This window comes from Cyprinodon tularosa, unplaced genomic scaffold (genome assembly GCF_016077235.1).
Source record: "Cyprinodon tularosa strain WSP-4 unplaced genomic scaffold, ASM1607723v1 ctg27, whole genome shotgun sequence".
Taxonomy (NCBI): Eukaryota; Metazoa; Chordata; class Actinopteri; order Cyprinodontiformes; family Cyprinodontidae; genus Cyprinodon; species Cyprinodon tularosa.
The window spans coordinates 195119-425501 of NW_024038974.1; the positions used below are offsets into that span (position 1 = coordinate 195119).

Genomic DNA, 230383 nt, shown 5'->3' on the forward strand with positions numbered 1-230383 from the left:
GATCCATTTATCCATTTCATTGTTCTGTCATCATTTTACCCTCTTTAAATACAATATTCCTGAAGATACACCCAAATTCACTTAAATAATCTAAAATATGATTATTCTCAAAGCTTTTCTCGGTAAAGCTGCACTCAGTCTGGTGACCTGATGGTTAAATAAGCTCTCTGTGTGCCGTTCCTGCTTCAGGCTGGAGGCACAATAATGTCAGTCGTCATCCTTCAACTGCTCCCACTGTGAGAGGCAGCATGGCACAGCAGTAAACACTCGCACTGTGTCAGTGGCTGCGGGCGACACAGAAATAGTCCTCCTCTACCAGGACCTGGCTCTCCTGCTCTATCTTCAGGGTCTCTGACTCACTAAGCAGAGGAATTGCACAGACAGGACGGCTGCTGGTTGCCTTCCATTGTTTCAGTAATCCTCGAGAACAAAAGGGGGAATGAGACGCAGGGCAAAATCAATGAATCGTGTCTATAAAAACTTAGGAAGATGTTGGCTGCAATGAAGGCTTGGTTGAAAGTTGCTGTTGTTTCTGTAGATGTGGGGATAACCCTATGATAAGATGTGCATGTGGTGTAAGTGGGTAAATCTGCTTCCCAAACACCCAACAGGAGTCATACATTAAACTCAAAACTGTCCATAATCCCCCATAAGGGTGATCAGGTTACACTGACGGCAAAATTACTACTTCCTCGGTAATGTTGCCAACAGTACGGTTACTTGAAAAGACACGCTGTGAGCTCTTATTGGTAAAAAGTAACAGGATGCACAGAAAAGCATGACACTATTTAAAAGGAAAGGCTATTCAGACATTTGCAGTTCATTTAGAATGTGAGAGAGAGCAAGACTTTTAGCAGATTACAGGAAGGCTTAAAGCAGCACCGTGTAAGTTTAGTCCCAAATATTAGTTTTTCAGGTCACTATACAGCACTTGCCATGTATCGGAGCACTGTGTGGTTCGCCCTTCTGTAAAACTTACCGATATAACTTGAGAGGGCCGGATCCATGGTGGGTCATGTGACCTATAGTGCAGCTTTACAGCAGTCTGAGCTCCCCTTAAAAGATGTTGCTAGGCAACAAAACCCATATGGCACTTTCCTTATCAAATCTATATTTACTGTTCTCAGATGTAGGATTTAATCTAGAGGGGTGAATGTTCTCAATCCAATGGTCCAAAATGGTCTGATATCAGATTCCAAAAGACGGAGACACTGTTTAATTTTGCAATGATGGAGCGATGCAGAGGCCTTCAGGGGCACTAAGTCTGGAAATTACACGTCTAGCGCCCCTAGTTGCTAAAAGCTACACAAAGGACACCTGAAGAGTTCTTTGCTCTGTTCATATAATCTTTCTCTCTCCATGAAGCCCAGATTTAAGGTCCAGATCTAACTTATGTAGTCAAAGCAGCGTGTTTATTGGTTGTATAGTATTGTATGAAAGCTTTTATAGAATAAACCTTTAAAATACAAATGAACATAGACATATTAATGTAAGATATAAACTCCTCCATCCAATTCTGTATTGATTGTAAATAGACAGGAATCAGGACTTGTCCAGGAACCACAGCCCCTCCATCCGCAGCTTTTAATATATGAGCCATACAAATATCTATGCAAATTAGAAAACATGGAATACATACAACCATAGAAGGCTGGCTGCAAAAAGCTAATAAAAGATGTCAAAGTTTGTTAAGCTTTCACACAATGTGTTATCTACTCTGCTCTGATTATAATAATAAAAAAAAAAGAAACTATTACAATCAACATCAGGAAGGCTAGAAAATATATCTAAGATGGTTTCAGTTCTTAGATTAAAGCTCCAATTGTGCGAATTCTTCCCAGGAAGGTCAGAACTGACGATGGGAAAGCAGCTATGCAGCTGTGAACTTCCACACATATCTAACATTACCATTCTGCAAATGAATCAGTGTCACCTTTCCTTTCACCAAACAGTATTAGCACACATACACACTCACTCTCGTTTCACTATGCAAGCTGTGCTGACAGACGCGGCTGTCTTCAGCTCCGGGCATGTCACATGCTAATGTATTCAACCACCCACAGCAACCAGAGAAGCAACAGTGCTCCTAAGTACAGTCCAATCAGTCTCCGGACTCCTAATGGCTCCAATCCAGTTTCCTACCACAGCTTTTACTTTCTCTTTTAAATGCCATGCGATCAAATGTCCCCCAAAGCTGAAGCAGCCCCACAATACCACTCAGTTTTCAAGGCAGAAACGGTTTCATTATGTTGACAGCGGAAACCGATGAAACACTCGGTAACCACTATTTGTTTCCTAGTTTAATCTGGTGTTCGCTTTTTATTTTTCAGAAACATCTGGTGTGATATTTCAGCTTGGGCTGACATCTTTTTTAAATTAATGCTCTAGGAAAAAAACAACAACAACAAAACAAAAAAAACAACAGCAAATATATATAGAGAAGATTTTCTTTTTAATTTGCATATTGACTTTTTCTGAAAAATCTAGTCTAAGTTCTGCATAAAAGAAGGCCATCGACACCCAAGACAAAAGATGCAACAAAACAAAATGCAGTGGACATACCTCAACGATTCAGACAACAGTGCTTTAGAAAAGACTGGATATAAGAATATATATATATGAAGAAAATCCTAACAGAAAGTCTAAAATTTAATGCAAATATAACCCAGTGTATTTATTGATTGTCAAAACAGTTGCGACAGCATGTCTTACATTCAGAGTGCCTGCAGAATGCGGAGCTCTTTGGCTGTTGTAAAGGTTGTAAAGCAGCCTTCAACTCTTACGCTGAGGATGGAGGTCAGTTAGTTTAAGAGTCCCTCACTCAGCAGCTACAGCCAGCCAGGAAAATACAAGCGATTTAGCTCTGATACCACTCAGGATCAATATGGCTTCATCCCCTACACAGAAACAAGGGAGTAAGTCAGATGGCTGGCCTGGGGTTCTTAACCAAACAGGTCAAAGAAATAGGAAGAAGGCACAAACTTCAACAGATCAGAGACACCAGGACAGGGGAGAGGAGGAGAAAAGAGGAAAGAGAGCAGAACACGGTGCCATTTCCGTTTCTAACCACTTTAGAAACATTAGATTTCAAGCAAAAATTCGGTATTAACTAATAGATTTGATACTTTATGCAAAACAAAATCCAAAAGTTTTTAAGCAATAGCCTCGCCTGCATGACAGTTAGAAAACAGGAGAGAGAGGTACATCCACTGAAGAGTGGGGGGAAATAAAAGCTCATTCTGTAAATGTTCAAAACAGAAATATAACCGATATATTCACAGCAGCAGAATAATGACGCTGCACTGAGCATTTCAGAACAGAACTTAAACAAAAACAAAGCTGATTATATTGAATACTATACAAAAAAAAATATATCACAAGCTTCCTGGTATCTTGTTTTATCTTCCCTCAGGTTTACATGTAAAAAGAATACAAATGTGCCTTTTCTTTACAGAATTTAGGAATTAAAATAAATAAATTTCTTGTGGCCTTAAAATTGAATTTCAATTGCATATTATACGTCTACATACAGTATACATATATATATATATATTTATAGGTTCATATATATATTGTTTTACATGAACAGGATTTAAACCTTGGAGCTTCAGAGGGAGAAATGGACAAAAATTACTTTTATTCTGCAGGTTCTGTTCTTCTCTTTCTTGCTGTACCTTCCAGTCTGCAGCTCCACACAGAAAATGCCTTTTTAAACAGTAACACAATGTTCTTATGCAAGGGCTGATACAGAGTATATGCACACCTTCTCTGTTTGTGTCAAAATAAATGAATTTTAACTTCTTGTCTGTATTAAAATAATGTTATTCTTCCTCCAAACGTCTCATAAGGCACTCTGTACTTAAACTCATGAGATCACTATTCTTTATTTCCATAGATTGATCACAACCGTGACAACCAGCTTCCCTCAAAAACATTCAAGCAGTTAAAGGAGACCAGCGGCTCTTCAGGTGTCCCTTTTTGTCGCAGTGTTTGGCATTCAGTCCTTGTTTTTGGTTTGTTGCGTGGTCCTTTTCTAACATTAGTCCAATGAGATCTAATGTTAATAAGAAAAAAAAATAATTGACTGGCACTTTTTTATTTGCAGACAGGAATCCTAGATTTCTTCGTGCTTTTTGTGCATATACATGTGTGGGAATTATCCTTTTTCTTAAAGCTAACTTCTTAAAAAAACAAATCATTCCCTAGATTTTTGAAATTAGGCACATAGTCACATAACATGTGAGTAAACAATAAATCCTGAGGCTGAACTGACCAACTTTGAAGATAGGAATTAACAGCATGTTAATTCCCGACTTCTGATAATTAATTTAATCAGAGCGTAGAGGAGGGGAAGAAAATATCGAGTCTGTGGTCACAATAAATTCAATCTTTTTGGTTCACTTTGTGAGTAAGAGTCCTGCAGCTCTAAGCCTCTGCAGGCTCTGTTTTTATCTGGATAAAGTTTGCAGGCAACTGAACAGACAGCGGTAGCTCCTGCAGGCTTTTGATTCCCTGCTCAGGCTGCAGGGACATCTCCCCGCGCACCTCCAACTCCTCCACGGGGGTCAAACCCTCGCCTGGGCTGCTGCTCTGGGAGTAATGTCCATTTATTAAAGTTTCACTTGCAGCCCCTTGGGCAAGGCTTTGACTGGTATCGATGATCACAGTCCGATACTGCAGCTCTGCCTCCCCTGCCTCCATCTCTTCCTTCTCGAATGTGTGTGCGGCCAGTGATGGATCGCCGTTCACCATCGACTGGAAGTAGCTGGAGTCTAGCATCTCCTCTTTGACCTGCAGCGCAGAGAAATCGCTGGATTTAAGTACTGTGGCTATTACGGTGCCAGGCTGCTGCGCCACCATGGTCTGGCCACCGGTGGTGTTGATGGTGACGAGGCGGGGGAGACCGTTGAGGCTGGAGGTGGCAGAACTAATGACTCCTGGAGGAGAGGTGCAGGAGGAGGCAGCAGAAGAAATGGCAGAGGAGCCCAGATTGGTGACCAGAAGCTGCTGCGGGAGGCCGTCCTGCAGGCTGCCGGAGCCGCCTGTGAGAGAAGCCGTCTGGATGGTGAGCACATCTTTCCCACCTGCTGTTGTGGAGGGGACGGTGTGGAGAATAACCCGAGGTGGAGAGGAGTGGCTGGAGTCGCCGTTGGCCAGAACAGTGAGGGGGACAGACTGAAGCGAGCCGGAGGATGTCAGCACCATCGGTACTGACACTGGACTGCTGATGGTCCTGAAAAGACAAAACAACAAAAATTCTGAATATCTAATCAAACAGATTTCAGTCGGTTTTTATTTTTCCATTATCTTCTTAAAAACAGCCATGTAAAATAATGGGTACACCAAAATCCAACTTTTTTTGGACAAATGGATTATTAATTTTTATCTGTAATTGATAATAAGTTATTATATGATAAATATTATCAATAACAGTGAATATGATAAATATAAATAAACAAGATTTTTGTAAATTCTCAAGATAAAATCATTTATATAGAAAAAGTATCTACATAAAAAGTAATAATGTCTGATATGGAATAAAAATTTAGGACACCACCATATTTATTCCGACGGCTGTAAGCCATACACAGACTAACATGCCAAGAGCAGTTGATGAATCATTATTACACAGCATTTTGCCCTTTAAACCTTAGATATTCAGGTCGGTGTACTCCAGACTGTTGAAGTGAGAGCAAACACATGGACAGATCAAGAGAGCTTTCTGAAGCCTTTAGAAAGAAGACTCTTAACAGCTGTTGAGAGTGCTTCTCCTTTTAAAACTGTGCTCAGAAGAATTTAAATTCCACTGTTCGGAAAATATTCAACAAGTGCAGCATGTTCTGAATAACTAACAAGCTGCATAGCTCCCACCCCTCCAAAGGAGTACAACTTTAAAGCAGGCTGTAGGATGCTAAAAGAAGTCTATAAAAAAGTGTCATTACTGGACCTAAAAAGGAGACCAGAATTCATGAAGGAATCATCTGGTTGGTATCAACTAAATATAAAAAATCTAGCAGGGCGCTGCATCATAACAATGACCCTGAAATATATCATTAAATCAAACAGGAAGTGGCTGAGGAGAGAGATAAAAAGTTCTGTATAGGCCTAGTCTAAACCCGGGTCTGGATCTTATCCAAATGCTGTGGGGTGACTTAAATCAGGTTACCTGTGCAGGTCAACACTCAAACATCTCACCGCTGAGAAAATAGGGAGGGAGGAGACTAATTAGGGCTTGGGTTTTATTCAGCTATTCTTTTTATACCTACTTTCTTATTTTCTATACACAGATAAATAACCAACAAAGATTAGAGATTGAGAAGGGAAACCTTTTTTCAAACATTTCAGGGGGGCCTACTCTTTAAATGGCAGTTATTCCAACTGTTAAGGGATTTAATGCAATTTGTGAATGACATATTCTGTGCTCTTGATTATTTTTATACCCACATACTATTTTAACACTAAACCCTTTTCTAAACTAAACTATCGTGTCCGATAAATAAAACCAAATTATCTGTCCAAGCTTTAAAAATTTAAAGCATTTTTTACAGCTTAATTAAACCCTTATGAAAACATTTTACCAAGATATCACAATGATATGGTACAAATAAGACATAATGTCCTCATCATAAAAAAATAAAAAAAACAACTAAAAAAACAACAGCACAAATGTGTCTACTGTAAAAATAATTCTTTTGTTCACAGTGCCAAACTGCAGAGCTGTTTCCAGTTTGCAGACATCAGAGGAAGAGAGTAAATTACTAATGCAGGCAGTGGAGGCTACACATGCAATAATGACTCATACAATACACAGCAAACAACACTATATAAAAACAGACACTGCAGTTTAGAAAAGGAAGCTAACGCTGCTTACAAAGGTTTATATATATATATATATATATATAACATAAAGCAAAGATATTATTGAGTGGTGAATAGTGCACTTATCATTTACCTACAGTAAAGACAGTTACCATATTTTGAAATCAGGTATTGTTAGGGGTTCTTAACTTCTTATCCGACACATAGTAGCTGACTTTTTTGGTGTCTTAGTTTAGGATAAACAGCAAATAGTTTGTCACTGAGTAAAAAGCGAACGCCTTCTTCAGGAGGATTCATGGCCAAAGATGACTTCTACAACCAGAGGTGGGTAGAAATGAGGTACATTTAGCAACATTTGCATAAGTAAAGGTCATACTTATGGGAGCTTTACAGTACTCCACTTTTTATTTTTAATTCAGTAATAATATTCAGTAATATTATTGTTTAATTCAGTAATATTGTATTGTATTGTATTAATAATATTAAACTGTGAGTAAAATGTTTTATTTTATTGTTGTTGGTAATCATTTTATTTATTTGTATTTTTTTATCTTTAAAGTACCAGAATTCATCGGTCTGATTGAATCATTTCCAAGCATTGAATGCAATTTTATGATCCTCTGTACTTTTTACCTTTTTTTTTTTTTATACAGGGAAAAAAAAAGGTGAAGTAGTGCTACTGTAACCGTACTGTAAGTACAATTTTTGAGTACTTTACCCACCTCTGTCCAAATTAATCTCACAAATCTCATAGGAGTTCAGGCAGATAAATGAAACCATCATCGCTAAACATCGTCTGTGTTATTTACAGAAAATAAAGGTTGGAGGAGGTGCTCCACCAATGATTTTTATCTAAGAATCTTGAACTCTGAGTGAAACCTGTAAAGCAATGGCTCACTTAATGTTGATATCAGACAGTTCACTGCACCTGAGAACAGGAACTTGTGCCATCAGAGGCTAAATTTCCACTGAATCTGTATTTGCCTCATTTGCAACTAAATATGCAATGAATCTCAGTAAATTGGAAGTGAATTAATTGCTTTGAAATTGAACTCATTTGTTTTCAAATGTTTCCCTTTCAATTTAAAATTCTATTTGACTACTCTGACTTTCAGTGCTACAATTACATTTCATTTTGGAAATGAAGTTTAATGTAAACACAGCCAGGTCCTTAAGAAAGCAACAAAGAAAACAAACACAAGATTCACCTAATTATGTTTCACCAGTTTCAAACATCTTTTATGACACTTTGAGCTGAAACTGTGGCATCTAAATAAGCTTGGTGCATATCATGAACCATGTCAAACATATCTCTCGTGTAACAGCCCGCATTTGTTTTCAAATGACATGAATACGGACTCAGCAAAAGCAATTTAATTTCCAATGTAAATAATACTACTTATTTCTTTGCAAGTATCCTTCCAACAAGAAAAACATGAGCAACGTTTAAAGGTCTGTAAAACATCATTAGCATAAATCACTTTGAGGGTTTTGGGATCGGAGCTGTTAAAAGTCTTGAGCTTTTTGGAGCCTCCAACCTGAGATCATCATGTGTTTAACTCTGACCAGCTTATCTGTCCTAAGGTAAAGTGCCCACACAGCATGATGCTGCCACCACCATGTAGCAGCATCATGCAGGGTGATGTGCTATGAGGTTAAGTTACACATGTGTGTCCTTTTAAATAAACTGGAAGCACTATTAGAGTAAAATTAATTAAAAGCTGAAGGATAATTTTTATGTTGATAAAAAAAATATCTAGTTTGTGAGTCTCCTACCTCACGGCCTGTGCTGCATCTTGAACACTTTGCGCCTGGTTCTCTTGTAAAACATGAATGGAGTTCAGCAGCTGCTCAGACTGTCCTCCATCAGCCTCCTGGTACACATACTCATCTCTGGGTTCTTTCTTCATTGGTTTCAAAGACACGTGATGTCCACCCTGAGACCTGCCGTGGCTTTTAGATCCTCCACGGACGACCCCCCGCCCGTTGGAAGATCTCTGGTTCTCGTACCCAGCGTTGGCGTCAGATCCAGGCTCCTCATCCTCAATCACCACCAGGTCAGGTGGCATCTCTTTAAACTGATAGACCAGACGCTGCCCTTCCACTTTGGCAAGGATGCCTCTTTGATAGTAGTACCTAAGGGAGGAAGTACGCAAGAGTTCGTTCAACCAATTATTGACATTACCAAGATTAAAGTTTAACGAGTCTCATCAAAATTTAAAGCACCGTTCCAGTGTGTTAATAAGAACATATCTGTGGAAATGGTGTCTTCAAGGTTAAATGCTGGATGAGTGAACGCATACATGATAATGTCACTTTGGAAGATGTGGCTCATTGGTATTCTGCTCTTACCTGAGAGCCCTCCCCATGGTCTCATAGTTCATGTCTGGCTTGTTCTTGTGCTTGCCCCAAAGCTTTGAAACAGCCTTGGAGTCCACCAGCTTAAAGATGCCTTTTTCACGCTGTGTCCACTTGATGTATTTGGGACAGGTGTTTTTATCCTGCAGCAAAGCCAGGAGGAATTCCCAAAGGTAGATGGTGTTGCCTGCAAATTAAGGAGGCTAATTTTGAGTCACAGTTTCAACATGCAGGCAGAAATTCAAGCCTTCGATCAGCACTACTATTCATTTATTTGTTCAGTTTGTATATGGCCACCATGGAGTCAAAGGATTAATTATTGTTGTTACAGACACGTGTGCGCATGTCGGTTTGAAAGGAAATTAATTATAGCAAGCCCGACAGTAGATTACTCTCATTTGCCAGGCGCTGTGGCGGGCAGGGTTTAAAAACAGCAGCACTCCCAACAGTCACCCGAATCCCAAACTGTGTGACAGATTGATGTATACGTGTGGGGCTGAACCCGACGTCCCAAGCCCCTTCCTCTTTTGTGTGGTGTTGAATTGTCCAAACAAAGCGGCACTGCCCTGCCTCTATCTGTAAAGCATCAGCGTGCCCTCCAGCCTGCAATCACTCCTGTTTCCCAGAGAAACACAACACCCCGAGATCCCCTCATCCATTAACTCGCTCAGATTCAACTGAGCTGGACCGCAGGGGCTGAGAGCAGCTTTGCCTGCTCCACCAGAGAAATCAGAGTGATCACAAGAGGAGGAGAGACCTTGATTTTTATTGGCTCATTACTGAAAAGTGGACTAGTTGGTAAGGCTTACCTTTGCCCTCTTTGCTCTTCTTCCTGAGTGGCAGGTTAGGGGTTGTAATTGGAGAGCAGGGACGCACTACCCGGGGCTTTCGCACTGTGATTCAGTTTGAGAGGCGACATATTAGGAGGTTGAGGGCCATCATGTAATCACCTTCTACTATTACAAATTGTTCCTTTTCTCTAATAAGTCTGAGAAGAAGGGCAAACGTGTTACCTTTGTTTTTTTTCTGAGGTTTTAAGGGACACTTTTGAGGAATCTCATCCATGGAAGAGGTGTCTTCATCCAACGACATGTCAAGAGCAACGTTGTCCATCTGGTCAGGCCTGAGAGGAGTGTACGTCATCTCTGACTCCAGCAGATGGTTGTAGGTGTGAACTGCACCAACAGCGAAGGCAAACACAAATGCTGATAATAACCTTTGAGTTCCGTCTTTCAAAAACAATGCATTGGTTGTTTTTGTTGTTTTTACTCAAAGCAGAGTGATCAACACAAACAAACTCACTCATTCGCTTCTCATCCAAGATGTTATTTGGAGACTCCATGTTGAGCAGAGCGGCAGCTGCTTCGTTTGTCTCCATGCTGTCGTCAGCGCGGGAACCTCTTGTTTCTGTGAACCGGAAAACAAAATGCATCAGAGTTAAAACTGATGGGAAATTCTTGTCATTGATTTTTATTACTTTGATTTGGCTGGACTGATTGGAAGCTTCATGTGTTAGATATAAAAACACTTGACATCAGTTTTTCAAAAAGACAGTTATCAAAAAATATAATAATTTAGCTTTTATACAGAACATTTACCCCCTTACATATTCCCTCAGATGATGTTAATGATTCAACTATAATGAAGGGTTAGGGGTGGCCTAGTGGTTTGGGCATTGGGCTTGGATCCCAGAGGTTTACTCTGGGTCCCTGAGCAGGACCTTTAACCCCACACTGCTCCCCAGATGCCGCACAATGGCAGTCGACTGCTCCCCAAGAAGATGGGTTAAATGCAGAGAGTGAATTGCATTGCTTTGTACTGGCGACAGCGTAATGACAATAAGGTTGTCTATTCTCTCTATAAAAAGAAGAGGATCTGATTTATTGACTGAAATAAACTATCCAAACCGACATAGTGCTGTAAGTATAAAGAAATAGCCCTCTTTCCAAATCATGATTTGAATGTATTGAACCACAAAAGTTGGCTTCATTTCCACTAATCAACCATCAGTTGAGATGAACGTTTCTGACAAAAATGCCGTTGTTACAAATTAACTGTTTACCAAATAAAAAACAAAAGATCCAACTCATTTAGTTGACAAAAGATAAATAAATAAAAAAAACACTTGGTAGTAAATTATGCTCTCTAACAGATAATCCTGAAGATTAATGTTTACTTTTCAGTTTGTACTCAACTTGGTTTAATATGACAGAATAGATATAAACAGCATATGAGCCACTCTGCCTTTAAATCTCTAAAGAAAAAACAAATCTAGTTTATGTTGGAATGGCTGAATAAAGCCTGGATTTACTTCCAGCTGTTATGCTTAGGTAGGATCTTTACCTGCTTCAGGTTGATTAACATTCAGTCTGAGTGAATTCAACAAAAATCTACACAGAAGAGTAGGACAATATTTCTCCACAGTGATGTGCAAGACTTACTGGCAGTTTTCATAAACTCTTGATAGCATCTGTTGCCGTCTGGAGTGGGAGACATAACCATTAAAAAGTTTATTTTGATTAAAGAACTATACAAAAATTTGATTAGATAAAAAAAACAAGGCTATTATTTTAGATTTGGATTCCAAGGAGACATATTTCCTAGTAATCTGTTAAATGGGGCTTTGTAAGACCTTTTTGAAGGTCTTATAATGTTTTCCTTTGGCCTGGTACTGACTTTTTATTCATTATGTTATTAGTCCTTCCTTAATACAACACCTTATTGTGCAGGGTATATCCAAAAGAATAAGGAAACCAAATAAAGCATTTAACTTACACAATCCATCTATATTAGTCATACTTTTGACAAGTCTTTTTAGTGCCTGAATATGTCATTGATTAGAGTTAAGCAGCCTAACAATTTAAAGTCCTTTCTCTAAAAACAAGGGGGAAAAATACCTGGTTCTGGATTAAAAACGAGTAAAATAAAGGGAGTAACCTAGCTGAGGGCAGATTGTTACAACAGTTTCTTTACCTGAGAGATCCACTCCTTCTGACAGGATGGACGGTCCCTCCACCACGCTGAGAGTTGTGTCCACCATGATGCCATTAGTCACCTCGTCGGACTCGAGGCCTGAGTAGACCTGAAGCAGGTCAGCTGTAGGCACCTGCTCCACGATCACGGCAGGGAATACTGACGGGTCGTCCAACTGAGCAGAAAAAACACACACGTTCACACGTGAGACATGAGGTATTATACAGCTGGAAATACAGCTGGTTACGAGAAGAGAGAGAGCATTAAAAAATACATTAATTCCTCCACTGCACATCATAAATGAAATATAAAAACCCACACAGAGTCAGTTTAATGCTCTAACCTAATTTGGCCTTTTTTATTGCTTTGTAAAACATAGTGGATTCATACTCAGTTTGAGCTAATATGGAGGCACGCAGCATGGAGGAGAGCTCATTTCTGTGGTGTTGCAGCGGCCCACTGGGACCCTCTGAAGAAGACAGGAACCAGCTGTCTGATCTGGCCTACTTCTCCTGAGAACATAATCTTACGCCCAGAAATGATATAAGCCCAAATAAATGTTAATGAATCGGATATGAATTGCAGGCGAGCACCTTCTTCATCACGCTCTGGGAATTCTAACCCCAGATTTCTCATTCTGGGCTTAGCGAGGTCTGATGTGGGAAGGAGTGAGGGGACCAAGGGAAATGGCGGAGGGTGGACCAAAAGAAGGCGACAAAGACATCTGAGAGCTCTTCCAGCAGGGATCGTGTCAAGAATGGTCACTGGGTGGGGGCTTCATGAAGGGAGGAAGTAAATCAACTCTTTAAATAGGCTAGACATGTGTTGCTCCAGATGTGAACGATGTGCTCTGAAGAGCATGAAAATCAAATATCCCAAACCTAATCATGTATTTATTACCATTATTATCATCATATGTAGTCGTTTTATTGTTCGATTTAACCATCAATGCATATTTAATTATATATTTAATTATTTTCATATAATCATAGGCAATTATTATATACAAAAGATTTTAACTGTTTACACTTTAACAGGTACTGATTTATCTATGCTTATTTTTTATTGATTGACTTATTGACCATTTTAGGAAGTAGTTTTTAGCTGTAATTGTTGTTTAGTTTTAAGTAATCATCCAGTTTATCAAATATAACTGTATTTATTTTGTTCATCCCTTTTAAAGTAACTTGTGTCACATTTAAAGTTTGATTAATGAATTGTTTGGTGATATTCTTATTATTAGCATTGATATATCACTATTATCACTATTATCATTGCAATTTGGGGAATTCTTTCCTCCTTCTGTAACTATTTAAATCAGTTTATTTAATATCCTCTATTTTAATAAATATGCCTCTTTTATTTATTTGATTGTTTTTTTTTTTCTTCGGCTGTATCATAGCTTCTTTAATTTCATTTTCTAGATAATATAAGTTAATTTGGGGAATGAGTGAAAATGACCAGTAGATGGCAGCACAGTATACTTTACATTTAAAGGTATTCACACTCAGTATAAATTTCAACCAGAGCTTTCTGAAGAATCATATCACAGCAACCAAAAAAGAAAAAAAAGAACATGAAACAAATAATTAAAAATAGAATAACTCCACCTATATGAACAAAATGAAAGCTGAGTTGATTTTTTTTTTTAATATGGCAACATGTGACAAGAGTCAGAAAGCTCTCACACTTAAACCGGAGGGGGAAAAAATGTGGAAGAGCATCTGTTCTTCTAGGCTACAAAGCTGTGATTTATTTCATCTTTGTCCAGACAATGGAAATCAATAAAAACAACATTCCTGCAGTGATGGTTTGGTTTGAGAGAGAGCCACGCAGACAAAAAGGTGCTCCAGGAGAACGACGAATAAAGGCTTATCTATCCCTTTTAAACAGCTATTCATTGTTCCTTGGGACCTCAGGGGCATACCAGGTGTCCAGGCCTTGAGCTGAGGGAAGGGGGTGGGACGGCAGCATCCACCACATGCCTGTATGCCCATTTCTGCTACTGTTTAACTAGTAAACTAACAGACCATCCCTTTATTAGATGTTTGAAATGCTTAGGCCCTTTAAGCACCACTCAGTGTGTTTCATCAAAGATTTTCATTAGATACAGCACAGACTTTAAATCCCACATATTCCAGGTTTAGCTGTGCCAACTGAGCGGCAAAAATCAAAAGGTCTCTCGTATATAAAAGAAAAAAAGTGTAAAACAAATATTTTTCTTGTTGAGAATCTTTGCACAACGTGATCATAGCTAGACTCCGAGGCTGATATTTTTTTTCTTAAACTGGCTTAACTCATGTTTGCTGTCCTTGAGTGAGATAAAGACGTGTTTTTGTCTATTAGACATCAGCTCATCTTGCCTCCACCCCATCAAATCCCAAACCATTTCGCTGACAGAGCGTTGAAAACACGTGAAGCAGCCGCCTCTTCCTGCTGTTTTGATCTTGATTGTCGTTTTTCTGTTTTTTTCGCTTTTTGTAGGGGACATTCCTATTGCACTTAGTTGTAAATGTTGAAATATCAGTCCAAAAATGTCTGAATAAACTCAGAGTAACAACCAGCAACAAGTTTTTCTTCTAAAATTGCTTATGTTTAACAGAGCGCCCATTTTAACTACCCGTTCCTCTTTGTTGACATGAATAGTGTTTCTAGTAGAGGGAACAGGGTTGATAACTATCAGGCTAATTTGCATTTTTAACTTCCCCATTTTGCCTTTGAAAGCAACAGCATCTGTGCAGGCTGTTTCCCTCCAAACATGCAGCTCTCTTCTCTTTTACCAGCCCCAAAACAATAGGTTTCAACTGACTTAAAGTTCTTAATATCCTTGTTGTGAAATTTGGAACAGAGAAACCGCCTACTTCCAAAATTCAGATGCCTACAATAAAAGCTTTTAAAAGGAGGGCTCTGATTCCTTTATTTATTTTTAAAAAAAATCCTAAACCTTCCCGTAAATGGACAAAATACCAAATGTCCCTTTTAATGTGAACTGATTTTTGTATTACATTCCTCCAGTTGGTCTGACTGGAAAAACGTAACTTGTTAAAATATTAGCATACCATTTACAGGGAAGTTTCTTATTTAAAGAAATATCACTTTCTGTACACCATAAAGGAAGCATGAGAAGGGTTTAAAAGTGGATATAGAAGTTTTAACCCTATAAACTGCTATGATGCTTCTGACAGTGAAGAGTTTTAGGATCATAAAACTCTAGAGTCTGCTATGGACCAGCTCTCCTGATCGATACTGAATGAAGAAGTCAAACAGTCTTCCACTTTAATAAGACACTGTCTGATAATACAGCTCATGAGAAAAGAACATAATGGGTTTACAAGGATTACAGTTTTGCAATATTTTTGGGAAAACCATTTTTTTCACATTCAAAAGAAGAAATGATTTAAATTAAAGGATTCTGTGATGGATCTGAGGAGGGTTCAACCTTGTTCTAATGCTTAACTTGTGCTAGAGTTTGTTTCCTATCAGAACTTTGTGTTTCACCCCCTAGAGCTTCTGTTTCTAGACATGTTTAACTAGTTCTATACACAGAGCCAGAGGGATGAACCAGTTCAAAAGCTAAAGGCAGGATTATGGAGATCAAAGACCAGTAAGATCACTGCAAGTAACATGCTAAAAGCTTAACAAAAACATATATTATTTAATTATATATAACATGATTAGTTCACACTAAATTTTAAATTTTGTTCATCTTCATGTCAACATTTCATTAGTCAGTTTAAACATGGCTAAAGGATCATCTGTTTTCAGAGATATCAAAATACATAATATAAGCTGTGTAGGTAAACTGCCTTGTTACCTTCAGAAATCTCAGAACAAAAATTATTAGGAAGAGTATAACATAGAGAATTGGCTGGAGTGTTGTCTGTTTTTTAAGGGGGTCATTGTTCGAAAAGGCCTAATACTTTCCCACTCTGAAAACATATCCGATGGTGCATTTAGTAAATCAAGAGTTTGCACTGCAAACAAGGATTAGCATTAGGGACACAAATACATTCTAGACTAATTAACCACTGAAATAAGCCATTTAAGTTTAGCGCTTAAAGGAAGCTGTGTAAAACGTCCTTGTTATTTTAGTCTTAAGCAGTAGACTGTTAGTTACAGCGAAAAACCTTTTTAAGACCATTGTGGCCAAAACCTTACCTGACCAACAAAAATAATAACAATAACTAATATAGTAAATCACTTACCTAATAAGTTACAAATGAATCTAATCTCATTCATTAGCCAAGTTAAGGGTTAAAGCTCTGGCCTAGCTTTATAGCCTTTATATGTAGTATATTCAGCACTGGTTATCTTCTATAGGTTTTAGCAAACAACTGATATTTCTGTTTCAAAGACTGTTTTTTTTTTTATGAAAAAGAAGCTTACAATGTCCAACAAACCAACAAAGGAGAATATAGGATTGTACTCATTATCTGACTTTATATTTTCACTGACTGGACTGCTTACTGTTCTGGTTCATGGCTGTTTTTTGTGTTGTTGTTTTTCAAAGCTTAATAATGCCCTAATTCATCTCTTAACACTAAAACACAAACATCTCACAAAACAAGTATATAAACCTTCAAAAAATCACAGAAAAAGCAAGTATTTTAAAGACCTATCTAAGGAGAATTCAGGCATTAGGATGGAGCATCTGCTTATATGTATGACTTTAAAGTGCTAAATTATTAAACTTGGGGGTTTTATTTTCAAAGACCCTGCAGAAATCCTGGTTAAAGCATACAGCTTAATATTCAGGGTGGGATAAAATAATTTATTTCAACAATCACATGCTAACAACAAACTGGGCAACAGTTAAAAAAAGGGATTATATTTCAGTGTGGGGTTCTAATATTTTGAGTGTTAAATCTTTGCAATGAAACCCTGGCCTTTAAACAGATTGGCAAGTTAAAAATCCTTGAGCATAAGAAGTGTTTGGTTCCAAATGGATCTGTTGAAGATGACAAAAACTGTAATCCATCACATGCTGAGTCAAAAGAGGCTACTTATTGACTTTGACTCCAATATAGCAGAGATAATCATTATAGAAGCTACGATTCCACTCAGCTATGATGAGTTTATGGTGTCATTAAAATTGTCAGTAAAAATCAGAAGGTGGATTTCAGTACCATAACTTAAGTAAAGAGGGCCAAGGTGCTTGTACTACAAGCTGTATGGGTGCCACAGAGAACAAAACTGTCACAGGGGAACAATGTGAGACCTTTCGGCTGAATAGTGTGTCTCTTCCAAGCAGCGACACAACTGGTCCGTCAGGTTGGGCCTGTAGTGGCGCTATTCAAGGATCCAGTAACAACTTGTCACTCTAGATGCACAAACACAGATACTGGCACAAATAAACACTAGTTCTGCCGCCTCCACTTACAAACTAGCCTGCTCCACAGGATTCAGAGCTGGCTCTCCGGGAGGAGATAACTGTGCACCTGAAAGGACCAACGAGACTCACAGACGCTCATACGCGCCATGGTAATGCAAAGACAACCTTTGTGCCACAAACACATTCAAGTCCAAGCCCCACCCCAGCTTCCTCCCACGCAGTACGCAACCTAACCTGGCTGCAGGTTTTTCCATCTAGCCATCTCTTTGCTCCCAGCGGTCCTTCCCAGACCTCCTCTCTACTCCACTGTCCGAGTCATCGTCAGACTCAGACGTCACAGACTAATCCCTCCTCAGTCTATTTTAACAAGTCTATATAAATAAGATTACAAACACTGCCATGAAAAAGTATTAATAACTCTGGAATTTTACCACATTTTCTCTCAATGCAATGAGAGCCTTTGAATGCTTGTTAAATGGGATTTTATCTGACAGTCAAAAGTAAAACATATTTGAGATGTGGAAGGGAAACTGGAAATGGTTTCAATATTTCCCTCACAAGTAAAGATCTAAAAGTATTGATTAGTATCAGTTGGTATTCAGTACCCTTTATTCTGATACCTCATAGAGCTACTGGCTTCCTTTAAAAGACACCTAATAGGTAATAGAGTCCATATGTGTTTAATTTATATCACATACATTTACATTTACATATCACATTTATATAATGAATAAATCCAGCTCTTCTCTGAAGGCCTCTAAGGTTTGTTAGAGAGCATAAGAGAGCGCACATCGTCATTAAACAAGGAACCCAGCAGAGAAGTTAAGGATGTGACTGTGGAGGAGTTGAAAGTGACATAATGTTATAGAACTTTATTTAAAGCTTTAAAAACCCTGTGATAAAGCTAACACTTAACATTATCCTGAAAACACTTGCTAGACTGTGAAACATGGTGGTGGCAGCATTATGGTTGGGTATTATTCCTTTTAGCAGGAACAGGGAACATATGGAGCTAAACAAATTAATTAAAACCTTGTACAAGGTGTTAGATGGTACCTTTTTAGACACAAATCAGTGTGTTAAAATGGATATGATGAAAATTCAGATTGAAATCTAAAAGAGGATCTGACAAAAATTGAAAGCTCTTATGCACAGATGGTCGACCCTCAGTTAAACCTAGCAAAAGCTGCCTTGCAAAGAATGAGGAAAACTATTTTGATGTTCAAAGCTGTAATTCAGATAAAGTATAGATTTAGCAGATTAATACAAATCGTCGGCCCAAATAAGTGTATCTGATTATATTTTGAGCAGGTATAAAGATCTGCCAGTGGCATGATCATTTGCTGCTCTTAAAGTAAAATCATTTGATATTCTGCATTTCAAATAAATAAGATAATGATTTTTTTCTTATCTTAATCATAAAAATACTGTTTTTTCACTATAAAAAGAGTCTGCCTTGTGTTGCTCTATCGCACCAAATCGCTGAGAAATGTTGGTATTGTGAAGAAGAATTGTGGTAAAAGGTGAAGGTTTAGTAAAACGATAGCAAGTATTTGTGTTGAAACAGAGTCCAAGTAAAACATTCCAAATATTTAAAGTGTTGTCTTATTCCTGGTAAATACCTGGTTCATCTCATCAATGCCGTTGGAAAATTCAAACACCAGTTCACTGGGCTGTACTGCAGTCGTCATTGCAGTGGACTTCAGAGGGCGGGGAACAGACTAAAATCTCCCCACTGTGATGACTACTCCTCCTCCTCCTCCTTCTTCTGCTGCTGCTTCACCTCACACAAAACGGCCTCTGTGTCGTCCTGTTTTCTAATCCGATGCAGCTTGAGCTGAACGGGAGAGAGCCAAGGTTTCACTGGAGTGCTGCGGCCCAGGTGGGAGCAGCCTCGTCCCTCTCTGACACAGAGGCTGGACCCTGCTCTGCCTGGAGCATCTACACCTGCACAAGAAAGGGGGCGGGGGATAAGGTTAGCAAACATGGTAGATCAGCTGATTATCACCAAGAAACAAGAGGCCAAATTCAGAGCTTAGGAGGCCTCAGAAGGTTCAGGAAGAATGAACTAGGTTAGGTCTTAATTTTATCTTTGATGCTGCAAAGCCACATCCTTAACAGAAAAAAAATTAATATATAACCACAAATCCTTGCATGAAAAATGATAAAGATGTTCATCAATACAGAGATAGGACTTCCCTAAAACATATTTCGAGCAAATTGTTTTTATATTGTACTGATTATGTTACACTAAATTGCATTAATGCAACTATTCAATAATGCAACGATGACTGCTCCTAAATATTAAACTGAATTATTTAAAATACATAGAGGTGTTTCCAATATTTGGTTCTTTGATCACGTCTTTGCTGTTGGCAGCATCTCGCAACAACAAAGTAAGGAATTCAATATGCTACTGGGAAATTTAAAGAATTAATTTCCGTAAATATAGACTAATCAAGAACTAAAAACAAGTTTATTCCTTTATTTTTTTTTAAATGCTTTTAAACATCACTTGTGATCTTGTTTGTAGTGATTAAATGTCCCTAGTGATTCAAAGAAATTGACTGGAAACCAGAGTCAGATGACTTTTAGCTCAACTGGTTTTAAATAATGACTGCACCATGCTTAGCTCCAATAGATGTATGGGATTATTTCAAGCTGTGAGACGGTAAGAGAGTCAGAGAGAGCAAGATTTTCAGCACAAAACAAGAAGGATGAACAGTTGCTTGTGTAATGATTTTCAACATTTAACCTCGGTCTGTCATGGATGCTAGATTTGGACATCTCAGAGATAAGTTAAGGAATACATGTGGAGACCAATGTTTTTGTATTCTTTAGGTCTGAAACAATTAATCAGATTAATCGTGATTAATCCATTATTGAAATAATTGTCAACTAATTTAGTAATTAATTAATCGTTAACTGGAGTGTAGGGACTCTAAATCATGCCTTTAGCTGACAGAGCAACCCACTTAGCAATAACTGTACCAAGATTGTAAAAAAATGTATAAAAATTTAGCATTTAAGATAATAAAAAAAAAAAAAATCTTCAGTCAATATGCTCAATCCAAACCTCCTCAAGCGGAAAAGTTTTAATTTCACCTGCTTTACTTTCCTAAAGAAAATCGTCCTTAAGGAATCTTTGGCTATCTGATTATTAATTGATTAATCAAAAAAATAATCGACAGATTAATCGATTTGCAAAAGAAGTTGCAAAATAATAAATTAGTTGCACGTGTTCATTATGAAAACGAGAAGCAAATTGTGGAGAAAAAGGAAACTCAGTAAATCATTTATACAAACGTCTGATTGTCAGACTAGAAAACCAATATGTTCAATGTTGCTTTTATATCTTTCAAACAGAAGAAGGTCCTTGTTTAATTCCAATCCAAATAAACCCTTTCCAATAATGGTAAATGTCTATAGTCTATTTCTTATCATTCTAACTGCTCCAATTACTTTCCACAAGACCCAAATGTATTCATTCATAATCAGAAACAACCAAACATTCAGATCAGTATTCAACCTGGGCTTAAGTGCATTGCAGATGGGCGTATCCACACAGGACTAGAGGAAGCTGGAATCAAACAAACAATTTTTAGATGTCAAGACAGCTAATTTTCCAAAAGTTGCCTCTCATATATTTTTTTAAAGTAACATACTTCCAAACAGTTGACAGCTTTGAATTAATCACAGCTAGCTCTTGTTTCATGACTATCTGGCCCCTGACTGTGAGGCGCCCTGCTGCACACCACCCTGGATCATAAGGCTCAGGGGCTCTGATCACATGACTTAGACTTAGACTTAGACTTCTTTATTTGTCATTTTGTATGCACAGGGTGCATACAGAACGAAATTGCGTTACATACAGCTTATGAACGTTGCATTGATATTTCAAATGGCACGAGTTATAGAAAAATACAAAAAGTGCAGCAGTGGTCAAAGTGTGAACAGTGCAGAGGATAAGAGACAGTGTGCAAGTTGCAGTGGTTCAGTGCAAAATGGCATTTGTGCAAAAAATGCGTTATTGAAAAATACAATGAGATGAACAATTTAAAGGGCTAAAAGTTAAAAGTTCAGCAGCATTTGATGCCCGATAATGTGCAATACGTGCAGAGTTCGGATTGTGGATCAAAGGTTCAACAGTCTGATGGCAGTGGGGAAGAAGCTGTTGCACAACCTGGTGGATCTGCAGCGGATGCTGCGGAACCTCTTTCCAGAGGGCAGCAGGGAGAACAGTCCATGGTGGGGGTGTGAGGGGTCTTTGATGATATTACGGGCTCGGGACACACAGCGCTGTGATGAAATGTCCTTAATGGAGGGAAGAGGAGCCCCAATGATTCCTTCCGCTGTCCTCACCACCCTCCTCACATTCTTCCAGTCAGAAGCTCTGCAGCCTCCACACCACAGAGAGAGACAGCTGGTCAGAACGCTCTCTATGGTGCTTCTGTAGAAGGTTGTGAGGATGGGCGGGGGCAGGCGGGCTCTCCTCATCCTCCGCAGAAAGTACAAGCGCTTCTGTGCCCTCTTCACTAGAGATGAAGTGTTTACAGTCCAGGTGAGGTTGTCCGTGATGTGCACCCCCAGGAACTTTGTGCCGCTGACCACCTCCACAGCTGAGCTGTTGATGAGCAGTGGAGCATGGTGGGGGCGGTTTTTCCTGAAGTCGACGATGAGATTGAGGTAGTCTGGTTGAACCCTCCAGATGTAGATTAAAGATCAGTCTGAAGATGCTCTGGGGGCCCCTCTGTGCTGATCCTAAAGGAGTGGCTCTGATCACATACAGTGAGGGGGAGGGAAACTGATACTGCATATTTGTTAGCGTGTGCAAGTGTAAAGAGGTGTGTCCCAACAACCCGATACCTAGAGGCGGGTTTTAGTAACAGACATTAGGACAGGTTGGTGTGCCAGAGCGTTAATGGCTAAAAAAAAAAACAGAAAAAGATTTGCCAAAGTGGAGGCTGCAGGGAAGACGTCACAAGGCAGTATTTGGTTCAACCCCTTCCCCATCTGACAGTCAGTATTCTGTTATTTTGCTGCAGGGTGGAGCATATGTACTTTGAAAGGCCTCTATGACTGTAAATATTACACACCGATTGTATCATTGCAGGAGAAATTTTAGCAAAATTCATTGCACAAAGGAAAAAAAAAATCTATATATTTTTAGGGGGTTAATCAAACAAAAAATCCAGACAGAACAGAAACATGTGGCTATTGTCTGCAGAAAGGGGAACAGAGTGAGGGAAACCGAGTCTGAGGGCTTGAGTTTCACTCTGCCAGGCAGAGCATACCCATGGCTGCCATAGCTGGACCTTTCTGCAGCTGCACATGTGGGGCTCGGTGTCACAGGCTGCTTTTGCAAGGCTCTGTCTGTTACTAACTCCATACACCAAAAATGAAGCGTTCAGTTAAAATTTTGTAAGTTAGAGCGGCTGCAGCTGTAAATACTTTAAAAAACAAAAGGCAAATCAAAGAAAAAATGTGGGTGACCATGTGTTCACCCTTGTAATTCACCCCTAATTTGAGTTGTCAACAAAGCACGCAGACACATTTCCACCAGATGCCTTGCATAACAGCACATTAACTGCTCATCAGATGACAAGAACACAAGAGTGTTATCAAATTCAAAGTTATTTCCACTTACAGCTCATTTGTAAATACATTTCTAATTATTTTTGTGTTTATAAGCAGTGAGTTGGAACCATGTGCTGTGTCCTATATTTGCCATAATCTTCCTGTCAGCGAGGGATCCATTGATCTGCATGGCCCAGTTGGCAAAGAGAGAGGACACAAAAGAGGCAGCCATTCGTCAGACGCAGACTGCACAACATCCCTAAGCACATGACAACAGCTGCCTTGTCTCTGCACAGAGGCCGGGTTGTAACTGCACTGGCTACGTCATGAGGAGATGAAGAGGAGAGCAGAGGAGGGAGGGATCCCACTGAGATGTTAGTCAATGCATTATAGCCCACAGAGCAAATAGACTGCTTGTGACTGGCTCTGGGTGTGGCCCTCTTTTGACAGACTTGGGTATTTTAGAGTGGTTAACAAGGAGGGGTGTCGTGGTGAAGCTTGCAACTTAACTGCAGTCCTGTGATGAAATGCAACCAAACATAAGCAGATTTGTTGTACTTTATATGTTTACCATTTATTTATCTATTAAACTTGTGTTCAGCCTCAAGTATACAAAAAATGCATGTATAAAACTATGGGTTTTTTCATGCTTAATAAAGAATAAGGGGTGATTGGTATGCCTTTACCTCTGTATCAAAGTCAGTGGTTGTTTTACCAAAAGCAGCTGCAGGCAGCAGCTGTGAGACTGAAACAATACAGTGGACTGTATGGACAAACAAAATGCAAATCTGAGAGAGAAATGAGTTCTTGTCTTGGGAATAAAAACAAATAAATACAACTTAGAAATTAAAAACCAGTTTTGTCAGAAAGACGCCAAAAATCACCATTAAATATAAACACAATATAATTCCATTTTATGCTCCAAAGCATGTACCCCTAGTCTTGATTCTTATTTTAAAACAAAGCATACCAGGCTACATGCTTTTGGCTTGAATGCATATAAGCTAGCAAGACTTTTAAGGTTTAATGTGTTTAACAAAGAGAAAAAAAAAAGAGATTTTCTCTCTATTTCACCCAACTGGTCACATATCACAGCCCATAATCTATCCCTGGTTCATTGCTTGTTGGTTCGCTAATATTTCATGGATGGCAAAGCATATTGGGATGTTCATTTAGATTTAAATAACAATAATACTTGTCAGATATCTACAAGCACTAACATTTTTACTTTGTAAACCTGACTGTATTACTGTAGTATGTTGGGTTTTAATACAGGAAAAGAACAGTAAATGAATTTTGGCACTGAGTAAATGAGTTTTGTCATTTCTTTTCATAGTAATCCATTAAAATGGGGGAAAAAATGAATTAATACAATTTTAAAAATTAACCAAAACATATACATCAGATTGGCTGATTTCAACATTATAAAAATGCAATAATCATAATAATTATTTTCACCATCCTTTACTTTAAAGTCCTTTTAATGCAAAATAAAATGAATACCATATGGCTCAAGTTTTTTCTGAACTATAACCACATTAATACAGCACTGTCCCTCCCCCACCCGTTGCTGCTGGCATGCAGAAAAAATATACATTTTAACTGTTTGTTGCCCTTAATCAACTTGCGTCAACAGCTTTTGTAATGATGCAGGAATTACTATTAATGGTGTTTAGAACATTTTTTTGAGAGAACAATAACTATTTCAGAATTACTTTCATGTTTATAGCATCAAAATTATTGACACCAATGTGCAACTAACTATCATTCTATGGTAATCTATAAATGCCAAATAAACGTGTCAGAATGGCCCCAAACCCGGCTCTATCCCAGGTTTCAAGCTCTGAGCATATCTTCTGCTGGATGGCTATCTGGCAAACAAGCTCAGTAATTAACCAGCATGCTATGCACAATTTACTTTGTATAAAGTTAAACGTCAGACAATTAAGTATATATAAATAAATGCACTGGGAAGCATATACTAAATTTAATAAATTAGTAATATATATTTTTTTATATTTATATTTTTGTTTCCATCCGATTCTCATCATCAAAATGAATATAACTAAATAAACAATGTTTAAACTATAATGTTTGTTATGTGATTATTTTGGCAAGTGCGAAAAAATGTGTCCATGTAAAACAGATTTTTTTGGGGCGGGGGGTTTTCTTTAGTTTTTGTGTCATTAAGTGTGACTAAGTGAAAACCTCACACCACCACATACCTAACAGTTGAAAAAAACAGGTATATCGTGGGTAGTTTTGATGTTTATTTGAGTTATTATTAATTATTTTCTATTAAACAACTATAAGAACTATTTAATAACAGATTATATGAATTCACAATGTCCTTGATATATACAGAATAAACATACCTGATTGTCACACAATTAGATCAATCTTTTTATTACTAGACATTTACGTAATGCTCATATTTTAGAAATTAAACCAGTCCAATCAGCACTAGTCCAATCATCTTGAAGTGAAGCAAACTGAGAGGAGTTAAAAGCCAGGCCTGAGCTGCTTCACCACTACAACATGGTGACTGCCAATCTCAATAACAGTCAATTAGACAAGAGATTCATGAACAAATGGTGCGTTCCCAGAAGCCCTTACTTCCCTGCTTTGGTCTCCTCAGCTGAGCTCATTGTTGACCATGAAAGGAGGTAATTTAAACCAAGTGAATGACTATGTAATGACTCACCCTGCATGAGGGGAGTGCAAACACTGAGGAAAAATAGACCAACCAAAGTTTATTTATTGGCCGTCTTTAGCTCATGTTGCAAAAAATAAGTCTTTTCAGGTGACTGATTGTTAAAGGGTCTAATGAAGTTAGCTTTAATATTTCAATACAATTTTAAGATGGATGCCTAGAAGGTCTGGTGTTAAACTGGTTCTCCACACTGGTAAACAGGAAAGTCATCCAGCATCGTCGACCATATGCAGGCATCGCTGTCATAATAGATATAAGACATTTTTTAACCCCACAGGAGTCCTATAAAAGGTTTTTGATTTTATTAAACCAAAAGAGCAAGAAAGCAGGCCTGACCTCACTATGTTTGTCATCATGTTGTTGCTGCAGGATCCTCTGGGTTCCTGTACAGGAAATGACTCAGTGATATGAGCCTCAAGCTCATTCCTGGAGCTCAGTGATAGCCTAAATGGGTATCAAGGGATCCTGATCATCATTTCTGGACAGAAGTTTCCCTTTGTTTTTACCCATGGTGTAAATAAACGTGCCCATAAACGAGTAACAATTGAGTTTTCTTTGCCAAGACAAATTGCACAAATGCTAGGGAAAGAAAAAAGAGATTTAACAAGTACATTTTTGTTATACAAAACTAAGAGATCATAAACGAATGGATCAGAGTTCAAAGTTGCCGACTTTACAGAGTTAGAAGAAAAGAACTAGGGAGTTTCATAAATACCAGACAAAAAAAAGAGTTATGTGGTTTTCCTGAATACCGCAGCTCTATGTCAGCAGCATACAAAAACTGTTTTGTACCCAATATTTTCTTAACCTTCAACAATTTTCTTCCTCCCTTGCATTGCATAGTACGGTATGTATCAGCACGTTTAAATTCAACATTTTTCAGCTGAATAAGAGGAATGCTTTTAGTGCAACCAAGAGCTTTGACAGGAAATTTTGAAGGTTTAACGACTGAGAGAAAGGGGCGCTGGCTTATAGCTAAGAGGCATATTAGAAACATCATTTGAGGATGGATCCACTATGCATAAACCATCGATGACTCCAGTTGCACCTTGACCTCAAGCTTAACTTGTATTCAAACTCTGACTTAAGACTGGATGTAGTGGATGGAAATCCTCCGTCCAAAGCAGGTCTCCCAGAAAAGACAGAGAAGGAACCTGGAACTTTAACTTGACTGGAAATCTAGGACTCAAACTTGACCTCATGTAATTGGGATTAAATGTAAGGTCACTTGGAAAAAAATATAAATGGCATTCCCTTTTAGCTAGTACATTTTTACCATATGCTTAGTTATGTAATGTCTTTCAACATCACACAGAAACAGCAGCTATTAAGCCTGACTGCTTTAACTCAAAAACTACAAAAAGCAAGTACTCTGTAAGAAAATGACTTTGGTTCATTAAAAAGATAAATAACTACAATTTTAAAGCCTCAAAGAATCTATCCAAGTCCAGCATTTAGAGTGCCCAGACCATTCCCTCTCAGACATAAACAATTATCTTCAACATTGGCGATATTGAAATGTTTGAGATTCTGAAATGAATAAATTTAAAAGATCCTTAAGCAGCATATCAATGCAGTTTATCACCTTGCAATTCGTGAGACCCTAACTATCCATAATTGCCAAACAGTGTTTCCTCACTTTAAGGCGAAAATACATTGTACCACTTTTTACCCTTTTCATGGAGATTTTTCAGTGGTGCGAGAATTTTCTGGATCAGGCCGAGTTTCAGCCTCATCGTGCATCCTGCGTCATGTATTATACAGGGGCTAACGAGTGGGGATCAGCCTCTCATGATCAACCCCCAATCAGGAATCGTAAGGTCCGGAGAAAATCAAACATGTTTGAAATTCAGTCGGCCTTCGTTAGGTGTTCGTGGACATATCCTGCTGTTGAAGCAAAGCTACGAGCCGATTTACCAGAACATTGAGTACTGCGCATGTACAAATAAGGGAGTTCTACTTCTTGTTCTTCCAGATTGAAAAGTCCGACCAGCGCCATCTCTTGGCTTTGAGTCCGTCTTGTGGTTTTTGGACGTGCAGTGTGAGCAGGTAGATCGCATCAGAGTATCGGGCCTTACAGTGGAAGAACATGCATCTTAAGTTGTGAACTTTTAAACCATGGGTTTCATCATACAGCTTGAGCTTTAGCTGAGTGCAACAATTGGAAATATTGTACCGAACAGCCTGGCTTTAATTAAAACAGGAATTGTTGTTTTTTCTTCTTCTGCTCATGTTCCAGCCCTCAAATTTTTGATCTGCTGTGAGTGTGGCTTTACATTTAGATGGCTGGAATATGGCTTTAGATGGCTGCAATATTACCCTCCTGAGCAGAGCCAAAGAAAAACGTATATTTAAACTAGACATGGCAGTCTGCAAAGCTGAGGTAAATACAAAAGTCCTCCTTGTTCGCAAAGTAAAAGAACTTTCTAATGGTTTACTTACCTAATTCAATAACTGGCGATAATTTTTTATTATACGTATCAAAATAAATTTTGTTAGATTAATACTTATGAATAGTTCAAAACAATCAAAAGAAATAATTACTGTCTGTCTATTGAACTGAATGTTCTGAAAAAGAAAATGATTTTATATGTTAATGTATTGAAAGACAATGTTTTGAATCCACAACCTACAAAAATCCAGTCTTGTAAAGACATGCATACAATGTGACTAGAATTTAAATGTGAAGGAGCAGGACTTACTCCTCAAAGACTTGTGATTTGTGTTCAACTTAGTGGAAATAACTATCAACAAGGGATTCACCAATACACATGTTTTTCCATTCAATCAAAGTTCGATACTTGATTTCTGCATATAGCAAAACCTTTATGATATCAGAGCTGTGTTTGATTTAATGCTATCATTGCTGTTGATTTGTTAAGTGTCATATTAAATCTCTACAAGTATGATTTACATGAACGTACATATGTACAGTATATCTCAAAAGACAATGAAAGAAAATCCAACGTCTAAGGGTTAAATTTAACCACACTTATTAAATCAGGAGATTTTCAAGAGATTTTTAACCAAACATAAACTAATTATGTAAATGTCGTGGATAGATAAACTGAATAAATCTGCCTATTAAATGGATCACCTATTTTCACCAAGGCACGACAAGGATTTTCTTCTTCAGCATCAGGAATGGTACAGGCTAATACAGACTTTAATATTTAATGGCTGCATCGCAAATCTAAGCTTGACTAGAAGAGGTAAAGCACTGACTGCCATGCTGGAGCAACATGACCATTGAGAGAAAATGTTAGGCTAAGAAGATGAGAATGGATTTCAATCTCTTCTAATAGCACTTATCCATTCTGCCTGATGCTCTACTTTGGTACAAAAATAAAGTTTCTTATGGGATATCATCAGACAAAGCAGAACTTAGTTATGTCTCCAGAGACGACAGTTTAGAAATCTCTTTAATGACCACATCCCACTTCTCCTTTGTTTGCATTTTTGTTCCTGTAAGTAAAACAACAAGTTTTCCCATTTAAAACACATTAAACATATTTGCCTCATAACTACTTCTAACACGTGCCAGCACACCCAGACTGTTCTGTTAGATCCTTATGGAAGAAATGACAGCCACATGTAGCTGCGACACGACTTAAAATCGAGCAGCAGCCTCACAAACTGACCTGTGAATCTTGAATTCACAGGAACAGCATCACTGAGCAGTGGGTTTCTGCTGCTTCCTGTCTGTTAAACCACACTCAGAACAAAATTTCTTTCTCTGTGTAACAACGGAAAGTTCTCAACTCCCCCTCCTTCCTTCTCAAGCAACAAACAACTACTACTATAGACTCAAGTTTACCAGGCAGGAAACATTTCCTACATGAATCATATAGCTACTAGATTTACCTGCAATAGTTACGTACAACACAGAAGTGGTTAAGTTTTCTAATAAAAGAATAAAAATAAAGGCCGTCTCATGGAAAAGTAATCACATTACAGTTTAATATGTAAAATGTCAACTTAGATCGAAAAAGACTATAATCTGCAGGCATTGGATTCCAGCTATCAAGGCTTTTTACACTTTAGCAAAGTGACGTGTTCAAGAAGATCTCAAAGGTTCTCAAAGCTGCACTGAAAGACACCTCCAGTCCCCGTTAATCACATGAAGCAGAAACGAAAAACACAGCTAAACCCCAAACCATTTTTTTTAAGACTCACATCACTAACTTGGCTCTGAGTCAGTTTCACATTAATTCTGAGAACATACTACAAAATTTCCTGTCAATGAGGCTTGCTAGTATGACAAAATGCAGTGTAGGTAAACGTGCACACAAACACACCCACAAGGATGTCTGAAAAAAAAAAAACTAATGAACACCTCTTTCTAATAACACATAAAGCAGAGGATTGAAAATGTGCAAAAACATAATTGATCCTTCAGTTAAACAGGTGTTATTTAATTCATCACCATGCTTTGAAAGACGTTTTAAGTGTACAGAGCAAAACTACCCCCACCATCTTATTTCTGTAATGTGGCAACAGGCCACATGTCACTGATAGGAAGAACCGCCAAAAGTTGTGAAAATGGGACAGGAAGTTGCACCAAGGTCTCAAAAAAGACAAGTGTGGTGCTAAACTATGACAAGGCGTGGAGCTGCTTGCTGTTTTTGATGTCCAGATGGCTGCTTCAGGTTTATCAGGGGATCTGGTTGTTTTCGAGGCTTGAACCAAGGATTTTCTTTTTATTTTTTTTATTACATCGCCTGTCTGGCAATGTGGCAATAATAATAATTGTCTTGATGCCACAAAGAGACCAACAGATTTTGCTTTCACAAGTGGAGCAGTACGGCTATCACCATAGAGTTCTGCAAACGTGGCTTACATCCATCATAGTCCATTTGACTGGCTAAAAAGAAAGATTTTGATTGTTGAAGGGCTTATTCTGAGACAATAAGCAAAACTAGGTAGAAACCATTAATCTGATTAATCGACTGTCGAAATAATCGTCAACTAATTTAGAAATCGATTAATCGTTAGAGAAAGTAAAATAGGCTTTTAGCTGACAGAGTGACCCACTTAGCAGTTATTATACCAAGATTTTAATTGAATTTCAAAACATTTTCCATTTAAGATAAAAAAAAAAGATTTTTGCCTTTCAATATGCTCTATCCAGAACACCTCAAGGGGATAAGTTTTAGTTTCACCTGGTTTAATTTCGTACAAAATATTCTTAAGGAAACTTTTGCTATCCGATTAACAATTGAATAATCTAAAATATAATCAACAGGTTAATCGATTTGCAAAATAATTGTTAGTTTTAGCCCTAAAGCAAAACATAGTAAAGTATAAAAGAAGGGCAATTAACGCTCTTCACAATATCAAAGTGTGCAATACTACAAGTGCACCTTTAAATGTACACTATGCAACCGGTGTTGATTTTCCAGTGAGGCTCCCTCCAGAGGGCGAAAGTAAAAGTGCACTGTCGTAAATATGCTCAGCTGTTCTCCTGGTTTCTCCGTCAAGCCAGGCGCGGTTGTTTTGAGCTTAGCAGCGAATGACTAACGCTGCGTTCACACTGGATGTAGCTGGCGCGACAGAAGCAGCGAGTTTACATGCAAAGGTCCCGCAGCGCGTTTTGAGCTGCAGGCGCAGCACGTCTGAGCGGCTGCAGCAGCGCGTCGGGTGCGTTTAACGCAGGGAGAGAGACACAGCGCTGATGATCACTGCTCTTAAACAGTTTATTGACGCCTAAATTAACTTAAAATGCAGAAATCTGCCGGCAGAATATGCAGTTTGGATTATTTAGATGAAAAACACCTACCAGCTGCCGCGGTGAACCGCTGCTGATGAAGGGATCCATACTGTCGGCGCATCCCTGGTATGTGGGGGTCTGAGCGGCTCCGACAGAAAAAATATTGAAGGCAGGATAATAATCTGAATGAACTGACTGCACTGATTACGTTTTCAGGTGTATTTTCTCACTTAAAAACATATTAAAACTACTTTATTCCCACTGATCACAGCAAATATAGCTGCAAGGCAGAGAAAGGATAGTGAAGCTCCGCCCAACGCGCCTCAGACACACTTTTGCAGCCAGAGCAGCAAAGCTGCTTCAGCCACGCGTCAGTACTAACTGGTACAAGCAGCAAAAATTAAGCAGCAGATGCGATTTTGCTGCTTTTGCTACGTGAACGTAGCATAACTGCACAAAGATTGCCACTGTGCTAGCAACGAGAATGCTTTTAACTGGGGGGTGTAGCAGTTCTCGCCGTAAAGCAAGACTGACTCTCACGAGACTTCTGAGCCTGTGGGTGCGGGTCGGTGCTCCTGCAGTTGCAAGTGCAGTATTTCCCCCACAGACCACCAGGGCGGCCGAGAATACCTTTGTTCAACCTAAAATGACTCATTTAATCATCCATAACGTTATGGAACACATTAATTAACTGAAAAATGTTGCATAGTGTCCCTTTAATTGTCTGCTGTCAAAGCCTGTACAAAACGCCATCTCTGTCAGGTACAACTGGACACAAAGTTCGTATAGAACGCCCTGCTGTGGCCGACATCCCATCACGTGAAATTGTTTGGTCCAATGGATGAAATAGCAAAGAGAACAAAACAACCAGCAAACACTTTTAACACCATTTATACCAAAAGAACCATCATGTAAGGACACTGGATCTTTGCTGTTTTAGGTTTTTTGTACTGAACTCTATCACTCTCCATAAACTTTGGCATATCAGATGTTTGCATTATAGGTGGTCAACTGCAATCTAACTGACGTAATATAATACTGTTTAATAAAGTTTGAATAAATTACAGCTAGATATTATAGCCACCAAATACCACATCCAGTCAGGTCTAAGATGCACAAAGATCTTGCTGGCTCAGGTTTTTTCGTCAGGTTTCCAGTTCATATCCTGAGTTAACACATGTCAGCATTTTGTTCTTTTCATACATATAAACAAACCATTTTGCAACATTTACCTAAAGCCTAGATAGGTATCAATTTTTTGTTTGTTTTAGATATTTTCATGAAATCTGATTAAAATCCCACGTGAAAATAAATTTACTTATATCAGAAAATGTTGTATTTATCTCTATTCGATTGATTTGGGAAATATGACACCTTACGAATCAAAATTAAACAAAAATGAAAGTGGCCTTTTGCTGGTTAAAATTATTAACATTAATATTAATGGGATTCTTTAATTAACAGTGTTTATGGTGAGAACAAACAAATGCATGGTCATTAAATCAACCTGCTGTAGCTAGACAGGCTTGTTTTGTACTAGAAATTACAATATTACCAAAACTCAAAATGTATGAAAGTGGCAAAAGTGATAAACAATAAAGTATATTTGGAGAAAAATCATTGGAATAAAATTTATAATATGGGAATAATTCAAAGCATTACTTAGTACTAATAGGCAAACGACGACGGCTTAGTTTCTGAGTTTTCTGAGCATTATTAATTCAAAGGAAAACAAATACATAACAGATGGATAAAAGCATGCAAGTACCTACAAGTGTCTGCTGCATCTCACTGCCCTTCTTACGCTCCGTCTTCCCTGATATACTTAAAATATTTTGTCACTATTCCTTGACCCTGCTTTTCTATGCTTTAGAATATCACCAGAATATACCAGATCAAGTATCTAATTAACAAGCAAAGGAGAAAATATATAGCTAGAGAAAAGTATCTACACCTTATGAAGATAAAGATAAATCGAAATATACATTTTTCAAGTTCCAAGCACAATTGCTTAGGCTATGAGTCTTTAACCTGGCACTGGTGAAAAAAGAATGAAATACAATGAAGGGGGTGTTATGGATTATCAATTCAAACCATGAAGGGACTGTGCACTGTCAGTGTAAACATACAAATGGAACCCAAAGTGTTTACTTTCATACCAATACCAACATGTCACAGCACATTTTATTGCTGCGGTAACAGGTAAAGACAACACAATAACCAGAAAAATACCTGCAACATGAACACACATAAGGTAAATACCAAAAATATATCCCACAGTGCACATCAACTACATTATGCAAGCAAAAAAAACAGAAAAAAAAAAAACAGAAAGGCTTGGAGCCTACAGTGGATAAGAATCTATGGTGTGAACTTTGCTAGGACAATTCCCATGAGATGATTCTTTTACAGCTCACTTTGAGGTATGTGCTCAGATAACGCACGGAAGTCTCAGAGCTCCAAGTCAGAGTCAAGGCTTGATAGGGGACCCAGCTCTGCATACCAAACAGGTCTGGGCACAAGTAAACTGATGTGTCCACCCACCGTTAGGTATGCAGAAATCTCTAACAGGGAACACACCTCGGGATGGAGCAAAGAGAGCAGCCAGAGGAAAAAAATAAGGATTTTTTTCGTTGTACAGCGTGTGCTGAGTTCTCCCAAATATTTATCGTTCTAGCGTTATTGGAATAAGTGTATTTACTGCTTTTACTCCAGCAGACATTTAAGTGAGATACATTGTCCTAAAAAAAAAAAAAACACATCTTCACTATGAGAAAGAAAAATAGCTTGAACTAATTTACGCTATTTTATATTTTTGGGTTTGGTTTGTTGGTAGAAATATGGGTAGCACTATAAAATTTGGAGTACTATACTCCAAATGTGTATTTTCACATTTCAAATAATGTCTGGACATAAGCTAATCCAAATATTTAGTATTTTTGTTGTTTTTTTTCTGCTGGCTAATGCTCCACATGCTAATACCAAGCTAACAAAGTCCTAGCTTTAACAGATATGGAGGCATTAAATTAACACTAAAAGCTATTTTTTCCCACAGCTTTGTGAAATGTAAACAAAGGAAATTCTATTTTGTATCTTAATCGAACAAATAGAGCTTCATGCTAAAAACCAAAGTAGCTTAACTGGAAATGACTTGCTCACAATTTCACAGAAAACAATAAACTACCATATTTGAAAAACTAAAACAAGATGATATTGCAATATTTAAACCACCTTAAATTTACTAACAGCACACAACACAGTTTTATTTACTCAATGATCTATTAATCATAATCTTTCAGTCACTGCAAATAGCTATGGTCCTTTTGATGATATAAATGGTTCAAAGGGAGTTTTAAAACTTATAGTTAAAAATTATAGAAATATAACAGACATATTTAATTATGCTGGTTCTGAGTTTTTATTAATGTTCATAGAAAGTTAAAGAGTGACCAGATCCTTCTCCTTTAAGGGATTATAAAGTAATATTGGGCATCTTTCACCAATTGCTTCACAGCCCTGGAACAGCGGATGAAAGAGCCCTTTGATACTTTTGGCTCACTTATGAGAAAGACAAATTTGACTTTCTGGAAATATGTTTTGTTTTCTAACACATGGACACGTGTATGCCTATGTTTAAATATTTATATAACAATGGACCTATATAGGAAGCACAACTAAAACAGTAACCAGTACAATTATTATTGCTTTTTATTTTGGTAATTTATTGTGCAAATACCCTAAAAATGCATTTTTACAAAACATCATCATAAACTGAGCTTCTGATCCTGACCAATGTATAGTTATGAAGTAAAAAAAAAAAATCCAAACACAGCAGTTTGCAGCCTTTACAGAGCTGTACTTTCTGCAGGTTATATTTTGGCTTAACCGATTATAATAACCCAATGAGCTCTTCCCCTATCATCACTGATGAAGCCAAACAGATAGCCCACTCGCATTGTGAGAACTCAGTCCTCCAAGGAATCTTATCTGATTTCAGTCAAATGGATACTGGGTCAGTGTGGTGTTAGGTGTCACTCTCCAACGTTATTATCTAACCTTGTAGCCAGTAAATGCAGCTCGTTTCAGGATCTGAGGAGAGAACTGTGGAGTCATTGGATTTGGAGATGTCTGGTGCATACTTTACATACAGACAGAGGGCTAAACTCCTACTACAAAGGGAATCAGTTAGTATTTAGGTACAGCTGACAGTAAGTGCTTCATGCTTTATGCTACGATGTAATTTCTAGTTTAAGCACATGTTTTCTACAGCTAGATCTGATCTGTACTCAGGATAAATCCCCTGCCAACACATTTAATCTAGCACACATCAAACACTGGTTTTTATTACCAATATGGAGAAGTGTTTGAGAAGTGAACAGGAAGCAGAAGGACAGTCTACCTGGTAATATTTGAGAGAGCTTTATGAAATACACTTGTTTATGATAGTCAGCCAATGAGGAAGGTGCAGCGTGGCTGCAGGAGATGAGAACAATAAACTACCCATTTAGACACAGAAGAGCTAAGCAGGGACCATATAATAAAATATTTACATTGCAGTATTGATTCATGATATTATGGATGTATAATAATTACATGTGGAGCAGAGATGGAATATCAATACATGGGTTTAACCAAAATTGAATGTTTTCAACAAGATGTGGGACACGTGGGAAAATAGTTCACCCCACAGTGTTACAGTGAATGAAAGGCCAAACAATGAGTCTCCAGAGGGGCTGAGGTTGTGTTATTCTGATGAGAATCACAATGCAAAAATGCAAAGGTAAACAAGGAGTGGCTGTTGCTTGGGAACACAGAGGGAGAGGGCTGTAAAGCAGGTCCTGCGGTAGGGAAAGAGACAGCAGGTGGGCCTCGTTCAGCTCAAAAAGAGAAAGAATGAGTTCACATTGACGTAAGGTAAGCATGGGTTCTTTAGTGGGGATATCGCAGACCGCTGAAATATTCCAGCATATTGTTTCTACAAATTAAAGTTGTTTTAACGAAGAACTAGAGAATGTTAAATGATTGGAGTTTTCTCCTGCTGTGTTAGTAATACGGCCTTTCTCCTTCCCCTCCTCTTGCTGCAGGTTGCTGATCAGCTGGCTGAAAAAAAAAGCTATAACTCTTTCTCTAAAATGAGAATTTGTCTTATGGGAAATGATTTCAGTTAGCCTGGGTGCCAGTCCGAACTTAGTCCCGCCCACAAGGTTTGAGTTCGGGGAAGTTCGGTCTGGCTCTGCTCCATAGTAGCGCGAGTATTAAAGCCCACTGTCAGGCGATCCAATCAAATTGTCAGGGCGGGCTTTATACGATGATGGACAGATGATCAAGAGTAACGTTATCAACCACGTGACCAATGCGCGCTTGGGTGACAACAATAATGGCTGCCGCTGGAGAGTTTGGGTGAGTAGATTCTGCTATTAGGTCTGTTCTAGAAGATATCGACAGCAAATTTTAAAAGAGGAACAGAGAAACGCGATCAAGTCTCATCTTCTTATTCTAAGCGTGAAACTGCACGCTTTGATTTTTGTGGACAACAACTATGCCTCGCTTAACATACGTCACGCACTCCGTTGCTCTTATTGGTTGTAGGTCTATCCAATTGAGTGCAGAGGCATTTTTTTCCTGGTTCGTTCAAAACACGCCCCATAATCACAGCTCTATGGAGCAGTATCAGACTCATATTCTGACTAGAATTGAGTCGGACTACGTCAGGCTAGATTTCAGTAGTAGTAAACATGGATTTGAAGCTAAAGAAGTACCACTTATCAAGTCTTATTGAAGGGGCATCTTGCTAGACTCATATCTCTGTGTAAAGAGCAGAGCATGTTTAAAGCTACTCCAAAACCTTTATGCTCCATTTTTTACCTAGTCTTCAAGTGAAAGCCAAAATGGCATCATGTTTACGCTAGAAACTCCAAAGTTATAACTCTAACAATATTTGCTTTTTTATAAATAAATATCTTTATATAAATAAATACAGCCCACTGCTCCTCTAGGGGATGGGTTAAATACAGAGGTAAATGTCTCCAATGTCAAATAAATAAAGTTTAATTATTATTTTTATTTATTTATTCTTTTTTTATTATTATTATTATCTAGATTGTCTTTTTTTGCTTTAAAGGTTTTGCTAATAACTATAGGGGATTATGTTCGCATAAAGGCGTATGCCTAGACAAAAGTAAAAATATATGTATTCTACTCTACTACATCAAATCTTTTAATTTCTTAAAAATATTATAATTTTCAAAGAAAGATTTATTTCTTTTAAATATGAGGAAAAATGCAGCATTGCTTTCCTGTGCCTTTTTCCTGAAGACTACCTTTATGAATCAGTCCTTTGTTGCTGGCAACATAATGTGTAAGCTTTGAGACCAAGGCTACCGGTATATGTAAAAGCAAAATGTATTAAAAAAAATAAAATGTAATAGTTACCGGTATTTAAAGCCATAATGTGCATGCATTCACACTATAAAGAAGGCATGTTGTTAAAAATAAATATTCCTACTACAGACTCACTTATAGCTAAATAAAACATTTGCAAGTCACCCACATGGTCACAGCGTCAGAGGGAGGGCTGATAAAAGAATGTTGAAAAGACAAACATTAAGCTAATAAATACTCCACAGAGGTTGCACCTTTCACTACGACTTTGTCACTCCTAAGAATAGACATGAGAATGTCTGATTTTCCATATGAGAATCAGGTGTTGATGCTTGCAGACAGAAACTTCTGGAGTTTTGGTGTCTTTGACCAAAATGTCTTAAAAACATGTGGGGAATTAATTTCACTCTGTTCTTAGATCAAAACAGTTCAACAATGCTAAAAAATCAGCACACAATAAAAACAACTTCAGTCCTATGGGACAGTTTTAAACTCATAAACTTATCACACAGGGGAGTGGATTTATGCATGACATGATATCATGTAGGGTGGAATCAAATGGCTAAGAACAACACTGCAAAAATATGTTTCAGGCCACTTCAGAAAAGTAGGCATAAATTCACTATGCAGTAACAAATTATTATTTTGCTTAAAGACACAGTCTGAGGGAGAACTGTAATGGAAATTTTTATGATGCTCTGCATGTTACTTTTATCTGGAAAGAAATAAACTTGCCTCTCAGAGCTGCTTTCACCCACGCAAACACTGCAAACAGCTCAAGGCAAATAATCATTTATCAAGATACACAACCTCCATGTTGAGGACATTAACTTCAAAATCAAAAGGCAGGAAAATCTGTCTGTATTCTGCTTTTTTTTTCATCTGTACACAAGATATGCTCAAAACTAATTAGCATTTTGCTTTAACTGTGCTATTTTATTATAAGTACAGGCAGAAGTGGTGCAAAAATCTTTAACTTGAATGAAAATGATGTACTGTAAGTAAATGCCTTTGATTAAAACTAAAATTCATACATGACCTAACTGTGCCTGAGTACCTTAACTAAGGGTCAGGGTTTGGGTAGCGGGCAAGATGGCGGACTTCGACCTCACAGAAGCATTACATTACATAATCTAGGCTGTAAGAAAAGGTGCGTCTGGATGACCTACATATCTAATTTATGGGCACTTGTCCCTGTCTTTGCCTAGAATCACAAAAAGTTACACTGAATTTCAGCCTGACTGATGTCATTGGCCCATGAGACCATGGGGGGGGGGCTTTATTCAGACATCTTCACAAAGCAAAAGTACAAATCTAAAACCGAAAAAAAACAAAGATCTGAGTTAGAATAAAGTTAGTTTACTCTAAAAGGTAAAAAGAGGCTGCTTTGATTGTTCCACAGGCAAAGCAGGAGTCAATGGATCCAGTATGGATATCAGATATAATACTGAGGTCATTCTTAGACTGGGTATTGGGTTTAGGTCACCAACTCATCCACTGATCCAGACCATATGGTCTTTTACCGTGCAGGTTTTGCAGATCACTTAAAGTTTAAAAATACCACCAGAGTCTGTAGTGGAGGAACGCTGTCAGTAGAACGTCTGCTGGTACAGAGAACACTCCAATGCATAGTAGCACCTTCTTCACTGAAATATCTTCAGATGTGTTTGTGTTGAATAGGAGGAAATAATAGATGTGGGTTATGTGCTTTGTGAAAACATTTAAAGTGCTGCAGGTTAGTGTTATCATAACAATATCTAAGGAAAAATCATCATGGAGCTTTAGCAGACATCGGTAAAGCTAACCGGCTATCAAAAAGGTGTTTTATCTAATATTTTATGTTATTTTTTTCTGTTAAGCATGAATAACTCTTGGCAAAATTAGCAGAACACTTTGATATGAGGAATACTTACAGTATAAAAGATTAATTTAGAGGTATCTGATGCAGTTAGCAAGGCTAACATGACTAGCTGCTTATCAAAGAAAGTTTTTTGTGATTATACAAGTCAACGTTATATGTTCTTGAATTTTCTTCTCAATCGCTGTTACTCACAGCTGTTTTGCTAATGAATAATAAATTATGACGGATAAGCTAGCTATGAATGGACTTATTTGTCACTGAATGTAGAAGATATTAGTCAGTTTTACCAAAATGTACACTTTAAAAAGGTAAGGGAGATTTAAACTGTTACAAGCTAAAGCCTCCTTTACTCTTAACAGTCATTATACAGATTTAGCTGCTCTATAGCATGACCCTACAATAAGTAGAAAATCCTGATGTGCTGATTTTGTTTATCAACTTTGAAAATGTTAACAGAGCTAAAGGTATAAACTCAACATTGAAATTCAAAGTAAATGCTTTATGGGTAAAAAAAAAAAAGTATCTATATCAGCTTTTCTGAACTCAGGATCCAGAAAATCCTGGATCAGATTATTTCTGACAATTGGATAACATCTTTCTTTCTTCTTCAGATTCAATGAAAGTAAATAAAAAGGGGAAACAAAACATCCAGTGTTAAATAGCGTCCTTTCAATTGTTAAAAAAAAATGTCTGAGGGAAAGAAAAAATCTAGATAGATTACAACATGGATTAATAGAAAAATACACTGCATGTTTCAGGTCTGTCTGTTTATAAACACTGTTCAGATGGGATGATCGCAGCTCTGAGTATTACTGAGAAAAGGGAAGCCAGTCCCAGCATGCTCCAAGTATGAGAGGTTTGCAACATGGAGACCATTGCTCAATCTGTTTCATTTTATTTACAAAGGGAGGCTTTTCTCAGTGCCTACTGCTCCTATGCACAACTGCTAAGCTGGATGAATACAGAATGTGCCTTGCTCAGAGGCACAGTAGCTGTTAAAGCAGAAGAGAAAGTTACAAATTAACTGTCCACACCCAGACCTCTTTTTTTCTTTTTTTTAACATGAATTGAACTTCCCATTACAAGTTCTCCAACTTTTAAGCCAAAATCCATTCCTGGCAGAGATTATAACTGCTTAAAAAAACCAACAGATGCAAAACAGAGTAAGCTTTCTCATGTTATTATTTTCCATCTAGGTTGACCAAAAATACAGCACTCTAGGCCAATAAGACTCATAGTTTCACTATGAGTCTGATGGTTTTCCGGAGCTGCTGCAACTGGGGCAGATACGAAGTTGTGTTAGAAGCACAGGTCACCTAATAAAGAGGGGGTATTTTAAACTAGCCTAAAACAACATATTATGACCCTGAAAAGAAACAACTCAATGTTTTGCAGGCCAATAGCTAAATACTGGCTCTGAATGGATGTTAGACTGACACTGGGCTCATAGCTCTAATTTGTAAACCTGTCAAACAACCTTAAGTCAAACATTTGGTGGCAGCTGGTTTTGTGTATTACTAGACAACAGGCCAAAAGAGGCTTCTACACTTTTTATTAATTAAAAAAATAATAATAATAACAGAATAGGCTCTATGTATTAATATTTTTGAAACAATGTTAAGAAAACAGATGATCTGCTTCCTACAAAACCACAAACCCCATTATGATAAGATGAAGTGATATTTGCAATACCATTTTTTTAATATAGCAATACTGTTCCTATAGTTTAAAGTTCCTTTAATAAGATTAAACAGGATGTGTGAGACTGACCAATTTCTCTTAAACACAAAGCAATGCAGAGCAACCTCTCCCCAATATGTTGCTTCACACCACCGGTCAACTGACAACTACAAAAGCTATAGCTTACTTTTTATTTATCAGCTATGAATTACAAGAATTATTTGATAGTGGACCATTATAAGTCCATGTTTGTGACAACCGCTAAACTTGAAAGACACAATTCAATAATTTTAAGTCTACGTATAAACATGGGAAAAACTAAACTAAACAAATGCAAACTGGAAAAATCCATATAGCGTTTTAGCAGTTGCAGGAACAATTGTTGCTTTTCTGCTTTTAAATCAGCTTCACTGGTCACTGCAAATGCATAATGAAATTTGTTTCTGCATTTATCCCATCCCTTGGGCAGCTTGGAGTTCCCTGGGAGCATTGTGAGACTAAGATTTGCTCAGGGAGGTTTGAATCAGGTCATCATAGCCTCCACTGAACACAAATGCTTGGTCAACCCCCCAGACCATCCTTCCTTGGTGTCTTTATTCAGTCTAAATCCAGACTGACTGGTTCTGGGAGGGCTCACAGTTAAACCAAGAGAACCCGGATTTTATCTTGTTAAAATAATTAATTTAAACATTTAAAAAAGCGGATGTATTTAAATCTGAGTTTTTGAAACATTTTTTTAAAGAAAAGCCAGTGATCATTGGATATTAGAAAAAGGAAACTGAGGTTACAGGTGGTGCAACACCAAAGTTCTTCCCATCAGAAAATCTTAGTGAGAAGACCATCCAAAGTTTTTGCAGTCAGAGTAAATTTTGATTGTATAGACAAGTCAATAAAAATAGAAAACTCTACCTTACTTCATTATCATACAGTTACTCTGGTTCTTCACCTGTTGTCTTTGTTTTTTTATTTGTTTTAAACTGCCACTACCTTTTCCTTCAGGAAATACTGGTTACTTTATAAATACTTAGAATGAGGCTAAAACATTTAACAAACCACCACACAATCTGAAGGATCTAGATGTTTGAATGGCTTCTGGGTTCAATAAACTTTGACATATACCAAATAAAGTAACTAAGGGAACTATCCACAGAGGATGAGATACTGACTAAAAAAGCATTTTAATATCATATCAGCTTAAACAACCTCTAGTGTCCTTTTATCTGTTCAGCTCTGATTTACATGGAATAAAAATACCAAAAAAAGGCGGGCAGCCACCATGTGATGCTTGATCCTTGTTATATTCAAAAACTTGTAGTTTTACAAAACACACTAAATTAAGACCTATGTATAGGCTTCCTGCAGGTTGACTGCTGACATTTTTTTTTTTATCACAACTGACCTTTAACTTACCTGAACACAAGCTGGCTGTTCTCTGTATTCTTTCCTAAGTATCTACCAGGAACATGAATCAAAATAAGCCCTCCATTTTTACATATCTCCTCACACTGAATCTGGAGTGACACAGTAAAAACCCGCCTACTCTTGTCCACGTCATGGGCCTCCTCTCGCAACGACCCAGTTCTATTGCCCAAGTCTTAATGATCTAATTACAAGCCGAGACTTGTTGACTTTGTATTGAAAGAGGAGCCAACCTGAAACTGCCATCCAGTCCCCTGCCCCACTTCTCTCTGCTCTTTGTCAGCCCACCAACTCTTATGACATTTGCACTGTCACAAAGCAGCAGCTACAGTCTGACGCTGTGAGACACGAGGGCCTCATTTACAATACAAATCAGGGTGGGAAAAGAGAAGAAATTTAGGACAAAATGCAAACTAAGACCTGCTCAACAACAGAGCCATTCAGACACGGATTCTACATGGTGTAAGAGTTAATACACAGAATAAATGTTATCTCTTTACAGGTGAATGCTAATTGATGCAAGCACTGATAAGAGTAATTGAACTATAGATAAATATCTGTTTGTTAAGACTACCATTACAATGAGAATTCTGCCAACAGTAATAAAGTAAGAAAAAATTATTTCCGTGGGTCGGGTTTTTTTGCAAACAACTTTTAAAAAACCGGATCACAAATAAATGTATTTGTTCAGATTTGGGTATAAAGTTAAGCAGCCTATAAGACTCCAACTAAGTTGGGTCTGAATGCATCTCAGCCTGCAAGCATATTTCTGCAGTAATACAGCATGCACATGTTGTTTTATGTGGTCCACAGACAGCAGACTGGGTTTCTGGTAAAACAAGAAGCAAGCTTTTATCTGTGCTGCACAGAGCAGCTTTTAGAAACAAGTATTCAAAAACATTATGCAGAATCATTTGATTTGAATGGCAATATATACATATGTAAGATAATTTTAAAAATGGGGGGGGGGTGGGGGAGAAAAAAAAAGGAAGGGAACTACAAAACTTTCAAACTTTCCATTGAGCACAAAAGACATCCTACGTTACAAGGTGTGAGACATTCTGTTCTGATGAACCTAAGTTAGGATTCATAAAACAGTACATGACTGACTTCATTTATAAAGAAGTGCTACAGCAAAACAAGCCAAACAAAGGCTGCTTTTTGGCATTCGCCTTGGGGATAGTGTCCAGTTTGGAAGGCAATTGCAGAATAAAATCAATTGGTCTGTAATTACTGATTAACACACCATGAAAAATAGATGTGGGTTTGGTCCAGGGGCTTGCAAAACTCTGTTCCCGCCCTTGCTTCAACATCCCTTATAAGGCAACAATTTATGAAAGAAATGCAACAGGCAAGAATATTGGCTAAAGATCATTTTAAAAGTTTCTAAAACATAAAACAGTTGGAAAAAGTTACACTTCTAACTTTTTACAATGTATATTGGTTATGAAAATGTTGAGACAGTTTCAATAAAATAATTGAAAATAAACTGCATTGATGGTGAAACTGCAAATATTTGAGTGTTTTTGTCTTAGGGATTTGAAATGTAAGTAAGCGTGGACAAAATGATCTTCAGTTGAACTGGAATAACTTGTTAAAGCTCTTGAGAGACCTTTGACAGGACAAGGTGTGTAACTGAAAAATGTATAGTCATGGGGGTCAACTTCAGTTCTATATCTTTAATAGCAAAGTTGCTGTACAGGCGTATGATTTAAATCTAAATAAAGCAGTATATTATTATAAGGGATACAAATAATATATATATGTATATATATATATAGAACAATTTCCAAAGATTAGCCTCAAACATCGAAACTTCAGTTTGCTATCATACCAACCAAAAAGTTTAGATCAAAATCGTGCACAACTGACCTCAAAAACACCGGATTCGGATGACAGGATCCATCATAGCGATCGAACAAGTGTTGATCGCATCGACCATTGGTAAAGAGAGACGAACCAGAAAACAAAAAGGAGAAACTGGGAGTAATCCAGGTCGTATTTAGATGTGAAGAAAGGGTGCCTAAAGCCGTGAAGTGGCCAGACCCACACCTCTTTCTCACACTGACAAAACAAAAAAAAAATTAGACAGAAGGGGGGGAAAAAGATTACAATGCAATGGCTGCTGTTTGAAACAGGAAAAAAAAAAGCAGAAGTGTTGTGAAGCAACTTGTCTTCTCTCTATGAGTCACGCAGAGCTGTTGCCATTGGTAGAGACAGCCTGAGGCACAGGGCCTTCACCTGGCCAATCAGCAAACAGCATGCAAATGTTTCAGGTGAGTTGTGCTTGATGGCGGGGATTGGATAAAGGCTGAGTGGGGGGAGGGGAGAGCAGAGACGGCCAACAGGGAGGCCACACCTAGAACGGCCTGAAAGACGATCAACGGGTTCCTCCAGCAGAGGCAGAGGAGTGCTGGAGCTGTAGGTAAACAGATGATCAGGTATGCACCTACTTTAGACTTTGACTAGACAATAAGGGCCTGGCAGGGTGATTAAAATCTGTATGACAGTTCAGAGGTAAAGTTCACGTTAGTGTTTCTCATTTTAGACTATAAAGTACATTCTGGGAATATTAAATGAATACAGTTTCTGATTGACAGAGGGCTTGATCAGTTTTCTGCTATAATTTTGATAATTATAATATAGCTCACTGCTTACGGCTGCACAGCCAAGGGGCGCTATAAGGCCTGCTGTTAAAACCAGTTTTGTTTCCTATTGGCATGTTTATTCAATGTTTAATAGCTAAATTTCATAACTTGTTCATCGTCACAAGCTTGTCAAACCAAACTTTAAGCTTCATGAAGCCCTATCTTAATGTAAAAATGACCAAAACGGCATTTTTACTGCTTTATATGTTTCCAGGCTAATTAATCAATGGCAGCATGTTAGTTCCTGGTATGGACTTATTATCTTTTGAATGCATGTATTATTACCCTACATAGATTCAACAAGGAGTGAGAAAAATGTTCTTAAAAATTTGACATGATGACATAGTTAATTTCCTGTAGATCTGCTGCAAATCCATGATGAACCTCCTGCTTCACCACATTCCAAAGATGCCCAACTAGACAAAGATCTGGTGATTGTGGTGGCAATTGACATGACACTCATTGTAAGCTCACTCCACTCATGCAGAAATGTAACCTAGGGTAAACTAACCTTCTACAACACATGATAGATGTAATGTGGAGAAAGCAAAGCCTGTGGCACTATCTAAGGCATTTAGTATGGCATTTTTGTCTTATCAGCCAACATTAAGGTCAAACAAACTATTAAAGACTTTGTGTAAAACTGGTGTAGATGATCATGGCAAACCAACACTGAACTATTGTCACCAGTATCTGCACTGACACAAGACCGTAGAGAATGCCCGGGCCAAGATCATGTGGGAGTTCCAGATACAGACAGACCGAATGGTAATGGCAAACCAAACGGGCATTGTGGTTGACAAAAAGCAGAGGAAAGCCATTGTGGTTGACATAGCAATACCAAGTGACTGCAAAAGCAGGAAGTTAAAACATCAAAAACTAGAGAAATACCAGGGTCTCAGAGAAGACCTGGCGGAAACCTGGAAGGTCAAGGCATCAGTGGTACCCGTGGTCACTGGGACACTCGGGGCAGTGCCCCCCAAAATGGAGGAGTGGTCACTGCGGATCCCTGGAAATACAAAAGACATCTTGGTCCAGAAGAGTGCAGTTCTAGGAACAACAAAGAAACTGTGCAGAACCCTCAAGCTGTCAGGTCTCTGGCAGAGGACCTGAGCTTAGAGGAAAAGAGGGCAGGGAACATGCAATTCATAAGTGTGATATCATTGGTGTTTAGAGGTTAGGACACAGTCCCATTCCCAAAACATGTATATATATATATATATATATATATATATATATATATATATATATATATATATATATATATATATATATATATATATATATATATATATATATATATATATATATATATATATATATATATATGCCAGGGGGTGGAAATTGACTAACAGCCAAGAATCAGAAACATGTCCTGGGGATCCCCTGGATGGCCCATCTCCTGGAACTGGTCTTCAAAGCATTTAGGAGCTGCACTTTCGCAACGGTTTGGCCCACCTGATCATTATCCCCCTAACATTTCAGTCCTCAACAGTGACACTTGCTGAAGTGCATGGAGGTCTCATCGCTACCCAGTCAGTTCTGACAAAATACAACACATGGTACGAAGTCCAGACAGTGTACGGGAATTGAAATGTTGTTAAGGATTGTCCGTGGTAAAAAAAGTGTACTAATAACCAACAGGTCTGGGCCTACCTGGCAGCCTGTGTGGACCAGGACCAGTGCAATGAGAAGGCTTTAATCCCAGTTAAGAAAGCAATGACTGATCTTGACAGTCTGTATGAGAATTTGCACAACTGAATTTCTGATAGGAGTTCAATTTGTTCTTCATGCAGCAAAGGTGGTGTTTTTTAAGTCTTGATGCCCAACACTCGAAATGTATATTTGAAGTTTGTCTAAGCATTCAAAATTAAAATAATATAAAATTTGCCTTTACATAACCTGTAACAACATTTATGGGACTATCTTAAGCAAGTTCTTCAGTCTCCAAGAGTGAGAACAGATCTCATTCAAAACCAGAAGACTTTCATGCTAATCGTATGAAATCCATACACTATTATCTAAAATCAGCAGCTGAAATTGAGACCCAACGTTTGCATGCTCTATTATTGTCCAATTCTGGTGAGCCTGGTGGGAAGCGTGACTTTAAGGCTTGTTAAAGCTGACAAAATGGGTCTTAAGAAAAGTCGTCTTCTGCTGTAGCCCATCTGCTTTATCGTTCCATTTGTTTTGTCTAAAAACATTCACACCATATTGATTAGAGCCCTGAGTTGGTGCATTAAGCTGTGAGGGGTTCAGAAACAATTTGTGCAACAATAGCTTCTGGAGAGCGGTACTATGAAAAGATACGAAGAACTGAAACTTCTGACTGTGTTAGAGGAGGAGCAAATTAATCTTAACAGAACCAAAAATTAACATTTTTACATGTTTACAAAATTTTTAAGCCAAACTGCTACCGGTTCGATCTATGAAACATCGGAGATGTTTTTAAAAACTGCAATGTGTCACAGATGTCATCAGAAGGAAAAAAAACAATAATCTTTCATGTCAAAGTTAACACAGTCACAAAAATGATAAAAATCTTTTATCAGAAATGACACTTTAAGCAAACAGGAAGTAGTGGTCTGTGGCGAGTTGGTCTCTGCATCTTCACATGGCATGCACACGCTATATTTAACAGAGCCAGAAGTCAAGTATTTATATAACTGTATTGAACCTAATTTGGTAAAGCCGAGAAAAAAAATTTGACTAGATGTTGCATGAGAAACAAACCAATTAAACGCAAAAGAAAGAGCAGGAGGTGTTTGTCATGGACCCCAAAATCAGCCTCTTACGCTGCAACAAATGCTTTGAACACATCTAATTTATCTGGCCTTCGTTCAGAGCGTTTAACTCTCTGTCCAAAGCAGCTTTTCATTTCGCTGTAAAAAAAGTTACACTTAACAGAATGCTTTGGAAATACAAGCCCTTGAAGGCAGCTATTCTTCTGATATAAACAGTAATAGCTAATGCACTACAGATCTGGTTAAATGTTGGACAACCATGTAAACATAGAAAAAAAAAAAACAAGACCAGAAGAAAACTAATTTCTGCTGTTTCTCACATTAGAGACCACCATGATACTGATCTGAAGTCTGAACTATGAGAGATATAGTTTCATTATACTTCTAAATGTAAGAGAGGCAGTTGGTGTTGTGAGAATGTAAGAAAATAGAGAGCCCAGATAAAAGGATAGAGACATATAAAAACAGGTCTGTAACAAACAGAGGAAAAAATTAATCTTGACAAATCTAACCGTTTTGATTCAAACAGACACCTTCAGAGGAACTCTAGCAGCAGATTGATTAGTGTGTGTGGCTTTTTTTATTAATCATTCAAAAAGCAGGTCTGAAGGAGGCTCTTTAGTTTTCTGGATAACCATGAACCAGACTTTATGAAAGGTTTTTATAGAAAAGCTTTATTCATATATATAAACCCCCTGGCTGTCTATCAGTAATAATGGAACTGTATTGTTTTTCATTGCCGCAGTCAAAAATATTTGATGCCAAACTACAAATGCAGAGAACATAAGGTAAGTAATATAAGCATTAACCATTCAGGTACATACACTATATTGCCAAAAGTATTTGCTCACCCATCCAAATTATTGGAATCAGGTGTTCCAATCACTTCCATGGCCACAGGTGTATAAATTCAAGCACCTAGGCATGCAGACTGTTTTTACAAACATTTGTGAAAGAATGGGTCGCTCTCAGGAGCTCAGTGAATTCCAGCGTGGAACTGTGATAGGATGCCACCTGTGCAACAAATCCAGTCGTGAAATTTCCTCGCTCCTAAATATTCCACAGTCAACTGTCAGCTGTATTATAAGAAAATGGAAGTGTTTGGGAACGACAGCAACTCAGCCACGAAGTGGTAGGCCACGTAAACTGACGGAGCGGGGTCAGCGGATGCTGACGCGCATAGTGCGAAGAGGTCGCCAACTTTCTGCAGAGTCAATCACTACAGACCTCCAAACTTCATGTGGCCTTCAGATTAGCTCAAGAACAGTGCGCAGAGAGCTTCATGGAATGGGTTCCCATGGTCGAGCAGCTGCATCCAAGCCATACATCACCAAGTGCAATGCAAAGCGTCGGATGCGGTGGTGTAAAGCACGCCGCCACTGGACTCTAGAGCAGTGGAGACGCGTTCTCTGGAGTGACGAATCGCGCTTCTCCATCTGGCAATCTGATGGACGGGTCTGGGTTTGGCGGTTGCCAGGAGAACGGTACTTGTCTGACTGCATTGTGCCAAGTGTAAAGTTTGGTGGAGGGGGGATTATGGTGTGGGGTTGTTTTTCAGGAGCTGGGCTTGGCCCCTTAGTTCCAGTGAAAGGAACTCTGAATGCTTCAGCATACCAAGACATTTTGGACAATTCCATGCTCCCAACTTTGTGGGAACAGTTTGGAGCTGGCCCCTTCCTCTTCCAACATGACTGTGCACCAGTGCACAAAGCAAGGTCCATAAAGACATGGATGACAGAGTCTGGTGTGGATGAACTTGACTGGCCTGCACAGAGTCCTGACCTCAACCCGATAGAACACCTTTGGGATGAATTAGAGCGGAGACTGAGAGCCAGGCCTTCTCGTCCAACATCAGTGTGCGACCTCACAAATGCGCTTCTGGAAGAATGGTCAAAAATTCCCATAAACACACTCCTAAACCTTGTGGACAGCCTTCCCAGAAGAGTTGAAGCTGTTCTAGCTGCAAAGGGTGGACCGACGTCATATTGAACCCTATGGATTAGGAACGGGATGTCACTTAAGCTCATATGTGAGTCAAGGCAGGTGAGCAAATACTTTTGGCAATATAGTGTATGTGCACATAATCGGGTTTAATTCAAAAATTTTGCAAGACTTTAAGAGGCAAATCTATGGAAATATAAATCAGCGGCTCATTCTATTAAATAATTCTTGATTTAACTTTTTACAGACTTGCTAAGCGGTAATTAGTTTGAATTTAAATCAAAATAAATATACTGGTAATATTGTCACCCATTTCATCTTCCAGTTGTAGTCTCTGTCTGTCCATCCATCCATCCATCCATCCATCCATCCATCCATCCATCCATCCATCCATCCATCCATCCATCCATCCATCCATCCGTTTGTTCCTCCAGGTTCTAAGCTTAAATTCCAGCCACTGTTTTAGTAAATTGCGTAATTAAATCGATAGGGGATCTTTGTTTTCCTACATCAATATTTGGCTAAACAAAACTGTCAAAGCAAAGAATTTGAATATAGAACTGTGTGGATTGTTGACATTAAAATATGTAGGAATACACTATTAGTCAGTTGAATAACTCCTTTATTAAATAAGTCAATTAATTGTATATTTCTTATTATCATACTATCTACAAATAACATCAATAACGAACACATTTGAAAAGAAACTACAAATTATAAGTTCATCCATTCATTTAATTTCTTTCGAACAATAAATATCTTTAATGAACCCCAACCACAAAACTAAATCTGAGGTGAGTTTCAAAACCCCATAAGAAGCATGTGAATTAAGTACTACATCCCATTTCTCTCAATTATAGCGTGAAAATTAGCCTAAACTTTTATTTGAGAACAATTTGTCTTTATTTCTGTTATCCTCTAATTCAAAACAGAGACTCATCCATTTGCAAAATGAATCCCATCCATACTGAATGTTGGATGAGGGGAGGTGAAAGGCAATAAATGTTCAAATTGCTTTTGCCTCAAGACATGTCACTGAGATAAAGTGAAATAAAACCTCTGTGTGATCACAAAAAGCCCCGTATCAAACGCTTTATTTTTGTTCTCCCCATGACAGAGTACTAACCAGAGCAGACAAAGAGTGTGCCTTGATGTGTGATCAGTGCAGAGACGTGAATGTGCCGAGTATCGGAGAGAACACACCTTTCCTTTGGTGCAAACGAATGACAAACGGGGTCACTTGTTACTCTCATGTGCTTGCTGTGAATAATAGAGGCCATCAACAAACGGAAGCCTGCCTCAAAGCCCAATACTGCAGTAACATGTCCCCAGTGACCCAAAACAGAAAAAGAAACAGACAGCTAACTGCAAAATATTACTAATCTAGTCTCAAATACAAATTTGGGTCATCTTTGGGTTCCTTATTAGAATTAAAAGATGACTGCAATAAAGCTGTGGGTAAGCATCCCCTTCTAAAAAGCCCTGCGGTACAGTAATACATTTTTATTTTTCCTTAGAAAACTTAAAATTAAAAATAAAACAAATATTTCTTTTTTTTATTCAGTTCCTGTTACTCTGACATCGCTAAATACAACTGAGCAAGTTTAAAACACCTGGAAAGAATCGCCTTATGCCATGCACCAACAAGTCTGATATGGCCATCATGCAAAATGCATTTTATGGAGAAAATATAATCCTAAATAGATAGCACCCACATGGTGATGGTAGCATCATGCTGTGGGGATGCATCTGTTCAGCAATGAGAAGGAAATAGGTTAATGTTCATTGGTGGAAAGATGAAGCTTAATGCTGGAAAAAAAAAATCTGTCTGATGTCGGGAAAGACCAGAGAGACTAATAATACAACCCGGGGGGCAATGTGGTGTTTAAAAAAAAAAAGAACAAAAAAAAAAACACATTAATGTGTGATAAAAGATAATAACTAGAAGCTGCTATGAGGTGTTAAAAGGGAAGCACATTGGAGCTTTGACCACAGGCATTTTAGGAAAGCAGAACTAGCAAACAAGTTGGTTTTGAGGGGAGCGAAGCAGGTAGAGACATATCCAAAAAAAACCACAGCTGGAGCAAGAAAGGACTAGGCATGGCTTACAAGATAGAGTACAAAATATTCTGTGTATTTATCTAAAAAAACAAACAAGGGAAGTTGTAATGGGAGGCTCACGATTCAGATTTGTATCCCTAAACAAGAATTACCACATATTTATAAAATTCATATGTTGGTCTATTACATTACATTTGATAAAATACGTTAATGTTTGTGGCCTTAAATGAGAGTGAGAGTTTTGTTCCAGACAAACTTCTCAGCTACAAACTGATATGGAAATTTAACCCACAAGTACAGAGGAAGCTCTCGCTGAAAGCTTTCAAATATCAAAAGAAGATCCTTGATGGTTTAAGATATGAAGACGCTAAAATATTTGTGTAGCTCAGAGGTCATCTGATGGCTGCTGCTCAAATTAAAACCGTAAAGACTTCTGCTGAAGCTTTTACAAGCCTGCAAACGAGACAGAGGAGCATCACCCCGAATGAGGTCAGGAGGAGGACGGCGGGATATATACTTCACCTCACTGATGCCGTAAAAATGACTGCTTGAGAAAAACACTTTAAGTGGGGGAAGATTATAATAAAAGATTTAAGGCAAGGAAAGTCAAACACTCAAGCAGTGTGGCAGCTGGTTGGGGTGAGAACTTTGTTGGAATAATGGTGTCTGTTCAACACACAGACAGCTTGCGGTGGGATGCAGTTTATCATTCTCCGACAGTGACTGTGCTTAGCTCAGCCATAACCTGTGATGATTCTGTGTGCTGATGGAGCAGGACTGCAGATATATAGACCTAACAAAGAGCTGTGTCTGTGGGAACAGATGGGAAAAAAGTATACACATTCAGTGTGCACCCATCCTATGTGAATCATTCATTAGCACCTTGGAGCAGAGAGTGATGCAAAGATCACATGCCTCCAGCTGTGTTACGTTGACCCAACCATCCTCACAATATATGAAATGAATAATGTGAACGCTTAAAAAAATGGCTTATAAAAGGTATACAAGTTTGGGGTTTTTTGGGTTTTTTTCGAAGCCCTTGAACATTTTTATGTTACAACCACAAACTTTTCGAACTTCATTGGGATTTTATGAACGATCTATAAAATTAGTGAATATGGAAGGAAAAAGGTGCATGTGTTTTTTTAATGTTATTTCTCTAGAAATATAAATCTGGAGAGTAAGATAAGCTGTGTATCCATGAAGCAGAACGTTTTACGGCTGTTAATGTTTTTGGTATGTCTCTGCTACCTTTTTTCAAATCTCCAATCTGACGAATCGCCCCCTTTTGAAACCATTCTACTTTGCAAAATTTGAAAAGATCATTTCCTAGATTGGAATTTCTTACAAAGATTTTAAAATCACCACAGATTTGCTATCAAATTTTAATATAAACTTTGACTAGGCCATTCTGATATATGACTGCTTTTAACCCATTTCTTTTGAGGTATGGCTGTACTTTTAGGTCATTACCCACCGCTGGTCTCAAGGGTCTAACAGAATCTCTTTTGGGACTGCCTTGCTATTAGCACCATCCATCTTTCTCCAGGTACCTATGAGAGAAAAACCTGCCTCTAGCATAGTACAACATGCCGACTGTGTCCCTGACATGGCTTGTAACAAATTCTAAATGGTACTTCACAATATACAGACAAAGGGGGGCGGGGTGTCTGATGCCTTGCTGCTGTAAAAAGGCGTTTCCCTTATACTAAGAAAAAAAAAAGAAAGGGATCACAATAGTTAAGGGGAGGAAAGAAAATCATAGATACAGCTTTAGATTGCAAAAAAACCTCATTACATAGCGAAAGCCAATACAGATGACGTAACATCTAGCAGGAACGTTGAGGAGGATGAGAGGTGCGTGTATCATATCTGAGCATTGTGTGTGCAAAGTAAGTCCATGAAGCCATTGGTCAATGTCCTTGACAGATGTAACAGTTCGTCAGCCGACCAAAAAGGCAGCGTCACAGATGTCTTCAGGGGAGGGAGGGGAGCAGAGGACAGAATCTACTCCACAAAGGTAAAACTTGTAGAGATTCCTGTGAATCTTGGCAGATCCTTCAGAGTTATCAGCTACCATGGCTGCTTCCTTTGATTAATGCTCCCTCTGCCTGGTCTGCCTCGTTAGGAGGGCGGCCACATAAGATAAGATAAGATAAGATAATCCTTTATTTTTCCCACAGTGGGGAAAGTTTGTGGTTGCAATTGCATCTTGGTCAGTTTGCAGTAGTGTCACCATCTTTCTATTTTCAAAGCAGGACGGGGCTGTGCTCCATGAGCCCAAAAGCTTAAGAAGTTTTTCCCTTGGTCTTCATGATGACATCTGTTCAATAACGTCGAACAAATCTCTGTGGCCTTCACAGAACAATAACAACCTTCAGATTTAAGGACGTTGAACACAAGTACTCACTGATTCCTTTATTCGCTGTAATAATAGAGATTAATTTTTCATCTATTTGATTTTTTTTACTTTATTTTCCTTCTAGTTCCACAAAATGCACTACTTTGCATCCATCTATCACATTACATCCTGACAAATACACAAACTACAGGGGTTTAAGTAATATAAATATGCAAAACACAAGGAGAGTCCTTACAGTGTTCAGTGCATGTTCCAGCTTGTTGTATCAGTAAAAATCAAGGATCATAAATGTTTAAAAATCCAAAATGCTGTAGTTTTAAAACCAGGAATTAGAGGGATGGGTAGCAATAAGTCTACTGCCTCTGACTGCATACATACACACAAACATAGACAGCAGTACATTAAAAATTAAAGACAAAGAGCAGGCCAAGAATCCCCAACATGAACGTCTCGCCTCTGAGGGCTATTTGAGCTACTGACAGTCAGATAGATCGCTGAGTTACGTCATTTACCACAACAAGCTGTTTCTCATGCAGGTACTATAAACAAAGTCTATAAATTTCAACAGTTTGTTTTTCAGTCAATTAATTTAACACCACAAGGAAGTTTGCATCATTGTGTGCAAAGTAAAAGCTAATTTTAAATAGGTCTGGCTTACTATAACTTCAATGCTACAAGATCCTTAGAGTGAAGATTATCAACAGGATTGATTATAATATCCTGGCTCTGTGAACTTCAATAATTCAAGTACCCATAGAAGATAAAAAAAAATGCTTTTCAGAAGACACAAAGAAGAGTGGAATCTTCTACAGCTCACTATCAACTTTATCAGCTGTCTTTTCTTTCCTGAGTTAGTTGCCTTTGTTGGAAGGGAAAAGCATACCGATCGTGTGGCATCTCAGAGTAAACCCTCACTGAGCTGACTCATTAAAAGCCTTCATGATCCACTCACAACTGCCTCATTACCTCCCAGCAGACACGAAGAATAACAGGCTGAAATGTCATTATGTGCTGCTGAAGTTGCAGACAAAGAGGGCATCTATTTTCGCGAGGAACTATTTTATGCCTTGAAACAGAAGTGAGCCAGAACATTACAAACTCAGCCACTCCTTAATGAGATTACATGGACATCAGAGATATAGCAAAACACGCCGCAGACTTGCCAGGACCCCAGCGAGCACCATCAATGTATTGCTGTAATGAGGTTAACGGATCTCATGATGTCAGCATGCTGAGAAAGCCAACTGCATCCTGCCTGCAAAAAAAGTCACATACTAAGGCCTGGCTGTACACGCTAAGCATTCCTTCTTCTCTGCAGCTTTCTAGGCATTAAGGATAATAAGAAAAGAGGAGTTCTTTTTTCCTGTAACTGGGTCACAGTTATGTTTTTTTTTCTTTTTGGTAAATATTTGTAAAGTCAGAACATTAAACAGATGAGAAGCGAGTGACTCGGGACGTCTTATTGTAACCCTGGTAAAACCTGCCTCTTGGCATTTACTCCAATAAATGTTCAAAGCGAAAGCACCGTATCTCTCTTCCAACCCCCCTCAGGAATGCCTCAAAGAATGCACCAAAGATTCTGAGGTGCTTTCCCAGCCTTCAAACTCCCCGATGCAAATTTAGGGGTGTCTGATGGCATCTCTGGGTTGTAAAGTCAATCTCTAAAGACCACAATTTAAATTCCAATAAGGTCATAAGGTTTGTTCTCACTGAAAATCCAGGAGGCAGATGTTAGAAGACACCCTCCAGATGTTGTAGTTCTACCTAATTGTGAGATAAAGCCCTTTTTCTTTAAAAGGAGAAAGTACAGAGGTAATGGCTGATTGTTTTAGCAGATATTTTTATCGCTGTGGGATAACTGGAGATGTATTCATTTAGTGGACCGTTATCGCCATCGCACTTGCCGTCAATGTCTTCTGTCATCATCTGCACCCTGGCGTTGCCACCATGCTCAACCAGTTTGCGGTGTGAACACAATTTTTTACCATAGTTGAATCTCTCCTGACCTTTGGCACATCCCACCTAATTTGGCGGCCTCTCATTGGCAGATAAAAAAAAAACATATTAGAAAAGAAAATCTTCCGCATCATGTTGCCCGACTTGTTAACAACTTTCTATCAGAGGTGGCGCATGACATCATACCATGTCCTGATCATCCTCTCCACTCTGACTTTGAGCACCTAGCCTCAGGTAGGAGATTCATACTGCCAAAGGTGAATAATTACGATTTGTAGTAATGGTCATGCCTTCAGTTGAACTGCATGGGTTGATGTTGCTTTTTTGGGGGTGTTTGTGAATTATGTGATTGTATTCCTATGTTTTTATGTTTTTAACTTCCAGCAAACCAAATGTCCTTTAGGGCAGGCATCCCCATGTACCAGGTTGGACCCTAATATACTCTCAGACATAATCGTATGCTTAAATCGATTGGCGCTTTGCACAGAATAGTACGGTACTTGTTGCTTGATGTAATTCTCGAGAGACAGCCTTTTGGGAGGGTCTAGCGACACACCCACCGAAACACATACACAGAGGGAGCATAGCAACCAGCATAGGACACAAAATGCCAAAACGAATTTGCATGTACCGTCCCGGTCACGTCAGGTGGGAGGCAGAGTGTACTGTGTGCAAAGCTGGCTCTCAGTGTCTAATAAAGGTGCTGGAGATCTCAAATCTCACATAGATGCTGAAAAACAAAAAGGCTGAGCAAGTTGACAGTAAAGCTGCATAGTTGACTGAGCCCTTGGTTAGACCTGGGGAAACAGAGGATGCTGTAAAGAGGTAATTCGTTGAAGTTGTATTTTCTAATACAGTCATATTTAGTTTTTAATTTATTTGAATAGATTTGGCTATAATTTTGTTACTGGTTGTTACAGATATCTGTTTTACATAAGTTATTTTTGTACCATTTAGGCCCAATAAAGCATGTTCATTAACCTCTTGAGAAGCCTGCTTGAATCCTTCTTTAGGCTGCGCTAAGTGTCCACCTTTTTTGGAAATCAAAATATGGTCACCCTATTATATCCCAAACATCCAGGATGAGAATTTGCTGCTCCTCAACAACCAAAAGGAGCCATGTTGGGTTAGGATCTGCTGACTGTAAAGGCCGTGGGAGCAAAGCTAACCCACTGTCATGTTCCTGAAACTAGTTTGAGAGGATGTGAGCTTTATGACATGCAGCATACACTGTGCTATAAAGGGATGGACATGCTCAGCAACAATTAGGTGGAAGGTTGTAACCTTTAAATCAGGGGTGAAAAATGTATTTTTATATTTGGACACTTCAGCATCGTCAAGTCTTAAATGGGCTGGCAGCAGCACCAGTATCAATGACATTGAGTTTTACATGATTTAATTTATGATGAGTTTAATACAACATCCTCCTTCCCGTTATGCCTCCATTGACACAAGACAGAATGGATAAATGCTTCCATGCAGCCAAATTCTACTAACGTAGCAGATAAAACAGACTTTTTACAGCCAATTTGAGTTGGTCTTTAACAGTGAGGGGACAAACTCATTCTCCGTGTAACAATGAAGACTAAAGTGCAACCAGGTATGGCATCATCACCAACAACACTACAGTATGGGACTGCACTAGATGTGTTGTGTTATCCTCTAACTCCACAAGATCCTGTTGTTTGTGAGTTGGAGCGTCCATCTTGGATTTGACCAGTCAAGGTCACCAAAGCACAACTGGATTGGGAACTAAGGATATTGCAGCATAATGTAATCCCATATTGTTTGTGTCTTTATAGATAAAAATCATCCTCTATATAAATAGCAGGAGCTATCTACACAAGAACTTTGCTTGAAGCATCATACCACCTCCGAATGATAACTCTTTACTCTCATGCACCTAAGCTGTTAACAATTGTAATGTAATGCCTCATAGTTCCATTTCAGCAAGAATTTATTTCATATCTCCACTTTATTTTGTGACTTTTCAGTACTCGTCATATGACAGGTCAGTTAGATATTTCATTTATTCATTCATTTAACCCCGATCTTTTTTCAGTGATAAAAAAAACATGACCAAAAAACAAAAGCGAAGCGTAAAGAAAGAGCAATAAATACACTGAGCTAGTGTCAGCTCATCAGATCCTTTTTAAAGTCAACTAAAACAGGAACACCACGCCTACAAAGCAAAAAAACAGGTAGAGCTCCTTCCCTTTGAAGCCTTCCAGAAGCCGGCCAATCAGAATTGAGGTCAGCCTTAAAGAGACGGTAACCTTGTTTTGTTTTTAAGCAATTTGACACAATAACATAAATAATTGTGTGCCATTATTATATATTTTTTCTCAATGAGATGTAGCTTTGCATATTCATTACAGACATAGGGGTTATTAGTCTACACTTTTGGACATTGTATATTTTCAGTATGGCTAATATGTGTTAGATATTTGTTGATCCTTTTAATTATTTTGTGTTTAGCTACTCGTATTGTTGCTGACAACATCTCTTCATACCCAAAGACGAAAACAAAGCTTACTCTTCTTCATCTAAAAGTAAAGTGAAATGATCTGACTTTATTTTACAATGATTTGATTTCACCATAAAGGAAAGTCCCTGTGACCTCACAAAAGAAAACTTTGCCTTTTCTTTACACTCAGGATCCAATACCTACAACGCAAGTCAATTTTTCCACCCCTTTCCTACTAAAAATAGCCCTCAGTGCTTTTACACAATTACATCATAACAAGGTAGGGATTGATGGAGCAACCGGTGCTATAAGTGAGTGGTCTGTGTCACATGCTGGTGAGACGGCAGCAGGATGAGGCCACAGGTGGAATTTCCCCTTCTCGCTCCTTTCTCTCTGACGTCATGTTCAGTCACAGCGCCTTTCTGCTGCTGCTTAACAATCAAACATGTCTGACAAGGTGATAGTCAGGTGAGAGAAAAAAGAAAAAGGCTCACAGTGAACTAACAGCAAGCTGCAATTAGGGAACTTTTCAAACATCATTTCCCCTCCTTGCTCTCAACAGAAATAACGCCAGCAAAGGGTACTTTTTTTAACACGTAGAAAGGGGAAGTTCAATAGTTTTGTTTCTCTTTTCACAAGGCACTTCCTACCTCTCTGCATGTCAGTTGAGGCTTCAGCCATCTCATGACTGTTTTTTAGCAGTCAAAGCATATGAACATTGCCATCTTGTGGTTATTCTAAAGATGTCGAACAGCACTTGCTCTCACATGGATAAGGACAATACAGATTCATCGTGAAACAAAACACCAACAAAGTTTTTTGTAGTTGTTTTTTCCTTTTTTTTTAAGTATTTTGATTGAAACAGCTACAATCATGAATCAAATAGCTTAATTACAGAGAGAGTGAGATATATAAATTGTCTTTTTCTGGCAATTTGTATGATAATGGCTTATAGGTGACCAAACCCTTAAAAGTTATGTTCTGGGAATCATTTATTTATTGTGCAAGTTCAAGTTAAAAAAAATCCTGTACAATATATGAACTCTCTTCATTATTGGGTCTTATTTTAATTTACCCCCCTTAGTGCGATGAGGCAGTATTTTTGATGTTGTGTCCTGCAGGAAAGCAATTAGTACTAGGGCTGCAGCAAACAATTATCTAGCAAATTGATTAATTGGTAGATTATTTTTCAAATTAATCGATTAATAATCAAATAGCAAAAGATTCTTGAAAAAATACTTTTAACAAAATTAAACCAGGTGAAACTAAAACTTTTCCACTTGAGGAGCTCTGGGTAGAGCATATTGGCAGACAAAAAAGTTTTTTTTAACTTAAATGCAAAATATTAAAATTTTTTTGTTTCTTTCTTTAAATCATGGTATAATTGCTGCTCGAGGTGGGTCGCTCTGTAGGCTAAAGGCATGTCTTAGAATCTCTATATTCCAGTTAACGATTAATCGACTAATAAATTATTTGACAATTATTTAAATAATGGATTAATGACAATTAATTAGTACCTTGTTTTATTGTTTTTGCTGTTTATGTTTTACCAAACAGCTCTCTCTAAACAAATAGTGTAAATCGTACAGTAAACATTTTTAAAAAATGGCTGTTAGACAGTTAAAAAACAGATGTGCAAACAGCTAGTTCTATTGCAATAACCCTTTAAGGCGTAACCCTCATGCGGAGGATATCAAATACTATCTGCCAGACAACTAATCAAAACAACAGTCTTTGTAGGTCCTAACATGAAAATGAACAGAAATAAATGCATTAAATATATACTGATGAATACATTCAATATCTTTGTTTCAATAATACAGTTAGTTTATAAGAAGTTGCAGACAACTGTATTAAAAATGTGAGATAAAAAAATTCTAGGCACAGAAACAGGAACGTCTGTATATTTTCAAAAATGATCAACATGCCAACTTGCAAAAAAAAAAGAAAGAAAAGCTGTAGGATTTCCAATCTCTTATATGCTTCTCTGAAAGCATTTGTGGAACTGGAGTGCTGCCTCCTACATGGGATAATAGCCCAGTTCTTCTTTTTGTGGAGTTGAATCAATATCGAGGCCCATTAAGACGGGCGGGTACATCTTCAGCAAGAAGAGGTGTCTGATGTCTGAGGAGTCCTTCATGAAAAGTTGTTGTCCTTGGTCATCAGAGCAAGCCTGAGCAGCTCAGACTGCTGCCAAAGACAAAACGGTGCCAGAATAAGGAGGATACCGGGAACTGCTCTGGCCTCAAAGCACAAACACACACACACCCTGTGCTGGTCCGTATCAGCGAGGCTCCTTTACTCCAAACTAAAAAGCTATCAAAGCAGAAAGGAATGGGGTGAAGGAGGGGCCGATGTGTGGGCAGCAGTGTGGCAAGATGTTCCTAAAACAAGGGCAAACCTTTGAAACAAACAGGATGACTTCATGCTGGAGTATATTTGGAAAATCTTGATAATTGTTTTCAGGGGACTGAAGTTTCCAATTATCCACCAGCTTCTGCCAGTGTTCCCACAATGGGAGGACTTCAGAGAGACGGACGGAAAGGGAGGGTCTGTGCAGGGCCGGCGGGTCGGACTGCTGGTCCTCTCTCTGGTGGGACGCTAAAAACGAACATTTTTTTAGCTCTCTTCTCTTCCCTCTGCGTCACGGCTGCCTGCTCTAAAGTGAGCAATCCTGGCCAGCCAATGAGACGGTGTTTGTCCGTCCCCAGATACAAGCATCTCAGCCCCAAAAATGTAAACATCTGGCAAACATTTTGACTCCCAACGGATTCGGGTGGATGAACAGTATAAGAAAAAAAAAAAGAAACACAATCCTGTCCAGAAATACAGGGATGTATTTGAAGAGAACATCAAGCATTTACTCACACTGGTGCTCATTAAGGTGTAATCAAGTCACAAATTAAGTTACTGTGGCTCATCTATGTTGGTTTTCACCAATTTTAGTTAATAAGCTTAGCCTGGAATGATCTAATGGAACAACTGGAATATGATGCGTCATCAGTGGCTATGAATAGGTTTTTTTTTTTTTGCTTTTTTAGCCACATGAATATAGAACATCTACTTTTTTCATACTTTATTGAGGCTGCAACAACAAACTTCAATGTCGTTTATTGCAAGATTTTCTTGGGCACCTTATTCCAATATAAGACAGTTTCAATCCATCCATTTTTCCTATGAAAACAACCAGCTTTCATTTATTTGCTTGAAACAAGAAGAAAACAACCACAGTACTGTACTGCCACTACCAAGCTTAGTGGTACGATTTTTACTTTGTCTATGATCAATACCTTTAAGGAAAGCAATATCTTGGTAAGTTTGATCCCTAAACCTTGGAGTTTACTTAATGTCGGCAATGCAGGCACAGTTTTATTGTTTGCATAATGCCAGAAGTACTTTAATAAGAGTTAGAAGAGAATCAGAAGCCTCCAGCTTGCCGTTTTCCTTCACAAATACCCTCATCATGTTTGACAGACTCTTACAGAGTTATGTCTGCAGGTTCGTACCTCTATCCCCAACAAAATGCCAGACTTCTAACCCAGTTTTTTCTCCAATTAATGCCAACATTAGTAGACTTCCCCAACTTTAAAAAATAAATAAAAATCTGGACACACAGTTGTATTAATATCATTATTAAACTAGGATTGGTATAACTTTATTAACAATTCAGATGACTTATCAGGGTAGATTTTCACCTTTTTGATATTTAAAAGGAATATATGAGAACAAATAGGAAAAATAGATCTAAAACTTCCCAGAAAATTCCAAAAAATGCTAAACAAGCTAGTACCCCATAAAACTGTAAAACATTACAAATCACCAGAGGTCATGGTTATAAGAAAATAAAATGTGGAAAGGTTTCAGGGGGATTAAAGTAGAAGCACTGCCTCTGACCTAGTCAGCATAACCGTATTTTTATCTTAACAAAACAAAACAATCCCTTCAAATAAAGGACAGATGGAGAAAGAACAGCTTAGCTCTTGTTCTGTAGCTTGTGACTGCAGGGAGAAGTGCAAAGACACTTTCCAGCGTGGTCCCAGTGTGGTCACATGCCAGCTAAGGGTGTGCAAAATAATCGTCATGACGATGCATCGCGATTCTAATTTTTGTGATCTACTGAATCGATTCTTGAAGGCAAGAATCGATTATAAAAAAAAATAAAATAAAATGAACAAATAAAATACATGAATGGGTGGCGCACATCAGCCAAACCAAGTGGAATTCAACTTCCAGTCCAGCAGATGTCGCTGCAGATGTGTTGACGCCCGCTGCCTTGTGTCACAAGCATTTCCGGCCGTGGGATACTGCGACAGGTCATATGAAATAAAACATGGAGGACACTATGAAAATTCGCTCCGTGGCTCCATCACATTTCAAGTGAAAATATCGCAATGCATCGCAATATTTCAAGTATCATGATGCATCGTGATAGAATCGCATCGTGGCATTTGAATCGTGATTTGAATTGAATCGTGACTTCTTTGCCAATACCCACCCCTAGCCAGCTGACTGACACAAAGGGGAGTCACTGTAGTCTATGGAGGAGTGTGGGGAAAGTCCTTCACATATAGCAAAAATAAGCAAAAAGAAGTTTGTAACTTTAACTTAAAAACTGCAGCACTGTCTTCAGCCGTTAGACTTCTTTTGACATTCCTGACCAAAAAAATCTTTAAAAACTAAACGTATACAGATTAACTCCCCAGCAGTTATATGCATATACTGCACATAAAGTATGTTTGCACTTACCCTGCTGAAAGATGCCATCTATAAAACACAAGTTGTCGCTTTTTCCAAGTACTTTAACGGCTCTCCCCAAGAAAAATCCAAATACATAATGATCCCTTGAGATGCGACTCGGGGGGCTGTAACGGTAAAGCTACATCATCGCTCAGGCAGCCGTCAGGTTTTGACCCTCTCCCTGCTGCTTTCGTCTGCTTCCCGACACAAGGTCGCGGTTTTTGCTCCGACACTGGCTGCTGATGCGTGGGGAATTCCTAGCAGGCAGTCACATTTTCCTGAGAAATTATTGGCCCCACAGCAAAGTTCTGCAAAAAGACTGGAAGTTGGCCAGCCTGGACAGGTTCAGCGTCAAAATGAAGTCAGATGTCTTAAAAAAATATATAAATACAAAGGAGGGATAGTTTGTCATAAAAGAGATCTTAACATCGAATAGACCAGACGAGGTGTATATTTAAAAATAGGACGAAAATTGTTCGCTCTTGCTAGCTTTGCTCGCCTGTACTGCGCCGACTGATGAATTTGGCATAGGGAGAAACAACTGGTGGTAATGTGCATCTTCCGGGAATGTCTACACTCATGAGGGTAATACACGATCATTCCTAAACGGGCGGGGTCTACGTTGTTTTCTTGAGGAAAACATATACATGTTACCTCACTAATATATAACGGGTAAATTGTTTTATTTATTGTTTTAGACATACGATGTCACAGTGAAATTAAATGTAAGAACAAAAAATTCAAAAGATGAGTTCCCATACCGGGAGTCGAACCCGGGCCGCCTGGGTGAAAACCAGGAATCCTAACCGCTAGACCATATGGGACAGCTGCGAATTTCACTCGAGAAGTAACGTCATATTGAGTAATATCGGTCAGATGTAGGGTTCTTTTTCTGTTTGTTATGAGGAATTTCCCCTGAAATTGCGTGAAAACAGAAAGTTTTAATATCACATTTGACAAAGAAAATAGAAATCCACATTTAAATCCACAGATAAATGTAGGTTTTAGAAAAGTATTTCTATAACCTACTTTAACTGGCAAGGAACAATGCAAAGTACATGGGGCCCACCACCATCTTGTGGTTTCTCACTGGTACTACACCTAAAAGCTAAAGACGTGTCTTTTAGAACAATTTGCCTTTTTTATTATGCTTAGAGTAAATGGTGTCAAGTTGAAAAGGTTAAATGTCAACAATTTCAATTGAGGACAAACAGAAAGAAAACGTCAAAGGCGGTAGGAGAATGTTTGTTTTTTGCTTCCCCAACAAAAAACGAAACATGGAAGCAAACATATGACATAATTTATGCGGAGCAACTGAAGTTGCAAGATGGGGTTCTTCAACTAATTTTAAAATACTATAGTTCAACTTATAATGAGCTTAATCTATCTAACAAAAGAAATAATGTAATCCAAATTATCCTAATTTATTCATGCTAAACTTTTGTTTGTGTTTGCCCCATACAATCGTTTAATTGTCAGGTATATTCACACAAAGTCTACCCGCGGAAGTCTAAATGGTATCGCCCGCAGACGAGAGTCAGCCAAGTATTTGTCGAACTAGTACAGAATAGAGACCGTTGCTGGTCAGCTAGGAGTTGATAAAAAATAACATCTTAGGAAACATTCATTATCTTTTACATCCCTCGCTTATTTGTCGAGGAATTCGTTTTTCGCCTTAGCAGAATGTCAACTCCGGCACGACGACGTTTAATGAGAGACTTTAAACGGTATGTGAAAGGAAAACAACGCTAACGTTAGCATTCTGAAGCTAATGTTTAGCATTAGCTCAACTGACAACTACCACGGAAATAACGTAGTATTGAAACAGATCGATGAAGGTCGGCTAATTTAAAACTGAATATTTAATACAGATATTATTGTTTTTATTTTTATGACATTTAAGAGTTTGAGGATTTGGTTTGAACGTTTACCAACAGGTCCGATTCTACCGGCGTAAGCAAACCGAGCGGTTGTAACGTCCAGATTGTGTAATTTCTGTAACGGTAATCGCTTTAGAAGGTGCGTGAGAAAATATGTAAAGTGAGAAACCCATATGATCAGTGTAAAACGTGTGTGGAGCGGATGTAGTTCAAGATTGAGGGCCAGATGGAGGAAGAGATTTAGGTAGACCTGTCCTGCTGCTTCTATACTATCCCCGGGCCATGATAGATCATTGGTTAAGATTGAGGATCAGCAACCATCTGTCATGTGGAGTCTGAACACCTGCTCACATCTAAGCACATATATCTACGGCACAAAGTTAATCTACATATGCTCCATTTAACGAGCACATTTTGGTGATCTAATCCAGTTTGACCCACAGTGGATTTGATGATCTTTGATGTTCTTCTGTTAAAACCTGACAGTTCTATATCTACATAAAGAAGTTCAAAATTAAGATGCATAAATGAACGGTGTATACAAGAAATAAATATTAAGTAAAGGTGTATGTTAGTAGTTGATTGCTATTACAGTTTTTTTATATATATTCTGCAGCCCTAATGTTAATTATTAAAAAAGGGAAAGATCATGTCCTGTCTTAAAACATAATAAAGAAAAATAAAATGTGTTCATTCAAATTAAAAGGAAACGCCTTCAAATTAGGGCAGATATTATTAGTTGGAGTTGAATGAAATCTGGATCTTGTGTGTGCTAATTAAGCCTCTATTCTTGTATCTAACCAGTGGCTTTCTGGTGTGCACCTACCCGATTCATTTAACAGAAGAAATATTTGGTTGATGTAATAAAAAATCCGCTTATTGTGAGGTTTTGGATTCAAATAATGACATTTTGGGTAACTGCCAACAGCAATAAGAAAAACACTTAGTGTAGGTAGGTGGGTAAGTAGGCAGGTCGGTAGATGGTTAGAGCTGAAGCAGCAACTGTGCACGGCTGAATAGTAATGTTTATTTTATATTAGTCTCTTCAAAAGCCTGTCTTACAATGGTTGTTAAGTTTAACTCTCTGACATAATGTCTGTGCATTAGAAGCTTCATCATAAATTTCACTTTAATATTCATGCAGCAGTAACTGCTTTGCTTTCCAGATGAAATTATTCAGATGTCATTGTGTTTGCCTTCAGGCTGCAAGAGGATCCTCCAGCTGGAGTCAGTGGATCGCCATCAGAAAACAATATCATGGTTTGGAATGCAATCATTTTTGGGTACGTGTGTCACATCAAATATTTGGGTAACAGATTCTACAGATTCTAAAAAGTAGAAAAGCACCAATCAATCTGCCAGTTTTCTCTGGAAAGACCTAAAAAGTAAACAAAGCCTATAAATCAACATTTTTATGGGCTTAAAAACAAATGAACAGCAAAACAATGTACATTGTACAGAAGAGGATATTTTAGTTCAAAATATGTAAATTCACTTACTTCCATTTTTTCAACTATTGCAAAAATAAATATTTAAAATGCTGAATACTTCAGTAAAAAATTATGTATAACATTTGTCATCTGTTCTTAATTTGAATACAAAGACTTCAGCAAAGCTTTCCAATAACCGCTAACCTTCTTAAGAATGTTGCTTTAAATGGTTTCTAGTGTGTTAAAAGGTGTAACTTTAATAAGAGTGGATAGCTGAACTGTTTTAGTTTCTGACAGGCTATGTTGTTTATAGCAAAAAATACTTCTAAACTACTGAATTTTCTTTCAAAAACAGTGATTTTGGTTATAGGGCACTCTCTAAACTTTGGTTGTTTTAACATCTTTTTTCTGGCCTCTCATTAAGTAAACTTTAAAACAACTTTCTCTTGCATCCTCATCAAAGAACTTCCATAAAAAAATAGTTTTATCGGGAAAAGTTCATTGAATAAAACAAGATAATCTGCAGACCTAAAGAGAACCAGAAATTGGTATCCTTCTAGAAAATTGATCAGTATATCAACCATAAAAAGTGTATTTTTTGCTGATAGTCAATTTTAAGCCTGTAGTTCTTTAGTATTTATATTAACTAACAATCAGACTGTTCTGCTTCAATACGTTGAGCTAAAATGTGAGATATTAATTGATTCAAGAGGGATTTTAAGCAACTGATAAGCTTTAGACATGTTGATATGTCCTGCTGTAGAGTGATAGCATGTTGAACGGATGAAACGATTGAGATGCCTTGGATTCATAAGTTAAGCCGATTTCCAAACTCTATGAAGTGTTTTGTTCTACAGCGAGAATAAATGACAAAGGGCGGAGGATAGTCAACGACCTCTACTGAACTTTGTTTCTTCTGTGTGGCGTAATACTTTTTTTATGTAACTGTTATATGATGTAATAAGCTGGGGTAATAAAGGCTGCCTTTAGAGGAAAATTCATTTTTATTACCATCATGTCTTAACCTTTTGATAACTAGTTTAGCAGACATTTGCAAAATGATTTATAACCTATTTGATCTTTTTTTTTTTTTTTAGACCAGAGGGAACACCTTTTGAAGATGGTATGTATTTAATAACTAATCGATCTTAAAATGCATTCTCTTCTTGCTTTTTTTTTTATGATTTGCTTTTGAGTTAAATTTACTATCATTTATACCTGTAAGCAGAATAGAGCGTTTATAAATGTAGATATACAAGTCTGGGTTACATAGATAAAGTTGGTATCGTATGTTCGGCTCTTATGCATGACTTGTTTACAGTAATATTTCATTCACCATTTTTTTATTTCTTCCTTTCAGGAACCTTCAAACTTACCATTGAATTCACAGAAGAATATCCAAATAAACCTCCAACAGTGAGATTTGTCTCCAAAATGTTTCATCCTAACGGTATGTTGAAATGAAATGTATTCTTAAATCTTAGAGCAACCCTCAGAGTGCTAAATGTACTGTTACTTTGCAGTGTACGCAGATGGTAGCATATGCTTAGATATACTTCAGAATCGCTGGAGTCCAACCTATGATGTTTCTTCAATCTTAACTTCAATACAGGTAAAACAACTTGATGTTAATAAAAGCTCATAACCTGCTATGACACCATTAAGTATGTTGAGCCTGTTGTGATGATGCTCTCTGTTCATTATCTAGTCTTTACTGGACGAGCCAAACCCAAACAGTCCAGCCAACAGCCAAGCAGCCCAGCTTTACCAGGAAAACAAGCGGGAATATGAGAAGAGGGTTTCTGCTATTGTTGAACAGAGCTGGCGTGACTGTTGACGGCGAGTCGCCGGCGTACGAACAGTGTGCACCACAGAATCTAGAAAACCATAATCAAGACATCAGAAACAGTCACAGCGCAACTTAAAAGATCCTCCAGTATATTTTGTCCCTCTTACCGTTGCTCAGTTTGTATGCTGTAGTCATGTGGCATTCACTGCTGCTGGATTCTGTCATTTGAAAGCAGAGCTGAAAGCTAATGTACCTTGTTATTTCTGGGTTACTTCTCATATGCCTTTTTATTTTGATATTTAATCGCTTTTCATTTTCTCAAACATGACCTCTCTGCTAGGTAATTCATCAAGTACCAACTGAACTATATGGAAGGCTGTTGTTTGGTTTGTAAATACTGCCACTTTATATTTACAGAAATAAAGCTTTTCTTTTTCAATCTTCCCAAAATGACAAAAAAAATACTTTTGTCTGCACATTAAAAGGAATGGTATAAAGAATTTGCTGAAATAATGGAAATATTCCTTAATTACTCTAAACCTCTTGGAGTCTTATTTTTTACATTTTCTTGCACAGCCACACCTTTTAATTATAAACCATATGCTTATGGAGGATTATCAATGCCCCTCCTCAAATATTGAGATTTTAGCATCCTGTCACCTTAAAGTTTCATAAATATTGATTACAGTTAGGCATACCTGTACTTTTTTTATGGGTCAGATCTTGTGCAAACAATTGTGCCATTTCACAATCCTATCATATCTGCACACCCTTCCACAAATGGTCTTTTCAAATTACATAATCTATCACTGGTAATCCATGTGATACACTACATTAAAAAAAATGAAAAGGTGACAATTAAAATAAGCTGGTTTAATTCCTTATTTCAGATGAGTTTTTCACTCCAGTTGCAAACAGCTCCAACAATCTGAACGAACACGAGTTTAATGTTTTGGTTAAAAGATATCTGATTAGCCAGCTTGCTCACATGATCAGAGGAAGATGAGTAGAATGTAGACAAGCTTAAGACCTAAACCTGAGTTTCTTTAGACCTTATACAGTTGTGTTCGAAATAATAGCAGTGCCTTTAGAAAAATGAGTAAATGTCAAAATTCTTCAAAGAAATTGTACTTTAATGAACACAGATACATTGGGGACACAGTACATTCTATTCCAAAGCAAAACAATTGCGCAAAGTCATCAAAACTTAAATAATAATATTTCAAATAAAGTAAGAAATGGCATGTTCAAAAGAATAGCAGTGTTGCCATCTTTCCTTGGAAACTCAAAAATGTACTGTACAAACAAAGAAATTCTTGATAAGTGAACCTAGCTGAGTATCCTAAACTAATATTTTGTTGCAAAACCACGGTTTCTGATGACTGCTTCACATCTGTGGTGCATGGAGTCAACCAACTTCTGGCATCGTTCCACAGGTATTGCAGCCCAGGATAATTGCACTGTATTCCACAATTCCTCAGCGTTTCTTGGTTTTGCCTCATGCACTGCACTTTTTATGTCAGCCCACAAGTTTTCAATGGGATTAAGGTCCGGGGATTGTGCTGGCCACTCCATCAGTTGAATCTTGTTCATCTGGAACCATGCTTTTGCTCGCTTGCTGGTGTGTTTGGGGTCATTATCCTGTTGAAAGGTCCACCTCAAAGGCATTTCCTCCTCAGCATATGGCAGCATGACCTCTTCCAGGATCCTGATGTACTGGAACTGATCCATGATCCCTTGTATGCGGTGAATCGGACCAACACCATAGTATGAAAAACATCCCCATATCATGATGCTTGCACCACCATGCTTAATGGTCTTCAGTGAGTACTGTGGCTTGAATTCTGTGTTTGCAGGGCGTCTTACATACTGCCTGTGACCCTTAGACCCAAAAAGAACAATCTTGCTTTCATCTGTCCACAAGATATTATGCCATTTCTTTTCAGGCCAGTCAATGTGCTCTTTGGCAAATTGTAAACACTTCTGCACATGTCTTTTTCTCAGCAGTGGGACTTTGCGGGGGCTTCTTGCTGGAAGGTTAACCTCAGTAAGACGTCTTCTGATTGTCACAGTACTCACTGTCAACTGAAGGTCTTGCTTGATCCTCTTGGATCCCATCATTGGCTGAGTCTTCGCCAGTTTGGCTATTCTTCTGTCCATTCGAGGGGTTGTCTTTCTTTTTCTTCCTCGTTTTTCAGTTTTTTGCTCCCATTTCAGGGCATTTGAGATCATTTTAGCTGAACAGCCAATGATTTTCTGCACCTCTTTGTATGTTTTCCCTTCTTTAATCAATTTTTTTATTAGGAAACGCTCATCTTCAGAACAGTGTCTTGAAGACCCATTTTCCTTGTTTTTTCAGGACAAATGCACAGCCAGCATGCCAGTTGTCTTGATCCTTAAATACGGATCCCCTGTTAACACCCTTTTTTCCCAGAATACCCTCCCTAATTGATGCCCTCTCTAATTGAACTCACCACTGCTATTTTTTTGAACACACCCTTTTCAGTTAATCATTCAATTTCACAGAATCCACAGTATGCATGGCTGTCCTGTTGGGTTTGTTGGTTTTCTATACCTTTATTTTACCCCCCAGAAACTTATCTGGGGTATAGAGTTTGAAATGTTAATAAAACAAGTGATTTTCTTGCTGCTGTTGAGGCACTGCTATTATTTCGAACACAACTGTACGTTCCACTGGTTGATCATCTCAATGCTGCAGTGCTTTGATGCAACTATTCATGCATGCAACATGAAGGTTAGTGACATGCTTTTCTATAGGCTGATGTCTCTGTATTAAGATTACCAAAAAAAAGGAGTATTTTTTAAGGAAATGGGATTTCATTAGCCATGATTAAAAGAAAAGATGTAAAAGCCAGTGAACTTTTTAAATGAAAGTACCGGAATAAATCAATTTTCCAAAAATGTGCTAATTTACATAAACATGTATTTATTTGAACTAAGTTCAGCCCCCCCCCCCCAATTTATTTAGTAGTTACATCTGTGAAATCAAGCAAACATGTTAAGTGCACTCAGACAACCGTTTAACAATTAGGACCACGGATGTTTCCATAAAGTCTTTTGAGATCATCGATGATCCGTTACTGAAATAAAAGCAAATATTCCTGAATACAGATGCATTGTCATGGTAAGGCGGTTATGAATTAACTACAGGAAGGCTTAATCCAGGCTTACATGAGTTAACTGTTTACATTTTCTCCAAAGAAAAGCTGCATTTTCTGCCAGGTTCATTAAACAGTCAAATAGTGACGTCCAAAGAGCTACTTGAGTTGAAAATAACAGAAAAAAATCCCACAGGGCGCTGACAAGTTCAGATGTAGAAAGACTGGAGACAAAGACTACAAATCCTACAGTCTTCTAATGACATGAATGTGTAAAAAACAAAACTTCAGTCATACATATTTTCTATCAAACTACCCTTTTTTGCAGATATGTCCCAAACAAATAGAAATGGCAGGTTAATAAACATTTTTCCTGGCGGATCCCTTCACATCTGGACACTGGTGCTCAGAACCGTTTGGTTTCTCTCAGAGAAACATTTTCAGTGAAAAGTGATAAACTACCTGCTGGAATCCCTCTCAGTAAAAATTGGTTGGACTGCACGCTTAATACAATTAGTTTAATTTGTTTTTCTGAACTTTTTAATAGTGTGATTTGTTCAAACATACATTTAGGCTCATGTAAAAAAAATAAAAATAAATGAATACTTGGCTGAGCTCCTATCATAAAGTTGCAGAGGAATCTCAGACTTGGCAGCTTTCAGCAACCTTTCAGCATTGATGCCGGCTGGATATTTGATCAATCCTCTGATTAGAAAAATTGGAGTGTTTCCTGGCATTGACCTAGCTTTTAGGCTTAGTCTATAAATTCTTAATAAAGCCGTGGTCAGGCCCATTCCAGAAACTTGACATTAGTCTGCTTTAGGATCTGAGTGTTGGTGGGATCATTGTCAAGGATCGAAGCACATAGCTATTAAAACAAAGTTGAAGAACGGAGCTTCCTCTATTTCTAGTTTCTTCGCATGATGCTTAAAGTTAAAGGGGGGGTTGTTTTCTAAACTCCCTAATCAATAATATTTAATTGAAGGTGGAAAGTTTAGGTCCTGAACACAATGTGTGGTTTGTTTTAGACAATAACCCAAAACACACAAAGCTGGTTTCGAATGGATAGTCAGTAAAAAGCTCATCCCATTTAAAATATGCTCAACGGTCTGTTCAGTGGCAGGAAAGATGCAGATTTTAATGACCTTGACCAAGTTTTACAAGCGTTGTCAATAATCCCAGTAGAACAATGTTAAAGGTTTAATGAAGGCTGCAGAAAGTGTGATTTCATAGCAAGATAACCACTAGTTAGAGAGGATGTAGGTAGAAACGTGAGCCTATATGTAGAATTCTGAGCTGTTCAGCTGTAAATTCACTAATGTTGGATATAGGATTGATCATTCCACCCAAAAAAGGACAGATTAAATACTCCATCAATACCGCTTAATGATGAGAGAACTCCAAATGTTTGATTCAAACTGTATAAATTTCATTTCACCTGAGAGCTCAATGTTGCTACATGTTTTCCTGCATGGAAAGCAGCTCCACGCTCAGGATGGATTCTAATGCCAGATAAAAATGGACACATCAAAAGCCAGGACATGTTACTGCCGGAGCGGATCCGGGCCTCGGGATGATATGCTTTGAAGTCCAACTTGAAGAACATTTTAATTTCATGCAGTTTAGTGAGATGCCTGAGGCTTGATGAGCTCGTAGCGTCCCACCTGTCCTTCCTGTAAAAGCTGGCCGATCAGCTGATCCTTGTGTACCTTCCGACTGACAACCAGAAACCGGTCCCGTCCCTGACCGTAGGACTTGCTCCGGAGGCCGTATTTTTGGGAAATCTGGTGAATCTGCTTGCGCTCGTCATTAGTGAGTTCATTAGAGAAACGGAGGTCGTCTGTTCTGTCCGAACTAGCATAGTTACGGATGATGTCCTCAATGTCACGCTTCCTGAGCTGGTTTCCCATTTTATCCATTTCCATACCCAAACCTTCCCTGGAGAACTGCTCCTTCACTCTGATCGGTTCAGCAATTCCCTCCCCGTCTCGCCCCAGGCCGCCTCCTTTCCAGCCCATTTTACGCAGCAGTTGGTTTCCAATATTGTCCTCCTTGATCTCCTGCTTAAGGGCCTCCTCCCCTGAGTGAGCCAGGATCTGAGAACGGGATATGGCATCGTTGTGTCCCTCTTTCCTCAAGTTAGATTTGACCACAGCCTGAGTCTGCCTTAGTGTAGCTAAAGCCTCCTGCGCTGCAATGTGTTTTACGATCTTCTTTGGTCCAATTCCTGCTGCAACATACTGCCCTTCAAGAAAAACCTCACACCTCCAGCGGTGATCTGGCAAAACAGAGAATCTGTAATCAGCACTTACTTTGTTAAACTGAGCAGTGTCATTAATAATACAGATCGCATTATCAGAGTTCTCCAAGATCACTAGCTCGCTCAGGTGCTTCTTCCTGACAATGACCCCCTGCGGCCCAAAAGAACAAGCGGGGTCTGACTGCTGCCCAAAGCAGTCACCAGGATCCGGCTGGTTATTTCCACCCAGATGCTGCGTCTGCTTCTGCCAGTGCTCTCGTTGTGCTTGGTTTAGGCGTAGTTTTCTCACAGCCTCCTCAGCCGCGGCGTGTTTTGAGCTCTTTTTGGTTCCAGTCGCCTTCGCTATGAGCTCGTCCTGCAGGAAGATGTTGCACTGCCATAGATTGCTGGGCAGCTGAACAAACTCGTAGTCGATCTTCATGCGATTGAAAGCATTGGAGTTGTTCAAAATGCAGATGGCGTCGTGAGCATTGTCCATGACCACAAACTCAGTCCAGTGTTTGTTTAGGTCGGGCTCCAGGTGGCTCTTGGGGCTGGGTGTCGTTTTGTCTTCCGGGTTTCGTAGTGCAGGTAGAAATGCTGGTGTTGGGCCATGCATCTGGCAGACGACCATGTCACTGACTAAAGAGTGCCTGTGTTTACGCTGCACGACGCGGACCTCGACTGGTTTCAGCAGGAGCTTCACAGCCTGCTCCGATGCTCGGTCCCTCGCTCCGTTTTTGCTGCCAGAGTATCCCGTCGCAAGATACACCCCCTGACATCTCAGTTCACAGGCGTACCCATCTGTTGGCACTTTCCTGTTCTTTGGAAGGTCAGCCTGGGGAATATCCTTCAGGTTGACATATATATACTCAGGGTTGGTTTTGCAGGCCTGGATGCTGCGACTCAACATGAAATTATAGTTCGGGGAATCACTTCCTGTCATTAACAAAGGGTTCCTAAAACCAACAGATAACGCATTGGCAACGCTGGTGATCAGCCTTTGCTTTTCCTCCAACATGGAGTGAGACACTTGAAGAGGCTTTGCACTCTCTGACTGATTGGGGCTGCTTGTGCTTGGACGGCTGTAAGCTCTACTAAAAGGTCTGCCCTGATGGCCATACCCCAACCCCTGACGTCCAGAGTCCCAGCTGTTAGTTCTGCTCCCATCCACATATCCGTTATACCGCTGGGGCTTTGAATAAGAGTCTAAACTATAAGATGATGTGTGGGCTTCATACTTGGCTGTGTAGTTCTGCTGCATTTTCGCCATGTAGTTTAAGGATGGCCCATGGCCTCCATAACCTAGTCCACTAGTGCTACCGGGAGAGCCATTTCCATCTCTGGGGGCGCCCCAAAAGTCATTGGAGCACGGTGGCACTCGGTCAAAAGCAGGCCTGAGAGAGGAGAATCCCTGCGTCCGGCCGCTGTGTAAGGAGTGATGAGAGTCCCACTGTCTTGCACCATGCCAGTCACTCTTCCTGCGCTCCTTATCGTTCTCCTTCTCATCAGTGCCGGTTCCCGCGCAGCTTCCCCCACTAACAAAGTGCACAGGCTCAAATCTAGGTCTGGATCCAAACTTTGTCACAGGCATTTTCCTCATGGGTTCGTCTCCTGAAATTATAAAGGCTGGTTTTAGAAAAACAAATACACCCTGACATAATCTCAGTTGAGACATTAATTTCCAAAAACCATGAAGCCATGCTCTGTGTCAAAAAAGGAAAACTAACAAGATTGTTTTTTAGTTTTTTCATAGTGGGACAATTTTACAGAATTCAAAGTGTCTTTTTTAGGTTTAAAAATTACTCTCCAAGACAGACAGATCAAATCATCGCTTAAGAGTGGCTCATGCTGAAACTAGAGAAACAAATTCCAGAAACACCTCCTGCTCTGCCGCAACTCAAACCTAGGATCAAATGCTCTGCCAGAGGCATTAAATAACTCATACAGCTCTTGAATACATCAAAGCAGCCATAGTAATATTCTGTATAAAATTAGCAGCTCCTCCTATATAGACTGGTTTCCACTATATGAACTTACAATAATTTATTTTAATACAACTTCATCATTCTTACAACATTCTTATGATTTCAATTTTCCCAACTCTATACTTTAATGTGCAAACGGTCCTGGTTAATATCTCACACCCTCTGTGACAAAAATAATCCCCAGATATCTATCTATTAAATAGTTTGGTTTATCAAGATGTTTATTAGTTTTAAACGTCTCCTACGTCCTATGTTGATGAGCTTCCATCCAGCCTGCCTCACTAGCTGACCTGGGCCCCGTTTCAGGAAGTGGGCTTAACTTATTCTGAGTGAATCTGGTTTTGTGATATTCAGGATTTTCAGTCCAAAATTGGCTGATAATAATCATATAACTCAATTCAGAGCCCTAGAAAACACGATCTATCGCTGCAACAGGAGGAATCAAGGGGCCTCATAGTGCGTATTTCCTGTCAGTGAAACTTAAAATTCTTAAGACAGCATATTGATGTTATCAAAACTGCCGAACACAAAATTCAACACTGTTCTTGCTGCAAAATAAATAGATTTAGCATTCATTCAATTAAAGAGTGGGATTTGATAGAGAATTTGTTATTTTCTAACATACCAAAAATAATGTGTCTGTGTGCCCATGTGAAATATACTTTCAGAAGGCGAAAAAAGGACCAAGCAGAAAAATTCAGATAGAATTTAAATAGACAAGGTAAGATCCAATTATTAGCTTTTCTTCTATTTGACCTTTGCCAACTAAATTAGACAGCCTTTTATTTGCATTATTCAACACATGTAATTAATCACTTGTAATTAATATGTGAAAAGTGAGTTAGTTCTCAACTCAATATGGAAAAAAAAAGCAGAGCTGCTGTTCCGCTGTTGAATCCGCTATTCAAGTTGTATTTGCAAAAATGCATAAAAGTGTATGAAATAGCAAAAAAAAAATCACCTAAAAAGCATTACAAATAAAATATAAGATCCTTTCTTTAGTGAACGAACATAATATGTGATTGTCATCTATGCTTCCAATTAGGCCTGGAAACCTCAAAAATATGTGAATAAATATTGTTTGAAATCTCAAAATCTTTGCAACTACCAAAAAAAGTCTCAGAGGGAAATCTGTGACTAAAAGTTTATAGAAATTATAGAGTCTGGTGAAAATGCTGATGCTCAAAAACCTATGAATCAGGATTTACTAATGCATCTTTACCAAGAGCTTAATGCACTTTTGTTGCCCTACATCCACAGGTTCTTTAAGTAAAGGGCACAGCATTTCTGATGCTTTTCTTGTGTCAGGTCTCAGCTTGAATTTGCAAAATATCCTGCTTCAAATCACAATTTGTTCACGGAGTAACTTACAGTATAAACTTAACTTGGAATAACAGCTTCCTGAGACCAATCAGAATCAGAATCAGAATCAGAAATACTTTAATAATCCCAGAGGGAAATTACTTTTGTTACACGCTCTAGTTACAGTTTTACATGATATATACACACATCCAACTATACAATATAATAAGATAAAAAATAAGAATAAAAAGAGATAAAATATATATACACATATAGCTCTTCTGTACATATATCTGTATGTATATCTATGTATATGTAAAAACTAAATCCAAATAAAGTGAAAAGTCCAATTAAAGTGAATAAATCCAAGTAAAGTGATATGTGGCGTGCAAAAATAGTGCATAAATGTCAATTACGGACGGGGGGGGGGGGCTGAATCACTTGAGGGAGGCGTTATATAGGTTGATGACCACAGGTAGGAATGATATGAAATATCAATTTAAAAAAAGAAATTGAACATCAACGGCAGTGTTTTTTAAATGTAACTTCTTAAAATCAACAGCTGAAGAATTGCTGAAGGCGGATAGTGTTTTATGTAGTTTAAGACAATACTTGATAATAAAAAAAAAAATAGATATATTGGTTGTACAACAAAAAATGTCCAGGCACTGGGGTAATCCTATCACAAAAAAAATTATAAACAAGCATGTAAAACAACTCTGATAACTTACTGCCATCAGAAGAAGTGGGTCTTTTTTTAGCTTCAGAGCCAACAGGACTTTGATCAAAGGAGTGCATTTCGGTAGTCCAAGTCCTGTCCTCCATCACCAGGACTGTCCAGGTCAGATCCAGCCCATATCCGTTCCTACAGCAAAAGGTCCTGATGAGACATCAACAATGAACGACTGTATGGTTTTTATTTGTATGTATCATATAGGGCAGTTTTTACAGGCTTTATGCTCAAATACGAAAACAACAGCTAGACTTAATGTTAATATCAGGGTTTAATCGTGACGCAGTTAATTAATATTTCACACGTTAGCAAGCTAAACAATATACCGTATAGACTTTTATTAACAGTCAATAGAGTAAAAATACCCTAAATTGTAGGGCTTAGTCTCACAATACCACTAAAAGTAACATATTAGAAGATAATGAGGGTAATGCTGATGATAAAACCGGTTAGCATCTTATGCTAGCTGTCTAGGCTAGTTTGTCTGACAACACAGTGTAGCATTTGATACCTAGCTTACTCTACTCCGCTTCAAAAGCGAGGTTTTTCTAACTCTAATGTATCCATTTTTGTCTCTACTGGAGCGCAAGTGGTGCTGACATTATTTCACAACGCAAAACCTTACAACAGTCGGCTACAGACACGAGTTTATCCGAGCAGGAAGCGTCCATTTTCTCTCCGCATATTTAGGAAAATCATGGCGCCTGTTCACACGCTGGCCTAGAAGGCTTCCGTCCGTCAGGCAAAATGCGAAAGGAATATATTGTGTTTTCTATTTGTATTTTTAAATTATATTATTCATAAATTTTCTTTTAAAAGTTTTAAACTTATTTCGTCATTTTTGTAAATTCTCTTCAAAAGATGGAATGGGGTATTTTTTAGTATATTTATACATAAATATTGTCTCAACCAAACAGTTTGTGTTGCCTAGTTTGTTGTACATTCTATCTCCCTAGTTACTTGAAAATAATAACTGAAACAGAACAATTTTTTTTATATAAAAAAATATGGACTGTAAAATTATAATTTGACACTCCCCACTTGTTTTACTCCCTTTATGTATGTTTTTACTTAAATTGTAGGCTACATTTGGTAAAAGGAATGTTTATTTGTAAGCCTTTGGCATATGGCTTCACACCACATTCACCAATTTTCTCACATTCACACACCGCATCCAGTCAAATAGGGTCAATAAGAAGAAATTATACATAAAAACATAAATAAAAAATACTTGCAGACAGATTTTTTTATATATTCATATATTCTATGGGTAAATAATATTTTTCCTACCTAGAATAAATACATGTAAATAATTTTTTGTGTAAAATAGAAATGAAAAACTGATTTTGAAGTAATGCAAAACCTACTCAATAATTAGCCTTTTTAAATTTTTAACATAAATATTTCCTGTTTTTCATACTAGTTCTAAACCAAGTTTCTGAATAAAATGTATTTTTTATGTCCATCTCTTCCTACTGTAAGTTTGATTATTGTAATTTCACAAGGGATGGTAATGCAAGTTTATCTGTATAGCATATTTCAGTAGCAAGAGGATTCAAATCTTTCAACATGGAAAAAAAAATATTGCAGCTCATACTGAGCTTGGTTCAGCTTGTTGGGAATAAGTGGTTCTTTACTGCTGTGACCTCTTTATTTTTTGAAGCAATTTAATGAGTTGCTTAAATATGGAATACATTGATGCAGCTGACTGTATTTTTTTTCTCTCTTGCACAGAATAAAAGCATATGCATGTAACTAGATACAGATCTAATTCAGTCTTAATAAAGGTGACAGTCACCTGTAAGTTGATAATCTCTTCACGATTCAAAACAATAAAAAAAAAAAATCCATAGATTATATTTAATAGATGGCAAAACCTTTGTCCTATTCAACTACAGTTAAATCTGTTTAGCAAGATATCGTTTGATCATTCTGCTTTTATATGTTCATGTTTAACATTTTTAAATGAAATTGTTGTTCCTCTTTTGTGCAAATTCAAATATATATTTCAGATTTCTTCCAAGTACAACAACATTCTAATTGTAATAGATACAACCATTATTCTAAAAAATAAAAAAGCAAACAAAAACAATAGACAAATAAAGGACAACACCACTACTATGTTGGTTTTATTTATTTTTTTATTCAAAATGTACATCAATGGAATTAAACTAAAGCAGAATACTGAATCATTTGTACTGTAATAGAGGTTTAAACAACAAGAGGTGATGGCAGATACTAGAAAAAACTTGTAGGCAGGTCCTGATTCCAAAATGTCACTTTTACACTCCAAAGAACCACATCCAAACACCATAGGTAATAAACAACAAATCTCCACTTTAATACACAAAATATATCCTTATAAATTATATAAATGCAGGAGTATTTTTAATACTCTTTATCTGGGGATCTGTTCAACTCATTTGGTAAACTGGGAGCTGAAATCATTGGACAGAGCAATTATAGTGATTAAATGCAACATTTTTTTTCCTTTTTTTGTAAGAAAACATCAATTAAAGGAACAGACCGCAGAGCTCAGATATCTGGGGAGTAAAAACCAGAAAGATCACAGCAGTTATGAAACTTTAATAAAAGATGCATGCAAAAAATATAGAACATACCAGTTAATGTTAGAGCACGACATGTAATAAAAGCCCCTGACATGTGACCTCCATGGTATTCAATGGTGATACCTGAACACGAGAACCATAACAGCTGCTTTGGCATTTTTTAGGACTATGTTAATTTTTTTTTCCATTTAAAAAAACAAAACAGATCTCCTTTAAAGTGTTCAGGATTTCATTCAATCACAACTCAAACATTTCTCAGGTTTAATTTAATATGCATTTTATACTTTGAATCTAAATGAGTGCATAGTGCAGGTCATGTTAAATTTAAAGAAAGAGATAATTTAATGATTTTACCCGTGAATCCTAAAAAAAAAAAAAAAAAAAAGTGTGACTCCCTCCTGAAATCCTCTGCTAACTATAAGAGTCTCTCTATGTACATTAAGACATAACAGCATAATTTAGTCCGTTTCTGGTTTTCAGAGCTTCACTAGGTGGTCAGAAATACCATGCGAGTCCACATAAGGCCATATTAAACAAAAGGAGGATGCGATGAGGAGAATGAAAAGGCTGATACAAGGAGAAAAAAGCAGAAGGAGGTAAAGGGTGCTTAGTTCTTGCTGAAGCTGCAATCCCCTCTTCAGGTGGTCAAGACAGATTAAAAGAAGCTGAAGAGACAAAGAGAAAACAAAGCCGGAGGTTAGAGGAGAGGGAAAAATGCTTGCAGATAAAAAGCGAAGAGCGAGAGAAAAGCTTCAAGTTCAAGAAAACCTTTAAAGGAATTTATCCTTCTTAACTCCCAAATGTTTGCAGTGCTTTGAAAGGGTCTTTCACTCCATTTAGATGGTTTGCTTTTTTTGTAATTACGGATATTTTTCAGATCACCAATAAAATCACCAATGAATGCATCAAAGATTATCCAAATCAACTCAGAACTATGTGAAAAAGTAGATTTCACCTCTTTAGTTCTATCTTTTATCAGCTGTACACTGCAAATAGGATCAAATTCACTAGGCACACTTTTGTCTGACCTGTTGCATAAAGCAATCACCTAAATATAACAGCAAAAAATCAATAAAACACATAATTTAAAGAAATTGTGGAAGAAAGTCAGAGAGGAATAAGACTTCCTCCAGATTGAAAACTGTTAGAAAGCCCAAGTCTGTGGGACTCCAGTAAACCACTAAGCATTAGTTAAAACCCACTGGTAAACTAAGAGGATGGATTTGACAAAAGGAATATCTTTATTACCTCCATGAGCTTCGAAAAACATTACTGTAGACTGCCAAGACTTTTTGGAAGGTGTGAATCTTCCAAAGATTCACACTTATTACTCCTGCTCAAAACATTCAGAAAAAGAACCAAGTCAAGCATGGTGTTAGGAGTGCGATGACTGGAGCTGCTGTAGGAGCCGGACCTTCTGTCATTAATAGAACTATGAGTTCTGCTCTCCAAAACAAAGTCTGGAAGTACAAGATCCAGCCACTAGTTGTTGCCATTCAGCTAAATCACTGAAGAAAACAAGTCCACCCGTGACTGGCTCAAATCAAGTCAAAGTTTGGACTTTGACTTGATTTTAGAGATTCAGTAGCATAACCTTACATTTTATTTAGTCAGGTTGATTTGGAAATCCATCTTTGTTATCATTAAAATAACCTTAAATATTTGTTATTGTCTGATATAAAAATGAATTTTAGTGATCTGAAACAATACAAACAAAACCAACAAAGAAATCTGTAAGGAGCTAAATACCAAGCGCTGCAAATACTGCATTGAAACTCTCCAAATAATCTGAACTTTGGTGCTGAAGATTGCAAACATCAATCTTGTAATGTTTTATGAACACGTGCCATACATTAGTCACATCAACACAAACGTTGAACATGAAGAATTAGAGAGCTTCATTAAAGGTTAAAGCAGCAGTAAAGCAACACATCAACCCATATTTATAGAAAAGCTAATGACTGGAAACCCTGAAGCAGATGGGGTCCACAAAGCCTCGGGTGACACTTGGGGCACAGAGTACCCCCAGAGGCCGGTCCCTTAGCAAAGCTGGGGGAGGGCAGAGGACCTACTCAGTGCAGAGCCACGGATTACTGCAAAGGAAAGTGAAATCACACAGAGCAGTGAGCTGATAATCAGACGGATGTAATGCCTCTTCATTACTTCAATTTTGCCACTCTGTCAGGGTTATTGCTATGGAAGTACATTTCTGATAAGTTAAAATAACATGAGATAGCTATGCAATGTCTATATTCCATCACTATCAGTTTTTATTATGTCCATCCCTTCTATGAAATAACCAACATTATTATAAGATCAAATCCCTCTAAGGAAGACTAAATTATTATGAGAAGGGATCATGTTTTAGTTATGGAAGAATCTCAAAGGTCTTAAAAATCCAACATATTTAGCAGATAGGATACATGGTTCTCTGTCATATAATTACTTAAATGGTTATAAGACATTACAGTATTTATTACAAATAATTAGATGGCATCTCATTATTATAGAATAAGTCATGAATATATATATATATATCCCAAAATTAGCAATGGGTGAGTTTAGTTAAAACCATGATGTGGCATTTTCATAATGTGATACTTTTCTTGATCATCTCAATGGGTGAAATGAGCTTCCATAAATTCTAATAATCGCTGTCTGAGTGGCAAAATAATTAGGAGTAGGTCAAAGGAAATTAACCCCCCTCCCAGACTTTCATATAAAAGTTTAATTTATTAAAATATATATACATACACACACCCATACAAGTATCACCAGAAATCCTCCCTGCAGTTTAATAATCCAAGCAACTCCCATTCTTCCTTAGGCTGTTGCTATTTTTCACATCTCACACACAATGACCATGGCCACAGTTACATCGTTTTGGTGAAAATTTTATTTTTTTTAGAAAATGTTATTCAATGTGTTGCACTGATACAAATATATGTCCTTGCAGGATGTGGAATCATAATTATTTTCATAATTATGACCTTAAAATGTGCCTACATATAAAAAGTACAAAAAGAAAAGAAAGTTACAATTGCACTGATGACACTGAAATATACTTTGAAAACACGTCACATTAGAGTATAAAACAAAGTGCAAATATGAAAGCTAATATAAGTATGCAAATAAAACATGACAATGAATGAGGTATGCGAGAAGTGGCAAAAGATATGGGGCTCGCATCTGCTCATGCATCAGGCTAAAGGGAAAAGACAACTGCATGAGATTCAACAGTATTGGCAAGATATAGGGTTGGCAAGAATTAAAGAAAATGATTTATAAAATATATACTAATATTTCACATGATCTGCCAATTTTAATCAAGCAAATAGAGCTTGAGTACATGGATTGTAGTCCGCTCCCATTGGTGCCTAACAGATAATACCTGTATTTCTTTATAATCTTCAGATAACAAACCTGACCCAGATGCTCTATAGATCATGCATGATCCTCTTTAGCCTTAACACGTTCTTGTCCATCACACCAGTAGTCATGTATGTTAATATCTTTCAAAAAAGCTCACATCATGCAAAGAATAGCTGAATATGAAACAAATCTGGAATGTAAATTTGCATAACACAGGAACTTTAGCGGAATGATCACTTGTACAAAACCAACAAGCCTCATTCAGATAAACAAAACAAAAAACAGTGATGTCAAACTGATAGAAATGCCCAGCGTCTTCCACAAAAGCAGCGGGGGGGAGGGAGCATGTGGAGGAGGGTGGAGTTATGGGAATTGGGTGCAGGCGAAGGTGAGGGAGGGGTACTGTAAAACATGATGGGGATGGAAGCTCATTCACAGCAGGATTGCCACAAGGGAGGACTTTTTTTCTACAGGATTCCTTAGCTGGAAATGAGAGAGAAGGGCTGTTAATGCTTGTTGTACACAGTTATAAATCAGCACATTAACATCAGACAGCACAGAGTAAAACATGCTAGTAAGGTATGAGGGTATGAGTGAACCGTTTGTTGTCGAAAACCTCTAGGAGGAACCGGGTTGGTCAAATCTTTGATGAGCCGCAAAAAAAAAAAAAAATAAAATAAACAAAAAAAATACTTTTGTGGTTGTAGGGAAGAAAATGGAGGAATGCATAAGATGCGCGTGTTTGGAGTAGAGCTGAACGATTAATCAGCAGGCTGATTTTTAGGGTCTGGTTCATTTATTGACATCAGCCAAAATGTGGTTGATGCATAAAAAAATTCTATTTTTGCAGTAAAAATCAAAACATTACTTCTGCCAGCCTCATTCTGCTCCTCTGCCCCCTTGTGATTTTGTGAAACTGCACTTTAGTGACCCATGACAACAACCATCCTCATGGAAACATAGCGTTAGGGCGCATTAAGGAGAGCCACATATTTGCATTTTAGCTCTGCACAAGTTTTAGCTTTTAATTTCAGAAGGAAAATAATATTATTATATAGTGTTCATGCTGACATGCAGGAGGAACTGGGGCTCATCAATTCAGAAGTTCCTTTTTTCATTAAACTAATTTGATTAGTTTGCAAACCTGTTCCGATGTTTCAAAATCTGCTGCATTGCTCTTTAAACCTAGTTTAGTCCCCCTAGTTCAGAGGAGGAACACCTTTCATTGGCCTGTGAGTTTTCACTTTGAACTCTATGCAGCTGCTTTCATTTTTAAATGCTCATCAGTAGAAGTAAAATCTAATTATCAAAATGTATATATATTCATTTTACAGGCAGAGGGGAACAATCAGGTTTGGAGCCACTTCATGAAGGATGTAACATCTGTTAGATGCAGCATCTGCAGTGTTAGTCAGGGCTTCAGCACCAGTAAGACAAAAAACATCACAAATTTCAGGCAACATCTAAATCAGCACCAACAAAACTAATTGTATTTATAGTCTTATGGTGACACTGCTCAAATTTAAGTTCCTTATTTTAATTCTACAGTTCTTTGTTCAGTTTCTTTGTCTTGAATCATATTTTTAGTTATTATGACAATTTGAATAGGACTATAGTTGGACAGTACATTTCAGTACATCGTGTATGTCTATGTTCGTTTTTTTGGTTGTTTTATTTTTTATATTTAATTGGGTGTTTTTTAACAAACAAATCTTGTTTTTGATCTGTTGCACTTAAAAGATTCGGACATTTGTTTCTCAAAGACTGTACTATAGAAATCTTTTATTTTGGAAGGTTTCATCAATTTTAAATAGGATACAGCATCTTCCAATAACATTCATAATAATTAAAAATTTTTTACCCTATTTGTCACATTACAAATAAATACAGATATACTTTAGCTTTCACGTGATTAAGCAACACAAAATATCCTATTACTGAAACCTCGTCACATTTCCTCCATTAAATCTTTACTAATTTGCCTATGACGAGATAAATGTCCACCAACCTGAATAGATTGCCCAATGCAATCTATTCATTCTTACCAGTAAAGTTGGGAAGTGTGGGAGGAGTTAACTGGAAAACATTGTGGATGCAATAAAGGTGATACATGCGCTCACAATACATACAATCAACACAACAAGCAGGAACAATTAACTCTGCCTTCTGTGGACTAAAACAGAGGAGTTTAGGTGAAGGTTAAAACAGATGCAGTATTTCATTAGTGCGTCAAGTGCAACAACTCATAATGCTGACCCACTGATGGAGAGAGAAAGAACAAAAAGAAATAAACCTGCAGGCAATGCTTATTAAGAGAAAAAAAAAACTTGGTTGTGATAAAAAGAAAAAAAGTGTGAAGAAATAACGCTATACAAGAACAGCATAGCTATAACAGTCCGAGTGTTGCTTCTTGTTCTAAACAGGGACATCAGCTCCAACACTCAACCAGGAGCTGATTAACTTAAACACATGCAGAAACACTGGACAGCAAACGGATTCATATACATGTTTGCTTTTCCACACATTCGCTCTGTCTTTTTATTACTATATCCCACATGGTTGTTGCAGAAAACCAGCATCCTGTTCTGAGCTGACCAAAGTAAACTGGGCTAATTTAGGTGCCAGTTAACCTCCATAGGCTTACGCTTATACGGTTAAGAAATAAGAGCTGTTTGAAGGCTTGTCCTGCAAAGATCCCAATAGGCACGCATTGGGCATCTAATGGGGGTTTTGGTCACATAGTGACCCAAACATGGAAATCTTTCTGCAGTTGCCAACGACGACCTTAAAAGACTATTTCTTAACATGCCAAAACATTTTAGGCTGTACACTGCTTAAATATGTGACAAAGAAAGAGGGAACTGTCATACAACCCATAGTTTAATGAAAAAAAAATATGTAGGATTTTAGTTACCAGCATTAACATGTTGTTGGTATGAAACTGGTTAATTCTTAATACATTCAAAAGTAACTAATACCTGTTTTTTACAGACTTAGCTTTGGGAGAACACTGGTGTTTGCTTTCAGTTTAATCATTTTGGACTTGAGGTCATTCATTAAACTCAGCTGACCTTCAGCCAGTTTCCAGTTTCAGACTTTTCTGTGTCTTCGTTGCTCTCTCATTTCTTCAGTAATTAGTAATTAGATTAGATTAGTGTTGGTTCTTTTAACAAGTAACATAGTGGTTTAAGCAAAGGGTAAAATGGAGCACTGATCCTCTACCTAAACCCTAAAATAGATGTACCAAAGCAGAAAGTTTTCATTCACTGTATAAACATAAATAAGCTCCAACACTGATTTTATTGAAGCCTTTCATTACCAAGTTGGATCTCCTACATCTTTAGTGTGTGGGTATGGAATCAGAAGGAACAAATACTCACTTTTTCCTTTCTTTGTCCCTTTTGAGTGTGGTGGAGCCCCCTGCCTGCTGAGCTTGGTTCTGCAAGAGCTCAGCTGCAGTCTTTTTCTGTTTGAATGTGTTGACTTCATCATCCAGGCTCTTCTTCTTCTCCTCTAGCTTCTTTTTCTCATCCTGATGGAGCTTCTTTAAGCGATCAAACTTCTCGTGCAGCTGCATGGGAATCAGAAAAAGGAAGTTGGTGCTAAACAGTATAAGAGAAAGGCACCGTACTGTATGGGGAGGGCACTGCCCAACTTAAGGCCGTAAGTTTTAATTCAAGCTTTTTACATAAATCAAAACTGACTGGTGTTTGTAGGGATGTTTAAAAAATTTTTTTTATTACTATTGTTTATATTTTGCTAATAAAGTTATTTGAAATGCAATAAAGCCTAAAATTAGCAACAGATGTTTTGGAAGAAACCTGAAACATGCATAGACATCAATAAACCCCGCATCATCGGATGAGGATTTTATGATACATCATCCGCATGTTTCATAGTTACTGTTTTTCTGCTGTTAAAAGAAGAGGTGCAAATGAGTAGCAGGGATGGAAGTAGAGAATAGAGCTTAAAAGGCCCTGATTTCTAAAAAGATGTGGATGAGGATTGATAAAACTATACAATAAACATAAAAATATATAAAAACTGTAAATATATAGATATAACTAGAAATATATATTCTAATATAGAACTATATTTGTGTGTATATGGTAGTTATTACAATTATTTCAACAAAATCTGCTCAGTTACAACAGGATTGCTTCCTTCTTCGGGTGTGTGTATATACAAGACCCAGATTAACTAATAAAAAAAAAACTAAGGTTCACATTTGGCATAAATAATAATAATAATAATAATAATAAATACATAAAGCATGATATGAGGACTTAAACCCTTTAGATCATTCATTATGATTTGAAAAATATTCTTGATAATAACAAAAAATAAATAAAAACTACCATAAAATGAATAAAAATGCTAAATACCTTTACTCTCTTTTGTAAATTACATTACTACTAAGTTTACACTATAGAGCATAATACTTATTATCAATCCTTAAAATTACTGAATAATATAAATATATAATATTCATATAATATGTTAGAAAATATGAATAGAAAACATTGTTTTTATCAAATTAATATTTAATCGTATAACTGCATGTTTACATTTAATCCAGTTTGGCTTTAGTTAAAATTGTTTTTAATCTGAATGTATATGAGTAATCTAAATAAAAGTCCACAAAATTTGTTTTGGTATTTAAAGGGGTTGTGACATGCAAGACATTATTGTAATATTATCTTCGACTCGTCTCCCATGTGATTAAAATGAGATCTAAGGAGCCTCCTATTCATTCTGACAGCAGGAGTGTGAACTATGGTCTGACCCAAGATGGCTGTCTTAAAGGCATGTCGGCCTCGCTGCCAGCAGCGCCCAATGAGGCGTCTATTAATGTCTATGAGTTCCACGGGCTAAATACCTAAACCTAATGTAATACTTTTGGTTTATTCTCTCTACTGAGGGCTAACCCTAATCAATACGCTGGTGGATCTGAAACCTAAACAATTAAAGAAATGGCAGTGCCCTGCCCTTGAAATACGTAATCATGGGATACAGAGCAGAGAAAGACCTGATTAAAAGTGGTCTTTATTTTTACCTCCTTTTCTGCTTCTTTGAGCTCGGCCTCCTTCTCTTTAACTCTCTGGACAAACATCTGCCTCATCTCTTCTTCCTTTTTCTGCAGCTCACCCATAAACTCGTTTCGCTTTGCTTCATAAGTCTCCTGCAAACTGGTCCAAGAAAAGAAAACAAAGGGAAAATAAAATGACGTTGGGAGAAAGCAAAAACAACAAAAATCCTAGATGCCGATGTGCCTGCACATATGTTACCTGAAGGGTTTGCTGTCAGGATCCGTATCCTTGAAGCCCATTTCCTCCAGTTTGCAGCGGCGGTAGAGCTCATAGTGGCGTGTGTGGGTTTGTTCTCGAAGATCTTCCATGTTCACTCTGATCAGCATTTCCCGCAGTTTCACAAAATCACAGTGGTTTTCATTTTCAACTGAGAGAAACACAAATCAGACAGTAAATCTATCAGACTCTATCTAAATAAATAGGAATTCAAAGTGGGCAAATAGTGTAAAAAGGGAACAGACACAGACTGAACTTGGACTGTCAAAACAGCCCAGCTCAATTAAACACTTTTAGTACAAAGCAGAGAAGGGCTGAGGCTATGGGGTTTCTCTGTTTGTTTTATGCCATGTGACAGCATGTGAGTGGGAACGCAGCCAGTCTGAAGCAAAATGATCTGTTGTGTGATCCAAGCCTCATTTAGACTGGCTTTACCAACTATAACTGAGACAGATGTGTAACAACTTCAAATGCTGCTCATCTGAATAACTTTCAAATACAAAATGAGAAGACATGCTGTTTTATGATTGTACTTCTACTACTTTTTTTCCACTTTACAAGTCTGTTTAAAACGGAACATATAAATTGTCAATATTGTCAAACTCTGACACCTCAGATGTGTCCACACCTCCGCCCTAACCCCTACATAGATCACTGTACATGGGTTACACTGATTTATATGAGTGATGAAGATGGAGCAGGCACCGTGCGGGGAGCCGGAGTCACGTGACCAGTGGCGAGCGAAAAGTAGTCATCATGTCTGAATGGTCAGTTAACTGAGTTCACAATAAAGTCCACTATATAGCCCCCACTGCATATAGTGATGAAGGGGTTAGAGGTTAGGACACAGTCCGAGGCCCAATCCTAAACCGGCCCCTAAACACTAACCCTCCGTTTGCCCGTTCCCGCGGAGGGTTAGCCACATTGAGTGCCACCCCAAACCACGTAGTGGGTAGGGCCAGTGGACGATTAAGCCCTTAAATAGCGAGTCTGCATCAGCAGGCTCGCTGGAATTCGGGAGCAGGTGTAACAGCGGCCTGCTGGAGGAGGAAACACGTTCCGCCAAATGTAAATTCCGTTGGTTTGCTGCATCTTCTTCAAACTGACAGAAAATCACAAGTTAGTGTATGAAAAAGAATGTAATTAATCTTAGAATTAATCTAGATTTAAAATCGCTCATTTGAATTCTGCCAAAGGTATTCATGATGTGTGTGCTACCTCCAGAATTTAAAAGAAAAGATTTACTTTTTGTTTGCAAAATCACACATCACTTTGAGTTCTTACTTAAGATTTTGAAAAAGTTGTGCTTTTTTTTGCTAATTTGTTACTGTGTTTTTGCTGCAAAAAATAGAGTATCCCATTTCCAATTATAGATGTCCCACTTTCACAATATAATGTCTCCAAAAATCTAACACACACGTCGCCTCGATCAACTTCTCATTTTTCGGCGCTTTCTCTGCAGCGTGCTGGTCATGCTTTCTCCTAATAGTTCACCTCACAGGTAGTTCGTACGATGGGTCACCTGTGGGTACCTGGAGAACAACTCGAGCCCATCATCTTCAACCACACTGCTGGGCTGACAGCTTGAGGCTATCCACTGAGTGAGGAGATTGGTTAGCTTGGCTGATAGAGCTGTGCTTATAGCCGCATCCATGTCAGCACGTCACATTCAATGTGGTAATTTCACAGTAGGTCTACACAGGTTGGAAGACTGATTCGTTCTCGCCCCCAAATATTCATCCGCGCTAAAACAACAAGGTGAAAGTCATCATTAGTATAGAGCCAGCTCCCAACCCAACTGTGAGAATAGATTAACGGCAATATTTTTTTATTGCCCATTAACTCCGATAACGACCCACTACTCTTTTAAAGAAAGGGGCACATTTTTAATGTTATATTAACCTGTGCCATTAAACTGTGTTTGCATAGCAACAACTGCTTTCCTTTTCCGTTAGAGGGGAAAAAGATGTCCCATTCTCGTTTATACCCCCCACTTTCAATCAAGTCGTCTTCCACAGCTGTGAGTGAGACTTCATTGGGAGTGACACGCGATAGTTATGGGGTAGTGCTTATGGGGTGGTTAGGAATTCAGGTCGAATGTTCACAGTTTGTTTACCCTGAGAAATGGGGCCACCATGCAGTTGGGGGTTGCACTTGTTGTGTCTACAGAATTACCAAAAAGATAAGTGAAACCAACAGTTTTCCTCTAAAGCAGGCCTGTAATGGTTACAGTATCTTACAGTCACACACTAGTTATCCATTTTGTGTTTAATACTGTAGTTAGGCTGTTAGCTTTCACATTTCTATCCTATCTATTAGGGTTTTCTATCAAACTCTTTTCAGTCCTAATAGTTCCTATACAGTTTGTGCAACAATGTCACCAAACAGGACCTACATCTAAAACTGATAAGATAAACTGCACAGCAGCAGAGGGATTTTTAGCTAACCACTGCTGTCTATGAGGGGTGAAGAATGACTCCTTTATTCTTTGCTTTCCTTCAACCACACCCCCTGTTTTTACATTTTGCCTGGAAATTCAACAAAGTGGCATCAGACTAAAAGTTTAAGTCTTTCTTTGAAACAAACAATGGATGGATAGAACTTAAACTGAGCTGGACAGGTAATACAATCTGGGGATCCGAATATATTTCCATATTATATTTATTTGTTTATTTCTCCAAAGTGGTCCAGATGTGTTTAATACTCCAGGCCTTTTCAAGCTACACCAAACCGATTAGAGTAAAGGTTGAGTTTATTTTCATGTGTAAATATTAGATTTTCCTTCTTTAAAGAAACTTAAACTATAAACTACTAATGCTGCATTTACAAAAATACAAACTCTTCATTATAGATTGATCAAGATTTAGATCAATCTAAAGCCATTAGTGACATAAAAATGTAAGAGGATGATAGAGTTCATGATGTTACTCAGGTTAACAGATTGTTCACACTGAACTGTAGAACAGAGCAGAAGCATAAAGTCAGGAAGTTGCCTCAGAAGCTCCGTGGAAACAAAAGGCATTCTGTCACTTCCTGAAACAGAGGTAACATTAGCTTACCCTGCACCGTCCCCCAGGGGTACTGCCGAGCCTTCACCATCTTATTGCCGATCTTCACTTCCTCTGTGCTCCCCACCACAGCAAATGGCAAATGGCTCTAAGGAGCAGAAGGGGAAGCAAAGTTAGTGTACAGCATAAGATGTCTGAAAATGTGGATTGGTCTCAACTAGGAGGGGTTAGACGGGTTTCACAAGTGAAGAAAAAAAATGTAATAAATCTGTAAACCTACTAGAGGAGAAGGCAAAGTGAAAACTGTAGGAATGTCAGTTAGAATAAACATCATGGTTAATAAACGGCTAGATAACCACGTGGCTGACTTCCTGCAGAGTGGGTCGGCTGATTATGTTGCTTTGAAAACATCTCCCTACTCTGACAGCCCCAAGCCAAGATCACAGGAGTAGTGTTGATATATCAACACAAAAATATTAGCAAACTTAAATGAACAAACCCGGACAGCACTGTACATTAATAACCGTATAAATGGGGTAGAAAAGTTAGCCTTACATTCATGGTGGAGTTGATTTCTGCCACGGATTCATCATCGGTGGGGAACTGGTAAATCTGGACCCCGTTGCTGACTAGTTCACTGGTGATTTTGATTTTAAACTTGGCCAGTTCACTTTTGGAGATGGCATCCGATTTGGCGATGATGGGGATGATGTTGACCTGAAGATGGAAATTAAAGGTTTAAAAAACATGACTCCAGTTGTCAAGCTAAATTTAGCCTCTCTTAAAGCCATCCTCTCCCCTCCTCAAAGAGCTTCTGCTCTGCTTCTCTAGTCCAAATTTAGAGCAGCTCTGATGTATTTTTGTAAAGTCTATGCAGGAATATAAACACATAACAGATCTTCTAATCTCATAGCTGAGAAACACCTGGGTTTCTAACATGTTGGGAAATCAACCATCATTTCTGAGGGCAAATGATTTATAATTTACTTTAATACTTTAGTGCATTTTAAATTAGCAACGAAGACATTAGCTAGTTACTTATACTTCCTGATTATTACAAAAAGACAAGTTTGGCTACATTCACACTGCAGCCTGAAGTGACCCAAACCCGATTATTTTGCATATGCAACCTGATCTTCTCATTTTAGTCTGAACAACACAGATCCCATTTTTTTCTAATGTGACCCAGGCCACCTGGCTATGTGGTCCTGAATCCAATATGAATCTGATCTTTTCAAATGTGACCTCTGTCTGAACGGCCAGGTCGCGTTCATCCAACCTGTACGCCATCGATACTCAACATTGTTCTGCGTTTTGCTACACAGAAGCGGGAAGAAAAAACAGCAACCATGGCGGACGAAAATGCGGAGAGGAATCTTTATTGTCAACCTTCTTGAAAAGATGTTAATGCACTGGCTGGGCTTGGGAAAGAAATGAAGGACTGCTAGAGGCGCTACAGCACTACCATCCACATTTACTACCATAAACACAGAGCACGATCGCTTGGGACATTATTGCGTCCTCTACTGCACATGTAGGACATCAAGTTGTGTGAATACAGCTCACACAGGAGATAACATACAAGTTCCATATATTTGGAAATGTGAACAATGATGGAAAACAATCAGATTTTTTTCCCCTCAAAAATAAAAAATCGGAACTGAGCAAAGGCCTGCATGGTGGATGTAGCCTATGTTTTTGTGAGAGTTCATCCAGGTTAAAACAACAGACAGATGCACTTCTGCAGATGACTTTTTTCTTTTGCCATGTTATACCCGAACATTGGGGAAAGAAAAAGGATGCTAATCCACCAATCCTTAGGGATAAGTTGACTCGACACGTAATTGAATAGCGCTTTTATAGCAAAGTCACATCAATTCTAGGTTGGATGTTTCTAGGTTAGTGAAAAGGCTAGAAAAAATACATTTTGTACTTAAGAAGTCCTAAACTTGGTAAAAATCATTATCAACAGGTCGATACAGTTAGGAAACAAGTCTTCATTTTGACTGAAGACAGATAAAAGAGCAAATAAATAGGCTGATTAATATTCTATGTAAGTTGTCCAAATACATCACATAGGATGACATATCGGAGGGAGAAAAAGATCAGGTAAAGTCTGTTCTGCTTTGGCCTTAGATCTAGCAGTTAGCGGAATAGTATTTTCTCCCCACACAACATTCTTCCTATTTTTTTTTTAACAGCATGTGGGCCCCTGTAACTATTAGCAATGAATGCTCTGGGTCATGTGAACAAAAACAGGTCATCATATCATGTAGGGTAAGTCCTGCATAACAGCTCCAATGCCCCCCAGGCTGAGTAGCTAAAGAGAGGAAGTGCTGCTCTGGATCACACGGATGTGAGTGCAGGCTGAAAGCCACAGCTGCTTTGGTAGAGACCAAACATGCTCTTTGTGCAAAAGCAACGAGCTCCATGCAAATAGGCTGCAGAAAGAGCTCAAAGAACCGAGGAAGCATTCTCTGTGCATTCTCTGCACTTAACGACTGACCTACGCTTAGAAAAGCACATCAAGGGAAATGAGTCAGATAAGGTTTACAAACCTTAACCAGTTGTTGGATCAACTACTTCCAAAGTTTCTAAAATGCTAAAAGGTTTTACATCTGATTCATTACTAAGTAAAGCTCACCTTGCTATCCAGTTTTTTCATCGTCACCAAGTCCAGGGATTTCAGCGAGTGTCCTGTCGGGGCGATAAAATATAAGCAGGCGTGGATGCGGGTGTCATGGTAGCTGTGTAGGGTGCGCTTGATTTTCAACTCCTCCTGGAGGTAAGCTTCAAACTGGGTGTCGATAAATTCCACAATGGATTTGTAGCTGTACAGGGAGAAGGATGGAGAAGCCATTCAGTGTTTCGTTAGTGTTTGTTTTGTTAAGACAGTTCTGAATCAACAGAAAACATGTTTTGTTTAACAAAACAAGCCTTTGATCAGTTCAACAAACAAAAAGTTCTATGTTAAAAATAAATATCTTTTAAAAAACATTTTTATTTTAAATCAGCTTCTTACAATTACTCCTGATTAACTCTATGAAATTACATTTTTAAAGAACAGACAAATTTTCTGAAGATTAGCTTCTGTTTTAATCCATGAGCACATTTTTTTAAAGCAAAGTTTTAAAGTTTTGTTACTAGACATCAGGCAGATAACTGAGGTACATCAACTGCTGGTGCAGAAAATATTTTTACAGCTGGATGGAGGAAGAATAAGGCTAAACTTCCCCTGAGTAAAACAAGAAGGCTAAAAGTCAACTTCTACACAATTCTCTAAGCATCAATGAAAAACAATTAGGCTGTTTTAAAACTTTTAGAGTGTAACAAGAAAAAACAAAACAAAAAGTCCCAACCCTTCCACCAGAAGGTAAACTACAAGCAACCTGTCTATATGAGCTGAAACTATCAATTCTTTTGGTAATTGGAAAATCTATTGATTATTTTTTTTACGATTAATCTAACAAAAGATACTTTTAGTAATTCAGCATTTCCAAATAAACAGACATTTCAAAATACATTTACATCCAAATATACACATAAAGAATTGTATCATTAATGTAATCAATGCATATATTTTATGTTTATAGAAGCTCATAGTTTATATTTGTTACAAGTAGGTTATTCTTTGGGCGAATGGCATATTTTAGATTCTGTGTCCCACCAGGTAATGATTCAATTACTACTGTGGCATGGCGGAAATTGGCTACAGAAACTGCTACTTTATTAAGAGTTTGGTAATGCAACAGTTTTAAATCTGAATAAAATAATAATAAAAAAAGCTGAAAAACAAAGAAAATGTTCCTAATCTAATCTGATAATCTACATGCTGTGTTATTTTAGTGGCAGTATTAAAAATAACTACTCATTTCAAAAGTAGCAACTAGATCAAGTTTACATTGTACTTTGAAATTGTATTCATGAAAATAATAAAACTACAATGATTATCCCAGAAAGCACCCAGTAGTCATAATACTGACAGTTAACACTGTTATTATAAATAACCTTCAATCCCAAAATAAATTATATTGACATAGTTAACCAACCTTTTTGGGTAACATTCTTGATGAGAATAAATTTAATTTCTTATTCCTTCTTCATAATAGCCTATTTTAAACATGGAAATGAGGGAACTCTGATCTCATGTTCCAAGGAGTAAAGTCATAATATCTTACCTGTCCTGCAGCAGTCTGCAGGTCACAGGTTTGCTCTGCTTTAATATGATGCAGGTCATTTCTTTTGAAACTAACAACTTGAACAAAGCAAAGACTGGATGCAGTTGCAGATAATGTGTTCACATGATACTTTCCACAGCCCCAGGGTGCAAAGTGAGTAGTGACTGTTTGCAGGTAATATTTGGTAACAAAAGCTCCAAGGCGTATCCCAGCTGTCCTGGGGTTGTGATATCCATCTGATGTAAGCCAGGATAGCACCTTAAAATATAAAACTACTGAAATCCCAGCCTGAGCTCAAACCTGAAAGCTCATAGTGCCCTCAACCTTTGTATGTTCATTCTTGAATGAACAAGGTTCACTTCAGCTCTGATCAAAGAGTAGCTTAAAGGATCCCTGTATTCTACAACAAGCTCAAAGACACAAGAGTCCAGACCACTTTACCTGTCTTCCTTATTAATCTGATCCCCGAAGCCCACAGTATTGACGACAGTCAGTTTGAGGCGCACGTTGCTCTCCTGCAGTTCGTAGGTGTTGGATTTGAGCGTCACTCCAGGCTGGTTGTGCTGGGTGGGCTCGCCCTCAAATTTGGTGTTGAACAGGGTGTCCATTAGAGTGGACTTACCCAGACCCGTCTCACCTGAATAGCAAATATAAGATGAAGAGAATAAAACGTCATGCTCACACTTTATTCTGAAAAGCACCAATTGCTATTATTCTAATTCTTCTATTAAAAAAAAATCAAAGATGCAGGCTCATTGATTCAGCTTTAAACCATTTCAAGAAATTCAGACCAAAACCAGAAGTGAGGAATAAATCCAGGATGCAGGTTTAAGACCCTAAGTTTTAGATGCTTACAGGCATAAAAACTGTTTCTACATAATGTCTTCTGACTGTCGTTATCACTTGGTCCTATTTTCTCTCTGTTCGTATCAGTGCGCGCGACACCATGACCTGACAGCTAGGGCCTACTAACCTGACAACAGCCAGATGCATGTCTCGCTCCGCCTAGCTCCTAGCTAGGCGGAGGGAGACATGCATCTGGCTGTTGTTGAGCTCGTTGTCAGAATGACGGCGCGCACTGATACGAACAGAGAGAAAATAGGACCAAGTGATAACGACGTGTGACTTTTTCCACTACAATGTTTTTGGGATGCAAAAATATCGCTCTTTTGAACACATAATGTTTTGGGAAGAGAAACGTTTTATTTCGCTTGGTCTAGCAAACCTGCCGGACTACTTTCGGCTTGACCAAAGCTGGACGAGAACTCTGCTCACAGGACGCTGCCAGGGGTAAGTCAGTGTGATTGCATGACACTGGTGATGGGGATGCCATACAGATTCATGTCAAAAATCCCGAACTATCCCTTTAATCAAGGGTTATACATGCGCATATGAGCCCGCTTCAATTATATTTTAGTTATTATATTTTCTTGCAAAGAACTAGAACAAAATACAAAGTTAAATACCAAACGCTCCCAAACAGCTGTGAATTAAGGAAACAAAACTTATCCATGGACATCTAATGTCCGTTTTATGTTCTTTTGAGTGTTAAATATATTGAATAACCAGCACCAAGCTTTGCAAAAGCAACCAAAAAGAATGATCTAATAATGATCTATGCAATAGAAGCTTATCTGCATACTACCTGTAGAGCTTTCTATCAAAATGGAGAGAATCTTAATTACTGTTGTAACTAAAACAGAGGCTATCGGCATGTCCATTAAGTCTACTGTTATGTCTCATTGGAAACAACTACCTGATGTTAATGCTAGCTGATATAATAGCATGCAAAGGTTTGTAACACTCACCAACGCAGAGGATGTTGAAGCAGAAACCACGGTTGACAGACTTGTTGACCAGCTGGTCAGGCATGCTGTCAAAGCCAACATGGCCTGCCAGAGGTACAGCGCGGACCCCTTCGCCCTGAAACAAAACAGATCTTTTACCGTCTGCAGTTTTAAGCCCCTAAATTGCACAAAAAATGTTAAGGTATCTTGCTGTCACATCTGGGTACACATCCTGAATTTTTCGCAATGTGAAAATTGTTAACTCCCACATTAATTATAGTTATATATATGTACATCTCATGACATTACCTCTTCCTCCATCGTATACCGACTGTTAGAGAAATTGACTGATTTCAGGTGCAGTTTAATTCACTTCCTGTTTTCAGATAGGCAGTTCACTTCCGTCAGCCGAGACAGTTCAAGACCACAAAGTACATATATGGAAAGTTATGGCAGTTGGTGTAAAATAAATAGCAGACTACGAAAAGCTCAGAGGATGAAACACTGCATTTTGAAGGTATTTAAAAGCACCAAACTTTTTCACAGCTGGTCATACAACGGCCAAAAACCTTTATGTATCTTATCAGGAGTTTTTGTACTGTTACAATTTAAAGAACATGGTTTGGAGGTGAAAGAGAAAAAAAAAAAAAAAAGGTCTTTAAACTATTTCCAGAGGTACAATAGCCAAAGAAGTACTTTTTCTTGGTGTTATCAGTCATCAACACCCCAAAGTTACCATCCGCTTTGAGGAATTATCCTTTAACCTGATATAATAACTTACAAGTGTTAGACTTGTGTTGTTATTACAGCTATTCTAAGAAGGGCTTAAAAGATCCTAACGTGGTTGCAGCATGAAAGCCTTTCAAAGAATGTTCCCAATTTACTCCCATGCCCCGCTGCAAATAAATCCACTGCAACCAGATACTGTTCACAAAATCATCACCATACATCATCACCCCTACTATGAAACCATGGTAAAGGTGGCATCATGCTATGGAGGTGTTTTTCTCCTGCCGGCAGAGGGTTGCAGCTCAGATTTACTGGTAGTATTGAGCTACTGATGATGTCTGCAACAGACTAAAGTCTGGGCCTTAAGTTTAATTTCTAGCAGGAATAAAAACCCAAATATAACGATATCTGTTATTTCAGGGTAGAGCTGCAACTAACAATCATTTTACTAATCAATTGATGTGTAAATTATTTTTTCGATTAGAAATTGGATAGCAAAATGTCCCTTTAAGATTTTCTTTTACTGAATTTAAACCAAGTGAAACTAAAACTTTTCCACTTAAAGAGCTCTGGCTAGAGCGTATTGACGGACAAAAAGGGGTTTTATCCTATATCCAAAATGTATATAGATTTCTTTGTACAATTTTGGTATAATCACTGTTATAAGTTGGCTGTGCTGTCCATTAAAGGCAAGTTTTACAGTCTCTATACTCCAAATAACAATTAATTGATTACCAAATCAGTTGACTAGTATTTAAGTTATGGATTAATCTGATTCTTTCAACCCTGGTTCAAGGGTATCAATTTCATATCATTTGCTGCAGCATTAAGGTTGGTCTTAAACATGTTTTTAAATCAATTAATTAAACCATGAACATCACTTGATTGTAAGAGGGTGAGTTTTAGCCAGATGATTCATGGGTTGGAGTATGAAAAAATATAAACGTTAAAGGACACAACCCTTTAGAGCTGGATATTTAAAACACTGACTGTGCATCAAAATACTCCTGTATAAAAAAAACCCGACATGAACAAATTCCAGTAAAGATCTGTGGAAAGACTTGTAAAATTCTACTGAAATATCCTCTCCTATGCATCAAACTTAGCTTGAGGTATTTTGCAAAGACGAAGATGTGCTCCAAAAGAATTGCAGCTGTAATTGCATGAAAATTTGGTTTTAAAAGGCCTGACAAACCTTTTCAATTTATGTTGTAGCGTGTTGTATAATTTTACTTCAGCTTTATTATTCTGTTTCGCTACTGTCTGTTCTATTGTATGAACCCCGACACACCAAATAAGGACATTCAACATTGCTGTTATAACATGACTGTGCAACAGTGCACGAATAATTTTCAAAAACCTTTTTAAATATGTGCGGCTTTCAGTGAGTGTTTTTCTATTTTTTACTGCTGTGATTTATTTTTTCTGCTGGCTATGTTTATATTGCGAGCTGTAGGGAAGAGAAGAATTTGTAGAAGATGCCAGAACAGCTAAATCTCTTCACCGGCTAAACCTCAGACAAACCGGCCATTATGTGGGATAACATTACATGGTGCTGTTGTCCAATTTGGCAAAGGCTTTGACAGAAAATATATTCTGGGAGTCAATCTAAAATAACTGTGTGAGCTGATGGTACTAAACAGTTGTGGATTGGTGGATTGTTTGGATGTCTGGAGTTGGGTTTTAACAGCTGGATGACTGTTTATGGAACTGATGGTAATGTAACAGGACAAACAGCCTCTATATTACACAGCATTCCTGAATTCGTCGCTTTTCATGACACTCATAGCCAAGTAGCACACAGCCGGTTTCATTCATTGGGCCACAAAGGGGAAATCAAACAGAACAGCCTCTGCTATTCTAAGCAACCCTCTGGGGTTAAGTGGCTTCATTTTCCACGAAAAAAAAAAAAAAAGCAAAGTGGATGTTTTAGAAATGCAAGTTTTACTACGATAAATGTAGCTTTAAATGCAAATAAAAAGGGACGACGCCCGTATGAAAGTTAACGGGACTCGAGACAACATAACGGAAATGAGCGCTGCTCAAACGGGGGCGTTGAGAATGAATGGCCTACCGTTTGATTCAAGGTAGGTTTTTAACGACAAACAGCCTTACTACGTTGTATTTTAGACATTATTACCCGTACAGTATACGTCTGTATTTTGTTTGGAAATAATTATGCTATATATAGCCGCACTTCAAACGTAAACGAGTAAAACTAATAAAATAAGAACGCTTTAATAGTAGATGCACCTATTTTTATTTTTTTGCAGTAAATCGCTTATGCTATACGTTTTAGGTTAGCTAAAATGTAAAATTACCGAGCAACGGTTACCTAGCTATTATAGTCGAATAAAGCACGAAAACGGATGTTAGCAAAATAACAATTTCCCTGGTATCCTCCCTAATCAAATAATACGCATTTTTTCAATCAGTTATTTTTTTATTTTTGCAAACGGAGAAAACCTCAACGTAAAGCGGGGAACTTACAGCTTGCCTTGCTAGTTCAGTAGACGCCATGGTGAGAACTGTTAGCTGGAGAATAAACCCTCCACCGCTCTGGATTTAGCCAAAGAGGCTGCGCCGTTTAGGTTATACTCATAGCTGGCCTGTTTGGAACGTACCATTTATCGGAGCCATTTACACACAGGGTAAAAATAGAAAGAAATGTGAATAATTTAACAATTTCTTAGTAGAATTTAATGTGTGCTGTTTTATGTTTTAATATAAAAGTTTTCCTGTTGAATTATATGAAAATGAGGAAGAAAAGCCATCGAATGTCATCCTCCGCGCCCCCCAGGACAAGGTGGTTACGGCTGGTGAGAAATGGGCAGTGAAACGTTTCAAACGGAAATTAGCAACAACAAATAGCTAAAATTCGGGTCAATTTACTCATATTTTTATTGCTGCAACGTCGTATAACATGAAGCGTCCATAGCTGCTGACATATACCTGATTAAAGTCTGCATGCCTGGCGAGACGTAGGCATAAATAACGAATATCAAATCACTGATAATTCAATTTTAGCCGGGTAAGCTAAGTATTTATAGGAACGCCTTTTAGTCACCTGTCCAAGAGCGACCAATAGGAATAAGACAACGAATTTAAATTCAAGCCGCGGTTGTTGGAAGCGACACACGTTCTTGTATCACAACAATCAACAGCAGAAGGCAAGCCGTAAGCAGACGCGGGTTTTCGAGCACAGAGGCGTAAAGGTTTATACTTTATCATACAGTTTCATTGTTTTTATTAACTTCTTTATATTGTTTAAGTCTGCTAGATGTTAATTTCGTTTTAAAGTTACATGCGAACTGTCTACTGCTTCTAACTGCTAGTCAGCTGGTGGACGTTTAGAGCTTGTAAATGAGCTGAAAGCCACAAGGAAACAACTAGTTCTACTGAAATACATGAATAGCCTCAAAGAATAATAGCGTTTATATCACACGAGATTTCAGCTGGCCAGCAATACTTTGTGTTTTTTATTTAACTTAAAGGTGGTTTTGTTTTAGTTTGATATACCATAGTATGAAAGATTATAATATTGCTTGGGAAATCTTGTTTGTGTAATGAATTATATTGATAGACTTAGGTTTTAACTTAACACAACATGTGGCTTTTAAAACTTTTCTACCCAGAACTCCTCCAGTGGCATAGTTTTATTATCACCTGTTTAAAATTCTGTAATATCAAACCTTTGAGGTAACTTTTTTTTTGATTAATCAAAGACACTTGATAGATTAATCGATCGGCATTATAATAGAGGATTTATGGGGGACATCTTATTGATGTGAACTTTGTTGTGGTCTGCAAATTTCCATCTTTTTTCCATGACTTTAATGGTAAAGGCTATAAATGAAACTATTCTCATGTGAGAAATGCATTAGTCTGGCTGCCTGACTCTTTCCATGCTGTTGGCCTCTAAACTTTACAGCGGGAACCACTTTGATTTTGTTTTTACTCCTCAGCTCCAATGGAGAACATAATCTTTGCCGAGCAAGAAAATGTCCGTCTTCATGCACCTTCACAGCTTATGCGGGAACGACTCAAGTCTGCTCCAGGTATAAAGTTTTTGTTTCTCACAACTTTTGGATTGCTAACAGTACGACTTTCTTATTCATGCCGTTTTCCACCAGAGAAACTTCTCAAGTCTCCTATGACTGCTAAAGGTATTACGACGCCACTGCCATCTGGTCGTAGGGCTTTTGGAACAGTGAACAAGATTTCAACCCCTGCAGTCAATGCACAGGAGAAAAAACTGTTGAAGCCACAGGTTGGGATCTGCCTTATTATTTTTTATTGTATTTTTTTGTGTTTGCTTTTCCCTGTATCGAGATTTACAAGCATGCATTTTTTTCCAAACAGGAAACTAAGGTGAAATTGCCTTCTCACTCCAAAGGAGAGGACTATCCAGAAGTTGAGCAGTTCTTCCCTTATGACCCATTAGGTAAACTGGTGCCTCAGCTTTAAAGAAAACTCTGCATTTGCATTTCTGTGTTTTTCCTTTGGTTTTTTTAAGCGACAATGCATATTGATGAACACAAGGTAAATATGGAAGATTTCAGCTGGTGCCAATTCCCATCGCTAGTCCTTCAGGTGGCAAAGCGACAAACACCTGAATGTTATTGTACAATTACAAATGGGCATACTAAAGTCAAAAAATATATTTAACACCAGGCGTACATGGGTAATCAGCAAGGGCCTGGGTTGGGTCATAGAAATAAGTCAAGGTAGGCAAAACACAATGTGTGAGTTCATGTAACTAGTCATAAAATGAATCCAAAATTCATATGAGATTGCAGGAGCTGCTGTGGCTGTTTATTAACTGAAGTTTTTAAAGGATAATCACTTATAACAGCAGGTGTTTTGAAGGCTTAATAGAATACTGCCTGTCTGAAGGTGCTTCTGATGAGAACTAGTCGCCTCTCAGACTTTACTTGGTCAATCTACTTTGGTTTTAACAAATTCTTGAGGAGCTAGTCTCCCAAGAGTCTTTAAAACCACAATAGTCTGCATATTTAATCTCAACTTCAGAGATCTTTTTTAAAATGTTGCAATGATACTTTTATTTTTGTCTATAATAGTGCTTGTTCATATGCTACTTTAACAAAGTGTAAAGTGATCCTGCAGGCAGATGTCCACCTTAAAACACAGTAAATCATGTGACGATCATTGAATTAAAAACACAGCTTAGCTTAGGCTTACATTATATTTTTCATATTTTTTGCTCCCTTGGGTTGTGCTTATTCTGGTAACTTCAGATACAATCTACCTTTGTTTAAACTCTAAACTAAACACTTTGCATGGTCCCTGTAGAAATGACTACCATAGACTTTTCCTTCAGCCAACAGATGGAATAGAAATAACAGTTCCAGTCTAGTTTAAATCCTAACCTTGTGTATTTCAGAGTTTGAGAAGTACAGTGTACCAGAAGATTTGGTTCCTCTTAGTTGCCTGGCTCTACCTGGATTGGCATCTTTTACCCACAACCTTCCAGCTCTGGATGAGGAAAAGCTGGAAGAACTCTCAAACCCCTTGCCTGTGAAAATGCCAGAGCCTTCAGGTAGCAACTTAATATTACTGCTCATGTTCATAAATTGTAAAGAAAAAATTGATCTGATTTATTGATATTCAAAATGATCACAAACTGATTTGATAAAATGGAAAATGATTTAATAGAATACTATCTCATGCACCAGAATATAAAAATGGTTCTAGGTGTGCTTGTTTTTGTGATTCCTGGATCTTGTGAAAATTTGGAATGTCACAAGTGGATTTATTTCCCAGTTTTTCTCATGTCGCCAGTGGAATTATTGGACAATTGGGGTTCACTTGCTGCTTTCTATCCTGTGAACCTCTGCAGGAGAGGGGAATAAAACGAGGTCACTTCTACATCTCTTCTTGGGATTTCACATGCACTATAAATTTCAATCCAATTTATGTTCAACAAACTTGAGCTACTGGTTGAGATGATCAGAGAATTGTATTCTGACCTATGCCACAGAGACTTGGCTGTCTAACAAATGCCAGACTTTACAGCAGCCAGCTAGCTTTCTGCTGTTCATAGTCAACTGTGACAAAAAGCTTTGTGTGGATGTAGCTGTTTTTTTTACCTTAACAGCACCTGATGCACCCATTTAAACTCTTTCATGATCTGGAATAACTTGACTCAAAACCATATTAAGATTCCTTTAACTTTAAACACTGACTCCCCTGTTGTCCTTTTTTGACTTTAACAAACCTCAGACAAGAACTCATAAAAGTGTCTTACAACCTATCCAACCAGCAAGAAGACTCCAGGTCATTGTGCCTATTTCACCGTTCCCCCGCTTCTCAGGGTCACTCTTATGTGACAGTGCACCTCATTTCTACATACAGAATTAAAGCTCTGCAAAAAACTCCTTGGTTTCTGAACAGCATGAGGCTGACCGACCAGATGAGGCACTAGGATTTACAAAGTTATGCTGGTCTGGAGCAGACTAGCTATGTAAAGTAAATCACCATGGTAACTTGTGTTGTCTTTGTAAAGGCGAGGCCTAATTAAGCCAGGATTTCTGAAATCCCAGCTTAATCTGATTTCTGGGGTTTTGTGCAACAACCTTCTGGGCTCACCAGACTCCTGTTTACTTCAACTCTGCTTTCATCATCCCTGCTCTGCTGCAGAGAAGTGTGCCTGAATCCACCTGTAGGTGGAGCACAGGCAGCAGCATGTGAATTTGGGAAAACAGGTCTCTGACTTCAGGACCAACTGCATCAGTTCCCCTAGAGGCTGTTCTTTGTCCTCTCATCATACACAAATGGCTGAACCTTCAGCAACCAGTCCGCCAATCTCCTAAAGTTTGCAGACAACGCCACATTGTGCTGATCTCTGGCAGAGATCTGTCTGCCAATGGGTGGGGTATTGATCATCTGGTGACCTGGAGCTCTGAAAACGGTGGAGGATGGGGCGACCATTGCTTGTCTTCCAAGTTGGGGCTGACCAAGTAAGCACAAAAGAGGATGTACGTCCTGCTGCAGCTGAAGTGCAGCCTGCCAAAGACGATGGCTAATTCCAAATTGAAGCTCCTAGTTTCCTTTTCATGCAGCCAACAGTAAAAACACAACCAAGGTAGTTGAGGAACTCTGACTGCTTTGCGAAAGCTGAACAGTTTTATTATTTGAGGCGTCATTGCATAATGTAAATGCACATGTTTGTCAAAACTGGAACTAAGGACCACCACTCTATTACAAGACTCCAAAACGGCTGCTTCTTGTCTGATATTGGTCTCTTGGACAAGTCCAGGTCTCTCGCTTATGCTTCTGGTTTCAAATGTATTTGAAAATTGAGAGTTATATTGCAAATTCAATTGCCCAGTCCTAGTTACTACAATCTTTCACACCTAAGCTCTGCATGACTTTATTCTACTTGCTGCTGTTGCAGAATCCTTTGTCAAATGTAGAAGTTATATTGTGTGTGTGTGTATACTTTTTTTTTTTTCACTTTTTTTTTTCACTTTTTTACTCTGCACCTTCTAGATATTCCGTACATATTATGGAATTGATAATTTAAGAAAGTTGTGGCTATGGCTTTAATTTTGTTTGAATATCTAAGGATTTAAGGGTTAACCATTTATGTAAATGTGAAGACTTATGAATTCATGGAAACAACTGTTGTGCTTAATGCATGACTTGGGACTCCTTAAAAACAAAAAAGCTTTAAATTCTAATCCTTTAATGAAATGGTTGAGTTGAAATGATAGGTCTTGAAGTCTGACATACAAGTGTGAAGAATATCATTAACTCGACTGTCCTCATTTTCAGATAACTGCGGGGAGCTGGCTGCGTTTCTTCTAACCCTTGATGAGCTGATTGAGCTTCCTTCAGAATCAGACTTTTAATTTGTTTCATTTGTAAATTTTCTTGTTTAAATAAAGTTGCTTTACCTCTTTATCACCAGTCTGTAACTCTTTATGTTGTGAGAATGTCAGGGAATACACTGTCACTTCCTGCTTTAAAGTCCACCAGTGGTCACATGTGAGGGATTCTTGCTATTGGCAATAGATCAGAGTGAACTTTGTCTCAGTTCCTCTTTACAAAGGAAAGTAAGATTGCTGGTTTCTGAACTCAGAATAAAGTGTTATGTTTGGCTGTTTATCTGTGTGTAAATGTAACCTGATCAAACGGAGAAGGTGCGTCTTTTATCTTGGCAGGACAGGTGAGTTAACCTTATATAGACAACTATAAAGGGGAGGTTTAATGATTACAAGAATCTAAAAATTTTACTGTATTTGTAGGTTTGTTTTTTTTTTTTTTTCTTGTTCCAAACGATGGAATAATGTGCATTTTTCTCTGTACACAGGAAATGAGTTCAGTAAATAGTTGGAGTTGATAATCTGAGACATCTTAAGGGTGTAGTCTAAAGGGAAGTAGCTCTGGAAAGTGCAACCAGGCGGCGGCAGCATGGAGGGCAGTGGATCGGAACCAGCTGCCACCCCCGGCAGCCGGACAGCCAAACACAGGTCCATTGTGGAGCGGCTGTCCCGGTACGGCATGCTGGTCATGCCCGGAGCGTCCCAGCGTAGGAGGCTGCAGAGGCAGCCAGAGGTCAGCGATGGCTCCGCTCCAGCAGCGCTTCATGCCGACAGAGACGCTCCGGAGAGGGGCTCACTGCCACCGGCTCTGCGGAAAAAGTATCTGAAAGAGTTGCTCCTCAGCAGCTCATTTAACAGCGTGGAAACCCTGTCCACGGAGGACACAGAGTGGGCTCTATACCCCATGGAGCACGCGTGGATGCTCTTAGCGGTGGAGGGGAACTATGAAACCATCCTGGACTTTCTCTCCGAGGACCCTCACCTGCTGAGCAGGAAGGACTTCATCAGCGGATACTCGGTGCTGCACTGGCTGGCAAAGAGAGGACAGGACGAGGTGATGCTGAAGCTGCTGCGCTTCGCGGAGCGAGCTGCGGTGCCTGTCAACGTCAACATGCGGGGCAGCGGCGGCCTGACCCCGCTGCACGTCGCCAGCATGCACGGCCGCTTCGCCGTCATCAAGCTGCTGGTGGGAGCTTTCGGAGCCGACGTGGACGCCATGGACTACAGCGGTAAGAGACCGTGGCAGTACCTGAAGGAGGACGCCCCGCTGGAGATGAAGGAGCTGCTGGGAACCTGGGACGATGAGCACAGCTGCGGCGAGCACTTGAACAGGAATGGGAATAACAACTGCTCTGGAGCTGGGAACCTGGCACCATGTGAGGAGCTGGATGCTGGAGAACCAGAGGAGCTGACAGACTTTGGCAAAGCAAAGGCAGGCAGTTGGAGATTTGGCTCTTTAAGGAAGCTGATTCCTTCCTTTTCATTTGCTGGGAACAAGAGCTGAGAATAGTCAGTTAAATTTACAGGGTGGCTCCAGAACCAAAATAAAACAAACTTAAAGTGGCCTGTATTAAATGAGTCAGAATGTCTATCTTGGTACGACTGAATCCTAAAGCACACTGCGACTGTAGAGGGGAAATATTAAAATTGGTTCAAGGGAAAAATAGGGGCGGAGCTAGATGGGGGGCCATCGCCACCCTAAGCCAATCATTGGCCACCCCTACCATTTTTTTCATATATTAACATTTACTTGACACCAATGACACTGGTTAATTATGCACATAATTATACTGCAATTAAAGTACATCATTTATGCTCTTTTCAGAACTAGATTTTGTGTTATAGGGGGTAAAGAGAAAATTGTTTCTGCAAGTCATCTAGCAGTCTTCAGTGAAATCATAAATAACTATTTTGATAAAAATGTATTAAATCAATTTATGTAGATACTTTTACTTGTAAATATTTTTTTTCAGAATGATTATTGATTTAAAAAAAAAGTAATAATGGAAAAGATGTTGGCCCCAGAACTTCAACCTGAAAGAATTGTATCCATTATATATCCGTCTATTTGTTAGCAAAGGCTGCAGGAAAGGATAGTTTGTCTTCATTTAGAAAATATGTATTTTTTGCTCATTAATTTTCCTGTTGGAACAGTGCATCTTAACCCTTTGGTTCTGTCGCTATCCACTTCTGGCCACCCCTCAGTGTGCATTGGTTATTGCCTGGCCACCCTTATAAATATTTTCTGGGTACACCTCTGGAGAAATATCTGTGGTCTCTTGTAACAGTACATAATTTTACTAAAAAAAAAGTGAACATTTTACCATTAATTTGAGCAGATTACTATGATCTGCCAAAGGATTGGATATTATTGCTCTTATAAATAAAATTAATATTATGCACTTTAATATTTTGTTTTTTATATTTATGAATATAAATCATCTTAACTCATTTGCAAATTGTATAACGTACCTGGTCACATCAAGGGAAAATGCTCTTATTTTAAGAAAAATGTACTTTATTATACTTCAGTTTTTGCCATGTATCTTTTCAATATGGGGCGCTGGCCCCCGCTGACCCCTGTCTAGAACAGTCCATAATATATATATAAAATTACAATTTCTCTCCAGAACCAGTAATGATTTCAAAAGGAAAAACATAAAACATTTAATAGAAATATGTTTGCTGGACCCTATTGTTTAAACATAACTTTTTTTCCCCAATCTATTCCTCAAAGATTATTCTTTGCCACCACAAATTAAATTAACATCTAGAATCTCGATAAGTTTGTATGAGATGAATTTGTAAAAAGTAAATTTTTACTGGTATGATCATTCCTACCTTGTAAGGAGATATGTTGCAGGCTGAAGCAACACCTCCAGCCTAATTGTGTAGGTTAAATATACCAAACAGATCAAATATCTTCAACGTCGTTGTCAACCACATTTACATTTGTGCTCACAGTTGGTTCAATTGGATATTTTAGATTAGATTTATAAACAAAGATTCATTGAAACATTTAGTTTTGAATAGAGGACATGAAAATGGAATTGTTATATAAATTTGTCTTTTATCCTTTAAAACCACTTTTCAAAATAACTGAAACAAAGATGTATGCAGATACTGTTGTCCAGGGGCGTTGCTAGGCACAAAGCTTTACTGGGGCACTGGCCCCCTAATGCATATGCCCCTCCTTCCATACATAAATACAGACAAGCACACTTCCCAACCCTGATACCTTCCTACCCAAATTACCAATTGAGATATGAATGAGTATAAGAGCATATTTGTTTTAACAAACATGAACATTTTCAACATTGCAGCTATAACAAATAAGACATCACCAACTTTGACAAATAAAAAGTTTCCTTATACACATTCTGAAGTAATCATTAATTCCTAGGTTTCAGAGTTTTAGTTCGGGGGAAATTTTAACTCATCCTAAACTAAGTTTTCCTTTTATTTTTTGAGCATTAAAGTGTACCTCCTATTTTTCATTTTTGCAAAGTGGTAAATAACTAGACTGTGACTCAGCTTAGAAAGTTCTTCCTTTTCAACTGATAAAATAGCAAGATGATGGAGCCTGTCTTGTCCCATTGTGCACCTCAGCCAAGTGTGGATCCTTCTCAACACACTGAATGACCTTTCACAACTCCAGCTGTAGACTGGGATTGTGAGGGAGATCTGGATGACCTGTGTTAATGTTGGGAACATGGTGTTATCAAGCAAGTTGAAAACACACTGCATATCCTTCATGACAAGGCTTTCTTTTTTGACCAGGAAAAGCTTTCAAACCATTTTGAATTAAATGAACGTTTTTTTACTCCAAATTTGTGCTGGGGATGGTGGGACAACTTCACTTGTTTAGGACCATCATGCTTTCCCCCTAAGTCACTAATGTCCCCTTCTTGTTTGTGGACGCTGGTTGTTGCTCCCTCATCACCTTCATGGTCCTGTCCCTCCTGTCCTTCACCTGTCTCTTGCCTGTCAGTCTCGCCTCCTCCTCCCTTTCCTACTCCTGCATTCTCATTCTCTACAGCAAACATAAAAAAACATAAATTTATAATTATGTAAATATCTATCATATTGCTTATAACGTCCCTAATGTAACTGCTTAGCTTAAATCACTAATTCATCATGGGACCTTACCTCCCTCTCTCATCTTGTTTTACTGCGATGTGAGGAATTTCCTGATATCCATCCATCTACAAACCAATGCAGTAATTTTCAGTTAGTAGCCTATAAATCATGTGGTTTCACTGGGAAAATAATAAAATTGACAGGTAAGAAACGTTACCAGAACTAAAAATGCGTCGTGGCCGCACAGTGTCCCATCCAACTCAGTGAGAGCAGCGCGTTAGTTTACCTGCAGTTCATGCAGTGACATGCGCTGACGTGGGGGCGCTAATACGTCCTCAATTTGGAGTTACCAACACACTTGCTGCGCATTTGAGTAGAAATATACGTCTCCTTCCGTTGGAATTATCTAAATTGATGCATTAAAAAAATGTAATACTGTTGCAAATATTCATGAGATTTATACTGGGGCACAGCTCATTTATACTGGGGCACGTGCCCCAGTAAATGGGGTCTGGCGACGCCGATGCTGTTGTCCATGCTCATTTGATTTGTTAAAAATAAAAAGCAATTTATGCTTGGAAACACCTCCTGAATATACTGAAAGAAACTATGCTGAGACTGTACAAAATATGACTCTTGGGAGCATGAATAAAATAATTTTTCTAAAGCTTTAACTTGAAAGGATTTCAAACCAAATTTTAGTTATTTGGAACAAAAATAAAACCTTTATAATTACTGGTTCCTAATGAGAAATGCCACTCAAAGCATTGATTCACCATATTTCTATCTCAGCTTGCAGTCTGTAAACGGCCCTTCTAGTTTCTACAAAGTTCTGTTGTATGTGTTTGTTTTAACCATGTAAAGGAATTTATATGGAATAGCATGTTGGAATAATTTCACATTCGCTGCACTTTCTCAAACGGAAAAACTGTGACTGCCCCGGATTGCACAAAATGACATTTTGTGGTCATGCCTTTGAAAGTGGAAGAGTGAGATCACTTGGTTTAATAAAAAGTGGAGACAGTAAATATCCAACTGAATCTAATTGGTGATTTCTTATCCCTCTGCTACACTGAGCACTAACAGTTTTTTTTTTTTATGTGAATTGAAGCAGTTTTGTTCAACTATCTGACAGGGATGTAATAAATTGAAAACCTTAACAGGACAGCTTCAGTTCAGAAATCTCTCAGAAAACCAGCTTATCTGACTGGGTTTGCATTAAGAAAGTATCCCCGCTCTATGGATCTATTGTCCTAACCCATTTAGGTAGCCATAAACCAAGTTATTTGAAGTAAGACATGAAACCAAAAAGTCTTGTCCACACCTCTGAGAAGTGGGGAGAATTTAAGAACCATTTAAATATTGAAAATAAACTTTCCCAATGTTTTTAGAGGCTTTTATATTTTCTAAAGCAAGATTTATTTAAATGACAAATAATTTATAGTCATTTATTCAGGTGTGTGGAAGCACAGACTCCAAGCTGCAGGACACTGCATCCTCCATGACTGGAATAAAAGACTCCTGCACTAAAAGATATCCCTGTGAACTATAGAAATAGTTCATAGATCATAAAGAACCATCAGACATCTGTGTTTCAAATGTGATCAATGATCTTTTATTGTGAAACATGAGCATAGCCAGGTATCTGTACAAAACAAATGCTGCTCCAGATGTTGCAGCTCCCTTTAAAGCCAATAGGCCAAGCAGCTGGAGGAACTGGCAGATGTCAGGATGTGGGGGGGCTTGGATCCACAGGCCATCATGTTTACAAGCCGAGCTTGGTCCTCCTCCAGTGTCTCCTCTTGGAGTTGTACCTGAAATTCAAAGATTTAAAATGTTAAAACCATCTCAAAACAATGTCAGCTAAACAGTTGTAGGTCTTGAACTTCTTATAAAACAACCAAATGTATATCTACAAATCAGGAGCATAAAAAAAAAAAAAAAAGACTGAGCAGAAAGTTAATTTCAAATTATGTAAATTCTCTTGACACAGCTTCAGTTCCCTATATCACCATGTTATGAACATAATTTGAAATATATATATTCATGAAATATAACATGTTGTGAATTGTTCATAGATCAGTGTGGAGATGCATCATTCAGGCACAGAAACAGTAGTAGCTGTCCTGCAGCTACATAGCTTCCTCAGCATCATTCCAATGAGGAGGAGTGAAGTGCGGCAGCAGAAAATGCTCTCAGCAGGGTTAATGACAGCACTCTACAGACAAGGAGAGCTGCAATTGCAGACCTGCTTTAAATTATACAGTTACTTTTTTAATTATCCATTAGCCACGCATTACTAAGCATTATGATAATGCAAACGCCCCAAGAATTCAACAGAAGAATGGAGAACCGAATTTTATAAGGTATACATGCTTAGAGGGAAACACTTTTTAACTAAGACTGTTAAAAATTAAGTTTCTAATTCTGATTTCAATTCCTAAAAATCAAGCTATTACCAAAAAAAAAAAAAAAAAAAAAAAAAATCATTCAAAAACTCTAAAAAGTGTTTTCAACCATCTTTTAACGACCATTACTTCATTTGCTGTTTAAAGTTAATATACTGGTGTCAATGTGTTTTATAAATAGTCATGTAATTCAGGTAACAGCTAAAAAATGTTTTAATACCATCCAACCAACAACAGATCAGACCGGACCAAAAACAGATTCTAAATCTTGACAATCAGAAAACGAAGAATGGACAAAAAAAAAACAATGAAACACAGAGCCCTAGTCTCACCGCCTTTAACGCAGACCAGGCACGTCTAGACTCCAGCTTCAGTTTTATCAGACGTTCCTTAATGAAACAGGCTTTGAAAGAGATCCAAGTGGATCAATGGCTACATTCACACAGGAGGTTTTGATACCTTATTTCTATTTTAGTTCAGACTACTACTTAAATACAGCCTCAATCAGACTCAAGTCTGTTTTCCACAGCCCTAACCTGACCTGCATATGCAGGACTGTAGACGCCATACAGCATGCTGTTTACAGAGGTAATAACATATGTGCATCAGTGTTAAGTTGTTGAATGGGAGCAAACATTATGATCACATCACAAGATGAAGAAAGGCAAGAAAAAGGAAGGACTGTTAATGTAATTTATGGGGCCAAGACTGCTGTGCAGATAGAACTATGTAGCCTAGATGGTTATGGTAACAATTGTTCAGACTGCAGACACTAAAACTATAAGATAGATATCAGATTAAGAACCACAAAGATTTTTTTAAGGTGGAAAGATTGGAATCAAGTTGTTCTGACTGCCACGGCAAAGTCAGATACGGGGAAAAAATATATTCATAATTGAGTTAAAAAGAATGAACAGCTGTTCCTGATACAGAATGCTTAATGGTAATGTATTAAAATCATTTCATTTAAGTAAACAAAATCTCACTATTTAGAAAATAATAAAATCAGGTGCTACAACATCTAGATGGATATAAATACATCTGCACACGTAGAATATCTAATCCAAGACTCATTTATACAAACCGGCACTGCGAAACTTAAAAATAAGCCTTTTAATATAACGCTGTAAATCCGTCCACATTAAACACGGTTTGTAATCCTAACATGTAGCCCAATTCCCTGTGGATTACTGCCCATCAAACATAACATTGTGACTTTAAAAGCTATAAACCTCTGTATGAAGCATATCCATATTTAGGACAAGAGAAATTAGTGAACAGGGGGAATTATATCATCTACCAAATTTCCAGATTTTTATTACTTGATCAGTCATCTCAGCTTTAGGTATTAGCATTAGGATTGGAGTGCATTCAATCCTGCATCAATGAGCTCTGCAGGATGTATATTTCAATTTAAAATATACGATCTTACAATGTTTTGAGTTAACCAACTTGCGGAGAGAGTTATTTTGCACAACTAATAGTCAATACATTTAGTTTATAATAAAGGTGTAATTTGAACTCAACTAAATACATATGAATATTTTTAAACCCATGTTTACCATGTATCGCGGACATATATGTGCATTCACAGACTATTATATGTAGATCTATGCTTTCGGCTTGAAGCCGTGCTGCACGTTTCCCTGATTATCTTGTTTAGCTAAACAAAATAATAGCGCCAGTATAGGTAACAAATCTCCACAACCCGCGAACCTAAAGCATGAGAAACAAGATGTGAAAACTCACCTGATTTTGTTGCCGGTTTTCATTCTGATCCACTGGGGAATCGGCCGGTTCTGTTTTTGCTTCTTGGCCAGAAAGCGCTTGATCCTGAAAGTCTTGTGGGACGACTGGGACAGAAAAAAATACCCAATAATCAAGTCAGTGACACTTTTTTAATTTGTAACTCAGCGTCTTAGGTTGAATATGCCTTATGTTAGCAAGGAAGTTCTGAGCTAGCATGCCTTGACCGTTTTATTGTGAACTTAAATACCTTATCTACAAATTTTTACAAAACAACACTAACACTTTAAATAACAATATAAAACTTATTATTTGTTTCGAGTGTCAGATTGGGATTACGAGCCCTGCTGAGATGGATGTTTAACGATTTTATATTTACCATTTTCTCCACAATCCTTTCACCACTATGGCGGTGGTCGAAGAGAAAGAAGGAAGTGACGTAGCCAGGTTTATGGAGTAGGCTGCCAGGGAACAGTGACATCAAGTGGTCACCGGAGGAAATGTAGGAAGAATGCTTTCCTTGGTTTTACACAAAATTTTCTACGTTAAAACTATAAAATGATATATTGATCTATTAAACACGTGTAATGGTAATTCTTCCAATCACCATATAAAACGAACTACTAGGCAGTTACTTTTCTCTAACGTTTTTAGCTGATTTTTTCAAAGCATACAAACAGTATTTCTCTAAACTTATTTTTATATTGAAGCACTTGATGATTTTAAAATGTCATATGTTCAATTCTATTTCAAGAACTTAAAAATAAAATTTGAGGCAGGCAACAGTTCAAAGTAAAAACAGACTTCAGCAAATATTTTTATTTCCCAAAAAAAGTCATTTTATTAGTACTACCAGCAATGATTTGTCCTAAGACTGCACTCGTTTTACAGATAAATCATGTTAAAAGTGATTCTCCAATTTAAGGCCACATGTGGATCCCACTGAACAATGCAAAGCAAGCACAGATCTCACATGGCAGTGTGGTTTAAAATATCTTTCTCAGCCATTAATTGCATAAAATGAAAATTAAGGAGCAAGCAAAGAAAAAAAAAGTTATATTGTTTAGCTCATGAAATTAGAAAGACAAACTGTGAAGAACAGCAAATTCAGAAAGTCCACACACCCATGCCATGATGCAATGCCGTGTTTTTAAGGTAAAAAATTAAAGAGTTTGTGATAAATCATTTTAAAATGTTTTCCAATAACTATAGGACACATAGTGTGTCTTTGTTAAATTTCTCTGAAACACAAACCTTTAGGAGTAAAACTCGCCTTTAACCTTTAACCAATACCTTCTTGAAACACCCTATAATTCAGTTTCTTCTTCAATTTCTTTGACTTCCCTCATGTATAATAGTGATCTGATAAACCGGAAAAAATATGCAATCCCAAAAATGTAGAACAGCAGAAAAACTATAAAATTTTATGACAATTATAAAAGAAGAAAAGAAAAGAAAACCAGTTAGGGAATTTGTCAAAAAGCCAACAGCAAAACTGATGAAGCTGCAGGATCTCCTTACAAATGCAGATTGAGTTTTTCAAAATAAACTCTCCTACATTCTCCATATTTAAGGACTAAGGATGAGCACTGCAAAGCAGGAGGATTTATCTAAATCCCACAGGTCTGCCTTAAAACTCCCAAAACCTTTTGAGCAGCATGCATCACTTTACCATCCTCGTTTGAAAGTTCTTTTTCTTGTTCTTTTTTTTCTTAGACAAAAATAAAACTGCACCAAAAATGAGGCATGGGGGTGGCAGCATCAGAATCTGGGATTCTTTTATTTTCAGGTAAAAGTTTCGTTTTTTATAATCTCCCCAGTTCCATTTGCTTTTATGTAGCAGGATTACAAGGAGAAAACAGAAGCACACTAATCAGCAAATATCAGTTTCAGTATATTTTATGGAGAGGTCAGAATTACATCTGACAGACAATCTTTGAGCTGACCTGAGAATAGCGGAAAAAATCTAATAGATTAGGAGAACGCTTGAGGCAGAGTTTACAAATATTACCACTATGTAGAAAGCAGACTGAATATTATTTTTTTTAAAAAGACAGAAAATAAATCTGATTAAGGATTTCCCTTTCATATTGATGATTACTGTATCTTTGTGAGTCGCTTTGGATAAAAGCGAATGCTAAATGCATAAACATAAACAACATTTTCAGTGTGCACACTTGTGTAACCAGGTAACTCAAACTTTATTACATTTTTGACTGACCAGATTAGTATGACTGCAGCTGAGAGATACATGAATTGTCACATTTAAGGATTCATTATGGACTCATTTTTTATTTTTGAAAAACCAGGTATTGTACCCAGACCTTTGAAAACCAGGGGAATGAAGTGTGAGAATGTGAAACTGATAGAGCATAGCGCTATATGGGAGTTCCTGGGGTTATTTTGGAGACACAGATTTTGATCTGATGTTAACAGTGAAACATTTTCCCACCAGAGCGACATTAATGACATAAGGCCACCAGGAAAACTTTGGCATCACCTACTGAGCCCTACAGCTGCACCCTTCCAAACGGTTACAGTTAATTCTGTACTAAACAGGGTGTCAGTCGGGCACTGAGAGGCATAACAGACCCTCTTCCGCGGGGACTGGGATAGGCGGGTGATGCCATGCTCCATCAGTGCTGCTTGAGACTCTGAGCCTCACGAGCCTCTGTTGTCACACAAAATAAATAAACAAAACCCTCAGTCATCTCCTCTGTCTCCTGCTTTCTTGTTATCAGGCTCTGGTTTCCGGTCGGCAGAGCTAGATTCTGCTCCTCCTGCCGTGCGGTTGCGGCTCCTGGCCCCCGGCTGGTACAGTTGAATGGCGGGCCGGTCCTGACGGAAACAGACAAGCAGCACTTTAATAGGCAGTTTAGAAAAATCCCAGCGCCCTGAAAGCCTCATGCTCCTACCTTATTACGCACTCGCTCCCTTTTACCGCTCTCCTCCTTCTTGTTCTCGGAGTGAGGGGAGTCTGCAGAGTTCTCACTTCTCCTCCTCTCTAAGGCCTTTTCTTTTTTCAGCTCCTCCTCCCGTTTTCTGCACGTATTCTCCCCGTCCTGCTGTTCCCTCCGTCTCCGCCGCTCCTCGTCCTGCCGTCGGATGCGCTCCTTCTCTCTCTGCCGGTGCTCCCTCTCCTTCTCTCGCTCCAAATCACGCTCTCTGAACTCCTTCCGGCCATCTTCATATCCTCTATGGGTAAAAATCACCACATTCTGTTCAGTTACTGCTGTTGATCTTGGCAAATGAAAAGAAATGGGGACTAACTGACTTTCTTTCTCGATCCTCCCTGCTGCCTAAGTTCTGCCTCCTCCTGTGATCAGGGCCCCCTGAGGGTCGGTCCTCTCTATGTGGCTTCTCCGGTTTCTTGAACTTCTCCTTGGGTTTTTCAGAATCTCCATCCTCATTTCTGTCCGGCTTCTTCAGGAGCTGAAAGTAAAGGAAGCAACACACTTAAATGACGGCAGCTTCTAGGAGTCACTGTTGCTCCGCAGCACATACCTTAATTTTGGGTTCTTCTTTGTTCTGCTCCTTGTCTTTATTCTCCAGCGGTTTCTCAAGTCTTTTCATCTTCTCCGCCTCCTTTCGTTTCCTCCGCTCCTCTTCCCTCCACTTGCGGCGCTCTTCATCACGTATTCGCTTCCGCTCAAGCTCCCTCCTTTTTCTCTCCTCCTTCTTTTCCTCCCTCAGCCTCTGAACAGCATTTAGTGAAAAAAAATGTTGAAGCAAACAACAGCAGAAAAAAAGAGTTTGTCTCATATAGAGCTGGGCTTAAAAATCAACTCTATTTTATTCCTTTAAAATCAGATTAATTTCTTTTTTTTCCTTCAAGTTTTATACTTATAAAAACAAAATAAACAATTATGTTAATTGCTTTAAAAAAGCATTTATTTTTAATCATCATGTGTAGGGGGTGACTTTCATGCATCTTAATTGCATAAATTATAAGTCAGCTAGTTTATCAGCTATAAAAACACATCTGAGGACAAAAAGTGATGAACTGATGTCAAGAAAAAAGAAAATCAAAATTTTCAAAAAGTAAATCTTCAAAAACAGAAAAATTTAATCAATCAATTTTAATCAATTATTATCAAAGGCCTAATGTCAGATTTTCCAAATTGGCTTTTCCCCTATAATGTATTCAATTATCCCCCCAAAAAAAGATATATGCATTTTTCTTTAAAGGGTAAACCTTTTTCTCACAGCGCTGCATTATGTTTACCTGTTTGTTCTTCAGAAAGTCCAGCAGAGGAGTTGTTTTTTTGGCTAAAAAGACAAACGCATCTTAAATCAACTTTTCTTGATGTCGCTGCTGTCCAAACATACGGTGATGCTTTTAGTTCGGCTCGTTAAAACAAACCTTCCAGTTCCTTCGATCTTGCCTCGATCTCCTCTAGCAGAGTCTCCGGCGTCGACGTCAGCTTCTCTTCATCTCCATTGTAATACTCAAGGAACCTTTTATAATCGGGATCTACAAAGACACAAAAGGAAAACCAAAAGCAAAACGAAGTATAAATATTGGAGATGCACCGATCTAGTTTTTTCCGATTCAATCAGATACCGATACCCGAGCTAAGCGTATCGGCCGGCACCCGATACCGATCGGATTAAACTGTTAAATGAATAAACCATACACCTTGCCATGTGAGCGAAGACTTTACCTCAAAATAAACATTGTGTAACAAAAGGTAAAAAATTAACATACATATAAATGTAATTATTTTTTAATAAATAAGCCTTCAAAATATAGAAATAACAATTCCAACAATTTCAATATCCGATCCAGATATCGGATTGATGCAGCTCTAATAATTATTCATACACGTATGGTACAGAACCACGCACTCTTCAAAACTGGCATCGGAAATATCAGTAGATGAGTCTGAATCGCTCAGACTAGTACTAGCAGTAGATACGCTGGTCCGTCATAGCCTGACGTAGTCCTACTCAATTCCAGTCAGAATATGAGTCTGATACTGCTCCATAGAGCTGTGATTATGGGGCGTTTTGAACGAACCAGGAAAAAAAATGCCTCTGCACTCAATTGGATAGACCTACAACCAATAAGAGCAATGCAGTGCGTGACGTATGTTAAGCGACGCACAGTTGTTGTCAACAAAAATCAAAGCGTGCAGTTGCACACCTAGAATAAAACGATGAGCCTTGATCTCGTTTCTCTGTTCCTCTTTTAAAATTAATTTGCTGTGGATATCTTCTAGAACAGACCTAATAGCAGAATCTACTCACCCCAATACTCCAGCAGCAGCCATTGTTGTTGTCGCCAAAGCACGCTTTGGTCACGTGGTTGATTACGTTACTGTTGATCATCTGTCCATCATCGTATAAAGCCCGCCCTGACAATTTGATTGACCCGCCTGATATTGTGCGAGCATACTCGCGCTACTATTGAGCAATGCCAGACCGAACTTCCCGACCTCAAAGCTTGTGGGCGGGACTAAGTTCGGAATGGCACACAGGCTAGGTCCGTCATGCTGTAAAACCCGACGCTATCGAATGAAAAGTGTCGTTTTCAAATGACAGCAAACATGAGCTTTGTGTGTTGATCATTAAGGGCAGATTATACTTCTGCGACCTGAAACATCAAATGTCGCTTGCGTCTGGTCGCAAACCAGTTTTGCTGGTATGCTTCTGCAACGTCGGTCTGGAATTTCTAGGAACGCACAGCAGTTTCCCGCAAAAGCACAAGGGGAGCCAATTAGAGAACTCGCAGGAACTTCGGCGGATGGTCATGAGAATTTCGGCGGCACCGGCAGGAGTGTTTATCTTCCAAAACAACAATGGCGTGTCTGCAAAATATCACGGTAAGGGAGATGGATCTAGAGTTTCTAGACATCGAAGAGGAACAGGTTCTGTTAATGGAGTTTGCAAATAGACAGATTAACCACACAGACAGCCCGAAAGGCACACCAAGGACCAATCAGAGCTGCTTTTTGTCTGTGCATTACTACTTGAGGTCTCCGCGAGTTTGCATCCGTCCGACGAGTAGTCAGAATGTTTTTGAGGTGTGCAACGATGCTTGCAGAGCCTCTGCGCGGGGAGCATGGTTGCACAAAGAGACAGATTTGACGGTTGCAGAGGCTATACGTCAGAAGCACAAATTGGCCTTTATTCTCAGAGTTAATGTTGCTCTTGCTCACATTCGATATTTCAAAGTGATCCGTTCAGTTCACCTTCCACTAAAATTAGGAAAGTATCCAGTAAAAAAGGTTCATTGAATGCGTTCATGCACAACACTGCCCTGGGTTGCCTGATATGATTGCCTGGAAGAAAAATCAGCCTTCTTAGTCTGATCTATTATATTACAGATTGTTGGGTCACATCTCTTATAGAAGCCACAGACTGAGCTGAACCCTCTTTTTATTACGAGCCTCTGTTTTATTAGAGTTTATAGTAGAAAAGTAGAACAATTTTACCTTCAATAATTGTTCCACATTTTGAGTCCTTCTTCTTGCTTCTTTTCTTAGCTGTCTTTTGGAAAGGGGCAAACTCCACGATGGCAGGATACTCCTGTCCTGTTAAGGAACAACACACATATACAGACAACAATCATGCATTGATTTCACTCTTTGGAAAATGTTATTTCTTTTTCCCAATCATACCTCTGTTATCTATGAAGACATATCCATCGAATCGATCCCTGAAGAGAACAATGTCCTCCTGATTTTTGAAACTGATATAAGCTCTGGCGAAGAGATGGGGGAAAAGGCTGCAGAAGGAACTGAGTTTTAGAAAAATAAATAAACATGAACACAGAGGAGGTGTGGTAATTAGAGAACTACCTGGTGTCGTTGGAGAAAAACTCCATGTAGTCCACCTCTGGAAGAGGCTGCAGCTGCTCCTCCAGCTCCTCTTTAGTTAGATTAGGAGGTAACCTCCTGATCACAATCTTGGAGATTATTGTTTAAACACAGTTAAAAATAATGTTCACAATCAAACTTATATTACCTTAAAATAAAGCGCAACATACTATTTAATCTTAACTTTACAAATTTAAACTAGTTTAACACCATAGTTCTTAACGAATGATGCGATCTTTTTAAACTAGTCAAACCTTTAAGCAGCTGCTGCTAGCAATAACAGCTCTGCTAGCAGTTTCTACCTTTGTCATGGTCTCCTTCTTCTCCTTACACTTCTCCGTCTTCTCTCCATCTTCACACCTTATCTCGACTTTTTTCTCCTTCGGTCGCGTGTTTTCTTTGTCTTCTTTCATAGCTGAAAGGCTACAGTGTTTACTTTGATAGCAGCCAGAAAACTTGTTTACTTTTTTTTAGCAAGTTAGCCTGCCTGAACCAACCGAGCTGATCAACTTCCTCTCTAACGGCTAAACTTGCAGTTCAGTCGCCACCACAAGGGGGAGATGAAGAGCGCCTGACCCCCTGTCAGCGCTACTACTTCTTCTTCTCCTTATTTTCTGTTATGGCGGATCGCAAGCAACTTTAAGGAGCATACCGCCACCTACTGTACATGAGTGTGTAGCAACATTACTTTACATCAAATTTTATTTATTTTTTTATTTTGTATTCTGTAGATAAATAAATAATGCTTTCCTTAATTTGTGAATATCGTTTATTTTTCTTTCATTTCCCAATATTCCTTTAAAACTTCATTCTTTGCCTGTCTTTGCAACCATCCTTTTAATTTCTCGCTTTCATGTTCATAAGTCTTTCAGTTCATCAGTTGTCAGCACTATTTGATTATTGTTTATTTTAAAAACTATTTTAATTATATTTGTTGATATTCAAAATTTCCTTTTGTGTCTTTTTATAGCTTCTACTTTAATGTATACTCCACAGTAAAAATCCAGCATGATTGTGCCCTTAAAAATGGTAATTGTATTACTTTCTTTAAAAAATTTAATATATCGTAGAGATGTGTCATAAAGAATTTTGAGACTGAAGTCAGAATTCTGACTTTTCCCCCCATATTATACTGAAATAAAATGTATAAATCAGTGATCCTCCTCTGTGATAAAGATGAACAAAAACTGTATTACCTTTTAAATTAAACCTATCCAAAAGAGTGTAAAATATAAGTGAATGTTTGTCTTTTATTTGTTGTATTAGGATCTCAAAAATATTTAGCATATAATTGTAATAATTTACAATGTTTTTTTTTTTAAACAAAGTAAGTAGAAACAAGTAAGGCAATAGCAACAGTACAAATCTGTGGAAGGCATAGTAGAGGCAGATTTCAAAAATGGAAACACAAGGCATTATTGATAAGCATTTCAGTATTTCAGTCAGGTATTCGTATGATTCGATACATTTAAAAGATTTCAAATATAACATGAATTCAGATAAAAAAAAACTTTAAAGATTAGGGATGATCTTAACACTTTTTGTTTATGAATAAAGAATTATGCTAAACACAAAATAAGGTTACAAAAGAGTTCTATTGTTTTGTTTTTCAATAATATCCCAACAGTGACCATATCTCTATAAATATATTCAGGAAGTGCAATTTTTTTATTTCATCCATGTTTCTAAGCAATTCCAAAATGTTTTGGTTTAATTGCATTCATAGAAGACATGGTCAATTGTTTCTATATCACTTTCACAGAATGAGCATTTATTGATATCAATATTAACATTAATTCTTAGCAGTTCTTTTGAGGGGTAAATTGCATTTAAAATTTTAAAGTGGGTTTCTTTAGCTTTTGGTTGTATGGGGGGTTTTAGATAAAGAGTTCTCAGTGTTTGAATTTATTTTTTCTCAAATTTGCAAAGAAGGTTATTTTTATTTATTTTCCCAGGGAACAAAGTTTCGTTTAGGCAGTTCCTAATTGTATGGTTATTGATTTTTTTGGTCAGTGATTGATGTGGCGTTAATAGATAAATTTGAATAATTTACTATGTATCGCTAGAAATTTATGACTGACATTTTCATCTACATTTTCCTGGTCACTCTGGTTTTAAAATATATAGTGTTTTTATATTGATTAAATTTAGCAAGTTTTGGTGTGATAGTGTTGTTCTCAAGCCGAAAACAAAAACTTCTTTGAACGAAGGACGCTCTTGATGCTTTTACTTTCTTCTTCTTCTTCTTTGACATTTTTTGGCGGTTGGCAAACAACAGATAGATGCATTTCCGCCATCTACTGGAATGGAGTGTGGACCAGAATGGCTCTCAGGAATTAAATTCTATTATATAAATGTGTTATTTTTAGATATCGAAATACTATACTGTAAATATTACTATCTGAATAACTTCTAAGTAATTGAACTAAATCTAATTTAACTTTTACTTTACTCAAATTTTGAATTATGCTTTTACTTTGAAAACGCTTGAACTGGAAATTCTTCCCTCTCGTCACGGAAGTCAGGTCAGAGCGGTCGACATTTTCTTAGCAGCGTTAGCATAATACGAAGCTTTTTGCCAATTTTAGGGACAACTTTGTTGTCCTCGCTGCTTGTTAAATACTCCTGGCAGTACCAGCGACTAAACATGTGGTATGAAATCCTTCCCAGCCTCGGTATAATGACCGTGTGTCTAATTATTCCGGGGATTGTGACTGCAAACGTCCACAAGTTCACCAACGGTGGAAAGGTGAAAGACGGCGACCTAACAACCTGTTTATTTCTGGTCTAAATGCTCTGACTGAGGCTGTCTGTTTTATCCCCTGCAGGAGAAAAGGGTCGCCCGGATTCCGTGGCAGTGGTACCTGATGCAGAGAGACAGTAGAGTGTCAGGAACGGGTGAGCACTTCCAGTCCAAGGTGAGTCTGCTTCAAATACCAACAGATCGTTCCCAATAATATTAATTATATATATATATATATATATATATATATATATAGTTATGAAATCTTAGACAGTGGTTTAAAATAAATGTCCAAGTTAAATGAAGAGGAAGATAATTCTAGCACATGAAAGTGTAAAAGTAAATGAAAAAGCAGATATATTAGCAAAAATGGCTTTAGAGGGAACAATAATCATTACAATTTCTTTTAGGAAGGGGGAAGGAAAATCACTTATTAAGAGTGAAGAAATGGAAAAATGGCCAAAGAGGTGGAATGAAGATAAGACAGGAAGAGGATTATAAAAGATTCAAAAATCAGTATTAAATAAATAAAAGGAAGATATTTGGAATGCTTTGCCTGAAAATGTATTTGTAGTTCAGTTGGAGAACTCAGCTTTTTGTTAAATGTGACTATAATCTTAAACTGTAAAATTGGCAACTTTTGACAGGCAAGCTCTGCTGGCATGGAAGATGCTGTACAAACATTGCTCACCTACTAACTATTATATCTATAGAGTAACGGGAATATTCAATATAAAAACAGATCTTTGTATATCACAAAACTGGGTCATATTAGTTTTGTTTTAGTTTCACAAATTATGAAATCTGATGATCAAATATTGCTTTTCAAAAAAATATATTTCTAGATTTGATGATGCTGTTACACCGAAGGGAAATGTTTTACTGCCACTCCAGAGGTTTTTATAGCAGCTTCTGTGAACAATATGTTTTCTGTAAAATGTAGATGTTGCAAACAATCAAATGTTCAAATAAGATCTATTTTTGTAAATGTAATGTTTCCTTCTGCTAAAATGTTTCGGTCCTCTTGTTTAAGGACATTTATTGAAAACAAAACTTGGTCGATTAGATGATAAAAATCAAAGAAGTATCTTATATAATTATACACAAGATATATCCAGCAAAAAACACATTCCAGGGATTTAATTTTGATATTGATAACTCCTGTACTGTAAATACAAAAAAAAAAACTCCTCACTAATCAAAGAACGATACTTCCTGGCTATTTTATTTGAACAGGTTAAACCAGATATTAACTTACTCAGACCAACTAAAGTGACACTGTTTATTAGATTTAGTGAGGATCGTTAGAAATATTCTATATGCTACAGGTCAGAGTAATGAGAGATCTTTTGAGATATTAAAACTGAGGTGTTTGGACGAAAAAATATACAGTCCATGTTTTAAGGTACGGCGGTGATACCATCATGTTATGGGGGTGTTTTGCAGCATGAGTGGCCAATTCATTGGAAAAAAAAACTTTGAAATCATTAGGATCATCAAAGCTGTCATGAAATAATCATTTACTTTTCTCCTGTACAAATAGAATCAGATGCTAACATCTGCATTGTTGGAATTAATCCACTCTAGACTCCAGCTTTAGGTTTTACCAAAAAAGACAAACACATCAGCTGCAGTTGGAGCTGGAGAGAATTTAGTCAAATCAGTCTGAAGAATGAGAACGTGTGTTTTCCTATAAACAACCTTATGTCCCATAACAGCTTTGTTTTTGTTTCCCCCCACAGGGGCTGGAGAACATTAATTGAAGAGGATCATGCAGAGCCGAAATGTCGATGTTGTAAATTAAATGTATGAACATTGTTTTTCTTTTGAAATCAGTTGTGATTAAATAAACTGTTCCACACTGGAAGAGTTTGAATGCTGTTATCTTTTACCTATTACTTTGGGTTTATCACAATTAGCTCTTTAAATTAAACTTCTGTTAGATGAATCAACATTTTACTTTTTCTGCTGAAATATAAAAAAAGGCTTTAAAGTCTAATACACAAAGAAACAAGCATTTACTTCATCCATAAACAATTCCTTCTGTGTACTAGTTAGTAAAACCACACTTTCTTGTTAAGTAGATCTTTTATTAAACCAAAGTTTTTTTTGTTTTTTTTTAAACAACTAAAACATTTACAAAAAATTTTTACTTTTTTTTTTATTTATACTAAGGAATTTTTGACATTTCCTTAGCATAATGTCACTGAAAACAGTTGTAAAGAGAAACAGGTCTTTTATTTTTTTATATTAATGTGGATTTTGAATAACCCAAAAAATAAAAGAACTTCAATATTTCTTTTTTTCTTTTATGCTTAAAATTGTCCCTCACTTCAATGAGACTGAGAAATAAGAGTCAACACTTAAAGCCACCAGACAAAGCAGGTCCTTCCAGCAGCAGGGAACAATAGAGCAGTCATTTCTCCTCCTTGCCTTTGGTTTTTCTATACACCATCTCTCTGAAACTCGACAGGATCTTGCTCTCCCTCTTCCTCCTCTCCTCCTGGTTGAAGGAGGCCAGAGCTCTCTTTTCATCTGCGCTGTAGATCTGGTTTTCCTTTCTCAGACGCACAGCCTCCATACGCCGATGTCTGTGGGGGGGAACAGATCATCTATCAGTGTTACGGAGAAAACTAACAAGAATAGCTGCAATAAAGAACCAGTTTGGTTTAAGGGGGGAAATGTACACCAAAATTATCTATATTTAATAAATTTGAAGACCAGTGGATAGAAAACGTCAACTTCCAGCGAATGTTTGAGAAAATCTTAAGTTTTCCTCATTGACTTGTAAATAATAGCAAGAAACTGTTTTTAAATTCCAGGTTCTTTTCAAAAGGTCCTCCAGGTATTTCAGTCTCTAATCCCAGGGAATCAGGTGAAGTAGCACCAACCTTTAAGGGTAGTTTCATTTCCAATTTAAATAATTTCTCTCAGAAAAGATGCAAAGCACATGTCCCAAATCCTTTTTCATAATATCTTTTTGTAATTTCCCTGTTCTGTTAGCAGATTCACACCAAAAAATTCTAATTATCTGTAAAGGAGTGTGCAAGAACCTCACATTTCTCTTCATTTCACCCACTGTTGGTTAATTTCTGCCAAGAATTAAATTTCTAGGTCATAGTAATTCCTGTAAAACATTACAAATTTATTAAAAAAAATTTTTTTTTTTTAGATGAATATTGACTGATAAAATATGCCTTGCAAAGGTTCAGTCTTCGGCCCTCTAATCTGAGGAAGAACTCTTTCATAGCATTTTCCCACACATGGCTTTTAGGGTGTTTCTGTCACCTTTGCTAATCTGAAAAAATATATCCCCACAGCATGATGCAGCCACTGCCATCATGCTGGGTTCTTGGTGTAATGTGAAATGGCTAACCAATACTGATACTTTTGTAAAGATGTCTATGACACAAGGGCTGGAACAATCAAATAAATTGATTATTGAAATGATCGTTTAGTAATTGATTAATCGTTAACTGGGGTATAGAGCCACTAAAGAATGCTTTTAGCTGACAGAGCAAACCACCTATTGCAGAAATTATATCAAAATTGTAAAAGAAAACATATAAACATCTTGTATTTAAGATCAGAAACTGTCAATATGCTCTATTCAGAACTCAAGTGGAAAAGTTTTAGTTTCACCTCGTTTGATTTAGTTAAAATCTCCTTCAATAAATCTTTGGCTATTCAATTATTAATTGAAATAATAATTGACAGATGAATTGATTTGTAAAATACTAATTAGTTGCAGCCCTATAGGACATACAAACCAACCCTTTTGTTGTGTATAGCGTAGATTATGTCTTGTTTTTTTACTATTTATACTCTGACTTCTGAGCTGTGCCCACCTGCTGCCGCTCATGACGTAACCGGACTTCTCAAAGTTTGCGATCTCATTGCTGGTGAGGCCGATTTCTCCTCTTCTTGGGATTCGTTTGCCAGCTTTCACGTACTCTGCCATAGCAGCACCTTCACCCGGCAACAGCGCATGACCAAAACTGGGGGAAGACAAAACGTAAGGCCATCAGACAAACACATGACTGACAAAACGTGGTTGAAATATAATAATCTTCAGGGTTTCCAAAAAAAAAGCTTCTTAAAGATCTAGAGAAAATCTAAAGAGACTCACTCAAGCGGTTTGTCATCCTGCGACATGTGAGTGAGCGGAGCCTCTGGACCAACAATGTTTTCATCGGTTCCAGTTTTCTCCACCCACATCAGTCCGCCGGTCTCTTCTTCCTCTTCTTCTGACTCCTCGCTGCTTGAGTCACTGGACTCTTTCTGGTTCTTCTTGGACTTCTTCTTCTTGGACTTCTTAGACCTGCAACACAATTAAGAGATTTTAATCAAACACAACTAAAATGAACTGGAGAATTAAGCTGGTTGATGGCTGCCATATCAGAACTTACTTCTTACTCTTCTTCTTTTTTTTCTTCTTCTTTACTTCTTCTGTTTTAGAAAAAAAAAAAAAAACACAATTTAGCTAAACAAAAAAAGAAAAGAAAAAAGTACATTCAATTCAAAATGTCTCACCCTCTGAATCGGATTCCAACTCGCGGTCCTCTGGGTGTTTTTTGGTTTTATTTTTCTTTGACTTCTTTTTCTTCTTCTTTTTCTTCTTCTTTTCCTCTGTTAACCACAAATAAGATTGCATAGAAGAGGTAAAAAAAAGTGCAAATGCTGCAAATCTAAGTGAAAATACCGTTTCTTTCCACCATATATTCACTGCCACTGATTTTTTGTCAGAATCTACCCACCTTCTGAGCTCAAATCTGAGCTGCTGTTTTTCTCGTCTTCTTCAACTGGTGTAAATTCATCAGAGCTGATGGCGAGAGAAGGCATAATTAACAGCAGCAACGTAAAGCCAACCCATCTATTTAGTGGATTCTTCACTTACTCTGGTTCTTTCACTCTTGGAGAATATCCCCAGACTTCAGGACAACCAAGCTCACCAATCCTCTCCCGTTCCTGCAGACGCCTGCAGCACAAAACCCAGATACTTGGGTCAACTGGTCACATACTAATCCTAAAATAAATCAATAGTTATTTAAATATAAATTGTAAGGTATGCTCCTTAAAATTACAAGAAAACTGGTCTTAAATGTTTCGCAATATGTAAAAAATATTACAAGAGTTCCTCATTCTAAAACAGGTGGGGAAAAAATACTTTTCCACCATAATCTTTCTCTTTTGTTCAGATGTAACTTTATAATGCAACTTTAAAGTCACTATTGAGAGATAAATAGTCATCCTACAATCAGACTGCTATATATAACTATATTAGTCTGAGCACAACCGCTGCACAGTAAAACATGGTGGTGGCTGCATTATGCTGTGGGGATTCTTTATTAATTGTTACCTGGCAATAAAAGCCTCCTGCCTCTGCCTCTGAACATCGTCCCTCTGCTGCTGGTAATAATAGTCATCTTTGAACCCTCCATGTTTTCCGTCCCGCTGCTCGGACCAGTGGCTGTGGTTGCTGCCGTTGTTGTGTCGTTCTCTGGACCTGGATCTGGACCGGCTCAGACCGGGACTCCCGATGCGGATTCTTCTGATATTTCTCGCCTCTTTAAATCGACGCTCCCGTTCCTCTTGCTCCCTCTCTTTGTTGCGGGGTTTCGGGAGTTTGGGCCCGAAGCTGTCCGGAGACAAGCTGTGGTCTCTGCTGCGATTTCGGCTGCGGGATCGTGTCCGGGGTCTCCGGGCCCGAGGACTCCGGGAGCCCCTGTCCCCGTCGGAGCTCGACCGATCAGAGAGAGGCATTCCCTCTAATATCTGTGACCTTACTGCCTAATGCAGTTTAACACAGCTAGAGGGTACGGTAAAGTATGTTGCTAACGATTCTAATACGTAATTAAAAACAGGAAAAGAAATTGTGTCCAACGCTTAAACAGGTCCGTCTATCTACCAAATCCACAGAGCGACAGTTCCGGAAGGGGACTAAAGTTCCAAAAGCTGAATTTAGCAGATTACTTAAAACCTTACCAAAACAATCTATTAATCAGATTAAAAATATAATAACATATTATCCAATGACCCCAGAACTAACCAATTTATCAATAATGGAACATCAATCACTGACCAAAAATCCAATAACAATAAATAAAAATAACTTTCTTTGCGAATTTGAGAAAAAAAAATCGATTGAAACACTGAGGACTCTTAATATAAAGCTCCTCATACAACGAAAAGCTAAAGATACTCACTTTAAATTTTTAAATGCAATTTACTCCTCAAAAGAACTACTAAGAATTCGTTTTAATATTGATGACAATAAATGCTCATTCTGTGAAAGTGATATAGAAACAATTGTCTTCTATGAATCCAATCAAACCATAACATTTTGGAATTGCTTAGAAACATGGATCAAATCGAAAATTGCACTTCCTGAATCTATTTCTAGAGATATGGTAACTTTTGGAATATTATTGAAAAACAAATCAATAACCTTATTTTGTGTTTAGCTAAATTCTTTATTCATAAACAAAGAGTGTTGATATCATCCCCAATCTTTTTTTTAAACTGATTTCAAGTTATATTTGAAATCTCTTAAATATCGAATCATACAAATACCTGACTGAAACACTGATGATCATCATCCTAACATGAATCCTCTTGTTGCCATTTTAATAATTATTTCATTATTATCAGCCATTCCTTTTATTTATTTATATTTTTTTGTTGCCTTGTGCTTCCATTTTTAAAATCTGCCTCTACTATGCCTTCCACATATTTGTACTCTTGCTATTTCCTTACTTGTTTGTATTTACTTTGTTTAAATAAAGTAAAAATAAAAAATAAAAAAAAAAAGGATAATTTAAATAATGATTTGCTTTTGTGGCTGTGAAAAGAGATTTACGTTTATTCTAAAAAAGATTTGTCGGATGACTCATTAATAACATATTATCACAAAGATATCACAGCCATATTGGTCAGTCAGTTGCTTTGTGAAACATTACATAGATAGATTGTACCTTTTTTCATATGTAATAGCACGGTTATAATGCATTTTTTTCCTAAAGCCAGTTAAATTTAAAAAGCACGGATTTGATACCTTTACTCTGAAAGTCTTCAATTAATTTCCGGTGACGCAGCTGACTGTAGGGTAGTTCCGGTTTGCTGTCTTTCTGCGAAGAAGGTAATTATTTACCCGCTAGCTTTTGTGTCTACCTTCAGGTTTAGATTTAGCTCCATCATTTAAGTTGCAAGTAAATATCCAAGTGTCACTTTGTGTGTTATAAGTTCACCCTCTACGTCATTTATTTGCCCGTATTTTTGTAATAAATCCTCCCATGCTAACAGAATGCTAGCCAACAGGCCGCACTTCCTCTTCGTTAGATAGAAGACATCTTTACCTTTGTTAGCATACTAACTGCACCGGTCGACTATTTAGCTACTAATATGTTAAAAACTAGTAACATAATGTTTATTTAAGCAGCATAGACGTGCTTTAACAAAAGAGCATTCAAGTTTTTAAAGATAAAATGTATAAATTCTCTTTTTATCGTTAAATATGTGCTGTAATTTGGTAACCATTTGATTAAACAGGAATATTGTAACGGTTTAAATCAGTTACTTGTCACTTTTTAAATAATAATTCTTAGTGAGTATGTATATGGTCAGAAGTAGCTAATTTAAATTCCTTTTCCTATACCTTAAATGTATGTATGTTCATATATTTTGTCAGGCTTGTTCATCATGGTAACATGGTTGCATATCTCCACCCTGGACTGTTGTTAAATCATATGTGTAAATTCTATGTAATAGACAACATCAAATTAGCTTTGCTGGAATGATATAGTAGTAATACCTTCCAAAGATAAATGGGCAGAAAAGATGTTTAGTAAAGCTGGCAGACACACATAGTTCCACAAAGGATCACTCTTTTTTTTTTATTTGTGTCCAGTTTTTTTTTTCTCTGGACTTCAGCATTAAGTACTACTTTATTTTAGTAAAATTTAAGTATAATACTTTTAAGTTAGTTGTTGGATCGTGAAAAGAACAACTGAGCGTTTTTCTTGATCTCTGGAGGTATCTTCATATAATCCAACCTGAACAAACAGAAGCTCTTCAGGTTTTTTGTTTATTAAATTCCTGCATAGTGAGTGAGGTGTATTTAGTTATGATAAACTGACAGATTGACCTAACTATATACGCAGGATGGATTCTAAGTGTTTCCCTGTTTTGATTGTCTGTTCTCTTCCTGCAGCCATGCCAGGCTTAAAGCTGATATCTGCGACTGACACGCAGTATTCGGCAGCTCTTCTGAAGTCCCTGAATGAGCAGCGAAGCCTTGGATTGTTTTGTGATGTCACCATCATTATACAGGACAAAAAATTCAGAGCGCACAAAACAATTCTGTCCGCCTCTAGCACGTACTTTCACCAGCTCTTTGATGTCGCTGGACAAGTGATCGAGCTTAACTTCATCAAGCCAGAAATCTTTGAACATGTCCTCAACTACATCTACAGCTCCAAAATTATCCGCATCCGGTCTGACATGCTTGAGGAGCTCATAAAAGCTGGAAAGATACTGGGAGTGAAGTTTATTTCTAACTTGCATTCTCCACTTTCACAAGTGAAAGGTTTGCAAGGTTTGTCGCAGGAGTTGGGAAACAAAGGCAGCTCTTCTTCGGAAATCATGCCTGTGATTGCTGAGTCTTTCTCCATTTCTGCAGAGGAATTTAACCAGGCGAAGAAACCTGCAGCTGATGAGGAGGACTTGGACGATGTTGTGTTTGTTTCGCATACAGATGCTCAAAGCAGAGCAGCAAGTCGGAGAGCCGATCCCTCTGAAATAATTGATTTGGACAAAGTGGATTCAGAAAGCGTTGGAACCAGGCAGAGTGAAGATTCAAATCATGCAGTAAAAACAGCAGCTGTCCTGAGAACCAATGGTGCCAAGTATCCTAGCATCACTGGACAAGTGAACAGTCCTCTAAACAATCCAGACAGCAGCTCCAGTAACTTATCACCTAGGGTGTCCTCTGGGAGTGTCCCCACAACACCTTCCCAATCCCACAGCCTCACCCCTCAGACGACAAGTGCTTCCCAGACATTTGAAACTAGCGAGATGTTGGGGGTTCACAAAAAGCAAGTGGCAACATCTCAGCATTCGGATTTCAAGATAAGGCTCATGGACGTTTCTGAAATTTCATCTATCACTGCTGACAACCTCAAGGGAAGTACAGAAGCAAAACAGACGGTGACCCTGGACACAGGCACACAGATCGATTCTCTTTCATCGGGTTGTAAAGTGTACGCTAACATCGGAGAGGACACCTACGACATTGTCCAAATGAAAGAAGATCCAGGAGAAGGAGGCTCTAAACCCAAAGTGAAAAGAGCGTTGATGGCAACGCCCAAAAAACCCTTTGATGACATGCCGTTGTCGCCATTGGAAGGTCCAAAGAAAAAGAAGAACACCATGGAACTAGAGGATCACTATGAGGTGGTCATGGATGGAAAGACTTTTTATGTTTGCGCCGTGTGTAGACGCCCGTACGTGTGCATCACTAGCCTGCGTCGTCACTTCAACACTCACTCATGGGAAAAGAAGTACCCATGTCGGTTCTGCAACAAGGTTTTCGCCCTGGCAGAATACAGAACTAAACACGAAGTGACCCACACTGGTGAAAGGAGGTACCAGTGCCTGATCTGTAATGAAATGTTTGTAAATTACCAGGTTCTCTCCAACCACTGCAAGCAGGCCCACAATCAGGATGCATGCGGGAGGAAGGAGAAAGATGACGGAGGCAACAAATTGTACCGCCTGCTGCCATGTAGATCAAATAAGAAAAAGTCATGGGTGACCAACCTACAGGACTCGCCACTCATTTCTGATGATGGTAGCATGTTGGAAATGACCTCTGCAGACACGGAGGCCATCCACTCACCATCCCAGAACAGGATGTTGAGCTGGGACGACATCTTCACCGAGCCGGGTGCTCACATGAGACCAGACTCTCACACACAGCCAATATCAGCCATGAGCTCTCCTCTAGATGGAGCCACTGAGTTTGAATATATCACATCATAGACCTCAGTCAGTCCTCCTATCCTGTGCCTTCTTGGTTATTCTTCTATTTTAGTCCTCATTTTCAACTTATCTGAAGACAAAATCTAAACCCTCAGCATATAAAGGCTCTTAGCAAGGTCTTCATGTTATGAAATTAACAAGATTTGAATGGTTAAACTTTTATTATAAATGTTATACATTGCCCCACAGTTTGTCACTAATGCTTGCAGATTGTCGTAACAGACGAGTCTACTAGAATTTATAAAGCCTCTTTCATACCAGAATGTGCACATTCTCTTGTCTCTAAAAGTGAAGACTTTTTTTTTTTTTTTTGCCTTTAAAAAAATCAGTGATGAAATTTGTTGTATATCTATTATAGCAGCTATGGACATTCAACAGGAAAAGATCTGTTAAGTCATTGCTTTTAGTTGATTTGATAATGGGACCTTTTATTTATGTATAGATATAATATCCATCCATTTTCTGACACGCTTTATCCCAAGCGGGGCCATGAGCTTGGCCAGCTGTCTACGGGGGAGAGGCGGGGTTTACCCTGGACAGGTCCCCAGTCTGTCACAGGGCAACACAGAGACAACCATTCTCAGCTAAGGAGAATTCAGAGAAGCCTAATTACCTTACAGTCATGTTTTTGGACTGTGGGAGGAAGCTGGAGTACCCAGAGAGAACCCGCACACGCACAACATGCAAATTCCATGCAGAAAAGACCCCGGGCCGGGAATCGAACCCGCAACATTCTTGCTGCAAGGCAGCAGTGCTACCCAATGAGCACCCCCATAAATATAAATAACATACTATCTAATAATATATATATAATAATCTATATATATAATATATATATTATAATAGGGCTGAAAAAATTTATCGGATTGTGATTAATCGGTTATTGAAATAATAGTCAACTAATTTAGTAATCAATTAATTGTTAACTGGAGTGTAGAGACTCTAACATGTCTTTAGCTGAGAGCACTTAGAGCAGCAATTATACAAAAATTAAAACAGTTATATTTAAACATGTTGCATTTAAGATAAACATCTTCGTCTGTCAATATCCGCTATCCAGAATTTCTCAAGTGGAAATGTTTCAGTTTCACCTGGTTTGATTTCACAAAAAGTCTCTTTTAAGAAACCTCTGGTTATCCCATTATTAATCGAAAAAATGATCGACAGATTAATCGATTTGCAAAATAATCATTAGTTGCAGCCCTAATATATATATATATAATGTTAAATTTCCTGACTACTCAAAGGTGGGATGTCTCATGCAGGCTGATCAAGTCACATTTCATCGATCAGGAACAGGGTGATCTGTTTTATTAATATGAGCCATTCATTTATTAAACCGTGCTTTGTTTTCTGATGGCGTCTATATTCGACTACTTTTTTTTCATAAAAAACTATAAAATGCAAGTAATGGAATGCAATAAGATTTTCGAAATATTGAAACTGTCTTCAATAAAATAGTCCAGCTGTTAATATTAGCAGTTTTCTCTGATTATGTTTTTTATTATTTTAATGTTAATTTTTTTGTAAATTATATTTTTTTATTGTGTCTTTGGGGCCGAACATTTGTACAGTCCTAAAAGTGGTTTTTAAAAAACAGTATGCTGGTTGAATTACTTACATGTTAACTGGATTTTTTTTTATGTTAACGTAAAGGTAGGGATACTAACTGGTTTGTTAGTACTTAGCACTTAAATCAGGGGTTGTTGTTTTTTCCTTTGTTTTACATGTCAGAAAGTAGAACATGCTTTTTGCAGGTAAAGGTAGAGCTAATGCTTGAATCTACACTCATGTTATCAGATTAAATGCTACAAATTGGTTTTTAATAAACGTATAAACAACAATATTTGGTGTCCTGTTTTATTCTCTAACGTGCCTCCTATGTGTCTTCCTGGTGAAGTGGTTAAAGTGTCCGACTAGTCCAGGAGAACAAGGTTCAAATCTCCATTTTGTGAAGAACTGCATCAGGTGCAAAAGATGTAAAGACACAAGCTTCTTTTATAGTACAGATATACCATTATCCCAAACTTAAACACATTGATTTCTCTTGAAAAAAGTCTTTGTCTTTAGGAAATCCCCTTTATGCTGAAAAAAAATGTCGGACTCAAGCTATTGTAGTTTTCCAAAATAAATAGAAAATGTTAATATTTTTGCTCCCTCAATATTTTCTTGGATCCTTTTATTTCTCTGTGAATTCAGACTAAATGTAGAAGCTGAAAAATCTCAATTGATCTTTAATCCTGCTGAGTCATGAGGATTATCTGGTTCAGGGTGCACCAATTAAAAATAAACCATATATACAAAGCTAACATTAAAAAAACCCAAAAGGAATCAAAACCAACATAGTTTATTTAGAACATCAGCAGAGAACAGTCTCTGTACAGTCACACCGTCAACTTTGGTGAAGGAAAAAAAAAAACGTGCATTACACATGATTTATTGGCAAAGACTAAGAAGGAGCTGATCCCTCATCCACTGCCGACACAATGACAACATTATAAAACGAGAAGCTGAGAGTGATCGTTTTGACAAACACCTCCTCCTGTGATGTTTACAAATCTGTTTCCGTTTATCCTAAAATCACATCAATGAATCCTGAACTGATTGTTCGGATCCATCAGTGCGGACTGGGCAAAGACGTCCCGTTTCAACTCGTACACAGAAATGTTCTGATACTGGAATGAAGCTGCAGCAAACTACTTTAAATACTGAGCTCATGGACTAGGCTAACATATTTTCAAAAATTTGTTCAGTGATTTAATTGAAAATAGGAAACTGATGCATAATCTAGATTAAATTAATACAGAGTGACTTATTTCAGCATTTCTTTTAATCTAGACGATCATGTCTAATATCTAATGAAAACCTTCATAAAATGAGAACATCAGATAAGACTATTCATGTTTTTAACACATAGATGTTAGCCTACTTATATTATTGTGTACTGTAGTACCGGTATAAGCTCAATACTTAGGTGCTCCTTTTACACAGATCACTGCCTTATTGCAGCATGGTATGGAGATGATCAGCTTATGGAGCTGCTACTGAAGCCAGTGATGCTTTACAGCGACCTTCAGGTCATCTACATCCATTGGTCTGCAACCTTTAAAATTCAAAGAGCCATTTGACCCCAAGTCTGGCGGATTAAAAATTGTTTAGAACCATAAAGATTGAAGCTTTGTTGACTAATAATGCCCCTATGAATAAAACAAAACTCATCTGCTATAGGAATTCCTTGTTAGCTTTAAAATCAGTATGTATCAAGATGTAAAAAAAAAAAAACAATACAAAAATGAAGAATTTCTAAGCTAATAACAAGAAAAGTGAATCTAAAAAATATATTATGTATTTTTAAAGCCATTCTGTTGCGAAAAATCAAAAAAAAAAATTTAAACCCAGCAAAGCTTCCAATTCCTCTTCCTAAATTCTGCATGGGGTTTGAGTCAGCCCAGTTTGCTGCAACCAAGTGTCACAGTGTTAACATGGTTAGCAGTGTGGGTCGGTGCCAAGTCCCTGCTGAAAATGAAGTCGTCTTCATAAAACTTGTCAGCAGAGGGAACATGAGCTGCTCTACAAATTTCCAGTTAGATCTCTACACTGACTTTGAACTTAATACCCTAAGATCAAACACCAGCAGATAAAATGTCCCTGAAAATCAAAGGAACTTTGGAAATTCACCTTAGACTTAAAGGGTTGGAGATTATATACCTCGATATCATTTCTCAAAACTTTTCAAAAGTGCTTTCATTTCGAAATGAGAGCATTGAAGTACGCATGTCTGCCGTTTCCTCGTCAGCCCGAGTCAAACGACACAGCTTTTGGTATAATGTTGGCTTAACAGAGATGCCAGACAGTTACAGCTCATTTCCCGGATAAATCTTTGTGTCTTGAAGCAGATCAGCACAACACAATAAGTTTGTTTTAAACTTCATAAAATGCATTCAGTAACCCGTACAAACTTCAATCAATAGTTTGGGCTTCTGCAAGCTCTAAGCCATTATCATTCCTCCTTGAATAACAAATCAATTATAAGAGTTAAAACTTCTGAAGAGAATCCCTTTTCAGTGATCTAATTTATTTAGATCTATTTTTTTTTCACACATTCAAACATTTAGAGGAACATGCTTCTGATTAGCTATAGATTAATTTCCAGCTTTTTTTTTATACGTATGTGGCTGGTTTTAGATTGTTACCCACCATCAAAGGAGTGAAAGAAAAGTGTTCCTGCAGCTTTTACTGCATTTCATGCATGTGTTGGCATTTGAGGTCTGGGAAAACCTACTTCCTGACACAAAAGGAACCCAAACATTTATTTATGCAAACCAGCCTTTCAGTAGAAATAGAATAAATAGAGTAAATAAATCTCCTTGCCAGCTACTGTAGGGTTATTTGTATTTCCTGAATAAAACTGCAAGAGAACAGAAAGAAATAGGATTCGTTTTCTACCGTAGGCCTCGTTCTGCTAACTATGACATGCTGCTGTACAAACATGAGCATGTAATGCCTTCATCACCACAAACTGTTTCTTTTAGTAACGTTCAGAGACTATGAAGCATAGATGAATTGGATGCTGATCCATATTTGGACACCAAAGCTTTCATCTAGATTGATAGTAATGACAGCAGAGGAGACTCTCAGACAATCCCTACGTCTCCAGTTTAATTACATGAATGTAAAGCATGAACTGGAAGAGAGTTTCTGTACAGGATAAGTCCAAGTCTTTAAATGGTGCATTGTTAGAGGTCTATATGCATTAAGGCAGACAGATGTGTAAACAAACCTGCCATGGAGCAGGTTGTATCCCTCTGGGCACTAATATGCACACACAAAGCAGAGTGTGAGCGTTGCCTGGGGAACATTTGTTCTCTTCAGCTGGACTGTGTTAGTCCACCCAGTGGCCTTCCTTCCCTTATGTTTGTGAAGAAAAGCTCACAGTATCTAAGAGTATCTCCCACGTTTTCTTCTCTTGGAGCGTCCTATGGGCTGTATGGCGGTGGTTTCTCATCAGGGTGTTCATGGGGAGGGGAGTAGCGCGGAGGGATCATAGTGGGCCAAAGGTGGCTCGCTCCAGACTGAGAGTCGTCTGACAAGCCTGATGAGTCAGGAAACACGTAGGATCCCTGCAAGAAAGATTAATCAAGATTACAGAGAGCAGACAAAAAAAAAAAAGTATTGGGTTATTGATTGTGCAAGTTCCCCTGCTTAGAAAGATGAGAGGTCTGTCATTGTCATCATAGATATGCTTTATGAGAGACAAAATGAGAAAAGACAATCCAGGAAATTGCATTGAAGGATTTTAAAATAATTTATTTTTAAATGATGGTGGAAATGAAGTATTTGGTCAATAACAAAAGTTCACTGGAGCAGAACCTTTGTTGGCAATGACTTGTCATTGCTAACCAGGATCTTCACCAGGTTTGCTCACACTGTAGCTGGTATTTTGGTTCATCCCTCCACACAGATATATGGAGCAGTAATGTTTCAGGGCTGTCGCTGGAAAAAAAACTGACTTAACCCCCCCTCACAAGATTTCTATGGGGTTGAAGTCTAAGACTGGCTAGACAACTCCAGGACCTGTAATTGCTTTTAACAGAGCCACTCCTTTGTTGCCTAAGCGGTGTGTTTGGAATCATTGTCATGCTGGAAGACCCAGCCATGTCTCATATTCAATACTCTCAATGATGGAGGGAGATTTTGGTTTAAAATCTTCCCATTCATGGCTTTACTCATTATTTCCTTATCACGGATCAGTCATCCTGTTATTTCATAGAAAATACATAAACAAAAATGCTTCACAGTAGATATGGTATTTATGGGATGCAACTCATTCATTATTATACCTAAACACGACACGTTGAGTTGGTGCCAGAAAGTTATATTTTGGTTTCTTCTGTCCACATGATATTCTCCTCATCCTCTTCTGGATCATCCATATGCTCTGACGGTCCTAGACGGGGCGAATGCACACCTGGCATTGAAGGATGTGAGTCCCTCTCAGCATAGTGTGTTCCTCTGGTCTCCCTGCAGGTCATTCATCAGGTCTCTTCACACAGTTCTTGGACAATTGCTCACTGTTCTCATTATCATTATGGCCCCATAGTATGAGCTTTTATATGGGGCCCCAGATAGAGGAAGACTATGTCTTGTATATCTTCCATTATCTTACATTTGCTCCCACTGTTGATTTATTCACACCAACCTACTGTAGGTTCACTCCTTCTCGTGCAGGTCTAAGACGTTCTTCTTGGTGCCCTTCAACAGCTATTTGGTATTAGCTATGGTTGAGATTGGAGTCTGACTGTTTGAGAATGTGGACAGGTGTTTTTTTTTTATACAATAATGATTTACAACATGTGCCATTAATACAGGAAACAAAAGGAGAACAGAGGAGCTTCATAAAGACGTCTGTGATGACATCTAGCCTGTTTGTGGACCAAATACTTTTTTTCCACCATAATTTACAAATGAATCCTGAAAGATAATGTACAATGTGATTTCCTGGATTTTTATTACTTATTTTGTCTCTTATATTTAAATGTAGCTATGAATAAAAATTTGAGAACTCTCATCTTTTTAAGAGAATTTTCACAATCAGTGACTGACTTAATAGATATTTTTTGTTGGCCTTGAAATATTCATAGCATAAAGCAGAGATTTACAACTTTACTCCTGGAGACTCACTGCCCTGCATGTTTCAGCTGCCTTCACTGGATGGCTGCTTAACAGGCTACTCCTAAGCTTCAGTCATCTAAATCTGGTGTGTTAAAGCAAGGAAGCATTTAAAACAAGCTGGGAATTGAGACTTAATGACTTAATGGTTTGAAAATCAGCAGTGATTTGCAACATTTTCATTATAATAAAAAAAATATAAATAAACAAACTGCTAAAAATACCCAAAAATAATCTTTAATGCTTTCAGCATTAAAGATGCCAATCCTAATATATCCTCTGATATCATTAATGTAATTTGAATCCATGATGCCCTGATGTATTTCTGTCATCTCTCCAGTTGTTTTGTACCTGCAGGTCGTAGGCGGTGTAAGGCGGCAGGCTGTTGTGATGCAGGTTGAGAGAAGTGGTTGGAGGAGGAGGATGAGGATGAGGAGAAGCAGAGGGGACTGGAGCAGCTATCGCTTCTGGCTCAGATGAACTCTCTGAAGCAGGAGCAGGCATCTGAAACAAAAACATCACATCCGTTCTAGTTTATTTACAGTGATTTCTTTCATTATAAGAGTCCTGGTAGAGGCAGGATGGCATACCCTGGCATGGGAAAGACTGGACATAAAACCACTTAAGATATCTATTGAAATCACATAAAACATGGCTACTCGCTTTAACCTCCCCGAATCTACAGTAAGAGCAGTTAAAAATAAATTCTCAAAGCTCAGTGTTAGAGAGTACGGTAGAATATCTGTGATACTGTGGGCTCTTTATGCCTAACAATGACCCAAGGAACCTTACCAGAGTTTCAGGCTTTAAGAGCTCCTTCAAATACAAAGACATTTTAGACACAGATACAACAGCTTCAGACAGAAAAGTCTAAATTGTTCATCTTTGGATCTTCAGCAGAATAATAATCAAAAAGATCTATGCAAACAAGGGTTGGCCAGACAGAAATGGTCTTTTCAGCCGCCCCCCAGACTGAAATCCTATAACATCTATGGAGTAAACTAAAGGGAAGAGAGCTTAATACAAGCATCAGGACTCAGGTTGGTCTAGGTCTCAGTTACAACTGATTGCATAGGATCAATACTAAAAGTGAACCCTGAAAAAAAATTCTGATTTATAAAATTATATACATACTCAACACCAAGCTTTTTTTCCTCATGGCTCAACATTTGTATCCAAATCCATCTTATGTTTGACCGTTGAAAGGGCAATACTATTGCTATTACTGTTAATATATAGTAGAAATTTTACACATTCAGTAATAAAATGTCACAAGGGATGGCATGGGAGGATGGTCATCTAAGAAGGGGGATGATTTTTAAGATTTTTTAAGGGGGGTTCCATCCCCTCTCATCCCCCCTGAACTCAAGTACTGTTTAGTGGCTTCCTAATCTTTCCATGATGATTTTGGATCTTTAATAAACTGACTTGCCTATGAAGCCTTGTCCATTTTACGCCCATATTAAACTTCTCAACCGTTATACCTATACTTCCAAATCTATAATCTATATTCTATATCTACCACAGATTGTCTATTCACATATTATTGTGCTTATTTATAGCCGTTACCTAACTATCCTTTCCTGCTTTATAATAACGACAGGGATGGCGTGTGTCCACTGTCCAGAGCAGGGATGTCAAAGTCAAATACACCGAGGGCCAAAAAAATTATTTGCTACAAGCCGAGGACTGGACTGGTTACATGTTTATTAAAACATATTGAAATGAACATAGCCTATTGAACCAAGACCTAACACACAGTTTCTTTTTCAATATTATTAATAAACTTTAATTATATTAATAATCTTATTAAGATAAATACATATATTAAAGTGCATGCATTATTAATTATGTTTGGAATTCTTTTGCTTTGGATCAGCTCCGCTCCTCCCTACATCCAGGCTCCTTTTATTTTGGTTTCAATCAGCCTCTGCTGACACCTGTGAGCAGCAGTTGCGGGGCGAAGTTAGTGCACTCTGCCTCCTTAGACAACCGACTTCAGCCAAGCTTGGATTGTTAAAGGGGGAAAAGCAAAAACCAAAACAATCCAAACATGCAAAACAAAACAAAAAAGTTATAATGAAAGAAAAACACAGTAATGTCTTCCAGTGGGAATGCAATGTTGGTTTGTGCAACACAACCGTACCAAAACTACATTCCCCACAATGCAACAGTAGCCCATGAAGTCACAGCAGCACGGTTCTAGTAGTAATTAAATATCATCCAGGGGGCCATGGGTGAATCCGGCCCGCGGGCCTTGATTTTGACATATATGGTCCAGAGGGTTGATCTCTCCAATACTGCACCAAATTCAGCACCTAGAACTGAAAGCAATGCTCTATGGAGTCTGATGAGCTGATAATCATTCACCATCCTGCGTCAGGAAACCTCTGTCTTCTAACAGTGAGGAAACATTCAAATGTCTATGAAATTTGATTTTCAATTCAAGATTTTTTCTCAACAATATGAGACAATGTGGTTTATAATGAAGTTGACCTACTAAGTTTCATATGAAGTGAGTTTGAGATTTTGATGCATTCTAGCTTGAGTTCCCCTCTGTCACCATCTGTGTCGGCAAAATGTGCGTCACCATACAGATGGGTCAGAGATGGAGCGAGGGACCGCAAATTTTCACATCCAGTTTGATTTTTATAAATCACAACTTTAGAGTGGAAGTTACACAAGTTTCAAGCTGCGTTCTGTGTGTATGCAAGCTTTAAAAATGACACCAAAATGCTTGAATCTTTTAAATTATGCAGAAGCTGCCACACATTAAAGTATCTTAAAAATTAGAAAAGCACTCAGAGAGCGCTGACCAAAACTAACACACGATCTGAATCATTACCAAAATTTAAGGGATTGTTCCTTGGACTGAGATGCAGCTTTGGTAAATATTTCATTAAAATCCTTTCATAACTCAGGTTATCCTGTGCGCAGACAGACAGACACAAACATAACCTCCTTGGGGGAAGTAATAAGCGAAACAACAGTTTGAGTTCCACATACAGCTGGTATTAATGCTCAGACCTACCATGTCCTTGAAGCCTCCCAGGACAGCTGCAGTAATGATTCCCAGAAAAAGAGCCACAATGTTGAGGATGGTTGCAGACCACAGCAGGTAGTAGAGGTACACTACGTCCTGGCAGCTTTTCACATCTGTGTATTCATGGTAGCCCCCCATCATCTCTGCACGGCTATGATAATGAGTGGGAAAGGAAGGGAAACAGCTTACAGTCACGCTGAAGGCTTATTGTTCAATTATCAACAAGAAACTGTTGAAAACAGATAAAAGGTTTTGATTTATGGTAGCAATCGTGTGAGGGGGGCTTCACTGACGCTTTAAAAAGACGAGCAAAACTGAAATGAAGTGTTTTGTCAGCCAGAAACAGAACATGCAGCGAAGATGAAATGTGCATTTTTTTTTATTTATCAAAAACTACATCTACATGAAGGAAGATGCTGAACTTATCTACAATGGGCATTATTAGTCTACAAAAGGGACCTACTTCCAAATCATGGATGACTTCCTAAACTTTTTCATAACATCTTTATTCTGAAGTCCCATAAGAGGTTCTCTGAAACAAAAGTCAAAAACAAAAGAAACATTCTTGTTTTGGTATCATCAAAGCCGCAATGCCAACAAATCTCCCACTGTAAGCTAGAGATACACCGATCATACTATCCTCGGCCGATTTACATTTTTTTTCATGTCTGACACAATTTTACATTTTGGCCAATTTAGATTTTTTTTTTCTTTCAAATAAGCGTCAAAACATCTAAGAAAGAACATTTTAATTCAGGATTTGAAGAGAAAATGTCAGAGAGTCAAGATTAGTCTATTTAAAAATCAGAGCATATGCCCCTCGTTGAAACTTTTTATTCTGACGTTTCATGGTGTCTTTTTTTGTATTTAATCCAGGAGCTCATCATCATTCCAATATCTTGCCGATTAATTGGTGCATCTCTACCGAAATTGAAACAATGAAAATGACACAGCAAACCAAGTGGCCACACTCTAGTTCTCAGCGTAGTTACCTCCCACAGTTGTAGAGGTCGCAGCAGTAACAGGTGTTGCTCTTCACACGCAGGTTGCATGATGACCGTGACGTTTGGCATGGCACCTGAGGGACACAAATTCATGTACATTTCTTTCTTTTTATCCCCTAAACTCGTCATAAGGATAGGTTATAACTGCCTCATACAAAGACAGTCTAATGAGGATGAATTTAGCATTCCATGCATGAAGAATGAAAAAGATACAAGCAGGGTTTCTTACGTCACGTTCAGATGCAGATTCACTAGAGAGATACCCACAGCGACCGGCGTGCAAAGGCCTGAGGTCCTGCAGGATGATAAATCAAAGTTTGGAATTTGTATATGTCTGACAAAAAAACAATCTGCAATAAATGTGCAAATATATTGATGGCTACAAAAACTAATATTGGTAGATAATAGAAACTAAATCAATCAAGACTCTTTACCCACTTTGTAACATAATATATTCAATAACTTTATATTATATATAAAGTATTGAGAACTATGGTTCAATTGCATTAGCAAGTAAGCTGTGATGTTTAGATAGATTTAAAAAATATCTACATAGAACTGATGATCTAATTGGTTTTAGAATACACTGATGTGTGTATCCGGGCTTTGGAAGAGGCAGTGAGCCTCTGTTTTTGCATTTGTCCGCATCAATCATGACATTATTTATGACATTACAAGAGGCAAAGCATGCATGTTAGATGTGGAAATAGAACATGGGATCCTTTCCTTGGGGCAAACGGGGTGAGACAAGGTGGGCTTTTGTCCTGTGCTCTCTAATTTACAAATTTTATTTTTATTTTTTTAAAGAGTCAAAGTGTTGGGATCTGGAGATCTGCCACCTGTCTCCAGCAGAGAGCGCTGTGGGCTTCCTGAGCTGGAGCCACACCTGAGGATCATCAGCTCATCAGAAGACCACCCTTCATAAGCAGCAGTCAGACCTTCTTTCGACGCCGCAGTGTTGACCAAGTTTGGTTAGCGAACCTGAGCCTCTAAGAATTTAGGAAATCTTGTAGACTCTAGAGAGAAACAAGCTTTTCTAATCTGCCCCTGTCTTCTTTGATTACAGGAAATCCCACCGATGTCTGAAGCTCTGGATGAGCTTAAAGGAATAGTACACCCATAACATGATTAGCCTTCATTTTCTACTCACCCCCATGCTGAACAACACTCTGGAGTACTTTTTTGATATCTCAAATGCATCTGGAGATCTGGGAGGCTTCTTGCTGTCTGCTGACATTCAAATAATGGAGGTCTATGGTGACCGAGATAGAAAGGTCCATAAAAGTCCACAAAAAACGTGTCAATATTCCTCCATACTGCTCGTCCAATGTATTCCAAGTGTCCTGAGTGGGTAGCATCCAGAATTTACTCGAAACTAAGTCATTTACAATGTTTTTAGAGCATAAACAGTAGTGTATAGGATTTCCTGAAAGCGCGCACATGCACGCTCACAACTCTTCAGGTACATTAAAAGATTCAACTCTCTCATAATACAATCAAACTGCAAAGCTAATCAAACTCTCATCTCTCCAGAAAGGAGTTGAAACCAGTCCCGGACCAGCACCTGAACCAGTCATTATATTATCTGTGTGTGTTTCTCAATAAACTTTGTTCAAACTTTTACTCGGTCTCCAGTAGTGTTCTGCGTATGGGTCAAGTCCTTAGCCCATCATTACACAAAGACTGTAACATAGGCTGTGTAGTGGGAAATCAGCTATAAACCATCTTTATGCCAATGATGTCAATCATCATATACCATTGTTCTGCTGATTTGCAACAACTTCCAGAATATAGTCATCAATATGTCCATATGCAAAAAAAGACTGACTGTTGTGGACAAGATTACATATCGGGGTCGAAATATTAGGATGATGTAAAAGTAAACATGGTGGCATGAATATTTCAGATCTGGTCGGATGATGTCAAAGTTGCTCTGTTTAAAGCCTACCGTATTGTTATATACAGAATTTGGAGGAAATGAAATAATAGTTTTATTCAAGCCTCAAAGAAGTAGCATCAGGTAGAAATCTGGTTATTAGAGCACGTGTCTACGTGGAGTGTTTGTTTGTTTTTCATCACTTCCTATTTTATGTACAGCTGCTGTCTTTGTTTTTATGCGGACCAAAAAGTGTCAGAATTAAAGCTTGGTTGATTAAATCAGTTATTCAATTATTCTTCTAGTTTCTTTATCAAATTAACTGAAACTAAATATTGAAAGTAGATCATAGGATACTGGGCCGGATCTATCAAAGGTTTGCATGTATTAAAACGTGAGCTATTTCACTGCGCACGCAAAAAAATGTACAAACTGATCTATCAACAGCGTGCTAAAAGGATTTGGTCTTTAAAACGTGCTAAATAGCGCCTCTTATCCATTTAGTACTTTTTCTGCAATGAATATGCAATATGGGGCGTTTACACGCAAAAGTGCGTCTTGTGGGAGGAGAACATGTAAATATATTAATTTAGCACTCGCAAAGTGATTTATTAAACCTGAAAGCAATTTTGCTAACGGTATCTGACTCTATATTTAACACGTTTCAAAAGAAGGTGCAAATGGTCTGTATGCGTAATTGCGCACACATGGCAGCGGTTATTGTCGCAAGGAGACATGGAAATGAAGCAAGGAGACGCAGAGAACGCATTTTTTCACTCCGTGTGAATATTTTTGCAATGAAGGAGGAAACGATCATCAAAAGATATCGTTTATCCAGCATTGCCATTTTGGAGCTGTTGGGGGAACTCCGAATGGATTTGGAGCCAGCCACAAGGAGGACCCACGCAATACCAGATATCACAAAACTCCTTGCAACATTGCACTTTTTTGCATCTGGGTCATTCCAGCGTACGGTTGCAGCGAGAGCTGGAATCTCCCAATCTCGTTTTTTCAGAAGTGCTGTCCGAAGTGCTGTCCGACGGGGTCATGGTTCTCCCCCCTGCGCCTGTGGAGCAACCTGCCAAATGCTGCGGGTATACAGTAAGCCATGTGGTATGTGCATACAGGCCAATACAAAACACCTGTTTTTTTTTTGTTTTTTTTTACTGCAGTGAAGTAGAAATTCAGCCACATACCACCTTAGGGAATAAAGGTTGCCAAAGTTTATATATATATATATATATATATATTTATTTATTTTTTTGGAGGGGGTGGGGGTGTCACTGTAAGATTAAAATGTCTTAATGCACTAGTTTGCACAAACTACAAACTACTTTGCCGCAAACCACAAAACGCGCAAAACCATCATTTAAATAGGGCGTCTCCAACAGTTTTGCACCTGCCACCAGTTACGCAATCGCTCTTGTTAAATCACCCGCAAACCATGGTTCAGCCCCTCGCGCAAAATTCCTGTTTGCAAGCGCAAATTACTGCACGCAAAATTGGATCTTGATAAATCCGGCCCACTGTGTTTCACATTTAAAGAATGGTGTTTGTCTTCATTTTCTAATATATGAATATTAATAAATCAAATTAAAAGCAACTAACGGGGTTATCTGTTTCACTGCTCCTGGATTATCTGTGTTCTGGGAAAAAAAAAAAACATATCTGTAGGCCTACATGCGGAGTCTTAATTGGTGTTTTAAGGGTGAAAAATGATCAGTCAGCCAGACCTGAACATCTATTTATATTTCCATAAAGTGAAAACCACGAGAGTAGCAGAAATGAATCCTTTTGCTTCTAATGAGTAGTTGGACTTGTTGACCCCTTCCTTCAAAGTAATAAAAAAAATATACATATTTGTCTTAGTACTCCTCATCATGTGAAAACTATCAGGCATGCAAAACAGGGATGGACCTACAGGAGCAAAAGGATTCATAGCCTTCTCTCTCGTCATAGCTGCCTGTCCAAGTTTATCTGGTGGGGCTATGAGACATTCCTCAGCCTCTCTACAGCCTCCAAGGCAAGACTTTAGTGTGCCCTGGATATTCTTTCTCCTGGGTATCCAAAGGTCTGTCATGACCAAATGCAAAGACCTGCTTTTACAGATTTAACACTATTTTAATTTCAAGGAAATGAGACTCAGGTGGGTAAGAAAGGATTGTTCTCTTCAGACCTGGAATGATGTAATAAATGGAGGGAATTTAGTGTGTAGGATTCCCTTTAGGTGTGGTTGTAAATATGTAATGAAACATTGACAGTACTGTGAAAAAAGCCACAATTACGGTGTGAGTTCACAGTCTGTTGTGAGGAGAGGACTGAGCTGAAAGGAAAAAAAAAAATTTATCAATAGATCTACTTCTTATATTTACAATTGCTAATGAACTCTGGCAAGATTTAATCCTCCTTTCCAACTATAGATAAGGTGTTTTGTTTTTTTCTAGAATACCTGAAATAATTGCTCATACTTACAATGTGCCTTGCTGCAAAAACTCCATCAACAATAGCGCAGCAAAAAGCCGCAACTGCTCCAAAACTGATGAAGACCATAGATGCAACCAACTGTGGAAAGAAACACATGCATCAGCTTCATGGGTCCTTTTGGGATAAAGAAATAAAGTTCACAGAGTGATCGGAGCATTACTGACAAAGAGAGGAAAGTAGAAAATGATATTCTAAGATCCTGCTGCACTCCCATCCATGCATATCATTGTGCACACTTTCTAACAGATGAGTTTCAGTCTTTCAGTCGAGCACAGATGCAACACTCCCACTTTTTCACTAATTAACAAAACTGCAAGTATTCAGTTACATCCCATCCTGTTTACAGAAGTTTTGCATTGAAAGAAGAGAGTGGGACCACTTACTGGAGAAAAAGGGACATACACAAATTAAAGCAGAAGTCTGATGTACTTTAGAAATTAGACCCTTTCTTTGAAACATAAGAAAAGCTTTTTCCTGCCATGTAACTAAATATATGAGCGTATTATTCAACCTCCTGGCACTCCGTCCCACATATTTTAGATGTTTTTCTGCAGCAACACACTACAGCCAAGGGGATAAATTACGTCAACAGCTTGTCATCGAGTACTGCTCAGGCTTCTTTAATCACCTAGCAATGTCAGTCAGATGTGCTGAGGTAGATTTGTCTTCGTTTTATAAGTTTGCAAAAACATACCCTAAACCTCTGAGGGCTGAGAGTCTCTGCAACTGGAGAAACCAGAAGGAAGACTTTTGCATTTCTATCTTGTGGTTTTTTGTTTCTTATAAAAGCCTTAACTTCCAATTTAATTTCCCTGTGGGATCAATAAATTATTTTGGAATTCAATTTAGTATTCAAAATTAACTGATAAATTAAGCCTCAATGTTCCTGGAATGTACTGAAACCAGCATTATATCCATACATGTTAACTTGGAAGGGTGACCTGTTAAATCTGAGATGGTTGTACAGGGTTACTCCACATCATTTAGGTAGAAATTCAAGACTGAAGTGGATGAGTTCTTAGTCCTTCATGAATGTCCAGTTTAAAAAATGAAATACCAACTTTTGCGGTTAAATTTATGGCAAATATCCATACAAGGTGTTGATTTTAAGAAAAACAGGGAGAAAGTAGGATACAAGGAAACAGGGAAGGAAACATTGAATTGAGAAAGGACACAAGGAAGGGACAGAGGTCAGAACCAAGGAGGACAGGGCGTACTGAAAGAAGGAAGGAAGGAAGAAGGGAGATGGAAACACTAAAGGAAATTGGGGGACAGAGGGAAGGACAGAAATATAGGAGGATGATAGTAGGGAAGCAAGAGAGGAGGGGAAGCAGAAAGGAGGGAGAATGGAAAGACTCAAGAAAGTAGAAACGGAAGGAAAGAGGAGCATATGGAAGGTAGAAGAAAAAAGGAATGAAGGAAACTATAAAGTCTGAAAATACACCAAATCTGCTTTTTTTTCCACCAACTCTCCAAAGGGTCTGATTTCTAAATTCTATGCACTCTTACTCAGCCCCATCAAGCTTTGACTCTGTCAAGCGGCTGTGGGAGCGTGATCTGGAGATGCAATTCAGTCCTTCTGATTGGCTTAAGATCTGCAATGGAACCTTCCCTCGATGCACTATTTCTATACAAAAACTAAATTTCAAACTTTTCTATAGGTCCTGCTATACCCCTGTTCGTCTTCAGAGAATGTTCCCAGACCGTTCAAATCTGTGTTGCAACTGTTTGAGGCATAGAGGTACTTTTTTCCATCTATTCTGGTCATGTGATTTATTAAGGTCCTTCTGGAGGGATGTTCATTTGGTGATTGAAAAGGTTTTGGGGGTACGCTTTCTTTTGTCTCCTGTGTTTTATCATCTAAATGTTTCCCCTAATCATATGTTTGCAATTCTTCAATTTCTTGCCAAGAAATGTATTTTGTTACAATGGCCCTCTCCTTCTGCTCCCACAGGAAATATGTGGCTCACACAGATATCTGTTATTCTTCCTTTGGAAAAGCTGACCCACGATCTCAATCACAGAACACACACATTTTCGTCACTTTGGGGTCCCCTTGCGACACAGTTTTGTTCTTTGTATTGTAACTAATCTAAAATTAATAAAAAGAAAAAAAAATGTTTAAAAAAATCAGCTATTTTTCACACCACTCCAGACCAGGAAGCCACCAGGATCCAGTTTTTATCAGTTATAGACTGTAGAAGCTCTGGGAGCAGCCCTGGTAACAAGGCATAACCAAATAAATAAACTAAACTTTTATTTTAGCAGCCTGATCTCTGTTTATGATGTGTAACTAAAAAAATTGCACCTTTAATTGTTCCAGCTAATTATCTATTGACACAGGATCGTTCTCACCCCAGTGGAAAACTTGAATTGATTTCTACTTATCTATGAGAATTTATTTATTAAATACAACTTTTAATGGTATCTATGTCCGTAAAATGATTTATGAAACAAAAGAAACAATATCTAACACAGGATCATAAATAGGTTATTACATCCATTGATGTTCAGAAAAAGACATGAATCTTCTAGCTGTGCAGTCTGTCACCACTTTTTATGTAACCTAATAACATTTTACAGCAGCAATGAAATGTGTCTCAGGTCAGTTTGCTAAAGGTAAAAACTGTCACAGGCTGTCACAGTATAAACCCATTCATCATCATCTCTGACAGTCCCATCCTGGCACCTCCCACCTGTTCTGCTCCTCTTCACTTTCCTTCCTTCCTCATTTTGGCTGCAGACATCTGTCCTCCTCCATTTACACCCTGTTTCTATTCCTGGCTGTTCGCCCCCGACCCAACCGTCACCCCTCCCCCCTTCGAGTCCAAGATAGTTGCACCAGTAAACAACACAAATATGTTCAGCCCAGTTTGGACTCACATGCCCAACCAGAACTGAAAGGGAAGGAACACAAAGCAGACACAATGTTCACGGTTGACAAAAAGGGATTTAAGTCCTCTTACCATCTGCCTCTTGTTCTCTATCAAATGAGCACCAATGATTCCCAGAAAGGAGCCAAAGCCGAGCTGCAAAGAAATGTTAAAAGTCCTGTTAAGGCACTTATCCTTTCTAACTTTCTATTTTCTAAATTTAAATCAGCCTTCCTGAGCTTCACCAGAGATTATTTGGTATTTCATGTTCTTTTTTTTTGTTTTTTAAACTATTAAACTGATTCTCTTTAAGGAAGCATAAAGCAACTCACTTTTGATGACGCAAATAAAATCACATTACCAGCAGATGTTTATCTAGTCCTAAGTTTTATGACAAACTGTGATTTTACTTTTAATTATATAAACTTTAAAAAAAAAATGGAACTTGACCAGAGCGGCTTTGATCTGTGCAGAACTGAAATCTGTTGCCTGGAACACTTTACCTCATTCAGCATCTAATGATTGCAATACTGAATAATGAATGTGGGGAAAATAAACCCTTTATTAAGGTAGTTCATTACAGTTGGAATGTTTTGCTGGAAGCACTTCACTTTCGTTCAACTCGTAATAAACTGTGAGAGCTCAGAAGCTTGATGTGTCTGTTTATTGCCACTTACAGGTTTGAATATGCACTCACAATGACTCCGGGGTAGTAGCCTCCCACTGTGATGTTCTGTGTCCTGGTGGTTGCTGCCAGGCCGAAAATGAGAATGAGCACAGATACAATGAGCAGCATCACCGTCACAGTTATGGATTTCCTCTTCCTTCTCTTGAAGGAACCTAGAAATGCAGCCAAGAATCAAACATTAGCAACACAGTGGGATGCTCTTTAAAACCAGTTTATTGGCATATTCAAATTCCATAAACTTTGTCACCTTATGCACAAAATCCAACCAAAAACTTCCAGTTATTTTTCCACATTTGTATTTTTTTTTTTGCAAAACAGCTTGAACTCAACACGATTGATCTGACTGTATGTTCAGGACTTCTCTCCTACAGGAAGGTGAAATTCCGCCATACTTTTAAATCATTAGACTCTTACATGTATTTTCTTTTTCAGGATTACCATTTCTTTATCCCCTTCATCAAAGGACATAATGCTGCCACATTTTCCTATCGGCATGATGTGTTCAAGGTTTTCCTCTATGCAAAGCAATGTGGAAGTATTCTCAAAAGCTTTTACAGATGCTTTTTTACAAGTCTTTCTGTTGTCAAGTGATATATTAAACAGAACCGTGCAAAATCCTGGGATATATATTTGAAGCTTTTTTTAGAATCCATCTCTGATTTAAATTTCTCAATTACTTCACCCTTTTCCTCTTAAACATTACAGTTTACTATTTGGGAGCCCTACATTTCAGGGTCAAGAGGGTTGAATAAAGCACATGCCAGACCTTTTACAGGATTTTACAGGATTTGTCATTCTGGACCAAAAATGCTGCATGGTAAGTTTAGAGAACTTAATGAAAAAATGAGGCTGGTGAACAGGAAAAGAAGCATGGAGACATGAAGTTAAACTCAGGATCTGAAGAATACTGGCAACTAAAGATTAACTGATGCAGGTTTTTTAAGGCCGATGCTGATATCGATTGGTAGCGGACTAACTGATCCCTAATATGTGCTGCCGATATATTGGGACAGATTTTTGGAGTCGATATTGCTTTTTCTTCCTCTATTTACATGATAACAATGACGCAATTAAATGTTATACAATTTTAAATTTAAACAAAAAAAAAACATTGATCAACAAAAAAATCAAACAAAACAGCTGCTTCAGAGGTTGTTAACCGCTAATAATGGCCATTATTAGGGGTTAACCGTCCCATAGAGTGGTTTTGATTGTAATACTAGTAGCCTACTAGTAGGCTCAGCAGGCTGTTATCACTGATTATATCCTAAACCAAGCCTGGAGTCTAGATTTTTGTGATTTTGCTCCATGAGACATGTAGCACTGCCTCAGCAGAGCCTTGCCCTGGTGAACAGCCATCCAGGTAACTAAACAAGCATATATTAACCTCCAATTTTAATGACCTCTATCAGGTGCCAAGGAATGGTTTAAAATGCAAATCTTTGAATAAATTAGAAAATAATTTAATTTAAAGCATCTCATAGATGTAATTATTGTCATCAGGGACTCCCTAATGACATCTATTTGACTCATGTCTTTTTTGTCAGCAACAGCAAAGTTACCTTTTATCTGTTAAGATTTCATATAAAAGCAAACATAAGGCCAAACATAAGACCAGATTATCACAAGTTGTAAAAATAACTTTAATGAGGTTTTATTCAGTTAAAGTGTGATGTATAGGTGAAATTGCATTTTCAATTTTTGTGTTTCTTGGACTGCAATGACCTGAAAATATGTAAAATTTTCTGAAAATATCTGTATTCACTTCCAATCTGTGCTAGAAAATAAGATGATCTGTCTGTGGAATGAGAGTTTATTACCTTAGAATAAGATTATTACATATTGTGCACTTTATAGAAAATAACAGCGTTGTTTTTTTTTTCATATTTTAAACATAAATCTTTGTTCATCTGCAAACTGTCATATATACCCTCAAATTAAGAGAAAATAAACTACAGTAAAATATATTCTGAAATCCTGGGCTTTGCCTTAGACTTCTGATATACTTATGTGCCATGGAAAACTGCCTGATGAACTTTTAGCAAGTGACACAAATTTATGGAAGATATTTATGAGAGCAAGTAATAAGCCATCCTGATGCTCTTATTTAATCGTATAAACTTGATCCAGGGGATGGCGATATTGAATTTTTCACTACGTTTCCAAAAGAAGAAAGAGGGTTGAAGAAATGGGATCATCACACATTTAAAGACTTACATGTAAATCATGTTTCTTTTATCTTTTTGTGCCGTAGCCTTCAATTCTGTTCTTTTTTTCCACATAAATGAAAGATAAAGTAAAAAAAAAAAAACTCAGCCTAGTCCATTTTTTTAGGTTTGTTTATATATTACTGGATTTGAAATTGTTCCTTATTTTATTGACACTAATGTGAGATTGCTGTCTATGGACTGCGGAAGAACTTTAAACGTCAGCATTGTGATGACCGACGGTGATAGCTGTTGGCTGCTCCATGCGATGTTTAAGGTGCCCTTTTTCCAACCTGCCCCCAAAGATATCTGTGCATGCCACTGATTTTAGTGCACTTATCCCTGCTAGGGTCACGAGGGGTGCTGGTGCCTATCTACATCTGTCTAAGGGGCGAGAGGCGGGGTACACCCTGGACAGGTCCAGTCCATTGCAGGGCAACACAGAGAAAAACAACCATTCACGCACACACTCACACCTGAGGATAACTTAGAGAAGCCAATTAACATTACAGTCATGTTTTCAAACTGTGGGTGGAAGCCGGAGTATCCAGAGAGAACCCACACATGCTCAGGGAGAACATAACAACTCCATACAGAAAGACCCCAAGCCGGCAATCAAACCCGGAACCTTCTTGCTGCAAAGAAGCAGTGCTACCCACTGCCCCACCTAGTAGCCCACAAGCATGTGGAATTTATTCAAAGCAAATTTTTAGATCGCTTTTATTTATAAAAAAATAGGCATGAAGTAAATAAAGTAGATAAAGACTAAAAGTAGGTAAAATGTAAATAAAACGTTAGGTTTTAGACATGGCTGTTATCAAATATAAGCAGCATATTATCAGCCATAAGAAACATACTAGAAGGTAACGGAGGCACAGTCTAAGTCTAATAATGACTATGCACAAAAAATGAACAATGAATTGTTAATGATTGGAATCAAAATGCTTGTGCTTGATCTCCAGACATGGCTGATCAATGCATTAATAAAGTAATAAATGCATGCACATACTGGCCAACACTGATTAAAAAGAAATTAGCTATTTGTGTTCAAAATGATCAGCTGGCCAATGTAAAGGTCAATCTCTACTTGCAACTCTGAGAGCTTAAATAGGGAACAAAGTAGGTGCAAAAAAGTACAAGAAATGAGCAGACACAGGCAGTGGCGGTTCTAGACCAAATGTACCGGGCCAGAAGGGGGCCAGCGTGTTTTCATGTGGGCACAGAAAAGCATGAAATAATAAAACAGGCCAAGGGATTCAGCATGCTGCATGAAGTGAAATTTCTATTCAATTAGGTTTCATTAAAATTCTAAATGTCTTAATAGGTCAATATACATTCAGAATTTAGGAATTTTACTTTTTTTTTTTTAACTTAATTTAAGTTGAAATTAAAGTTTTCTATAAAATCTGAATTAGAATTTAAGAAAAACTGTTAAAATTAGTTGTAAAAAGTAGAGTATTTTTTTTAACATTTGTTTTGGAAAAAAACATTTAGCAAATGAAAACTGGGATCCTATCTCAATACCACTTATGCCATGTTTTTTAAACAGTTAATAAAACAGAATTTGTAAAGAAAAAAAATAAAATAGATCCAAAGGATCGATAAGTAACCATGTCTGTTTCAGCGCAGATCATTATTAGAATTTCTTTGAGTATTATGTCTTCAGTACAGGGGCCATAACAGGGGCCAGGACATGATCTACAGGGGCCCTGGCCCGAGTTGGCCCCTGTCTAGAACCGCCGGTGGACACAGGTGCATGGAATGACCTAATTAACAAGGCTGTGGGTGAGGAAGAAATTATAAAATGGAAAAAATAACCAAACCAATCCAAAAAAAAAAAATCAAAAATAATAACAAGAAAAGGCAAAGACAAACTTAAGTAAAAAAAAAATCTAGGAAACATCTGGCAAAAGGGTAAACTATCCAAAGATATAGGGCAAGCCCCAAATGGAAGAAATAATGCAAACCATAAATAACCAAAACCATTACCCGCAGGACCTGCCTCTAAAGCCATGCATCATTTTCTTTTTACTTCATGACGTATGACTCTGGGTCAGTGTTACCCAAATTATCTGAATGAAAAACAATGAAGTCCGAACAGTGAAACTTGAAAATAGGTGGAAAAGTTCAAAAACTACGGAGCTACTTTACTGTACTGTGTGTACTGCAATTAAACACTTGCAACAACAAAATACATGACAAAATTTTTGTAGTGTTTCTAAAAATGATTTTAAATTTGCTTTGTACATCTGACTGCTGACTGCATATTCTGTCTCAAAGGAAGATATAAAAACATGTCATATCATTAAACCTTCACCAGAGATCTGCAATGGTATCTAATATTTCAAATGCATTTGCTGGATTCAAACACAGTTCTAAAGAGAAATTAATAGGATATGATGGCATGGTTGCTATCTAAAGTGGATCTGATGTATTTATTGCAATAACACATTTACAGATAACAGAATAATCATAATACAAAATCTGTTGTTTATAATTGCATTTTAAAAGCCAATGCTCTGAAACTTAAAATACCTATTACCAAAATCTTACTATTCAATAATGGTTTCTAGACTTGTTTTGTAAGTCTGCCCATCCATCCATCCATCCATCCATCCATCCATCCATCCATCCATCCATCCATCCATCCATCCATCCATCCATCCATCCATCCATCCATCCATCCATCCATCCATCCATCCATCCATCCATCCATCCATCCATCTGCCTCCTTATTTAAAGCATGATAATCAATAATATATTATATGGTAAATATTTAAAAAGTTCAGAAGTTTAATAGGGAGGAAATTAGGTAATGTGAACATTTCAGAATCAGAGTTAAGAGAATAGTCAAAAAAATACAAGAAATGTAGAGTATTAACAGGAAAAAGTTTTCCTTTGATAGATTAATTCCTCACTTTTTTTTGGCATATGAAAAACCTCCAAAACAGAAGGTTTTTCTGATAGTATAAAAGTCAATTAGTAGGTAAAAGTTTGATTAAAAGTGATTGAAAATAATTAGAAATCAATTCAAACAAACTTAAATTTGTGTTACCAAATGGAAAAAATAGTCATGGACTGGGTTAAATTGTCGCAAACATGAGCACAAAGGCTCATATGGAGATAAGTAGGACAACATAGTCCTGTCAGTAAGGATTCAGTGTCACCAGTAAAATAATTGAAGGACATAGATGCAGAGATGAGGGACACAGAGAGCTGTGGCTTACCTTTCAATAACAACTTACCTAATCCCATTATATGCTCTGTGGTTTTTACTATAGTGCAAGATTTTTTTTTTATTATCTCAGGGGCAAAGCTAAATGGGGGGCCTAGGGGGGGCCATGGCCACCCTTAGCCAATCATTGGCCATCCCTACTATTTTTTTCCCTCTAATACAGATGGTGGCAGCAGTAATACTCTCAAGTGGAATATTTAAAACAATTTTTTATATATTAATATTTACTCGACAGCAAAAACACTGTGGATAATTATGCACATCAATTCATGCTCTAATTATGCACATCAATTCATGCTCTTTTCAGAGCTAGATTGTGTGTTATACTATGGAGTAAAGAGAAAAGGATGTGTCTCTGCAAGTCTTTTGGGAGTCTTCAGTGAAATCATAGATAAATAACTATTTTAACAAAAACTTAATAAATTTATGTATGTATTAGTACTTGTAAAAATAAATTCTATGCAAAATAATTGTTGATAAAAACCTGAAAGAATTGTATCCACAATACCTTTTATCTAGACAGCATGGATGTTTAAATATATGTCTATTTGTTACCAAAGGCTGTAGGAAAGTATAGTTTGTCTTTATTTAAAAAATATGGATATTGTGCTTGTTAATGTTGCAATAGTGTAGACTGACCCTGATGTATCCTCTTCCGGCCACCCCTCAGTGTTCATTAGTTATTGCCTGGCCATCCTTATAAAAATTTCTGGCTATGCCTCTGATGCTTCTATTTTAAAATGATCAGCTGTGGCTGCTTTCCAGATTTACATTTGTAAAAAAAAAAAAATACCCTACAGTTCTACCATCATATCCAATGTGTCAGACAATATCAGTTTATGGTCAATCTAAGACATACAAAAGGCTTTGTGATCAAAACTATGCAGAATGCATTGTTTCATTGATTTGAATTAAAGTGAAGTTGCCCAGCATCCTGGTTAAATCTGAGCAGCATCCACAGCCAAATATCCAGGCTGCTGTGGTTACCCAACGCAGCCGCACCTGCAGTGACGTACCGTGGCCTGGGGAAGAAAGAAAACACCCGTCTGGTTGTGTAACGAGTGTTTTAGAGAAGGACAAAAAATTGACATATATTGGTGTTTATGGAGCTGCCATAAACTGCTTTAACGTGGTTTGGGAGCAGGGCATGCAGCCAGTAGCAGTCATTCATCAATAGAAAGCTGGTGCAGACGCAGCGGTGACCTTGCGCACACCTACCCATGCTTGTTTCAGAGAGCGTCAGTCCGCTGGATTGGAGGCTGTGAGAGCGGGGCGGCATCTTTGCTCCGGCGATGATTCAACGCCCTCTCGTAATAAGACAGTAATATCCACTACTCAGTGAGCAATGCAAATCTGAACCATAACGGGTCGCGATCGTCATCCACTGCCGAGGTTGCGTTCACTTTCCGAGGCATGTTCCGACAGGCGGGTCTCATTTACATTACGGCCACTGTTGGGGTTCTCTGTGTCCCCCCTTAGGATCGTTCGGTGTCGGACATCAGCTTGCTTTTGCTGCGGCTTGCTGTGTGCGCGCGTGCGCATGTCACATAGAGGAAAAACAACGCGCAGCACCTTGTTACGCTACCGTTACCGTACGTGCCTGAACGTTACATGCCTGCTTTAAAGGTTTTCTGTCGTTTTCTGTCTCCAGCTTATCAGTTTAAAGTCTTTTCTGTTGCATTTATCCTTTATTATTATTTTTTTAACGGAACCTTAGGGCGTTTAGAAATTAAAGTCAGATATTATAAAGGACAAGACCAGGGGCGCCACCGCGTGTCACAATTACAGCGGCGCGTTTGAGGACCGACTGTTGCCAGGGGCGGAGCTAGATGATTGATTCTAGCAGGGCAGGGGATATTTATTTGTATAGCACAATTCAGTACAAAGACAATGCAAAGTACATGATTAAAATATAAGAAAATAAAACAGAATCAAAGTAAGTAGAAAAAAAAATAAAAAATGCAGAAACAAGAAAGAACATTGGTAAATGGTAAATGGCATGTACTTATATAGCGCCTTTATTCAAGTTAGGAGACTTGACCAAAGCGCTTTACACTACATTCATTCACCCATTCACGCACACACTGATAGTGGCAAGCTACATTGTAGCCACAGCTGCCCTGGGGCTCACTGACAGAAGCTAACTGACATTAAAAACAGTTGGACTAAATAAAATAAAAAAAAAAATTGATAAAAAAAAAAACACCACTGTGGCCACCCCTACCATTGTTTCCCTCTAACACAGACTGTGGCTGCTGTAATACTCTGAAAGAGAATGTTCAAACTGTAAAGGAAGAAAATATTCTAACATAGTTAACTTTGGAAAAAGGTTGGCTTTTGATTCTTCCCTTCCCCAGGTCCACTCGGCGAGCTGCGTGTGGTCACTATGAAAATCAGCAAGGCATGTTGACATCACAGAATTACAGAGTTTAATCCAATATAAGACAATGCATACACTTAGAAATAAGACAATGCACAAGCCTACACCAGAAACTGCAGAACAACAGAGACATACATTCCATTACCTGACATAGGAGGAAAGAAAGCAAAGACGTACAAGACATCTTTGGAGAGTTTGCAAGAGCAAAATCTGATCTGTAACTTCTATATAGAAAGCTTTATCCTCTTGTAACTAATCCATTCAAAAAGGGGCTGGCCCTCGGTCCTCCAACCAGACGGCATCTCTGACACTGAGCTTCACCTAATTTACTGCAAACATCTGGGGTCATTTGCTTCTTTGTTTTAACAAGAAAAGGCGGAAAGCTTGTCCTGGCATCTAGCATTCCTAAAGTCATAAAACACAAGATAAGCTCTCACAGACAGCTTGTGGAATGCGGGGGGCCTCACTTTTGACCTTCTGTAAACCAAGCAGAAATCTCTCCTGCAGGCTTAACTGTTATTCACCCCCCAGGAGATACTCATTCTATGGGCTGGTGGTCTAAATACTTATCCATTAGTAGTTTCAAATCATTAACACAGCCTTGTTCAAAATTAAGAAATATGTTCAAGTGAGAGTGTTTACACATGCCATAAGATTAACTGTATTAAAGTCTAAAAAATAATCATTTTTCTTTAACAGTCCCCGTTTTGAGGTCTGAGACATACAGACCTCACAAATAAAATGATTAAGCCTTCTAATAGAGGAACCAAAAAACTATTTAGTATACTAAAAAACTAAAACATTAGCCCAATTTTTATAACAGTCCCCTTTTTAAACAGCACCTCCTAGGTCCACTGCCAGGTCATGTGTCTAAAGCTAAACTCCATAATCTAAACTTATCAAATGTATCTTGCGCTGTCCAACAATTTAATACTCACCTGATGAACCACAAAATTTTAACCAGTAAAACCTAACTAAAAATACATTTCACTTATCAAACATGAAAAATCATAAAACTCAGTTATGTCAATAGAAGAAAACACACAATAGAAATATTAGCCCAAGTATAAAATTAGAAAACCAAAGCAAGATATCTCGAAATTACCAAAAAATGCTCAGCAGACTCAAAAGACAATACTCGCCACAAAAATTACAATTTGTCAATACAAAACAATAACAACATAAAAAATACATCATAAACACATAAAAATTACAAAAGACCTTTTTTTCTTTTTTTTTCACAATTCAATAATAAGAAGTTAGAGTTCGTCTCTATGCTCCTTCGATAGTCTTTCAAAAATGAATATGAATTCTTCGTCAGGAAACGATCCAAAAATACGCGCAAAAAGAAACGAATGTTCTTGAAGAGTTCGCAAAAACGAAAACACGCAATAAAAAGAAGATAAGTTAATGATGATCTTGTAGCTGGATCCTTCACGTGTTCCTCCTCGGTTGTAAACCTCAGGTTTTCACCTGAGTGTCCGTTGCTCACTGAAAATTGGAGTATTATGCCAATTTAACAGTGAGTTTAAGGAGAGGGTGCAATCTCCTTTTCTCAATGGAAGGACACCGGAACAGGATTATTGCGCCTGTCTGGGCCTTTTAAGCCTTGTAATTCAGGAAAATGAAGTGGTTTTGGCAGACTTCTGCCCGGAAATGCAGATCCTCCTCCGCGCTGTGATGGCCCTCAGACACTCCTCGACCGCAGGTTGAGACTGTAGATTCTCCTGTATGCCCTGCAGCGTGCGCCGTGGCTCCTCAGCTGATGTGCACTGACTCCAATGGAACCACGTGTCTCCTTCTCCCTTGTAGACGGACAGCATGAGATGTACTCTCCACGACTCGGTATGGTCTGGCGAAGCGAGGTTCAGACCACTTTCTTTTGATGACCATCAGGCGCACCCAGTCGATTTCCCGAACTGATCCCGAGCCTGGACGTTCCTCTGTTGTCTGATATTTTGTAAATTCCGCTGCCAGGACCTGTAACTCATTGAAGAAATCTTTATGAGATAAATGTGCAAGCTTACCTTTCCATCCTGGAATGCGGGTAGCAGGTCCTGGAAACATCCGTCCTGTCTGGAGCTCATATGGAGAGAACCCTGTTGATTGGTTAATGATTGATCCTACACTTTATGACAGCTTCACTGTCTTCCTTTTGTATTATAAATCTGCTACTTTGGAGCTGTATTTTAACCATCCTTTGACCCTCTTTTTATATAGGGCCTACATGAGAAATGAAAGTTTCCTATCATGTTAAACCAAAAACTTAACTGTATTTTAGAAGCAGTTCCATAACTGTTAATTTGTAAATCTCCAATTTAGACCAATTTAATTTCAATCATCATATTTTCTATTTTTTAAAACCTTAAAGAATGATCAGCCTGCTTTACATGAGTCACTAAATATAAAAAATGACCTACTTTATTCCAATCATATTTTAAATCCCAAAAATTTCAACCATTTTTACCTTTGATCCATTTATTCATTTGAAAACCTATTTATAAAATATTTAATTGAATAATGTATTACCCTTTTTATATTGTTTATCAATTATCAATGCCTTTTCAGTTTTGGAGAGAGATTCAATACAGCTAAATTTATTAAATGATGTAAATCTTTAGTTTAGACCTTCCTGGATGTCTTAGTTAAACAACTTATTTTAAAACATATGAATAGAGATACAACAATCCAATGATCACCTTCCTTAGTTTAAGAACACTATTCTATGTAAATTATTTGATAGACAATATTTTGTTTAGTATATTCAATTTATACCTTTTACTTATTTCATATCCAAATAGTTAGCTCATCTTTAATGCTGCTAATACACCGTAAAACATTTAATGTATTTTGATTTAACTTCAATAACCTCTTTTTCCGAAAAGTAAAGAGAGATCCAAACTAAAATTTGCCCATCAGATCAATTCCATTCCTGTCCCCCTGTTTCTATAACAGAACAAATGTTCTGTCATAGAATACAATAAAAATCCTATACAACTCATTGAGATGAAATCCGCCATCACCACTAACTTTAACCTCATGTAACACAGTTGGATGCAATTCAAACATGGTGTCCCAGATGCTGTTACAATCTGCACACCTCAATCAAAGAATTCTAATGTTTGATTAAATTTATGAAATCAACACAGAACTTGGTGTCATTTGCTCAGTAAGCTCAATAGACACCCATCAATCCACTTTAACACCTTAATTTTAAATTCCATTTAAATTTTAATTTTAGTTTTACTGAATGATAGCCTCTGTACTATGTAAATAAAATTTAGATCATCTTCCTTAGTAGATGAAGCGTAACACACAATGCAATTCAGCTATAGTTAAGAAAAAATATGTAATTGCAATAGTTAGTCCCTGCCCATTCTTTGCAGGCAGGAAGGGAAAAAGACACATTTAGCATTTTGTGAGACAAACAGAGTGAATCATGGAGGAATGCAGTGTCGTAACAGTTGGTGCACACCAACCCCTAACTGCATCGTAAAACCTCTGACCCCAGGAGATGGGGTTGTCCTCAACACCTAGAATTACACTGCAGGGCTGCAGGACGTGAAGAAAACAGGGCGCCTCAGTGCTATATCTAAAATAAGAAGAGAACAATGGCATCACACACTACAAAAATTTAAAGAAAAGAACTTATTCACCACTACCAAGTTGTGTTGGCACCCATTTCGTCTCCAACCTGCAGACTGAAGGGAACCCCAGGAGTGGGCTTTGGCGCCCAGGTCACATGATCAGAGGTGAGAATCCAGGATCAAACATGAGAACACACAACAGGACCACCGCTGAGCAACTTGCCATGCCCCAATTCTTTATCTGCTGAATCAGAAGGTGTCCAGAATAGCAGTCATTCCAGCAGTGCAGAAACATCTGGATACAGTCCCGCTTTAATGAACTTTGGTCAGCCTTTCGTGGTCGACAGAGCAGGACATAGAAACCAGCAGACCAGTCATCTACTGAAACCCCCGTCCAGGTTTGGACAAAAGGCTATGATCTTTGTGGTCCCGACTCACTGCTGATTCCCAGCCATAGAAGACTCCCCCAGATAACGCTTGAGTCCCTTTTGTTTTCAGCCAGGCATGAAAAGCAACAGTCAAAGGAGACATCTGTTGCCAGGTCCTATGAGCAGCACTTTGCAATCACGTGCAGCATCATCATGTACAGCAGGTGAACAGTTCGCTTTCACTGACCTTCGTAATCGCTCAACAGCGTTCGGCTTTCATACAACAGTCCAGCAGAAGATGGGCCTAATTCAGCATCATCATGTCTTTGTTCAGCAACAACAGTGGTCTGATGCGGTAATCAAGAAGATCCCTTCAAATACATCTTCCCATGATCTCTGAGCTCAAAAGACCCTTCCCCCAAGATTGCCATCAAGTCAGAAGGAAGGAGAACTGCCAGAGAAAAAATAATACAAAGTAATTAAAAAGCAAAACTTATATTTGCCACATTTTGTTACTTTCACTATTATAAATAAAATTTATCTTGTGATGCATCCTCCCGTGTGGCTCTAGATTTGTTGTTGTTATAGCACAAACGGCCAACTGCCCCAAATCCTGAACTGCAAAAAGAATAAGCATAGATATGTGTTAAAATAGTCCACGATCAGATGTGCCAGAATTAAGAAAATAATGACACTTACTGTTCAAAATCAATAAACGTCAATACCTCGATGACATTCACTCTGCTTGTGCCAAATATCAACTACAAATTCTAAAATCACAACCTCACAAACTCATTTAAGAATTAGAACAAACTATAGAATGTTCAAGTACTGATACTTATAAAAGTGGTGATGGAATTGCCCTTGGTCAAATAATTATGAATTGCATATTGTTCTACTAAATACCAAACATCCTTATCATGGTCCCACGCTTCAAGACAAAGTCCTATTTTAAAATTTCAGAAATCCTTTACATTTTATCTGAATTTCATAGCAGTTTTAACCAAAATTTTCCTCAAAATTAACAATTTACACCCAACTGTATATAATCAAAGTCAGCAGTGATGCAGAAATCTATCAACAATTTTAAATGTAAATAAACATGGCATAGATGTTATTTGAAACCGTTCAATTTTAGATGATCAAATCTAATTCAGTAGAAGCTTCTATATCACATACATCATATTTTAGCAAAGCAGGAAGGCCATATGACTCTACATTAAAGAAATCCATAATTCACTATTGTTGAATCGAAAAAATCAAAATTATTGATTAACTAATTTACCATTAACCATATCCAAAAATTTACCAGGAATTAGGGTCTACTTCTGCTTCTCCCCCTGTTGATATAATAAAATTCTCATTTTGAAAACAATTTGGAATCTATGTCACTTTTATATAATAATTTGCTGAAAAACCAAAATATCATAAGATGTTCCACCATTTCTCCAAATCTTCCATCTAGTATTCAAACTAGACTGAGATTACCGTAAATTTCAAAGTTCCATCTGTAATGTCTTATCTTTATAACATCCCCCTGTGTTTTCTTATTTCCAAAAGAAAAACAATTTAGAGGTGGAAAAACAAAAAATGGAAGAACTTACCCCCATTATGCTAAAATTTCAACATGTCCAATCAGTTACCCATTAGAAATATAAACCAAGTTTAGTTAGTTAGAATTTAGGTTAGTCTGTTAGTGTTATTAGTCAAAGTGGATAACACAGTTTCCTAATAACTACATCTATCTGCTTTAAGCCAAGGCTGAATTCTCGTTTCATATTAATTTCACTGCACAAGCAGATGATTCAGCTTCAACCAGATTGTGACACCAAAATATGAAATCGTCATTACCTTAAAATTGTCCCTTAAAGCAGTAATAAAAACATATTTATGAAACAAAACCTTCAGTGTACCTAAATAGTTTAAAATAAGAAAAATATCACACAACTACACACTAAACTGAGGTCATATTTACATAGAGCATCCTAAAACCCATCAAAGGCCATCAGCCTACACATTCACTCTCATTCACACTCAAGCAGACTCATCAACACCCCATTGTAAGAAAGATGCAGGATGTTACCCCAGATTTCAAACCAAAATTCGTCCTGTGAAAGTCTTAAACACAATTATTATAAGACCATGGTTGAAAAAAAATAAAAAGAGATAATTATCCAATAGTTCTAATATTGTTCAGTTTTGAGTGAACCTTTTTTAAAAACTCCATATTATACACACAACCGCATTTCATGATAGCCCATAGTTATTAAATGGCTACCTAGACCCCTGTAGGAAAACCCAAAAACCGTTCATGTGGTCATGTAATATGCAAAATGGGCTGCACACGAAGATCGTCCTACAAGAAACAAAGTTATTCATTAGTGTTTCAACATGTCCCACATTAACAGTGTAGAAAACACTGTCAAGCAGAAAAACATCCATATGTTCTCATTTTTGTTCTCTTGTTTCAAGCAGTGAGGGTGTTCCCTCTTGTGTCAGGAAACCTAGAAATTGAAGTGATTGTCAATGTTACAATATTATAAAAAAACAATTGGATCATTCCAGTGCTCTAGCCTGGAACTGATGCCACACATTTCTCCCGCTGAGAAAGTAAAAACATCTGTAAATCTGTTATTTTGTACTTTTCATTTCAACACAAAACACAGTTCTAAAAGCAATTCACATCAAAATCCAAGAATCCTGAAAGCGTGAGCTGGAAATAGCACAGAACTGAAGCACTCCCAAAATGCAAATAAGGGGGGTCAATCAGTCCCCCCGCTGTGAAACAAAACTTGTAACCCAAATGGAGACACCTCTGTCCCACAGAAGCACATTTTAACAGAAAGTTAGTAATACAACATCCAGCAAAAATATTTAACAATATCTCATAACACAATCTCATTAACCATCCACCAACACAAATCACTTGCGCACAATCTCAGCACAATTCAGACACAGACAGACGAATAGACAGCAGCGCGTGGTGGGACATAGGCTACAGTATAACGGGGGAAGACAGACACACAGCCACAAACACAAAGAAACATACAAAACACAGAAACATAGACAACGTTGTAGTTCAGTCAAGAAAAGACAGAAAAGAAAAGAAAATGTCAGGTGCCGGCTAAAGGAATGTATGACGCATCTTTTAATTGTCCAATTTCAATTTTACAAATCCCTTTTATTCTCATTTCAACTTCTCAGTCCTACACTTCAGAGCTGGGTCAAGCTCGAGGCGAAAATAAGCCTCAATTTAGTTTATTCGATCACTCAATCCGCCCAGTGACAAAAGGTTTTTTCTTTTTCAGCTGGGGAGAGCGATTGAACCCGTATTAAATCAAATAATTTATTTTAGTCCTTTATACTATAAGCAACCCGATTAAGGGTGCCAAAGAAAGGTGATCCAACCTGCTATTAGTCCTTTATTTTCCACGAGTGATACAACTCGGTCCAATTAACCTGCTATTAGTCCTTTTCCATGAGTGATACAACTCGATCCAATTAACCCAAATAATTATAAGTCCACTGGAGATGAGTCGAAATCTCCGGGCTGATACAAGCCCCTGCTAATTAATACACAGACACCCGAAATTCTTTTTTAGAGGCCCAGGCATTGTTCCTCAGGGCTAAAGAATAAATTAATCTTTATTAATTAATCAATTAATCAATTAATCAATCAATAAAACCTTCTTTTAAAAAACCCAGCTTAAGTCAGAGTTAACGTAAAGGCTCTGTTTGAACTAGCCACAGTTCCCTGTAATGTGTATTTATTCAAATCCTTAAACAACCGACTCTGTTAGGAGGGATTTTATCTACCTCTGCAGCTTCTGAATTCTGTGAGGCCGCACACAGCAAATCAGCCCAGGTCCGACCACACGGCGCTTCAGACAACTGAAAAATAATCAGATACTGTCTTACCACACCGAAGCGTCGGGCCGAAACGGATCAATCAGGACCAAACAGCCGTCCGCCGAGACTCCAGAACCGGCACGAGCCCCCAATTGTAAAGGAAGAAAATATTCTAACATAGTTAACTTTGGAAAAAGGTTGGCTTTTCATTTTCTTCCCTTCCCCAGGTCCACTCGGCGAGCTGCGTGTGGTCACTATGAAAATCAGCAAGGCGTGTTGACATCACAGAATTACAGAGTTTAATCCAATATAAGACAATGCATACACTTAGAAATAAGACAATGCACAAACCTACACCAGAAACTGCAGAACAACAGAGACATACATTCCATTACCTGACATGAATGGAGAGAAGGAAATAAAGCAAAGACGTACAAGACATCTTTGGAGAGTTTGCAAGAGCAAAATCTGATCTGTAACTTCTATATAGAAAGCTTTATCCTCTTGTAACTAATCCATTCAAAAAGGGGCTGGCCCTCGGTCCTCCAACCAGACGGCATCTCTGACACTGCCTAGAGCTTCCCCAAATTTACTGCAAACATCTGGGGTCATTTGCTTCTTTGTTTTAACAAGAAAAGGCGGAAAGCTTGTCCTGTCATCTAGAACTCTCAGGGTCATAAAACACAAGATAAGCTCTCACAGACTCGGTGTGGAATGCGGGGGGCCTCACTTTTGACCTTCTGTAAACCAAGCAGAAATCTCTCCTGCAGGCTTAACTGTTATTCACCCCCCAGGAGATACTCATTCTATGGGCTGGTGGTCTAAATACTTATCCATTAGTAGTTTCAAATCATTAACACAGCCTTGTTCAAAATTAAGAAATATGTTCAAGTGAGAGTGTTTACACATGCCATAAGATTAACTGTATTAAAGTCTAAAAAATAATCATTTTTCTTTAACAAAACCTATTAAACATTAACATTTTTCATATATTAACAACTACTTGACAACACAAACACTGTGGTTAATTATGCACATCAATATACAGACATTAAAGATGATAGATACAGAATTCATGCTCTTTTCAGAACTAAATTTTGAATTATTTGGGGTAAAGATAAAATTATGTGCCTCTGCAAGTCATCTAAGAGTCTTCAGTGAAATCATAGATAAATAGCTATTTTAATAATAACATAAAAATTAATTAAATGTGGATATTAGTAGCCTAAATTTAAATATAATTTTTTTTTTTTGCAGAATGATTATTGATTAAAGTAGGTAATGACAATTGAAATATTTTCGCCCCAGATCTCAAACCTAAAATAATTTTGTGCGATATACTTTTATTTTACACAGCATAGATGTTTCAATATATGTGTCTGTTTGTTAGCAAAGGCTGCAGGAAAGCATATTTTGTCTTTATTTAGAAAATATGGATGTTGTGCATGTTCCTGTTGGAACAGTATAGATTGACCCTGAGGTTCTGGTGTGTTTCTGCCACCCCTCAATATTCATAGGTTATTGACTGGAAACCCTTATTAGGATTTTCTGGCTACGTCTCTGACTGTTGTAGAGGAGGGGTACATCTAAAGTTGTAATTCAGAGTGAAATCTGCTTCCATCAATATAGTTTGAATCTGTTTTACATGAGGACAGACATTAGGAATAATGCAGATCAAAATATGGATTCCTATCAGAACGCTATTTTGACTCCTACAAACCATCAAAGGAATAAACATACATTTACTATGACATATGGAAATCACAACTCATGACATAGACCTTTTTCCTTTCAGTGTTCAGCAGAACTCGTTAAAGGAACACAAGTTACATGTTGGGGTCCCTGTGCCTCAAATGCCAAGTTTCGTCCCTAGAATTTGAGAAAAATGAAACAAATAATTTATGTCTGTCGCTTAGACTTTGCATTTTTTTCAGATTGGAAATGGTTTTACACAATGACAATGCTAAGCAACAGACATAAATGATTCATGGCAGAATATATGTATAATTATACCCCAAACCAACACTGCACCTAACACCACATTTTCCAACATTAAATTCAGTAGAAGATTTCACACTAGGGGGGCAAATGTTAGGCTTCTAAACAATCATAAAAGAAAGACATGAACCCTAGTGTCAAATACACTTTTTAGGTATCTATACTTTACTCCATAACTAATTTTTCTTTCTACTTCTGACTTCTACTCATTACATTTTCACACAAGTATCTGTATTTTCCTTATATTTTTAAAACAAACGTTACTCGTTACTCCTGGCTTCGGTTTAATGTTAATAAATATTTATTTAACGTCATGTGCGCCATCCAATGCAGATCATTGGCTTCATCGACATCTAGTGAAAACTAGTGCAATTGGTTGAGTCATATAATGCAAACACTCATTGGTTAGCTAAAGGAAATCATCAGAAGCAAGCAAGTGTTCTTCAAACTACAAACACGAATTATCTATGCCATGCTACAATGTCAAATTCAGAAAAAGATGATTCAGAAAAATATCTAAAAGGACGGACACAAACGAGATGGAGACCAACAAAACCTCCTTCATCCTTGGCCCTATCTCAAACAATTTTTTTGAAATAGTTGAAAATTTGATTCAATTCATATGGTGGCATCTGGCTGTTTTTTTTAAAGGTTTCTTTATACTTTTAGACTTCAAGTAGTTTTTGGAGCACATACTTTTTCACTTTTTCTTGAGTAAAGAGGTCAAGTTGATACTCCAACTTCTACCAGAGTGTTTTTAAACTGCAGTATCCATACTTCTACTTAAGTAACCAATGTGTGTACTTTTGACACCACAGGTGTCTTCATTGTGACAGAACCATTCAATTCACCATCAAGGTACACTTACATTAACACGTGCGCACGTTTTTACCGCGAAAAACTTAAACAAGTGATTTTTCCATGACGCAATTTTTCTTTTCATTTAGGGCTCACAGGAAAAAAAGAACTTCAGGAGTCCCCCTCTCCCACTTTTACAAGAGGGGAACAAAGATTTACGTGACCGGAGTGTAGATAGATTCAGGACTACATGAACCTCCAACAAGAAGCTGAAGGAGCGCTTGCTGTTTGCCACAAGTTGCACGATTTGGATGCATTTAGGAAAAGTCCGCAATTACGCATCGACACTCCTGGGTTTACGTTTAAGTACTGATTATAAATTTGAGCCCAGTTAGAACAAATTGATACAATAGATAAATAAAATAGCAGCAAATAAAGTTATTTGGACAGATTTTACGCACAAGCACACTGTCATTAAAATGAGCTGTAAATATTTCCTTCATGTTTTATTCGTCTCCTTGTCCAGCTTTTAGACAATGGCGGTTGGGGTGCGTGTACAGAATGCATTGCTGTGATTCAGAGCCACTGCCAAATCCACTCTGGGACCCAAAAAAAGCTGTCTGTATCCCACCCCCGGGTTTCCTCTGTGCAGCCTTCATTCACTATGATGCGCGCCTAGTTGAAGGACCCTCTCCGCACCGGTCCCCCCTCTGCATGCCCAAAACTTTCTAATGAAATCCCCGCACATTTTTTGACGAATATTGTTACTCTTTAGCGATCAAGGAGGCTTCCCGATTAATTTATCAACAATTTTTATTGAGAAGAAAACTTCAGGTAAGTTCTTTCCTTTTTAAATAAATTACACTTGTGAATACATGTATATATTTTGATAAAGATATTGTTGTTGTTTTTTTAGAAATGTGTTGTTTTTGTGAAAAAAACTAAATAAATGAACCCCTAATGAATCAATAAATGCTGTTTCTGTGTGTATAGAATATGGAGCCCAGTGCCACAGAAGGGGGAACTGAGAAGCTTGTTAAAACTCCTGTAAGTACTGAGGTTAAATGAATGCATGGTTTCCGATTTAAATATGACCCTCAGAAAAGTTATAAATCAATCGACGAATCAATGACGACCCTTTTGCATGACACTCTGAGGTGTCCTATGGTTTTTCTCTGGGATCTGTGTGCCATGGCCTGTAGACGCTGAGAGTCAGTGAGTAACATCTGGATGTAACATTGACCTTCCAGTTTTGCTGTCTGCAGCTGCTGCTCCAAGCAGGAGGGTCTGGCTCAGCAGAGGTCAGCTCTCCCAACGAGTGCCACAAGGTCACCAGAGAGTTTATAATTTGCAGAAACGGGGGACAGGACCATCAGTTTGATGTCCATTAACATGCGGAGCGCTGTCTTGCAGTTGAAATTATTGGTTATAATCGGATCAGGAGGCATGCCAGTTTTTCCTTGCTGCAAAAGAAAATAGGTCGACTGCAGAACCCAGCAGTTTGGAACATGTGTGGTGAGGGCTTTTTCTCTTCTTTCCACCAGCCGCCCAAGGTTATACTCAAACATGGCGTGGAGCTGGAGGAAGAACAGGAGGAGCTGGCTGAGCATCAGCCCCTGGAGCAGGAGGACCTGAACTTCGAAAGGTGGAAGCGCAGGCCAGTTCCCAAGAGGACACTCCACCAGAAGATAGCCGACCTTAAGAAGTACCTGTGGAATGCAGAGACCAACGAATTCATGGGTCGCTCTGGCAAGAGCTGGAGTGAGTTTCTGAGCAATAAGAGGCTCTGTGTTCTGTTGCAAAAGTTATTAGTTTTATGAACCTAGATTATTAACCGTCTTCTAGATGGTTTTTCCAAGATACATCATTCAAAGATAATTTGAGAGTGGGAAATGTTCCTCTAGTCCAGTGTGTGTGTGTGTGTGTGTGTGTGTCTTCATGCTTGATGTTTACATAGGTGCATGGACAATTCAGAGAGTCACGACAAAAACAGACTGCCTGGGGACACGTCCCCAGCGGGAGGACACTGTTCTTGGCCTTGCATTGGCCAGGAATCACATTCCTCTAAATCTTACCATGCTCTCCACAGTTTTGTTCCCAAAGCCTTGGCGACCTTGCTGCTGAACCGAACATGCACAAGGCCCCTCTGCTGCAGAGGAACATGTAGACGTGCTGTGTTTCTTTAGACATTCACTGATCTAGCTTTTCTTTGGCTAGTGCTGACTTCCGGTCTTCCGATCATGACTTTGATCTTTGCTTTTTTAACTGAATAAGTAGAATATCAGCACGTCTGCATCAGTAAATGTTTTTTAATTTAAATGGTATATGTAAAGATTTTCTCTATTTTGACCTCATAAACATAGATCAGAGTCGACCAAGGGAAAAAGGACTGACTCCAAGAAAAAAGGAAAATTATTTTATTTTTTAAAGTTTTTTGGTTATATAAAGTAGTCTTTTTTATTTCCCACTGCAAAAGAGGGAATTGGAAGGTCAACATTTATGCATCAAGCATAACTTTTACAGATTCTTCTTTTAATTACATTAGAAAAAAGCAAAAATCATTCATACAGTTGGATGATCCGTGTACCGACTGAAAAGTATTGGGAGCTCTCAATTTGGATGCAGTTATTAATTAAGATAAAAAAAAAAACCTAATTTTTCCTAATTGATTATGAGAGCTAATCAAAGAAAAGTCGTTAGAGTCCTATTTTCAATTATATATATATTTTTTGGACTATGATAGAAAAAAATAGAAATAGAAAAATCCCTTTATTATGCCACAATGGGGACATTTTGGATATGTCATGATACATTAAAATGTAAGAATTTCCCGCAGGTTACTTGTTAATTAGTAGTTTCAAATCCAGCAGGAAATAAAGGAATTCAAGTATGTTCAAAAGTTTTATCTAAACTTTTTTTATATATAAAAATCCCACAGAATTGCATTATGATAAATACTTGTGGTTTAATGTTTTAGTGTTTTTTTTAAACATCCTTTTTTTTATCTCTGGCCAAATGATTGCTACATCTTTTTTTTCATCCATAAAGATCATTGAAAAAAACTAAGAGCTTGATGCAGACTGAATAAGCAGCTTCTTGCTGCCATGCGATGCAGGAGTGTCCCTTTCCTTAGCACAGCTGGAGACAAAAACATGTCAAGAAAATCTGTGTTTAACAGAAAAACTGAACTGCTGCACCTTCAGGGAGGGATAAGAGCTTAATGAAACTATATAACCAGTGTGTGCACATTTGTTGAGAAGTGGGGCCCATGTGTCTGCAGAAGAAAAGGCCCTGAGTTCAAGTCTTCTCTGCGTGTCCTGTGAGGCAAGTGTGCGAGAGGGGATACAATACCAGAGTGGGGTGATTGGGGCTCCTTGGAGCTGGCTGGGCCTCTATGGCTGCATAAAAAAAAAAAAAAAACCTTCACTACGATGGCAACCGGAGGTTCACTGTGTTCCTGAGTGAAAGAACAAGCTGAGAGAATTCTCACTGAGCTCAAACAGAAAGGCCTTTGTGGTTGTTGGGACGCGAGGCTGGCCGCCACTGGTCCCCTGTAAAATTGCATGAACAGCAAAAGCTATTAAGATTTAGGACACATCTAGTCAAATTCGTTCTAAAAATGATTCCTGAATCAAAATGACAGAGAAATGAAAGTCCTCACAATTTATTTGTAATGGACTCTTTATATTTGAGTGATTATTTAAAGGGGGGGGGGGGGGGGGGGGTTCCCCCTTGCATGTCTTTATAAACAAATTAGAGACAGTACTAATCATTGACAGGAACTAGGCTCCAGACAACACAAACAAAAAGAAAAAAAAGAAAAAAGGTTAATTATTTTCTTGGTTCAGATCAAACATAATCTCTTGTGTAATCATTTCCCCCCCCTCTGTCCAGGCCTCATCCTGCTGTTCTACGCTGCACTTTACACATTTCTGGCAGCCATGTTTGGCGGCTGTTTGTTTTGCCTCATGTGGTCCATCAGTCCCTACCATCCTACCTTCAATGACAGAGTGATGCCACCAGGTAAATAAGCCCCCAGCCTCAGAGGCCACCTTCCTCCCTGCTCTCCCATGTCTCTGCTCGTTCATTCTGCTCTGCACAGTTGACTGTCTCTGGGTCTCTACTGGCAGGTCTAACAATGGCCCCACACCTAGAGGGCCACGACATCGCTTTTAACGCATCTGACCGCAAATCCTGGAAGAAGTATGCCCGGTCTATGGAGGAATACCTAAGACGTGAGTCAGTCTGAACTTGATGACGTTAAACGTTGAGGCCGTTGAGTTTGTTAAAATGAAAGAGACTTCAGAGGGTCTTAATCCTCATCTTCTTCTACCTTTGTCTAATTTTTTTCTTTACATTCGTTTCCTGTAGAGCATGCTGGGAAGTGAATCCTCTTTGTGGGCAGAGGGTAGCCATTCAGTACAGTTTTTTTTTTCTTTTTTCAAAACCAGCTTTTGTCAGGCTTCTTTTGCCAGAGGCCTGAGCCTGGCAGGGTTTTGCAATTGCAAAGGTTTATTTATGCCTCTCTCCCTCCCCTTGAATCCCTCTCTCATTTTCCCCTTTGGGTTTTTTCCCCCCTCTACTCTCCACTTCCAGCTTATAATGATGGTGCTCAGGATAAGAAGAATATCCATTGCACGCGTGAGTCATACTTCTTGCAGGATGATCTGGAGGAGAGCGCAGAGCGGAAAGCGTGTCAGTTCAAGCGGTCCTGGTTGGGGGAGTGTTCGGGGCTGAAGGACCCCCACTATGGCTACTCTCAGGGAAGGCCATGCGTCCTGCTTCGGATGAACCGGGTAAGGACAGTCAGTCACTGCTGGCCGGGGAGCTTAATACTAAAGATCACTGGCTAAAAGTGTGAGATTGATTGTAATTGCTGATTAGTGATACCAAGTGGCCAAATGAGGTACAGCATGAAAATGCTGGAGAAATTTTGTCTTGTTAACTATTGCTAATATGATTATATTCATGAACTTGATTATTTCCATGTCAAACACAAATGTTTTAGAGACATTTATATGGTCTAAAATTGCTTTCTTATCCAAATCATTGAACTAAAATATCCCAATAAATCCCATGGCCCTGTTCTGGTCCAAAATCGTTGCACACCAGCTCATCTATTTCATCTATGTCTTTGTGTACTTTCAGAAACTTGGGGTTTAAAGAACTTGTTTAGCTTATCTGACCTTAACCCGATTAAACAGCTTTGGGTGGAATTAGAGGGGAGACTGTAACCCTTGTCTTCTTGTCTAGCATCAGTGTCTGACCTCACAGTCAGTCCTGTTAACACGTTTATAACACTTTGCAAAACCTTCCGACTAGAGTTGAACCCGATAGCTCCTCACAATAAACCATTTGGATTCAGGATGTCTCTTTTCTTATTCTGTGGGTAAAAAGCAACAATGTGTGTCACTTTTAACAGCTGTTTCCTGTTTGTTGTTAATTTTAGTTTTTGAATATTACAACAGTTTTGTTTAGATGTAAAAAAAAAAATGTAATGGGATTCATTCTGAAGCTAGATTTCTACATGTTCCACGAGGGTTATGTATAAAAAGATGATTTTAGACAAAAAACATTACAAACTTTAAGTGGAAGAAAAAAAACAACAAAAAGTATTGAAAATCTCTGCTTTTTGTTCTAAATTGTATTTTAAATGTTTCATAGATTCTTGGGTACCTACCTGGCCAGGGTAAACCAATAAACGTCACTTGTGGGGTTAAGGTATGAAAAACATTGAATAATTGAATTATATCTGATGAAATACTGTGTTTTACAAAAGTTTTATACCCATTGAACGCTTTCACATTCTGCCTTGCTGCAAACGATATACATGTAATACTAGAACATAGTGAAGAACAATGGAGTGGGAAAATATTTATTCTAACAGATAAACATTTAAAAAGTGTGACATTTTCTTCCATCTGCCTCAACATTGCATTCCTGAAAATAAGATCTGGTGCCTTTAAGTGCCTTTTAAAAATCCAACTGAGGGTGATTTCAACTCAGTTCCTTCCAGTGGTGTTGTGAAAGCCTTAGAGGTTTAATGAAAAACATGAATAAACAAAGCCAAGGAATACATCAGACAGGTCAGGAAGAAATTGAGAGAGCAAAAATTAGATTATAACACTATAATCTAAGCTTTAAATATCTGATGGAGCTTTGTTCAATCTGTAAACTGGGATTAGAAAAGAGAAAGAGAGTGGCTCATCTGCACACCGAGCAAAATTCAATAAAAATGGAGGCTTAGGCTATGAGTGGTTTGCTTATTGAAGCAGCATAGAGGCTCATAGTAAAAAGAACAGTAATCCTTCAGAGATCCACACCTCAGCTAGAAAAATTTATGACAGCATAACCCTCAGGTTTTGTTTAAAAAAAAATCAAATTGGTTGCAACTACTGCAAAATACTAACACCACATTTTACTTTAATCATACCACCCCTATGGTCAGACATGATGTTGGCAGCATCATGCTATGGGGATATTTTAGCAGAAGAAAGGGAAGCTGGTCAGAAATGAAGGAAAGATAGTTAGATGTCAAACTTAAACTGAGGTGAGATTTGCATCTTAACCAGTTTCTTCTTAAGATCATTTTATGAAGATAAACAAGAAAAAATAATTCATACTTTAAAATACTTGGAGGAGTAATGCAATGACGGCTGATTCCTTAAGGTATTGAATCTGTTGGCAATCTCTACATCACAATTAAAATAAATAAATGTTAAAATCCTGTAAAGTTGACTTCCACACCACTTTCTGTTGCTCTATAATAAAAGTTCTTAATCAAAATTTTCTGGTTGTGATGAGGCAAAATGTGAAAATGTTCCCGGGTTCTTAAAATGTCTGCAAAGAACTGATGAGGATAATAACTACTTTTCTCTCCTAGAAAGGACCTCCAGAAGCTTTAGGAGAAATTCAGTTTTTCCCTAAAAGCATATTTGACATGAAGTACTACCCTTACTACGGGAAGCTCAGACATGTGAGTGTGGATTTAGGAATCAGGGCGAGGCAGCCGTTTTGCGGGACCATCTGAGTCGTTTGTGTCTGTTTTATCTCAGGTGAACTACTCTGCGCCTGTGGTAGCTGTACGTTTCGCCGGAGTGCAGCAGGACGCTCACATCCACGTTCAATGCAAATTGAACGGAAAGGGAATCATTAACGATTCACCCACTGACCGCTACCTGGGCAGCGTGACCTTTACCCTGGAGGTCGGAGCGTAAGGCAAAGACATTGCTGCTGTGATGGAGGCAGGAGAACATGTACAAGAGAAGAAATATTTGAAGCCTTTATTTTTTTTTTCTTGAATTATTTCCCTCCCCTCTCCTTGCTCTTAAATACCCACATCTTCTGCTGTGAGACAAATAAGGAACTAGATTTATAAATTTTTATTTGCATCTGTTGTTTCTTGAACCTTAAGCAGGGAGTCGGCACCCACAGCGACAGTGCTGAGCACCGAACAGCTGCATAGTGGGAATTACAATTCAGTTCCTCATAATTTATGATGATTAGCTCAATTAATCCAAACTAAATTCAACCCTGCCCAATTAGTTAACTTCTCTGGCTATGCAAATCCATTTCTGACTTAAAGCAGCCATCTATAGGAATTTAGAAAAGTCAGCATGTTTAGATGTTTTACATGTTTTTTTTCTTGCACAGTATTCTAATGGTGATAAGGTACTAATTTGTTTTGAATTACACTGTTCAATTAAGTTGTAAGAATTCAAAGAACTATCATGCAAAGTGCTGAAAAGACTTGTGTTGTACTTATACAGAAAAAAAATGACATAATAAATGCAAATACGTGATTACTTTATTTTTTTTGTTGTTGAATAGGGCAGTATTTTAAATTTACTATGTGTATGTTTCTTTTATTTTGAAAACGTAAAACAGCATACCAGACGGATCAGCGAAGCATTGATTATGATGTGTAATAAATCTTCAAAGGTCTGTTTTATTTTCAAAACAAGTGTTATAAATCCAATCTGAATTGTCCAACAAAACAAAAATATTGTATTTATTATCACAAGAAAACCGTGGATAAGTAATTTCCAAACATTTAATGTCATTCTCAATCAAATTCGATGTCAAAGGTTCTTTTTAAAAAGAAAAAAAACAAAACAGTTTATATTAGTTTGGATGTTGAAAGTTGAAATCGTCATTTTTTTAAATCCCTACTCGTTTGTTTAGATTTCTTTCTTCCAAGCAGATGAATTTCTTCTTATCTTTTATCGAGTTCTTCATCAAATATTTACATCTTAAAAAGTTTATTCTTTAATGTATTGTTAGGACTTTTTACTAATTTTCTTTTTTTTCTGTAAGTAATGCCAGCCTATTGTCATGTGAGCTTAAAATGAATAAAAGTGGAGAAAAAAAGAAATCTTTCTACAGTGGATAGAAGTGATGTATTTATAAGATCTGAGGTGGATAATCCTTTAGGGAATCCTCTCCAGTGCTACAAGATTCAGATTTTATTTGGGAATTCAAAATTCAATTTTCTGAATTAAATTATGAGTTAATAATATTAGATGATAAAAAATGGAAATATATAGCAATAATTTGGCCAGAAAAAAAAAACATAGTTAAAGTTGTTAAGGAAAGCTCAGCTTTTTCTCTCTGGTTCTTTTCTTTTACATTGAAGCTGTTAAGAAACCAAGTAGATCGAAAACTAACATTTTAAATATTGATTCATTGATAATCTAAAGAACATTTTAAAACAATTTTTAATCAGAAACCTGCAGCTCACCACAGCAAATTAAGTTTAGATTTTTCTAAAATTATAACTAAGTTTTTAGTTTACTCATATCAGCTCCCCTTTGAAAGTGATAAAGAGTATAATTTCTAAGAATAACCAGCTTGGTGCTGATTCCCCCCTAATTCCCTTGTCAGGCTTCGGACCTTTGAATGTCAGTGTAGGAAAGAATGTAATTCCCATGTGTAACTTTTCGCGTCCTACGTGTCTGAAACCATGTGAATAAACGAATCTATATGTGGGAATCTGGTCAGGACCCATCCTGCGACTGGTCTTGGAAGAAAAAGTGTCTCTTGGAGCATTGATCGTCTCCATGCAAACAGTTAAATGTTAGGAGAAGTCGGTCAGGTTACCCTCGGTTACCACAGCAGCTTTGAACCATAAGAGTCTTGGGGCCGGATCTATCAAAGGTTTGCGTGTATTAAAACGTGAGCTATTTCACTGCGCACGCTAAAAAATGTACAAACTGATCTATCAACAGCGTGCTAAAAGGATTTGGTCTTTAAAACGTGCTAAATAGCGCCTCTTATCCATTTAGTACTTTTTCTGCAATGAATATGCAATATGGGGCGTTTACACGCAAAAGTGCGTCTTGTGGGAGGAGAACATGTAAATATATTAATTTAGCACTCGCAAAGTGATTTATTAAACCTGAAAGCTATTTTGCTAACGGTATCTGACTCTATATTTAACACGTTTCAAAAGAAGGTGCAAATGGTCTGTATGCGTAATTGCGCACACATGGCAGCGGTTATTGTCGCAAGAAGGAGACATTGAAATGAAGCAAGGAGACGCAGAGAACGCATTTTTTCACTCCGTGTCAATATTTTTGCAATGAAGGAGGAAACGATCATCAAAACATATCGTTTATCCAGCATTGCCATTTTGTTGGGGGAACTCCGAATGGATTTGGAGCCAGCCACAAGGAGGACCCATGCAATACCAGATATCACAAAACTCCTTCCAACATTGCACTTTTTTGCATCTGGGTCATTCCAGCGTACGGCTGGAGCGAGAGCTGGGATCTCCCAATCTCGTTTTTCAGAAGTGCTGTCCGAAGTGCTATCCGACGGGGTCGGGGTTCTCCCCCTGCGCCTGTGGAGCAACATGCCAATGCTGCGGGGATGCGTAATCTCATCCACAGTCACTTCTTGTGAGCCATTTGGTATGTGCTTTTTTCTACAGGCCAATACAAAACACCTGTTTTTTTTTTTGTTGTTGTTGTTTTTTTTTTTTTTTACTGCAGTGAAGTAGAAATTCAGCCACATACCACCTTAGGGAATAAAGGTTGCCAAAGTTTTTTCTTTATATATCACTGTAAGATTTAAATTTCTTAATGCACTAGTTTTTAGAAACTACAAACTACTTTGCCGCAAACCACAAAACGCGCAAAACCATCATTTAAATAGGGCGTCTCCAACAGTTTTGCACCTGCCACCAGTTACGCAATCGCTCTTGTTAAATCACCCGCAAACCATGGTCCAGCCCCTCGCGCAAAATTCCAGTTTGCGAGCGCAAATTACTGCACGCAAAATTGGATCTTGATAAATCCGGCCCTTGGGGCCCCGGTGTCCCTACACCCCTGAAGGATAAGTATTTACCTGTCATCAGCATCATAACACAGATGCAGAATGAAGCAGAGCTTTTGAAGAAGGGGATCCGGCCCTCAAGTAGAACGTCATATATAAATGTTTATGCATTTCCAAATCACAGCAGTTTACATTTCCTGAACCTGTTGAATATAACTCCATCTCCTCTATGCAAAGTGTCCAGTCATAGTCTATTGAAAATGTTCTCCATAAAAGGTCCATTGTGAAATATGTGGAACATCCACAGACCCAGTCAATAGCCTATTGTACATCTGGATCACTAACCAGATCCATAAACGTGTAGGAAACATATGTTCCTATATATGTTTCATCTAATAAGCTATCTTACTAAGCCTGCGGTTCTATCAAATGTTTAGTACGCTTGATTGTATTGATTGCAGCTGAAGGTAAAGTAAATTCAGGTGTTCTCATTACTTTATGCATCTTCTGTGCGGTTACCCATACCAAAGATTAAAATATAGTTTCTGTAATGCTTATTTCAAATCATCTCACGGTTAAAATTGTGTAGTTTTAGATCCTGGGCCCTGACATTAATGTGTAATAAGGACAATTATCTCATTATCATTTAAGATACAGATATGTAAAAAGGTGAGCTGGTTTGATATGTAACACACAAGGCTTTATAAAACAGCTTCTTTAGTTTTAAAATACATAATCTTTTCCTATTTACTACCTAAATATGATTCTACAATTTAAAAGCAGAGTTTGGAGTGAAAATTTTAAAAAGGAAGTTAACTAAAAGAAGAAAAATAGTGATATATTTATGCTAAATGTGCAGGAATGTAAAGGCTTAAAATGCTGTAACAAAGCAGTAGCTGTCTAACAGGTTTCCAAACCATTCCTGGCCTACGTGGAAAAGTAATTGCTCCGTAAACCTTAAAAACTGCTTTACTAACCTCGTGTGTTTGTGATAACTGGCAGAGAGTCATTTGCATCACTGTGAATTTAGTCCACTTTCTGCAGGAAAGGTTCAATATATTTGAACCTTTAACCATCTCTCTATTTTTATATCAGACCATCTTGGATTTAATTTCCTTTATTTAACCAGATGAAAATCTAATTGAGATGGAGATGACATTGACAAGGAGGACATAGGCGGAAACTGAGGAGCACACATCAGTTATACCAGTCAAACACATAATATAAGACAATATAATCTATATATAACTCAAATAAGTGATACAAAAAAAAAAACTAAGAATGCTTGTTTCTAAGAATTGCAATCATTTCTACGAAATATAAACTATTTAAAGTTCAGACTAGATTTAAGTCTGGACTTTAGGCCACTTGAAACCTTTAGGATTTTCTCTCCTTGAGAGCAGACTACATGGCTGCATCGCCAGGCTGTCATGTTCTCACTAACATCTTTAAACATCCTTATGATTAACTTATCCCTCTGTTTTATAACTGATTTATAAATCTTCTTTCCAGAAAGGTCCACTCTTTTCCCGTCCTTCAGCAGATTCTGCCTCAGGATTGCTCACCTAATGTCTTTGACAATTTAAGACATGTAGGTCTTTCATATTCTTTATGGCTGCTATCCTGGTACAATATTGTTCTTAACTTAATTAAGATAATTTAAATGCTTGGCAAAACTGGTTTGATACCAATCCAGGAGTTTTTCCTCAATTGTATCGATTCTCCTTTACTGTGCAAGCAGCTCTGGGCAACGCTACACCTGCCCCTCACCCTTTTTTGGGGGCTTTTTTCACCTGTTAAATTCAGCTTTTAACATTTTTCATTTTAAAACATACCATTTTTTTAATTCAGCACCTTGTTACTACTTTTACTGAGCCAATAAAGGGAGTGTGGGGGAACAGATGTATAAATATGTGGGTAGATTTATTGGGCAACATAAAAATGAAAGTCTGTCTTTAATCACCTGGTAAGAGAGAGGCCCAGGATTTTTTCTCTCCAACCCTGCATGCCTGGGCACAATAGTGCCCCCCTCAATTTCTTTACACTAGATCATGATGAGCTGCTTTATGAAAACAGCCTACTTAACGCTGTCAGACAGATTCCAATAAAGGTGATTCCACAGGATGACAGTGATCAGGTATAGGCATTTGTTAACTAGAGTGGGGCTGTAAAACTCATTTTAGGATCATCCCATTTCCAAAAGTGGTGATTACAGCTGTGTAGATAAAACTTTAAATAATTTCGTTTACAAATAGCTCACTGTTCTGGTATAACTTTACTCTGCTTCATTTAGCAATTTCAGCCACTTTAAATGCATATGCCACTATTTTATGATCTTATGCCATATTTGGTGACCAGAACCGGCCTGCCTGCCTTGAGTTTGACACAATGACCTAGATGGACAAATAGTACCACGCCAAATAAATGATAAAGGTCCTGAATGTTATTTTTTGTTGTTTTTATTCAGGCTTTCCTTCAAGGAAAAAAAAAAAAAGTTTGCTGAAACGTTTAGCTGTGATTAAAAAAAAGAACCAGAAAAACTCTGTAAATATGCTTTTTTTTTTTTTTTTTGGGCTCATGTTGGCTCCATACTTTAATGGATAAAAATATTTAAGATGATATCCAAATTTACAAATATTCATACTAAACCACAGACCTAATCTGTTCTCCAATTATAGCTGGATGGAGTCCTGCCTGTGTGAGACACTTCCTCTAAAAGGACCAATGTGATCACGGTCCAAACCGCCATTAAAGCCTCAATATGAGTTCAGGAGTTGAAGATCACTTCTTTGGAATCTAATTCAGTCAACAGACTCTTTCAATCACAGGAAATGCACAAAAATAACAGATACAAAACAAGAACCAAACTTTATTGAATTTGTTACCCACTCGTGTTAAAACAAGCCCATCGTGTCACATTCCTTCATCAGATGGAGACAAGCTCACGGAGAGTAAAGCCAAGGTGCACAACAGAAAGGCACGGAAACCGTAGGTGGGGTTAAAACGCTCATAGCCGGGGAAAATAAAATAAAAAAATCCGTGCTTGTTTTGGTGCTCAGATGTTCCCATCAGAAACCAGGAATGAAGAACAGGACATGAAATACAAGCTTTTATTAGTTTGTCTGGCCAAAGACAAAGAAATAGTTAAATTAAGATTGAGGTTATTCATCCATGTGATCGTTATGAAAAACTTCCTTTTTTTTTTTTTTTTTTATCCGCCAAACAAATTATTAAATGATAAAAAGTAAATAGTTGAATTTGGAAGAACTTAAAAAAACAAAATTCAAACAATTCTTTGTTTCTATTAGCCGGTGGTGCGATTTCTTTTAAAATTTTCTTTAAGGAAAAAAAACAAAAGCAGAACAAAACACATTCCACTCCATTTTTATCATTAAAAAAGCTTGTTTTACATTTAGAAATCGAAACATTAATGAGATTTAAACAGTCACTTGTTTCCTTTTCTTCTATTACTGATTTCTGCTGAGATTATTAATTACCAAACACATGCACGGACCAATCTGGGTGGAATCACTTCTTTTTACTGTTAAACTGTCAGAAAATGTCTGAAAAAAAAATCCAGCAGATTAAAGTTCAAATGTTTTTCCTCAGAATTAAAAGCAAACAAATCAATTTCCAACATGTTTTTATGTGAACATTCCAAGACAATTGAAAAGTGTCAAACCACAATAAAATAAAATAAAACAAAGTGGTCAAAATGCTGGTAAAGTGTTACATCGTTTTTCCCTTTCACCAAGCAACTAGTTGTGCAACAAGTTTAGCTGTTCGTTACATGGAAGCTAAAATAAATCCGTCTCAGAAACAAGCTGGCTCTTACATTCATCAAAAAATCAACATCATTCATTCTATACAAGATTCATTTACACATATAGTATAGCACATAAAGCGAGGGCAAAAAGCCTCTCTGGGTTGGAGGAAAAGAGGAAGGAAGCTGTGGGGGAGGGAGTGGAGGGGTAACTTACCATCAATCTATGTTTAACATGCAGTTAATATTAAAACAATACTTCTTTGATCAGATTTTTTTTTATAATTGATTCAGTCAATTGTCAGGAAAAAAATAAACTGCTAAAATTGAATGTGAGAATTAAGCTAAAGATTATTGCAAGGAGCCGCTGCCTTAGAGGGAAACTGGGTTAAATCCAGGAAGCTTTGTGATGCACCGACAAGCAGAGTAGGTGTGGGTCTGTTTTTTTTTTTTTCCCAGAAGCAGATAGGGTGGAAAAGGGAGGAGAGGCAGAAGCAGTAGAGCTGGACTTAAACAGACTGGTACCCCGTGCGGCTCTTCCGCCGACCAATCAGGTAAGAGATAAGCACAAGGATGATTAGGAAGCTGAGGGCCACACCCACTGCGATGGGCACCAAAAAGCTCAAATCAGAGTCCAGGAAGCATTCCTCAGCTGATGGACAGAGAGACATAGACAGACATGAGGTTAGAGCTTCAGTACTAATGAAAGTAAAGGAGGTTTGGGGTTAGAAGGCTGATTAAACAATAAGCAAAAGCAGAACCTATAAAAAATTGAAACTATGTGGTAGTGATTACAGAAAAACACGAGGATAAATTATTAGGTGGCATGCAAAACATTAAGATTTATTTAGGAAAAGTAACATGCTCAATTATATTGATTTGAAGTCTAAGCCAAAAGCTGAGTATAAAAACTGGAAACAGCTTAAGCTGTGTAAGGAAAGCAAAACAAGCTTAGCAATGGTCTCTCATGAAAGCTAAGAAAGCTTTTATCCATTAGCCTTACTTTGCTTTAATTACCTTTTCAAAAACAATATAATTTACCACTCCAACACAGACTGAGCTTTCTAGCTGCTGAAATGGTGGGATTAAGCTGAATAGTTTATTATCTTTAGGTTTAATTTCTTCCCTTGACAGGATAAGCTCAGTATTTATATCGAGTTCACCATAAGATAGAAGATGAAAGTAATGATCAGTAGGTTGAGTAGTTTAAGTGAGTTTCCAGTCTTTATTCAAAGCTAACCTGCGGTCAGCCAGAAAAAGATTTCCAAAATTAAAAGCCCACAAGATAACAATCAGTACCAATACACCACAGAAACACTGATCCGAGGCCCTTCTTGTCACCGATTAGTAAAAAGCAGTGAGTTAAACAGACAGCAACCACCCAACTCTGAACGAGGAAAGGAAGATTAGAAAGACTGGTAGCCCGTCGCCATGTTTCTCCTCCTCCCGATGAAATAAGCCAGCAGAACAATAAGTACGAGAAAAAGCAGGGAAGCTCCGACAGCTATGGGAATAATGTAGCTCTCCTCATCAGCAAGGCAATCCTCAGCTAGACGGGAATGAAGAGAGCACAGGAGTGAATGTCTTACTGACCTCAGAGGAAAGAGATTCGTTAAAAAGCATGAACAACAACAGGGGATTCCATATTTACATTTTCAAAACATTTTTTATTTCCATTGAAAATACTAAAGACGCTTCATTGACAAACAAATCAAATGTAATGTAGTAGAGAGCATGAGAGGAAGCAGCTGTAATCAGCAGTCGTTTGCCTCAACTGAACAGAAATGGTCCTGCAGCACAGATTCCCTTTTAAAGATGTGCAGTTCTAACTTAACACACCAGTGTCAGTGATTCATTAAAAGCAAAAAGCATATTAATGAGTGGTCTGATGTCAGAATGAGAAGTCCAGTTAAAACCTTTGTTGGTGCAACTGGACCATCTTGATAAGTAAGGCAACACGGTTGGTTTGTTTTTTTTCTTTACATAAAGACAACACAAATCACAAGCAGAAAAAAAAATAATCAAAGCTCAAATTTCATTAAAAGCAATTATTCATACACATGTACAATAAACCTGTGAAAGCAAATTTTCACTCTGCTAAAACTAACACGCAGCGACAACCGTGTCTCTGTTAACAGACTTTCTGCAGATTGCCATGCCTGAAACGGTTAAAACCTCAAACGCCCCGGGTCCTGAAAACCTTTCTGATCCAATAAGCTCCTGAAAGAACCTGTTTTTTTTAAAACCAGGAAATGTAAGCGATTACCTGAACACACATGGCGGTAAATTAACGTCTGCTGATGGATGCGTTTGAGCTGCCGCAAATCTAATAAAATCTACAGGCTAACTGGACTTTCAGCTGCAGACCAGCAAAGGTTAGGAGGCTTTACTACAGAGTTGGTAACAAAATAAAATAAATCACTAGAGATGCACCAGTGGCAAATCAGACAGCCAAAAGCTTAAAGTTGCTTTTTTGTTTTCATTTTATTTATTTATTAAATGAAACACAGCTAAGAACTCCCTCCATGTTAAGTCTTAACTGTTTTTTAATGCTATAAAAAGCCTGAGGAGTTTCTCTCAGCATCAACCTGCAGCACATTCTGCCTGTTTTTTATTGTCATTTATTATTGTAAATAATGCGATATATTTGAATATTTTATTAAAAGAAAGAAGAAAAAAAAAGTTCAGACTAGGAAGTCAGACAAAAGCAAAAATTCAGAAAAGGCCAAACTGGTGCACCTCTTAAAACAAAAGTGTACTAAGATTTTTTTTTATGTTCAGCTTTTCTGCAGTTAAACTGCTTCTGTTGTCATTTTTCTCCAAAGCTTTATTCCGATTTACCTTTAAACCGTCATTAAAGTTTAAAGACAAGGTGAAAGGTTTTCAGGACCGTGGATCTCATCCAGATGATCTTAACAAGCAGAGATCATTTGACAACAAGCGACACATAAAGACTCACTTAGTGCATTTCTATGCAAATATCCTGATTTCAGAATTATCTGCGTTGAAAGTGACAAAAATAATTTCCCTTTTCTAATTTTAATGCCACTGTTTGCTGACGATCATTTAGAAAAAAAAAGGAGCTCACTTCCTAGTTTGCTCTAGCAGGAGTGTGTTCAAACAGCAAAACACGATTCACACAGGTTTAATTAATTAGGTTAACAATGGCTTCATCGTGCACTATTATCATCTTATTCTGTTTGCACTTTATACCTGATGCAGAAACCATTGTTTCTATCTAAACCAGAACTGCCTGATGTCGATGCTAACAATGAGAGAATATCTGTAAAGTAAAACCAAATCTGACGTTGCATTCATAACATGAACGGCCATAAATTCCCAATATTTCTTCTGATCTAAAGTGAATAAAACGAGAGGAAAAGCCAACTTGACCTATTCATGTTTGTGAAATTCTGGGAATAAAAACAGAAAGGAGCTTAAGTTCCTTGATTTGATAATTAATAGGATGAAAAATAAAACCATAAACCAAAAAAAAAAAAAAGAGGAGGTGTACTGAACAAGTGCAGGATCATAAAGGTGAACATTGGTGTGAAAACTAGTGACCAGAGACAATAAACATTCAGGGATCTTTGCACCAGCATACAGAGCATAAGGCTTTGTGTGATTTTGTTTATCTGAACTGCAGGATTAACAAAAAGCAAAATGGAAAAGACAACAGGATAAAAACAAAACAAAAAACAAAAACTATGGGGATAATCAAGATTGGTCCTTGAGGGGAAAATAGCCAATGTGTTTTTGGACTAATGTCAATGTGTTATTAAAGCCATTAGAGGCCCTGATAAGAAAAAATGCTCATATGGTTCATTTTTCCTTTATTTTAATACCAACTGATCCTAAAAAGATATTTTTTTTTCCCACCATATTTTGTGTTTAGCTCCGATTTTAAAGACATTTGCCAGATCAAAGCCAAGGACCAGGCTTGGGAACCCCGTGACCAAACTCAGGAACAAATGCACACAGGGATTTAAAGGGTCTGATATCCAGCATGGGTCTTTCTTCGACCAATCACGTAAGCGATCACTACAATGAGAATCAAGCCAGCCAGAGCAGCGCCAACAATGATTGGGATTAGGATGCTGGAGTCATCCAGTGAACATTCATGGGCTGCAGATAAAAAGGAGAGTGAGTCAGCTGGTGGAACAGTGAGGTGTTTTTTTTTGTTTTTTTTTTCCTTTTCCTAAAATCACGGCAGCAAGAAAAACCAAGTTATACACCATCATTGATCACAGTAGAGCTGCTAAACACACCCTGTTGACTTCTTCACATTTTGCCCTTTTCCACCCTGATAACTTCACCCTATTTTACTGGGATTTTTTTTTGTCTTAGACAAAGCAGTAAAATATTTTCATCTATAATCTTAGATAAATTCCAGTTTGTTAAACTAGAGTCCACCTGTGTTTCTTTAAATCAGGACCTTGGTTAGAGAACATAAGCGCTAAACTACCAAAACATGGCCCGCCACCTAAACAGAGAATAGCCATGGATTGTGTTAGCTACACGTAGAAAAGTTCAAGGATCTGTACAGAATAACTAAGGTCTTTGTTATAGAACATTAAGTTTAAAGGTTTTGTTGGATCGACCAATAAGATCATAGTAATTGCTGCCTGAATAAACCACTCCTATAGTGAAACACAGTGGGGACAGAATCATGCTGTGGGAATGTATTTCTTAGGAAGGGGCAAGGAACTTTGTCGATATAGCTAAATATAGGGGAGGCAAACATGTTAGGGGTTAAGGAAGGCATAAAAACCAGAGCTATTATAAGATGTTTTTGATCAAAGCAGATTTATGAGTTTAAAAGATCAGTAACAGATGCACTAAGCAGGTAGACAAACCCAACTAAGGTTGAATTTTCCTTTAGCTTTACAAGCATTTGCACATCTTTGTTGTTCTACAACATAAAACCCCCATAAAATACAGTGAAATTTGTGGTTTTAAAATGACAAAATGTCAAAAAGTCACAGGAATTTAAAGACTCCCTTATACAAAAATAACATTACATTGAATTTCTTATATTAAACGTGTTCTACCAAAACAAACAGGTGAACAGGTGTCTGCCCCAGTCCCTGACAGTATAAAAGGATAAAAAACAAGTAAACACTCACCTGTGCTATAAAGGCCGTTCTTCACTCCAAATGGTTGCACGTGCAGGCTGAAGGTGTAGAGGGAGAGCAGGTCGTTGATGGTGAAGTTTTGCTCCTTGTTGCACATGTAGGAGCTGCCAACAGTGGCCTCCCACAGAGTCAGGTTTGTGCTTCCCTGAACAAAATCCCCTTGAAGACAAAACAAAGACAACGCAGCACCAACGTTATCTCCTGCTTTGCTTGTTTAACCTGTGAAACTTTGTTGATGTGTAACAGAGGTAATAAATAAAGACTAGTCTGGCAGACTGCTGGTCTTTACCAGAGCCTGAGCTGATGTTGACATTTATGGCCTGCAGGTGGAACTTCTTTGAATCCTGTAAAAGAAAAAAAAGAAAAGAAAAAATTGAAGGCTTTTTTTGGGTGTATGGCCTTCCTATAGACTCAGATAATGTCGGACAGACAGAGAGTTAACAAGCGGCACACTCTCTTAACAACTTCCCCTTTCTTTTATGATTGTTAAGCCCTAATGACCATTTATAATTCATCTCTTCTCACTTCCTGATTTATTCTGGGAAGTTCTCATATTTTAACACCTGTGCTATAAAAAAAGATGTTAAAAATATGCATCTCCCTGCTGATGCTCATAGAGATGGCCAAAAAATACACCACATATTTTCATATTGTGCAATAAATCCTTCATCTAGATCGTGGAAATCACTCAGATATCAGCCAAAGAACGGAGTACTGGAATATATCGGCTAGTATCTGAAATATTCAAAATAAGCAGCCAATATTTAAGATTAAATAACCAACAAGTTAATGATAAATCAATCAGTTTTCACACATTTTGTTGTCGACTATTATCCTCTGTTTGAGTAACATCACGTGATTAAGTCTTTCCTACGATGCCACTATACAAATTAAGTACTAAAAGTATGTATGAGCTGAGCGTGTTTTGGTATCGCTCAATAATCAAAGCTGCAATTTTTTTTTTTTTATTGGAAAGGAAAATATTGTATCCAGACACCCCTACAAAATACCCTCAGAATTCAAGATTCGGACTATATTAAATGTAGTAGGTGTACAACAACAAAAACTACAAAGATCTGGTACAACACCTGAACATTAAAAATCTGCAAAATAAAAAAAAAAAGAAAAAGGGAATAAAACTTTCGCTCAATGATCCTTTATAAACTAGGTACAGGTCTGAAGCATAAGAGTAAATTAAGATTTATTTTTAACCAAAACAATAGAAACTGATTCAAAAGCAATCATGTTTTTGCCGCATGCTGCTTTGCAAGTGTATCCATTCCTTATTAGTTAGAAAGATTGGCACCAGGTTTCTTGTAGTATTTAGATTTGCATTTTCTTTTCCTTTTTCTTTTTAAAGAGTTTTTTTTACCTAAAGTTGCCATGCTAAGAAAATTCAACCAAATTAGATTTTAAATGTTCTTTTCATAACTTAATTCATACATTTAGTTGAGGCCGATTATTTATCTGAAAGCAATCCATGAAGTGAACAGCCATTATAATATCATCCTCTATCATTTAAGGCTTACTCAATGCATTTAACATCCCACTGTTAACACAATTTCCCCAAAGAACAAGCCGTAAAACAATTAAGGTTAAAAAAAATGCTTAAACTTCTTGATGACCAGCAGAAGTAGTAAAGTAAAACATTTTAATAACACTTTTAACACCATAAAAAAGCTTATTGGTGCATTTTTATAACTTAATATTTTATATTATGAAGTCTTTTTATCGTGGCTTGTTAATGAAATGCCTAATTTATATCTTCTTTGCCTTTTCATACTCTTTTTTTTTTTTTGGATTGTTGGAACTGAGTTGTCTGAGGTTACAGCACATTTGTTTTTTAAGAATCAGCCAATACTGAAAAATAAATCAATTTTAAGTTAAATTTTTCAATAGTGTGGTTTTATCTTTCTCCATAAGAGAAGCTAAGCAGTTTTACTCTAAAACTAAAACACTGTTATTGCTGGAAACTCACACTGACGAAGGTGAGCTTAACAGTGATGTTTCCAGACACCAACTGAAGCTCACTGCTGTTGACTCCACATATCCCAGAAGCTTCAGCTGGAGGCTCAAAGTTCGTTTCCTGATATTTCTAACAAAGACAAAATAAAGTTGAAACATCAGTGGACCGTTTTAAAGAATCAAGATCGTTCTGAGACAGCTGCTAAATTCTGCACTGATGAAGATACCTCGTTCTGTTTGAAACCAATCCTCAGGCCAAAGCTGGCCAGCAGGCAGGCCGTGCTGTTCACATCAGGCTTGACGGAGTAGTTCCCAACGGTGGGAGTGGGGAGAGTGGGTGTTGGGGTGGTAGGAGGAGCAGTCGTGGTTGCGTTAGTGGTCGGTGCCATGGTGGTAGTCGCGTTTGTGGTCGGTGCCATGGTGGTAGTCGCATTTGTGGTCGGTGCCACGGTGGTAGTGGCGTTGGTTGGTGCCACAGTTGTTTTATTGGTGACTGGAGCGGTGGTGGTAGTTTTCGGCAAATCTGCGGCGCAGCTAGTTACTGTAAAAAGGAGAGGACGAATCAGAATTAGATATGTGGGACAAAGATCATGCCTAGAAGAGAAGAGTGTCTGTTTCTGCATTTACAGTTCTCGCTCTTGGTTCCATTGACGACGAAAGCCTGTATGAGCACGTTTGACAGAGTCATGTTGACCTCTGGCGAAGCTGCGATCGTGTCTTCACTTTTGCAGGAGTAGCACGTGTCCAAGCCAATATTGGCAATGTCAGGCTTTACTGTCACAGATACGGTTCCTACAAGCAAGAAAAGATTGTTGTTTTTTTAAAGTCACAGCTTGTTTAAGCATGTTTTTTTTCCAACTATGAAGTGAGAACAGAAGTTACCGTTGGCTGAAGAATTTGGGAAGATGTGGGAGTCATTAAGATTGTAGGTGAAGGTTATGACGTCGGCCTGGTAAGTGTTGTCTTTCTGGGTGAAGTTAACGCTCCAGGAGTGTCTGTCTTCGAAAGTGAGCATCAGGATGGAGCTTGTGTCGTCACATTTACTAGCATCCGACGAGGCAGAATCAGGAAGCTCAAATGAAACGGTTTCACTCTGAAAGAGAGAACAATCATCACACTATCAACATTACAACTGTAATATGTTCCCTAAATCAGCCCAGACTTAAAAGTCCATATCTCTTTTTGTTTTATTTTTTTAAAATGTTGCGGTTTATGTGGGTTAACTTTTATTTGAGCCGTAATGTTTCTATTGTTGTACTTCTTTGGGAAATCAGTTGGTTTATTCTTGCCTTTCTGTTAATGAATAGTTAGATGTTCCCTAAACTGGACTAATTATACCCTTTTCAATAAAAATATCACTGCTGCTTACCTTATCAAGGCTGCACTTTAAAAAATGAAATAGTCTAGAGAGCTGTATTTAACGAAATTTCTTTTTGTTTGCACTTGTGTGTACAAAATAAAAATCTGTCTGTCTTTTTACTGATCTGTCTTGTATAAAGGGTTTCTGCTGCCTGATAAACTTCCTTGTTCTTGGGTCTAAACCACTGCAGCCTCTCAGACCTTGTTTGTTTTATCAACAGAGGAAAAGACGTTCTTTCACATCAAAGACTTTTAATCTAATCATAAAGAAAATTCCTTAAAGGATAAAAAAGTTATCAAATAAAAGCAACTTTTATACAGCTGTAAAAACATCTGTTACACATAGCGTGGTTAAAGCCTACTATACTTGGCCTAATTACTAATCTAATGTTGGAATTTTTATGATAGCCTCCAGAAATGAAAACCATAAAATTGTATTGCCATTTAATTCTCAATACTAAACTTTTAGCAATTAAAATTTGAATCATTAGTTTAGATGATGTTCATGGGAACCATCAGGTGTTTCTTGGGCATGTGACAAAGATAGTAAAGCAGCACATGATGCCTTATCTGGCGCATCACTAATTAACTGAAGCACAGAAGTAATGTCATTGGTGATGTTGCTTTTCCACTCCGTCGAATGGTAGAGAATATACATTTTATTCATAATTACAGGTTAGTGGACATAATCAATAAATCACGTTAGTTCTGGCCCATTTCGGTAATGTTCCAGCTAGTGTTGAATATGCGTTGGTCCAACCTCCTTTTAAGAAGAACCATTTAGATCCTGCAGTTGTCTTAATCTTCACATTTCCATATAGCTCTTTCTTTTAAAGGTAAATAAATATTTGCTGAGCCTCCGCCACAGCAAGAGAACATGGGCGACTTTCTTTGTCGATGGATCACAAAAGACCAGCAACAGGTGAACCTCAAACCCCATTAAAAACTCCACACAAAACTAAGAAAATAAAACATTTTTATAGAGCAATGCAAAGGGCAAAAACTGTAGGTCTGATCGAGAAACACAAGAGAAAGTATTTGGCCAGCTTTCAACAAGCAAAGAGCTTAGATCTGCCCATTGAATGGTCCTGTTTTTGTTATAAAAATACAACGCTCCATTAGAAAAAAATTCATTACATAAAACTTTCTTACCTCAGAAGACATTAACATTGAAAGAAAACACTTGTGCATTACAGCTAGAGATACACCAATCAGATATATGCTCCGATATCATCAAATCAACTGATTGGATCTTGTATGAATGACACTGATTTCTATCATACACATCAATACAATTACAGCGAGCAATTTTTAGGCAGCGGCTATATCTTGTAATTTTAAAACACCTGTTTACATAGAAGCTTTATTTTTGCTTCAAATGTAATAAGTATTATTAAGTTCATTTATATATGTGTTAATTGGCCACAGTTCTGAACCACTTGTGCACACATCAGTAAAGCCTGATGCGTGTACACAACTGGGATCGTTTCAACTCGTCACCAGAGGGGAGAACGTGCAAAAACCATGAAATATGCGTTATAATCCTTTAAACACTTTCAGAGACACATTTTTGTTCTCTTAATTTGGCTGCAAGAGCACCTGCATATTTAAGATATTCATTGGTGAGGGTGCAATAGCTCAGGCCTGCTGTTATTAACAGAGACTTATTAGTAAACTGATGGTTTATCTTAACTTGATTAATGCCATTGAGTTATTTATTCATTTCATGCTTTTATTACATCTAGGCTGGACAACTGCAACTTCGTCTATAGTTACATTAATTTAGACTCTTTTCCCCTGCTAACAGGGACAAAATGACAACGCAAACCTTTAACTTTTCCTTTTAGTTTTTAAATGAGCAACTGGTTTGGTTCCTCTTTATGTCAACAAGCATTTACATCCACGTCTCACCAATAGATCTATAAGCCATTTAGAGCTTTATAAGCTGCAGCCCAAAAGCTCTGGAACAGCCTCCCTGTTTCTCTGAGGTTTGCTGGTCAGACCATTCCTCATCTCTTTTAAAGCAGATTTCTATTCCTGTCCATGAGGCCAGTCCTGTTTTTTTTTCGTTGCCTTTGCTGATTTTATTGTTCTCTTGCCACACCTAAGTTATAGTGCTTAGCTTTTTCTGTCTTCCTTTTAGTTTCCCTTAGTTTTTATTCATCTGTAAAACAGTTTGGTTGTTTTTTTTATTTGTAAAGCACTTTATAAATAACTTGATGATAACTTTTCAGCAACTTTTGCTGCCTCAATGTTTTACAACAACCGTAAGGCCCAATAAAAAGGAATCTAGGTGTAACAGCTCTTAAAAAGGGAGTGCTGCTTACTCGCTCACGCAATAATGCTGTTTAGAACTACAGCATAAATTACTATCCTGTAAGCTACCTGAATCAAACTATTTTTAAATAGCATTTTTTAAGTTATTTTAAACATCTATTAAAGATTCTATACTATAAAAAAGGAAACATTTAATGGTGTTTGAGAGTTTTAAAACCACTAAAAAGTCTTATTTTCAACTTTTGTCTAAAATGTACCAAGGGAAATTATTTGGCAAAACAACTCAAGGATGTACATCAGGAAAATGCACTGAATGAAATGCTGAATAGCAAGATTTTGCTTGCTTTTGTCATGACCTCCCCCATTTCCCCTTTAATGATAACTCTGGCTTCCTCAGTGATATGACAACCACGTGGTTCAGAAGGCTGATAAGAGGAAAGCAGCTGTGATATAAGCGAAGTAAACAACACTGGAACCTGGATTTGTTTTATTTCAGAAGCAACCACTACTCCTGCTGTAGTACTCCTTGCATTTACCATACATTTAAGCACATTTAAGTGTGGTGTGTGAGAATATTAGTTGGGTTGGGGGTTCCTGGGGCCTGTGCAATGTGGTTAAGTTCCTTTATTTTATGGAGCTGTACCTCTATATGACTTTTTTTTTTATCTACTTGTGCACGTTGATGTATGCAAAGACCATAAAGGATTCTTATTTCATTTTTAAAAGGATTGTAAAACAGGAGACTGATAGAAAAATGAAAGTGTTGCTAGACACCCACCTTATTTTCAGGTACTTGATAGGAGACTGAGAAGCTGAGCGTCAGGTTGGCATAAAGACACAACTTGTCCCCGTCTTTAACTTTTACCTCAATGGCGTTGGACCGCTGGGACACTGAAAGAAAACAAACTGTGTTACTTTGGTTGAAAAAAAGATTAGAAAACCATTAAGTAACTATATTTATTTACCTTACAGACATTTCTTCCCCTTAAAAGTCCTCATCTTGTTTTGTTTTTTTTCCCCTCAGGCCACTAATGATAAATTCGCTGACTTTGTGATGTCCTAACTTTGTTATTCCAGCCTCAGCTGCACGTCATCAATTACTAGAAGATAAATTCCCACCTGGTGCTCTAGATGAACATTTGGCTACTGTGTTCTTGCTTTCATATCTCCCATCTTCTAAATCAAACAACATCCAAACATGCTTCCGCTACCATAAGGTCATGAAAGGTGACAGTTTTTTGAAAGAAATTATGCCTGAAAAACAGTCCAATAAATTGAGATTAGAGAGTTTTGTTTTACAATCTGATAGTCTGCAATATCAGTCTGCATAACTTTGCCTCTAAGCGGATTTCTTTCACTATTTGTGCATACAATAACACACGAGAATCCATCCAGCTCAACCACTGGAGATTTCAGAAAAACGGTTCAGCCAATCATGTTGTAGTATTCTGGTTTTAAGGTGAGACCTGAAGCCGTGATAAAAAGATCACAAGATTCAAGAGCTGGCTTAAAGTGAACATCGCAGGAGGATGTAAGCATAGCTGCTTCTGTCACATCTGTGTGTCAAAACCCAGCATTTTATCTTTAAAATGTTTTGTTGTAGTTTCTTTGTTTGGCTAAAAAGCAAACTTTGGTAGGTGTGTGCGCCAAGAATCGCTCCACCCAATTAGCTCTGAAGGTTCCGCCAAACGTCCCTCCTCTATACGAACACATTCAGTGGGAGCCATCCCAGATTAACAATACATATAGCTAATCCTGTGTGCTACACATGAACAGTTTAGCTTTCAAGACTACAGTCAGCCCATTCCACCATAAATGCATCAGTGGTTTAGAGCCTGAGGAATGACTGACCATCTAAAGGTTTCCATCTATACGAGGGAAATGAGAGCCCTAGGTCTCCTCTCTGATATTGTCGATTTATGCTTTGGCAAAATCTAGTCCTATGGTTTCTACAGAGGGCTCCTTTTATTATTCTGTCTAGTTTCTGCTCCAAAATGCACAGTCAGTATTTTCCTTTAGAAAGTCTGTTTAATCCATGGACTTTATCACAGGTGGTAGGCAATCAGGGAGCAGAAGCATCTTAAAGATTATCAGTAGTAATTAGAGAAAGACTGGTTGACATCTTTGGAGATATTAGACATAGAGCTTTTTTTTTCTTTGTATCAGTTGACATGTACATGATACGAATCATTAGTGCATTAAGCAGCCGTGCCTTCTGATCACATGGAAGACGTCAATTGCCACTCCCCCATTAGCTAATCCATTGGTAATGTTTTGCTTGATTTGTCAGTGGATGTTTCATATGTAATCAAACCAAAACTTGTGTAAAATATGTTGTATCGTCACATCAGTGTGTTATTTTCATAATTTAAATAGAAAAAGCAATATCGGCTGTAAGAATCGGCCTAAAGATATCTGCAACAACACAGACAAAACTGTTTGTTGTTGTCAGGAGATGTGCTTAATCTTGCAAGCAAACAGAGCTAACAATATATATATATATTTTTTTTATTAAAAAAAAATAAAGAAGTTTGGTTTCAGGCTAAGAAAACCACAAAAACAGTTTCCTGTATGTCAGCTTCAATGTGTTAAATAGACCCATCAGAATAGCAACAAATATTTAAGAGTCTGTGTTTAAGTGAGCAAGATATTTGTGAAATAAAAATCAAAAGTGGATGCTAAAGCCATCAGTGTGAGCTAAAACTGGTTTAAAAAAGCAGCTGCAGCAAAGTCCACTGATAACGCACTGTGCGAATCCCCATATACAGGTTAGCGGAGAGAACAAGGTCCATTTAGATAACTGATAAGGCTTTAGCATTGTGCTTTGTCATCACCTCAAACTCTGGCAGAAATTTCCAGTAAGCATAAACATATAAAAACCAATCCCTCTACATGTTTATTAGTACCAAGTGGCGAGACGTTTACTGTGTGGGTCAGGTGGAGACTGGGCAGGGATTTATCTGTACATAAGCCAGAGCCAAAACAAAAGTCACATGAGAGACAATGCGGGACAATCAGAAGCAGCTGCAACAACGATTCAACTTATGACTAAGATTGAATAATTGGGGCACCTGCCAGTAAGCAGAATTTTTTAACATATCAAGTCGAGCTGTCTTACAGCAGATCCGTGTACTTAACATTTAGCACTTTATTTTAGATGAAACCCAATATATTTGAAGGAAAATAGATTAAACCAATGTTTAATCTTTCAATGTTAGCCACTGATCTTACTTTAGCATGTACTGTCTGTGACAGAAGCTGTGGTTATAGCAGTCACTCCTACTGTGGCTGCTTTGAGTCCAAGTGTAAAACATTTGACACTACAACTTCCTGACAAACAGATCCTTGGTCAGTTTCTCTGAATCAGTCTGTCTCTAATTTATACTGATAATCATGTGCTGCTACCGAAGTCTGAAAACCCCTAAAAGTTTACACCTAGCAGTTCTCTATGGTTTAAAATCCTTCAAGGGAGCCATCATTCAGCTGAGTTTTTCCCGCTGCATAATAAAGCACCATCTCTTCCCCACATGCTGCTGCACACTGGGTGTCAGCTGACTGAAAGAAGGCTATAACACATTTCCATTTTTTTTTTAAAGACAAAAAAAAGGTGTTAAGAAAAATGATCAGCTCTGTAAAAACTAACTTAGAAAACCTAAAATAATGAATTTTGTAAATAAAATTTGTAATAAATATATAAAGAATTAAAAAATATAACTCAAGAACAATTTTTAATGTAACCTGAGGGACATAAATAAGTATTTCAGATTTTAACATGCAGGCACGCAGATGTTTTAAACCTGTCCTTGACATAATTTAAAATGTACTTGATGCTCTTTTTATATTTTTATGAGATGCAACTCTATGAGTGCAATAAAATAAAATAAAGGTCAACTCCAAAACACAAAAGTTAGCCGCTGCTAACCTGCTGCTAAAAGATGCTAATGTTAGCTCGGCTAGTTCAGAAAGGGTCTAAAGTTAAACATTGATAAGGGACATTTTTTAACAGCCATTTCTTTGTAGTCTCGGATTCTTTACCTTCTTAACACATAAGAATAGAAAGTTCAAGACTCTACCTGTAACTCGAGCTTAAGCTCCTAGGAAAAAATGTTACCTAATCGGTAAGCCTGCTAACGGCCAAGTTAGCCAACATCAGTTACTCCAAACAGTAGCTCATATATTAGTACCGTTTATTTGTATGAAGGGGATTTAAGCACCTCAAAGTCTAGCTTAGGTATGAATTCAATAATTAAAGGTTGTTTTATGTTTTAATGTACTTCGAAGCTTTATTCTTTTGAGAGAGTTTTACGTTGACGTAGTAACAATTAGCAACGAAGCTACAGCTGCAAAAACACTACGACTGCGTTCCATCAACCGGCATTAATATCTTTTAAAAAAATGTTATTCAATTTATTGAAAGCATTTACATATGCAAATTATAAAACGGTGACAATAAAAAAAATATATCTTCAACAGTTATTTTTATTTAACCGATGAAGGCCTGGAGTATAGTTTAATCACGTCACTTCTGTGAAACCGATCCAAACTTTCGTTATTTTTACTACTTCAGAAAAAAAATAAATAAATAAAAATCTGCGGTGATACGTACCGAGTCCAAGAGAGAGAAGGAAAACAAATGCAGCATATCTGGACATGATCGCAGCGGGGTTTGGATCTTCAGTCGCTGAGAAGAAATGAAAACAGTAAAGAGACAGACGCTCAGTCAGGCGCGATGACAGTGCCAGGAAATACAAGTCATATGACTGTGAATAATGCAGAGGGAGGTGTGGACGGAAGCCTGCTTCTATTTTGCGCTTTAAATTATTAAAAAAAATACACGCTGAAGCTCTAAATGTCAAACCCTGTCACCTAAAGATATTTATTTAGCATTTTCCTCTGACCATACAAAGGGAAAAGATAAAAACTAATTATTTTTAAATATAAAAAGCTGAAAACTTGTTTGAAAAACAATTTTTTGGCTCAGCTCAGCTTGGAAAAATAAAACAGACTTCATTAGCTTGGGGTCATTATTAGAAACTTTCTTATATTATAAAACCGTGAGACAGACTCTTATTTTGAAGGTCTTATTTTTATGATTTTATAGGATGCTCTTCTTGCTTCTAAAGTGAATTTCGAACTGCTATTCATGTATTTTCCTGTGTTTCTATATCTTTTAAGAAAAATATTGTTTGAAACTAACATCCATGTATTCATGATGTTTAATTTGTCTATATACTAGTTATTCATAACCAAAGACAATATATAAAAAGGCCTTTCTTATAAGAGGAGCAAGTAACAATTGCCCAAAAAAGGAATAAAAAAATGCATTGCAGAACCAACATATTTAGCTTTCATTCAATTTCTAATATTAAAGTAGGCAGGAGTACATTCAAAAGTCCAAATTTTCCAAAAACACAGAAGCAAGGCATAATGGAGCAACGGCATAAGTTCCACATTTCAATATAGTATTGAAGAAGAAAAAAGACTACAGATAACTTATGAGAATATATTGTAGAATTAATGCCAATACTAATGAGTTGGGTTTAGATTGTAATAGAAAAGGGTATGTTGGATAGTTTCACAAAAACAACCTGGTTAGGCATTAAATCAAATAACATATTTAAGTATTTTTATTAAATTTAGAAACAGAAGACCTAGAAAAGAAAAAAGGCAGGGCCCAGAGGGGCACTTGAGAACAGTTTAGCACACTTTTTGGTTCCCAAGAGAGAGGGGCCAGCTTTGATCTGATAACAAAATTCAAAATAGAACCAGAGAGGTGAATTTTGTTGCTGTTGTAGCTTAGATGGAGCTTTCCAAAAGAATTAGCTGATGATGGTCAAGGTGTACTATTCTGAGCCCCCACTACCTTGAGGAATTGCTGGTTGCCCTTCATAACTAGAACAGCCTCCCGAAGTCTCCATCTGGCCATCAGGTAGATCTCTTTGTGCAAGGAATGTCTTTGACAATACAGAACAGACATTTTACTCCAGCATGGCATTGTTATACTCTATGCACAGGTAGATTGAGTGTTCATGGGGGGTTCTAGTCAGCGGAAAGTATCACTTTAAACCTGGTCCCTGTTATGCATGCCTTGCTAAAAAAACATAATACCAAATAGGTCTTATACGATAACATGTTTTGGCATAGAAACTAGGGGTGGGTATTGCCAAAGACGTCACGATTCGATTCGAATCACGATTCACAGGCCACAATGCGATTCTATCACGATTATTGCGATGCATTGCAATATTTTCTCCTCCATGTTTTGTTTCTGAATGACTCAGCGCAATATCCCGCGGCCGGAAATGCTTGTGACACAAGGCAGCGTGCGTCAACACATCCGCAGCGACATCTACTGGACTGGAAGTTGTATAACACTTGTTTTTGGCTGATGTTCGCCAACCATTCATGCAATTTTATTTATTAATTTTTTAAAATTAATAATCGATACTTGGCGTCAAGAATCGATGCAGTAGATCACGAAAATTAGAATCACGATGCATCATCATGACGATTATTTTGCACACCCCTAATAGAAATTGTAACTGATTGGTCCCTTGGATAAATAATATTTTGGGGAATTCACAGGTCTACTTTAACAGTAATTTATAAATAAAGGTGTTGCACTTTTAGATAAGATTTAGATCTTATTGAGATAAGATTTCAATCTTCATCTGCTAGATCAGATCAGAACCTCCAGATCCACGAGTGGCTTTCTGGCTCTCTTTATATAACAAATGATAAACTACTGCCCTGTTTTTCATTTTCTGTTCTATTGTTTTGCTCTGTGCCCCAAACTGCCCCCCTGGTAAAAAGTGGTCTGGAGCTTCCACTGAGACTGGCTTACCCAAAAAGCCAGCTTCAGATTAGACGTCCTTTGAGCCAACCTACAGCCAATGACTCCTGCTCTCTTGGAAACAAGTGTTGTCACTAATGTTCCTCTCCCTCCTCATTGCCAGTGATCCTGCTTCCCTCAAAATTGGTTTATTTTAGCCCTGCCTGTTAAAAAGTCGCCATGACTTTTTGTGACTCTTCTGACACTTGTTTAACTGCTCCAAATAAAAGAGACAACACTTTGAAGAGGAACGTAGCACGAGGGCTGGATATCAACCTCTTCTTACACTTTATCATACTCCACCTCAGCTTACAATGTATGCATAACAGGATCCTGTTAGTGGACTTTCGCCCAGGTTTTAACAGTCAATGGGTTGATGCAATCAGCTGGGTTCCCTTAGACAGAACTTTTTTAAACTAATCTGATTTGATTGAATTGTCTCTGTAAAGCACATTGAAATGACATGGGTTGTGATTTGGCACTACAGAAATAAACTGAATTGAACTGAATTAAATTAATCAGAAGTGTAACTGTGTCACAATCCCGGCCTCCACCTGTCGGTGGATCAGAAGGTGCCTGACTGGCAGTGGTGAGTGAGGTTGGCGTTCGTACTCTCCTGCCCAAAAACCACCAACATCGTAGTTATCTACCACACCGCCATCATTTAGCTTTTTTATGTACATCCATGTCTGTGTAATCTGTCTTATCTACAAAAAAAGAACAGACCCAAATTACCACAAACAATGAGGTCTACAGAGACAATCATTGGGACTGATCACCCCTAGCCTGACGTAGTCCGACTCAATTCTAGTCAGAATATGAGTCTGATACTGCTCCATAGAGCTGTGATTATGGGGCGTGTTTCGAACGAACCAGGAAAAAAATGCCTCTGCACTCAATTGGATAGACCTACAACCAATAAGAGCAACGGAGTGCGTGACGTATGTTAAGCGAGGCATAGTTGTTGTCCACAAAAATCAAAGCGTGCAGTTGCACGCCTAGAATAAGAAGATGAGCCTTGATCGCGTTTCTCTGTTCCTCTTTTAAAATTAATTTGCTGTCCAGACCTAATAGCAGAATCTACTCACCTAAACTCTCCAGCGGCAGCCATTATTGTTGTCACCCAAGCGCGCATTGGTCACGTGGTTGATTACGTTACTGTTGGTCATCTGTCCATCATCGTATAAAGCCCGCCCTGACAATTTGATTGGATCGCCTAACAGTGGGCGATAATACTCGTGCTACTATGGAGCAGAGCCAGACCGAACTTCCCCGACCTCAAACTTTGTGGGCGGGACTAAGTTCGGAATGGCACCCAGGCTAGATCACCCCTCCATCTATGACCTGTATAAGGCCAAAACGAGCACCTAAGATCAACCCTACACATCCAGGAAAGCGCAACAGAGTACTAATGGCAAAAATCAACATGGAGGCAGTCTCTCTGTTGAAGTTAATTAACACCGTACAGCTACTTCCTTGCAGAGCACTCCAACACCCTGGTAGAACAATTGAGGCATGTGCAAGTCAACCTTCCTTCCCTTTAACATTTACAAAAAAAATACCCTACATTTCTACATATTCCTTTAATCCTTATCATACCACATTAATGAAAGATTTTTACATAGTGCGGATGTTAGTGTATCATGGATTGTGATGTGAGTGATGGAACAGCAAAGTGAAATTTCTTTTATGTGCACACAAACTTACATTAAAGTTGATCTTATTCATTAAACCTGTTGGCCAGTGTGGATGCATTAAGTTACTTCAAACTTGAGGACTAAGTCCAAGGCATAGGGGCTGTGGAATCTACAGAGCAGCAGTCCACAGGGTAGGAGCTAACAGCTGAGCGGCAGACCCTCACAGATGGAGATGCCTGCTAACTTAGCCTATATGCACCGCGGAGCGTTATCACAGATCCTTCCTCCCAGCAGCTGTAAGACTTTATATTAACCACTGCTGCCAACAACCTCAACCAATTCAATTAAATTCAAATCAATTTATTTATATAGTGCCAATTCACAACACATGTCATCTCAATGCATTTTATAGTTCACCAGATCATACAGTCAAATTGATTCAAAGTTTTCTATCTAAGGCAATCCCTCACACTAAGCTTGTAGCGACAATGGAGAGGAAAAACTCCCTTTTAACAGGAATAAACCTTCAGCAGAACCAGGCTCAGCGCGAGTGGCCATCTGCTGAGGCCAACTGGGGTTCAAGACAGAAACAGAAATACAGAAAGAAGCAGGGATACAAAAAGCAGCTGTAAAAGGTGGCCCCGTCCAGGAAACACACAGCCAGGCAGACGAGCTTCAAGCCATCTCCCATGTCAGAGGATGAACAGAGCATATCCAGCCACTCACGGTCAGAGAAACAGGACTACACTGGAAAACAGGCCAATCTCCAACATCGATAAACAAAGGTGTTGATGGCAGCAGCACAGCTGACCAGATGAAGGAACAGACCAGACAAAGCTACTATGACGAAAAAAAATCAGAGAGAGCATAACGTTAGATTGAACTAACAGATTCTGTAGAGTGGGAGAATAGAGATAGAATGAAGCAGAATGATGAAAAAGTGATACCTACTGTATGTCCTCCAGAAGTCTAAGCCTATAGCAGCATAACTATAGAGATATTTTACTTCTAGAAATATTAGGAACCACTGGTAAACCTGCAGATTGAGAGCAAAGTGCTCTGTTAGGAACAATCATATAAGATGGATTTAGGCCATTTAACGCTTTATATCGAGGAGGATTTAAAATTCTACTCTTGATTTAACAGGAAGCCAATGAAAAGAAGCCAGGATAGGAGAGATATCATCTCTCTCTTTAATTTTAATCAGAACTCTGGCTGCAGCATTTTGGATCAGCTGAAGGCTTTTAACTACAGTTTGTGGACTTCCTGATGGTAAAGAATTACAATAGTCCAGCCTTGAAGAAACAAATGCATGAACTAGTTTCTCAGCATCACCCCTGGACAGGAACCAGAGCCTTCAACCTAAGGTCCAGACTATGGTGATATGCTGGGGTTGAGCATCCTCACCAGGCTGATTAAGGTGAGGGTCCACTATATAGAGAAATAGCAGACAGAATCCAGTACTGTCTGCAGTTTAGACAATCACCTCACCAATGGTGGACTTGTGCACCTTTTTAGCACATGGCTCTGAGAGCTAGCAAGCAGCACTATTGCTAGGTTTCCAAGAGTCAACCTGGAACGTCTCCTCCACCCTTTTTGGCATGTGCTGGGTATTTTTACTTCATGTCTCTTCATGACTCCTGAGCAGGCACATGATGCAGTATTCACCTTCATAACTGGACAAATAACTGCAGTCAGCTAACCACTGGTGTGCAGAACAATACAGACTATGTCTTCTTTCTATTCTGTTAACATTCGTAGTAATATCTTGCAACTTGTCAGTGAAACACAAGCTAAACATTAACGGTTTCCAAAGTTAACCCGACCAATTGTTGAATCATGGCATGCTGACAAGTCAATTTAGCCATCGGATTCTGGGGTATTGAAGAAAAAAGCTGCAGCATAATTCCAGGACATGTCCTGGGTTGAAAAGACCCTTTTAATTGATTAGATAGGTAAGGCGAGTTAAAAATGCATCCATTGTTAGCCAGTGTATTAGAAACTCATGTAGCATGAAGTACCAGAGAAAAAAAAAAGTATTTGAAATCTTTTTTTTACCATTCGGTGCTAATTCAAGTTTACTTAACTCAAATATGTTCACAATGTTTTTTTCATTTTGTGATACAGCTGATCTATAGGCCCTAAGGCTCCCAAAAAGTCTGACTTTTCTTTGGTTTTATCAAAATTCAGGTCTTTGCATATTATGTAAATTTGTTTTGTGTATATAAATCCTAAATTAAAACTCATTACCCTGATCATGGTGCAGGTTGGGTGTTTTCGCAAAAATAAAACCAATTCACGCTCATAATAGTAGTGGCAACCTGAAACATTACAGAAACCTAAACATCAAACAAAATGGTACACTAATAAAAAATAAGTACTCATATGAAGCAAATAATCTAAAGGACTGATGCAAATAAGATTGCATCATATATAAAATCTCCCTAAACCTTTCAGTGAGGTCTCCAAGTACCACATGGGTCTTGGCGTATAAGAGAAGTGAACGTTTTCTGTGTAATGACAACTGATTTTTATAGCATTGTGCTTTTAATAAACCTAAATTTTAACAAAAAACTATAGAGCAGTAAATTGACAGATGGGTCACTTAAAATATCACATGTGGTCATGTATAAAAATGTATGAAGTAAATAAAAGAATATATGCATATCCTTGAACAAGTGAACTGGCTTAGCAGCTTAAAAACACCTTTTAACAGAAAGAAATACTCCTTTTTGGCACAGACTGTACTTTGAAAGATAGGTTCTTATTTGTTCACTGACTTTTCATCTGGTCATACTGCTGCTAGAACTGAAACAACAGCAGACCCCAAAATATGCACATACTTGATAACCCCAACAGTCTTAACATTTCACAACAACTGAAGAAACAGGCATCGGTTTAATGTTTTGGATTGTTTTTTTTTCTTCTTTTCTTTGCAACATTTGATACATCTAGAGCACTGGTAGGTGTGTCAGTATTAAATGGGAAGGATGGATGAGTAAAAAGAAAAAAGGTTTAATAAACAAAGAGCATATTGTTTAAGTGTGGACAAAAGATCTAGATCAGAAAATAAATATTTTTTCCTCTCCATTAAAAAAGAACAAACAGAACTGTGTGCCTTCGTTGTCCCAACTCTCTCAGAGGCACTGAGAAAAAAAAAAAATGGAGATTCACTTTTTTTTTCTTAAAATGGGCATGCAGTCCACAGGGTCACAGGACCCTCCTGAAGACAACCCTGCGGAGCGATAGCCATTCACATGTCGGTCGTTGGGTTGAAGATGAAAATGGTGAACGTCCACGAGAGCAAAAGATTGAAAGACCGATCCCTCAGGACACCTTTTAATCTAACTGGAACGGCTGCTTTTCTCTTCCTTTATCTAGGCCACATAGTTGTATTGGTTGGAGTTTTCCTTGTCGCGCTCCATATAGTCCCGGTCAATAAGAGACTCTATCCTCTTCTTTAGGTCAGCAGGCTGGAAAGGAAGAGGACAAAGAGACAGAGGGTAACATAACGCATAGGCAAGCATTTATTTTGTTGTTTAGCTCAAATGTTCTTCGACTTTCCCCAGAGAAACTTTTATAAAAACTGCTTCGAGACGAGTTAGGCTTAAAGCCCACCTGTTAGACTAAGTACTCCACGTGATTGCACTGTTCTAAATTATTTAATGAAGGCTTTTCTTAACCTGGTTTTTAAAGTTTAGTTTTTATTGGTACAGTGATATTACGTGTTAGGAAAGACACTTGTAAACATAATGTGTTCTATTATTTCTACAATCTATAATCCGCAGACCCCACTTAGCATATAAAAATAATAATTTTTAAATTACAGTAAAATTAGAAAAAGGGATCATGCATTTTTGTATAAGATTCTTTTCCAAAATAAATGTTTGTGAAAGAATATCGGACATTTAATGAATGATAAAAAATACAAATTCTGCCTCTTCAGCTACATTTATCTTACTTTTATTTTGGCAGCTAAATGGGCACCTATTCAATATTAGGTGGTCATAATATAGTTTAAATATGACTCCCTTTCCTACGTCTCGTTTGCAATTTATTAGCTATAATGTATAAAGTTAAGGTAGTTGGGTATATTTTTGTCTTTGGGTTGGTCTCATTCACATCTAAGTCGATATAACAGCTAGTACCTGGGAATCTGTGTCAGCACTCAATAGTGCCCATTTTTGGTAATTTGCTGATGTCATATCAAACACCAGCCTTATGTACCTGGAGAAGATAAGAGGTGATGATGCAGCTGCCTCAGCAATGTTGCTGGCTACATACGACAAGTTGCTTAATTTTTCCCTAAGCAGAAGCTGCAGCCATAGATCTAAGAATCTTATGCTTCACCAAATTTTATTCCTTTAATTCCTTAAATTAAAAGTATTCCCCATGCTTGCCTTGAACTTCATGTGCCAAATATTGCAGAAATAAAGTGGAGCCATACTCTCTAACAACTTACTTTTGCCATGCTTGCATTGGTTAGTTTAAGGAACTGTTTCTGGTTCCATCACGCTCTTGTGTGTGCAATAATGTGTCTAGTATTAAAAATCACCCACTCTTCTCCTATTGTGTCAAAATTATGTGTTTAAATACTTTTTTTTATGTGAACAGATACCCTGTAGTACCAACATAATCCGTTTAGGACCTTTATAAGTACAGAAATCGGTACCCATCCCTACTTTTGTCATTATCCTTATTTAAGGTATAGTGTAGAATTTTCACAAATTCTTGAAAAGACCTGCCCTTTCAACTTAAAAAAATCAAAAATGAACATGCACAAATCTGTACCCGGTTCCTATTAAACGTGCGAGAGCATGCACGGGCCCATTTCTCCTCGTGCGTGCTCTGTTTAAAAGTAGCTGTTCACATCGCTCATACAATGCGTTGCTTGGGGCCACGGTCACCTAAAGCGACAGTGGCGTTGGGTGCAGGAGTTTTGCAAAGGAGATTTGCAATTTTTCCAGCATGTCAGACTCAACACCGATAAGTGAAAATGGGGACGAGCAAGTAGGACGTCCTTATGTAAACATAATACCACAATTATTGACAATTAGAAGGTCCACTTATTTTGATGACCCACCCGGAAAAAGAACATCCTCCACTATAGCTTTGATGTAAATAGTTGTGGTGTCGATAGCAATGTAGTTTGTTTTTAATTTAACTAACATTTCACTAAAAATTTTAAATTTTACAATATGTTGGTACTTAGATACAAATGCCAACAATAAATCATTAAATATGCTTTATCCCATAATACACATATTTAATTATCCAGTTGTTTTATATTTATGGTATTTATCTAGTACTGTGCCAAGGACTCCACTCTTACATTCAAGTTTCATTGGATGAAACACAAATAAGTAAAATGGAAAATAGAGAAAGGGTAGGATGAACTACCTTGACAGGAAATTTGAGCTGGTTGTACACCTCAGACATCAAAAGATTATGGCTCAGAGTCTTCCTCATCTTCATTATCCGCACAATGGCGGCATCGATCTGGTACTGACGATCTTGAAAAACCCTCTCTGTGGTGCTGGCTTGTTCCTCCACCTAGAAACATTTAATGCCATTAAACTTTTGACTTGGTGCTAAAAAAGAAAACTGCAGAAGGAAACATTAATACCGTCTCTTTCATTTGAATCTGGTTTATTTTGATCCTGAAGAGCTTGTGTTTGAAGTCATCGTTGCAAGAAAATTTGTCTCCATCCTCCACGTCTTTGCTTTTGGGAATCTTGGTTAGAACCCGGGCTTTTCCGCATGCGAGTGACTGCAACGTCCGACGCAGTTCGCTGTCCTCTGTAAAACCCAAAGAGCTACTCTTCAGAACACTTGATCAACATTAAAGCAGGAGGCTTCAAAGAAAACGTTATAACAAACCTATTCCTGTAGCTACTTTGATATCTTCAAGAGTGAACTCCTCTCCTTCATTAAACATCAGCAGCACAAGTGTTTGAAACAGCGACACCTGCAGCTCTTTTTTGCCCTTTTAAAAGAGAACGTCCGGAAAAAAAGAAAAAAAAAGTTAATATCGTTAGACATTTCTAAGAGCTTTAAAACAGGAAGAACATTCTAGGAACAGTTAAGAACCTCTTTGAATTCTGCTTTTAAGACGCAGTGACCTAATGTTGATTGCCACTGCAGCTTCCTGCCACTGTGTTTGCCCAGGTAAAAGGTTTTGAAGATCTCCTGCAGCCGCACCATCTGGACAAAGATAACACAGGTCATAACAAAGCATATTTATAGCATGAGGCTGTATATATATATAAAAAAAAAAGACAATGTTCAAAGCATTTGAGTATTTCAGCACTCACCTCAGGAGGCAGGTGGACTTCCATGGGCACATAAGTTGGCCAGTAGCCCATAGTGAGGATGTTGACAGTTAGCTCAATGTTGCCAGGAATGTTTTGGCACTGCATGTACTACAGAGGGACAGACACACAGTTTATGTTGCTGCCATCTACAGCACAAATTTAGCTCAGCAACATTTTCCCAGTTCGAATGCTGTTAATAGAGCACGGTTTGCCATCTGCAGCAGGACTAGAGGACAGGCTTAAAAACAAAACAGAATCAGCTGCAGGCTGATTGAGTCAATCTGACGTGTGAGAAAAAACAAATAAGGGGTTGAGGGTAAGATGGTAAGGAAACAAAGCTGCCTGAATTAGAACTGCAGGAATTTATGCTATTTTTTAATAAAACATATTCATTTGTAAAAAGTAATTGAGCTTCAATTAAGTTAAATTAACTAATTGAGTATCAAATAAAACAGGAGTGCATTTCTATAAAATCTAACTTGATTTGCTTTCTGACAAATACAGATTGTACAATGTGGTGCAAAATGATGTACACCTTCAAGATTTTCTCACTTTAAAACAATAGCTTATGCCTATTTAAGTGGAATGTGAGTTGATAAAGAATCACAAAGAAGTGCATAATGTCAAAGTGGAAGAAATTATTTTAATACTTGTTCTCTACCAATAAATCTTGTTGCATTTTGTACAGAAGATGGCTAATCTGTTAAGTGGTTTGTTTCAATAATCAATGATGATCTATTGTCCACCATAAACAATATATTATTCCTTTAAGGAATAAGGTCCAACATTACTTGGGACCTTTCAAGCATTTTGGGCGTTCCAAAGTAACCAGCCTTGGTGTCACAGACTGCGATTTTAAACTAAACAAATAAATAAATAGCGTTTTAAAATCGTGTTTTTATCATCTCTGTCTTTTATCTAAGGTAAAACCGTTTTTATCTTTTAAACTCTTCAAGCAGGTTTTACACTCTTATTTCCAGTCGTCTGGACTACTGCAATGCACTTTATTCAGGCATTAGCCACCGAGCTCTCTCCCGTCTGCAGTTGGTCCAAAATGCAGTGGCTCGTCTTTTAACAGGGACCAGAAAACATCAACACATTAAACCAGTTCTTACATCTTTGCACTGGCTCCCTGTTCATTTTAGAATTGATTTTAAGATTTTATTGTTTGTGTTTAGAGCCCTGAATGGGATGGCTCCTCAATACATCACTGATCTCCTCCAGGTTTATTCTCCGGCACGTGCTTCGAGGTCTGACGGCCGTCTTCAGTTAACAGTGCCTAAGACGAGGCTTAAAACTAGAGGGGACAGAGCCTTTTCTGTAGTTGGCCCAAGATTTTGGAATACTTTGCCCCTCCATATACGGACTGCCTCCACTGTGGAGTGTTTTAAGTCTCGTCTTAAGACCCACTTTTACTCTTAGGCTTTTAACAATGTGTAGTTTGTGTGGTCCTCTGTGTCCTTTTTATTTATTGTTGTATTGTGTTTTGCTGTGTTGTTGTTTATTATTTGTTATGTACAGCACATTGGAAACTTTTTCTATTGTTAAATGTGCTATACAAATAAAGTGGATTGGACTGGATCCTCTATTGTCCACTATAAACAATATATTATTCCTTTAATTGTCAGCCTAGCAGTTTAAAGTGGGCAAGTCTGTCAGAAAGTAACGGGCAGGAGCAGAAGTCCAACAAGACTAAAATCAAGCTCTTCTTTTGTCGGAGTAACTGTTAGACGCTGGACTTGGAGCAAAACTAACACTATAAATGATGATAAACACAGAAACATTGTGGTGGCAGCATATATTTATACTTCAGGTCAGAAAAGAGGTTCATTGTTAAGCGTTGATAGGATACTGAGAGAAAACCTGCTAGAGAATGCCTAAACCCTGAGACTGGGGTGGAGTTTAAGCGTCCATATGCACTACTACCCTACACATTCTGACAGAGTAACACAGTGAAAATCTAGGCTCAGCATGGACCGTTTACCGCTTTCATAGTCACAGGTTTAAAAAAAAGGCTGTCGTTTTCAGACCACCATTAATGCATTTTACTTTATTTTTTTTTTTTAAACTTATCAAAGAGACAACTCAGGTTGTGGGCAGCTGCAGCATCATGACCCTCCGCTGTCAGTAGAGATTATACTAAAGATCAGCCCTTTATTCAGCATGAATATTTTTTTTCTCATTTAATTTAGACCTTTTCAGAAACAGAGATGTAATCAAAATACCTTGAAATCATATTGCACTGCCCATATCAAGTCCAGACCTAAACCCAATTTACAATCTGGGGAATAATTTAAAATCTAAACAGACACCACAGTATACAGATTTTTTGTCAGGAGACATAAAGAACACAGCACTTTCTATGTATATTTAACTGTAAATAAAGGTATGTGGTGTGTTATGGTTAAACAATTGCAGATAAAGCAGCAATAAGAAGGAAGGCCTAGATTGGTTTGTAATGCAAAGCATCTGCACCTGTTTGAACTGCACCATTATGTCTTTAGAAAGCTCCATGTCCTTGAACATTCCCTCTAGTTTGCTGGTGAACGCTGCTCCACATTCTGAGGAAACAACAACAAAAAAAAGTCAGCAGTCGATGTGCAATATCCAGTCAGTGTTAAGTTTTTTTGTGTTTTTTGTCATGGTGTGGAAATCTGGGTTCAACTGACCATGTTTCAGCTTTGACAACATTGATTTTTCAGCATCCACCGAGGCACTTTTCCCAACCAGCAACCTCTTAGCCAGATCCTTTTTGTAAAAAGCCTCAAACACATCTTTTCCTACAAAAAAAAAACATATCGTTAAAGAACAGATTCTCTTATAAAATGGGGGAAAATAAAACAAAAAAATTTTAAGAGCAACATTTAAGTACCATATATAAATCTAAATATTATCATGATCTTATCCAGCATCTTCTCCAGTTCCTCATCGGTTGCTTCTTTGTTTCCCGCCCTCAGCTTTGAATCCACATGCTTGGCTGAAAAAAAAGATAAACAATTAGAAAACACAAACTCCTAGGATGGGGTCATGATGACAGAAGAAAAAGTCACCAACTAACCGATGAGCTCTGCGGGTTTATTTGGCCGTTTGTTGATGAATGTCTCAAAAGCCTCCTTCATGGCATTAACAAACTTCTCATTTTTCAAGAAGCACACATCAATGATGTGATCCACCTTATCTTTGAAGTCCAGCAGCTCTTGCACCATTGTTTTGTCTTTCTCAGGGTTGATTACGATTGTGCTTCCAAATGCCTGCATGTGGAGTTGATGGGACATTAGAAGAAGATACAGAGAGTTAATAGTAAAGCAATGTTAGGGTCCATCCCCTTCGTGGTCCTCCATCTTATCTTGTCATACCTTTATGTACTCTATCCAGTGCTGCAGGAGCACCTGAACACCACCACGGACTCGATTAAAGAGCTGGTACAGGAGAGACAGATCCTGAACTCTGTTCTCATCCAACACGTGGGTCAGCCCTGTGAGGTTCCAACAAAAACACATTATCACATATCATCACAAGCCTGGTTGATGATGGTGGTGCCTCAAGATAATCATAACTTCTTCACATTCTGTCAAGTGCCATCTTCTGTGCATTTCATTGGGATTTAAAGTGATAGATCACAAATATTTTAAATTTTTTTTACAGGTGAAAATCTGTAAATTGTGGAAAAGATTTGTTTTCAGCCTCTCCAAGTAGCACATATTTCTTTTGCACCAGAATCCTCTTATTTAACATTCGGCATGTTAAAAAAAAAAGCTTTTAATTTGTAAGAGTGGATGCAAAGCTTGTGTTAACATCCCTTTTTAAATCTAGCCACTGATTCTAAGTTCTTTTAACACTAATTTGCTCTGATTTAAACCATTCCATTAAATCTTTTGCTGTAGAAGTTTGCCGTTTCTGTCCTGTTGGAAATGAACCTCTGCCCAGGTTTATAATCCTTTGCAGCCTTCAACGGGGTTTCATTCAGCTTCAGGTTGCGTCGATTTCAGCCCATCTTGTCTGCCTTCATGTAGGGATATAAACTGTTCACTCTGAACATGTTTTACATGCAGGGTAAAGGTTCAGGTGTTGTCTTATATAACCAGAACACCTTCCAGATGTTTTTTATTTAATAGATTTCTTTCTACTCATTTCAAATAATATTTCTACTCCCTCTTTTTTAAAGCATATAACTAATAAGTATAGAACTTTAAAATATATATGTAATAACAGTTGCCTGTTAATAGTTTTCCCAATCTGAAAACATGTTTTCCAGGATTTTTTCTTCAAAACCCAACACGTTAAAATCTTGGTAGGTTTGCAGTTCTTCTAAACTCTTTCCATTTTTTTATTGGATATAATTCACTAACCTTACCTGCTTTAAACTTCCCACCTAATGTTTTCCTGACCTGTTTTTTTTTTTTCCTGCTCATTTTTCTACTAAATCGAATAGGCCTTAAGATAATAGCTGGATTTAGATCAAGATTTAAAAAAACATACATTGACTTCTTACTAACTGGTCACACCAGGTCCTTTTCTTAAGGGAGTGCAAGTAAAGGGGATTACTTAGAAATCTACACCATACATTTAATAATATTTTTCATTCCAATTTAATAACTTGTTTCTTGTTTAATCCCATAAAATCCATTAAGATGCGACCAAAATGTTCTGGTTGTAAAATTGACAGAATGTGAAAAACATTAAAAATGTATATGTAATAATTTAAGGCACAATAGATTATGGACATTTGGTAAATGGTGAAAAGCTTTTCATCTGTATGGTTTTGTGTAAAAATACTCTCACAGAAGAATACCTTTTTGGAGAACCGCAGTGAGATGTTCCCCCAGCAGCTGCTTCTCTACAGTAGCAATGAGCGGTTTTCTAAGAATTAAATAAAGCTTTGTTTAACAGCTCGATCTAATTTAGCGTCAAGTTGCAAACTAAATGCAGCAGACCAACACTCACTGTGTGCTCTGGTCTAGATATGTGATTACTCTGTCAGCTTCTTCCTCCAGGCGTTTGTTGACATGATGGAGATATTCTGGAACCTGAAGAAAAAAAAAAGTTATTCCAAAACATTAGGACCCGAATTATCAACAAAAATAGAAAATAGGCCCCTGTTTATCCATTTCTGGATAAATATTTAGGTTCTTTATCTGATTTTTATCTGATTCAGTGCATTTTAAATGCAGTGGTGTAGATTCCATTTCATAAGCATCACATGCCTCACATCCACTTTAAAGAATAAAAAAAAAAAAAAAAAAAAAAAAAAAAAAAAAAAAAAAAAAATACATACGAATGGGAGAAAAGGTCATATTCAGGTAAATTATAATTAAAAGGAAAACTAATGGTCCAGTAATACTGGATTCAATTAAATGTTTTTTTTTTTAAACATGCATTAATGTAAATATAAACAGAGATAAAAAGACTACGTTGATAAAATTTATTTTCTTGCTGAGTTAACACCAGCTTATGTGTTTGCATTTTTAGATACTAGCACCAATATATCATTTACCTATGCCATTTAGAAAGTATACATTTGTTTCTAATTTCTGGTCATTAATTATTCAAAATTCATCAACTAAATTTCTGCTTTTCTCTTCTGTTTATTCGGTTTAAACAAAATTTCTCCCTGCTAGAATTTACCTGTGTTTCCAAACTGAAAATAAAAGTTTCAGCCCCTTAAACAAAACAACATATTGACAGCTGGGAAAAATACCTGTAATATAACTTTTGTCACCCTTTTTAGTCATTACAGCGTAAATACAAATGTTCCCCCATGATTTGCTGCTCACAATTTTCTGTTTTTGTCATGTCACTTTTGCATCTTCTTCCCTTTGCATAAATTTTTTTATTCATTAGTCTAATATTTATGTTTGCAGTTCTTTATGCATCTGCTGTGTGTTGGCACCTCTTGGCCACCGTAGATTTATGTCTCTAAACTGCATCGCGTCTACCCATCTGAATTCCACAAACCAAAACATTTTCTTCATTACATCACATTTTTCTTTAATCATCTCTAATTAATGTAATATTCTAATTTGATAAGTGCATCATTTACCCCATTTTGACTGCATACACCAAAGCTGCTACCTTGTCCGTTTTTCATCTCTACACACATAAACACTTAAAGGTTTGGAAGCACATGCAAGCATGATAAAAAAATAATACTAGCTTTGAATTTTAGGGTTTGGGGAGCTTTATAAAATTGCTTGAGACCTTTATTGTAAACTGAAACCTTAGACGTAAAGTAAACTGAAGTGTAATAATAAAAAATGCCCACATTTAGGTTTCTAAATCTTATGATGAACCAATTTAATTGCTTGTTTGGCTGCAATCCACAGATTACGACTATTTATGAAATTGAAAATCTTCATATGCTCTCATTAATAAGATGCATCCAAAAAAGCAGATATAGAATCCACGCATCTTCACTGCCATATTAACTGAGACCTTATAAAGCAGCAGATTATCTCTGTTTTCTCCAAAAAATGTGATGAAAGAGTGAGTGTTTCCATCAGGCCACATAAATCACCTCTCTCTCCTGCATCAGCCTCTGTCCTTCTGCAGCATACAGTCGATTAGTTTCCTCCAAGAAGCGCTGCTCAAAGGAGTCCTGATAAATCTGTTGCAGACAGAAGGAACATAGGTTCCATTAGGGCCATTTGTCAACAAGAGCACTGATGGTTCATCAATGCCCTGTGCAGAATAAAAACACAAACACTGCAGAAGCTCGTTTAATAGAACCAAGCTGCCCCTTCAGACACCTAAAAATATCATGCAATGAGATTTGAAGCTAAATTGTTACCTGGAGGTCAGAAAGCATGCTCAGCAGGCTCCTCAGCAGACTGCGGTCGATGGCCTCCCCGTTTCGCTCTCTCTCTATAAGGAGGAGAATCCCATCGATGGTTTTACTCTGGACCTTTAAGTCACTGATGATGTAGAACCTGAACAGCTCCAGGCCCATGTCCCTGCAGGACACAGCAGCTCTTACAGAACAGGCCTCGCAAGTAACCGACACCTGGCTAAATCAATGATCACTCACCAGATCGATGGCAGCATAGAGTTTTGTAAAACATAGGTGCGATCCAAAAATAGAAATATACCCCTAATCATGATCTGTAAAAAATATTAAAAAAAACACCATTTCAGCAAGAAGCAACAAACCATTTATGAATCTCAGTGTGGTTAAATGCCGACATGACTTAATGTTTCGGAATAACATGGGTATAAAAAAATTAAGCTTCACCTGTCAAGTTAAGAGTTAAAAATTTAGAAACAGACAATTTTTTTTTGCTTTGAATGTTTTCCCAAAAAACTTTGCATTAGTCCTTGTTTCCTATTAATTGTATGCGATCTTATTTTGTTAGCACTTTGTTGTTAGGGTTGCGGTTTGATTAAATTCAGCTTATTTATACAGCTGCAATTTACAACACGTCATCTGAAGGCCTTTTACTGAGACCATTCAATCAGATCATACAGTCAGATTGGATCCAAGTTTTCTATTAGAAGAAACCCAGCTGATTGCATCGGAATATGAACTATTAGGTTAAACAGTCCTTCATCCTGAGGATCATGAGAGCAACAAGACAGTTTGCGGCTAAAAGGCGAATCTATTAGACAGAACAGAGCTAGCACAGCATGCTTTTGGTTTTCTGTCACTTTTTAGTCTAAACGGCAAAAACGTGCTACAGAGGTCATCATCCCTCTCTTCAGGGTTCCTACAGCATAAGGCAAGTTAAATTCAAGACTTTTTAAGACTTTTTAATGCTACTTGAAATAAAAATTTAAGACCAAATTCACAAACTTAACCCAAAGGTTTATTATAACATAAACCACTGCACTAATGTTTCAAATTTTGAAAAGCTTCCCATACAGGAAGAAAGCTACAAACACACAAATGACAGATATATTTTACCAATTATTTACCTGAATTCACGAACTTTGTTTTAGCAGGGAACAAAACAAATCAGTTTTAAAGCCACAACATAACCAGTGCTAAGTCTTTTTTGCAGCTATTTTTCTTTGTATCGTTTTCTTAGTATGTTTGATTTGGTGATAAGTGGAGGCGTTGCAGAAACAAGGGTGGAACAAAACTGAGAAATACTGGCTGTTTCTCGGTAACTCCATTTTGACGCTTTGTGTTTCGCGCTTCGCATGTGACTCCACTGCCTTAATTCCCATCGTTCTGAGCTTGAATCGTTTCTTGCACAAAATACACTGTGCCTCATGCATGTCCCCTGGTACTGGTTTTAGCCATGGAGAATACTCTTGGCTGGAGCCAATTTTAGTTATATTTACACTTGCTCATATTTTCCAGACAAAAAGTTAATGGCATATGTCCCAAATGTCACGGCCGCAACAACAACGCTTTTATTGGTTCTGTCCCGATGTGTGAGGTTATTACACCCTAACATTACCTGCCTGTTGTGTGACACAACTACTGTTTTCCCCAGTAGTTTATCTAATTAGGACAGTTTCTCTGTCCAGATATACAGTTATCATCCTCATTCTAAATGTGTCAAAGATTTGGGAATGGAATGAGAGCGGTGTCCTTCAGCTAAAAACAAAGTGCGATATTTTAATAAGGCTGGAGGCATGGATGTCTCCTCATCTCCAAAACATGTATGATGTAATGATGTGGCAGACTGGAGATGTATAAAATGCTTCTCTAACTGTGAATCGTGGCCGCTTCACGAGATGTGAGCACGGTTGGTAAGCAGCTGCCTTCTGTAGCTCAAAGTAACTTCTCTGAACTAAACAAGATTACAATTTCTATCACAAACTCTGTTGTCATGTCTCAGGGTTATTTAAAGAGTTTGTCCCAAGTGATTTCTTTTCAGGAAAAATAACTGTAGAGAGAAAACTTCAAGGTGTAAATCCTAACAGCTGCTATTCTGGCTGGGTCTTTGCTAGGGCTAGAAATCACACATGGCTCATATAGATTGATGAAAGAGATGCCTTGAAATTCCTCCTCATCTCTCTTCTCCTTGCTCCTACTCTGCATCTTCAGTGCCTCCTATTCACTTTGCTACTTACAGAGCTATAGCCAAATTACTATTTCTGCTTTAGAGGTTTTAATAAGCTGCTCCTGGAACCAAATTCCCTATGTTTATACATGATAAATGTCCAAAAAAAAGAAAAAAAAAGAAAATGGCAGCAAAAAGTCTTCCAATTGCACAGCATCCAACATCAGAGGTAAAAAAAAGAAAAGAAAAAAAACAACTTAGGTAATAAGAAACCCTGATTAACAAATGGAGGAACATAAGAATAAAGCTTCATCTATAACATTTCCATACCTGTGCGTTGATTTAACTCAAACACTCTGCATTTACCAAAAAGAACCTTACAAAGCCATAAGATCATGGGGCCATGTCCAAATAATTAAACAATTTATGTAACGTTTTAAAGCACCCTAAGAGTCAGAACATATGTGATAAGACTCACCATTTGTCTGCAGTGATCTTGCCAGCACTTATCTATTTTCTTCAGGAAAAGCACACTGTCCAGGGCATCCGTAACAAAAGAATTAAGGAAAATAAAGACTTTTTTTTCAAAATAGCTGAGAAAAAAAATAATAATTACAATAACCCACAAAGTATAAAGGATATTCCCTGAACTGATCAATCTGTGCCTTGATGTGGTCTTCACACACGGTCCTTAGCTGTTTGTAGAGCTTGGCAGATATCTTATGAGAGCAGAGATTTTCAACAGCCTGGGGAGACAGATAAGAATGTTTAACATCCTGCAGACCATCAGCTACCCAGTGAGAGGCCAGCTGCTCCAGATTCATACCTGGTAGAGCTCCTCTAGATTGTACTTGATGGACGTGCTCTTCTGTATGGCCTCCACAGCCTCTTTCAGCTTTTGCCAAGTTTCCTGCGTGTAGTTCTCTGGTAACTTGGGCTTTTCTGTGAGGACAAACACAGCACACTCTTAACTGGACTGAATATGGATAGCAAAGTAAAGTTCAGCGAATACAAGGATGTTTATATAAGTTGTCACCCTTTTTATATGTATTTTATTAACATGGCTTTGTTGACTGTTGGATAGATACAAGCTGATAGTTTTTATTTCCCATAGCCCTGGCACTGAGCTTTAAATGTAATGGTTAAACACCTGTATTGTTTACTATGCTAAATCCCTGCCACTCTTTTTTTTAACTGCACATTATTCAAATTGACATTGATCAACTAAGCTTCAGCTATTTATTTTGGTCAGCTGTATTTAAGCTCTTGAACTCTTATTTCAAAAATAGTTTAAAGTTCTTCTTTACATTCCTCCTTAATGATTTCCATGCATAAAGGACATTAGAAGAAGAAAACATGTTAAAGTTTGGTTAAAGGTGAAATAACAAGATTCTGGTGCCTGGAATCACTTGGATCACATTTATTTTTTCAGAAATTTCAGCAACCAATTAGATTTGTGAAAACTGGAATGCTGCCCTATCCTTAATATAGCCCTTTATCTATAATATAGGATCAAATTTTGAAAGCAGGCTTTGATGCAGCAATACAAAGGATCAATGGCACCAATTTAAAATTAATTATACGAATTAAAAACAGTGTGAATTTTAGAGTTTTTTAGAAAATTTTATTGTTTCAATACTTTTTATAAAGCATCTTTGTTTGAGCACAGACATGCTTCCAAACTGGTTTTTAAGACGCACCAACCTGGCTTTTACTGACCAATTCCTAGTAATGGTTCCCCTTATATATATATATATATATATATATATATATATATATATATATATATATATATATATAAATAATTTAAGGTTTCATCTGGCATAAATAGGATTATTTTTATTGTTCTTTTTGTTTTTGACCTGCTGATCTATTATTTTTCTCTTAAAAGGAAACACTGCATAAAGCTGGAGAAAAAAAAGAAAACAATTCAGATTTTTCAGTTCAATCAGTCAGAGCTGAGCAAGGCTAAATTGGCAGATCTCAGTCTCTCCCCTCATGATATCCCACTTTTCTCATTTGACAGAGGAGCTGGCAGTAGATAAACTAACCAGAACCTCTGAAGCAGAATCCATCTCCATCCCTGTAGGGTTTGCTGCACTAAATCCTGGGAGCACAGCAGTTCTCAGATCCCCAAAACATCAGATTTTCCAAAGTAACTGATGTTTTATGCCCAGATTTTATATAGAAATGAATGCTGAACTGTTTAAAGGGGTGATGGGGAAGTGAGGCTATTAAGAAAATTATACATCCATAATGGGCTGAACATTTCTAAATTGTTCATCCCCAAAGATCAATTTTAAGGCAAATTTGCTACTTCAACCAAAATGATTTTACATAAAGACCAGATAAAAGTCCAGCTATATCCTCTGTTATTACAGGTCCCTAATGGAACATGTCAGCATACAGCGACGATGAAATGACAGGAGTTTTTACACTAAGCTTGAAAAGAAAACGTAATGCAAGTCAAGTGGGAGCTCACTATCTGATACTTTTTAAGTCACCACACACAGGTAACCACAGATGTAAAGCAACATGTGGGGGAAGGGCTGCACTACGTTACTCAATTCTGTCTGGGTTAATTCCACCCTTTGCTAAATTATACACCTATACACTTCATTGGTGCAAACATTTTCTACTTAGAAACTATTGCTGGTCACTTTTTTTTTTCATTTTCTATTTAAGCAGTGTGATTAATGACAGAGGCTGTCATCCATAAACCTTACATAATGTGTAGTTTTGATCCACGTTTGGGCCAATTGTTATTACCAAACATGTTCTAACTTCTGCAGAAAACAATGACTGTGAACGACCACCTTAGACGAGGACGATGTCTACAGGAGTCATAAAACTACTTTTCAATACAGCTCACTTTAAAAAAAAAGGTCGGATGACCATAGCTACAATATAAAATATATGCATAGAGATAACAAAAAGTTATAGCAACAGATTGGACTTTTCTTTGAATAAAAAATAAAAAAAGTATTACTATAGGTATAAAACTGTAAATTATAACAAAGTGTAGGAGCAAATTATCTTCTGTTAATAATTAACGTTTTTTTTTCTTTTTTAGCTAAGTTTATTTACTTTATTGTTTGATATCTGTTATGAGATTATGTTTTTGGTTATTTAGTCATGTTCCTTTGTTTTTGGTTGGTTATGATTCATTTGGGTGAATTATTTTTTTATATATAAGCAGTTAATGGTAGAACCAGCGTGCATCTGGGTGGGTGTATGGCTTTTTTACCAGTGCAAAAGAAACATGTAAAAAATGTTTATTCTGTTTTCATGTTGGAGGAGAAAATAAACTGACAAAACTAAAGGAGTTTACGTTGAACATTTTTTCTTTTGCCTGCATAAAATTAGTCCATGGTGCATCTGTGGCCACTTTTTTGTATCATCAAAAGCTGGGCCAAAACACAAAGGATTGAGGTATTATAATAATAATAATAATAAAAAAGCTTTTAATTAATAAAAATCAGAATTGGAAATTCAGACCTTAAAGGAAATTGGAAGTGATTGGCTGAACTCTAATCAAGGCATGGTTTAGGGCCTAGTTTGCTACTTAAGTTGAAATAATTTATAGTTTGCTGCTTTGGTTGAAATAAGTTAAAATCATAATTCAATTGTATTAAAAGGCTGCAAAGACATTAGATAGATTCCCAGTTTATAATCAACAGGGACTTATATGTGTGGTTTAAGCTGCTCCTGGCTGGCAGGTTCAATCCAGTTCCTAGTTCCCAGGTACCTCTGAAGTTCTTGATCACTAGTTTCTTGGCAGCACCAGGTTTGCTGCTGGAGAAGGTGCCGGATCCAGCCGTTTTGGTCAGTCCGTTCGCGTGGTGTCCCCCCACGCCACCGGCCAGAAACATGGATCTGCTTTTGTTATTGGAGCCCGACCCAGCGGCAGCAGCAGCTTCCTCAGCCATTTTCACATCTAGTCCAATAAAATCTACCGAATCCTCGAACCTCAACTTCTTCTGGATGTGGAGCGGAGAGGAGGAGGAGGAGGAAGAGGAGGAATGAATGTTCTTTGGAGGGGAGGAGGAGATGGTGTCACTCGTGTCGTCCCTCTCAGAGCCGTTTATTTTCCTCTTCTTCGGAGATGTGATGTTCCCACTGTCGCTTTTGACATCAGTAGCCGCGGGTCTAGCCTCCTGGGTTGGCGGTGGTGGGGGGTTAGGGGAAGATAAACCTGTTGGAAACATGAAAAAATGGGAATACTAATTCTTTACAGCCAGTCTTCTGATCCCAAACTTCCAGGCTTGTCGAGGGAAGAGCTCAGTGTCCGAGGGCCTCCGTCCGTCTTCGCAACGATAGTTTTTATTTATATTTAACGTTTATCCAGTTTAAAAAATATAAACATTAAGTAGAAACTACTCAACGCTTCTTTGGGTCTGGAGCCTCGTCCCTTTCTTGTTATTGCTGGCAGGAGAATAAAGATGGTTGGCTACTGCTTCCTCCTTTTTTTTTTTTTTTACCTCTTCGTCGTCTTACCGCGTCGTAAAGTAGTTCAGCGCGAGCGGTTTACTAAAGCAGTCGTTTGACGCAATTATTTATAAAAGTTATTAAAGTACAGCGCTAAGAAGCCCACATGGTAGTCAAACAGATGCTAATTTGCGACAGAATGGTTTCACTCGTTACAGGCTAGTCGGTGACCCCACCGGAAGTACTTTGTGTAAAAGTACTTTTTGCACAAGCGTGTTTTTTATTTTAACCACTCTGCTGTATTTGTTTCTACCGCAAGATGGCGCCAAAGAAGCGCGGTAGATTTAACCCTCTCTTTTATGTAAGCTACTTTAAGATATTTAAATAGTGCAATTCAAACTAAATTCCTATGAAAAACAAAACAGAACAAGACTAATTATTTTTAACATTTGAAAAATATCTAAAAGACAAAAATACATCATGCTGGATTTTAGGAGGGATAATTGAATAGAATAGTTATGTTGGCAGATATTTTATATATATAAGTAATCAGGTTTGTAACCAGAGAAACTGAACCCAGCTGTAGTAACTTTTAGAAACTGAACCTGTAATTGTCTCATAGTGGGGCAATGCTATGATTGGTGAATGGCAAATGGAAGAATACAGAGACGGACAGAGATTAAGCATATGAAAAAAAAAACGAGAAAAGGTGACTGCACGGTTAAACAAAATGACCAACAGAAAGAGCAAACAATGATAAAAGTGCAAACAGTGTACATATAAACATCTAATGGAAGCGTATAAAATCAAACATCTGCTGAGATGAGGGATAGTCGTCTGTATAGGAATCAGCAGTATGTCTCTGACAATTGAGAGACATTGTCCAGCAGTGATGTTAATTCTGTCTGGGTCCTTCTGTCCTCCAACAACTGCACTGTGTTGATGGGTTTTCCTGAATCCCTTCCTCTAAGCTGAAGATCACTTGATGCTGTTCCAGTATACTTCTGCGTTGGACGTTGAATTTAGGTCCTGGTCCTCAAGTATAAATGCCCTGCATTTTTTCCTTTACATTTTTCTGAGTTGCAGCACATGTGGTTCAAATGATTTTATGGCCTCCTCAGCAATCATTGAGTTCTAATGTATTGTTCATTTCTGTGAGGTGGGATGTGCTGCTATGTCGTATCATACAAAGGATTGTGGGACTCCTCATAGCTCCTTCATGCCAGTTATATTATTTTTTTAAGGAACTATATAAAGAATACAGGCTTTAAATTACTTAATGCCTGGAATCAGTGCAGTCCCATACCATCACACCACCATTACCATACTTGACCGTCAGTATGATGTCAGCATTTACAAGGCCCCGAGAGACATTGTCTAGAAATATAAAAAAAAAAAAACATGAGACATTGATAACCTTCCTGTGAGAGGCCAAGATTACACCGAACATTCAAGCAGAAAGTCACAAAAAGAACTGGAAAAACTGCCCAAGTACTGCAGTTATGTGTGTCAGTAAGGGTAGGTGTAATAATAGTATAGTGTGAAGTGAGCGTCATATGCATAGGAGACATCCAACTCCAACATGAATATATTTTATGATTTCCAAAACTTTTCTTCTGTTATTTCATCAGGTAATCGTTTTTTTTTTTTTATATTGAAAACTGTATGTTGATTTGTGGGGACAAATAAATAAGGCCATGTAGGTGTATTTGCTTTACGTATCTCACAGCTTAATAAAAATTTCCAAGACATTTCTTTTTTTTCCCTCCAGTGTACAAATAAATAAGATAAAAGCCTATAGGTATTGCTATAATCCATAAAATAAGCACATTCTTTCAGATTAAAGTCAATTATGTCAGTTGATTTCAATATTTTAATAATCTACTGTGTAGATTAGATGAGAATTAATCTAAAGGATATATATATATATATATATATATATATATATATATATATATATATATATATATATATATATATATATATATATATATATATAATGAAAAGGTCGCAGTATGGAGGAAAACACATCATATAAAGTATGATTTGACTTTTTAATTCATATTTTTTCTCTTATTAGAAGCCTTCTTTATCTTTTTCGGCGGCCGTTCTTGGCTATTTCGAAAAGAAACCGCAGCAGAAAACTTCCTTCATCTCAAACGCTGACAGTTTATGTCACCTAGGTAACGTGAATTACCCAGAGCGGAGTCAACTGTCGTAAATTCTCGCAAATCTCATTCAACCTTAAAAAGCAGCGTGGAAATTTGAAGTAGCAACAGTTAAATGAACTTTATTTACTGATTTTATTTATCAGCTGCTTCGCCCGACTTGATACCTTACGTTGGGAAAAGCTTTGACACAGCTGAAGAACGCAGCACCGGAGAACAGAGAGGATGTTTAAAAAGTACGTGTCTGTGTTGTACCGTTAGCTAGCAGCACACAGGACTAGCCACAGCTAAGTAGTTAGCAGTAGCATACTTGGTCTTGTAGAAAGAGTATTTTTAGTATTTGAGATCGATTTTGTTGGTATTAAATTGTCTTGTTTCCATATGCTACGCGAGATTTCGAGACAATAATAACATAATCAATTTAGTGTAGCCCAGCTAGCATGAAGCTAATCTCAAATGAACGGGTTTGAGTTGTTTTACTTTAACTAAGTGACTTTGTGTTACATTTCAACTGCCTTCAATTTTAGCTGCCTACTAACGTAACTAATATTTTGTCAAATTAGTATATTAACCCTTTCTTTTTTTCTTTCTTTGCTATTGTGAATATTTTGGTGCTACAAGAGCATAAATATGAGACTTGATTTTATGGGACCGACCCCAAGAGGGGAAACTTGAGGAACCTATCTATTTCTATTACTTCAGATGTAGTAAAATGCTGACATATAGGTCCCTGTTTTATCAAGTAAGATGCAAACTAATCAGCTTCCAAACCAGGAAGATTGACTGAATTCACTATGAATTAACACCATGATCAACAGTGGTGAATGCTTCCCTAATGTCCGTATTACGTTTCCTGTTTTACAGATTCGATGAGAAGGAAAATGTGTCAAATTGCATTCAGTTGAAAACCTCTGTGATCAAAGGCATCAAAAATCAGCTGCTGGAACAGTTCCCTGACATTGAGCCATGGCTCAATCAAATAATGCCAAAAAAGGACCCTGTTAAAATAGTGAGATGGTACGATCGTTCATTTCTTCCCATCGTTGTCGTCTTTTTTAAAACCGTAAATCTCTTTACAGTTTATCCCCTTTATGCGTTTCAGCCATGAACACATTGAAATCCTGACCGTAAATGGAGAACTACTTTTCTTCAGACAGAGGGAAGGACCGTTCTATCCGACCCTCAGACTGCTCCATAAATGTAAGCTGTCCTGATACCCCTCCTATTCTACAGTGTAGGTGACTATTTCTGTAAGTTCATTTCCTCTGCTTGCAGATCCTTTCATTCTTCCACATCAGCAAGTGGACAAAGGGGCTATCAAATTTGTGTTGAGTGGAGCGAATATCATGTGTCCAGGGCTCACTTCACCGGGTGCCAAACTCTACCCTGCTAACGTGGACACAGTAGTTGTATCCTTTTATACATGATGCTGCATCTTCAAGCCATTTATGATAAAATATCTATTCACTGTGATTGTAAACTTTCTCTATTGTCCGACATGCATTTTTAACCTTTGCAAGAATTCAGTAAAATATCCAACATGCTTTTTCTTTAACAAGTCCATGCAGGCTATTATGGCAGAGGGAAAGCAACATGCACTTTGTGTTGGTGTAATGAAGATGACAGCTGAAAACATGTGAGACTCGTAATCATCTACTAAACAAATCACTCTTTATGATCCTAAGTTTCTTATCTTTGTGTCACCAACAGCGAGAAAGTCAACAAGGGAATTGGAATAGAGAACGTTCACTATTTGAACGACGGCCTGTGGCACATGAAGACGTACAAATGATGACGTCAAGCACCTACACCGAACCGCCCGAATGCCACAAAAGATATTTTATTGTCTGGGAGGCGCAAGCAGCAGATCGACTGTTTACACCCACACACTTGGCTTTGTAACCTACTGGAGGCTGTAAATCAGCCGTAATGATGCACAAATAAAAGGTCCTGCTTCAAACAACAATCAAAATTTTCTTGAGTTTTTCTGAGGCTTTTATTTTTCTTATAGTAATGTCTGAATAATACAGCGACTAAATGTAAATAGGTATATCGTGACATTAGGTTTAATTATATCTGCAGCCCTGATAAACTGGAAATATCAGAAGCAGGGTTTCAGAGTATGACGTCCAGTCAGTTACAAACTGCAGGATCCTATTATATTTTCGGTAAAGGGAGTGCCGAGCTGGAGCACCAAGCAGCTGTTGGACTGGTTAGGCTGATATTATTGCATTCTTTAGTGGAAGAGAAATGATTGGACTTTCCTTTTAGGACTGCACTAAAAATATCTCTAGTGTTAACTGGCCTGTTTAAAAAAAAAAACTCACAGGGGTAGCATCAAATCCTCCATAAAGAGTAGCAACTACTAACTGCATTTACAGCAGTTTATTTTAATGAAGAGAATATTGCAATAAGACAAATGAAAATGATCTTTAGGTGTTGTAACTCGTCTCGCAGCAAATCAAAAAGTGAAAATGTCAGATGTCAAACAGAGTTCTATTAAAGGCATTCTTGTTGATTTAAATCTGACCACAAATTATTTTAATACAAACTTGTTGCGACACGAAGACCGCCTGCTGAAATGAAAGGTTAGTCCGGGTTGGCCTTATAGGGAACTACAGCTTACCTTTATTAATGGATCTGGTGTCTCTCATCCTCCTCTTGAAAAGACTTGATTTGAGTTTTATCTACTCTGCTGAGCTGTGACTCAATGGTCAACAAGGCTGGTATTGGTACCTTTGGAAGTGGCGGCAGGTACCAAATCCTGCTGAAAATGAAAACCTCTAAAGCTTGTTAGCTCTTAAAATTCCTGGCACCCTAAACTATCAGTTGATTTCAAGTGATGTGGATTAATGGCCTTTCATTCTTCTCACACCGAGACTGAAATCTCCAAAAAGGCAACATTCACTATGAGCTGAAAATAGGATATTGGACCACCGAGCAACCATACACATACATAGCCACTATATGATACTGATATGAGCTATTACTCAGGGGTTTCATTAATAGAAGGAGTGGGATGGTTTCAGCAACTTGGCAAACATCTCCAGACAGATTTATCCCTGCTGCCGCTTAATCTTTTTCAGACATGTTTTCCCTCCACTTAACTTTCCAGTTCTATGACTCTGAATAACCAGCAACACTTTGGGACTTTCTGTGAATGTGTGAGCTGTAATATTTCGTACGGTGTCCCAGAGGGGTTAACCAAATCCCAAAGTCCCAACATGAAAACAAAAGGTGTGTCACCATGTTTTCACTAGTATCAGACAAGTATCATTTCTTTAATAACAAAAAAAAAGTAAAATTACAAAAGTACAATTAAAAAAAATGTTGGTCATTGGCTTTAAGCGATAATGATCTAGCCCAGTGGT

The 230383-nt window shown here is 37.8% G+C and overlaps 16 protein-coding genes and 1 non-coding gene across 38 annotated transcripts; 7 read left to right on the forward strand and 10 right to left on the reverse strand.

The window, feature by feature from the left end:
* Positions 1–2429: 2429 nt before the first annotated feature.
* elf1 (E74-like ETS transcription factor 1) lies at positions 2430–64275 on the reverse strand. 5 transcript variants are annotated; one of them, XM_038289491.1, is made up of 10 exons: positions 63749–64275; positions 19105–19429; positions 12151–12325; positions 11619–11657; positions 10480–10584; positions 10191–10361; positions 9987–10070; positions 9172–9364; positions 8596–8955; positions 2430–5233 (listed from the first exon to the last, which is right to left on the reverse strand). In XM_038289491.1, the coding sequence occupies exons 2-10, from the start codon at positions 19171–19173 to the stop codon at positions 4426–4428; spliced, it is 2004 nt and encodes a 667-aa protein (XP_038145419.1). In that variant the 5' UTR covers positions 19174–19429; positions 63749–64275; the 3' UTR covers positions 2430–4425. The 5 variants fall into 5 exon arrangements, with proteins under 5 accessions (XP_038145419.1, XP_038145418.1, XP_038145421.1 ...); XM_038289490.1 differs by lacking the exon at positions 63749–64275 and adding an exon at positions 44696–44990; XM_038289493.1 differs by lacking the exon at positions 63749–64275 and adding an exon at positions 44696–44989 and having other exon boundaries at positions 10191–10352.
* A 216-nt stretch (positions 64276–64491) lies between these two features.
* On the reverse strand, positions 64492–64563 carry trnae-uuc. Its single transcript has one exon. It is a non-coding gene; the product is annotated as a tRNA-Glu (tRNA).
* A 710-nt stretch (positions 64564–65273) lies between these two features.
* On the forward strand, positions 65274–69288 carry LOC119786241 (ubiquitin-conjugating enzyme E2 A). The gene is made up of 6 exons (XM_038289459.1): positions 65274–65466; positions 66822–66902; positions 68147–68172; positions 68410–68499; positions 68573–68661; positions 68758–69288. The coding sequence occupies exons 1-6, from the start codon at positions 65423–65425 to the stop codon at positions 68884–68886; spliced, it is 459 nt and encodes a 152-aa protein (XP_038145387.1). The 5' UTR covers positions 65274–65422; the 3' UTR covers positions 68887–69288.
* Positions 69289–71764: 2476 nt separating this feature from the next.
* On the reverse strand, positions 71765–78959 carry nkrf (NFKB repressing factor). Of its 7 annotated transcripts, none has more exons than XM_038289451.1 (3): positions 78845–78959; positions 78218–78366; positions 71765–75810 (listed from the first exon to the last, which is right to left on the reverse strand). In XM_038289451.1, the coding sequence occupies exons 2-3, from the start codon at positions 78309–78311 to the stop codon at positions 73580–73582; spliced, it is 2325 nt and encodes a 774-aa protein (XP_038145379.1). In that variant the 5' UTR covers positions 78312–78366; positions 78845–78959; the 3' UTR covers positions 71765–73579. The 7 variants fall into 7 exon arrangements, with proteins under 7 accessions (XP_038145379.1, XP_038145383.1, XP_038145386.1 ...); XM_038289455.1 differs by having other exon boundaries at positions 78218–78351; positions 78845–78950; XM_038289458.1 differs by having other exon boundaries at positions 78218–78351; positions 78840–78942.
* A 1383-nt stretch (positions 78960–80342) lies between these two features.
* Positions 80343–101689, reverse strand: sept6 (septin 6). 3 transcript variants are annotated; one of them, XM_038289470.1, is made up of 10 exons: positions 101660–101689; positions 98462–98576; positions 97095–97290; positions 95120–95306; positions 93031–93192; positions 92527–92623; positions 89450–89618; positions 89218–89350; positions 87542–87732; positions 80343–81454 (listed from the first exon to the last, which is right to left on the reverse strand). In XM_038289470.1, the coding sequence occupies exons 1-10, from the start codon at positions 101687–101689 to the stop codon at positions 81445–81447; spliced, it is 1290 nt and encodes a 429-aa protein (XP_038145398.1). In that variant the 3' UTR covers positions 80343–81444. The 3 variants fall into 3 exon arrangements, with proteins under 3 accessions (XP_038145398.1, XP_038145397.1, XP_038145399.1); XM_038289469.1 differs by lacking the exon at positions 80343–81454 and adding an exon at positions 82342–82882; XM_038289471.1 differs by lacking the exon at positions 80343–81454 and adding an exon at positions 83668–84644.
* On the forward strand, positions 101124–107095 carry pttg1 (PTTG1 regulator of sister chromatid separation, securin). 3 transcript variants are annotated; one of them, XM_038289473.1, is made up of 6 exons: positions 101124–101256; positions 103135–103227; positions 103303–103439; positions 103532–103613; positions 104574–104729; positions 106967–107095. In XM_038289473.1, exons 1-6 carry the CDS (start codon positions 101235–101237, stop codon positions 107041–107043), a joined length of 567 nt encoding a protein of 188 aa, XP_038145401.1. In that variant the 5' UTR covers positions 101124–101234; the 3' UTR covers positions 107044–107095. The 3 variants fall into 3 exon arrangements, with proteins under 3 accessions (XP_038145401.1, XP_038145403.1, XP_038145402.1); XM_038289475.1 differs by lacking the exon at positions 101124–101256 and adding an exon at positions 102223–102346; XM_038289474.1 differs by lacking the exon at positions 101124–101256 and adding an exon at positions 102230–102384.
* A 117-nt stretch (positions 107096–107212) lies between these two features.
* sowahd (sosondowah ankyrin repeat domain family d) lies at positions 107213–108566 on the forward strand. Its single transcript, XM_038289472.1, has 2 exons — positions 107213–107360; positions 107505–108566. The coding sequence occupies exon 2, from the start codon at positions 107606–107608 to the stop codon at positions 108518–108520; it is 915 nt and encodes a 304-aa protein (XP_038145400.1). The 5' UTR covers positions 107213–107360; positions 107505–107605; the 3' UTR covers positions 108521–108566.
* A 4118-nt stretch (positions 108567–112684) lies between these two features.
* rpl39 (ribosomal protein L39) lies at positions 112685–115754 on the reverse strand. The gene is made up of 3 exons (XM_038289467.1): positions 115630–115754; positions 115254–115357; positions 112685–112910 (listed from the first exon to the last, which is right to left on the reverse strand). The coding sequence occupies exons 1-3, from the start codon at positions 115729–115731 to the stop codon at positions 112862–112864; spliced, it is 255 nt and encodes an 84-aa protein (XP_038145395.1). The 5' UTR covers positions 115732–115754; the 3' UTR covers positions 112685–112861.
* A 311-nt stretch (positions 115755–116065) lies between these two features.
* On the reverse strand, positions 116066–122625 carry upf3b (UPF3B regulator of nonsense mediated mRNA decay). 2 transcript variants are annotated; one of them, XM_038289585.1, is made up of 10 exons: positions 122326–122625; positions 122054–122160; positions 121874–121980; positions 121688–121786; positions 119614–119724; positions 119476–119519; positions 118755–118946; positions 118525–118682; positions 118166–118445; positions 116066–118088 (listed from the first exon to the last, which is right to left on the reverse strand). In XM_038289585.1, the coding sequence occupies exons 1-10, from the start codon at positions 122482–122484 to the stop codon at positions 117954–117956; spliced, it is 1392 nt and encodes a 463-aa protein (XP_038145513.1). In that variant the 5' UTR covers positions 122485–122625; the 3' UTR covers positions 116066–117953. The 2 variants fall into 2 exon arrangements, with proteins under 2 accessions (XP_038145513.1, XP_038145514.1); XM_038289586.1 differs by having other exon boundaries at positions 122374–122622.
* Positions 122626–124558: 1933 nt separating this feature from the next.
* On the forward strand, positions 124559–126681 carry ndufa1 (NADH:ubiquinone oxidoreductase subunit A1). Its single transcript, XM_038289557.1, has 3 exons — positions 124559–124820; positions 124900–124989; positions 126557–126681. Exons 1-3 carry the CDS (start codon positions 124719–124721, stop codon positions 126575–126577), a joined length of 213 nt encoding a protein of 70 aa, XP_038145485.1. The 5' UTR covers positions 124559–124718; the 3' UTR covers positions 126578–126681.
* Positions 126682–126883: 202 nt separating this feature from the next.
* LOC119786297 (NFKB activating protein) lies at positions 126884–130721 on the reverse strand. Its single transcript, XM_038289556.1, has 8 exons — positions 130174–130721; positions 129712–129792; positions 129572–129636; positions 129348–129443; positions 129224–129263; positions 128944–129135; positions 128663–128812; positions 126884–127405 (listed from the first exon to the last, which is right to left on the reverse strand). Exons 1-8 carry the CDS (start codon positions 130575–130577, stop codon positions 127231–127233), a joined length of 1203 nt encoding a protein of 400 aa, XP_038145484.1. The 5' UTR covers positions 130578–130721; the 3' UTR covers positions 126884–127230.
* Positions 130722–131883: 1162 nt separating this feature from the next.
* zbtb33 (zinc finger and BTB domain containing 33) lies at positions 131884–136698 on the forward strand. 2 transcript variants are annotated; one of them, XM_038289481.1, is made up of 2 exons: positions 131884–131952; positions 133024–136698. In XM_038289481.1, exon 2 carries the CDS (start codon positions 133026–133028, stop codon positions 134850–134852), a length of 1827 nt encoding a protein of 608 aa, XP_038145409.1. In that variant the 5' UTR covers positions 131884–131952; positions 133024–133025; the 3' UTR covers positions 134853–136698. The 2 variants fall into 2 exon arrangements, with proteins under 2 accessions (XP_038145409.1, XP_038145410.1); XM_038289482.1 differs by lacking the exon at positions 131884–131952 and adding an exon at positions 132091–132300.
* A 485-nt stretch (positions 136699–137183) lies between these two features.
* Positions 137184–160677, reverse strand: tmem255a (transmembrane protein 255A). Of its 2 annotated transcripts, XM_038289483.1 has the most exons (10): positions 160150–160677; positions 153499–153641; positions 152895–152957; positions 149917–150006; positions 145798–145863; positions 145557–145642; positions 145028–145096; positions 144553–144715; positions 141873–142025; positions 137184–139972 (listed from the first exon to the last, which is right to left on the reverse strand). In XM_038289483.1, exons 1-10 carry the CDS (start codon positions 160208–160210, stop codon positions 139829–139831), a joined length of 1038 nt encoding a protein of 345 aa, XP_038145411.1. In that variant the 5' UTR covers positions 160211–160677; the 3' UTR covers positions 137184–139828. The 2 variants fall into 2 exon arrangements, with proteins under 2 accessions (XP_038145411.1, XP_038145412.1); XM_038289484.1 differs by lacking the exon at positions 145028–145096 and having other exon boundaries at positions 160150–160671.
* An 11881-nt stretch (positions 160678–172558) lies between these two features.
* On the forward strand, positions 172559–179855 carry atp1b4 (ATPase Na+/K+ transporting subunit beta 4). The gene is made up of 9 exons (XM_038289597.1): positions 172559–172745; positions 172905–172958; positions 173456–173672; positions 175806–175934; positions 176042–176146; positions 176508–176707; positions 177576–177632; positions 178795–178887; positions 178967–179855. Exons 2-9 carry the CDS (start codon positions 172908–172910, stop codon positions 179126–179128), a joined length of 1014 nt encoding a protein of 337 aa, XP_038145525.1. The 5' UTR covers positions 172559–172745; positions 172905–172907; the 3' UTR covers positions 179129–179855.
* A 5957-nt stretch (positions 179856–185812) lies between these two features.
* On the reverse strand, positions 185813–201450 carry lamp2 (lysosomal-associated membrane protein 2). Of its 5 annotated transcripts, none has more exons than XM_038289544.1 (10): positions 201292–201450; positions 197464–197576; positions 193932–194142; positions 193677–193841; positions 193483–193590; positions 193277–193452; positions 193063–193179; positions 191374–191428; positions 191076–191243; positions 187022–187498 (listed from the first exon to the last, which is right to left on the reverse strand). In XM_038289544.1, the coding sequence occupies exons 1-10, from the start codon at positions 201335–201337 to the stop codon at positions 187356–187358; spliced, it is 1302 nt and encodes a 433-aa protein (XP_038145472.1). In that variant the 5' UTR covers positions 201338–201450; the 3' UTR covers positions 187022–187355. The 5 variants fall into 5 exon arrangements, with proteins under 5 accessions (XP_038145469.1, XP_038145472.1, XP_038145471.1 ...); XM_038289543.1 differs by having other exon boundaries at positions 193277–193428; positions 193459–193590; XM_038289541.1 differs by lacking the exon at positions 187022–187498 and adding an exon at positions 185813–186601 and having other exon boundaries at positions 193277–193590.
* Positions 201451–207899: 6449 nt separating this feature from the next.
* Positions 207900–225095, reverse strand: cul4b (cullin 4B). Its single transcript, XM_038289533.1, has 20 exons — positions 224165–225095; positions 221243–221358; positions 221059–221162; positions 220895–220964; positions 218493–218566; positions 218256–218418; positions 217983–218072; positions 216413–216495; positions 216261–216328; positions 214825–214943; positions 214527–214719; positions 214341–214445; positions 214138–214248; positions 213944–214029; positions 211469–211576; positions 211245–211358; positions 211035–211140; positions 210781–210953; positions 210555–210707; positions 207900–208627 (listed from the first exon to the last, which is right to left on the reverse strand). The coding sequence occupies exons 1-20, from the start codon at positions 224622–224624 to the stop codon at positions 208532–208534; spliced, it is 2592 nt and encodes an 863-aa protein (XP_038145461.1). The 5' UTR covers positions 224625–225095; the 3' UTR covers positions 207900–208531.
* A 1952-nt stretch (positions 225096–227047) lies between these two features.
* Positions 227048–228978, forward strand: mcts1 (MCTS1 re-initiation and release factor). Its single transcript, XM_038289468.1, has 6 exons — positions 227048–227248; positions 227877–228029; positions 228115–228212; positions 228288–228421; positions 228581–228648; positions 228723–228978. The coding sequence occupies exons 1-6, from the start codon at positions 227238–227240 to the stop codon at positions 228802–228804; spliced, it is 546 nt and encodes a 181-aa protein (XP_038145396.1). The 5' UTR covers positions 227048–227237; the 3' UTR covers positions 228805–228978.
* The last annotated feature ends 1405 nt before the right edge of the window (positions 228979–230383 follow it).

Bases quoted from the DNA above. Each gene is read 5' to 3' on its own strand.
- elf1 (XM_038289491.1), bottom strand. From the start codon at position 19,173: ATGACGACTGCAGTACAGCCCAGTGAACTGGTGTTTGAATTTTCCAAC. The intron at 11,658-12,150 runs GTAAAGAAACTG...CTCCCACTCCAG, and splicing joins AGAAGGAGTGGATCTCTCAG to ACGGCAACAGATGCTATCAA. The intron at 5,234-8,595 runs GTAGGAGACTCA...TTGTCTTTTCAG, and splicing joins GATGCAGCACAGGCCGTGAG to GACCATCAGCAGTCCAGTGT.
- LOC119786241 (XM_038289459.1), top strand. From the start codon at position 65,423: ATGTCAACTCCGGCACGACGACGTTTAATGAGAGACTTTAAACG. The intron at 66,903-68,146 runs GTACGTGTGTCA...TTTTTTTTTTAG, and splicing joins TGGAATGCAATCATTTTTGG to ACCAGAGGGAACACCTTTTG. The intron at 68,662-68,757 runs GTAAAACAACTT...TTCATTATCTAG, and splicing joins CAATCTTAACTTCAATACAG to TCTTTACTGGACGAGCCAAA.
- nkrf (XM_038289451.1), bottom strand. From the start codon at position 78,311: ATGGAGGACAGGACTTGGACTACCGAAATGCACTCCTTTGATCAAAGT. The intron at 75,811-78,217 runs GTAAGTTATCAG...TTATAATTTCAG, and splicing joins ACCCACTTCTTCTGATGGCA to GAGACGAACCCATGAGGAAA.
- pttg1 (XM_038289473.1), top strand. From the start codon at position 101,235: ATGGCCTACCGTTTGATTCAAG. The intron at 103,440-103,531 runs GTTGGGATCTGC...TTTTCCAAACAG, and splicing joins AAAAACTGTTGAAGCCACAG to GAAACTAAGGTGAAATTGCC. The intron at 104,730-106,966 runs GTAGCAACTTAA...CCTCATTTTCAG, and splicing joins GAAAATGCCAGAGCCTTCAG to ATAACTGCGGGGAGCTGGCT.
- sept6 (XM_038289469.1), bottom strand. From the start codon at position 101,689: ATGGCGTCTACTGAACTAGCAAGGCAAGCT. The intron at 98,577-101,659 runs GTAAGTTCCCCG...GTTTTGTTTCAG, and splicing joins CTGAACTAGCAAGGCAAGCT to GGCGAAGGGGTCCGCGCTGT. The intron at 97,291-98,461 runs GTGAGTGTTACA...TTTGCTATTCAG, and splicing joins CTTCAACATCCTCTGCGTTG to GTGAGACGGGTCTGGGTAAG.
- sowahd (XM_038289472.1), top strand. From the start codon at position 107,606: ATGGAGGGCAGTGGATCGGAACCAGCTGCCACCCCCGGCAGCCGGACA.
- rpl39 (XM_038289467.1), bottom strand. From the start codon at position 115,731: ATGTCACTGTTCCCTGGCAGCCTACTCCATAAACCTGGCTACGTCACT. The intron at 115,358-115,629 runs GTAAATATAAAA...TTTCTGTCCCAG, and splicing joins AAAGGATTGTGGAGAAAATG to TCGTCCCACAAGACTTTCAG. The intron at 112,911-115,253 runs GTGAGTTTTCAC...TTTGAATTTCAG, and splicing joins AAAACCGGCAACAAAATCAG to GTACAACTCCAAGAGGAGAC.
- upf3b (XM_038289585.1), bottom strand. From the start codon at position 122,484: ATGAAAGAAGACAAAGAAAACACGCGACCGAAGGAGAAAAAAGTCGAG. The intron at 118,683-118,754 runs GTATGTGCTGCG...CTTTACTTTCAG, and splicing joins AAGAAGAACCCAAAATTAAG to CTCCTGAAGAAGCCGGACAG. The intron at 118,446-118,524 runs GTCAGTTAGTCC...TTTTACCCATAG, and splicing joins AGGGAGGATCGAGAAAGAAA to AGGATATGAAGATGGCCGGA.
- ndufa1 (XM_038289557.1), top strand. From the start codon at position 124,719: ATGTGGTATGAAATCCTTCCCAGCCTCGGTATAATGACCGTGTGTCTA. The intron at 124,821-124,899 runs GTGAAAGACGGC...TATCCCCTGCAG, and splicing joins AGTTCACCAACGGTGGAAAG to GAGAAAAGGGTCGCCCGGAT. The intron at 124,990-126,556 runs GTGAGTCTGCTT...TTCCCCCCACAG, and splicing joins GTGAGCACTTCCAGTCCAAG to GGGCTGGAGAACATTAATTG.
- LOC119786297 (XM_038289556.1), bottom strand. From the start codon at position 130,577: ATGCCTCTCTCTGATCGGTCGAGCTCCGACGGGGACAGGGGCTCCCGG. The intron at 129,793-130,173 runs GTAACAATTAAT...TTTGTGCTGCAG, and splicing joins CAGGAGGCTTTTATTGCCAG to GCGTCTGCAGGAACGGGAGA. The intron at 128,813-128,943 runs GTGAGTCTCTTT...GTCTTCCCCCAG, and splicing joins CAGGATGACAAACCGCTTGA to TTTTGGTCATGCGCTGTTGC.
- zbtb33 (XM_038289481.1), top strand. From the start codon at position 133,026: ATGCCAGGCTTAAAGCTGATATCTGCGACTGACACGCAGTATTCGGCA.
- tmem255a (XM_038289483.1), bottom strand. From the start codon at position 160,210: ATGCCGCCCCGCTCTCACAGCCTCCAATCCAGCGGACTGACGCTCTCT. The intron at 152,958-153,498 runs GTGAGTGCATAT...ATTTCTTTGCAG, and splicing joins GCTACTACCCCGGAGTCATT to CTCGGCTTTGGCTCCTTTCT. The intron at 145,643-145,797 runs GTAAGAAACCCT...TGTGTCCCTCAG, and splicing joins AATCTGCATCTGAACGTGAC to GTGCCATGCCAAACGTCACG.
- atp1b4 (XM_038289597.1), top strand. From the start codon at position 172,908: ATGGAGCCCAGTGCCACAGAAGGGGGAACTGAGAAGCTTGTTAAAACT. The intron at 177,633-178,794 runs GTATGAAAAACA...TTTCTCTCCTAG, and splicing joins ACGTCACTTGTGGGGTTAAG to AAAGGACCTCCAGAAGCTTT. The intron at 178,888-178,966 runs GTGAGTGTGGAT...GTTTTATCTCAG, and splicing joins ACTACGGGAAGCTCAGACAT to GTGAACTACTCTGCGCCTGT.
- lamp2 (XM_038289541.1), bottom strand. From the start codon at position 201,337: ATGTCCAGATATGCTGCATTTGTTTTCCTTCTCTCTCTTGGACTCG. The intron at 197,577-201,291 runs GTACGTATCACC...GTTTTCTTTCAG, and splicing joins CCTTCTCTCTCTTGGACTCG to TGTCCCAGCGGTCCAACGCC. The intron at 193,180-193,276 runs GTATCTTCATCA...TGTCTTTGTTAG, and splicing joins TTGGTTTCAAACAGAACGAG to AAATATCAGGAAACGAACTT.
- cul4b (XM_038289533.1), bottom strand. From the start codon at position 224,624: ATGTTTCCAACAGGTTTATCTTCCCCTAACCCCCCACCACCGCCAACC. The intron at 214,249-214,340 runs GTACTTAAATGT...TTTTTTTTGTAG, and splicing joins AATATTTAGATTTATATATG to GAAAAGATGTGTTTGAGGCT. The intron at 210,708-210,780 runs GTATTAATGTTT...AAATGTTTCTAG, and splicing joins AGATTCAAATGAAAGAGACG to GTGGAGGAACAAGCCAGCAC.
- mcts1 (XM_038289468.1), top strand. The intron at 228,213-228,287 runs GTAAGCTGTCCT...CTCTGCTTGCAG, and splicing joins CCTCAGACTGCTCCATAAAT to ATCCTTTCATTCTTCCACAT. The intron at 228,649-228,722 runs GTGAGACTCGTA...TGTCACCAACAG, and splicing joins AAGATGACAGCTGAAAACAT to CGAGAAAGTCAACAAGGGAA.